Here is a 288,358-nt window from a genome sequence, read left to right on the forward strand (position 1 = left end):
GAAGACATTACTAAGCCTCACAAGATTTTAGTTTTTGGAGAAAAAAATAAATAAAAAACTGAGACTCTCCTATCTGTAAGCTGCTTTAAGCCTCACTAACAGCTTAGCTTTCCCTTATTAGTATTGGACGCTGTGTAGATTCAGCAGGCCACCCCTTCCTCTCTCTTTACCACCCATTTGTTTACCTTTCACGCAACCATGTGCACTGATCACTTCAAGCAAAAACCCTCTAAGCTCCCAGCCCCCACCATCCAGTTAAAACCAGAGCATGGTGATTTTATGCCAAATATGTGATTGTTTGTTTAGCATGTGTGCTCGTCGATTTCCTTCTCAAAGTCTACCTGAAAGTACACTGAAGAAGAAAGTGCCTCACGAGCACTGAGCTCAATGCAGCTTTTTTTTCCTGCAGAATATTTCTCCATTGGAGGTGAAATTACTGTATTTTTTTGCTCCCGAGGACAACACCATATTTTATGTATGTGAACGACGCATCTTTTTCTGAAAAAAAAAGAAAATCTAAGAATAGGCTGATTTTTTTCCAGCTGGATGTGCAGTGAGTAGCACCTCTCCTGGGAATGAATGCAAATGTGTCAGATATATTCCTTTGTATCTTTGCAGTCTTGAGAGTGCCATCTATTGTGTATTATGTATCAGCTTTTCTCCTGTCTGTTTGACACCCAAAACAACAGCACTGAATGAACAAGTGCCTAGAGGGAGCCCGAAAAGGCGTCTGTCTTTTTTTTTTTTCAACTTTTGTACATTGTTTGGAATATGGATGATTTTTATGGAAATAGAAAGATATGTCTGAAGTCTTGAATATTTAAAAAACTCAAAATATTTTGTACAACTTAGTGAACATTGGGTTGGTGGTAGAGGCAGCGGATGTGTTGCTTTTGAGAAACAGATGTCTTTCTCACCTACTTACTACCTTTATAAAAAAAAGGCTGTCAGACATCCCATATGGTTTGTTTACCACAGCCTATAAGTAGAGGGCAGCAGGACAGCCATTTAGTTGTTGTTGTTGTTAATTGCTGTAACGAAAGGAAATTATGAAAACAGCCACGGCACACGAGGAAAATGCTTGTGGTATAAATTGGATAAACAGACTACAATGTTTATGTGAATAGTTCATTAACGTGCAGCTTGCCTAACTGACCTACAATCATATTCATAACTTGCCAACAGAAGAAGCGAGCCTGAGCTATATTATAATATCTTCCACTTCAAAAATCTAGATGCATATTCATAGGAAATATGATTTGCTCTGAACACAAAGCTCTAAAAAAACAAAAAAAACAAGCCATAGTATTTAAAATAAGTACTTCAACAGCTGCTCACCACTCACAGATGTAGCACATTCCCTTCGATTCCCTCCCAAAATCCTTTGTGCACCACACAACAAGTAATTTCTTCACGTATACTGTATGCCAAACTGTATGCCAGCTGTGATGCAATGCCTCTTCAGCTGCATGCTTCTTAAATAGAGCACTTTAAGGACCTGTGTGTAGAATTTATTGCCATTTAACGTTGCAGTTGCAGATAGGAACCCTGTTGCCTCACTCTATACATGAAATATGTGAAAAATGCAAAATGTCCTATCTAGAGCCAGTGTTGTGTTTGTCTGTTCTGGAGACATGGCGGTTCAACCTGGATGACTCTTTTGATGGGGACCCGCAGCTTCTATAGATATAAAAGGCTCATTCTGAGGTAACATAAAGATTGTTATTGGGTCTGAGTGCTGTTATTTAACTACTTAACTACTACTTTTTCATGTAATGTATAAACTTCACGTCAAAATATTCAGCTAAATTAGGAAATGCTGTGCTTTTAATGTTTATATTTCAAATTCCATGCATTTCCAGCTCTCTACTCACTTAAACTTTAACTAGAAACTCCATTCAAACTTTTAAATGTTCCACATCTTTCATACCCTTCGAAACCATTCATTCATACGTTCACATAGAAACTAAATTTAAATTGCACTTTCTCAACTTAGTTCATTCATTTCACACTTTCTACAAAAGTTTAAAACCTATGCAATTTTCAGCCCTTTTGTATTATGGCGCTGAATGTTCAGAGAGAGTGGGAGGCATAACAGTTGAGAGAAGCTGTCAAATCATCTAAAAAATTGTCCATCAAACTTGCTCCCACTCCCACAATTTTCACTCCATATTACATGATTTACACATCACATGTGCCGGTTGCACATTGTAACTACAGAAGCAAACAGACTTACACTGTTGAACTTCCAAGCAACCAAAGCACCATCCGACTGCCACATTGACTTTTCTTCTTCTTTACTCCCTGTGATGCCCTATGTGTCAGTGTGTTCCTCCCTCCTCCTCTCCTGGGTGTGGTCTACTTTGGGTTAGAGTATTTATGCCACTGCAGGCCGGTACTCACTCTCTTCTCTGATCTCTCTCTGGCTGTGCCTTGGTCTGGGCTCTTCTGTCCCTAGTCAGGTTTGGTTTGGTTTAGTTCAGTTTGATATTTTAGGTTGTCCTTTGTTTTTGTTTCACCCTACCAACACATGCACACTCACACTTGTCACTCACGCACACCCTACACCACTGATACCACTGCTTCTACACACTCCATAACTTTAAATCCTTTATGATTGTTTAATTTGGTTTAATTTGATTTAATAAAGTATTGTTTAAACAATGGTGTGAACTCCCTTTTTGCCATGACTCTCAGAGCCAGATCATGACACTCCCGTGCTCACATTTTTCACACTAAACACAAATATCACCACCATTTAGGTGATAGGTTAAGGAGTTACTGCCACTGAGGGAGAAGCAGGAGTATGAGAGGTGCACCTCAACTAAAATCTGTACAAAATGAACTCTTTGACCCAGGAGACACAAGGCAGATAACATCACCATGGCAACCTTTAATTGCAGTTTGGAACACAGAACTGATTGAGCTAATTACTGCAGTTTGACACACACACACACACACACACACACACACACACACACACACACACACACAAACAAACAAATACAGAGCATCTGAACTCATTTCAGATCATATAATGTTCCCCTTAACATACATTATGAGATTTTTTCAACTTAAGATTCAGTCACGTTTATTAACATAACATGCATGTAACATTTCCAAATATTCATTCATTCAATTTGCAGGTGATTAATAGAGGCCCACACATTTTGCACACAGGACTTTTAAATCCTAATTATCCAGATAAACAAAAAAAAAATATCACTTTGCACGGGTAAAATCCAGTTCCAAAGTAACACAAGCAGATCTTTACAACCAAGTTCTTCACAACAACCTGCGTGGAGTGTGGTTAGACTCTGGCAGCTGTGATGTAGGTGCCTCCATTGTATGAAATGATTAACTGCACCAAGATGACAAACGTGAAGACGGCAGGGAGTCAGAAAACCATCAGGTGTGGAAGAGGATGGTTTCAACCTATGGTGGGAATGTTTTGATTGGATAATTGGGTGATTGCTTTGTGTGGCTCAAAAGAAATGAATTCTGTCTTCTAACAACTGACAACAATGAGGTGCTATCTCTACATTTAAGTACAAAAGGCAGGTATGTATAGGAAGCACAGCCATTACGGGTGGCAAAACAAATTTCAAAACAACAGAAGAAAGATATACACGGTGCAGTTGTTATTTGCTTTTCTAGAACTAAAGATATGGCTCAGTACCACAAATCTGTGTGTGGCATTTGAATCTTAAGAATACCAACTGTCATCATAAATCTGCATGAGGCCTATTTCCAACACACACAAACATGCTTTCAAAAGAATATATCGCAGGGCCCGCATTCTCTCCCAGACAATTCACTGATAGGGGTAATCATTAGAGTATTACACAGCAGTGGTTCCCAATCTTTTTCCTAATTCCTTTTCTATTGTCGAATAAACTAACAACCTCTGACTAAGTGACATATTTTATGGAAATTTCATATCATATTCAATGCATAACAATAACAGCACAGAACAACTGCAGTTAATACAAAATAGTGATGTAGCCTCATGATCCCACATGAAGGAAGTCCTAGTTAGGGACCCTAGGTTGGGAGCTAGAGGCCAACAAGCCGGGGCACTTTCACTTACTCAGGACTTTATTCCAAACTAGCATTCGATCCATGATTTCACCCAGAGGTTTCTGTAGAGCAATATGTGAAGCTCAGATCAGATCTTGGCAGTACTGCCTCTGCCACCTCACAGCTAATCTGAATGGATTGTTGGTGGACCTGAGGTGGGCTCAAACAAGCCACATGTAACGGCACTCACCGGCCATGCTGATTGAATTTGAACGGGTGAGTTATATAAAAACTCACCCTCAGTACAGTTTTCATGAATGAGAAAATTAGCTACAGAGACAAAAAAATATTTGTTGTACCAGGCTGTAAACATTTAATATGGGGGCTTATTGGGACTGACTCATTATGTAGCCAGCCTCAGGTGGCTGTTTTGCAATTTAGCATTGGCTTCACTTCACAGTCACGGATGGTTTTGGTACATAAGCATTGCTCTTTTAACTACTATTATTATTATTCACCTAGATTCACAATTTCAGCAACGGATAAAATTGTACATATTCAGCACAAAGGACAGTGTACAGCCCGAATCTTGTGGATGTTCAGCAGTGTTGTAAAAAGTTATTTATAAGTAAGTTAGAAATTACTTTAAATTATGTCTTTATAGATATCTTTCAAGTTGAAAGTAGTTGTTATAAATAACAATATTTTAGCATGGCACAGGGCAATTTATTTGGCAATAAGTACATCCTAAGTACAGCAATATTGTACAATACAATCTACTCTCTATGCCTACCCCAAAAATGTCAGCCACACGACATGTGCTGCCAAGTATGTCATCAATCACTGTTGTAATTAAGAATGTATTCCTCAGCCAACGTCAAACCAAGCACTGAGATTGTTTTGGGTTTTTTTTAGTTATCCAAATTTAACAAAGCAAAACAAACTTAGACCCAATGACAACAACAGAAATAATGCATGTGCCTACTCATGTTATCATCATCTCTAACAAACATAGCCTACAAAAATATCACTCATTGTACAAATCAACAGCCTGATGTCAAGAAGAAAAAAAAAAAAAAAGTAATACGCTCTCATTTATAATAGCGGCAGTAATATTTAATCTTGTGTATTATATTAGGGATGACATGTGACATTAACAATACTTGACAATGTTCTCTATCACCAAGGCCATCCATAGAAAACTGCCTCTGCCATTCACTTCATGCTTCCTGTGACATGAGTGGATAGTGGAAGAACTATTGTTGGGTGTGTTACTGCACTGACACCTGGGGGCATCACTATGGCTAAGACTACTTTTATTATTGGAGTTGACAAATGTAGTTATGGAATTAACTTAGTTGAAGAACAAAGACATCAGAGATTCAGTTTTAAATACCAACAGAGACATGCACAGCCCCTTGCGGTCCGGTCTTATGTTCATGTGTATGTTCTCAGTCAACCTAATCACTCATCGGTCAGTCTAAGTTTATTACATGATTTAGCCACAATCTCTTTAATGAAGATCTACCAAGACTTGTCCAAAAAGCCCAAAATGTCTTGCCTTTTGTTGTTTCCCAAGTTTGATTTTGTTTCATGAACATGGACATATTAATAGTTACATCCATCCTTGATAATACAGGTAATGTATACCATTGTCTCAAGAATCATTCGGATGTGAGGCACCAAGGACCAGCAGTCATGTTAACTTATAAATACCAGGTACTGTTTTAAACTTTCTACTATGTTTTAAATTTCACGCAATGCCAAGTCAAGGATGTGGTATGATGAGTACAGTTACACCATGGTAAAAGCCGATGGATCATATTTAAGAGCTTGCAAATTGTGGAATTGTTGAACTGGCAATTGTGGAATGATTTTAAACCATCCAGAGAACTCCCATTCAGCACTCTGCCTCTGCCCTTTTGAATATGAATTCATCTGACACCACACCATTAAATGAACTACTAGAGTTTCAACAAAAAATATACATAAAAGGAGGGTTTACTGTGCTGTTTATTCTATTTAAAAACACTTGGAGTCCAACAATGCTCTCCCGGGATCTTTAGGGTCCATGACATCATGGGGAAAGATAGGAGCATGGACAACTACAATGATTGTAGTAGTAGGCTATCTTTGCAGACACTACACAGGATATGCAAGTGTATCCAAAGACTAGTAGTCCTTATTTGAATACCAATGCAAGGGTATTGAATGTTGGACAGGCTACTGAACTTGGATCAGTGTATGATGCTGACAGCTCTACTAGTTAAATTATCAGTGCTAATTTTAATAGCACTGTCTATGTGTACATATACACATACACATCTATACTTTAGAAGATATGTAAGGAACAATCTATAATGTACATTATAGATGCTTCATTGTACACTATGAACAATGTAGATGCATGTTTTATGCATGGACTTTCTGCTGTGCCTGTGCACATACACATGTACCCCAGACTAGTTTATGCCATGGTTATGCTTGTTTTGCTGTTTGGTTTTCCCCTCTCTTTTTTTCTGTTTCTCTCTTTGGCAGTCTGTGTGTGTGGCAAAAGGTGTGGCTGGCTGTGTTGGGTTTTGTAACAAGGCACATCTGTCTCTCATCCAGCAATCACTCCTGTTATAAAGACCAGTCTTTGGCCAGATCATCCTGTATCTGTTGCAGTCAGTAATGTGCTGTAGCTTCAACTTTTGTACTTTTTTTTGTGCTTCTTGTGATTCACCGGTTTACTCCCATGTGTTTCCAGCAAGTGTTTTTCAACATGGTTACTCACGCTCTCTTTTTCTTCCGTGTGCCTCACTTTCTTTAGCCAGTATTCTCTCTAGCGTTCTCCAGTGACTGCTCTGATCTATTTGCTATACTTCACCTGTGATGCCAGACAGTCTTCAGTTGCAACCATGTTCCTTTTTGTGTTGATTCTCATAATAAACTCCATAAAACAGTCCTGACATCTATTTCTGCATTAAATCCAGATGCAAAACTGACAGATAAATCCTAACTAATAATAATAATAATAATAATAATAATAATAATAATAATAATAATACAAATAATGTGATGGTGACCCCTTCTTCCCTGTCAAATGTCTGTATCTTCACTGTATCCTTGTTGTGCTTTCTGCATCTAAAGTTTGCATCTTTTTCTCAACCAATTTCATTTTCAACATCCAACAGCAGGTAAATTGGACTGTTGATTTCATGGATCTGAATCATTATGTATAATGAACAATGGCACAGTAATGATGAGTCATATCATCATTCACCATTCTGTTAAAACCCCATAACAACTGCAATCCTGTCTCTTATGTTAAGACTGATGGTGAGATCAGAAATGACTGGCTTCGGTGTTGTGCCGCTGCAAGTGTCTGAGTAATGTCAGGGTAGTGTAGATGTAGGAGGCTTCATGTGAGTATAGGTCTGAGTTCTGCTGGCATTTGTCTCACAGACAGCAAATCTGTACAGCACAGTGCCCTTGGCTGTGTAGTACAGACTTTTTTCTTTTTTTTTTCAAGGTTGAAAGTCAAGAGTATTGAATTTTTCTCACAAAGTGTGAGTCATCTGCAAGCTAAGCTTCATCTCATTTCTATGTTCCTGTCATCACTGGGGACAACGTTGACTAATGTAATGCTTCAGCTACAGTTATGTCAGCACTAACTCAGTTTGTTGCACAAGATGCTATCTTAAAAAAGGCTAGGATAAGCTGAAGATGTAAACAAAACATTTGCTGATAAATTGGAACTGAAGAGGCCAACGCCATCAGTTACATGCTGTACCTTGTAAACCTGGTGACGCCTTGTCTGGTGTAAGTTTAGTTCATATAAGAGTTAATATTACTTTTTTATTTTTCCATGATCCAATGTTCCTTATTAGTTAAACTCAAGTAGAGCTTCAGAAGAACATACAAATAAAGACTAGAATCATCACAGCTTAACGTGTTTAATTATTTTCAGGTTTGGTAATATATTGTATCTTATTATGTTTTTTTTTTGTTTTTTGTTTTTTCCAAAACCTAAAGTAAATCAGTTTGAAAAATAATAATAAAAGACTACTACTCTGAAGACAGGTCCCTTAGATTGGTGCAGCCTGATCTACCTTAGCAGGTTCTGCCAATGTGCAGGAGCAGCAATGATCGCAAGGTCCTTTTGGATCACTAAATACCTCACCCTGTTACACGGAGTGAGGCCATAAACCCTTGGTTGCATGTATCCACAATCTCATTCTTTCGGTCACTACCCAGAAACCTCATGACCATAGGTCAGGGACACACGGACGACTGATCAGAAAACATGAGAGTTGGAAGTGATGCACAAAATCGCTGGTCAAACTCACTGTCCCTCTCCCACTCCCTGACGCATCTGAACTTTTCTGCTTGGATCACGAGACCCTATTAATGAAGCAGCCCGCCATTTATCCAGAAGAGAACAATGTCCTCAGAAATGGAGGTGCTGCTTGAGTTTGACAGTAGTCTAAAATGAATGTATTTTTCCTCATAGAAATGCAAATTTATGCAGCAAAAGTCCTCCAGAATCTAATCAGATCATCTACTATTGCATGACAGGTTTCTAGGGGAAACCTGTGGTGTAGGTATTAGGTTTCTGGCATGCATTGTTCTTGAGTTATTATTATATCACATTTCCTACGCAGACAGTCCCATACTCTAAAATGAGATACAATGTGTAGTATAATTTCTCAGATTATGACTGCATATCTTTCATTAGATTTTACACTGCTCTTCTTATGAGTTAGAATCACACGGCTATATATTCAGAAGTATAATTAGAACCGTGCTGATTCAATGAAAAACACAAACGGCTTAGTGTACTAAAGTGTAATAAAGTAATAATAATAAATAGGCAACGAATTATAATTCCCACCACTCACTTCTCTTATCATCAGATTTATTTGTTGTCCAAATGTGAAAATGGAAGACGGATAATCTTCTTCATTAAAATCAAATCAAACTTTACCTATAATATCTTACCTAATATCAAAACTTGATGACTGAAATATAATACTGCTTTAGCCTCAGCTTTGAGGATGTAGATTTAGCATTTGTATTCAGTTCCATTAAGTGTCCCAGTAACAGTGACAGCGAACAAGCACACACAATAGCACGACCTCCCCAGAGTTGAATGCATCATTAATACACCTGCTATGTCATGTCAAAATGTCTACTCTGCAACCGGCAGACAGCAATAAAATGTGGCAACCTAGAAAAAACGCTGGAGATACTTTTTTTTTTATTCATTAAATGTTCAAATTGCAGTATATTATGAATATGTAACTATATGTTATAATAGTAAATGTGTTTTTTTTTCATCATTTAAGCATCAAAACGCTTGTATGTCAGTTCTATCAACAAAACAATCATATTTATTGAACTCTATTTGAAGCAGTATTCAAACTTCCAACACTGACACATTCCCTCTTCCAAATTCTACCTTTCTTTATGTTTTATTTCCTTTTTTAAACCAAATCCAACACATCTAAAACATCTAACGAGATTAAAAGGTAAGTGCTACATAGCTCTCTCGCCCACCTATTTGGAACAAGGAAAGAGGCCATTTCTATGGAAATGCAATGTTTACACGCATGGAAGAAGTCTATTATCTGCCATTTTGAAAATGTTAAGAGCACATTGCTTCCTGGGGTTTCTCCTTTATATTGCTTTCAGCATTTTCTTCCTTGTTTTCTCTATTTTTTTTCTCCACCCCCCCCGTGCTCATCCGGAGGAAAACAAATGGTGTAAATGTCCTTGCGCTTGATTAAACACAAGCCCTTCCTTTCTCCTGCACGCCTATGTCGCCAGAGAGATATCTCACTAGTGTCCTCCAAAGTACCTCTTCCACTTCCAGAAGCTGAATGGCAGCCCTTTTTCACCTGGTGAAAGCATTTAAATGGAGTTGGAAGGATCGGGTCCTTCTCAATCCACTCTAGCAAGGTGTGTCAGGAGTTCAACGGTGTTTTGTGGAGCGTGAAAATATATACGGCAGAAGCAGTGTGTCCAAAGCAAGAAAATAAAGTGATGGTAATGCACTGACAACAATGCTCATTTAAAAAGAAAGAAAACTACATGTACTGAGAGAAGACATCTTTTGACGTTGGTGTTACTTGAAAAGTGTCATAAGAGGAATGATGCAGTTTGAGATTTAGTTTAAAATCGTCCTTATATTCTTATATTTTGCAGCAAGAAAAAGTCCATGTATGTGGAAACGTACTTGGCAATAAACCTGTTTTTAATTGCACAGGTATTCAGCACTGTATCCACCCCTGTAGGGTCCGGAGAATAATTCCTACTTTCCCCCGATCTAATAAAAAAGGGTTGAAAAAGGTATGACATACAGTGATAGCTGCAGAGGTGGGAGCAGCTCATTGCATTTACTGTTGTTGTTGTAAATAAGTTGTTTTTGTGTTGTTCTGCCTCTCTTTAAGTATTTCTAATAAAAACAGGAATAATACTTTTCCATCTGAATTTGTATCCAACGTATTGCACTGTGAAAGATTTAAAGTCGGGTCCGTTACAGAGTGAAAACAAACGTCGCGTGTAAAAAGTCACAGTAAACGGACTGAAAGGATCCAGTTCAGCAGCTTTATATGAGGAGAAGCTTCTGCTGTGTCTGTGGCAGAGCTCCAGGGAGGTGACACTCTGCTCTCAGCTGACACTCTGGGAAGAAGATACATGTTCTAAATGTAAAAGTTCACTGGCAGAGAGCCAGGAGGTGTGAGAGATTCAGCAATCGGCCTGGCTTGGCAGTTTGTGAACAGTAAAACAATGCAATATAATAAAAGGATTACATTATTATGGTCAGCATGATCATCAGTAGTTAGATCAGTGGTTTTTAACCTGGGTTCGATCGAACCCTAGGGGTTCGGTGAGTCGGTCTCAGGGGTTCGGTGGAGCCTCCGCCCTGGAATTTTTTATACCATTTGTTACAACATATCTTTGTGAGCAATCGTTTTCGAGGATGCTGGACATAAAAACTAAGAAAAGGAACAGACTTTGCTGTGAAAATGACATGAGACTGGCACTTGCCAAGGTGAAGCCACGCATATCTGAACTGGTCTCTCAAAGGCAACAGCAGAAGTCACACTGAGGTAAGTTGTTGTGAGTTCATGCACTGTGTTGGTTTTGTTATTTGAACAAGGTGATGTTAATGCACGGTTCATTTTGTGCACCAGTAAAAAAATCATATTTTATTTTTTACTAAAGAAGGGTTCGGTGAATGAGTATATGAAACTGATGGGGTTCAGTACCTCCAACAAGGTTAAGAACCACTGAGTTAGATACATAACCAGCTTGCTAAGTAACCCCAATCAAAAACACTGATGTTGCGTCAGGTCTTTCTCCTGTTTCAGACAGGTGGGTACAACAACAAACTCCCTACTGGTTGTAACTCTTTATTAGAGGAGCATGTAAACTGTTTTGCTGTGCAGAACCTGTGCAGCTCTCTTTCAGAAATACGTATGCCTGCAACTGCTGTGGAGCTTGTATTACTTATACATGTCGGTGTTGTTTGCCTTGGTGTTGATTTGTTCTGCTCTAACTTTTATAAGAAGTGGCAGGTTCTTTGATTTCCGTCGCTCAATAATGCTGCACCTGCCACGGTGTCATTCATTTAGTCATGTAATTCTCTTAGTTTGGCTTCTTTTCTCCTTGGGCTCATTAGATTTGCTATTATCGATTTTTTTTGCTTATCTTATTCTTTCCCTTATTGATTCCCGATCAATTTTCTGTGTCGCTTGAAAAGAAAGTAGTCACTGGCTTTAGCCTGGCAGCTAGCTGTAACAGACTGTAACTGTCATCTGTCATCACCTGTAATGGATTAAATAAGTAAATATCCATAAAGCATTTGTGTTTATTTAGGTTTTTCTAGTCTAGAAACTGCTAAGCCTCCATGTCTGGCATCACAACACAGGACATTTACCACCAGTAACTGACATTCAACCGAAATGTAAGCCTGTGGTGTGCAGAAAGATGGGTTTGGTGCGTTTCCAACCTTACTTGAAATTATTATTTTACAGACATTACAACAACACTGTTTCCTCTTCATTTTGGCTCCTTCATGTTGCAAGGTGCAAGTGTCAAAAAAAACTTGCTGGCACCAATAAGGAATTGATAAGCTCGGAGGCGTACGATTCTGATGGTACTGGCAATTTGGAACCGGTTCTCAATTCCATAATGCAGTTTATTTTGTTGCCTAAATATCTTCTTCAATTCAAGAGGTCTTCAATAACTTTTACATGGGTAAAATTCTCCAGATCTCTTTCCATCCCTGGTAATTGCCTTATCCAGCCTCTTTTGCACTGATGGTTCTCCTGCTTGGGGAACTTCTGACATTAAACAAGGGTATAAAATGTATCAAAATGTTTATGTTCATTAACCAGGCCTTTGGTGCATGATGGTAAAAAAAACAATCTGCAAAGTTTGTTTGCTGGCAGCAGCAGCACGCAAACATGAGGCATCTGTTGGATTTTCTGAGAAAATTAGTTCTGCTGATTTAGCATCTTCCCTTACAGCATGTGACTCGCCATTGGAATACAGTGAGCCAACTTGTGTCGTTTTTTTATTTGTTTTTTTTTAATCTCTGTAGTATCACAGCGATATTGTCCAAGTGCAGCAGTCTGTCATGTGACCATCAATTTTTATGTCTCGGTTCAAGGTCTACTGTGCAGTGTTGTGTTGGGACTGTTCAAGCAGGAAATCTGCAGCCCACCCCCCCTCGGGATTTGCTCCTTGAACAGTCAGCTGGACCCATCCCCACTTCCAGAGTCAGCCTGCACTGTCTGTCTTTGGTCAGCCCCTATAGCTCATGTTGAATTTGTAAGGAAGCGCAGAAATCGTTTCCCTGACAGACGCGAAGACACCCCCAACACATTATCCTAATAAGTGCTGGAACTCAGCCAATCTGAACAATACAGGGGAAGATGCGCAAGGTGGAAACTAACCACAGCCACCAAATGCTCAAGTCACTGCTGCTAAAGGATTCTACATTTCAATACATTTCAACATAACTGATCTCATATGGAACAATTTATGCTTCAGCTTTATTTATCTTATTGAGATACTTGGGAGCCAGAGCAACTTAGTGATTTGCAATCAAAAATGACGAGCTGAAACCGGCAGCCTGCAATATGGAGCTTACAGTCACAGTGGAACAATATACCAAGCCTTTTTCTCTGCCCTGTATTTGATATCGGTGCATAATAAAAAGTAGGGGAGCGGTAAAATATTTTTAAATAAGTTTATATTGATGGAAAGGGAAAAAGGGCACAGTACTTAAAAAAATGTTTTTTATTAAATGTCTCATATGGGATGTCATAAAATGGAATATTGGCTAGCAAGGTGAAAAAGTCATGTTGTTGTGACCATAGTTGAACAGTGTGGAGGATTCAGTGGTAACTAGTGGTGCAATTGCAACCTGCTTGCGTCACCATCTTCTTCCAAGCGTAAAGGAGAAACTACAGGGGCCATGCAGATATGCAAAACACACAAAAGGCTTTGTGTAGAGTCACTTGTCCATTCTGGGCTACTGTAGAAACATGGTGGACTATGTGGAAGAGGACCCATGAGCATGGCTAGTATATAAAAGGCTGTTCCTAAGGTAACAAAAACATAACTAATCTTATTTTCAAGTGTTTATATTATGTTCTATTTCAACCATATTCGAGCCCCCCGAAATCTTACACGCGAGACCTTTAAGATGTTAGACAGACGTTTGTCTGTTTGTCTACAGGTTTGGGCTTTGTGGTCAGGACACATGTCTACTCTGTCTACTCTCACTAAGGCTGAGCATGCCTGGTGTTGAACACACTGTCACACACACCATCTGTTACCTCCAACACTCCTGGCTTGGACAAACACGGTTATGAGTAGGTAATGGTGCGGACAAAACTTGTGACCTTGACAGTGTCTCCTATGTGTGATCAACAGAGAGAGAAAGAGGTAGATTAATGAGAGCCGGTAGCCCTTTTGATTTGGGCTTTTTACAAGAGAAAGGCAGCAGAACCTTAGGTTGCCTGGAAACATGTCTGTCTCAGTGTGTAATGAGAGATAAAGTCTGTCCCTCGATTCAACTTCAAAGATAAACATCAAATCGCCTCACTCAATAAACGCACATTCTCTCTCTTTTTTTTTTTTGACCTTACACTAGACATCAAATGCCATTATGCAATTACTCATACCACATGCCATCTTCTCCTGGATTTCTCAATTTTAATGCTCCTGTCAGTCCTCCAACTATATATAAAAGGCATTCTCCCAGATGCATCATCCCTTTTTTTTTTTTTCAAAGTGTCAGTCTTGTGTCTTCTTGCTATATATAAGTGAGGTTGTAGGAGGCCCGGCTCAGTCAAAGACGATCAATTAATTTAGAGTATTATTATGTTTTCTCAGCTGGATAGCATAAAAAAAAAACATCACACACCACGACATGATGTGGTGACAAAACCTCGAGCTGTCATCTCAGTAGAGCACTCTTTTTAAAACAGTGATCAATTGTTCAATACATCATATATATATATATATAGATATATAGATATATATAGATATATATATATATATTGAATTGAAGGCCTTGTCTTACACAATGAGATACTATCAGCTCCAGGTTGTCACTAAACAAGAAAAATGAACTGGGCCTGTCAGATGTAAACCAAATCCTCTGTCACGTTAATGCTTTTTTCCGAGATATGTTATTTATATATGTGAATGCAGTCTTTATGTTGAGACAAAGCTAGCAATAACTATCTATATCTGAGTGTTACACAGCGGTGTCTAAAACTTGTCTAGAACTCTTAACTGTGACAACGTCACTTGATGAAGCTCATCAATCATCACCTTTCAGCGTCTAGACGGAATATTTTAATAGCTGTCACTGACATTACCGTTTTGGCTCTACCTCTATTACACTATGTCTATTACGCACTGTCCCAACTCTCTGAGCGGAGAGTGATAGTAACATTTGTTTAACAGTAAGTGCTTATGATGAATTGCAGCCGTAATGTGTCTTAAGTCATTTGGTACAATTAGCCACTAACATGTTCTTGAAGTTTCCCTCTCAGATCATTAAAGTTCACCTTGATGGATTTTGTGAGGTTATTAATTTTTTGAAAAGCCTATTTACTATCTCCTTGCACCTCTGAAAGACAGGACGTGCAACGAGTTAAGGTCATCCGTCTGCATGAAATCGGAAAAACAATCAGTGACAACTTATTAAAGCCCTCCTCCACATTGTTTTTTTGTTTTTTTCAGAACATACACCAATACAGTATCCACCCTTTCTTTCTCTTTCCTCCAGTATTTCAGTTTTGTTAAAGGTTTAAAAGCTACTGAGAGACAAGAGGCCTTCACAGCACCTTGAACCGAGCCGAGCTGCCATAAGAACAATCAGACAGAGGAAGACTCTGTTGAAAGCATCACTCTCTGATGGATGAGAGCCATCCAATTTAAATGATTCTGCTCACTTTACACCCCCTTCATACAGACTCGATTTAGCCATCGTCCACAATTATTATTCGATCTACTGCTGTGAACACTGTGCCAAAAATGGTTTAATTTCACCCTCTGGATCAATAACACCTGATGCAGCCCATCTCATTCTCGTCTCATGGCGAGGCACTGCATTTATAATGCTATCGACAATATTGAGCAGTATTGATGACATGGTAGGATAAGCACCTCAGGCAGTGGGCAGGAATGAAGTGCCATTTTTTATTTATTTTTTTAACAGCTGCACACCTTTAATAGCTTTTTTAACCATGAACATGAAAATGAAATATCACCTAGTAAACCTGGGGGGGGGGTCTTGTTTAAATTTTTTTGATTTAATAACATTGTGTTTCTTTTTCGCAGCATGGTGTAGATAGGAGTGAAAGGGTTTAGATCAGATGTGGTATGTTTGTTTGTTGAAATGAAACAGCCCCAGTTAAAAGAATCTTTCAGTGGAAATGTTGCAGAAAATGATTCTGGGGATCTTTTAATTGGATTTCTTGAATGTTTAAAAATGAATCTGGTGGATTATCTTTGTGCACAGGGCGGTGTCCTGATAATAAAATGATAGGAACACATGAAAGAAAACAAAATACAGAAACACTTCTGCAAAAAAAAAAAAGTACATGTAATGAGTTTTTATTGCTATTTGTAAGCTGACAAGGACATCCTTGCAATCCAATACAGTTAAAAAAAATAATATGAACAATGCACCCAAGGCAATGTTAAGACATCCAAGGCAGAATTGAAAGATGGAAGCAAAACCTGAGCAGGGAAATGGCCAAAGCAGCATACTTTCATTACAATATGTATTGATTATGCTGCACTGCGTGTAGTGAATGTATCAGCTGTTTCATCTCCAAGAAGAATAGTAAAGAAACACTACTGAGCATCATAATCACAATCCAATCCGTCCACATTGTAAAGTGCTCCTGGAGTTTTTTTTTTAGCGTCCACATCTATTGTGTGCGTTATATTCGTCTGTTAGTTTCTCCCAGGGTAACTGGAGTGGAGAGGAGGGGCTGTGCACTGCTGTGCCGTACCGTGCTGCGCCGTGCAGCTACTCACCTCTGACTGAATCCCGTCACCACCTTTTCATCTCTCAACTTGTCCCGAGTGAGGATGGACGCGTTTCACTGCGGTGGGACCCGGTAAAAAAAAAAAAAAAAAAGTGTCTCTGGAGAAGAATGCGGTCGCACGCTGGAAAGGCATCGCTAAACTGGAGTGTCTTTGGGCGTCGGTGATGTTTGCGTTTGGTGACTGCAGAAATTTCCCAACGTGTCGGCGAGTCGACAGACCACTGCTCACTGGTGCGCTCTTGGAGAGGAAGAAGAATGGACATGAGAATGATGTCCTTCAGCCGCTGAAATAACTGTCCGTGGCGGTTTTAATAGTTCACTCACCTGAAGCAGTAAATTGTCACAAAGTCGCATAAGTGAGAACAGGATCGATTAATTGATTGGCTTCTTTTTTTTTTTTTTTCGCTTGAGGAGGAATTCATGCGCCGATAGCTCACGGGGCCAATATGCCAGAATGGGTCCTCTACAGTATTTCTTTCTCTGTGGACTTCTGTACACCCAAACCGACGGTAAGTTTATGAATACGTCTATTTCTAAATATCACGGTTCAAATGAAGTCTTATTTTACATCCAAGCTTTACTGGGCTATGACCTGGAGCGTATTCGACCCATAGTCTTGCCAGTTCATGTGGATTTGTTGTTCCTCTTAACATCATTAACGCACCTATCCAATGCGCCATGTCAGACTTGGTCCATTCAGTCTTGATGTAAGATATTGTGTCAGCTATTCAGTGGTTAGATGAAAGTTGCTTAATTATTCATGAGGGCTGCTTTAATTGAACGCATTTACATTATTACTTGAATAAAATAGTTGACAGCTATGAATTGATAGTATATTCGCAAATATTGTAGTTTGAAATGCGTAAAAGACTTTTCTATGCTAAAAGAATAGAGGACTTCATTATTATTCTTATTATTGAATCAATTTAACTCTCTAGAACTCATTTTCTGTTTGTCTTGTGCTTGCATAGTTCATCAAAGGCGTTGCAAACCTATATTTTGTCATCATCTTGTCTTCATCTTGGGTCACATCCTGAGTGGCCTTGTGCAGAAGGTTGCTCAAGCAAATGATGGAGCTAACTGTACTGTAATGTCCATAGCATGAAATGTCTAATGTGCCATAGAGAAGATGCTTACTCATACAGTCTGGAAATTCACCCCCTTTACTGTTTGTGTCTACAGGTTACTCACACAACGCATAGCCCTACTACATAGCTGCACTCAAGAGACATATCTAAGATTCCTGACAGGAAGTGTTGTCCTTATCATGAAGTGTGTTTGTACTACTATGTCCCCTGAAACCCATGGAACATAAATCTGTGTCAGTGGAGTAAATGAGGTGCAGGTGTGATCAGCATGTAAAGCAGGTGTAGGATTTGGGTGGCTCCAGGACTGTTTAAATGCTGTGTTACCAGTTTGTTTGGTAACACAATGCTTCTGCAATCAATCCTACAGTATTTTTGTGAAGTTTACAGTAAGCAGTTTTTGACTGAACACTAAGGTCACATTGGGGGATGTACTTAGACTCCTGCCTAAAGATATTTCTTAATGTTTTGTCCATCCTGTTTTACCTACATGGGCGTTTAATCAACACATTCTTTGACACAGTCTCAAGAAGACATTGCCAGTTCACACAAATAGTGTTAATTGCAGGGCTATTGCATCAGCTTGTGATTGATTCTCCAGATGTGTGTGATCGGGTAACCTACATTTCAGCCTATTTTGATTTAGTAGTTAAAATTTTAAACACCTGTGAGAGAGAGAGGCATGAGTAATCCCAATAGATGGTGTCTGACTAATTATACTGGCGGTAATCTGTGATCTATTAGAGAGGATAATGCTCAGAGGTTGCCGTCTGTGCACAGTAGATTTTTTTTATTACACATGCAGAGTGCCCATTTTTACAGTTTGTAGTCTTTTATCGATAACGCTGATTTCGACTTTGAAGGGCTCAGACTGACTTTGTGCTCGTGACATTTCAAACTTAATTCTCAAACGACAGAAAGAACCCGAAAGGCAGGTGCACTTTGCTCCACTATCAAATGGATGTTTTGGTTATAAGCCCAAATTGAGTTCCTCTGAACTCTGCTGGCAGACAGATGTCACCTCAAATTGACCTTTATTAGAGTGGCCCCTGCTAACAAGCACTAACATGTTCCTGAACAGCTTTTTTTTTTTTCTCTAAGAGCCTGAGTTTCAGCTTCAGCACCATGGATAGATCCCCAAAAACTCAGAGGGGGGAAAACAAGTTCTCTTGGTTTAACACAAAGCTTGGTGCTCAGGATATGCTGCATTTTGGGCAGATTTGCATTATACTTTTACTAAGAATCTTTATTTTAAGACTCCAGCCAAGTTATTATTTCATTTATAATTTGAGCGGGTCAATCCAGCTGTTTAAATCCAGCATTTAATTCAAGGACTCACTCAAGAAGTCAAAATATCCATCCATTTTATATTCCTACTTATTTAAATTCAGGGTCATGGAGTGCTGGAGCATGCATTGAGCAGAAAGCAGGCAAACCCCCTGGATGGGTTGCCAGTCCAGAGCTAACAGACTGACAGGACCCCGCAGGACCTTCGTGCTGTTAGATGACAGTACCAACCACTGAGCCGCTGAGCCACTGAGCCATCCCCAACTTAAATCATCTTATTTCAATTCTGTTGTTCTGAGAGTGCGAGTCTCAAACGCCCTGCATTAGCCACAGTGGAGACTGGGTAGTGGGACAACCAATTAGAAGAAGTCAGTATTTCAAACTGTGTGTTTGTTTGTGTGACATTGAGGGTCCACGTAAAGAGACATATGTATATGGTTTTAAAAGCATGTTTAAGACATAATATATCACCATGCTTTGGTGTGTTGGCGCCAGCTAATGGAAAGCTTTTTTGTCAACAAACCTCTTAACATTATAGACTGTCACATCAATTTTGCTCACATTGGAAGCTTTATTTCGGTGGCTGTGCAGCATCATGGCTGCCTTTGCAATTTGTGTGATTTGTCACCAACAGAGGCAAAAAGAGAAGAGACCATGTAACATCATTTTCATTTATTTATATATATATATATATAATCGTATTTATTTCTTTGCCTTGTGACAGTCCAAAAAGTCTGCTTTACTAGCACCAAAATTACACCCTGCTGCACTGTTTGCATCCAGACAACAGAAACTGGAGACCTTTTAACACAGATATTATAATGTGCTCATGCACCATGAAACAGATGAGAGTTGTGACGGTGTCATGTCTGTAAACAAACACGATGTCACTGCATTCAGGTCATTCCTCGGTGACATTTAGAGGTGGAATGTAAGAACCAGCACTGAAGGTGTTCACACGCCAAATGAGTAGTGTACTGTAAGAGTTGTGCATGTTGCCGTTACACAAATTATGATGTTATTCTTATCTGGATAGTCTTAAGATTGAACATTCTCTTTATATTTGCAGATACTCTCGTTAAAATCAAAATATTATGCATGTTAACATAATGATACAGCCTTTAAGGAGGTAAGAGAATTGTAAACTTTGCATACCCACACTATTACATTACAGTACAAAATGAAAAATCCGATGTAGCTCGCTATTCCTCGCCCACTGAGACAACGTGTTTGATGATGTCAGTGTTTGATGGAACGTGTTAATGAAAAAGCTAATGAGATGTAATGACTCCTCAGCTCCTGTCTGTGGAAGTAAATATGTGAGCCTGACTGTAGTAACACAGCATTTAATGCAGCCCGGTAAGAACCCAACACTAATCAACTTTCCTTTCAAGGGCTGTAATGAAATTATACTTAGTTTTATTCTACCAATCACATTTACAAATGTGTGCACATCTGTTTAAAAAAAGTAATGAAAACAGAATGTTCGTAAGAGACTGCTGAGAACGACTTGGCTATTTATTCAAGTTTTCCTTATTTTCTGGGATATGACTTGACTTTTCTGCCTCTCATCTTTTTTAATCAACAGTGGTGTGATAAACAACAACTGCCTTTCATTTATTTTGGTGACACTTCCAGCGAGCGGGTGCCGCTTTGCTGTTTTTCCTCTCTGCGCTTTGATTTTCTTTTCACTAAGTTTATAATCATGGTAACTAAATACAGTAGTTAAATGCATTTATCCCAAATATAGTTCTGCAAAATGAGAATACATTATTTATGTGTATGTAAATATTCTGACTTTACCTTTAATGGAACTTTCTCACTCCCTCATTCCCTCCAGGGTCTCGTCTTCGCCAGGAAGACTTCCCTCCACGCATTGTGGAGCACCCCTCTGACCTCATTGTGTCCAAAGGGGAACCAGCCACTCTCAACTGTAAGGCAGAGGGACGTCCAACCCCCACAGTGGAATGGTACAAAGATGGGGAGCGAGTTGAGACGGACCGCGACAACCCCCGCTCCCATCGCATGCTGCTGCCCAGCGGGTCCCTCTTCTTCCTACGCATCGTCCACGGACGACGGAGCAAGCCCGATGATGGCAGCTACGTGTGCGTGGCCCGAAACTATCTAGGAGAGGCCGTAAGCCGGAACGCATCTCTAGAAGTAGCATGTAAGTCTGAGTTTTCATCATGTCCCTCCGGGCCCAAAGGTAGTGCCCTGGTCAAAAGGAATCTCATTGTTGCATGACATGAAAATGAAAAAATTGTTATGCACCATGTATTGAAGTTGGTAACCTTTTATGGGGTGTATGAGAATGTGAAAATGTGCTAGGTTAAATTAAGCATAACATTTTGTGGCTCCTGTGCTAAGGGATCCATATATAAGATGTCATCGGTCATAATATGAGCAACGTCACCGATCCACTGAACCTACAAGAGTGTGTGTATGTGTGTGTGTGTGTACACTTAGCCGTGTGCGCAGCATGTGTGCACATATGTGTGTGAATATGTTTTCAGACCGCTAGTGAGACCTGTTTGGATGACCTGTTTGAGTAATGTATGGGTAGAGCTGTGAATCGCTCCAGGGAGGGAGAGAAAAGGGAGCAGGATTTTAACCTAGCTAACTCTCTTTCACCGTTTGGATTTGGAAAAGATGCAACATGCTCCCAGCCAGTTTTCTCCCTGTGTGGGAGAGAGGCCGCTCTGGGCTATTCACATTTCCATTATGTGCTAAACTGAGCTGATTTCTTGCCATGAACAAGATGCACACACGCTCGGACGCACACACAAATATACATGCATTGCACACACAAACACCCGCACTGTCTCTCAGTTTCATAGAGATGTTGTACACAAAAAAATAAATAGGGAACTCCTAGCCAAACTGTATATTGCAGTTTGTTTTTAAATTGACAAAACATTTACTTTCCCAAGCATTTTTATATACATGCCCATTGATTAAATCTCTCCTGTTTTGAATCATAAAATAGGATCTAATGACTTGGAATTATTGTCTTTAAAATGTTGATTTGCCACCCTGTGTGCATCTGTGTTTGGTTTAAGGGGGAAAAAAAACTGAAAGAAAGAAAGAAAAAAAAAACTGATGAACCTAATAGCAGCTCAGTGGAGACATTATCTGAGATGTGTGTGTGTGTTTGTGCACCACATCCTCCTCTTTGTCTTATTGCCTTTTCCACATTAGACACTTGTGTTTCTATTGTCTTCATTTACCGGTGCTGTTTCCTCGCATTTCTCTCAAATCAATAGTGGTATAACTGTCCTGGAAATACTAATGCTTAAGGAGATGCTGGGTATTTGAGAGGACAGAAATCTGCTCTGTATATATCTGTGTGTGTGTTTATGTCCTGTACCAGGATACAGGATTGGATTTTCCATATAAAATGAGCCATTGCAGTGTTTGATATTCTTGATTACAATCTCCCGCTGAAGCTCCTATAACAGTATCCCTGCCTCATTGTAATCAAAATTTACTCTGCACTATACATCACATTTACACGGCACATCTTTGAACAGTACAGTTGTATTTGAAGGTAGTGAATAATTCACTCTCATAAAGAAACCACAGACCCAAAACTGTCGTTATAGTGTCAAGAGACAAATGTTATAGCTGCTCCACTGATTCCCTTGACTGAATAGAGGCAGACTTTATGAACACAATGACAGTGTCAGAGTGATTTTGTGGGGATTTTCTGGTTCTCCTTAAATACAATAAAACTCATTTGTGTTTTGCAGCTCAAACAGGCATTATGAATTCATTTTTTTTTGAGTTAATTGTCACATTCATTGTATGTGTGGAAGCTGCAATTATTATTGACACATCGCTTTTTGTTTTTTTCCAAAGAGAGGTATGCTTCTTGTGTATGAGCAACACACACGCAGGGTAAAATAACAAAAAAACAGTATATTGTTTTAAATATCAACTACCAAACATACAGGAACTAAACCTAAATATCAAGAAATGAAGATGGAATATGGTTTTATTTTCGCTTCAAAGCTTGGGTGCTGGAATGGGGTCATTCGAGCCTTGAATGATGTGTTGTGGAATATTGGATCATTCTTGAAGCCTTGTTTAGATCTCTTTCAAAAAAAATTTGTTTGTATTTATCCATATGAGTGCAGGCAATAACATCTTGGGTTTATGGGGTCTTCCCAAGGGATCATTGTTTGCACAGTGGAGTGCATTTCATACTTCAATAAGTCTGTGTATTCCTTGGCTGCTATATGACCATGCAGACCAACCACAGGACTTAAATACTCCCATTCCCAATGTATATTAAATATCAGGCATCCGCTATTTGCCTTCTGTGCGACTGTCAGATTGTCTTCTTTAAAGCTGGATGGCAACATAATAAGTGTATAGGTGATGCAATTTAGTTATTTCAAATGTAATTCTGAGAACCTAACCCACAAATGAAGTTATTTCAGTCTTGTTTTCCAGTTGAAATGAGAGACACAGCTCCATGCTGTCTCTTCTTGTGCAGACAGTGTAAATAGGTTGGGTTTTTTTTTTTTCTGGAGCTTCACTTGCATAAGAGACAGTACGACCAAGGCGGCTTCCCGTCTTCTTTGTGTTATTCAGAATATCATGGCTAACAGGGATGCATAATCGCATGACTCCTTCAGGGGGCTGCAGGAACCTGCCAGTATTGCTGCAGCCAAAGTTGTCATGCAATGCTGCGGGTGGGAGCGAGCGGCTAGATGAAAGGGCTGCGGGGCTGCTCTGCCAGTGAGCCTAGCCTCAAAATGTTCCCGTTTCCTTCGAGTCCGCACACATCCTCATATTTTCTAATGGGTTGTAGTATTGTGTCTCAACCAGTGGCTCAGAAAATTTAGCTAACTAGAGGGGTGCTGCTCCCTTGGGTGCATTTGTGCTGTACAAGCTCAATTTCGGTGGTTCGTCGTGCATTTTATGAGCGTCAGTCTGACTGAAATTTGAAGGGGCATTATTCATTTTATGTGATGCAAAACACTTCAGCTGTTTAAGACGGTAGCAAAGCTTAAAATATGCAAATTACATAGACGTACCAGATAAATCTACAGCTGGCAGCCTGGCAAAAACAAATAAGGTACCTCCTAATATTTGTTTGTCTGATAAATCAACCAAGCCTTACTAAAAAATAAAATAAACACGTTTCCGCACAGTTATTTCTCCAAATGCATTGTGAATTAGAGCTCATGACAAAGAATCAGTAGACAGTAACAAAGCAAAGTGGTCTTGTGTCGGTACTGATCTTCTAAACGACTGTGGATAAGATAGTATAAAAGCTGAACGCAACTAAGACATCGATTTTTCTTAAATCTGAAATAAACAAAGAAATAATTCTGTTTTACTCGCCATGTATTCATTTCCTTTCTTATTTGCTTTTGTAACCAACAAACACATTTGTTAGTCCTTTTAAGCTTTTGTCTTTTTTTTTTTAGGTTTCTTTCTTACAGTCACGCTTGTTTTTTCTTCTGCCTAATCGTCTCCCTTCAGGCTCACTTCAAAAACGACTGTGATGTTCATTCTGACAGTAATAACATATTTTTATTCCGTCTGTGTGTTCACTTCATCTTTGCTAAATCTTGTAGCATACTATAAATATTTTACAGATTGGTGGATTTACAGGGGGGGGGATATGGTTTACACTAAACACATAGCTTGCTTTAGTTCAGAAAAAAAAAAAAAAACTGGGCGTAAGAACTCCAAAACGTGCATTCGCTCTGTAAGCCAAAATAAAGACACTGGAGAGAAGCTAATTTGATCCAAGGCCAGTGAGGGAACATGTACTGTAATCAGCTGTTAGAACATCACCAGGCACAAAATCAGGAGTATTTTCACCCTCGTTGAAATTCTATTTCCTGTCTTGTCTGGTGCATATTTGACATAAATGATAACATCAGCCATTTCACAAAGAAACGAGGCCATGTCTGTTTATTATTAGAAGATCTCGTGTTTCTGCTTGACAAACAAGACTCATTGTGTTTCTCTTACTGTTGCAACATGTCAACTTGTGTCTCACATCACAAGTATGTAATTTTAATAATCAACAGTCACCTGCTGTCAGTGTGTACAACCACACATGGCAAACCACCAAGCCAGCTTTTCACATCTTTAGTCTGTTTATTCAGACGTTGCAGCTGAGCACTACTTCAGAGCAACGTCAACAAACAACTGGGCGACCTCCAGGCCACCAGTGGACTGGCACTAATCATCAGAGTGAGTGGCTGTTGATGGAATTAGAACAGCTCCCTCAAACTATTAAGGGACAGAAAGACATAAACAATGATGTGTTGAAGGGAGGTGTGGGTGGAGGGGCGGCGGATGCAAGGGTGTTCATTAGTACAAAACTCGAGAGCAAGATGAGTCCCCCTCTGTTTGACTGTGCTAAGTGAATTAGAAGTATAGTCACTCAGCCAGACAATCATCAATTAAATCCACCCGGTTACAGGCAGCCAATAAAACTTAGCAGCAACAATGGCAGATAAATTTAGTATCTGCATTGTGATTTTTAGTGCACCGTAGTCATTATTTTGATGAGGAATTGAACACACTAGACATTTATTTAGATTCCCAGTTGAATTAATGCCTCGGATTCATTCTTTGATGGGTAGTTGTGGACTCTGAGCCAAGATCTGCAAATAAAATAAAAAAAAAAGTGTGTGTAATAAATAACACACAGCTTGGGAATTGTCACAAATGTTGTTGTCAGGCTACTAATGCTTACCATGCAAAATGGAAGTAGGCCTAATGCAAATTTGAGATGGAGCCCAACTCAGTATACACTAGGCAGACATATGTAGGTGTTGTGATTGGCAGCAGCTAAGTCTACAGCCGTGCTTGTGGCTTTGTGTGACCGTACGTGGGCACAACAGTGCTTTGAGCTACCAAAATCAAATGTTAACCCTAATGACAACTAAATGGATGACTGTACCAAATGATGTGGCAATCTATCCAGATGTTGAGATATCTCACAAAAAGTGAAAACACTGACCTGCTGGTAGCGATATATGAAAAATTTAGGGATCAACAACAAGTCATTAAGATTTAACCGTTGGGGATGGATGTCTGAAATAGCAATCCATCTAATAGATATTAAGATATCCAGTAGTTCAACCGACAGCATTTGCCATCCATAGGGCCATGTCACTAGAGAAATATATCTGTGTGAGGAAGCAAATAAGGATGTGCAGAAAATAATCTTACTTTTACCTGAGCTTGTGCTGTATATCCTCCCTGTTGAGAAATTACCCTCATCTTTATTTTCTGCTTCATTGTCACCGTGTTCTCTTCAGTGATGGACATAACTATTCAGCACCGTAGGCTACGCAGTAAACAACGGTAGCCTAATTTGCATAATTTGAGAGGCAAAGCTTTGCCTTCTCCACGCACAAAACCATGTTCTCCCCCAAAGTGCATCACATGGAGGGAATCATTTATCCCCACAATGCATATTTGTGCTTTTCAGCTGGCACACACCAGGTGGATTAAAAAGTGTTTGGTCAAGCATCCAGTGGATGCACGTCTGGGTTCTTTGTTGTGATACTATAAATTATATTTTTAAGTGGTGAGATTCTGGAAATACAGCTCCTAAGGTTCAGTAGGATTTTCAATGGGAGGTACATTGTGGTGTTTTGGAAAGTGGCAAGTTGCCATTAATCATGCATTGCACTCTTACCCATTGACAACATCCAAAGTTGGTGCCTGCCAGCCCTGTGTGTTCCCAGGCAGATTGTCAGTGTTAGGTAGATAGGTTGGCCACATTGCACCATCTGTTGCCAGTCCAACAGCCCTCCTGTGTACTTATCCCCTGTTTGCCTTCCTCTGCCTTGCTCTCATTAAGCCGATACACAGTACTGGGTTTTGTGAACCCAGCTGATCAGAGCTGATCTTTCTCAGGTGTTGAGAATAAGTACGTGTTCTTATTATTTTTGTCATTATCATGTCTTCGCCCTAAGCAGTCATCTTCATATTATGACGCAACAGAGAATTGATGAAAGATGAAAATTGAGAATCGATAAAGAAAATACAGTGGGGTGTGCCATCGCTCCGCTTGGTTAACTGAAAGCAAAATAATGTTGATTCTCTGTGTGACGGAATGGAAGAGCAGCTATCCCCTTGCGCCAATTCAGGGAAATTTGAGAGATGTTGCAATAGCAATTCCATTTCCCACTTTTGTGCTGATTCAGTAGTATCTGATTTTTTCTGCACAAGTGTATGTGATGTGAACATGCACGTTGACCAGAGGTTGCAAAAATAAGGCTAGGAGAATCTTTAATGAGCCCAAACACCCAGATGCCAGCCATTTCTCCCTGCTGCGATCAGGAAAAAAGTTCCTGATACACCAGGCCAGCACAGGCTCAGGAAGAGCTTTCTACCCTCAGGCCATTTGGATCCTAAATGAGGATATTGCCTAAGACTGCACAGTAAGAATACTTTTCTTACTTACTTTTTTACTCCTTACTACTATTATATCGTTGTCGTTTTACTGCTGTCATTATTATTATTATGACTTATAGTTCAATTTTCTTTGAATGGTAGGTATCTAGTTCTGATTGGGTTAAAGTGCTATCATTTAAGCACAGACACGACTAAGATGTGTAAAACTGTCCATACACTTGCACTTCAAGAGCATAATTCTTTAAAAGCCTTAGGTAGCGATCAGAATGGAAAAAAAAAGTGAAGCACATTGCAATCCTTTTCCCCATCATATCTCTGATCTCAACCACACTTAGCCACTAAAGCTGCAGTGGGTTTATCTTATTTCTGTAGGCAGCAAGTAATCATCGATGTTTTGTGTGCCAGCAAGCTACACATAGCTATTCACAGCACTTACAGTAAGGCAATGAAAAAAACGGCAACGACCGAAACACAAATTTTCCCAAAGGTTCGAGTGGCTCGCTACCGTTACTCCAGGCTTGATGTTTGTTGTTTATGTCGAGTCAAGTTGTGTCCGTTTAATCAGATACTATAGCTCCGGGTGGTCAGTAATGAGCACCACTATCCTTTTTCTCCATTTCTGTTCTTGACATTTCTGTTGGGAAATAGAACCCCTGAGCTCTTACGATTAGGCAGCGGAGAAAAATCTGCAGTGCCCCGGAGCGTTTATCTGTTGAGAGTTGAACTTTTTTCCAGCTCGGAGTCCACATAAGAAATGCATTGACAAATGAGTTATTCGGCCTGTGGTTTTCATTTTTCAGCGGTTAGCACGTTGTCCTCGCAACAGCTTTAATCCTGCTGTATTGTAATGTATCGGGATGAATATAATCACGATGGATGACAGTTGCGAGCCGCTTGCTTGCATGCATCTTCGCTCTTGACTGATTCATTTATAACTCTGTGATGATGAGGAACATATTAGGAAGGTTAGAGTTGTCTGGTCTGACAGTAGGTTGATGCTTTCAATGATGTCACACAACGGTGACACATGCCAAATGTGTGTATATGGCTAATTGTCATCTGTGTTCTCGCTCGTACACTCCTAGTGGATTATTTGCATTTTGTGCATACTTGCTGTAATTGTTTTCCTGTGCAGCGGTTAATTGTAATAGCATATTTCCCTTAACATGGCTGATGAAATGGCCTTTTTGAATATATCACCATTCCTTATCATTTGCTCTGTGTGTTAGTGTAGCACAATAATAAAACAATAACAATGATTTTCATATAGCTGGAAACATATAGGGGATTCATTTTCATCCTCTTAAGGTGGTCTGATGTTTATAACAGTGCAAAAATAGAGGTGGCCAGGCCAGGCGAGCGGAACTAATTTATGCATATTTTTTTGGCTGAAGACAGTGAGATAAGGGGCTAGCATCTGGTGCTAACTGGACCATGCTCACTCCTTGGAGGTCTGTGCATTATGAGGTTCGGTAACTTAGCTAAGGGCTAGCATCTGGTGTTAATTGGACCATGCAAACACCTTTAAGAGCTCTGGTGCACTTTCTTACAGTTGGTTGGAAGAAACATATGCCTGGTGTGAAGAAGCGTACTAACCGAAGTTCCTGTGTTTTCCAATTCCTTCAGGAAGCAGCTGTATGGATGTGTAAATTCAAGATAATTCAACATGTTTGGTCAATTTGTGTTATTTTAGTAAAATTACTCTAGGGTTTATGTGTGTTTTCCAAATGGTTTGATACTCTCTCCCTCATACCCTCTTAAATGCTTGTAAGGTGGTCATGTCAGTCTCTTGAATCTTAATATCTGACATCAATTAAAATGCGTGGTTATGCTTTGGCAATAAGCAACTTGACTTTAATTTGAAGTTGACTTTAATTTAAATCGTCTCCATTTGGCACTACCACTGCTCATATGTCTCCATAATGATTCTACCTAATCCACTTTCCCCACTCAAGTAATGCGTATTGAATTTTAATTTAGATTTCAATAATACACCAACTCACCGTTGCATCGCTTCACCTCATCAAGAAGCAATGATATTTTTGTCAAGGAGAATTATGATGAAAGATATTTATTGGTGAGCAATAATCAATGACGGACACTAGAGTGCTAACTGAACTAAATAGGGAATAGCGTGTTGGAGCAAAAACTGTGATTCATTTATATCATTGGGCTCAATGTTGTGCTCAGCTGGTCCTCATAATAATTCACATCATTCCTGGATATACTGCATCGTCACGTTTATGGCTATTGTTGAAATGACTTCAAAAGACACAGCATGTTACTGAAATAATGTAACTTGACATTGTAAAGTTCAGGCTAATGACAGCAGCAGTCAGTGCCACCCATTAGTATAATAGTGGGAATGTTTAAGAAGTCATGGCAAAAACTCTGGTAAAGGTCATATTGGGTCAAGCTGCTTCCATACACCTGTCACAGCCTGTGACTGAGGATCCCTGTTATGAATAAACCAAATATTCCTGTCTGCCTGAGGTGTCCTGCCCACAGATTGAAAATTCTCCAGCAAAACAGTGTGGAAGGGTTCAGCTGCCAGCTTCTCCGTTCCTACCTGACAGCGCTTCTCGTACAATGAGACAAAAAAAAACATGTTTACTGTCAAACTAGCCTTGAGTTCTGCAGTTCAAGTTGCACTAGTCCAAGAGAAAAACATGTGATGAAATAAATCCAGATTTTTTTTTTCCCCTAAATATTTGAATACCTGATATATTTATACACCCTTGCTACAGTATACATATATTTGAACATGTTATGTTGTGCATACATGTTTGTGCTTCGACTTGGCAAAGGCACACAATCCATTTTGAATATGATGGATCACAAAATGATTAATTACACGCCGCTGTCTACCTGTCAAGGTAGTATATTGTGATGCCGCACACAGTACATTATAGGCTATAATATATTGGAGTCGTGTTTCAGCATTTGAATTTGAAATATGGCTGTACATCTCCTTTTAGATGAGTTGGCGCTGGCTTAAGCTACTCCATTAGCAGACCTTGAATGAGGCCTTCACACTATTACAGATACAGCTGTAACTTATTGTTGCTGTCATCCATGGAAGCTGCTGCTGGGTGTAGCCTTCTGTTTTCTGAACGCTACATCCAGCCTTGTTTCATAACCACTATTAAAGTCAGGTATCAAAAGCTGGAAGGGAAAAAGGAAAAGCAGAATCACATTAGTAATATTCAAACTGACCTCTAGCATGTTAATGTGTTTATATTACATGTATGTGTAGGTCCGTGCATGGGCATGAGAGCCTTTACTTGTGTGCATCTGAGTGTGACAAAGCTAAATCGTGTGTCTCTCAGCAAAATGATAATGGTTCATAATTGCCGCTGTGCAGTGATTGATGTCTAATCTTTGCATAAAGATTGGGGAAGATGGCATCTTCAGGCAAATGTGTTATTAATGAATAAAAAAAAGGAAAACAGCCAAGGACAGTCACAGTCACAAGCAGAAGTATTATAATGTAGTATTGTAGTATAACCTTCATTCTTTTTTTTTTTTTGTATATTAAGCTGGACTGGAAGATAGTCATTGGGTTAAACTATATCTTGTGTTTTCAGGATGTACTAAGCTTACAGTATGCACCCCCTTTGTCGGTCTCCAGTCTGGCTGGGATGACGATGGGAGTGAAAAACCTCACTAGCCAGCCAGAGGGCCGCTGCAGTTGGTGTATTATTCATGTGGCCTACCCAACGTACCCTCCAAACTAGGCCAAAGCGCTTTTATAACTGCTAAGTGTCAAACTCAAGACTTCCGTTGGCCCATTCATTCACCTCCATCACAAGAGTTTGCACAGAAATCATCAACAACTCCATCCATCGCATCATCTGATTCACAAAAAAAGTGGAGAGTGCCCGGGCCAGGTCAGCAGTAAGACGACTTCATACTTACCGAGTATACACCTCAGTGAATAAAAAGGAAAGGGAATATCCGGAGGCTTGATTAATTCATGAAATTCACTGAACGTAGTATCTTTCTTTTATCCGTCCCTCAAGCCCACACACTCAAGCATCCGTTTTCCTTGTGCTTTTTTACCTGGGTTCGGCTCTTTCATAAATAAATGGTCTATACAAGACAGAGTGAGTGCCGTTCAATGGTCTGTCACTGCCTTTCATACGCACGAATCCTCAAAGTGCTGCACCCTAGTGTGTGTCAATTCATTCTCCACCATTGTAGGGGATGTAATTGCAACAAGGCAGCAAATAAGATTCCATCCTATCTGACACGTGTCCGTCTGTGTAAAGCCAGCAGTAGTTACTGTTGGGTGTTGGGTGTTGCGAGGGCAGAGGGGTGAGATGGATGGCAAAGTCTACTAAGTGTCAAAGTGGTGCATCTATTATGAAACAGCTGCTAACCATCCTGCACTGCATGCCTTACTAATCAGAACCTTTCCTTTCTTTCCTCTGAGCTCTCACTCACTTACATAGACCTCCACACATTCTTCTCTAGAAGCACCTTGCATACCCACTTATTATTCAGCTCTCCGGATTCAACACATCATTTGATTAGGTGTCCTTCTTTTTCTTAGCGTTGATGTCTATTCATTTTTGGGCAGAATTTACAAACCCATTTAGTTTCTAGGTTGCTACTGAGGATCTGGTACCTTCCATCTCGTGAATTTTTGTGTCACTTTTATTATGCTCCATTTACACTATGCTGTGAGGACTCGTAAGTCCTTCACTGCAGCTGTAAAAAATCCCTTATCTGAATTAAAAGTGAAAGGAGGTACATGCCGTGGAGCCACAGAGCCTATGCTGGCTTAGCTTCATCCTTAACGACACTTTATACAAGTTCACAATGAAGGATGGCATGCCGTGTCATCGCATTTGTTGTAGATGTGAAACTTTTTTTTTTTCCCGTCGTTTTGAGAAAGGATTTTTCGTTAGTCTAGAGGCTGGCCTAGCTGCTGTACGGTAGGAAAAAGAGTTATTGGAAACTGTGTTGAGTGTAAAGTGAAGCAGACACAACAAGGTTAAGTGGATGTTGCACAATAACAGCATTTGATAGATCATACCATTCCCTTGCAGCAACCCTTTTTACCCTAGAATACCAGGGACCAGACCAAATGCATCATATGTGTCATTAGGAAAACCATAACAACAAGCTGGAGAACGACTGTTACCGTGAAGATTCTACAGGTGACATCCACGTAATTATACAGAAGGCAAAAATGTGGAAAGTTTTTTTTTTTTTAAGCTCCTGTGTAAAGGATGACGCTGTCATGGTTAGTGGGTTAGCTTGGTTATATGCTCCAGTAGGTAATGTGCACTAGTCCATTGCTGCAGATGTTGTCCGCGTGGGGACTGGGACTGAGGAGTGACCAACAGAGCTCAGCATGGGGAGGGATGGACAGTGTGTTCTAGAACAGATGTTGCCAGCCTTTGTGCGTTTGTCATTTGGGCTCTAATCTGGTCAGCGAAGGGCATTAGAGTATATAGGAGGGAGAGGGCTCAGGGATGCTGCTGCGTGCATGGGCACCCCAGCTGTCTACATCCTTCAAAAGACACCCAACACACACACACATACACACACAAATCCTAAATTCACAAGCTCCTCCTATTCATACCCGTGTAAAGATGCAAGCCAACCAACCAGCACACACTCTGTAATTGGCTCAGAATTAGGGCACATGGTGTATTGTTAAACCTGTGGAGATTATGCATTATGCTTGAATCTGCGGAGATTATGCAGCGCCGGGATATTATGCCTCCATTTTCTCTGATTGCCTCTGTATTATTTCCCCCCGCCTGTGCAACGGCAAATATCCCACTCATTTCATCCTTTTCTTTCCTCCCTAATTTTGAACCTCGTTCTCTTTCCACTTCCTTCTCAATTCCCATTCCTGTTGTTCTTCACCCTTTACTCCTCTCTCTCTCTCTCTACGATTCCCTCTCCATCTCTCCTCTTCACCCCTCTCCGCCTTCCCCCCTCCCCGCCCCGCCTCCCCTCCTTAGGGCCGCTGGCTGTCTCCCCACAAGTGATGTTCTCCTGGCCAGATGATGCATGCATATCTCTTGTGTCTTCTTGATGCTAACTCACGTCGACGTTTGCACGGCATTGTGGGATTATGCTCTCGGTCATATTTCATGTAATGATGAAAATGATGATGGTGATGAGGATTCAGGGGAAGGGGGGAGGAGATGCTTCTATTTTCTGCCCTTGTCTTTTCTTCAATATCAATCAGTGCAGAGAGATAAGATGGAATAATTGGTTGTTCGCAGAAAGTATAGACGGACTAACAAGTTTTGGTTCGAGTTTGGATGGGTTCCTTTTCACTTTCCGTAATTGGTGTTGGGCATCAGTTTCCAACTGCACCATTTTCGTAGCTGCTAATGCCTGGGTTGTCTGTTTCTAAATATGGTTTCTGTAAACCATGTTTGCATGAACACCACGTTCCAATGAAGAGGCAGGGAGTCAAAATCATCCCCAGTAGTTTAGCGTTTTCCTTGGAAGTGTGTTAACAAGGGGGAAGTGTGTTCTAAGCAATACCAGAGTGGGAGGGAAACAAGGAGGATAAACACATTAGGGGGAAGATTCAGGGGGGGGTTTATGATTATTGGACTAACCTTGGAGAGAAACCATGGCAGACTTTTTGCCCTCTAACAGTGTCTCCTCTGTATGTGTGTGTGTGTGCAATACATTTGCGTTTCTATGAAAGAGTTTCGAGCAAGATTTCTGAGGTACTGTGCACATTTTCAGGGACTTGCCAGTATGCAAAGCTGTGTCAGTGGATATAGCATCTATGCAAGAGAGATTTCTTCACAGTCTTCGCTACACCCTAATTAATCTGCTTAAACCTGCTAGGCCTGTCTCCAGCACTCTTACACATCAGAAAAGCCAGGCAGCTCTGAATCCAACCAGGATTTTCTCCATGAATGCCAGTGGAAAATCACTCTCCAGCCCCACAGCTGACAGCTTTCTGTCAGAGTGTGCAGAAATGCATATAAAGTAGAGACGAACATACACCTCATCATTTCCCTTGATGGATGGGTTGGGAGGCAGTTGTCTCAAGGGTTCATAAGGCCTCTGAAACAATCAAGTCATTGGTTTGTATTACCTGCATGAATCCTCTGCCTATTGGATAACATGCACTTTCTGTAGGCCAACAGATGAAGCAATTTATGGTCAGTTGTGTTCTTTTAGCCTTGCCCCAGGCTATGACTGTGATCCTGGCCTTACACAAATACCAATGACAAAAGGGCGACACTCATTTCCTGCTTCTGTTACTGGAAGAGCTGTTGTAAATAATGTTCCAAGAAATATCTGTTAGAGTAAATTCAGTACGTACAGCCAAGTGAAAACTATCCAAACATAACTTAAATTCAGAGTTCAACTCATCTAACCCCACCTAAGTCATCCAAGTTGCTAACCAATATGCTTCTCATAGAAGCATTTCTACAGCTTTTGCTTGGCACAATAGACTTCAATTTCCCACACTGAGTGTGAAATAATTGCAATCAGAACTGTGACAGTATGGATTTTTTCTTACAGCTGTGGAAAAGGAACATTACCCCGTAGTTTTGTGGTTTACCGCTAATGAATATAAATCTAAATCCGTCATCATAAATCCAACTCTGAAAGACTTCAGTGATTCCCCTTTTCCAGTGCTGGACACTGTTATTGTTGTTGCTGTCCACTGTCAATCCCATGATGCTTTGGGTTGAGTCTGTCAACCAAACAGAGGCTTTGTTTCTGACTTGTCCACCAATCAGAGACAGAGGAAGACGAGTCACAGTGACATTTTTGTGCAATAGAATAACACACAAAAAAAAGTTGCAGTGGTGACATTAATTACCTTAACCCCACAATAGGCATCACATCCATTTGAATTGTGGCAATTAAGGTAGACAAGACAAGTAAGGATGTATGAATGAAACTAATACAAAAAAGCCTTTTGTGGTGATTCTGACAATTTGGACTTTATGAGTATGAGCTTGTTCAAGGATTATTAAATAAGAGAAATACGGCCGTGTTTTGGATGTCGAACCTGTTTGCTTTCAATTGCAATACAATTACGATATTAACATTTGACCTGCCTGCTCTGTTGATTTAAAATTAAACATCTCTTTTGACTGATGCTGGAGCAGCTGAAGTAATCATTCTTATTAAACTCCGAGACAGTCCTCTTGGGTTTATATGAGTCAGACATTTAAAGGCTTTTTAATATTTTTTGAAATGATGAATGTAATTTATTATCCATCAGTTTTTTGCCTGTTGCTGCTATTATTGGAAGAATATCATTTTTTTTGGGGGGGCTTTTAACATAATTAATTTGTATTTCAAGGTGTGTCACTTATTGAGTAGAAAACTGATTAGAGGATTAACAGAATGACGCTGTTTATGTAATCTGCTGAGCCAAAAGTGGATTTAAGTGATGTGTTTCATAAACCACTTTGTCATTTGTGGTCAAATACCAATAACTGAAGGAAAAGAATGGCACGACAATAAATAGGCTGAATATGATTTTTCAGGATATGAACATATTTCTTTTATTTTACGTGTGAAGGGATGTGGATCTCAAACTTTTGTGTTAAATCGGTTCTAAATGAAACTCATATTTCCTCATATTCTATTTTATTTCTGTGTGTCAGGGCTCAATTTAGAAGTGGACACACATAAAACTTTGGTGGAAAATCCTCTTCTAGCCAAACCAAAATAACTTCAAGAGAGTCTGATGTCTGAACTTTATGTATTGTATCGGTATGCTGTATCCGACTAACCCAGTACGTTCACTGTTTTATGACCTGGCTCAACCTTTACCTCTACCTTTATTTAAAAAATTGAACAAATATATACATAAAATGAATGCCGTAAATATTTATTGACTAGTTTAAGCTCTTCCTATGTTGCACTACCAACTCTCTGCCACTCTAAAACAGTAGTTACCAGTGCACAAACGTGACCTTTCATGTTCTGACTCTGATTAACTGGTACACGTTGCCTTCGTCAGTTTGGGTTAACCACATTTAGTCATGAGGAATGAGAAGGAATGGTTATGATTAGGGTAACAACATCAGGGTCCGCCAATCTGAAAATCAGACTGGACATGGTATGGTACTCGCCAGTCTCGATACAGCAACGTAGGCTACATTGGAGCCACAACCGTATATACGCATTAATTAAATTACACTTAATCAAGTGTGCAGTTATGTTACTGTACATCAGGGCCAATAAAAATAAAATGTTCTGTTTGGTCAGTTCATATTTAAAGTGCAAATAACTATTTAGAAAACCAAGCACATGATGTTTTTAGTCTCATTGTTTGTTCAGAAATCATTCAATACAGCTTCTTAACTGTATGTTGAAGTAGAATAATAAGCTTTTGCCAAGATTATCAGTCGACTCCAGATAGTGTTGACGTTATTTGATAAGCAGGGACTTAAATTAAAAAAAAAAACTATTTTTTAAACATTAAATATCAGTCCAGTGATAAATTGATGTGCCCAATGTTAAAAAGCTCAGAATGTCCAGAGAAAAGATGGCTTGCGTGGTAGAGACAGTACTAATTTCACCGAATTTGCAATTCAGGGCACAGGTTTGTGTGAGTGCACTTATAAAGAGGCCATTTCTTTTCTGTGCCAGCCTGGTTCAGATTGCCTCAGATAACCAGCTCCTGTCATGACTTAGTTACGACACGAGTCTATCCTTGTGCAGCCATCCACAAAAAATATTTTTACCATCAATAAACATGAACATTTCTCCTGTCTGTTTTGCATATTTTATTGAATTAAGTCATGTTTTCATTAAGTATTTAAAATATTAGTCTTTTTTTTTATTACAAGGTTGTGTTTAGTTGAGTGCCCTGTGCCACACTGCCGCAAAAGGGAAAAGTTTGTAAATATTTGTGGAATGGATTCATTTGTAATCTTGCCCAGAGTCAGAAGAGCAAAGGGCAATTACAGTTAACCAAAGTAATTCTTGACTAGTCTAATTTATGAGTAAATATGATAATTGATATTATAATTGATGTCACTTGATGTGACCGGATTTTCTAATACCTTTTAATGCTTTGTTAGACTAGACTAGCAGCTTTTTCTCAGATTTGAACAGCGTATCAAAGCAGTATCATATCGTCAGCTCTTTAGTCCATGTTGCTAGTTTAAAGCCTAGAGGTGATCCGGTATTTTTCAAAGAATACCTCATCATGCTGCAAAACTGCAAAAAAAAAAATGACACTGGAAAAAGGTGGTTGTCAAAGCAATCTCAGCTCAAGGTCCGACTATACTCGCTTGCTCTGAAACGTTCCACAGTCCTTATCAGCAGGTTGTGTAGTAAAACCACACATGCAGATCTGCACACACGTGTGCTGACAAATGCGCCTGCACAGACAGGCAATCAATTTGATGATGTTTTAATTGGATTTAGGACAAATGCTAAAACAGAGCAATTCCAAAAAAACACCCTTCTCCTTCTGTGTTAGCTCAATTAATCCCTGATTGGTGCTAATTGCTTGTGCAAAGACTGATCTGAAATAACAGCGGATATGAAGTAGGCTAAGCGTGCCTGGCTGTGTCTCTTCTCACTCTTTAATGCGATCTCCGTGCCAAACAAACCAAATATTTGATGACAGAGTGTCTAATTGTCTGCTTTATGTCTAACTTACTCACTCCCTGCCTTTGATTAACAAGCATAGACAGGTGCGTACCAATGTCGATGTGTGCAGGCTTTAGATTTACACCCTCACACTGGTGTTTATACATTAACGCCGCAGTAGACGTCCTCAATCACTAATTCACCATCCACCAGTCCAATGGGCGTACTTGCTGTTCTCAGACCATTAGAAACACTCTGGTCTGCCTTCACTCAGGCTATTAGCAGCTGTTAAGCAGGCTGAATAAACTGTGAGCTAATGATTAGAATGCATCTGCGAAATCTGAACTCCATAGCACCACATTTAGCAACACTTAATTAATCTTAATGGATTCTGAAATAAGCGAGCCAAAAAAAAAAAATCTTATCCATAAATTACTTTTCTCTGTTTCCGTACTACGCGTTGCCACAAAGCACTCCCCAGGGACGCTTTAACTCTCGCACATTAATGTATACGTGTGGTATATGGGCGCAAGCGGAAACACTAACAGTGGACGCCAACTAAAACACACAGCCCGTCCTCCAGTAAAAGAAGTGTTTACCTCAATATTAGCTCCTTAAATCAATGCGCCCCCCATTTTTCCCCTTTTTATCTTCATCCTGCCTCTTTAATTTTTCTCACACCATAATTCTCCGTCTGTCTTCTTATGATTCGAGGGAACAGAAAGAGTTGGGGGCAGCACCGGCGCAAGCTCAGTTATTTGAAGGGATGCCATTTAAATTCAACGTTGAGGCTGAATGAACGATTTCAGCAAGTGGTATTTGCAGGAGTATGTTTATTTGTTTGCATGCATGTGTGTTGGCTTGTGTGTGTGTGTGTGTGTGTGTGTAGTGCCTGCCACGGCGTCCTTATCACCTCCTCACACACCTGCTTCCCTTCGAAGACTGAGCCTCCCCTCTTCTCATGCCTCCTCATCAAAGCCAGATCCAGCCACAGTTGCCGCTTCCCTTTCCCCTGCGTGCGTCCCCCCCCGCCCCCCTCCCCCCGTCGAGCTGGTCTGGCTCGTGTTCAACAGCCACCACTCCCCTTGTATAACTGTGTTGTCCAAGCAGTAATACCTTGATGGTATCATACGATCCCTGGGAGGAAAATTCATGTGGCTTGGCGGATGTACATACAGGTGCTGTAACTCTTGGAAGCACTATTAGGGATTAGAAAGGACTACAAACTGCTAAAAGTGCAAAGCCTTAAGTTGGTGGCGCTGGAGGGAGGAAGCTTTTTACTGCAAACTAGTGCAAATTAGATGATTTAGGTAACACGGTCACTGTCAATGAATGTGTAATAATAATAATAATATGTAATAATAGCACATCCATACCCCACCATCTTATTGTGGGGACATTGATGACCCTTGTAAAGACTGTAAAACAATCTTGAAATGTATTTTTCTCTAAAACACAACAAAACCACACACTTTATCAGTTCCATCCAATTAAAAGGCATCTGTGTAGGTTAAATTGGTTTCCAGTCAACCTTTGTCCTACACTGCAAACAGATTCCCTCAGATACAACAATACAGTTCATAAAAGACTTTAATTAAAGCCACAAATATAAAGCAAAACTCTTTTTTAAAAATAATTTCTAGTAGTCAGTGCACGACTTTCTGATTTTAGGGGACTTAGGGTGTGTAGTAGTGTCAAATAGGGCTACAGTTAATGATTATTCTCATTATGGATGAATGAATTCTACGAATGAAGTCTATAAATTGTCCAAAAAATGAGACTGAAGTCAGTGTCATGTGAATACATTTATACCACAACTGTACTGCTACACAAGCTGAAATACCTTAGTGTATTAATTTCAACCTCAATACTGTATATATTTCTTAACATAATTCATATTTATATCTGCACTATTATTTATATATCTGTATACATCTGCACACACTCCCACTTTACTGCCGTTTTGCCCTTCTGGTTAGATGCCAAACTGCATTTTGTTCTCTAATACTTGTACTTTGTGCAAAGACAATAAAGTTGAATCTAATCTAATTCGGGTTGCTTGATTCGACCGACCATGGTTCAAGGTTTACTATCGTAAAAGAAAATCTGCAAATGTTAAAAAATGCGAAGCAGAAAGCCAAAAAAATTTTTGGCACTGGAAGGATTTATCGATTAGCGAAGGAGTTGTAAATTTCCTCGTGTCAAACTAGAGATCAAATTAGGATCAAGTTTTAAAGGCTACTGACTGTGACTCACTTTAAAGAATTCACCAGTCTGCGCACAAAGACAGACTGAATGCACTCACTCAAGTTTGGCTACTAATATGTTCCTTCTGCACCTGCCAAGCTTTCTGTTTTGCTCTGTTTTTTGGATACAGCTCTTAGCTCATACGCCCGGAAGCAACGCAAATAGATCTCAGTTCCATAACATGGCAACATATACTGTATGAATTTTGCATAAATCTTCTTTTTTTTGTTTTTTATACCTCTCCATCTTCTATCACAGAACTTACAGACCTTCAATCAGCCAGCCACTTAACATTTTCTAATTGCCTTCCTTTCCTTTTCCCGCTCATCCGCTCATCTTTTTCCTCTTATGTTTCTTTCTACATACATCTTCATAGTAGCGGTAAAGTGTGCACGTTTTTAATTAACTTTGCCAAAAGAAGGAATCTCTTTGGATTTCTAATTAACAGGGGCTGAGGTTTAAGTAGCTATATTGGAAAAAAGTAAAATGAGAATCTTCATTTCTTTGTCTCCCTTGAGGCTAGGATTTTAGGAGCAATTTTGTTATGTCTCATCAGGCATCTAGTGTAGGGTTATAGTATCTGGGTACTCAGCACTTTCGCAATTGGTTTGATAATCGTGTGTCTGCTAAAGGATTACTTTTTGCTGGGTGCTTTTTTTTGTATTGTCTCTTTTAATACTGAATGTGCGTTTGTCCAAATCCTCACCTAACGGGCACGGAAATGTCCTCGTCAGTGAAACAATGCAAACCTCATCCATGCATGTAGTGTAAACAATCCGACCTCCAGTCGCAGAGCTTTTATGCCAGCATCTGTATGTGTGGTGTGCGTCCCTCCCTCACCGCCTCCTTTGTCCTCCCAAGAGAGCTACAGCATTAATAACTGTAAGTGGATAATGCCCTAGCTCGAATTCCGATCAAGGTTTAATAAGAGCATGATTCAGTCGGCCACTGGCGGCAGGAGGCACTTTGTGCACGGGAGTGTGTTTGCAGGCGTGTGTGTGTTTGTGTATGTGTGTGTGTGTGTTCCTCAAGGTAAAGTGCATTATTGCTGGTGGATCTAAAGGGTTTTTGACCTTTTTTTGCCTCAAATTGACACAAATGTGAGGCCTAAATGTGCACCACATGTCTCTCTCAGCTTCAGGGTCACACTGTGGTCAGTAAACATTACCAAGAGGATATCATGAGTCACTGATAATGCAATCAGGAGGGTAGAGGTAGTTTTCTGCTTATGCACCTGTCCTCTTTAGGGATACAAACAACTGCAGAGGCTTTATTCTTCATTCTGGGCTTGTGCCAGTGCATCAATAGATGACTAAGATGATTTTATCAGGGCTTGCTCTTGTGTCTACACATTGGTCTCTGCAACACTGTCGAGCACCATGTACAATCAGCCCGCTGTACAGCTCTGCATGTGTAGTTCCCAGTGAAGTATAAATGCAGCTTAACAGAGTTAATTGGAGCGTTGCATGGATTCTATAATGGGCACGCCTTCAACAGGCAGTGTTCTAATACAAACAGACTGGTCGGCACTGAATAACACTGAATAACATACTACATTACAGCGAGAAGAACGGGGGAAGTTTAAACATACAGTAACGTCACACTGGAGGGTTCGAGAATTATTAATGTTTCCATGTTTTATGTAATATAAAACTCCCCGTGGAAGCTGAAGGACAATACAGATGAGCATTATTCATGTTGGGAACACACGTGTTTTGCAGAGAGTCGGAGCCATTAAACATGCTATCTGTTCATTGCCATTAGCTCCGAAACGCTCAGAGAGCAAAACCTGACTATGACATCTAATCCTCTTACTCAGAGGAGGACTAATGCACGCGGAGTATACAGTACATCCGACAAACAGATTCATTTTTTATGTCCATACGTTGAATGGCACGGATATCGATGAGACGCCTGTTTTTATTGTCTCCCCCAACCTCTTTTGACTCCCCCGTCTATGTTCCCGTCTCTCCCCTCCCTCCCTCCCTCCCTCCGTCCAACCAGATGGCCTCCCCTCTAACAGAGCATTGACACCAGATGTGCAGTTCCAGTGTCGGCTCAGGGACCAGCTGGGCTGAGTGTGCCAGTGGTTCTGTTAATGAAAATGGCTCTGCTTGTGCCCGTGTATGTGTGTGTGCGTGTGTGTGTGTGTTGTTTACTGTGGTTCAGTGGCATGTGACAGTTGGGAAACTCTCCGTGGGTGAGGGTTTCAAGAGTGAGCCACTGCAGCTCAACTCAGCCATGCAGTGCTCAACAGCACACCCACCAAGGTTGAAACTATACAGCTACCCATCCAGAATAAACGCTCTCTCCCTCCCTTTCTGTCTCTCTCTGCATTGTATTCCCCTCAACATCTTGGTATTTTTTTTTTTTTTCATCTGTAGAGCTGTCTCTCACAACCCCCATCTTCCCTCATACATAATTATATATTCTTTCCTCTAACCTATTTAGCAGCAAGGGGATCACCAGTCTTATTACTAATTCATACATACTCCTCAAACAAGGAAGCGAGAGTGCAAACAGTCTAGAATTTATCCAGCTGTAACCGTTTAAAAAAGGGAATGTGTTAATTTGTTTTGGTAATATTTAGCTAATTTTGATATTTCTATCGGAAGCGGAAACGCGAATGCAAGGTAACACCGTAATGAACGCCTCGCTCTGATAAAACCTCAAGCCGCGGCTAATGAACTTGTTACTACATGCCGCGCTCTGTAATTTAGGAATTTGCTCAGAAACAATTCATTATTACAGATCGTTCTGCTGATCAATTAAATGATAAGGAAACAAAGAAATCCTGTTTGCTTGGCAATAACTCCGACAGCCTCCATAGCATGAAGACAAATGAGCTAAGTGAAAAATTTCTGGTGGAAAGAAAAGGAAAAAAAAAAAAAAGCGGTCCTTCAAAAAAAAAAAAAAAATGTAATGCAAAAATGATAGATATGGAAGCCTACACCTCTGTGATAGCCTAGTTATCTGAGCTGATTACGTTCTGCCCCTATCTCCCAGCAAAGAGATTACGAGGAGGAAGTTTAATACCTACACCAAATGGCTGACGAGGTGGATGAGATTCATCAAGCTCTTAAGCATGCTCTCAAAGAAGATTCTCTCTCTTACAGGATAAATCATAGCCTTTTGAATTTTTTTGAAGGGAGTGTGGAGTTCTTTCACCTTTATGCTATTTTTTTTAAATATATATAATATAGCATTGGTTGAGCCAGAAGTGGTGCAGCAAAGTGACACAGGAGTGAAGTCTCCCATAGGATTCAGTGAATTAAGCCAATGGTAGCAGAGATGTGATTCCAGATATTGGACACTTTTAAGCTCTAAAAATAATCTATCTGGCTGAAAAAACCCTGAAAAATTCTCACCTGACTTTCGCTGATAACATTTCCTCAATTTCCACATGCCCTGTTCTCTTAAAAAAAGGCTCTTCACACATTGTCACCTTATCAATTAAAGCATGATGTTTATGCCCCAACAGGTGCTTCTTTCCAGTGTGAGAACGATAAACCTGCATGACAGAACTGCAATGAGTAAAACCTGCGAGGAACATGAATATCCCTCCAAACTTTGCGCCAATCCATCTGTTAGATGTTTCACTGGGCTGAAGTTAAAGGTTTGACCCCCTGGTGGCACTACAGAAAAGGTCAAAGGATCACAAAAGTCAATATAATTCAACCTCAGAGAATCATAAAAGTCTGTCCCACATTTATTGCCATTCAGTGCAATAGCTGTCAAAACATTTCACAGAAAAACACGAGTGTTCAGCTCGTGGTGCTGCTAGACGAAACATCAGGAGGTCACCATAACCACCAGGATTCAACCTCAGGGGATCAAGGACTGACACTGCCATCCCTAAAGCCATATGCAGTCTAATAATGTAACAATTAGCAGGGCAAACATAATAGGAGAGTGACCTGCCTAGTTTGGTGTCCTACTTTGAACATTTTTTTTTCTGTCTGTGTTTTATATTTATTAAAATATCTGAGTCAAAAGATGGAGTTCCTCTTAACATACATTGGGTGAGGCAGGGTTTACTCAGGACAGATAGTGAGTGCTTTCACAGGGCTAACACACACATATTCTACCACTACTACTACTACTACTCGCAATTTAGAGTATCCAATTCATCTGCATGTCTTTAGACTGAGGGAGGAAAGCTGGGCACCCATAGGAGATCAAAACATACACACACATGCAAACTCAAATCAAGCCCTCGACGTTTGGTGACTGCCAGTATTTGTGCTGCATTATACTCACCCTTTTGGATTTCTGACATTCTGACATGAACTTCAATATGCATAGATATTTCAAAGCATAAATAGTTTATTTACAAGCAGCCTTGGATTCAGAGGATTTGGAAAGAGGCATTAGTGATGTGTGTGGGGGCTCGAGACTGAGTGTGTCAATCTGAAGGATGAATCCTCTGCTGCTGTGTTGATTAGGCTGTCTACTGAAAACACTTTGAATGCAGCTGTGTTTACGCATATTACTGCTGCCAGGAAAATGCACATACGTTTACACGTGTGTTAATCTTCACTCGGGAAAGGTTCAAAATTAAGCACCATTTCATATTTCCTACACAAACTGGAAGATTTCATTTTTGGAAGAAGACATTGTATGTATTTCTTCAACCAACATCTCTGATTCAAAGAATATCCTGACGGTATGTTATGCTATATCCAAGCAGCAAATATAATAAAAACAGCAACCAGGTAGACTCCACTTGTACTGTAAGCCAAGCAATAATTTGCCGTGGGACTGGACGCTCCAGTGGGTGTGTTGTTCCATGGTGTCTCATCAATTACATTCCCTGCGAGAAAACACCCTTCTGTTTTCTGTTTCTTCGGATGCCGGGGTTAATGGCGCTTTTCTCAAACGCCTCTGCCAGCCAGTAATTGGAGCAACTTAACAATCATAAGTGCAGTCTTTGCAGTGTAGGGAGGCACAGGCTGAATACGACTTTATTAAACACAAAAAGACAACTTTTATTGATTGACCTCTTGTTTATTCCTCATTTTCTTCCTCCTTTCCCATCTCTTTTGATTTTACACCACTGACCATCTTAGAAGGACATTATAATGATTAGAAAAAATACTCTCAGATTCTAGTCCTTTTTTTTTATGTGCACTTAAAAGGATCTGGTAGCTTCTTAGAAGATTTAATAATTAGTGGTTAAAGGAAAACAACTCATTATTTTTTATTTTCTTTTGAGAACTTTCAGTTAGTATTTTAGTCATGTTGTTACCTGCATGTACCAAGCAGGTTTGTCTAAGTCCAGTGTTGGGTTAATCAATGTCATCCCGTGTCAGATTTGCTGAATTGCATTCAAATACAGTATAATTTCTGCTTTATGGAATATAGTAAACTCAAGATAAATACAGGACGCTTTTTCCCCCCAGTTTTGATGCCATGGTTTTATCCAATAGTTTCAATTTAGAGAATGATCTTTGAAAGTTGTGAAGGGAAAAGCTGTGGACGCCAACTGGGTATGTTTTGTTTGCACTGTCTGTTTGTATTCTGTGAAAACATTGGTTGATTTTCCTTAGCCAGAAGATTAAGACAGGATTGCCTGTTTCCTTCCCTTCTTTATGCCTTGTACCTAGAGAATATGTGCTGGCACCCGTGTCCGTGCTCGCATCTGTCAGTCACTTATTGCACGTCTTAAACTTCTGACCTTTCCTCTTAGTGATACGCGACACAGATGTTGTCCTGTCTCTCTTTTTCTCTCTTGTTCATCTGACCATAGACAATCAGGGTTTTGTACATGGCGTCATATGCAGATCAGACAGTAAAGTCAGCACGGGCTGGCTCCAGTGTGTCAGCAACAGAGAAGTGCTGCTCCTTATACTGCAGAGTCAGCCTCTCGCAGCAGTCATTTTTACTATGATTTAAAGGCTTATTACATTGCCTGCAGGAAAGAGAACCATCCCTGTGTTGTGCACTGTATTTCATCAAGCAGTGCAAGGGTGGCTCTCTGTGATGAGTGATAGCATGTCAGTTAGAACTGTGATTGACAGGTTATGAAAGCATCAGCAAATACGATTTGATTTTGATAAAATCGGATAAAACACGGGACTAGAAAATCAAATGGGACAGATCCTTCCTTCTATAGAGAACATCTGAGCAAACTGAATTGATACACGGAATATGTTGTGTGTGTTTGCTCGCAGAGCTGTGTGCTCTCTCTGTCGGCCTTAAAACGATTCTTTTTAAGCAATGCCAATATGAAGAGAGACAAAGAAAGAGACAAAGATAAGCAGACAATAAATCGCAAGAAATAAATTACTTACAACAGCAGCAGTTCAGTTGTCTGGCAGTTGTACTGGTTTCATCAAAATGTTGCACACACTTTAGAATATTATATCAGTACTATAAAAAATAGTAGGATTTATAGTGCAACAGCAGTACACATTTTATATCGTAAATTTTTTAAAAATGTCAGTATCTCATCTGTAGTTCTGCTAAATTATTGCCTTTTTCATTCCTGGGTCTGATAAAAACAAAATGTATGTAATTTTAATGAATCTCTTTTTATAAGAGTGCATGGTGCTTTTGTCAGCAAACCCTATTTTTCTTTACTTCTGGCCTTCCTGTCAGGGCAGACATCTATAACAGTTATGATTTAAGAGCAAAGTAGAAAGAAACAAACAAAAAAAAATGCATTTCAGAGTTTTGTTGTGAGATTGCAGCAGAACCCGTCATATTTCGTCAAAAGTCTATGTGATGCAACACATAGACTGTGCTGTTTGGAGCTGCCCTGCAGGACCCACGTATTCACAGTTTATCATCTCGTCTCAAAGTGAGCGTCAGGCCAGTCTGCTGCCTTTAGCCCACTTGGCAGCCTGGTGGCTATTGCTCATCTGTCCCCAAGCCAGTGTGAGCACATCACCGATCTGGACCAGGATTAAAGGACCTAATACTAACAGCTGTGCTGAGATTAGCCATGTCAGTATTTACAGTTATTTTGTCAACCAGTGCACTACACACACTCTGCTCAAATGATGAACCGTTATATTTGTCTGTTTGTTTGTTTTTTGGACTTGGACCTTTTCACTTTAAAATCATTGCATATATATTCATCGGTACGGAAGGATTGTTATGGAAGGGAATGATGGTTAGGACTGATATTGAGGTATGTGGATAAATGGAAATGTCTGAAGAATTGGGAAAAAGCCACCTCCTTTGTTCCACAAGATGTACTATAAATGGTAGGTAAGGGTGAAAAAAACAGAGAGGAAGACTGACAGGGGATGAAGAGCGAGATGATTAACTTGAAATGTGAAGGTCTGCAGCGTGAAGATGTTGATGGATTGAGGAGGTTTATCTTCTCCGTGTGTGTGTGTGTGTGAGAGAGAGAGAGGAGAGATGTTGGTTGTGTTTGCACACGTACCTCCATCTGTGTGTGTCAGTGTGTACCTTCACCGGCAAGCGCATGAATATGCATGTGTGTGTTCTCACGGGGAGCGACGTGCTCTCTCGGTGGAGACTGATCACCCCATGATGGGCCATCACTGGAAGATTGGACTGATTTTCCATACCTATCTGTCTATGGAAATGTCCTATATAAAAAATGTATGCCATTTTGTGAAGTGGCACCACAGTCTTTCTTCTGATTGATAGCACATTTTAATCTGCTTAGATGCTTTATGTGATGGAAGAGGTAGAAAGAGATTCTGGGAAGGAGTTGGAGAGTAGTGGGTCAGCCACAGCCACCGACAGCTGCTCACTATACACATACAGGATCTGTGCTGGGTGGCCTTTGGTTCACCAGTGGGTGTGTATGGATGTGATTAACAGAGATTTGGGGTGAATAATCTTCTAAGCTGTTCAGTGGAGCATTGGGGATGGGGGCTGGGGTGAAGATGGGGGGAGCTTGGGGTTACTGAGTCAGTACCTGGAACCTTTCCCTTGTTGAAGGTGACTTGTGGCTTTTAATGGTGGTAACATTTCCTCGACCTATCATGATTAATTAACAAAGACCATACCAATATGGATATGGATTTAGAATGGTTTATTACATATTATAGATGAAGGTGAACCAAGATGATGTGATGGAAGGAGGGAGGGGATGACGGTTGAGATATGAATGTCAAAGGATTAGGGGTAGGTTGATGGTTAGGCATGAGGGTCCAGGGATGAAAGGGTAAGGGATGAGTGGAAAAAATCAGGGTTGTAGATAGATCACTGGAGTAGTTTGGAGATGGACCGGTGTCGGCCGGTGGCAGGAAGATGGGAAGGAATCAGGAGGGATTTGAGATTCAGAGTGAGGCGTTTCTTCTTTGCTCTGTGAAGATTAGAGCCCCACTGGTTCCTGTATTCGAACATAAGAGAGAAGAGAGGAAAAAGAAAAAACAGAAGAAGACGAAGGGAAGGGATGTGAAAGCTGAGGCAAAGAAAAAGTGAACAGATAAGGTGTGCTTTCGGTGCGGAAAAGGGACGAGTTCTAAGTGTAGTCTTTGTTCCCGAACCTAGTCAACAAAAGGTTGCGTTTCAAACAAAAATTGTGTAAATGTCTTGATTTGAAGACGCATTGCAATGCAGACATGGACGATTCTGCATCAGTGCTATGGCAGAACATATTTCTGAGTGTGCGGCCTACACAAAATAATAGCCGACTAATACAGCTGATGGTTGATTTTTTGGCCTTGGCTGGACAGTAAAGTTGTAAAGTTACTTTGTTACTTTGCTCTCTTGCATTTGGCTAATGGGGTATCATTAGTTAATGTTACTTTTACAGAGATAAGGCAGAAAGAGCTAAGCAGTAAGTGATAACAAACTCTGCATTTACAAAACTGTGCATTTAAATGCTTTACTACGATCTTATCAATACCTTTGCATCGTGGATTACCGATCCTTAGCACAACATTTTACTTAAAGTTGTATCAGTATCAGTACTCAAAATGAAAAAGAAGAATAATAATATTATATATCAATGTCTGTATCCTTAAAATTACAGTATTGGTCAAATTTTATATTGCCCTTCCTGATACCACTTGATGCCAATCCTGTGTGTAACATGGTGGATGGGTGATGGTGTTGGGCTATTCACCTCCAGGTCACATGAACCTCGTGTACTACACTCATGTTCGATCATTTCAATTCATTTACTCATTTAAAGATCAAAGGTCAAATCAGTGCAATCAGAGCAACAAAGCATACCATATTTTATCAGTTAATGTGGTAGCATGACATTACCATATTAATTAGTTTTCTTTTGTGCCGAATGCCAGCAGTAGTGGGGGGTGTCGTGTTCTGCTTCATAGCTCCAAGCACTTTTTCAAATGCATTCATACATATATATATAATATATATATGTGCTATCCAAACATGCACATATTGTGGCCCATCTGTATGTACCCATGCAAAGAAGGATATAACCAGGATGTTGTGGTAAACACAGCTTAGTGCCACCATCTCTGGTGGCCATCATGAGATGTGTGTTTTTGCTCATGCTGGATGATGTAGATGTGCAGATTGTCGTCGAAGTTTTCTAACACTCTCTAACACTCACTTCCTTCCATTAGACCCTACAAATGTTAAGGCAAAAGGGAAATATGATATAGCCTATTACAGTTTATATACAGCGGGCGATATCCCGTGCATTATCACTTGAGGACATAGAGAGCAGAGCAAAGGTAGTTGCTAGAATTACATGGAAGGTGTAGAAAAACAGATTAAGCCCTTTATTTAAGGTCTGTGAGAGAACGTGTTTAGCTTTTGTTTATCCAGTCCATTCTGTTGTGATGATGACGACGACGATGACTGTGAAACACAGCAGCGTCCGTAATTTCAGTCAGAGACGAGAGCATGTAGGAAAAGCTTTCTCCCTGGGTGACCGCTGCTTTAGTGAAACAAGGCGGATAAAAGGCTAGATTCCGATCCCTGACTCATTTTCCAGCTCATGTTGTACATCTCCACAATATTGCTGTAAGGGTCTATGATATCCATGGTTTTAGAGGAAAAAAATGTGATCGTCTTATTCTATATTTTGCTTTCTTCCTTTTTTCTTTCTTTCTTATGCTTTATATTCCTCCAATAAGAGCCAGAGCATTGTCCATGCTTATGAGCATGGCTGATGGGTCATATGTGCCCCCCAGCCCAACCAGACTTGGTTTTCTTTAAATGCTCAAGAAGATAGTAAGACAGGATCACAATCAATGAGAAGGGATTTAGCAATCCTTAAATGCAAAATCATGAACTAAGGTCATGCACAAATGTTTGCATAATGCAGCGCACACAAAAGTGCATCTGGATTTACAGGTGTAAGTAGATGAGATAGTCTTGGGAGCACGCAGGAGCAGATTTACGTAGGTTAGTCTGAGAGATAGAGGAATGTGTTCCCGTGAAGAAATGCATGGAGACAGGAGTAATTAATTATAGATGTAGAAATGTGGTCTGAGGGAATGCTGTTACTGTAACTAGAGGCATGGCAAGTGAGAGATGTTGGGAAGGGGGGAAGGGAGAACCCTCCTCGTATACCATCCACAACTTCAATTTACATTACATGACGAGAGAATGGAGGTTAATTAAACATGACAATGGTAGGGCGTTTATTGTTAACCCTTCATGGTTGGTGACTGGCTCCTAATTCAAAGGCCAAAGAATGAATAAAAAAGATTTGCTCTAGTCTACCCCAAAGAAAAATTCACATTCACACATGGAAAGAAAGGTTATGAGTTAAGATATGGATAAAATAGTGTCCCGTGGTTGTATGTGGTACACATTTGAACACATTTGAAAAAAAAAAAAGTGAAACATCGGGAAACACAACATTCACGTTAAATCCTGCCTCTGTTAACTTTAGTCATAAAATCTGATTTGCATCAAAAATTTTGTGTTGCCACAGGCATGCTCACTTTTCACCGTGCATCTATTTCCAACCCTCATATTGACGCTAATTGGACTGGACACTAATGATGCCAAAAAAGCAAAGCGAAGCGGCTCTAGATTTTTCTAGCTGCGTGCTTAAAATTTCGGAGACTGCTGACATCAGTTACCATGGAGCTCCCGATCTAGCCCTGCCGTTGAGATAAAATTTCATGTCGGGTTTTAAAAAATGGAAATGAACTTGGATCGTACTCATTGTGTTGATGCTGTAACAATCGCTGACTATTGAATAAAATAAGGTCATTTTTATCCACACATTCATCACGTAATGCAAATTAGAGATGGAAGTTATACAATCAGTGAGTTATTGTGATGAAGATTTAAATCACTGTCAGGATTCATCTCACCCCTCATTCCATGTTGTTTTTCATTTTGTCCTAATGTTTTTTTCTTAAAATAAACGTTCCGATATTCTGGGCATATTCTTTTTGTAAATGTGGGCCTTGATTCACTCATGCTGTGTCCTGCTGTTCTAAGGGTAAAATTATAATAGGTAATGTACGCCTGTGCTAGGCCCGTAGCCTCGGGGGACATTGTGTAAACGCTCCTCATCTCCCCGCTGATCGTAGTTCTGACTGATTGCTGATGACTTTTTTAGGGCAAAGACATGTTAAGTTGTTTATTTATTCAAAAAAGAAAACTCAATGCAAATAGCCCTCTCCACTCTGTGTCCGCCCTCTGTGTGTGTCGGCATATTCGTCTTTGTTTCTGTGTCTGCCTCTTAAACCGCGCTGATATGTTGTGGTCATCAGCAAAGTTGTGAGTTGTGAAGAACAGGGCAGCTGTTTTTTTGTTGTTGTTTATGTATGTGTGTTCATGCGTCAGTGTGCATTTTATGGGTGTGACAGATATGGGACATCCTTGAGAAAGTGACACACCCCTACAGGCTATCATGTTCAAAAAGAATCTTCAGCAAACTCCAAACCAGAATTTTACAGACCACTGTCATAAGAAATCAATGTGTTGTCACAGGATCACTAACTGTATAAAGCCTACAACAATATTGTGGTTATTTTAGCATCAGAATACATGCATATATAGAAATAGAGGTGCTATTCAGCAATTTCTATAAAACAACACCGCCTAATTGCTGTTGAAACCTGCTATGCGGCCAGTTTTATCCATAACCAGCACATCATTTCTTCATTGCATCTGTGATTCCCGAATGGAAACACAGCCATCTGTTACATGCAAGAACTCGCAAGGTGTTAGTGTCTTCATCTTCCCTCTCTACTCATAAACAATTCTGTTTCTTTTTTGCCTCTGCGGCATTGCTATACAGTGCTACCGCAAACATTTGCTTTTGGGTGGGGTTGTAAGGTGTGAGATTATATATTCTCCTGCTGGACCACCAGCCTGCTTGCACACACAAATACACGTACACAAGCAAACAAGCAGATCACTACAAAATAAACAAAATGATGCATAAGTTAATTGGGTTATACTTCACCCATCGCCATCTGTCTGTCACACCTTGTTTAGTCACCATTTTGTGGTATGGAGTGAATGAATGTCCTTTTCGATTAATTAATGTTCTGAACTGACTCAATTAGTGCTAAATTAATAGGTCAGAAATGATTAGAAAATGCAACTCCTTGATTGCATCAGAGTGTGCGTCTCACTAACTCTCCCGTTTCTTTCACAGACACGTGAACATGCATGGATACACTAAGGAAAAACTATTTTGTATTTCAGACACATTACACTACAGTGCATGACAAAAAATAATGTAGTATATAATAATCTTATATGCACAGTGGTGTTTTGAACCAAATTCTAATACATTCTTCATGTATTAGCATGTATTGTGACATACGCAGCAAAAGTGGCCTCTTAGATGCATCTATGGTAGATAAAATAATAAAAAATAAACCATAGTATTGGACAAATTAAAAAAGAAATGTCTTGGTGATGTCACAAAAGCTATTGTAATTCAACTGAGGTAGATATGAATGTGTGTACCAAATGTCTAAGACACAATAAAAATCCAACCCTACAGTATGTCAGTAGGATTCCCATTCTAAGGACCATGTAGAGCTATACAGTCTGACTTGCATCCTTGAGAGAGAGACACTTCAGTGAATGCATGCGAGCCTAATGGATACACGAGACATTAAGTGTACCAGAGAAAATAATAAATGCGCTGTCCTTCAAATGTACTGCAACGTTTTGAAACATAACCTACACTATAGGAATAAACACGCTGCTCCAAACCCAAGTATTTGGTACCAAATGGAGTTGATATTCTACTATTGAATCTTTCAGAGAGCTTGCGAGCTGAGCAACACACGCCAAGCTCTCAAGTGGGATCTTCATGGATCTGATGTTGTGAAATGATGAAATTAAATTCAGTTCTAAAATGCCGCTGCAGCTGAAAAAGGCCTCAAGAAATCTGGATGCTACGGTAGAATATCTAAAAATTGTCATTGTTAATCATATAACAAGTCCCAGTATAGTTATTTGTATTCAGATACTTCCACCTTGTCACATATTTTTACCACCTATTGTGCCATGAAATGAAGCCCATTTACAAATTATTCTCCTTCTGATTTGATAAATGAAACTGGTGAATGAGTGAGTCCCCTGAATAGCTTGTTTGAATAATTGAGCAATACTCAATCAGACAACATTAGGCAACGGTGGCGGCCCCGCCATCTCAAATAATTACCACCCGACAACAGACTACACATGGGTGCTGCCTCCACAGGGGTTCCCTACAATTGAAACCAACAGATTAGAACAACACCACCCCCAACCCACATCTCACATGCCTTCATGAACACCACCTACAGAAACCTGCAGAGACCTCTCGGTGAGGACAGGAAACAAGGGGGGGTGTTGGGGGTGCGGGATAGCTGTCATTGTGGTGGGGTGATGCATCCTGTTGGGACTGAATTAATTACGAGCAGAGAACCAACAGTATTAATGTTTTGGAAGACCCCACCCCCATGTTCTTTCAAATTTGCAGTAGGTTATTACCAAGAGATTGTATAGAAAATTAATTCACTTCCTATTTGCTTAGACATGGTTTATTATGTACACCACCAATCCTAATATAAATGAAAAGCGTCACCTAATTCAGGTGATATGCAATGAAAAATGATCTCTGAAACTGAGACAAAAAGTAAAAACGTATGAGAGAATTGACGAATTTAAGGACTTTCAAATGATGTATTTGTACCAGACAACAATACAATTATTTGTCTCTTTGTCATCTTTAGATAAGTGTCACCAATTCTCCACACAAACTCTATTGTTTAGTTCAACTGCCATGCAATACAACACAATACCCATTCTCCTGCCTCTCATGCCTGTGGAAGTGGGCTTTCACTTCATGTCTCGAATGATCCAGTTTTTCCCCGTGTGTGTCTGGGCTTCACAGTCTCTTGAGACGAGCTTTGCTATTATAGAAGCATCTTTAATGTGACAAATTCAGGAGCAGGGAGGTAGTTGTGTGACTGGATGAGGAGAGTGTTTTGTCTATGGAATGGGTCACTAAGCGTATAGTACCATATGACAGCCAGCTAGGCATATGTCTGTGCCAAAGTAGTGTCTGCAACTGAGACTCGTGTTGTGCAGCACAGACTGGATGTGATTGACAGCTGGGCCAAAGGGCCTTTGGCTCCATCCTGGTTTTCGTTCTCGCTAGGGATGTCCCCAGGGATTTGAAATTCATGCTACAGTATATCAGCAGAACAGCTTATGGCTGTAATGAGGATGAAAAGCAAACTGAACACCGAGCAAGTTTTTATATGCTGCTCAGAGTTTTAAAAACTATCATTTTGTTTTACATTAGGCTTTTTTGGTACACTGACATTTTTATTGACACATTTTTATTAGTTAAACAGACTGTAAATAAGATAATTAAAAAGAGAAAATGATTCCGATATTTACTTAGTTGATTTTTTCTACTTACTGCAAGTGTGAACTATAATTAGGTTCCACCAGTTAATTATTCATTATACCTGAAATTAAACTTTGCAAGCAATTTTATTCACAAGCTGGCAAGCCTTTGACAAATCTTAATTATAATTCTTTACAATCACATTCTTTCATTTATTTTAGTTGACTTTATTATTTAAATCTGGCCTACATTAAAGGACCAGTGTGTGGGATTTCATGGCTTCTAGCAGTTTAGTTGCTGATTGCAACCCCCTCGTGTTACCCTCTCCTTCTCAGCATGACAGAAACACAAAAGGCCCAATCTAGACCCTGTATTTAGTTTCTCTGTAAAACATGGCGGTTAAACATGGTGGTTTTCTTATTTTCAGGTCATCATACACCAATGAAAACAAGTTACGCACATCACATTCCATTTCTGCTATATTCTGTAAATAAAGCCCCCTGAACAACATGCCATGATGTATCAATGCAAAGCTCATGACCACTATTTTAAACCGTAATTCCAGTGAGAGCTTACATCACAGTCATTCCCGTAGCTACTTAAAGCAGTGGCTTTTAAATTGATATATGGGATAACAGTTGTGACAGCATGAGGAAGTTTTGAAGCTGTAACCTTTTAACTCAGCTAAGTTATACCTCTGAGTAGGGCTTTTACTGGCGTTGCTTGACAATACTTCATGTTCTCGCTCCTTTATCTGCACCATGGGTAAATTAAAATGCTTGTCCAACAGTGGAAGAATGCAGAAATAACTACTCATAAATGGAATTTTAATGAACTAAAGGTGTGTACGTTGTAGATTAAAAAAAAAAGAGAGAGAGAGAAGCAATTTTGGCACATTTCACTGCCCGTAATTCAAGTAAGCTGTCATAGTTTAAGACTTTTAAGTATTACACAGTTGTTGCCCCTTCTAGCTACAGTATTGATTCCTCTTAAGAAAAGTACGATGGACTTTCTGCATATTTTTCAAAAGAAACATTGTATCTCATCCTACAGACTGCCTGCAGTCTGTGTGACTGTGTCCTCACTTGCAAAGAGTAAATCTACTAAAGGACAGTTAATCCTCAAGTCTGTAGTTTAGTCTCACGCCAGTTGATACTAATTTCCACAACAAACACCATATCTCTCTAACACGGATGTCTCGGAGACATTTGCTGGTGTTAATTAGATATTTTGAAACTATTTTACCCCTGGTCCTAGATGAGACCTTGCACCTGTTCCTTAGTAATTTCATAACACATAACAGAAGTGTTTGATTCAGTCAATATCCATGGTCACTGGTGCTTCTCTCCCAATTTGTACATGCGGCGGTGCAGTCTCTTTTCAAGCAACCAAGGTCTGACCCTGGGTCTGCTACAAAGTACAGGCTTACAGGCTCAAACTGCTGTTTTCATTCAAGGTTTAGGCAAAATAAAAAATAAAAAATCTCAAAAAGTCTTGGGTACATTTGGTTAGTCAAAATTCTATCTTTAATTTTACAGATGTCTAGTAAACATTTGATTCCTGTAGAGCCCACAATAGAACCCAGAACCCAATTTTATGAGTTATACACAGACATGCAACAAGTAAACAGACACCTTTAATTTGAATTTGAATGAAGGTGTCCATTTACTTTTGGCATGTCTGTGTATACTGTAGGCCTATATATATTTGTTCATATTTATGTACATACAAGCAACATATCTTCACCATAGCAGAAGCTACATGCAAAGTTTTTCACATGAATGTGCAGTATTATTAATTACCATAAAACATAACAGTTATACCTATAACATAAAACACACTCAGATACTGGTTCTAGACTCTCTTTCTTATATTATTAGTGCATTTAGAATATTCTGTTAAAAAATTCTCTTGCTGTTCAAGGTTCCCAGAGGATGAATTTTAATGATTTGGTGATGCTGTGACCTTCCTTCTAGCACAATCGTTAGGTTTTACTACTGATACTGTGCTACTGATAGTACACAAGGAATTAACTTTAATGGACTGAGTGCATTCATATTCCCCAGAGGATGAGCCAGTTACATTATGAACTCCATAAATTTTTCCTCCGGCACAAGCTTTGGGTCAAATTATCCACCCACCCATTCATGTGCATTGCTATCCCCAATGTGTGGTTCTGGTGTTTTAATGTATCATGGACCTAAGAACAGTATCAGTTGGTTGTTTTTTCCCCATACAACACTATTAGAAGCATATTTAAGGCTCTATAAATGTAGTGTTGGTTAAATTCTTTAATACATGATATTTCACTTATCTTGCTCTTTTTATAGGTGTCCTTCCTATGTATACTGTACTGTTAAACCATACCTGGCTTTACATGCTCTCACATTTACACAGTGAGATCAAAGTCGAGGCCATATCCCCTCAGGGGGACAGCTGTATTATTAAAGACTGAGAGATTGCAGAGGGTCCTGTGAGACGGTCTTTATAGAATTGTCTTTGGATTCTCACATTAGAAAAAGGTGGTAGAGGTCAGTAAACCTGAGACGGGCCGAGTCTGGGAGCGACTTTCTGGTTCACATAATGGAATCTGATAAAGCTTCAAACTAATCAACCGAACGAGCCGCTCTTACAGTCAGAGTAACAACCCCTGCTCCCTTTATTTTGTCTCACAGTGTTACGCGATGACTTCAGACAGAACCCACAGGATGTGGTTGTGGCAGTCGGGGAGACTGCCAGTCTCGAGTGTCAGCCTCCGCGCGGGCATCCCGAGCCCACCACCTTCTGGAGGAAAGATAAAGCTCGCCTTGATCTCAAAGATGACAGGATCACGGTGGGTTACTCCCCAGGGAGCACTCTTGAGCACCCTTTTACATGACCCCCTCACACTCACTAATTCACATTTTCCTGCAGCTGTTACAGTGGAAAGCACTTTGTACCAAACCGATTCCCTGTTATCACGTGTATTATTTTATTTATTTTTTCTTGACAGGTTCGTGGAGGAAAGCTGACGATCTCAAATACCAAGAAGACTGATACAGGGACATACGTGTGTGTGGCGGCCAACATGGTTGGAGAGAGAGAAAGTGAAAAAGCTCAGCTCTCAGTGTTTGGTAACTAGTCTGACCTATACTGTACTCTTTGCCTGGTTCAAAAAGTAATAAAGCATGACTCCTTTTTTTTCAAGGTATTTACTAAACAGTAGCACACAGTATTTATCACTGTCAGAAGTATATTTAGCATCTTTATGTGTATTTTCCACATACAGAAAGACCAGTGTTTGTGCAACGGCCTGTGAACCAGGTGGTCTTGGTTGACGAGAGTGTAGAGTTCAGGTGTCAGGTCCATGGTGACCCACAGCCTACACTGCGCTGGAAAAAGGAGGACGTGGATATTCCCCGCGGCAGGTGAGGAACGTGTGTAGTGCATATGTCTGTGTATGCATGAATATGTTTGTGTGTGTGTTTATATTTATACAATAAGAGTCACAAAGGATAAAGGCTGAAGCAAAGCTAAAAGCAGTTGTGATGTTGCTGTACTGGATGGCATAATATTCAAAGGTGTTCCTGCGGTTTGGTTCACCCTTGTGGACCAACATCATAAGCACATATTAATTGCATCGCAATCCCATTAGAACACTTATTTTTAAAGTCATTACCATCTCGTCATGTGGGTCTTAATAGTTACTGCTCAGCGCTTTATACTTTTAATTACAGCATGTCTCATTATACAATCTGGCCATCCATCAAAACCCTTTAATTTCTCTGCTAGGTTTAAGTGGTCTTTACATTCTATGTTGTTTGATATCTGAAGCAGCAATTTCCATATACAGTAGCTTTATTTATCTGACTGGTTCATTCGTGGTTTTGGACTGTTTTCCTGCTTTTGATTGATGGCAATTTGACAGCTTAAACTAATTATACATTGTGTTCTTGGAACATTCAATTACTACTTGAATCAAGTCAATCTCTATGAACAGATATCTGCATATGAATACAGAATCTGTAGGCAAGGGACAAGATTTTGGCACCGGAAGCATTCTGGTTTCCATTTGTAGTCCGAGTAGTATGGACCAATCACATTTGACTGGGCTTTGATTGCAATAGTCTGTGTGAAGTGAAAAAAAGGAGCAACGCATTGGCCGAAAGGAAATTTTAGAACCCACTGGCTATCATCTGAGGATAATTTAGCTTTTTATTAGTGATTTCATATGCAGATATCTGTTTGTAGAGATTAGCAAAAATGTATTTTTCATGTTATTATTGTGGATCAGGCTAATCTCAATTGCTAATCAGACAATACAGCGGAGGTCTTGGCCTGAATATCCGTTATCTAAAATATCCGCTGGCTACACCGGAAGTCAAGAAACACTGAATGAAGCATCAAGTCAATCAAATGCAAGAATATTACCTAAAATGATAAAACCTAAAGTAAATATGGACCCTGTGATCCTCAAAACCAAGAGAGTCAACTCTGTTAAATTGATTATTCAGTTTTGGAAAGCTCTACTAAAAGCCTGTCATCCCCTGAGAAAAGAGAAACATTTACTTGTGCTACAGGTTTAAATAACACCTGTTACAAGCCATTACTGCTGTATGAAAACAGAATGGTACCTGCTTGAGTCTGTCACCATGTTAGAATATATTGAGGTAAACTATAATAACTGCCCGTCTCGCTGTCTGGCAGCCTGTCTGCCTACTTGAGTTGTGCCCTCTACCTCAGCACCCCTTGACTCTAGAAACATGTCCTACTTTCAGACCCTGCCTCGCCTCACTTCCCTCCTTCCACTTCTTTCATTCTTCTCCTAAACCCGTCAGCCTCCTGGGAAGTCTGTATCTGGGTCAGAGATGTGCTGTGAATGGAGTCCTCACCAGACTCTGGACAGACCCCCACAAACCCCCCATCGATATTCTGCCCACACCCTTTTGGAACAGCTATTTCAAATGTGACTTTTTCTCACCCCTTGTGCCATTTCTCTGCCTGACTTGCCTCCCATCTCCGAATCAGTATGGCTGGCTAGACAATTTCACAAGATCTCTCACGCCAAAAAGGACCCCAGAGAGGGAGAGCCCGACTCTTTGCTCCTCTACTCATTCTGTCTGTAGCCCCTCTGAGGCGCTTATCTAAACTCTGATAGCTGAGATGTTTCTCTTACTTGAACTGCTCCACTGTTGCCTTACAGTATCCTGCACTGGTGGATGCACACTGATGCATGGAACATATCTATGAATTAGTCATTTCTTACCGCTCGGCTCATTCATCAAATTCAGTTTGTCAGACTGTGCCACTCCCTTACTCTCAGACTGTCTGTCTGTCTCTCCCTCTGCCTCGGTCTCCCTTTCTTTCACTTGCTCTTTCTCACATAGATGCACGCACACATATACTATAGTATAGTATACTGCATAGCCTACACCACATTGGGTGGCTCGTCTTTAATAAATATTGAAATAGTGGAACAGCTAAGGTTCCATCTGAAAGCACCTTTCATTTTACCATGCCTTCATCTCACCATAATTGCTCCCCCTTTTTCTGCTTCTGTAGCAGAGTGTGTGTGCAGCAGGGAGTCTTAATTGCCTTAGAAAGTCTGTCTTTATTCTATCAAAAATGACAAAACCTTTAGAAAAGCTTCCATCTAAGGCATCACGCAAGTTTACACAACCTTGATTCAATTTTGCTGTTTGTTGCTGTGGTTTACATTTTGCTGATTGTTTTTTTGCTTTGTTAAAATTAACATTTTAATATGCGTATAATTGTTATTCATCTCCGGTTTCATGAAATCAACCTGAGATGTCATTTGACTTGTTTTCACTGCTCCTCTCTGTCACCAGGTATGACATCAGATATGAAAAGGAGGACTTCCTGCTGCGGATAAAGAAAGCATCGGTTAGTGATCAGGGAACATTCGCCTGCGTAGCGGAGAACCGCGTGGGTAAAGTGGAGGCCTCCGCCTACCTGACTATCAGAGGTGGGTAACTGATTGTGGACTCACTCGTGGCAAAGCTCATAACCCATCTCTCATATTTTTTGTATCTCCCAAAGCAGGCCACAGGACAATCAGTACTTTATTGCCCACTTTACGAGCATTATTGCCCCCCTGCTGAACTGCTGGGCCTGGCCTCAGCTTTTCTTTCATATAGCGGGCTGATGTAGTTGATTGTTTCAGATCTCCAGCTAGGCTTCAGATATGAACAATAACCAGCTCTAAGTGAACTGTTATGACTTCTCCTGGGGGGCTCATTCTCCCTCCAGCCCACTCACTTCATATTTACACCATATCAATGAGAGGATGCTATTTCATATTAGAGGTTGATATTATAAAAATAATATATTGCTCCACATCGCAGATTCCCTCTGCTTTGTGCTCTTTACATTGTCATTAGAACTGGAGTGTAAAATCATTGCGCCTACAAATTAAAATAAGTAACAGTTCACTTGGAACTAACCAATAACAGGTATGCACACATGTATACCATGTATCATACATCATCATACATACTGTACATCACAGATCTCATAACATTAACTGTTCATTCCTTCCTTATTATATACTTGAGTCTTTTTCTTGTTTCTATTATTCATGCATGAATTGTCTTATATGTTAAAAAGATGTCCTGACCCAATCTTAAGATTGGTGTCGGAGCCAAAAAAAAGCAAATTTTGAGCAATACAATCCCTTTTGTAAAGCCATATTTGTATTGTGTGCTTGAGTTATATATCATAAGACACAACACACACTCAGTGGACACTTTATCAGGTAAACCTGTACAATCTAACACAACTGCTCTGCTATAAAATCGACTTTTTTGATTCCTTGTTGAATTGTTTGACAATGTCATAGCAGCGTTACTTCCATGTTATGCTATTGTCTTAGCAATAAGGTCTTATTTTGTGATGGACGGCATTACATTCAGAGGTCTTTCTAATATTCTGACCTTCACATGTATAAATAGTGAGGAACACCAATGCGTGCAGGAATGTATTTTCAGCAAGGGGTTCATCCCTAGATATGCGCATGCATCCAACACTTTACACACATGCACATCAATAAATTGGTAGATGTTATGTAGTGAATTTTCTATAGTTAAATGTGAAACTTAAGTGGAAGAAATAATTTAGCACTGTAGCATATTGGCTTTAAGGAAATGTCAGTCTGCATCATTGCAACAACCGACCTCATGGCTGAAGCTTAAAAAAAGCTGCACACAAAGCATGGAGCAGTATGTGGGTATGGTATCATGCAATGATAGGATACACTTGTGTTGGTGCTGAAGATGTCTCTTCATTTCCCATAACGGAAACACCAGTGCAACATATTGTCGAACCAACTTTGACCTTAATAAGAAAAGTGTAATTGAATTTACATGTTTCGGACAATGTCAACATAAACTGGACATTGGAAATTTAAAGATAAGATTAAAGAGTACGATTGAGAATAAAGAATGTAAAGATAGATGTTACGACAGAGCTGTTTTATGTTGTACAGGTCTCCCTAATAAAGGGATATATACTGAGTGTATAGTGAGCTATCACAGATCACTAATTCAAAACTTGAACTAAGGCAGTAAACATCAGAGAATCAATGTTCATTAATAAGGGAAAGAAATAGAGCTTAACTAAATCGAAATCACTTTGTTAATGTTGTTATATTTTTATCAGCAATTTGATGTTTTTAAACATTTCCACTGATTAAAGTTCTTATTTGGCTGATGTTGACACAAGCTGTGTATAAATACATAAGATAATAGCTGAACATCAATGATTCAAATTTTGTAATAATTTTAATTTGCTATTTAATCTATTTAATTCAGTCTATTATAAACCTACGGCTGTCAGATGTTTCTTTCATTCGCCCGAAACACTTGATATAACAGACATGTTAACTGTGTGAATGTGATATTTTTGCAACATGAGTGAAGTGTTACAAATAAATTGTTCAGCCGGTGGGTTTTGGCATTTGTTACCTTTCCCCTCTACTGTTGCCAAGGTGCTATTTCCTTGAGGCCCATGCCATCACCTGCTTTTGGTGAATGAGCTCCCCGCTCCCTCCTTCCCACACCCCCGTGAGCTTCATGGATGGAAACCCAACTCCATCTCATTCATTTCTGATTTTCATTCTTTTTTTTTTCCTGTCCCTCTGTTCTACTCCTCTGCTTTCCTTCTCTTCTCTGTTGTGTGTTAATCTCACCCACACCATTGTTGTGTCACCAGCTCGCCCTGTTGGTAAGTAAGAGCTGATCCCATTGTGCATGCGTTGCTCTCTTTCTGTTTTCGATCACACACATATGCATGGACTGTTGTGGCATTCCACAAACACGCTCATCGAACTAATATTGGACATGCATATCTACATGGTTATTATGAACCCCTGACTTCCCTTGGCAGATTCTGTTCATAGAAACAGGGGATTTACCACCTCAGTCCTTTCAAAATGGGGGTCCAGATATAGTTCGGTTGATATGCCTTAGTTCAAATACTTGATAAGTTAATTAAGTTTAGGTTAAGGCACCGTGCTAATTAGATGCTATCATTCATTCTGATGCTCTTGCAGTAGGATGAATGGCTTGCGTGATAGTCAATAAATATTCTAGTTCTTAAACGACAAAAACCTCATGCATGAACATTTTAGTCCAAGATATTTTCTTATTAACTAGTCCTCCTGTAATACACACGTACAGTAGGAAGACTATGCAAATGTGTTGCTAGTGTGTTATGGTTTATTTTACCTTTAACCTCAGAGGCGCCCCAGTTTGTGGTGCGACCCCGTGACCAGATTGTCGCACAAGGACGAACGGCTACCTTTCCCTGCGAGACCAGGGGCAAACCTCAGCCCACCGTCTTCTGGCAACGAGAGGGCAGCCAGGTGAGGATACTGCGTTTAATAAGATATTGTTTACATCCATATATATGCATCTGTGCATGATGGAGAATTAATGATTTATATTTCAGGAGCACCGTACTATACAGCCATAAAGTCTGCAGCAGCATGCGGAGTAAAGTATCTAAAATATAAAAAGCTCACTAAGGATTTGACTAAAAAAGGCTCAAACCAATGAACAGCAGAGTGTGGTTCTGTTTCACATACAGATAATGAAGTGGTCATTTATCATCAATCTACACCAGACTGACCGGCCAATTCACCAGCAAGAAACAATGTCATGTGCTGCATTAGAGTCATTAGACATAATGGAAGCAGGCTAATGTCCTTCCCTGCCCATCAGCTTGTCTGCTTCGGGTGCAGAAACAGACAACGCTGATGCCTCAATTTCATGACTATGACTGCAGGTTATCGCAGCAGGATTATTACTCTGGGGGTAAACTGTCGTTCATACCAAGTAAGAAACAGACATTGACCCACTTTTCTAACTAAATTGTACATAATTGTTAGAATGAGCATACTGAAAGACAACAGTGTTTCCTTCAAAGACAGTTGGATAAAGATACATAAAGTAAAATAAATTCAGTCTTTCCTTGACAATCAATGCTTAATTTGTCAATGTAATTATTTAGAATAGTTTATATCATTGTTAGTGTCAGGAAGATAGAAATGAGTATCATCTGCATAAAATGAAAATATGTATATAATAGCCCCAAAAATCTATCTATGGCATGTTTGTGTGGGACACAATATCTAGTTTAGGAATTTCTTGCATTCAGGAAAATACATTGTCAATAAGACAGAATGGAAAAACAAACAATTAAAGCAAGTTCTGAATGATAGATTTTATGCTTTCGGCTTGCCATCCCATTTCATTTGCATTACTTCCCACTTTCCGTTCCTGTAGGATCTCCTGTTCCCCAACCAGCCGACACAGGGCGATAGCCGTGTTTCCGTGTCCGTGAATGGAGAGTTGACCATTTCATCTGTACAACGGTCCGATGCTGGGTATTATATCTGCCAGGCCCTCACTGTAGCAGGCAGCATTATGGCTAAAGCTCAGCTTGAAGTAGCAGACGGTAAGGCGCAACACACACACACACACACACACACACACAGATTGAGTATACTAAAATACAAGAACTACATTTTTCATTTATGTGATTTATCACCAACATACGTTAATGACAATTATGTTTAAACATTTTACACTTACATTCTATTGTTACGCCCTGTTAATTACATAATGCTTCAGGGAGCTATATGCACAGTATTAGTGAACACGCAGCACACAGGTAATTTCACCAGAATGAAGCCATTACTTTTTTTCCCCATGGTATTATCTGGAGGGATTTCTCCAAATAGCTAGTAGATGACAGAGAAAACACTGCTTTTCTGGTGTAATAATAGCAAAACAAACTCAACAGTACTAGTATGAACCTAAACCTAATGATGGCAGTTTGTTTACAATATATACCCATAGTATAACTTGGTTGGAAGCGTAGATGGCCCACTTTTATGTAACCTAGAGGTCTTAACAGCCAAGTTGTTTTTCTTCCTACAACTTCATTTAGATTTTAGGCTGTGGAAACATCAATGTACTCACAACATGCATTCATTTAAGAGACTTGTCAATAGTGTTTTATATTTGATGTTGGTGCACAAGAAATTCACACATAAGACCTGTGCTTGAAGCACTGTCCAGACCTTATAAAACAGTGAATACCAGGATACCAAAGGCTATATGTCTGCCTATACTTATATAGGTGTGGCTGCATCTGTATGTTCTAAAGCTAGCCACCCACAAAGATCTTTTTTCATTATCACCTTACGGTGGTAAATTTGGGTCTGAAGGGTCTGAAAAAGACTGAAACCGTGTAAAATAAAACTCTGCCTATCTACTTGATGGAGAGACACTTTACACTTTTTCTGACAAAGCTTTAATGTCAGCATTAAGTGCTGAGCCGCTGCCAGCTGGGAGCTGTTTATGCCCTTCTCTCCATTTGTTTCTTGGCTTTTCCTCCCACACATTATTAAATTAACATCTGTTGAAGTGTTTTTGGAGAGGAAATGACTTCATGTTCTGTCACTCAGAGGAGATGGATCAATATCCAAATGTTTGGTGAAGAGAATGGGGTATGAGGGGATTGATTCATGGCTGTAAACAGAGAGTTGCTGTGATACCAAGTGAACTTTTGGAAGCTGGCACAGTGCTGTTTCTAGCATTACTAAAGATTAGGGTTGTCCAAGAGGTTCCTCCACTGAATGACAACTTTGAAGTAGTGCTCCAACCTGAGTGCTACCTTGGACGTGTGACAGACAGGTTTATTAATTATACAGTTAGACTTCTCATACTTGAGCTTCCGGGTTGAAAACAGCATTGGATTGAGACATTTTTTTTTCCCCTGAAAGTTGAACATACAGATAGACAGTTGAGATGTCAGAGTGGTGCAAAAGGTGTTGTCAAATTTCTATGGATGTGTAACTGGGTCACCTTGAGAATCCATTGTAACTGCTGGAAATCCAAGCTGACCACAGCTCCTGCCCTGCATGTAGGAGAAAGCTACAGCTTTAGATTTCAAATATACCAGTTGTGACTGACAATACATAGAGTTAAAGTATTGCTCCAAAATGTCTGACAGTTTCATACAGACACCGAGGATAGCTGGAGGCTTAAGTGGCTACTGGTGCGATGATGGATTAAAGACCGCACAGCAGGACCACGAAAGTTCTTGTTTTGAGCTGTGGTGTGGTGGTATTTGTAGACACTGATGCTTTGATTAGATACACTCATCTAATCATTGGTTTAACAGTAGCAGGCATATAGCTGGTAATTACTTCTCCCAACATCCCTTTATCTGCAAACCTACGGTAAAATAATTTTGTTTTGCAGCCTGAGCAGCCTCTAGCCATTCTCAGTTACCACAACAAGTGATAAACAATCTCGAAAAAGAACATTTTATTATTATGTTTGTCACAAAAGCTGGAAAGCTGGAGATGGTGTTTGATTGCATTTGTTACAGGACTGCAGCTAATTTGGGAACAGCAGTGTGGTGCTGTTGTTGGTTGCTGAATCACTTTTTGCTGTATGGCAGAGCTCAAGCCAATATAAAAGACAAATGTTGTGCTGTTAAGTTCCTCATGACATTATTTCACTTTCTATTATTGCCACATAAATGCAAACCATTCAGCCTCTATAATAACTGTCATATCACATGTGGTTCTGTTTACTGTCCCTGCACCTAGTTGTACCTGAATTCTTGACTTCTGCTTGAGTTGCCATGTTCTTCATCTCGCTGAAGGAGGTGTGATGAAAGATAAGGCAGGGATCCTGCTGTAAACACTTGTGTGAATGGAGACAGACCTGATAACAGTGGAGAGCAGGAGCGAGGAAATTGGAAGCGGGGGGTAGTTGCAAAACCTAGAGATCTTCACCACTCCAGAAATTACTATTGCAGAGTGCAGAGGCTGTTTTCTGGATGATATAACATGCTTTAAAAAGCTTTTAAAGAGATGAATTGTTGTTCTGCTTGGCATGCTAATTCATAGTTTAGTTTTGTGGGGGGAGGGAGGGGTGAAGATGCCAAGAGGGAGGAGGTACAGCCATGAGTCAGAGTAGGAAGAGAGAGGACAGGCATGAATGTGTTGAGAGGTGTTATAAAGAAGGTATGGTAATTAGCACCACGGGTGAAGCATCGTTAATCCTCACCTAGTAATTAAAGCTCAAAGGTGTGATGCAGTGCCATGAGCACACTGTGGAAAAGACTCACAAAACAGTCACTTCCTCTCAAAACAAATCCCACAGATTGAACCCTAACATCTTGGGCCTGCAACCACTAATGCAATTACTGCAATCACAAATTAACACCTTGTGATAAGGTCATGTCCTTTTTTTTTTCTCTCGCAAATCATTGTTTCATGCCAAGACTGTGACATCAAAATCACAGTGTTAGAAATGTATTCAAATTATAACATCCGTTGCTTAATTATTATCATCCATAGCCCTGAAGGACCGCCCACCACCCATCATCCGGCAGGGCCCTTCCAACCAAACACAGGCGGTGGGAAGTGTGTCCCTACTTAGGTGTCAGGCGTCAGGGGACCCAGAGCCTACGGTCACTTGGAGAAAGAATGGGGCCAGTCTGCTTGGAAAGGATCCACGGTTTTCCCTTCTGGAGCACGGCAGTCTTCAGATCCAGAATACCAGGGTGGGTTGGCATGTGGCACCTGTAGCATTATGTACAATAAAGATTGCCTACTAGTTATATAGTAAAGGATATTTCTGGTTTATTGCAATTTGCACAAGGCATTGTTATTTTACGATAACATTGGGCTAGTCCAATTGGGAAAGCCAAGTAATTCGAAAGGTTGTAAACCTGGGTGTTGCCCCTGTAATCCCAGATCTCAGCAATGAACTGCCAATCTTATTATTACAGATATAAAAAACGGCAAAAAAAAAACAGTTTAGCTGTTAATGATTCTGTGTTAATATGCATGATAACACACATGATAATTCTGCTGAAGACCATTATCTTTAACCATGATTCCCTTCATTTTTTTGCTCTACCTGAAGTGGTAAAAGCAAATGCAGCAATCGAGTTTCACTTGCAATGGTTCCATCAGGACCTGAGGATTAATTAATAAAAACAAAGGACTGTTAATTAAACTTTGGGTGAATGTTTTACCCCAAAATAAAAATTGAGTCGTTTTGTACTTATCAGTAGAATCTCTTTTAGATGTGTGCCTGCAAATAATCACACTGTGCACACATTTCACATTCTAATTACCCACGGGTTATACAGTTCTGTATACAGTACAGTGTGATTCTTCTGCAGGCGTAAGGACTTCTAATTTGCCTTCTGTGTTTCATTATTTTGATTACCTGCCTTTTAAACATTGACATCTATTGTACGTACATAGATACACACATCTTGTGTTTTAAGTTGTTTTTTTTTGTTTTTTCTTGTACATCCTTCTACCGCATATTAAAGAACAAAGAGAATTTCTCTCATCTGCCAGCTGATGTCAGCTGAATGTAATTCAAATGGACAAGTGCAGTCAGGTTGCTTTTAAAAGATGAATAGCCGGTATTGATTTTTATAAGTTGTTAAACGTTGCTATTTAGTCTGAATCTCTGAGGCAGCAGTTAGACTCAAGGACTCAAGGACAGGGACCTGTGAGAGGAGTCTAAAGGGGCTAATATAATGGAGGAACTGCAATATACAGTGCCCTGTCACAGTGTCCAAGTGCTCTTTCTGTGTCACTCTCTCTTCTACTCTCTCTCAAGAGATAGAGTAGTCGTCAGTGGCTCCTAAGGCATTGCCAATATAAAATAGATTGTCATATCACTTATTTCCTGTGTCAGCACTGATGATGATAATGTTGATGGCTCTGGGAAAGGGGAGGGTGACTATTATTGGAGGAAATCAATTAAGAAAATTAATGTAAGCTCTTACTGGGCTCTTTTTTTTTTTTCATTGGCTGGTGCTAAAGTTTTCTCTCATCCACTCTCTGGATTTTCTCGAGCCAAATGCAGGCCAGTGGAGGTTAATGCATTTTTACTGTACTACTAGCTGTGAACCTCCTTCAAAAGCCCAGACTGACGTAAGCTTGTAGAAACCATCAGGGATCAGAGTTACAAAGGCTGTTGGATTCAGTCGAATATAGCAACAGAGCGTAGTCTGAAAGCTGTATCGTGACGTGATTTGGATGAGCAGGGAACATCTTTATGGGTCAGTTTCATAGAGACAGATTCACCTAAATATTTTCTTTCTTTTTTTTAGTGTTGAATTTGGTTTATGACTCTGAAATTAGCTTTATTGTTTATAAATCGGTGCTTGTTTAAACCTAAATGATAACACAATCTGTCTTCCATAGTTGTCTGATTTGGGGTTGTACACCTGTGTTGCTACCAGCTCCAGTGGAGAAACATCATGGAGTGCCTACTTGGATGTCAGAGGTCTGTTTCAGAGGAAACAATTCAAAAAAATGAACACGGTTTTGTGAATGCGTGATATGATTTGCTTTTGCAGGTATTCAATTTTGTCTCTCTACGTTTCCTCCTTTTGTCAGACTCTACAGACCTCGTAGACTTCATGTCTCACAATGCGACAGCCCTCCCAGGGCCGCCCTCCAAGCCAGAGGTCACTGATGTTACCAAAAGCAGTATCTCGTTGTCATGGGAACCGGGGCCAGAGGCGGGCTCCCCAGTGTCCTCCTATGTCATCGAGGCTTTCGGGTATGTCTGTGACCTATGGCCTCGAGCTACGTTTAGTGACCCCGAACTTTGATAGCAGCAGCAGATGTGGGGTGTTTCAATCAAGCATGGACTGTTTCAAGAAAAAAATATTCTAGGATTCCTCTTACAGTTTTTACAGAGAGTAGAAAAATGTTGGTATTTAAATTTGAATGCCAATTATTTTGCAAATAAAAGCTCACTTCAAGCGGGAAATGATTGGCACAATCAGAATTAGCATTTTTCTTCCCTTACCAAATAGTTGACTAAAAGAAAGGACTACAAAGACATAAATGAGTGTTATTCTTATTACTCTTTTGATGATGATGACAGGAAGTATTTCAAAAGATTTCACAAGTGAGTATGGCTTGTCATTACTGTGACATGTGATTTGTGCTCCCACTCTTCCGGAGCATGGCCCACTAAAAAAAACTCTTTAGGTTATTTCTACAGTGCGGTAATGGAAAGATTCTTCCTAATAATTAATTTTCATTATGCTCTTTCTGCAGTCAGTCAGTGAGTAACAGCTGGCAAACAGTGGCAGACCATGTGAAGACCACCGAGTTTACAGTCAAGGACCTACGACCCAATACTGTATACCTGTTCATCATCAGGGCAGTCAATGCTCAAGGGCTCGGGGATCCCAGCCCTATGTCTGAGCCTGTCCGGACTCAAGGTATAGAAATAACAATGGACTGTAATGAATTCTCAATGATAAACATCACTATTCCACTCTACATGCATGCATTTCTTTCTTTCTCCCAGACATCAGTCCCACAGCACAGGGAGTGGACCATCGTCGCGTGCAGAAGGAGTTAGGGGATGTGGTGGTCAGCATGCACAACCCCGTGGTCCTTAGTTCCACTTCGGTGCAGGTCACATGGACTGTGAGTACTTATGTCATTTGGAAAATCGACGGTGGTGGTTTCTAGTAGTGTTGGTCCTCTTGTCTTCAGAGCAGCAAACAAATCTTGTCTAAGCTTGTTTGAGAACTTTACTCTTGGCATGTCACTATGTTTTGGATTTAATGGCGCACACGCACAGAGCAGACACTGTGGGATTCATAGTCTGAACAGCTGGTGCTCCATCAATTTAGAATGGTTTGAGGTGATGCAGGAATCAAGACTAATGTTTCTATCCAGGACAAATACATCACCATTAGTTGCTACATGTGTCACTTCTGGAGGCAGTTTGCAGTCAGCCCTTTATCTGGGAAATGTTATTTCTGTCTTTTGGCAAGGTGTCCCTACTGCCTGCTGCTGTAGGTTAATGACACACCTTGGATGGGCTTACGGTAGTCTGCTATTTCATGCCTGTCAGTACGACAACCATGTACTGTAATGCTGCTTGCAGACTGACATGGTGACAGGATAAACCTGTAGTTGGTCTAAATGGGTCCATGGATGGTATTTGACCAGGCTCAATTTGCAGGAAAAAGAGTCATTCATTACCTAGTGTCAAGCAAAGGTTTCCATATTGTGCACTTTTGGATTTGGACTGTGCATGTCCCGTGAGAACAGTTCCATAAATGTACATATTTCAGCAAACTTTAATTGGATAATCTGTGACTCAGCTGGATGTCAGGTGATAAAATAGACATTCTCAAGTTGCCTAGGTGTCCAAAACTAATCCTGGCCCATACACTCAATATGCAGAGGCTAGATTTCTTCATTCTTTATTCATTTGATGGGTACTATTGAGTATGCTTTTCTATGAATTTCCAGTAAGCCAGCTGCAAGGCAGCAATACAAATTCCCCTGTTTGATGTAAGATCATGGATCTGCATTCTTCTTAGAGCGTTGTGCAAGAAACTAATCTGTGCATTTCAGTGTAGCGTTAATGTGACTCTGTGATCATATTTGTAAGATGTATGTTTCACACGTTACAGCAACGTAAGTACAAAGTACAAATGTGCAGTAGGTATACTGTAGTTCTTCATTAGACATCTTCTAAGACAATAGGAAAGTGAGCACAGAGGAGGATCATTTATTTTAATTCCTGGCCTCAGCTCAACCGTATGACATCTTCTTGTTTATGAGGCTTTTAGATTTGCAGATCATTTTTTGTTAATGACACTGACTGAGGCTACAGAGAGAGAAAGAAGAAAAGAGGTGCAACCTAATGTATTTGGACTGCTTTATATCACTTGTAAAAGCCTTTTCATGCTCGTGCCCTTGTTAACAAGCCATTGCTATGAGTTTTATCTGTTACATATTTTTCCTCTGAAATGCTCCAGCAAAAGAAAAGCAAAGAAAGAAGAAATTTGGACTATTTTGATCCAGTATTCTGAGACCAAATTCCGCTAAAGGTCTCTGACTCAAGGATCCTGTTCATCTTTGGCATATGACGCTTTCTTTATATGATTTCTTGCTTTTCCGTTGCTGTATGATTAACTAAACGTGCATTGTCACCAACAGAAGACACAAACTGAATGCAGATCCATAGCTCCAAATCAGTTTACACAGAGATGCATGAGACCTCCCACGTCATTACCATACAGAACGTCTTCATCCCACTCTCTCTCCTTCTCCTCTTCTCACAGGTGGAGAATCCATCCCAGTTTATTCAAGGCTACCGTGTTCTGTTCCGGCAGACATCAGGTCTTCCCTCCCCAGGGCCATGGCAGATACAGGACTTGAAGGTTGCCTCAGAGAGGGACATAACTCTCTCTGGTCTGAAGAAAGGCATCGTGTATGAGATTAAAGTGCGTCCATACTTCAATGAGTTCCAGGGTGCAGACAGTGAATCCATGACAGCGCGCACCATGGAAGAAGGTAAGCGACAAATGAATTCACATTTCCAACTAATAAAAATCAATTTCTCTACTGGCTTTATGTTACAAGAAAACGTAAGATTTAGTTACTTATGCATGAGCAGATGCTCTTGTGTAAATGACTCTACATACTTTTATATTTAGTTGCCGCTAGTAATGGCTTCATGGTTAGATAGTAATGGATAATGGCGTTTCAAGTGCACCCACCCACACACGCATACTGCTGCAGTGCCATGTCCCCTGTGTGTGAAAACAGGTCTCCCAGACAGCACAGCGGGGGGTCTGTGACAAGCCCGGGCTTCTGTAAAGGGGGAGGGCAGAAACTGTCTCTTTTGACATAAGCTGAACTCTCTCTCTTCTCCTCTGCGGACCCCCGCTGCCATGTCTCTGTCACACACCCGCTTGATATGGCTCCCCTTCACTAGCACCCACACTCAATGTCCAATGAGCTTTATTGCTGATTACACTTTTTGGTGTCTTCCTTGTCTCCCTGTCATGTAGGTCAATTGATCAGCTACATATTTATTTTCTTAAGTTAACTGTTTGTGGCACAAGTAACAAGTGACATAATTTGTTGTATACTAAATGCTTGCAGTATAATTTGATTAACTACGGCGTTAACCCTTGTGTAAAAAAAAAAATTGCACTTCTTCCCTACTCATTTAAATCTGAACACACAAACATGATACACATCATTTTAACACTTTCTACTTAGATATTAGATTATATATGCATATAAAAAAAGAAGCCAAGAAGCCAAAAGTATAGTATAGTCCAGTATACATCCATGAGTATATTTGAAACAGGAACTGCTAATTGCTAATCTGGCTCACCTATAATGGTACTAATTTGCAGAAAAACAAATAAGCTAAAAGAAATTGAAAAAAAAAAAAAAAAAGCAAAAAATGAGCAATCAAAATCTAATCCCAACCCAAGCTTTGTCCAGAGCTTTTAACCATGTGGTCTTTATTAGCAGATACATCATTGACATGCATCTATTGACAGGCCAGCTAACTACTTGTTTAATTCATCCATTGCTGGACTGGGCTATAATGAAATCACAATAGTTAATTCTTGACCTGCTGGAAATTTCTTAAAAATCCCAACTCAACATCCATTTTTTATTTGCTTACTTGCTTTTTTTTACAAAAAGTCCTAAAAGTGATATGGATAACAGATCAATCTCCATAACAACTGGGCAACTCCATCCACTGATGAGGATGGTAAGGTTAAAAGCTCAGGGAAAAAGTGTGTCAGTGAACCTAGAATTGGGATTGTTTTGTTCAAAATACTCTTAACAAAGGTCAAATAATGAACATGCTTCATTTACAAAAGTTGGGAGCTCTCCGTGTTGTTTTATTGAAGTGCTGCATCAGCTGGACCATGTGGAAAACAGCTCGTACTGAGAGCAGAGCGAGTCATGCTGTGGCCATTAATGCTCAGGGGGATACATAGGGGCTATAAACAGGGAATACAATTGGGGGAGAAAGAGAAACTCACCTCACCATAGCCCAATTAAAATGGCCACATAGGATCACTAGAGGTCTTTGCGGATCGGTGCACACGTTCTAGTTACTTGGATCGTGGAAAGCAAGGCGTCACAGTGGAGGAAAAATTGGCTTGATGTACCGATACTCTAGAGCCCAGAAACGTGCTGATCTGCAGAATTATAGGAAAAAAACACTCGATATCCATCAAAGGCAGATTGGGAATGTGGCATTGCCTTTGTGAAACCCTAGCAGAGGGCGTCTTTTGGGGCCCCAGAGTTCAAAACTGCTGATGTCTACCACTACATACAGGGAGCAAATTGTGTATTAAGATTAATGATCCTCACAACCCTTTGATGAGTTGTTGGTGAGAGCAATGTGGCCAGAGGTAGTGGGCTCTTTGACGTCACCATCATCACTGTCATCCACAGGATCCTATGGCTTTCCACCACCACTAGTGGCAAATCAAAGGAAATGCTTTGCTGTGCTAAAGTTCCAGGCAGGTATAGCTGTTAAGATGATATACTGATATTATGAGACCAGGGCAGGAGGGTCAGTGAAGAGAAAAGTCCATCCAGTGCAGAAAAAGAGCTCCCTGATCCTACTACATAGAGTTTATTTTACCTCACACGTTTTATACGGGGACAGGTATGTTGAAATGTTTACTAGTTCATGAATTAATTAGCTTAATTGGTGTGCTCATTTGCATAACCGGTTATGTTTACCACTTTATATCCTGTATAGCAGGACATTAAGCAGCTTAAGTGCATGCTGTCTAATTGCACAGCTGTGAGTAAAAACTAAAATGACATTGGAAGCATTAATTGCTTCAAATTACTCCCCAGCTACTTTGCCCATCAGTCCTAATATCAGTATTAGTCACGTTATTAAAAGAATACTCTTTGACCTTTTCTGCTGTTGTGACCGTTTATTGTAATGTTATCCTGAGTCATTTCTGGTACTGTAGCCATTATTCATCCTCTGGGATTGTTTTCATCCATATGGAAATCGCACAACTACTTTTAATGGTTCCTGTCTTCTCCTAATGTAAACCTTTGACTGACTGGATGAGCTCCATCAGTTTGCTGAAACAGCAACACTGAAATCTAATGGGAAAAGTGGAGCTTACTAACCTGATGGTGCGCTCACATTAGCCAACCAAAATTACGCATTTATAGTTTATAGATTCCCGTCTTTGGCATGATCGTAGGGTAAAGAATTATGCCAGCCTATGCTATTTCTTAATTGTTCATCCTGCTCAGTGCGTGCTGATGTTTTAGGCTGTTGTCTCGTCTTGCAGCATACACAGATAAAGTATGAAAAGGAGATTTGAAAAGATATTTTCAAAAGGACAGTGTTTGGCCCAAACTCAAGGATTCTGCTTACAATCCAGCTGTCTTGAACATTTTTTAAAAATTATTATTTCATTCAGTTTGTGTCCTAGTGCAAAAGCACAACATCTGGTTATTACAACTCAGTTACTGAACAGCTTTGTGTGTGTGTGTGTGTCCATGTATTTTTAGTTTTTCTCTTTTTTTTTGGAAAATCGACTGTCCCTGGCTGAAGTTTTGCTATCTTGAGAATGCTCCAATACTGGTGGCTGGTTTGTGTTCCATCAAATATTTTTGTTTGTTTGTTTTTCCCTCAACAGATTTATGATTTGGTTTTGTGAAATTTGGCGTACAAATGCGATGGATTGCCTTGGAAATCATGAGCCACATACATTTTTATTTATTTTTTTTTAAATTGATTGTTGATAGGCAAGCCAATTGATTTGTAAAGGCTGATTCCCTTCCACTGCAGTCCGCCTGCATTTCTCTTGGTTAGAATAATTGTTTTAAGCAAAAAGTCAAGCTCATTTGTGTCCATGCCTGATGGAATCTCAGCATAAGATATCAAGCATAGAATTTTTTTTTCTTCAGTTTTTTAATTGGCTCGTCTGTCATTAATTAAGTCAATTTGGTTTTTGTGCTGTTGAAGCATCTCTATATTGTGATAGTACATCTGCGTGAGTTGGTTTAACAGCAATTACTTCAGTCAATACAGTCCAAATGGCTGAATAAAAGAAAACCGGGTTGAGTCAGTTTGTTAAATGCAATAGAAATAAACTGCATATCATATGACAGATTTAATCCCTCTGTTCCGTCAGGCTGTCATATATTTTGCAGACATGTCATATCTGTTTAGAGCACTAGCTGAATCATCCAGGGAGGCTTGTTTCATCTTTTCAAATGAAAAATTCTATTGTTATGCCATTATTTACTATAAGAGTTAACTGAACCAGATGTTGAGATCTTTCCAGATGTCAAAAGACTGGCCGAGGTCAGTCTCTTGACTAAAACAGACGGTCATTCGGACTCCTGCTTTATTGCTCTGATCTACCAATACAAGCACTGCTAGCTGTTCCCTCATTGAGAGACTGTGCACATATACACAACCAATCCAATCTGGAGAATTAAAGTCACAGTAGCCATGTTGCTCTCTGGCCAGGTGGCTAACAAGACAGTCCAGTCATGACCACCTGCTTTGGCTTCTGTGCAATTCTGTGGCATTCACTGCCTTGTTTAATTTACACAGCAGATAGCATTATTTTTTTGTAGCTCCTAAATTGGGTTCAGAGTAGTTATTTCCTTCACTCAGTCAGAACATAATGATAGTTTTCATGTGAATCACAAGAAGCCGAGCCCAGAGCAGTTTATATAGTCGGTTCAGTAAGAGATGATGATTTGCTCAGTTTCATATATGCAGCGTTTGCCTCCTGCTGCCTGCAGTCTCTTTAAACCGCCGATCTGTCCATGCAGGTTATCGGACCGGTTTGGTTCATTTAAAATGACCCAGTGAAGAGGAACTGTGAAGCACAGCGCCACATTGCTGTGGACAAACCAATCTCCGAATCCTCATTACAGGACATGGACCCTGGCTGTTCTCATTTAGATAAAATATGCAAAATTGAGTACAGCTACTTTGGATGCATTGGCCTTAATGGTTGTAATCCATTATGGAAGTGATGTTAGCTATTCGGCCATTTTTTTCCTGGCAGAGGGAATTCCACTCATATCTAAACTTGCTGGTCTGCTTGGAATGAGTATCATTTCCGCAATTAGTAAAGCACAATTTGGATCTCAGATGCTTTATGTGTATAACTTATGATGCCAATACTATAATAGAATCTTAAACTCAGTATAATGGAAAAGAATGGTGTATTCTTTTTTTTTTGCTTCCCAGTTATACAAAAGAAATTCTACCATTAAGATATGAAATTGAGATGAAGTGCTGTGGTAGCCATCTGCTGTGCTGGCTTAGAAAATACCTTGTTGTGTGGCTTGCTTTATGAATATGAATTGGGGGTAGTGGGTGAGACAAATCCTTCTTTGACATGATAAAGAAAACAGGAGATACAAAAAAATATATGCTAAATCATTTTATTCTTTTGTTTCTTGAATGTTTTTCACCCTCCAACCAGCACCTGGTGCCCCTCCGCAGCAAGTGACAGTGCTGACAGTAGGAAGCCACAACAGCACGTCCATCAGCGTGTCATGGGACCCACCTCCAACCGACCAACAGAACGGCATCATCCAGGAGTACAAGGTAGGATCAAACTCTACACCTGAATATTTTAGTAATGTAACGTGCAACCTTACAATAAATTCTCTCTTGGCTTGTCTGTCTTTGTCAGATCTGGTGTTTGGCCAACGAAACGCGCTTTCATGTCAATAAGTCTGTGGACGCAACCATCCGTTCAGTGGTGGTTGGGGGGCTTCAGGCTGGAGTGCAGTACCGTGTGGAGGTGGCTGCAGGAACTAGTGCAGGGGTGGGGGTCAAGAGCAAACCCCAGCTCATCATTTTGGGTAATCCACTCACACGCACAAACCTAGAGTCAAATGAAACGACCTCATAACGGGAGACCTGCGTCTCCATCACAGATTGGGGGTCTGGAAAAATGATTTATCAATTTATTGCACTTGAAGAAAGAAGATTGCGCTTTACAACGCAGACGTCTACTGAGAAATCAATAGCCTTTCATTAAGTGTAGTGTCTGGTAACACTGTGCCAAGTACTGTTAGCCATATCAATAATCCTCTTCAATATGTGGGCAGCTGGCGCTAACAAAGTAGACAGTGTTTTTGTAGGAGCTTATCAGACTATCACATCTTATCAAATAGCTAAAGGATGCCCAGAGTATATAAGCCCAGAATCAATATCGGCGCCCAAGCCAGATGCTCTTCATCTGTGACTTTTGACTGATATATAATAACACCCATAACGCGCAGGGAAAGGGAAACACAGGCCTGTGGACCAAAGCTTAATGATGGAAGGGGGGTGGGAGGGGGTTTCCTGCTGGAGACTGTGAATCTAATTTCACAGCACAGTAGCCGCAACAGAAAATCAAACTCTGTCAGAGCTGCTCTGTCAATCTCGTGTCTTGCAGCTCAAGTTGATAAGTGCACTGCTGAATTGATTTATTCTGCCTACATATTGGATGCACTGATGCTGATTTTTGTTGTTTTTTTGTTTTTTTCTTACCACAGTTGCCCACTTATTTTTTTGGCTATTCCTGTGGTCCAAGTGGCTTGATGTTTGATATATACTTGGTCCTTTTCTTTTAAAGTGCATCATTTTACCAAACAAATTTTTGCCTATTCCGTTTTTTTTTTCTCTTTAATTTGAGTTTTCTTGTGAGTTAACCAAAAAATAAACCCTTACACACAATTATACAAACACAACTGGTAATTGCTTTATTTGTTTTTCATTCGCTTGGTCACCTTCTGTCAGAAATGTATTAATTTTCTGTATTTGATGGTTTTTTGCCTTTATTTCATTTTTATCCCGCATGATTTTCTTAGCAACTATTGAAATATAATCATTTGTCCATTTACGTGTAGTTGTGGGTATTCTACCATTTATTTGTCTGTTTCATGTTTGTGTGTGCGGTGCCCCCAGGTGCAGAACTGAGGGACATAATGACGGGATCGGAGGGCAACAATAGCATCTCAGACGTAGTGAAGCAGCCGGCCTTCATCGCTGGTTTGGGGGGGGCCTGCTGGATAGTCCTCATGGGCTTCAGTGCCTGGCTGTACTGGAGGAGAAAAAAGAGGAAGGGACTCAGCAACTATGCAGGTAAAAAAAATCAATTTACATGGTTCTGCATCAACACGGAATCTCAAAGCATACTGGGTCTCTCTCCAATGAAAACTGATGTCATCACAGATGCGACTCCATTTAAGCCGGCTAAAATGCAGAACAAAGGAAATATATTCAGGACAGATGGAAATAGGCCCTATTGACTTTAATTCACTGTGCACTGATGTGCATCAACTGTGCTGAGTTCCATCAGCACTGCACCTCAAAACTCTAATACATTCACCCAAGATAAGTAATTTAACATCCCCTTCCATTATCAGACCATGGCTGGTGTTGTTTGCACATTAACAGGAGGCGCGTCTAGGTTTACGTATGAAATATTCTTATCCCTCTGTGAGTCAAGCATATAGCTGTGTTCCATTATCATAATGTGTATTGCAGCTTTCATTGCAGTGTGTTGGGTGAGAGAGTGCTGTGATTTCCTAATTCAATAGGGATTTACATGATTGAGTGCTGCTTGTCTGATCCCTTCTCTCAAAACAAATTGAGGAGTTTAATTCCAAAACAGCACATTTCCATTTGAGAAAAAAAAAAAATCTAGAAAATATTTTACAGTTCAAGTTAAGGCATGACATATTCTATAATTTCTTTTTAAATGTTGAATATGTTTAAACCAGCTTCAATGATCTTCGAGTAAGTACTTAAATCCAGAATTAATTGCTTTTTTTTCTGTTTTTAGATATTAATAAACATCTTGTTCCCATCTCTCTTTTCTGAGACAGCCTCCATGTTCCAGTTTGTATTTTGGAAAAAATAATTAAATATAAAATGATGCAGACACCCCAGGGCAAAAGGGGTCAAATGTGTCACCTTCAACTTTATCCCTCGGGGCAATCAGTGTAATTCAGAAAATGCTGGAATGCAGAGGTTAGATGCATTACCACCCCGACTTTCATTAAAATGTGAGCCCAGCTGACATTCCACCGGTGATAAATGAACAGGCCAAGCAAATATGACAAAGGACTTGATCCATATGTCCTGATTTCATGAATGTTGTGTTTGTTTCGTTTTTATTTTAGTATGTATGAGTCAAGAGACAATCAGGAAAACTTTAACTTTGTTAATTGTAAAAAAAATGGTTATTATAAAGTGTTACCACTCGATCTATCTTTGAACACTCTCCCTGTCTTTTGAATTACAGTTCAGTCCTTCACCTTTACACGTGCAGGTATGTCTATTTGTGTGCATTACATATTGAAATGTTACAGTGATGTTACGTTCTGCGGTAAATACTTTCATTTGAATGCTTTTTTCTCCGTCCTCTCTCTTTTCTCTACAAGTTACATTCCAAAGAGACCGAGGCCTGATCCGAAACGGAAGGTGAGAATTTAAATAAGCTTATAAAAAAAAACCAAGAAACCTTACAGTAGAGCTTCCCCACTGACGTTTGACACACGAGTGCCATGCAATGTAACGTGCCATGTGCCTCCTCGATGGCAAGAGCCTTTTTGTATTGCCTGTAATGAAGAGTTTCATGATGATGAATGCAATTTGCATACATGTTCCAAAAACCCCCCCTCCCCTTTGCTCATATCAGTGTATGATTTGCACTGATGTACACTTGATGAAATCATTAATCACTCCTTTGAAGGGAGTGCTACCAATTAATGCAGGTGAGCCGCTGTTTTTTGTTCGCTGGCTCTCGCTCGGTTCATCTGGGGTTGTTGGCAGAACGAGAGGTCGTGGGAGGAGGGGGGAGAGGTGATGAATGTGCTGTTTGAAAAAGCTTGGCGTACAGTACGCCGCGCAGTGAGGATGGAACAACAAAGTGTTGGACCTTGAGACTCCACTTGGCCCAAAGTGCAGCCTACCTTTGTAAGGGTGCTCGAACGGCGAGTGAAAGAGGCCAAATTTGCTTCGTGGAAAATGAAAGAATAATGATCCCCTTCTTTTTCTTCATTCCCTTCTTTTTGTTTTAGTCACACCTAAGCAAGCCGATAAGCCCAGAGCTAGAGCGAATGATCCGAAAAAAATTGACTAAAACATAAACATTTTCTTGCCTTAACCCGTTTGTGCGCATGACTGTGCTTCTTCCATTTGTATACTCACATGTGTGCAAATGTGCTGGTGTCGGGGTGTGTTTCTCAGTCAATATATGTAAATAGATGTGTGTATATTAAAAAAAGAAACTATTAATTGTTTGAACACCTTTGAGCCATCGCCAAGTCAGCTGTGAACAATTCCCTTGACACTCAGTGAATCAGGCTCAGTGGAAACTGCACTCTCTCGCTGCACATTAGGTAAACATATGCCAAGAGGAAGCATGAGGCATGCGGATGTTGTGCCATTTTTACAGAAGCCGATACGATGTAGTTGTAAATTGTCTTTGTTTCTCCCTGAATCGCTGCCCACAACTTTCCTACCTTGAAGTCAAAGCCCTGTATTCATGACCGTTGTATTTCACTAAGACAAAACGACACGGTAGCTTTTCCTTACCCACCTAATGGGCTTTTGCTGTCTCTGTTGCTATGGAGACAGTGCACCAGTGTAGCCGATCTGCCAGAGGCTGTCCATGATTCTCAATTTAAAATGTAAATTTCTGTTGTGCTAAGGCTCTAAAGTGGATTTAGTGTGTATTTAGGCCTGCCTTGTATCTCCGGGGAGAGTTAGGGGTGGTGGAGTTAAGGGGAGGCAGAAGTCTGATTTATAGACTTGCCATTTTATGTCTCTCTATTGTTTATTGTCGCCTGTGCGCTGGGTTGCTCCACAGGCGAGAATATGCTGAATGAGTTTTCACATCAATTTGTTGTTGATGCAGCAGGAAGAAAATGAGCACTACTGTTACGGTGCATGCTGGATATTTAACTATGTCAACGGGTTCTCTGTCTTACCCCTTCGCCTCTTTTTGTCTCTCTACAAACAACCACTCACAGCCGTCCAGGGCTGTTGAAAGCCGGTGACCCAGGCCTCCCCTGGTTGGCTGACTCCTGGCCCTCCACGAGCCTCCCAGCTAACGGAGGCTTAGGGAGTCCGAAGGGGGGTAGCAACTTTGGCCGAGGAGGTAAGAAACATAAAACAGGCTCGGGTGATGGAAAATACAGTTTTAGCGACGCCTGGTTGGACAGTTTTGATGCTCATCCATTGGGAAGCCCGGTGACAGATCATCTCACATAAGCATGCACACATTAACAAACGCACACACACACAAATTAAGTCTGCCTTTGAGGGCTGGATTTTACAAATATGATGTGACAAGCCTGATATTTGGCTCAACTTTGTGGTGTTTGCATATACTTTTTTCATGCCGTGCTATTGTGGGTTTTTCCAGTTTGTAAGAGATTGATAGTTCAAGCGTGTGTGTTTGTATTGTGTATTTGTGTGTTTGCATGTTCTCTCATCCCATTGGAACCCTGGTGAGCTGCAGGCTTTATGTGTGCAAGACAGTAGAGCTGAAGGTTAGCACTGTTTGAATATCCCTCTTGTGAACACTCCACCGGGCTCCCACAGCGTGTTGCATGTTAATTATGGTTGTAGATAATCACTTTCTTTTATATCAAGTCCGTTTGAGACCTGTATTTAACTAATACAGAGTGCCAGAGCAGCAGGGAGTGTTAATGACCTTAAAGATCGTTAACTTCATGTCAACTTATCTCTCCATGATCCCTTTTCCCCTTTCCCACCTCATTCTCCTCACCCTCCCTCTCTTTTGTCTCAGATGTTTTACCATCCGCGGCGGTGGACAAGACGGGTACCATGCTGTCTGATGGTGCCATCTACAGCAGTATTGACTTCATGGGGAAGGCAGGCTACAGTAGCCCGGCACGAGGCAGCCAGCCCACCCCCTATGCCACCACTCAGATACTCCAGTCCAACAGCTTCCACGAGCTGGCTGTAGACAGGCCAGATCCCCGCTGGAAGGCTTCTCTCCAAGCCCAGCAGGAAATAGCAAACCTGGGCTACTCGCTCACTGACAGACGCCCTGGCAGTGGTACGAGCCATGATGAAAATAGAGTTCAATTCTCTTTTTGATTTGTGTTTTTTTTGTGTGATATTTGCACACTTGTGTATGTGTCTGGGGTCTCTTTGGATTTCAGCAGTGCTTGAATGCCCGGCGAATGAAACATTGCCATAAAATGACAGTTAGGTTTTTTTTCTTAGAAAATTACCACAAGGGAGTTGGTAAACTAAACCAGGGAAAGGGCAAAATGAAAAGGAGGGAATTTATTTACATATTCACTGAAAATAGACCCTTAGGATAATGCTCTTAATTACTCTTCTGTCTTCATCACAATTCTACCCTGAGAGCTTATCTAGCCCAGAAATGTCACACAATCATGACGCATTTCTTTGGGTTAACTTGATTAGTGATGGCAGAAAAACCCTCAGTCTTCCAAGTTATTTAGGTATTTAGTTCATACATTTACTGTAGTAAAGACACAGAGGCCTTTCCGTCTGTGTGTTTGTATCCTTGTACAATAGACTATGTGCTAGAGCTACTGTAAATGTCAGGCTTACCAGAGATAAAGTAGTGCAAGTGAGGAAGCTGTACGGAAGTAACTTAAAGTGGTCCGCCGTAGGTTTTGGTGCCTCTTTAGGAAATGTCAACATTTAGAAAAAGTCCTAATGCGCTGTCAGCACACAAAAAGAAGAAATAATGAACACTGGGTGTGGAGACAGGTTTGAAAAAGTTCAGATAGCAAAGACAGATAGGGGATTGCTTTCAAGGCAGTGCTGTGTGTGTGTGTGTGTGAATTCAGTGTACAACACTGTTTTTGTGTTGAGTGTACAGTTTTTTTTTTTTGTATTGTGTAGAGAAGACTAAACTTCCTCCCTCTTTACCTACCCCCAGGTGCAAAGGTTGGAAAGAAAAAGAAGGTGAAGGGTGGAACAAAGGCCTCTAAATCAAATGGGACATCTTGGGCTAACATGCCCCTTCCTCCACCACCCATGCACCCTCTCCCTGGTACCGAGGTTGACCTTGACCGCTACCCTCAGGAAAGCCACGGAGGAGGGTAAGATACGTTCATATCTCATCAATCTCGGGCACGGGAACAGATGCACACAAACACGGAAAAACTCACGTCGACAGAAGAAACACATGCAAACACAGAGGTCACAGTATCCTGCACCTGTGCCCAGAGTGTGTGTGTGTGTTGTTTTCTTTTTCAGCAGATAACTATTGTCTACTGCCTGTTTATTTTCCAATAGAGAAATGAACAATAGGTCCAGTGTGTAAGATTTAGGGTGATCTATTGGCAACATATGGCAGAAATGGGACAGTAAGACTTGATTTGAAAGGGTCAGGGATGTAAGACATGACACCATCATAACCCTGACATAACACCTGTCATGAACATGTAGGAGACTTACTTAAATTGTAAGTGGCGATAATATTTTTCTGTTGTTCAATCTGTTATTCAACACAAATATGCAATCAGCTGTTCACCAAAGTCAACCATGATAATTTATGCCGAAAACATTTCGTCCCTGTGCCAGATATGACAGCAACAGTTGGGCCCCACCAATGTCTGTCCAGACCTACCGCCACCAGAATCTAGACAACGAGGTAGAGGAGGAGAGAGGCCCCACTCCACCCCTGAGAGGAAGATCCTCCTCGCCGGCAGCAGCTTCCTTCAGCCAGCCCTCGTCTTCCTCTCTCAGTTCTACCCACCATGAGGAAATGCAATCCATTTTGCAGGCCCACTTGGATGAGCTGACCAGAGCTTACCAATATGAGGTGGCCAAGCAGGCATGGTAAGAAATCTTTTAAAGCTCCAGCGTTCTTTCTATGATTTAATGTCTTTCCTGGTGACATTAAGAATGTTTGAATGCTTTATGTATGCATGCATTTTTGTTCAAATACGTTCGCTTTGTAAAGTAGGAGAGATACCTGTAATTTTATTCATTCCATTCTGATGATAGTTTGGGTTTTGCATATCAATAGCCAATGTTTGAGCGCCTTATAATGTTAGTATTTACATGTGTCAGCCTGAACCTGCGGTCTATGTTTCTCGTGAGCGATAAAAACAGCTCTCCATTGATTACACCTTTGATGGAGCATTGGAAAACTTGACAAGTCAGTGGTGACACGTGTTGGAGGGTAATGACTGGGTTTAGTCTAACATGCTGTTCTGACATCAGTAAATAGAGTTGGTAATTATGCATGCATCTCTTCTATGGCGGGATGTGAGCCATCATGGAGGACAGCTGTGGGGGAGATAACAGGCATGTTGGTGACAGCCCTGCCCATCCAGATATCCTTTATCCAGTCCAATTACAACTCCATTGTGTTAGCACAACACACACCAGTACTGAGGAAAGTAATCAGTGAAATCACTGCAGGCATTCACAGTCTCTGCATCGCTACCTTTTTGAATACGCTCTGATTCTCCATCCTAAAAAAACTTGTTTTGCAGTATTTTCCCTGCTCTATTGCTTTTTTTTTTTTACGTGTATTTTGTTCATTAATAGACACTATTTCCCCACATTTAATTAGGCACATGAAGAGCAGTCCAAACGTGTCCAACACCACCATCCCTCCGATGGACTTCATGTCCAGTACACTGGGCTCTGATTTGGGAGCCACTCTGCTTTCTGAAGAAGATGAAGAGGAGGACGAAAGATATGCTGTGGTATCGAAGAATTTGTGCGGCTTTGAATACACTCCTGGGCACAGCGCGGACAACCTTGAGTGCTCAGGTATGTTTTGCATGTGGTCAAACTAATTTGACTGAAGTCTTTCTTCTTTTAAATGAATAGACCACTAGTTCAATGAGAGTAAAAAGTCAGGCCCGCAGCTAACTGTAAAAGCATCCCGGCATGTATGCTTTTAAATATCACCAACAGAACATAATCATTATTATTAAGCATAATGCTCAAGTGAAATATCTTACTGTTTTTAGCCATAACTTGATTTGATTCTTACATTTAAGAACATAGATTTCTAACTAAGGATGTGTTTAAATCTTTACTACATCACAGATTATTAGGATTTGGACTTATTTATTGATTCCTGTGCACCTTAAATGGATTGTTTTATCTTTTCCTTTATCATTAACATGGAACATACATTCGGAACGTATGACTAAAGATAAAGGTGTGAGAAAGAAACAAAATGAAAATCTATCTGTGGACAGATCAGATCAAAATTGCAGACGCATTGCTTTTTTTTTTTGCCCCCCTGCATGTAGCTGAAGAGCCTACAGCCACTCAGCTCAGTACCCTTGGGAATTTTGTTCATATTGAATGACTTTGCAGATGATGATGAACTCCCATGACAATGTTCAGTGCCTGCGCAGGACAAAATGTGTTCTCCGTGTAGCTTTAAATGCACAGAAGGTTAAATGTGAGTGTGTGGAGGTCAGGGTCGATACATGTGTGTCCAAACAGCAATGTTGGCTTTTTTTTTTTTTTTTAATCCTGACTTTAATCTTTCAATCCAATCCAATCGTTTTTGTCGCTCTGCACAGATATAAATGATGTAGAAATATATATATGGCATTGAATGTTCTAAAATGCAATCTTTGAACATTTTTGCACAATCGTCCAATATCAATGTCGTGTCTGCCAGTAGGGTTTAGGCCACTGAGGCAGAACACACAGTCTGTTTTTCTGCTTCAGTCTGTTTTTCTGCCTTTCGGCTGGTTGAACTATCACCTATGGACATACTTCATAGAACAAAGACTATGGCACACAATAGCCATTTAATCACACACACACACAAGCCCCACGTGCTCGTCTTGTGGTTTTCTTTCAGGACACAGGATAACACAGTAGGTCAAAAACAAATTTATGTAGCCAGCAGGGACAGTGATTGACACTCAAAGGTAGCGTGGAAACAATAATTACGGTAAAGTAAAACAGCTTGATAGACTCTAAAAAGTCTAAAACATGGGTATCCTTTTGTTCACCGTAAGTATTCTCTATTCATCTAATATTTAGACAGTCTCTGTCAAAAGAGATATTCGCACAGTCTGTTAAAAGCTATTTGAAGCCATTCTTGCACAGACATCAAAACAGTAACATAGAATATTTTTTTAAAAACGTTGCTGTAATGAAAAGTCACATGTCTAACGTTTAAGATTTGATGCATTTATAAATAGGGTTCTGTCTGCAAGCATTTCTTTAGACAGACACTTGAAGGCTTCTCCCACGGGGAGAACAGAAAGTGTACCATTTTTAGACTTCATTGTTTGATAGGTTAAGAGATTGACTCGTGCATTGGGAATATGTGTTTTCAATACTTTTCATAATGCCTTCCCGGGGCAAAACACAGGTCAGTGTGACTAAAAATGTTCACAATTAGCAATGCAAACATGTTATCATCTCATGGTTTAGCTGTCGTGTATGAGAAGTCCATGCAGGGAGACTGGGAAGATATCTTCACCGAAGCAAATCATGAACAAAGACAGTGTGGTGGCAGTATTTCCACAGGGGCTTCCATGTTGCAGTTGTGGCTTAATGGTTGAAGTTGTACCTTTGTTCTATATTTCCACGATGTCTGGTTTAAATTAAACATTCAAACACTGCTCTGGCATGCCCTGACTTCATACAACCGGTCGCTTATACCACTGCAACAAAGAGGCCTTCTCGTTTAAGTAAATTACGTAAAATAAAGTACTAAATATGAAGTTATTGTCCTTTTCTACAAATATCCACACTTATTTGTGTGAGCCAAATACATGTACAGGCATGCTTAGCGATATATTTATCTTCATGAACTCTCTCTCTGTCTTTGCTCATTGTAGGTAAAAGCTCACAGCAGTGTCACTCAGACAGCTCTGGCACAGCAGACCATGGTGCACAGGGCACACATAGCCTTGGCCACAAGAGGGCACCAATGACCGGCCTCAAACCACAGGCAGACAAGGTCGGGACCCTGCCGAGACGAAGGGACACCAACACAGACGGTAAGTCTTTACACTCTCAGACACTGTTTATCAGAGCACTCCTCCGTTACAGTAAACTCACAGAGGAGTCCCTCTATCACGTCGCATCCTTTTGCCAAATACCCTCATCTACTATCCACTCATCCAACAGCCCACACACCGGTCATGAAGTCCCTGCACAGTGTGGGTTCCCGCATGCACAGCTCGTGGGCAGCTGCAGCCTCGGACCCCTCTGAGGAGTGCATGGTGACTGTGTCAACGCTGGAGCGGCAGCATATGGCTTCCTGGAGCGGCACATCAACATCCAACAGGGCCACCCTGAGCAGGGGATCCCACAAGAGACCTGGCACAGATCCCTCCCACAACGGGCATCCTCCCACAAACAGCACAGAGAAAAGGGAACACTGTAAGTGTCAGTCCTCATGAGGACACATCTGTGGGCACACATTACACATAATGGATGTTATCCAATGCAAGCAGGTGTTACCTATATCTGCGGGGAGAAATAATATGCAGGTTTTTACTGAAAACTGCTTTGCAATTTTAGTTATCCATTCTGCAATTATAAATTATGAAAGTAAATAAAGTATGAGAGGGTATAATAAACCAAAACCACCAGACTTTGCAGGGTAGAATCTCTTCTGTCAGAGTCACTCAATTGTCGATGCTCCACCACTTTCAATACGTGGTAAAGTTTTATAGCTCGTTTCCAAACTGAGACGCATTCTGGGAATGTGAAATGAAGATGTAGATATTGAGAATGAAGTATTCAGTGTCAACTCGATTTTACATCGTTGTTTCTTTTTTCTTTTTTTTTTTGGTGTGTCTACCCGCCTCTCTTTCAGAGTCTTTGTGTAACATCATTCCCTGCAGTTGCTGCCTGTCCCAGGACACCTTGTTTGTAAAGCGCTATGAGATTTCTCTCTCCGCGAGTGACACACAGAATGACGTTTCGGAAGACGGAGAGAGGAGAGACAGGGCGAAGACAAAGAAGCAAGAGTGCGAGATAAAAATGCGGAACTGTAAATGTCATGTACAGACACAGACACCAGTCTCACAGTGTTTTATTTTCATCCCCCTCTTCAAAAGAGTAACGGTATGTTCTATATGTCTGCTTCTATTTCCTGTCACATGCTGTACAAAGATTCACGCGGTGGAAATGAAGAAAAATCACGACAAAATGACTAATTAAAATGAAAAAGGACTTGCATAATTTGTAAATATATTTTTTAATGTTTTTTTTTCCTCTCTTTCTTTTGCTTTGCTATGCAAGCCAAACCCAATGTTGTCTCTTTTGTGATTTATTACTGTGAATCTTTTTTTTTTTTTTTCATCAATGCTCAAACTGTTAGCTTATTTTGATGAAGCTACTGTATTGTTGTACTTTGCACAGAGCGTTTTGGTAAAAATAAGCACAAACTCATTGTCAGCTGAGCTGAGGAGGAGAATCAATAATGGCAAAGAGGGACGTCTATGTTAAACAGAACCTAAACAGAAGATATATACTTGGCTGTGCTGTAATTGTTTTGAGAAATACTCATATACTGAGAGTTACACAGATAAAACACAGTTAATTACTTGCAAATGATATGCCAATATAACAAACTGTGTTTCATACTACTTGCTGGGAATCCTATTATGCATTATACTAACAATGGTTCTCAGTGAATGGTTACCAGAACATTTTTTTTAAAGGTAACAAAGCAACACATCAATTGTGACATCCAAAGCGAATACATAGGAAAATAGGTATGTGTCACTTCTCTGCCATTCCCAAAAAGAGTATGTTAATAAATTAAAAAAAAATCTATATATTTGTTTTGGTAATTCTTTTCCAAATACATACAGTGACATAATGACAGTGCAATATTGAAAGGGCAATATGACAGCAAAGGGAAATGTCAGTGGAAGCCACAGGCCAAAATATCCTGATGTCACCTGAAGACTAATAAGAGTTTAACCACATTATATATGATGTTCAACATCAAAGAATTCTACTAGATTTGTTCTTATGTATTTCACTGTTGAATAGTTATGGATCGACACTTTCACCGTAGAAAGATGTACAGACTAGAACGACTGCCAAATTTAAAGATCTTTTTGGAAACCTTTTTTTCCAGTTTAAAAAAAAAAATGCAGCCGATTAGCATTTTCTGCCAATGAGATTCACGATGCCATGTCTTTACACATGTTTGGGTGGTTTTTGTTCTGATCATTGTTCTGGTAATGGCTCTCCCTTTTTTGACGAATCTTTTAAAATGCCAGATTGGTTTGCCCTCAGGAATACACAGCCACATAAAGTAGGGCCGTTTTTTTTTCAATCCTTTGATGCGAAATAAAATGTGTATGTGAAAATGAACCACAATGCCTATGAGTCTGACACACTGTTTGCATTGCACACACACCAAAGTCCATGTTGGAATTTTGAAATACCTGTTGTCTTATCAGACCGGTTTAGAACATCTCATGTTGTTTTCAATTTCAGGGCTCTACTTCTTTAAATCACATTTTCACTTTTCTGATTATACGAAATTGTCTTTAGAAACATATATACACTAATACAATACTTTTTTTCATTGCATAGTTATTGCCGCCTGTGTCAGTTATCTTCCTTTTACTCAGATAAATCATTCTTAGAAGTATTAAAAAGCCAACAGGTATATGTGGTTTTATACATTTTAAAGGGCTCGCAAAGTTAAATGATGGATTATTTTGCTGAGTCGTTCTGACTTTATTGATCCAACGCAATTCTATTCAAAGACAGTTTATGGAAAAAGGCAGACAAAACATCAACACGGCGTACTGACAGCACGCTGCAAATGTTATTTAATAGAGCGATGTTTTGAACAGAGAGCTTCATCGAGCATTGTCAAATAACCATCACCGAGCAAAACAAGGCAAAAAATAATGCATCATCACTCAGGTGGCTGTCGTCTACATGATTAGAGACCGTCCGACTCTGTGGAAAGAACATTTAGAAAAATACCATACAAGAACATATTAATTTGAACAAAACAGACTATATATAGACAAAATAGTGTGTAGAAGATAATGAAAGATAATGTAAGGGCTTAAACCGCTTAAAACAAAAGCAAGTGCATACTAGTAATGGAACAGGGTTTGTTTTGACACCAGCAACAGGGAAATCAACACACCAATAAGAGTGGCGATACATCAACGGAAATGAACTCCTGGGAGAAACAATCAAACCATACTCGAATATGACATACTCGATATTAAACTCTGCAAAAGCAGAGACAGGTGTGTTCATTTCATATATTGCCACTTACAAAGAAATGCATAAGATCAATATGTTTGTGTATGTTTTTTTTTTTCTTTTCCATAGGGAGTCCCCTCTATAGGGAGTCAGCTCTCCTCTGATTGGTCAAGCCTGAAAGCAGATTGACTCTCAATCATGTAGATCACAACCACCTGAGTGATGAATGTTTTTGAGTCTATATATTGCTTGTTCTGCTTCCTGGTGATTATTTGACAGTTCCTGATGCAGATCTCTGTTAGTTTAATTTGCCGGGAGCTGTCAGTAGACAGTGTTGATCTGATCTTTTGCCTTCAGTTTGTTTTTTGATCCAGCACCTGTAGATATATATATATATTTTTGTGTGTGTTTCCTTACAATCTATTTGCTAAAATCAATTAAACAATCCATAAGGTTGAAAAAAACCTCAATTCTCTTAACCATAGCTTGAGCCAGGAGAGACTAAAAGTCATTATGTTATCTCTGGACCACATGACAGCTCCCAGTAGCAAAGATCTGGACAATCGTGGGGAGGATGGCTTCATGTGAAAGTGCAATAGGTGCTATGCACTGTGTGGGACACTCTGTCAATATTTGTATCTTAAGACAGATCAACAGGGATTAGGATTGTCTGTAGATATTGTACAGACATGGGGCTCCGTGTGCAGTCCACCATTTAAGCTTTAAATCCAACTGGTTGGATTGCCAGAAATGCTACGGGGAAAGAAGATTTGATATTGTGTAGTCAATTCTATACTCGCTTGGACACAATCTGGCTGCCCTGACCACCAGACCCCATCCCACAACACAATCGCACCACCAAGTCTTGATTCAGCTACTCCTAATTTAACCAGCGTCTAGCACAATGTGAATTTAATGGAAGAACAGAGATACATAGCTGAGCCCAATTACAAGGCTCCACTTCACCTGCATTCACAGGGTTATAGCTCCATCTTTTAAGGTGTAGCAGAATATACTGGATTTTAAATGGTGTGGTCACTTTGTGTGGTATTGTGGTTTTTGTTGGATAAAAAAATGGGGAGTGTGTGTCCTTTATGGGGAAGCACTAGTGGAAAATTATGACCACAAAGCATAGAGGAGCTCTTTTTTTTATTTAAAAGAAAACAATTTCAATTTTAGTGGCTATATTTCATTGTTTGCAAGCTTCTTTAAACTGGAGGACCTAAGGTGAGCTGGATCAGGAGCAGGAGAGCTGCTCTTTAGCTGACCCTAACATTATAAACTCCCTGTATGTGAAGATGAGACAGTTTCATCTTTTTAAGCAGGTGTTTTTATTATATTTCATACTCCTGACAGTGGGTAGATGGAATAACAATAGTTGACTTATTTTCAGCAGAGTGGAAAAGATGACACATTGAGAAAATCTCATAATTCACCCAAAAGAAATTGCGAATACCCACTTCAAATTCAGTGTTTCTCATCATCGTGCAGGTGCATTCGCCACCTCAAACTAGCCAGATGAAGATATTGAAATGAAAGTCATTTGAATAGAATCAGTCAGCGTTCTCTGCGAGAGTGGCTTTCTGATTGAGGATGCAGAGGAGAAAAAAAAAGGACTCTTTGAGTAAACCACCCTCTATCTGGGTGAACTTGAAATAAATAAGCAATGACAGACTGCAGTTCACATGTACAAAATCAGACAATCCAGACAGTAGTCATATTTATTCAAGATGTAACAAAATGCAAAAAAAAAATATAAGTATATTTACATACAGGATATTCGTTTTGAACGTGCCACAATCTGACTCTGAGGAGCCAATTTTAGATATAAAAGAATTTCAGAATCATATATTTTCAAAGGAAATGTCGACGGTGTGATTACAGAGCTTGCAAAGCTCCACTGTGTATTTTGAAACACGACCAACATTATGAATTGCAAAGCAGGTTGTTATATCTCACAATGTGAGGCTCAGGCAAGAGACCTTATTCTAGCTTTTTAATGCCGCACATAACAGCCAGATTTTATGTTGAGTATACATTAGGCTATATAAACTGTTGAGATTAAAGCAGCATTGCTGCTTTTAAAGGAAATTGGAAAAGGTCCCATTCACTTCTTCTGTTTATATCTCGATTGTGCATAAAATGCATCATTTCATGAAACTGTCCCAACATGTGGTGGACAATCTTTTCAGTATGATTATGTGTAACGTTGCCTCGAAACGCTGATTTGTGACTCATGACATTTGACTAATTGCAGCATTGGACCAGCATGGTGGTTAATATGCACCCCACCTGAGACCGCTGGTCCCACTTTGTGGCTCAGCTACCCCGAGGCTAAGCTAAAGGCCAGTGGTCTCTTGGCCTTTAGCTCCCACAGTGACCAATTTATTTTCATCTTGTTCATGGTACTTACTTTTTTTATGTTTGCCACTTCACATTGTGCCCCTTAACCCAAAGCAGCCAAGTCTCTCCTGGAGGTCTCTGATAGAGGGAATTTGGGTAAATACAAAAAAAAAGTATAGTATGAGATAGTCTCCAGGTCTCAGCAGAGACTAGCTCTACTGTTTAATCCTAGAACCAAGACCTAGCTCTCGCTGCTTGCTGGAGGCTCCCCTGGAGAGTGGAGTGATGTGCTTGTAGTTTAGCCTTTCTAGTAAGGACAGCCTGTCTCACACTATTGCCCAAATAGTTTGCAACACTTGCAATTGGTCTGCTGAGGTCGTCATGGGAATCTCATTGAGCCAGGGTAAGATCTCTGAAGACAATCAGAAAATAGTCTGAATTAACAGCAAATGCATTCGCTATCTTCCTGCTATGTTACAAAATGTCTCAAATTTAAGGTATAATTAATCTGAGAGAACAACACAACTGTGCAGGATTTGTTGACATCTGGCTTGCAGACTGCAACTAACTGAATACCCCATGGAGAAGTGCACAAAAAAACATAAAAGGCTCTATCTCAAGCCACTGGTTCAGTTTGTGCATACTGGGCTGTTGTAGGAAATTTGCATTACAACATGGCGGACCCTGTGGAAGAGAACCTGCAACGTCTGTAGATCTGAAAGCCTTGTTTTAAAATAACAAAAAAACAGGTTTTATTATCAGATGATTATACAAAAATATGAAAACCTACTTAAGAATTCAATTATATTCAATTCTGCCATATTCCATAAATCTGACACACTGAAATTAAAAAAGGTGATTTGTTTATTGTCACTTGTCTTCACTAGAGACTTTAGTTTCTCTGTCCTCACTTTACTAAGGAGGAAATTTAACAACTTTTGTGAGAAAACCATCACACCTAAATTGTTATTCAATGCAGACCATTTTCATGTCCGCAGGAGCACTTTAAAAAGTGTTTACCGGAGAATATTGCGACTAGTAAAACTACCCTCCTGCTTTTACCTTCAAAATGCAACCACTTTCTGTAAATCTTAAAACGTTTTGTCAAGCTCTCTCATTTTGTGGCATAATATACTTTTTTTTTTTTTCATTTCACTATTTTGTTAGAGCCCGATCTGCTCATTGTGCTTAAAAAAAAATCACCTCAAAATCTTCATAAGCACTCCCCCTGTCACGAAATAAGACCGCGGCATCGACCCTCTCTGCCTTGATTGCGGCTTTTGACAACATTCCCCTCTCATCTGTTGCAGTAAGTCCTCTCTTGGCATCATAGGACACACACTCCCCTGGTTCACAGTCAACTTTTTTTTCTTTTTTTTTATAGCAACAGACAGTGATATATCTCCATAAACAAATTCAAATTTATCACTGCTGGATCGAGCTCCACCTCACCACCAGATTCATTATCTCTGACACCTCCTAATTCCTCACCAACTGCCTCCTTTAAGAGAAAGTAATCTTCCTCAAACACAACTGCAATAAATTTGAAATCATAAATTTCCACTCATTACTCATGCCCCCCCCCACCCCCTCTGCTCATAGCGTCTCACTCAACGCTGGTGTCACCTCATCTCCGAGTCCTCAACCTTGACGCCCTCCTTGCCTCTAAGGATGTCAATGTCACGGGAAAACATTGCCTCTCAGAGAGGCTGAGAAATGCTGCCTATCTCTGACACCACCTGTTTACTTCACAGCTGTGAAGCTAATCAATGTCTTCATCACCCCCAGACTTCTTTCCCGTGCAACAGTGCCTGCTGCACATCCCCAATAAACCTCATTATGTTGAAAATCCTATTACCTGAATGATTACATGTACCAGTTCAAGAGGCCAAAGTGTGCTGATTCTTACAAACCTGATAACTTTGACAACAAATAGAGATTCTTTTTTTTTTTTTGGATTTCTGTTAAGATTCAACGTTTGGTGTGCGAGAATGTGAGGACACTGAACACCTACATGGCATATGGCGCAAGCTGGTAGGTCAGAGGAGACGTTTTTATTCACACTTCAGCACTCATCCATACGTCTCTCTACAGATCTGTCCCCTTATAGAGAGTTGTTCAGGGTTGACAGACATCAGTTTCACTTTTTCTGTCAGCCTCGCTCGCAATTTCGCCACATTTGCCCTAGCTGTCATGGCCGGCTCTTTGTCAACAGATTGCAGAGAATCTGCTGGATAAACGCAGCGAAATTGAAAATGAAACTTGGCAGCACACATAAGCATGCACAAGCGCACACATTCACACACAGTGTCGTAAAAAGCCAAAGGCAAACACTTGTGAGTAACCCTACTGTAGACAGTTGTCCTTGAAAGGAGAAGAAAGAGGGTAAAAAAAATAAAAATGGATGGGGCTGAAGGCAGCCATTCAAGGGGCTGAGAAATAGTTTTCCAGCGAAGAAAATAGCACACAACTGAATCTCACAAATTCATTTTAGTTGCAATCAGTTTATTGGAATAATTCATGAAGAAGCTGATTGCATGATTGACTCAGTAAACATGAGATAAAAACATTAAATATTGCATATTAAAGTTTCAATTTATGCCAGTGCACATTCCACTTTTCAACGTTTTTAATCCTCACCTCAGAGGCAATACTGAAGATGCGTTTTGTCATAAATAGAGGATTTTATAGCAATCATGGGTCAGTGATATTGATTGGGGTGGACGTAACCTTCCACACCGAGTTAAAAATCGCCCACCATTTAGTCACGACAATCACATTACTCAAGCTTGAAGTGATAATTGGAAGAAAAAAACAAGGTAGATCACACTGTTGTAGCTGTTGACGGGGACAAAGGAGGTCACACAGGCTCTCACAGGTTTTATTGATAGTCGTCTTTGTGCCTTTGAAATATGTAAAGTGACGATATTCATACAGTAAATCCAGCCAATATTTATGTTTATCAAATGTAATGTGTCAGAAATTACTTTTGACACTGAAGACACATTCCATTTTATAGTTTGTTCATCTGAGTGGCTCATTGTGTGTTCACTATGTATAATAGTGCTACTGTATAATATATATTATACATTACACAAAATGGCATTGCTCAATATATTGGTTTTCAAATTCATTCGTGGATCTTGTAGTTTCTTGAGTTCTCTTGTTTGTTGTGTTGCACAAGATCAATTTTTATTTTTTTATTTTTTTGTAACTGTCACAAAGCAAGTGGGTGAGATCAGTTGACAGAGTGAACACACTCTAACTACAAGGTACACAGGCTACTGTTGTGTGCAGTGACTTGAGTGATGTGGGCTGTTGTGGTCAGTGAGTCTACAGGAGGGCTTATGAAATAAACTGATCTGCTGTTGGTGATTCAGTGACCCTCCTCATTATATTTCGTTCTGTTCATTTATTTGGAGTTATGATTCTATTCAATATTTAGTCTCCCTTTGCTTCTGTTTTTGGTCTCCACCAACATAGACATTTATATGTCTATATCCACCAACTCCCGAGGAAACTATCTGGCTCTTTTTTAGCTGTTGTTGGGTGTTTGGAGTGAGTTTTTGACAGCAGTGAAATTTAATAACTAAAACAGTTAAGTTGCAGCCCAGACAACCAAAACAATGAGCTAAAATATGCTAAAAGGCTTGGTAGAGATAGGGAACTGCTCAGTCAGTTGATAATTCTCTATGGATGTCTTTACTACAAGCAACCCTTGCCCATGCAGGTAGTCGTGTGATCCATTGGGAGCTTGAGGGTTCTGCGCAGTATCTTAGCTGTTCCTATGACTGCACACTTCTGGACAGCAACCTCAGGTGTTGTACCTGTTGTACCACTCCTACAGTTTCTGGGTCACAGCTCCCAGTGCTCCGATTACCACTGGCACCACTGTTGCTTTTACTCCCCACATCTTCTCTAACTCCTCTTTCAGCCCTTGGTATTTCTCGATCTTCTCGTGTTACTTCTTCCTGATATTCCTGTCTCTCGTCTATCACCACAGCCTTCTTCTGTTGTTTGTCCACCACCACGATGTCCGGTTGGTTAGCCATCACCAGCTTGACGGTCTGGATTTAGAAGTCCCACGGTATCTTGGCTTGGTCATTCTCAACCACCTTTAGGAGGTGTCTTCCATTTTGATCTTGGGCCCATATTCCAAATTGAAAGCAGTAAAGCTAGACGCTAGAGAGATGGCGTGTCATGTCTAATCTGAAGGTCTCAATTTAAGGACAAAGTTAACGTCTTTGTTAGTCACAGTCACATTTGCATGAAATCAGAGGGAACCACACTGAGGTAAAACAATCTGAAATTAAGGACCACAAAGGTCACACTACTTACTCACCTCACTTATCACTGTTGAGTGGAGTTTGTTCAGGGTCAACTCTGTTAATAAATCATAATGACTTCTGTATAATTATAAATCACTGCAATTATTTGTGGATGATGCAACCTTTTACTGTGTGAGTTGAAACTGGCACTCTCGCTCACTCTCACACACACACACTTGGAACGTGTCTGGGTGTGTGTGTAAAGGACTTTCTTTCTTTCAACAGCTGCTCTGTTGATGAAGGTTCATAAGTGAGGTTAATTAAACAGCATGTCTCGTCACATCCTCACAGTTTTCGGTACTTCTCATTCAGAATTGGATGGGTTTACCTGTGGGACGACCTGAAAGACATTTAGCAAAACCTGGTGACAGCTGGAAACCAGGAACTGAACTAAAAAAACAACATGAATGAACAAATATTCTTGAAGACGTTTCAATTGCAGATCATTTCAATCCATAATATTCACAAGAACAGCCAGCCTTTGGGAATACTGAGATTTAAATGTAACTAGCTTTTTTTGTGTGTGTGTGTGGTCTAAATCACTGAGGATTACTTAAAAGAATCTTTTCCTTCTGCTTCACAAAGAGTGCAGTTTTTCAAATCCCATTCTATGTCCCGGATACTTTTTATTTACCAAATCCAGTCGTTCAAGAGAGAATTAGATTTGACATTATTTTCGTGGAATTTTCAAAGCTTTGCATGTGCTGTGTGTCATTTACTTAAAACTTTTCAAGGTCTTGAAGAAAAAAAAATGCTTTGACTTATCTTGGTTTTCAATGACAGTTATTGTTTCTGTATTTTTTGTTTTAATAGGACCAGGGAACATAATGCTTATCATACTTTTTTCTTCATGCAGCTTTGAGCTAATAGTTTCTGGTTATCTGTGGACATAAATCAGTGTTTCTCTGACATGCAACATAGACTTGGGTTAAAAGAACGAGTTAAAAGAAATTATATGTTGTTGTTGCTTAAGGAACAGCAATATTTATTCAAACAGAGTAGTTAAAGTGACATATTAGATCCATATATAACTTACAGAATAGGGCTGGACAATATGACCAAAATCTATAGCGCAATTTAACTTTAGAACTATAAATAAACAATATATATTTTCTTAAAACACGAGTGCCTTTCTTGTACTGGCTCCTGATCCAGTTTAACTGTGGGCAGATCAGCTGGCTGAGCTGCTTAGATGGTTGTTTTAGCTCTCCTCTGTTTACTTTTATTCATTTAAAATTGTTGTATGAGTGAATGTAGGTCTGTAAGGATCCATAATCAGTAATTCAACGTGTATTGTCCAGCCTTACTCCAGAAGTTATGGCCAAGGTTGAGGGAGCACAGGACTAAATGAAATGGACTCAGTGTAGAAAACAATAAATGGAACCAGTCCATGGCCGGGTTTTTCATCATCCCAAATGCAGGACAAAGCAGTCAAGATGTTGAGTAAAACATCCTACAGGTGAATCTGCATGCAATTCTCTCAGTACACACAACAGATAGTTCAAATCTGAATGAAAGCAGCTCAAATGTACGCAACCGAATGCACAATCACAATCAACAATCATTTTCTCAGCCTGAAGTGAACGGACGAAATGATTAACAAGACTCCAAAGACTGATTTTTCCTCCAGACTGAAATTCATATAATAATGACTTATTAATAAAATTAAGTGATTGTGCTTTTATAACCAAAGTAGAACAAAAAATACAAAGACAAGATGTACATCACTTATAAAACATTAACACTGTTATATAAAATTTGAATTTGAAGCACTTCTGTGGCAGTAAACAATTTCAAGAATTTACAAGATGGCTGGTAATGACTGAGTAACAATTACAGTAAAATAACAAGACAACTGACGAGCAAAGATCATGTATGGACCGCATCAAGCAGTCGTCATGGACAATATTTGTGTAGACACTCACAACCGCCATCGAATGTGCATTCATCTTACTTTGCTAAGCGAACCAGCGGTTCAGGCTCTTGGAAGCTGGTCACCCCCCCCCCAAAAAAAAAAAAAAGCAAACGATAAACAGTGCGTCCAATTGAAGTCCACAGACTTAAACATGAGAGCACTTCTTCTTTTTTTTTTCCAACACCTAATGAGAAATTTGAAGTAGAAAACAATAGCATGTATTGTGCAGTCTTTTTTTTTTCTTTTTTTTTCTCCATATCGTAAAGGTCATAGTCCTTCGTCTTGAAGCAACTGTAGGAAATTCCTTTTGTGCTTGCATTGCTTCTTAGCTTTTCAGGGACTGTGGAAACAAAATAGTGTCATGTTTCATCATTCACACTTAATATACTTAAATTGGCATAGATAATAAGTCAAATACATTCTTCTGAATTACCTCTTCCACCTGTCCTGTAGGTGCCATTTGTCCTCTTTGTTTGGTCCTTGAGTCTCCACACGACATAAAGCTGGATGAATTAGTACCATCAGGCTCCCTCTGAGCTTGACCTGATGGGAAAGAGGGACGACTGTACAGTAAGATGTCCCCAAATTCTGAAGGAAAGACAAACACAGTTGGTTAGTCACCCGATTGCTTCTTTAAAAGTGTGAAATATAACCCGCCCAGTAGTACCTGAGTGCTGTCGGCTTTTGCTGCTTCCTTTTCCTCCTTGTGAAGTCTTGTGCTTGTCCTGGCTCTCTCTCTGCTCGCATGCACCTTCCTTGACCCTGTGAGTCCCGGTGCTGCCTCGTCGACCCCGGGCCTCCCCAGAGCCCATCCGAGGGAGCGTGGCCCCCCTCACTTTATAGTCACCATGGGACATCTGGCTGGGGAAACTCAGAGGCATGCAAGAGTCTGTGAACACAGTAGAGCACAGAGATCCAAATGTTAGTTTCATTCAGAGATTTTAAAAAAAGGAGTAAATGTCTAATCTCAGTCTTAATTCAGTCTTTACCATCATTAAAGACATCTTTGGGTTGGTAGCCCTGCTGACCAGACTGGTTCTGTTTATGCCTCCTGGGCCTTTTATGTGTTATTGCAGGACTCATGTTACTGTCTGTGGACATGGGGCTGCTTGGTCGCTGGTGCCGCCGACCTGTCAGAAGTGTTAAAAAAACAGCCATTGGAATTATTTCTGAGTCTTATTAAATTAAAGTTTTCAAGGCCTTTGATATTGTGTTTAGCCTTCTGTAACTCAACTCATTATAAAGCTGCTACGCTGAAAGATTCATGTTTGTGCTTTTAGAAATAATATTTCTGATATATCATGTTTTGCCTTAATTAAAACTGGAACACTGAAGATCTGAGAAATATGAGCTGAGATATCAAACGCAGTGATAAAGCTCTGTAAATGTCATGGATGAAAAACACGTTGCTGAAAAACACAAAAGAAAACATTAATGATGTGCCACTGCATCAACAAACGAGCAATTTGGCATACTGTTCCCTCAATATATTGTACAGATATTTTATTTAAAAAGTCATGTTATACATATTTTTTATGATTTACTTCTTACAATTTTGTCAATTTACTATTCATGTTCTTTCCACTTACTATATTTATTATTATGGACCAAGACACAGAGGCAAATGTGTGAAAATCTATTCTGCAATAAAAGATGAAAGAAACAGAATACTGTATTTTACAAGCATGCTTGCAGCTTGGCGAGGCTATACTCAGGCACAGAGGTGCTTAGAGGTAAATACTAACGTGCTCACAGTACGGTTGCAGTAGCAGTAGTGATGATGGCACGAGATGGAAAGTCAGGGAATCGAGTCATTAATCATTTTATTAGAATCCATCATGTGGAAGCATTAGTATCAGTACCAATACCAGATTTCATAACCATCGGTCTGATAACCTAATGGTGCTGCTACAGAAAAAAGTCAAGAGATCACCCGAGACATTATGATACAATGTCTGGAGACTATGAATGTCTGTATAAAATTTTATGCTAGTCCAACTGGCAGCTATTCTACTGAATAAAATATTATATGAAATACCTCATTATGATTTATCCTCTTGAATGCCTGCATTGAATTCTAAAGAATCCAGTAATTGTCAAGACAATTGTGGCTTTCAGCCTCTGGGGACCATGAATGTAGGTACACAATTTCATGGCAATCCATCTAATAGAGTAGTCTTGATATTTTGACTGAATAACAGTCCAACACTGGAACCCTTAGAGCTCTGGCACTGTTGTAGCTAATGCGTATGAACACATAATAAAACCCTCTCTTCCCCAGAAGCCGTCTCACCTGACTCCTCCGGGTACCTGCACATGCGCAGGCCTACAATATCCCGCGAGGAGGCTACTGCCTGGTTGAAATCGCCATCTGTAAAGAAGGATCCCTCCGAGGTGCTGACAACACTGGACCTGCCTGATGAGATGTTGTCCTCAGATGCTGAGCCCCAGCTGTTAACCATAGACCCTGTGACCGATCTGTCCAGATCCCCAGTGCTGGAGGCTGGGGTCTGCTCCAGCCCATGAAGGAGCAGCTTGTGTGAAGCTGGGTGGTGCAGCTGGTGTTTGTGCTTCTGCCGGTTGTGATGCTGGCTGTAGTGACTTTCAGCGAGCTCTGCGTCTGTCTCCTCCTCCTCCTCCTCCGCTTCCTCCTCATCCTCTTCCTGCCCGTCAATGTCCATGCACAGGGGTATGGAGCTGTAGGTGTGTGTTGGGGAAAGAGGGCGAGGGTGGCTGGTGATGGTGTTGGCAGGAGAATGCATTTTTTAAGAAAAGGTGTGCAGTCTTGTCACAACAAAGATTTGTAGCGTGAGTTAAAAATGGTTGACTGCAATGTCAGGAAGGTTTAATCTGGTTACCTGGAGTGCTCAGTTCCATCGTGCAGGCCGTTGCTCAGGTCTTCCTGCAGTGTAGTGATAGGTGGGTGACTATAGGACACCTCAGAGGGGGATGAGGCTGCCCCTCTGACTGGTGGAGTCGGGCAGCCTTCTATTCTTTCCCCTGGATCAAAACTGATAAGAAAAGGACTGACATGAGGTAATGGCTAAAGGAATGAAGGGTGCTGCAAGTCCTGACACATTAGTCACAGCCCATTAAACACCAATGCAAATCCCTCTGTCCTCCACCCAAACACAAATTTCCATCATCGAAAAACCTACAAAGATGAACAACAAGCTTTCTGCACCATCTGTTCTTTATCGCATCTCTCGAGTGCATTTTTCTTTCTATTGTGTTCATCGTACATTTCATGAAGTATTTTTAGTCCTAAAAAAAAAAAAATCTGCTGTCACAGTACAAAGGCAAAGCCTAAAATGTATTATTTGTTTGGTGTCGGCTATGACAATACAGCCAGGTTCTGGCAGAAGGTTTGCAGGTAACAGCATACCCTCCTATTATTATGCTCGTACCATTCCAATAACTAATTATATTTCTTGTCAGTTTAATATGCTGAAGGCTACAGTTTGCAGCATAATATGCAAAAGCTGTAATTTAACATGACACGTTCAGCAATATTGCTAATTTCGTCTGGTTGGTCAGTTGAGAAGAAAAGTAATAAACTTGGTGCATATTTTAGTGCATTTTGGAGGTGCAGCTTTTTAGGAGAGATTAGGAGAGAGAGAACATAGACAGGACCACAATTTGTTTCTTTTTCTGGGGTGGAGAAAAAAAAAATCCATTATTTTCACCATACCTCCTCTCCATGGGTAGGCTATACTCATCACAGTCCCAGGCATTAGGATGAGGAGGAGACGGGGCTTCTCCCCAGGTTACTGCATTATGTTTTGGGATCTTTGGAGCCCGCGTTCCCTTCTTTTGATTTTGACTCCCTGAGAAATAAGAAGAGAACATCAAGGTAAACACAGACTTATGCCTCATTAAAATTCACCACTGTGCAGTGTAGCTGTTGGGTTTTTTTTTTTTTTTACCTGAGGTGCTGTTGCTGCCTCTGTCTGAGCTGTGGTGTGAGCCTCCTGTGCTGTGATCCCGGGTCTGGTTGTATGGGAGAGTTTTAGGGTGAATCATTCCTTCACTTCCTTGCAGATGATCTGAAGACAAAGAAACACAACACATTTGCAAAATCTTTCTTATTTTCATACAAATAATAAATCAATAAACCCTGTTTTACCTTTATTTAGCATGTTCTGCTCAATTATGTTGTACTGCATCTGTGCCGCCATCTCCTTCGGTATGGGAGGCAAATTGGGGGGCTGTTTCCAGCACGGCAGGTCCAGAGGCTCTGCTTCAGCGCCACCACCAGCTGCCTTATTCTTAATGCTAGCCTGAATGAGCTGTGTGGTGGCGTACGGGATGGGTTCGTATGTGGCTGCTGAATCTCCGCCTGGACTCGTGTAGCACAAGTTGGAGTTGGTGAAGGTTTTAATCTCATTGAGCTTGTTGGAGAGGTTCACGTCGCTATATATGGCTGTCTCAGAACCAAGCTGTCCCCCTTGCTTGTTTTCTGGATGGTTTCCATAGTTTGCTATGCAGTCAGCTGAGGGGAGCATGAAACAAAGGAGCACATGAACACAGCAAGTGACAAAGTTTCAGCATTGCTGGAAGATGTTGTTTTTTTATTTTTTATTTTTTTATTTTTGTTATTGGACACACTATATAGACCCCACAAAACCTGATCTATGACACGAAGTCAGGCTTTGCACTGACCTGGTCGGCTGTATGTTGTCATGTTGCTGTCACTGGTTCCGTTGCCATTATTGCAGCAGTTGATGCTACAGTCCTTGTGATTGGCACATGCATTTGGCCAATTGTCAGGCAGCCACAGCTGGTTTAGAGGTTCACCCATACTGAGAAGGCCAGGTCTGCAATAAGGAGGACCACGGTGCTGTCAATCAAACCCTGCTGTTCTCATATTTTGCTCATATGATCATAGGGTGGAGGCAATGGGTGTTCATCACTTATAGCAGGAAGACATCTCCCCCTAGTGTTTCCACAGTGAAAGTGCATCCCTCCTGTTGGCCTTCGTATACAGTAGCACAAAGAAATAAGAATATCACTCACCTGCCAGCACTGCAAACAGATTCTCCTCTTTGATACGCGACTGCAAAGAGAAACAAGACAACGATTAAACCTTGATGAGCTGTCAAAGGCTGATAAAAGCCGTGAAAGGCAGTTAGACATCCTAAGTCGAAAGTCTAGACTTGCTTCAATACATGCTTCCATTGACAGGGCACAAAGTCTGACTGTGTTTTAATGTGCGTGAAGACGACACAAATAATTGCCTGTGTCTTTTACAGATCTCAGTAGAACTACAGAACTGATTCAGAAACACTGTTTCCAGTAAAACATCAAGAAGTCTCCTGTAGAAAACATTCTGTATTTTCTTCATTTAATCAAAAGAACCTAACCCTAGGGACATGTGAGCTTGGCACACTATCAGCATATACATGTTTATACGAAAACACTTGCTTTATTATGATGTGATATATGTTTGGTTTCCGTATTATAGATACATACATAGATAGATTTACTTAATTTCATTTGTTTGCTGCATTCATTGTTTAGATGTTGGTAAAAATGACACATATGCTCTTTAACATTGTGCAATCATGTATCTTCCCAAAACACTAAATTACATGAATCAGACCTGAACAATCCCAATCCCGAGAGACAGGATTCGACTCGCCAAATACATAAAATATCACATTAGTAGATGAATCACACTGTTACATACCTGTAGGTGTGAAGGTGAATGACGGGACTGTTGGGAACAGAGAAAGGGGAGAATGATGAGCAGACTGAAATCATTTCAATCAACCTAAATGATCATAGTAGCTATTGTATGTATGTGTTTCACACTGAGGGTGTACTCTTTGCTGTGTGACGGGCATGTGAAAAACCGATGTGTACAAACATTGAAGTAACCACATGCCATATGCCTCTGTCTTTGACACGAGTGTCCAGGTGAAGGTTAATGGGGGTGACAGGCAACGAGAGAGAGAGAGAGAACTGCAGCAGACACGGTAATGGCAGGTTGACAGGTTTGTGCCTCTAAGAACTGGGCTGTGTGGAGGAAATGAGTGACTAAAGGTCAGCCTTTGACTGTCTGCGTAGTCGCAAATGCAAATTTGTCTCTAAAGTCTTTGTGTCGAAGGAAGATTAGGCAAGAGTATTTTCCACCCTTTGATGTGATCTGCTTATCGGCCTCTAAAAATATCCCCTGAATATCAGTGAGATGAAGACTGAAATGCTGTTTTGTGCGGTGGCAACATGTCACGGCTTGATCCCTTCTTCTACAATCATGACGACCTTCAAATGTATCCACAAAAGTAACATGATAACCTGTTTTGCAGACACACACACACTTGGCCTATATGGTGAGCAACTTGAACATACATCTATCCGCATCTCACAGAACAGAGAAACACACACCCTTGCGGATGCCGGTGTATGTGCTGCTGAGGCCGCTTCTCTTCTTGCGGTGACGGTAGAGCCACACGCTGAAAATCATGAGGACCAACCAGCAGGTGGCGCCAATGCCAGCGATAAATGCCGGCTGCCTCACCACATCTGAGATTTGAGACAAAGTGTCTCTTTCCTCATTGATATCCATCATCTGGCCTGCAGAGTCTAAGCAGCAAAGAAAGAAAAGAGAGGAATATTTATTACATGCATGAAAACAACAACAAGGCAGTGGAGGAATGATAACTGAAGATTTCAGTACAGTACAAAACTGTTGATGCAGCAGTAAATATACAAAAGTTGTGATCCTGAGATACTGTCACTTTAAGGCCTTGTTAGGCCTTACTGAACAAGCACTGTTTTCGAAGGACTCTCACCTAATTGAAAGAAAGTGACGTCACTTTTGACCCCAGGTCCAGCACCGTTGCTAGCCGCAACCTCTACACTGTAACGAATTCCCGGTGCCAGACCGGGAATGAGCACAGAGAAGGTGGAACCGTCGACCGACTGGTTGACATGGTACCGACTCTCATTACCCAGGCACCAGATCTGTGAAGAGACGGTGAGGAGGAGATGACAGTGATTGCCTGAGGGACACATATCTGACAACACAAGAGGCAACACATGATTCAAAGCATGAGTACAGGACAGGGCAGGAGCTTTTTTTTTTTCCTACCTTGTACTCTTGAATGACTCCAGCCTTTCCCTGATCTGGAGGCGGTTTCCAAGCAACGAGAATGGCAGTCCCGTTGACATCACTCTTTGTCACTGTAACACCCTGGGGTGCTCTACTAGGAGCTAAGACAAGGAAACATAAAGATTTAACCATGCAGACATAAACACAATCTCACCTGATGCTTGGTGCATGCAGGTATGATTTGCTTCTTTTACAGCTGTGCACGCTATAAAAAAACAATACCCAGATTCTCTGTTGTCATCCAGATATACAGTAATGGAGTTGCTGCAATGTTCTTCTGCTATTTATAGATACATTCCATACCATAGAACAAAAGTTTTCGGACATTCACCTTCTTCCAATGTCCGGACCACCTTCACCTCACTGTCGGCTCCCTGGAACTCATCAAAGAAGGGACGGACTTTGAACTCGTAGATGGATCCTGTCTTCAGCTGACCGATCACCACCCCGTCTTCCCGCGGGGCGCGTACCTCCATGATGCTCCACTGCCCCTCGGGCTGACCGTGTTCAGCGGACGCCCTGTAAAGCACCTTGTAACCCTGGATGTATGGGGATTGCTGCTCAACCTAGTGGAGATGCACGGATAAAATATGCCACGTAAATGTCACGACATGTAACAGTGAGACCCTTTTTGATGGGTTGACTCAAAGAGATTGAAGTTTTTGTTTTATCGCCGTAAAGTCTGAGGTTTGCAATAATACCTGCATGTGAGTTAAATCAACATCTACGAGATCAGATCCTCATCTTGTGTGAGTGGGAACATCCTGCAGGAATTACCTGTTAAAACTCAGTTAATTCCCTTAGCCTTTAGGGCGACTGAGATTAACATTTCCTCATATCTGTGAAATCCCACCGTAAACCACACATTAATACTTTCCCCTCAACACGGTTCTGTTTAAAATCAAGCCAGGAGAGGACTAAGCACTTTCCATTTAAACCACATAATTATGACAAAGGATGCCCTTAAAGATTTCTGTGCAGCAACGCACAATGTATCACACCACAGATAAATTCACTTCTCTGCGCGGCGGATTTATTGTCTGCTGATGAATGTTTAGAGAGAGAAAACCACACGTAATTTCAGCATGAAATAGATCTTTTAAATCCTTCACTTCACTTTTACACAAGACGGTTTCACCCTTCCCCCCCTGAACTATTTAGATCTCAATTTTTTTTAGATATATTTGCTCATCCATCACAGAAAACTCACCTCTTCATGTTACATGGAAAGGAAAACATCAGAGGTTATAAGTGTGTTCTATAATAATCAGTCAACTACAGCGAGTCTTGTTTTTTTTTTTTTTCTCAATGCATAACCCCTTGGCTTTTATACCATTTATTATTATATAGTATGTGTTTACATTTACTCTCAAAATTGCACATTTGACCTTTTCCCATATTTACCCCGACTCTCACAGAAAAAGAAATATCGGCTGTGTCCGTGAGAGTCATCGCAATGTGGTCCTCTTACCATCCACTGCACCCTGACAGCAGAAGATGAAAGGACGGCTGGTGTGTGTAGGTGGATAACCACATCTCCCAGCTCCCTCTGGATGTGACGATGATCCACTCCCTGCATGGTGGAAGTGCTGTCTGCTGGTGTGAAAATATGGAAAAGAAGTAAATTGGCAGCGTCTGCTGGTGTGAAAATATGGAAAAGAAGTAAATTGGCAGCAACGATTCCTTCGTTTCAACTGAAATAAACATGCTATCTATTTAATTGGATGTAAGGAAATGTAAAGCACCCACACTGACCCTGTGTTCTGACAGAGTCAGAGATTGGACTGGGGTCACTGAGGCCATAAGCATTCACTGCTCTGACCATAAACAAGTAGACAGTAGCGGGCTTCAGGTTCCTCAAGACAAAGGTCTGTGTCTTTATATGCTCGGCTAGGGTCACCCATCTGCTGCCTAACGTATAACTGCAGAGAGATGTGGAGAGATGACGACATACATAGGAGGTCAACTAATCAGATGATGCATGTAATATACAATAACTAACGTGCCTGATACTACATATGTCTTACCTGAATGCCTCGATAAGGTAAGATGAAGGTGTTGCCCCAGCGCTGGGGTTCGATTTCCATGACAGAGTGACTGAGGTGCGGCTGATGTCGGTCACCTCAGGCTTAAATGGAGCACTGGGAATCAGGTTAGGGTCTATAGGTTGACTGGATTGGACAACAACTCCAAACTCTGCCACAGAGAAACCAAAAAAAATCAATTAAAGTGCACTACATGGGACTCTCCAGCATGAATAAGTATGCTTAAATCCGTGTAACCTACCCTCCACCTGCAAGTATGCTGTCCAGGAAGCCTCTCCATTGGAGTTGGAAGCTACACAAGTGTAGAAGCCTGTGTCTCCCAGCTGAGGGGAGGAAGTACAGTGGCAGATATTAGTGGGTTGCTTTGGCTCGGCACAGTCGCTGTAATTGCTCATTACAAACTGCTGTATTACTTCATCCCCTACCTTGGCGTAACGAATCTCCAGTGATCCTGTGTCAGCTATGGACATGCGGGAGTCCACTGGAGACACTACCACACTATCCCTCTTCCAGTGGACTGTAGGAGGCGGAGAGCCAACTGTTTGGCAGCCCAGGACCACTGTGCTGTCCACAGGCACAGTCTGATTGAGTGGACCCTGCCTAATCACAGGAGGAGGGTGGTCTGACCGAGCTAATAATAATAAAAAAAAAAAAAAACAGAAGTAGGGAAATGAAAGACTAATAAGTTTAAAGGGTTAATACACATTTTCTAATAGACTACGAAGTACTTTTATGCAGATTATCCAGCGTGAATTCTAATATTGCTTTTGATGATGGACACCATTATCCCACAAGGCAACACAGAAGAAATTAAGAAGCCACACATCAATGACGTCACTGACAAAAGCAATAAAACCAGAAATAATTTTTTAAAAACAATTTTTGTTAGATACAGTAGTTTTCAACTTCCATTTGCCAAAACCTACATTGCAACAGCTAATATGTTTTTGTAGGACCTCCAAAACTAAATCAAATAGATCGCCGCTCACTGTTTACTACAAAGACAAATCCATCATGTTGTACAATAAACAATAGTTTTATTGTTTTGCCTACAAAAGCCATCTCAGCTCAAGCATGTTTATGGTTTTTGTGGTTATGTTTCAGGAACTAAAAGCATCTGTTTGAGGTTGGAGAAACATTGTGATCATCATATAAGTACAATATGGGTAAAGTTTAGCTTTGGTAACAAAAACACTTCTGTTGCATGAAAGATTTCTGTCTCTGGTGTTGTGCTTCTGTGATTTTTATGGCTATTATAGAGGAAACAGGGTTCCTTAATTCAAGTCCATCACAGAAATGTGGCTACAACAGTAATGACCCTGTTACAATTCCGGTTGGTGACCTTTCCCGTATGTCATCTCCATCTTTCCCTGCCCTTTCCAGTCTGTATCTTTACTGTCACGACTGAATAAAGGCAAAAAGCCAGTAGACTGTCAACAGTATATTATGGGATTGGAAATGTTCACAAAAAAGATCAAAGTTATGGAGAGCGAGAGACGGAAATAAAAGTAGACAAAAGATTAAAGTAGAAGAAGATGAAAATGAAATGCTTCCAAAAAAAAAAAATAAAAAATGAAAGCGTGATAAGATGTGAAAGATATTGAGAGGCAAATTGGTAAAGAGAGAACAATGGGTTTAGGTGGCTGTGCAGGCAGTGAAGGAAAAAGAAATCAACTTTTCCCCTCCAGCGGAGAGCAACTAATCGTTCACTCGGCAGTAGGTTCTGCTGGAGCCAACTCCAATCACGACAGCACAGCCCAACTAATAACAATCCCGCTTAGATAACAGCGCTCTCTTTTCTCTCTCTCTCTATCTTACATTTTAAAACCCAGCAGAAGGGGGCATGGGTTCTAGATAAATAAATAAAAATAACCCCCCCGCCCATCCTCCCTAAAAAAAGAGGTGATGGAAACACGCCTTGAAAACTGCTGGAGGTAATACGGACAGTTATTTCCATACAAATGCACCACTCCAAACGGGGGATGTGAGGAGTGTGGTGGGATGGAGAGAATTTGGGGGATGGGAGAGTAGAGAGGAACAGGTAGAGGCGAGAGTGCAGTGCTATAGACCACTGGAAAAAAAAAAAATCCATAAAACATGACCCCATCTTTTTTCATTTCCATTACCTGTAACAGATTTTCGCAGTGAGTGGATGTCTCTCATTTCCCTACTGAGGTGGCTGCAGAGCGCGTATGAGCGGCAGATTATCCTTTAGAGCTAATAGAGCTGCGCTGAATAACTCAATGTGTAAATGCATTAACTGTCTGTCTGTTTAAGCCTGAAGCAATTATCTTCATTAACGTAAAATATGTACATGGTACAAAGTTACCCAGACACATGTATTGGTGATCACAGAGGTCATTTAATTGGGAGCTTGTAGACTTGGCTGGCGGTGTGTAATTACTGTTGTGGGCCTCCAAGCACATTTAAATTGCTTTTTTTATTTTTTTATTTAAACAATTAACACATTTATTTCATCACCTAGGATTTGGATGGCGGTCCCCCAGACTGTATTCCACATAAAAGTGAAGATAAAACATATTGCATGTCAATCCTGCAGTTTTAATTCACAGAAACGTCCAATAAAATAGAACACAGACTGCGAAACTAGGTAAAAATTAATAATATTTAATTGACTTCCCTTGCTTCTCTCTTGTTTATATTATATTAGACAGCAGCAAGTTGTGAAATTAGTTTAGGTAAGAAGAGATAAGGGCAGACACTCTTTACACACAATCACCATGGAAACAGAGCATTTTGAGCCCAACATTCGAACAACATCTCTTGAAATCCCTTCCCTCCTGAAATCCCTCCCCTGATAGTTAGTAACCAAGGAGAGCTACCACACCTATAAGGGAGGGTAGCGCTCCCCAGTCTGCAACCAAGGCCAGCTTGTAGCCTAACACTCCTGCTCAACAAAGGGAAGCTGCAGCCAGCAGTCTGGTTGCCGAAACACAAAACGCTGAAGCTGGAAATGTACTGAAAAAAGAAAAGATCCCCCTCTCCTATCTGCCCTCTATCACTTCTTCCTTTACTCACAGTCTGTGACCTCCAGCAGTGCTTTGGTAATAACACTGCCAGCGATGTTGAGAGCCTGGCAGCTGTAGAATCCACCATCAGAGCGCTGAACATCCGTAATGGTCAAACTGCCCATCTGGGAGACAGAAAGGCGGCTAAAGGGCTGCGGAGGCTGGTAGGAGAAGAGGAGACTCTGGAGTGGAGACAGAGAAAGCAGAATTAGAAAGCAATTCGCCGACTTTATTTGCACTGAGTAGTGATTTAGTGTTATGACAGACTGAGGGTCAGTCTCACCTCGCTGCCCTCCTTCTGCCAGAAGATAGCAGGCTGTGGGTTGCCAGTGGCCTCACACTGGAAGGTGACCATCCTGCCCACTGCCACCACCTGGTTCCTGGGGCGTATGGCAAATGCCGGGGGCACTGCAGAGGAAGAGAGGCCCTAATTAGATGGCAGCCTCATACAAAGATTTCATTATTTCTAGTTCAAGCTCAAGGATTAAAGGCTAAGTAAATAATCATAATTTACCTTTTTTTTTAAATGAAAAAACAGCAAATTTCTAATCATTTACCCACACATAACATAAATTACATACTGTATTGCTGGATGGAATTACAGTGCCAGACAGGACAATAACAGGGGCTCGTGATTTCCTGTTGCTGTCTGATGGTGGATGAAGGATGGATGACAACTTACCGGTATTGACTACAAGGGAAAAGACACAAAAAAAAGAGCAGTGTAATGAGTAATGAAGGCATGTACAGGGATATGGAGTTACAGTAATGTATTCAACAGTATTGGCACATGCTTGAATGAATGAGCACAGCAGAGTTGGTGTAAAAGAACAGTAGCCGGTCAGTAATATATGGACGTGCAAGGGCAATATTCATCATATATATTCATGATCATTTCATTTTATTGTTTTATTACCCTTTCATTGCTATAATATTTCTTCTCAAACCTGGTGCTTATGAGACATCACTTTATTTCATGATTATTCTACGCTCACATGGAGAGAGGCAGGGGGTAGAAACAAGAGAAAGCAATGGTTTCACATTGGGATAATACACATTTATGTATTTTATATGGTTAATTAAATCCGATCTCCTCATAGAGAAATATATTCTGTGTGCATGACCGACTCTTTCATATGCACTCATACATTTTTAAGTACGTGAAAGGAGATTGTGCTTTTTGAAATAAAATAAAAACTAAAAAAATGACTTCAGATGCCCAAAACGAGAGGAGAAAAAAAAAAAAAAAAGAACAAGGCATGCTGTTTAGTTGTATCAACCCAGCAGACTAGCTGATTTAGAGGTGTGAAAAGTATATGTAATTGCCGGTTTAAGTTACAGAGCCAGTCAGCCTTGAGGCATACTTGGACAAAGATATAATCCCCTAATGAGGACATAAACCTGTGAGGGGTAAAGGAAGGAGCCTTGTGTGTGGATTGAAGGTAGAAAAGAGAGAACTGCTGGTGTTATGCAGGAACCTCCTCTACCAAACGTACTACACAAACAACCACACATTTTTGAGATGGGGAAAATGCTGTACATTTTGACATCTGTGAACTAGATTTACAGTGAAATGAACAGTTAGCTAACCAGCCGGTTTCTGGAAGTACTGCGGGAGGATGACTGCGGTTATTGCTCAAGATTTTTGTGTTGAGAAAATTTCGTTTAGAAAAAGTAAAACGCATGATTTTGCAGAAAGGCTAGATCTAAACACCCCGTCCGACACGTGATGCATATCGTGTGCGATATAGCCAACTTTTTTTAATTTATCTAACCATTTAACCCAAGTTAATGATTCAAAAAAATATAGATCATTTTAATGAAAGCAACGCAGAGGAGTCATTTGATCTCATACTTGGGATCTGTGCAAAAACTCGCAATGAGTAAGCTCCTTGGCCTGCTCCATCTGTTTCAAATGGCGACTGTTTAACATCAACCAAATGTTCTAAGTCAGTAAAAATGATTCTGTGGTTCCGACTATAGCTATGATTGAGTCTACCGGAGGTTGACAGAGTATTTTATTTTCATTTAATCACGGAACACACATTCGATTAGATGGCTCTCTGTTTCGTCTCATAATACAACTTCTACTCATCTGCCAGTTATTCCTGCCCCTTCTCCATTCCCTGCTCAAATTAGCCATGGTTCCCCTTGACGCTCGTTTTCTCAGGTTTTTGGAGGGAGAGGAAGATGGTGTAATTGGAACCATGTCATTTCCCAGCAAGCAACCAGCCCGGCCTTATCTTTAATTAAGTCCTACTGTCCTAGCAGTCTGTGGCACCCACTGTGGCACTCTTGTGTTTATGTGTGTGTGTATATATATTTATTTATATATATATTTATATATATATATGGCCCCTAAGTGTGCAACTGTGAGAGGTGTCCTACTGCTCGTTTTCCGCCACTGATTTAAGATCTAAAGGGTGTTATTGTGGCAGGACAGCTCAGACCAAATGAATCCATTTTCCGCGGTTGCGTAAACATTTACTTTGCATGCTCTTCTGAGTTTACACACGACATTACTGTGAGGCTGTACTGTAAACAGACCGCTGCAATGTCCTATACAGCTTGTTATTTAGAACTGCAGTCTGGTGTAGACATTTTATGACCTTAAGCCAGGAAGTGAAAAGGGAAAAAAAACACACACACACACACACACACACACACACACACACACACACACACACACACACACACACAAACCCGGGAGATAATTCTGTCTGTCTGTACTGTCTTGAGTGCAACAGCAGCCTGAGGCACAATAATGAAAACTAGGTCTGGATAAAAAGGCAAGGTAAAAGTCACCGCCTGCTAATTTATGACACTACATGACAGGATTAGTTCTCTCGTTGGGCTAGAAGTAGCAGCTTGCACACATTAAAACCTCTAAAAAAAGCATGTCAAGTTTAAAAGCGTGTTGTATACAGAAAAGAAGGCGGCGCTTGCGGTTAAAGGACATTGCATGCGAGGGGTGGGTGGTACTGACCGTGTACAGTGAGCGTGGAGGATGCTTCAGACTTCCCAACTATGTTCTCCACCACACATGTATAGGAGCCCTCATCTGAGGAGGTCACTTGGCGAACGATCAAGGTATGGTCCTCTAGGATTTCAAATCTGCAGAGCAGGACGGACACACACAATCCAGGGATGAAAGAGAAAGTTGAAACACCGTGTTTGCACGGTAAATTAATGTGCATAGAGGGCCTTTGTGTATTACCTGCCCTTAGGCAGGTCAGAATCATCTTTCCTCCAGCGGACAGTGGGAACAGGGTCTCCTTGAACCACACAGTGGAACTCCACGCTCTCATCTGCCAACACCACCACACTGCTGGGCCGCTTCACGAAGGTCGGGCGTTCTGTAGGGCGGCACAATGAATAGCAATAAATATAAATGTAATCATCACTGTCATGAACGCCTTCTATATCCCTGCGCTCATTTATTGCATTGTTGAAAAGATTATATCATCCACTTGTCTATTCTTAATAAAAAATGAAAAATTGTTTAACTTCTTTACGCAATGAGCTGTATGCTTATCTAAACTTCCAAATAAAAATGGATCGTTTATTATCTTTTGATTTAGGGTTTCATTCCTATTTGGAGAGTTCTACAATAACACTCACTTGATGCTAGAAATGATTACAAAATAATAACATTTATTCTGGAAGCCTTATATTGAATGTGGCCACAGGCAGCTGAATATGTGGCGAGGTACAGAAAACAAAAGAGAAGTAAGAAAGAACTAGTTCTAATAACGACAACTACGAATAGCGTCTGCTCTCATCACTTCAAATATTGCAATTGTCATGCATGTGGGGAAAAAAAAAAAGGTTACATTCTAGTGATAATCATATGCCGGTCTCCAAGGTTACATATTATGCACAACCTGTTGTACAACATATTTTGACCCGTGTCTGCATTCAACGGGATTATTCTCATAGCCTTGAAAGGCTCTATGAGGCACTACACTCCCAACCTCAACCAAGGTCATCTAACCATGTGATACTGATAAAAGCTCTATTCTGATGGGAAATGTTAGATGAGGGGTGGTGGTGGTGGTGGTGGTGGGGTGGAGAATAGAAGCTGGAAACAGGCGTTCAGGATAGGGGGTGTAGCACGGGGGAGCTCTTGTGCTTGAAAGCTTCGAGGGGCTTGTAGGATGTAGCAGTGGTAGATGTTTAGCTCTCCAAAGCTGGCAGACTGGATGGTAGTGCTGCATAATCAGTCTAATTAATGGGTCATTATACTCCCGGTGACAAAGACCTCATGTAGCGGACTGGCAAACTAAACCCACCATGAACTGAGAGGGTGCTTTAGACTAAGTGAAGCGCCGCAACGTTGTTGTTGAAAAGCAATCACAAAGCTGCAAGCGTTACCTAGCACGGTGAGTTCAGCGATCTCGCTCTCCCTCTCTCCCACCATGTTCGTTCCGACGCAGATGTATTTTCCTGCGTCGCTCTTCCTGATGTTGGTGATCATCAGTTTGCCACTGCGAATCTGGCAACAAAAAAAAAAAGCACAAAAGATGATGCGCGTGAAAATTTATTTGCACAAAACCTCGTCATCCTTTATGAGTATGATGCTTTTGCGTTACAGAGTGATGTTCTCTTATTCTAAAATACAGATTTCTATGCACTTGATGGCATAACAGCAAGTAGTGTTTCTTTCCGTGTGAGCATCTGTATGCATCTCTTTATCCAAGGAGTAGAATCTGCACTGCCTTTCAAGCTACACAGAAGGTCACCCATTACGAAATTACATAATTCATATCTGGTGCTACATTAGCACAGAACCCCGGGAACAAAGACACTGCCTCTTTGTAGAGACCTTCCTCAGATGTTCAGTCAGCCTACTTTGCCTTTCCCAAAGTTTTTTTTTTTTTTTTTTACTTTCTCTTCACTGCTATCTGGAAACACACACACACACACACATGCACATACACAACAAAGAGGTGGAAGACATGCGCTCTATACTGTTTTCATTTTATAACCTCTCCTCCTTACGCCCCCACACACCATGGTAGCTGTCTTTATGATGCTTTGAGTGTGCGCTACTGTACTGATAGTCTGCAGCTATCCGGTGTTAGAGGTGAGCAGTGAGCAGATGTGAACTGCTGCTCTGGTATGTGTACTTTAGCGGCGATTGCTGATTTGAAAACCTCAAAAAACTAACACAAGGCCATTCCTTACACCCGGACCAGATCTGAAACCTTCTCACAGCCCATCACCTTCAATTAAACTTTCAGCCCCCCTTTTTTTTATGATCTAAGATAGCTTTTTTTTCCAGCTCTCACTGAGAACTGAAATCAGGCTTTTCAAACAAGCTTGCTAGAGACACATACACCCATAATGGCACAGTTCTGTTATTTCTTAACAGAGGTCAAAGGTCAAGGCTGCCTACAGTGCTGTGCCGGTGAAGCAGGGGATTCGGCGTCATGCTACACAGCACCTGGCATGGCGAGCACTATCCATTCACCAGCATACGCGCAGAATACATCATTAAGTTGCTGGTGCTGCTGCTACAGGGATGAAACAAGCGGCCTTTCATTTATTAGTCATCCCCCACTCCAGGCTAACCTTCCCAACAGTTCACCAAATAAATAGCAACCAAGAGTGGCCGACATTCCGAATCTGTTGCGAATGATGTGGTTTTAAGAGGAAGATTTAACAAACTGTGGTGTGACTGTGTGGTTGTGTGTACTTTTCATACACAATGCCAACCACTAGTAATCACAAGGAGCAAGTGGGGGAATTTGGGAGCTGGTATGGTAGACTCAGCAATTCCTGTCAATGGATTAGGTTTGGACGGTTACAAGAGTCGGTGCAAAATGTTCTATATATATATGCAGTGTATATATGACTAAAAACTGTAAATTGCAAGATTGCATTGCAGGAAAAAGGGTGTTTATACAGCCATGAATGAGTCATGAATGATATCTGAGATCACTGTTGTGGAATGCTTTGGCAGACAGTGACCATATTTTTACAATATTTTATTGGACCAAAACAAATACATAAAATATAAATGCATGACTTTTGCACATGAACGTTAAGAGATTTACATGACATTAAAACGCTTAAAAGGCTATAGCTGCAAATATGAAATGGGGAAGCTCTGACATTTTCCCAATTACTTGAATGTCAGCGGATGCGTCTTTTATTGGCTCGCAATCTGTGTCACACTGTAGTTTTCCATTTCACAGAGTAAGCACTAATACTTTCGTTCAATGCATAGCCATATTAAAATCAGGTGACTGAGGTTGGCCAGTTGAACCCTGTATAAAGAGATCTGTGTCTTAGATTCATCGGATATCCGTCTGCACTTGGCCTGCTGAGTCTATGTAATTGTCTCTTGATGAACCGATATCAAATTTTGTGGCCGTGTAATGATGCCAGTGAAGTATTCCTCAAGGACTGCAAAGATGATCTCGCTCTAACCAATGCCATCGACTGATGCTAGACTTCTGCCCTGCAACTTTTTTTGCTGTTTGCTGTAAATACTGCTCCACTAGTAACTTTAGCAGCTGATTAAAGAGCAGACCAAGCGCTTTTTTATTTCCTGGACTGACCGCTCCTCGTTTTTAGCAGCAATTCCATCGCTAAGAAATCCAAAATGTGGTTTGTCTATCCTCCATCTCGGACACTGAAACCTCAGCTTTCTCTTCTGCTCAGTGCAGTGCAGTGCTCTCTTTCTTCTGCACATAGCCTTAGATGCCCTACAGGCACACACTTCTGAAGCTGCTTTAAAGTGATTCACATGTGAGGGTTTTTTTTTCAAAATAACTTTGCTTTTTTTAAATTAAAATCAATGAATCACTTGTCCTGTGTGTGCGCGTGTGTGTGTGTGTCTTCTAAGAATCACTATTAAGAATTAACTCACAACTTTATCTGCATATTAGTATTAATAAATGATGGTCCAGGCCACGAGGGGAACACTAAAAAGGATGGGAAGTAGCCGTGTATAACTTGGTGGTGGACTCCTTTGGTCTTTGTACAGTAAGAGATGTCTTTGAGTGAACTCTTGTGGCAAAGACATATTTCCATATAGAAAAGATGATTAGGGAGGACAAAGACAGGCACGTAGAAAGTACAAAGCAAAAAGCAGCCTTTGTATTTCCCTCAGAGGAGACTCCCTCCTGGCTCTGATCCATGCCTCATGACTTAAATCAGAGATAGCTGCTCTGTCCATCACAGTCCCCCAGAGAGACTCTACCTGTCACTCCACACTAACATGAGCTTTGAATCTGCTCTTGTGTGTCCCCGGGAGCATGCACAGACGTTCATATAAACAAATCAACCCACGCGCACACACACACATACACAGACAAAACACACACATGCACACACACAATCATGAGAGTTGCTGGAAACTGGTTCTGTTCTTGAGTTAAAAGGAATGTGAAGCCTGTTCTTGCCTGACCCATCAGATGCTTCTGAGTCTGGAATCAGTTCAGTGTGTACAAAAACATGAAAAGAAAATCCCTGCTGTATACTGTATGCCACATGACAACTTAATATATCAGATTAATAGCATGCTGTATGCTCACATGACGACACTCGCTGGTGTCAGCTTGTTGTTGTTTTTGTGTCGTGCATTTTTGCCATTAGCTATATCAAAAAGCAATATATGTTGACATGAGTACAGATGATTATTATATTGTGTTTTCATCTGAACAGGTTTGCTTTTCTATGCTTCAAAATTACTGCTGCTTTACTGTGTGACGTAATTGTTTCTTTAGAAGTCCGACAAGTGCAACTAAATAACAAAGACAAGACCAAATTGCTTGTGCAGCACAATCCAAGTGCTCTGAAGCCATGCGATTTAATTGTATCTCAGCAAGACATAACATAGCACATGTCTTGTATCATAGTAGATAGTACAAGACAGCAAAGTTTAGTTAATTGCAAAAAAATTGTGTGAACTGTCCCTTTAAGGTCAGGATCATGTGTAATGTTTAAGGTCAAAGCGGTCATCTCTTACTGTGATGCGCTCATCTCTGTCGTCTAAGCTGGCACCGTCTTTCCTCCAGGAGATCGTGGGTTCAGGGTGCCCACGTGGTGGTTGGCACTCCAGCACTGCGGGCTCGCCCACCGCCACCATAACGTCCACTGGGTTCTGTCTGAAGTCATCGCGCAGAACTGGAAAACACACAGGAAAAAGCAGAAAGAAGACAGTCAGCGGAGTGGAATTTAATGATGTTTGGATGTGATTTGACAATGATAAATCACAATATTTGCTTTTGTTGCCGGTGCCTTCAAGTGGGCTGCGTTTATTGCGTCGAGGAGACGACGTGTTTTATGGCTGACTGATGTGGTATTAGCAGCTTTCATAAGCTTTCAAAGCTCTGAGTTCAGAAGTGACATACTGTATGCTGGTGCTGTTTTTAATGTCAGAGCCTAAAGGAATTGCTTTTTAGTTATTCATTTTTTATGTTGTCTACAATTTTCTTATCCCTAGCATGAGAATGAAATTCACAGAACACAAAATTATTGCCACAAGGCCCACTATCACTTCTACATTCATCCAGCGACAGCATTCTGTTTGACTTAAACCACCCGAACAGCAGGATATGTTGTATTTGACTTCTCCATTTGAAGACAGCATAATAAAGGGTTGTTTGCTTGCTCTATTCGTCATATATTTTAAGAGCAGCATACCAACCCTTGTCTAAAATACCTTCTTCTGCGATGTTAATATATAAATCAGCACTGCAATATAACTGACAATCTCTGCCAGAATCCCTCATGTGGTTACTTTCTTATCGAAGCAGGGGACAACTGGGGTCTACCGAGAAAAGCTGCTGAGTAAGCTGGTTGTCTTAATGGCTGACAGTGAAACAAGAAGATGCACTGCTACAGAGCAATGCGGAAAGGTGAGATCCAGACGGCTCCACTAGCAGACAGCGGAAAGCCACCACAGCAATTTATCATCTTTCCGCAACCAGTGGCCTGCGTACAGAAAGAGAGAGAGAGTTCGCCAGCCAGGAGCTGAACTGGAGACAAAGCAAACTCCAAGAAGCCCAACAGAAGAGTGTGATTTCTGGTAGCCACAGGCAGCTCCTTCCTGTCTCCACCATAGGCCATATATAAAGATCTCCACTGTGCAGCCTCAAACCCCAAGTAGTCTCATTATAAAAACTCAAATGTGTCAAAAGAAATCAACCTGAATAGTGTTTAGTGCTTTAAACCGTAGTCGGGGGACTACTATTTGCAAGATTGCTGCAAGAACGAATTGGATGACACACAGCAATTCCAACAGCCTTTTTTTTTGTTTCATACGTGTGAATTTCTACTTCTGACGAGGTGAACAACATGTGCTAATGTAGACGGACCGCTGTTAAGCATTCCCAGTTTTAAATTACAAGGAGGAGTTGGAGGGGGGCTTAGAACCTGAACAAGCCAAAGGGAGCTGAGCCAACATGGAGAGAGCAGAACTTCAGTTAGAGCTGGGTTGGGGTGAAAAGACAGGAAACAATGAGGAAAAAGCATAATCACTCCCAGATGGCGGCAACCCATTCACCTCTGGCTACGGATTTGTTCATAACACTGGCCAAGCAAGGCCCGAGACGCCTGATGAGCACCGTGGATGTGGGAGAACAAATTGGGATGACCTTCTAATTGGAGGTATTTTGGCCCCCGCATTTCTTTTGAGCTCCACTCTGGTGCTCTGCCCCCCCCTCTGATCCTCTGAGCAGGGTTTTGCGACTGGCTGACTGCAGTTGACTGTAGCGCTGATGGGAAACAGCTGTCTGACGACCCCCTCTCCACCACCGTCACCACCACCACCACCACCACCACCGTGTCACATGATAAAAGGCATTCCTCATGGGACGCAAAAACATGGTTGAGGTTACTTCAGACAGGAAGAGAGTGAGATCACAACTGTGCGTACAGTGTGTGAATGTGCGCGTGCACATGTTGATTGATTGACTGATACTATCTTATAATACCGATAGCAATCAGGTTACACATCTGTTTTTGCTATCGTGTGAGGTCCAAACGTCTCCATAGGATCTCGAAAGCTCTGACTATTTATTCTTGGCGATAGCGTTGTAAGAAATAAGGCACGGAGAGATAAGAGTTAAAAGCAGGGGAAGCTTATGAAGGTCCGTGAAGAATGTTCTCGTAAGTGTGCCTGTTTTTCTGTACGTGAACAAGGAATATTTGGCACGTTTTTACGTGTTATACTCCTGTGCCGGGTAAGCACACAAATAATCCGGAACATGTGTCTGTAAAACTGAAACTGTTTATATTCTCAGAAGGAGGAAAATGCATCTGCTTATTAAATCATAATAAGAAATTATGCATGCCCAAGTAAAAACCATGCAAGCATACCAAATGTAAGCACTCTGATTCTTAAAACCTAAAACCTAAGACAGTTCTTGACTGTTCTTGAAGCCTTTTCTTATTTATGTATTAGCTCCACATAACAAAAATACAAATATAATTTCTGCTGTGAACATATCATGACAAGTTATCCAAGAGTTATGTTGCTGACTTTGCCTTCTAACCCCAAACTGCTGAATTCTGATTGATGGATACATGCATTTTTAAAATGTTGCAGGCTGATTAATAAAATGTGGACATCCTGCACTGACTGCCTTGATTTCAAGAACGTCTGAAGAATTATGCAGAGGACAATCACCACAAATTAATCCTTTTTTCGTACCTCTATAAAAAAAAGAAGACATAATTCTTTCTCAGCAGGCTTTGATTGCAGAATCATTAATAATTCTCCTTGTCAACTTCAGCAACTAAATCTTTTACTTTAATCTTGTTTTCCCCCTTCTCTTCGCCCTTGCACGCTTCCATCTGTATTTTAAGGCTTTTTACTCTCTATCATGTCTCTCTTGCAATTCTCAAATCGTACTCGTTTATTTCACATGTTGCACACGTGTGAACTTCACAGGTTTTCAAAGCCATTCATAGCATGCGGACTCTGGGCTTCTAACGGTGAAACCCACCTCTACACCTTCTGAAGCCAACTCAGCTTGCCTGTTTAGCTGGAGCTTTGCACCTCTCGCTGTCTTCTTTTCTCCCTCCATCTGATCCCTCCATCTGAGAATCTCATAGCCCACTTCAAAGCGTCAGCCCTTGGCTTCACCACCGTGGATCTGACAGTGTCAGACTTGTTGTTAGTCCTCTGGAGCCTGAGCCGGAGCTTGAAAGGCCTGCTGCAGTCGAGCTCCCATAATCCTATCTGCAGAGTCCAACTGGACCAAAAAAGGAGCACAATCTAGCCCCACAGACAGGGGTGGGACGGGGCACACATAGTAACCTTATCAAACTACATCACTGCATGAGACAGCCAGAGGCACCTTTTGTCACCACAGCCAAAACTAACCCTCCCTTGTTACTCTATTTTGTATTCAAAGTGCTTTTACAGACTGCTGGTCCAGCTGTACAACTATTTTGGTACAACAATCATTTGCATGTCCCAAAGTCAACATCAACATTACTACAAGGAACTGAAGGTTTAATATCAGTTAAAGCTAAAAGATTTGCCAAAAGCAGAACAGCAGCTGTGCATGCTTCTGCTTCCAACTCATATTAGGCTATAGTGGAGGAATACAATTAGCAATCAGCATATCCGAATGCCCGTTCAGAGACTGCTGACAGATTTTTGGAAAAGGCAAGAAAGCATTTCCACATCATTAGTTTGATGTGTTTTTATGTTTTCATATATTTTGTAATTTGTCACAACCGTCCTATTTGTCAACACCGTCATATACCAAAAAAGAAAAAAAAAGCAGAACACTAATAAAAGCAGGGAGACATGCTGGCTCGAGAAATTAGATATTAAGAATGGAGCCACATTTTTTAACAATCAGCAGGGTCTGAGCTTGATAAGCATAATTAGCTGCCAACTGAATATAAATACAGTTTTTTGTCATGGGAAAATTAAATAGGGGGATGCATAACCCGGACTTTCAATAGCAGATTCAGATCCAGTATAGCAGCCCTCAATTGGCAAAATGTTTTCTCTGATTGGATGTTTTACATGGTTTTGTTGACATTAGGAATAAAGGAATAATTCGACATTTTGGAAACGTATTCGCTTTCTTGTCAATGAGAAAATTGATATTACAATTAAACATACATTAAATATAAAGCTAGCTTCATCTACAGTAGCATAAAGACTTGAAACAAGAGAAAAGAGCTGACTCTGTCCGAAAGGAACAAAAATCAGCCTATCACATTACATGTTTGTTTAATCTGAATGTATGTATGTGTGCTGGGTTATTTCTTGACTGGGCACAGTGAGTTTCTGGAGTCTGTGCTGGTTGCCTGGCAACCTCACAGTGATGACTGAAGACTTTAGGAAAATGTTGAACTATTCCGTTTAATTCCCCTAAGATGTCAAAAATGCAGTAATGATGCCTTTAACAAGTTACCAGAGGCTCAAAATGATACATTATTATTATGGCTAAAAGCCAAAACAGCTGAAAGCCCACTAATGTTCAGTTAATAACCAACTAGATAACCAACTATTTATTTAATATGACTTTAACAGTCATGCCATTAAACGCAAACTCTGTTTGAGCATTATTCAAAAGTATTCACTGCATACCATAATAGTCTTAATCCACTGGAACGCCATACATTATAAATGAATCCATGCATGATTTAATCAAGTTACTTATTCAATATCTCACACACGCTGGCCCCCCTCTAAAGAGTTCAATAGTGAGTGGATAAAAAATGAAAGGTTCACTGAAATCATCCTTGTTGGAATACTCCTGTTATTCCACAGTGTGACTCGTTTTTCATATATTTCATCAGGCCGTGTCAGTGATATGTAAATACTTAAATGGAAAAAAAGACAGAGGCAGACGCTGGAATTATGGTTCCTTCTCTGTTCCGTGGCACTCTGGACTAAGACCACACTAAAACACATTATTCCAAGAGTTAGAAGTAATAAGTAAAAATAAGTACAGGCATGTATTACACTGTCCCAAAGTCTTAATGTTTCCCAGTGCTTCAAAACATTCATCTCAGCCCAAATATAAACCAACCTTCTTTGACTAAAATATCCCAGAGCACTGACTTGAAAATATAAAATATATATATAATAAATACCTAAAGCTACCCTTTAAAATACAGCAATCATCCAACCCTAGCAGATATAAAATCCTTTGACTTTTCTCACAATCTATCTCCTGACCTCTCCCTACCCCCTACATTACTACTTCCATCCATCTCCTCCTCGCTCTTCCAGAGCTGTAGTCTGGAGAGACAGAAAGCTGCAGGAGAAACAGCTGCTCCACAGAAAAACCAATACGTACATACAGCTCACGTACTGGTCAGATAGAACGAAAAAGAGACAGACAGACAGACAGACGTACACACACATATGCACACAGGCACCGGAGGTCCAGTGGGCCCTGCACCTCCTTTGCAAGCGCATACCAAAAGCCGATAACATAATATGAACTGCAACCAACCAAATCCAATAAAAAAATGAAGGTCCTCCACATACAAATGAGGATACATGCATTAGCTCAGGCTCATAACTACGCCACATGAGATTTGTAGAATAACACACCAGCATCCAGCAGACACTGCACACTGCTTACAAAGGAAACAAAAAAATCCTTGCCTGTCCTCCCCAAGCTCCCCTATTTGAATTTCATTTTCTGCAAAGAAATCATTACTCACTAAAGTCCCAGGGCAACCAGATTTTTTTTTTTTTTTTTGCGTCTAGGGCCATAAATCTATCTTAGCCTTGGCGAGCCAATTAACGTAACACAGGGGCTCACTTGTTGGGATAATGCTCCCGGGTTGGATTTGTTGGGCTAAATTTTACACTTTAACTTTTCTCTTTCTCTCATAGACTTAAAAACCTTCCCCTGTGTATAGCTGGCCATGGCCATTAGCTACGAAAGGTGTGTTGGGAATGTTTTCTGGATTTGTATCATGCACTTATTTTCTTTCATTACTTTTTTTTATCTCACGTTATCTTGTGACAACTTTCTTCTCTTCTTCTCTAACTCTTATACATATGAGTATACAGACACAGTACAATAAAACATACATATTTACCCCCAGCCAAGATTGTCTCATAGTTTCATACTTTTATGTTACAAGTTTGGCCTCTTTACTACGTTTAGGTCATGCTGTAAAACATTTTAATGAAATAGGAAAGTCAGAAGAAAGCCTGACAGAAATGATTCTACCTGTGCAATGGACATAAACACAACCTATTAAGAGACACTGCACTCTGACTGGGGGTTTTATGTGCACCAACATGTCGTGTGAGCGTGTCGGTAAGGATGGATGCACCGGTTCATCGGTTCTTGGATGTTCTGACACTCTAATCCTGTTGATGTACGTGCAGAACATATCACTCGTGAGGGGCAGACATTAAAACCGGCTAAAAGGATTGTGTAACCTCCATTTTAATCTCCTCCACTCATCCTTTCCCTCTGTAAGAAGGAAGACAGGAGGGGAGAGAAAGAGGAGAAGCACTGGTGAGAATAAGGAGAGGGCAGATACAGAATGGCGGATGGACATGAAGCAGATTAGAAGAATTAGTCAAGTGGTAGAAGAGCGGGGTGAAACAGCTCCGATAAGGTTAGGGAGATTGTCAGTCACATAAAAGTGCAAAAGGTTGACTCACATTCCCTGCTGTTGCCTTAAAAGTCTTGATTTATCGTCAAAAAGGCAAATGAGAGAAATCAAAACACCAACATCAGTTCGACAATGACTATATTTAACATGCAGGTTCAGAGAGAAAGGAGCAAGAAAGAAACTTTCTCTGTTATTATGATTTATCTCACCAATAAAGCTCGCTGGAGCACCAGTTAGTACAGTATAAGATAAAACAACAAAGTCAAATATTGAATCATTTCAGAATCTAATTAGAAAAGGCGTGAAGGCAGTTGTACATTACATTGTGTTTGGTTTTAAGACATTTTTATGAGCCTTACAGATTTTATCAAATTAAGACTGTGTGAGAGGTTGAGAGGAAATGCACGCACACACACACCACACACACACCACACACATACTTGTTTATGGGATATGTAGTGTTTTTATTGAAAACATTCCCACACATGGCTTATGCTCATTTGACCTGGAACCAACAACATAAGGCAAGAGCGCCCTGCCCTTGGAGATCTGCCATTGAAAAACCAAATAATACACTACGCACTGGACGCACCTGGTGAATGTCAAACTGTTATTTAGACAAATAGCAAAGACCGTACCGGTGCCAAAGTGTAATGCTCTATTGAATATGTGGCATAGATTTGCTTTAATTCAACATGTTGTTGTTGCGTCTGCACAGAAGCCCAGTGTCACAGATAATGGTCAATAATCAGATGACGTTTAGATCTTTAAAAACTTGTCTGCAAACCTCACAAATCCATTTTTATTATTTATAATGAATAACAGTTGTTGTTGTCTTTAACCAATGGCTCTAATGAAGTCCAGAAGTGAATCCATAACATCGTTACTCTCTATCTGTTGGGTTTTATGCAAGTCTATTACTGTATATGTATATGTTTCTAGAATTATATGAGCATTAGGTTATAGTATTTCAACTATATCCATTCCTTCACATTTCTGCAACAGTGACAGGCTTCCATGCTACAGGGGCAATTACTGCGTGACCTGTATATCACCGGAATATGGGAGTAAACCCACAAGTGTACCACTTATTAAAAAAGGGGCCCAAATTGCATTACTTTGCAATAAAAAGGAAAAGTAAATTAAAAAATAGCTGCTCTGAATATTATTTGTGTTGGATTATTTCCTCTGGCATCGACTAAATAAAGCAAGGAATCGTTCAAACCATCCAACATGCTAATCACTTTTAAGTACGTTTTATAATTAATTTCGCCAAGGCTATGCTATTTCATTAAATCAAGCTTCTATTAAGCAAAATAAATGAGGAGAAAGTAAATCTGGCTCGATATGGCAGCTCGGTCCATTCAATCAGTGCAAATGGGTTTTGGGCAAGAATCACAATGCATGTGGAAGGACAAGTTTAACAAAGGCACCTTTTGTATTTTTTATGCTCTCTTATATTTGCAAGGAGACTCTGAGCACTTTCTCAGTGTTGTGATGATGCAAGCCTTGTATGGCTGAATCTTTCTGAAGTCTGGATAAAATGTTTAGATGCGGGGGCGGTGTCTGCTCCTGCCATCTGTTATTTTGTGAGCAGCCTATACTTTGTAGACCGTTGAGCTCTTTAGCCCATCCCCATAAATTCATACAGCCACCTCAGGTAAACAATGCCAACCTGTGTGTTGTAAGCTAAACTCATTAAGCACGTCGTCCTTTACTTTAACCACCTGCCGCAAGCTTAAAAAAAAAAAAGTGATTGTGAAACGAGCAACCAGCGACCAGTCACACAGAAACTGCCCTTTAATTATTCCAAACAAAACTGGGGTTCCTTCTGGTGTGAGCGATAACAAGAGGCGAAACGGTGGACAATGCTGGGTGGATGACACTAATGAGCGACAGGCGGGTGGACACGGAAAGGTGCATGACAGGGCATTGACAGTAGCAGGGTAAAATGGCAATAGAGCACAGGCAATAGTTGGGGATTGTTGAACTCAAAGCACAGTGACCTACATACTGAGATCTGTACTAACAATACCTTTCCCATGGAGACCTGACCTCCTGCAACGAGATGGCTAACAATCCTGTCCTGTAGGCACACGAGCATTGCTTTATTACATTAAAAAAGGGCCTGTTCCAGGTGTGAAGCAATTCCCCCACTCATCTGAGACGACAATCAAGATCGGGGAAAAAAAGTGATTTGTGATTCAAATCAGACAAAATCTCACCAAAAAAAAAACCCAGGCTGTTTGCACTGTTAATTGTGACAGCAACAGCGCACACCTGAATCCTTTTTAGATAGCAGGAAGTGCACACCAATGAGCACGAGAATGGTACAAAACCAAATCAAGTCCTCTTCTTCTAAATAATGGAGAGAGCTGGAAGCAGTTGAAACGTGGCCCTTTCTCTCCAGGGCAAGAGTCCCCTTGCATGAAAGTACAAAAAAAAAAAGCCATACACACACGCACACACGCATGCACACACACCACCCTTTAACCCTCTCATTAGTATAATCCTGCATGAGAAGAGTAAATTGTCATGAATAAATCCACTTAGAAGCCAGCGAATGAAAGACTTTCACTTTGAGATGGTTGCATTACCATTTCAATAAGCGTGCCATGCTGCAAAAACGTTGGCAGTGTTTGACAGAGTAATTGGGAACATTAACGAGTACATAAAATATGGTTGGCGAGGGGAGGCGTGTATGTAAGTGAGTGTGTGTGCGAGTGTGTCAATTAATTTTTTTGCACCAAAAAAAAATAAAATAAAAAATCGTAGATTTTCTTTCCACTAATAAGGCCAATGAATCCCCCCTAAAGGAGAGATTTGTGAGAAAGACTTTGCGGGCTTTGTTAGACAAAACAAAAGGACTAGAAAGCAGACAAGTAGACAGCAGTCAGACCTTGAGACAAATGTATTCCAGTGTATTGGCCCATAGAAACCTTTGTTTGAGCTGCATGACCTTAGTGATGATGTTTGGAAAATCTCCTTGGGCTAGGTTGAGTTCTAAATAAGCACCTTCGATGAACTGTACACAAATAAGCAAAAAAGGGGCAACACTTCAGGGTATGCGCAATTACACATTGCAGACAGAGCATAAATCTGAAGCTTAGTGGGCTACTCTCTGTTTAAATGAGAATCTACCCTAATTCCTACCTGGCCTTTTGTTTGTGAAAGAAGACAGAGTGGAGTAGAGATAGAAATAATAAAGAGCAAAAAACCCAGGAGAGACGCTCCAAGCGAAGAGTGCAACCGGGTCACAAAGAGAAGCGATGGAGAGGAGGAGGAGGAGGAAGAGCTGTTGGAAGGGAGGGCGATGTATTGTAACAAAGAGAGAAAAAAGTGAGCAAAACAAAGACATACAAGCATTGGGTAGGGTTAGAGACGCAGACACAAAGAAACAAAGAGCTACAGTGAATGCAGCGCTGAAGGAGACGACTAAAACAGTCACTGCAAGGTAGTGTTGGCGGGTGCCAAAAACAGGCAAAGTTATGTCCAAACGGACACGTGCACGCAAGTCACACACACACGCTCGCAGTTACAGCTATGTTCCGCATCCTAATGTACCCTGAGGTGCCCTAGTCCTTTCCCCTGTCATCAATCTGAGAGACAATTCAGGACCCAGGAGAGTGAGAGAGGCCACGGGCAGGTATGTTACGCTCTCCAGTGTGACAGAAATAAATAAAAAAAGAAAAAGAGGTGGATGATATAAATCAGACAAAGATAGCAGACAGAATCATAGGCTGTTCTATCTGAGACTGTGGCATTATATTCCACGCCATATTATGCTGATTGACAGGCTTATATTCTGCCCGTGAGATACACAACATAACACAACAATGGTTTTATTCAAGCAAAGAAAATTACATTTGTGTGATGGGGGGGTGTAAGACGCTGACAGTGCAGGTACAGATAGCAGTCACGTGACTCCGAGGCGTGTATATATATAGATGCTGCATTTGACACTTTATCTTATACACATTACTTCTTCACAACTGATGGGATATGTGTAGAAATGCAGTATTCAGATTCAGAGCCATTCAGTGCATCCTGTCAGGTGTTTGATAGTGATAATGATGCGTGCAGGCGGGGTGAAGTAGATGTAGTAAGCACAGCGCCGCATTACCTACTACTTACTTGTGGAGCAGATGGTGTGTAACAACTGTGGGGTTTCAAGCATTCTGTTGCATTTCTCCATTCTCAATCATTTATCACCCTTCAAGAAGGCTTCTAGATTAAAAAAAAAAAAAAATCCGAGCTTGGTGCAACCATATTACCATTAACTTCAGAGGGGTTTCAGGAATGAAATCATCATATGCAAAGATAGTTTCGTGCCGAGATTTTGCGCGGTTTTACGACACAAAACAGCCTAAAAACAGTAGTTCTGGTGGTTATAACCCTCCTTAAATCATGAAGAGTCTAAAAACTGGTGATTCAGAGCAGGAACGGGAAGAGGAATCGGGTATAACGACGAGCTTGTTTGGTTTGGACCGAGCTGCACCAGGGAGGAATGACTGGAGAGAGAAATGAATGAGGGGTGAAAGATGAAACTTTAATGATCCCTCTGGGGAAATCGGGGTCATCGCGGCAGAGCAGAGAAGGGTACAGACGAGAACAGGACGAATGCCGCCTGCTGTAGATAATACGAGCAGTTAAAACGAGATAAACGCATAAAGGAGTATTCCGCAGATAATTAAACGCAGTCAAAAGGTTTCCGATTTAGACGTCAAAAACGTGTTTGTGTCCGGCAAAAAATAAACGAAAAACACCGGATTGGTGCGCAAACGTTCGTCGTGAGATGTTGAGAAATTGCAGATGGAGCAAACGTTGCAGGAAAAGGGAAGAAGAGAGTGAAGACAGATTGAGCAGAGGAGGGAGCGAGGGCCAGGAGGGCTGTGTGAAGCAGTCCCCCAGCCCCTTTAATTGGTAGGAAACAAGAGGTCTCTGAATAAACACCCGCCACAAGAGAGAGGCTGGCTCATTTTTCCTTCCTTGTGCTATCCTCCTTTTTCTCCTGAGTAGTTTAACTGAAGCTAACTCCAAGTCGTGCTCCCCTCAAAAGCTCTTCCTCCTCCTCCCTCCTCCTCCTCTCTGTACTTCCCCTTCACTCGTCACCAGCACGGGCTGTCTATCCTCCATCCTCTCCTGTGTATCTGTCTGTTGCTGGGACGACACACCAAACACCATCTGAAGATTTCCAAATATAACAACAAAATGCTCTCGGAGCAGCTCCGATCCCCTCCATCGCTACACCTCGACCATCTCCGCCTCTCTTTTTCTCCTCTCACCACTGGCCTGCTGTCTTCCCCTTATTTCTGCTTTTTTGGTTCTTCTCCCTAATTATCTCACAGAGGACGTGGGGTAGCCCCCCGTACCATCCCCCCACACCTCTACAGCACCACCGCTACTGAAAGACCCTGATGAATAATTTCACGTTTCTCGAGCCCTCTCTTTCTCTCGTTCCTCAAATTGATTATTGTACAGAAAGCACAGCTAAAAGAGCAGCCCACTGGGTAATTTGTCTTTCTGACGAGGAGAGTTCACGGATAGGTATGGGGGGAGGGGAAAGCAGAGGGCTTCGAAATGATATGCAAAAGGCAGGAGAGAAAAACTTGATTATACGAAGAAAAAAAAATTCGATATTGGATGTTTCGCCCAGTTCTTGCCTATGATAGCCCATTCCGTTTGAAGTTGCGGTCGAGGAAAGTGGACATACGCACGTGAAAATGTTGCCAGATAATTGGGCAAAGTGCGAGAAGTACGCGCCTGACAAGCATCTGTGATTACATAAAGCCCACTGGAAAATAAAGCTAATACAACACCCTGTCGTCCTATTCCTCCATCCCCACTGCGCTGTTCTGTAAATCCCTATCACAAACACTGCTGCAGGCCCGTGGCTGCAAACATTCATCTGTCAATGTTTGATTCCACGTAAACAAGACCGACTGATGCGCCTGTTGGACGATGCCAGCCTCCAGGTGTTTTCAATCTCCTTGACAATGACACTCCCATTGATTGGCGTGCAAGGCTACAGTGATGACAGGGATGGAGGGTATCATTTGGGCACCACAGGAAAGATCACTAAGCGCGTGTACAGACACCCTTGCCTTATCATTAGTATGAGCATACCCATGAAAATACACGCACCTACCCTGACTCAGTCCCCTGCAACATTAGGTGACTCACCTAAATGGATAGAAGCAAATTAACAGGCCAAGTTGAGGGCAATAAAGTGCGTCACCGACAATTTTGGTTGAGGCAAGTGCACACCTGAATATCTTTTAGTGACACCAAAGACATATTTCTACATTTGCCATTCTTGTACAGGTTCCAAAATCTAGATTTGCCAAGGCAAGTACACACTTGAATATTTTTTTTTTTAACAACACTAAACACACACATTCTTGTATAGGTTCCACCATGTAGCTTTTGATTCTCCACCCGGTGTAAAGTAAGCTGAATCAGCCCCCCACCAAGCCTTCTTCTCATCTCTCTTTCTTTTCCGCGCATGTACTGTACACCCTCATCACTTTTCGTTTCTCCCTCGCGTCTTCCCGTCTTCCGACTTCAATCTCTGCTTACTCTCATCTCCTTTGTTTCCTCTAAGCTATCTCACCATCTCTCAAGGCTTTGCTCCTCCCCCGTCTGTTTTTTTTCTCCTTCTTCTTCTCTCCTGCTTCAAACCTGCTCCAAAGTCTTTCAACTATGCTAGATTTTTTTTTAAGGCTCCTTCCCTCTTTTTCTCTCTCTCCAGTCCTGTTGTGCATTCTCCACCCCCCCAACCCTCCTCACACCACCACCCCCCAAACCCTCCTAATGGATCCCATGTCAGCAGAATACCAGAGTAAACCGCACAACTGCACTGTGGCTTCGTGTCTGTCTCTGCCTCAACGTCTCTCTTCTAATGTATGAAAAAAAATTGTGAGAGAGAGAAAATGAATAGAAAAACTGCTGGCTGAACATTACAGTAAAAAGGATTCTACTTATTTCATAAAAAAAAAGTGTCTTATATTTCAAATAAATAATCCTTACAGGAGCACATGCAGGGATGTTGTTGCTGTTGTATGGCAGCCAATCTGTCATTTAAAGATCACATGTGAGATTTTACTTCATCCCCCTTACTTGACGAAGTCTTTATGTGATCAAGGGTCAGCGCTGCCGTACTTTCACATTATGTTGTTTTTTTGATGTTTTTTTTTGCTGAGTTCGAGTTTCCTTTATGCATGTAGCCATGGAAGCTATCACTAAACATGATAATTACCCAGTTCTTCTATGTTCCAAAGAAACTGCTGTTGCTTCTGGTAAACTCAGCACTTACTGTGCATGAGAAGATTTTTCCCTATTTTGTGCCACAGCTTGTATCCCAGAGGAAATTATAGGGAAATGTGCTTAATAAACGATCCTGTCTCTTAGAAATGACGTGTGTATGCTACTAATTTGCAACAGCAAATATGTTTTGTTAGAAACATGATGCCGCCTGGATTATATATTTTTTTTATCAACATGGAGAAATGTTAATTAAAGGGGCATTTTACCACTGGAAACATTGTCTTTTCATAAAACCCGGCCTGTCTGTGCGGGGGAAACGCACAAATACTTCTGAAATCTGTGCTACGTGACCAGAGAAAACTAAGAAAAAAGGCTGTGCCATTCTTTTTTTGGTCAAGAGGTAGAACATCTGCAAGAACCAGAATGCATGTGGCCACAATGGACAACAAAACACTACTTGTGGTGGGTGAAATTTGGTTTTGGTATGCTAGAAAAAGGGGCTTTTTTGTATTACAGCAACAACACTAAATATTAAAAAAACACTAAATTTGTTTCTGAAAACATTGGAGGTGAGAAACAGACAATGCAGTAACAGATATCCATAGATTCAGATGAATATTTAATCAGCATTGTGTCTAGTTTGGTGGTTTGATCTGAGTTTCATGAGCCCCTCGCTCTATCCAACTGTCTGTGGAGGCGGGCATGTAAAAATGTGGTATTACAATCTGTAGTTTGACCCTAGAGCTGGCAAGATGTTACATGCAACATACTCATTTGCATATAGGGGCCCATTTGCATATACCACTCAGATTTTAACGATAGAAGAACGGTTAAAAATCGTCCGAGCTTCCCTTTTTAATGTAATGTAATGAGTTGCAAAATGTTCACAGACAACTTTGTCCCAAACGATCTACTCCTGCAATACAATATCTGCTTGTGGTGACTTAAAAGCTAACTAAACTTAATGGTTATGTTTATACAAGTCAAAGCACTTGAGGTTAAGGTTCGAGAAAGAACATGCTCTGAGTGAAACGTCGAAAAAGTCAACAAGGACTTGAAGCACTTGACAGGACATGTTTACTTTATGAATAATGTGACTGGAGCCACAATCATTTCCATTAACCAAAGTGTTTCTGTTGCCTAGACGTAACCACACGCAGGTCTCGCCATGCAAACCGGCGTGGCAGGTTATTATGTTAAATCAAACATTTGAAAGTTACAACGTGTGCCGCTAAATGTGACACGTTAATTTGAGCCATTTCGGCACACACAAAGGGCTGCTGCCATATTGGGAGAAAAGGATGCACTTAGATGAGTGTTTAATTTTTTTCATGATGGATTTTAATGTGATTTTCAAAAAACTGTCTCTAACAAATCATATCCTTTTAGAGGCTAAAAAAGCATGTTGTGGAACGAAAATATTACACGTTGTCAATCTTTTTTTCTTTTTTTTACCAACAATGTGCTGTAGTCTTAGAAGAAACTATGGTTGATTAAAAACCTGGCACTGACTATTTATTATTATAATTATAATTTTCACATAAATGCCATGTCCATCTATCAGGATGCGCTTTCCAAGCTTCATGTAGCTCTTTATTACAGCAACAAACTCAAGAGATGTGAGTACAACAGCAGGAAATGAAACAGAGGTATAGCTCTTTGGCTTGGGTTGTTGTTGCCTCTTCTGTTAAGAGTATAGCGAGCCAGCAGTAGTGTGTGCATGGGGGCAGTAACCTGTGTGACAGAAGACCCGATAATACGCAGACTGGGACAAACTATCGCATCTCTGCTGGTCTCTGCACTCCACAGGTACACGGCATCCCAGGCAAGCCCAGGCAATGACAAATGGACCCAATTTCCATTTATTTATCTATCTGTTGTGCAGGACCACAGAACACATGCTAGCCTGCCCCTCCATAAATCTTTATCCTGTTAACGTAACACCATTAAACCGACACATTAGCCCTCCCGTGTAGCAGAGACTAATCAAGCGAGTCGTCGCACGATTCGTTTATCCGTTGGAATTACTGGGGGAAAACATACGTCAGGCGTACAGTTATAAAAATCACTGCAGACAAGTGACCTCACATGTGCACTTCTGCACATGATGTAAAAAAAAAAATCCCGCTAAACAATTCTGGAAAGGGAAAATGGCTGGATTTCACTCAGAGGATAAATCAGGGGCTAAAGCCTCACTTATAACACAATGATACGTTTCCGCCGCGGAGATAGAAAGGGCTGGTAGGAGGCCGCGGGGGAGTGATGGGGTCAGGGGCGAGGGGAGACACACACATTTATACTGTTTAGATTTGATAAGGCCTGGAAATTGCAGAGAGAGAGGCACCCACTTCTGGAGAGACAAGCAGCCTGCCAGTATGTCTGTGACTCCAGCAGGGCTGGCTCAGTGAGGAGAGCCTCACATGACATGACGCCCCCCTCTCTGCCATTAACCCCGCTGACAAAATCTTGCCTCTTACAAAGACATCCACATTATCATCAGCCAATCTGACTGGCCCATCTATAAACATTACTCTAGAATTAATATTTCTTTCTCTACAGGCCGGCTCACTCCCTCTCCCTCTTGCACACAATCTCATAGCTTCAATCACATCCCCTCCCTCCTATTTCACTGACATTAACGCACACCCACATAAACTCTCCCTGCTGGTTTTGTCATATTACCTGACAGAACACCAACATTTTTTATTTAAATTTTTTTCCTCAGTGCCAAGCAGCCAATGGTGTGAATGGTTGAGCCGCTGGATTTAATTAGTGCTGCGCCCATATGGATTAGGAAAGAGACAGGCACATGCACAAGCAGGAAGTATGTCACATTCCCACCTGATCAGCTGTTAACATTGCCCTTGGTTGCATGCATAGACAGTTGCACACATGAATACACACACCAGAGGGGGAAAAAAGAGGTGGTGGGAGGAGGTGCGGGCCAATCCGCAGCTTTGTAATCAAGTGATTTCTTTGCTGTAAATTTAATTGGTTTTAGCAGCGGCGTGCAAAGGAAACGTTAAGGTTGGCTTGCTGCACCACGTGAAGGGAGACAGCTGCTCTGATGGGCACTAGGCAAGGAAGGAGAGGAGGGAGCAAAGTGAACATATTGCTAAATAGATTATTTTAAGAACCAGCAAGGTTGATAAACAACATACTGTCATACTGGCAGCAGAGGGGTAGATACAGATGGATGGAAGGACGGGCAAACACTTGCACCAGTCTACTGGATATTCTCTTGGCCTCTCACTCACTTTTACTGAATCCCACACACACACACACACGTGACAAATTTCTGTCAACTTCAAGTGCAAATTTACAGGTCAGAGATTGTTAAATCTGGACCCAGAAATCTATATATTTAGCCAATACTATTTTTCTGGTGTGTCACCTACCATCTGTCCCCTTACCCTACTTTATAATATGCCCTACTAGGACGGTACACAGGGTGACACACTTGAGACTGGGATACAAAGTGTATTCCTCAGTTAATACAACGTGCCAACTATGATTAAGTTGCAGCCATACAAGCATTGCAATGCTGTGATACACTAGTACATGCTATTACATTCAGTATATGCTCAGCATGCTCCTAACTAGTGTCATTAGTATCAAAAACATGAGATCACATCTGATTTTAGGTCAAAGCGCGAATGTGACTGTACTTTAAGAGCTGCTCTTTGCAATTTATTTTGTGTGGTTGACCACTGACGTACTGAAAAACCCTGGCAGTAATGATTTGGTGCTTTGCTGAGCGGTGCCAACAGTGCAAATTAGCAAAGAAGAGATCATTTCCTAAGATGATGTTTTTTTAAAAATAGTTTCTTCATAACCACATGTACGCTTCTCTTATCATGTGACAGGAGTGAGTAGGTGGGGAAAAAGACTTCTCCGCCAGATAAATAAGACCCTGGTATTTGCTCGAACGATTTCCTCCACTAAAGTGTCTATTTGTCTTCTTAAGGCCAGCTTTAGAAGTCAAATTATGCACTCCTCCTGGAATTAGTTTTCACGGATTGATCCGCTACCTGAATGCCATTTCCTCATTTCTATCCGACTCTACCCTCAAAGCACGAGCCTAATGGAGTCATCAATGATGCGTAGAGGCTGAGAAACGAGCTGTAATAGGGTAAAAGTGTTTGGTTATTCTTTACCCTTACCAAGGCTACTTGGTAATGTGGTATTTAGTTTCAGCTGTATAAATAGTGAATAATACATAGCGATATATGCTACGTAATGTCATGGTGGTTAAGGCATTTTGTGCAGCTAAGCTCTGTATGAATAATAGCGTAATCCGCTGCAATTATGGATAGATAACTTATAATTAGCTCACTGTAATCCCTCCAGCTGTCTTCCTCTTAGTAGACTCAGCACTGTCTGGATCCAAATAGGAAGAAATGAGAAAGAGGGCAGTTAGGGAGCGGGATATCCTTTTCTGGGAAGACTATTCTAGCGTTGTCGACTCAAATGAAAAGTTGTCCTTCACAGCCTGTGGCTAGACAGTTTCTTTTGTGTCTCTATAGGCTTCACGGGAGGAGGAGAAAAAAAAAATCGCACGTAGAGGAGCAAATCAGGGTCGAGTCGAGGTCAGCGTTAATTATCATTTCCGCTGCAGTCAGTGGCGTTGGCTTCTCCACCTCCCACACAACAAACCCGCTGAATTCCACATTACACCAAGGTTTTCTGTCTAGCCATGGTTGACTTCCATTTTCTTAATTTCAATTCGCCGCCTCATGTGGCAGCGTGTGTCCAAATTAATTGGAATGCTGTTGTTGTTTTTTTCCGCTCCGCTTGATATAAATATGCAACTGCTCGCGGGTTTCCAAAGGGAAAGCGGGAGGTCAACGTACATTTGCGGGTAGCCTTTCGATAATTTACAAGGCAAGGAACAGTGAGATTTACTGGAAATGAAACCCAGTGATTAGACCCAGTAGGTGTCTCTCTCCTGAAGGTAGTCTGTGTTTAATAGCTTCCACTGAAGCGTACTGACTAACATGCATGAGTTTCTAAAGTGCTGGTGTTTGTGAGCATGTCGTTCTGTTCAGAAACCAAATGGGAGTGACAGGGAGGGCTATTCAACATGGCAGACTGTGTATACTGTAAACAATGTACAGCACATTCCCTGCTGTGTGTTCACGGGAGTGTGAAGCTTCTTGCACTTCTCTCTCCCAGAAGCAATTTTGTACTAGAGTCATCTTGCTGTGCTGTTTCTCCTCACTACACACATACACTCAGGGAGGAAGCATTAATATCTATTAAGGTTGCATGTCTATTTGTAATACATCAACGACACTCTCGCCTAAATTTTTGCTCTTTCTTTTCATTAAATGCCCAATGGACTCGAGATGTTCGACTACGATTTTGGCTTTCAGAGGAATGGAGGTGAATAGAATTGTATTTCTGGTGCTCCTAACATAAACAAAAAGCAACATGTCTTTCCAGAAAAAAGGGCTCCCATTACTAAGCAATGGAACTGCTTTCAAATAAAATAATAGTCCCTATAGAAAGCACTGAGAGCGTGTTGTGTAATATTCGAAATGGGACACATTTCATTTTTCTGTACATAGATGCTGCTATTGAACCTGGCTTGGTGCTGTGAATCTAGCATGATGATCTACAGATGCTACGGGTCCTCTTCCACCCAGTTGTGGATGTGTGTGTGTGTGTGGCTTCTACAGTAGCCCATAATAGACAAACTAAACAGTGGCTCTTTGAAATGTGAAAAAAACACAAGAGGCCCCATCTAATTTCTCCTTCACGCTAAGAAGAAGAGCAACCACAGTGCTACAGATGTCACTAAATCCTATACTCTGTTAACAAAACACCCAAACAACTTTTAGATGCTTCTAACTCCGTGAATTTTTGTCTCATTACGGGGCTAAATGGGATTTTCATTTAGCCCCGTAATGAAACAAAAATCAAAACAAAGCTATCTGCATGCATGACTGGACACCACTGCAAGTGAGGAAATATGTATATATCCTGGATTTGTGTCAAGTGACCCTTTAACTCACAAGGATAGACTGATATGGCTGCAAACCTGACCTGTGGAGTACGTTCTGCACAATATCTCCTTGGGAAAAAAAAACACAATTCAATTAGCTCAGACAAGAAACATTTGTGACCAGCGGAGCCAAAAGGCTAATCAAACAGATAGGATTTCATTCATATCTGCAAGTAAATGGTGGATACTCTCATCCTTTGCCCTCTCCCCTATTTCTTCCTCCCTATCCCTCACCACTATTCAACGCTCCCTCCATCCCCCATAGCAATGCGAGGCGGGCAACAGTATCCGCTCTATTACAGAACCTCTAGAGATATCTGCCTTCTCAGCATGCAGCGGAGCTGGAGAGACGGTGAAACGGATCCACACACATACTGTACGTGTGCACACACACACACACACACAGTGGATACCTCAGGACTGAGATAATCAATGCCAACAGAGCGGAAGCAGATAGAGAGGGTGGAGAGAGGCAAACCCAAGGCCAAGTTCTACTCAAACAAGCAAAACCAGAAAGAAAATACACCAGGAGAAGATGAAATATGGGTACTCCGACCCCAAAACATTTACAATTCTTTCTGTCGGTATACAATATTTCATATTTCACATGATTTCCTCAGACTTTATAGTTTATTTATCGCACATCATCTTAATAAATGATGAACACTTTGCAGGAAGCATCACACTGTGCATCTTAGATAAACGAAGTGAGGGAAAAAGACACAACTACATGTGAATCTAAATATAACGGGCTTCAAATATAAACGCATGGCAAGAATGCATAAGAAAACCACTGATTAAATCAGATACAATGTCTCAGATATCAAGGTAAAAGGTATGGTGGGAGGGGGTGACTGACATAAATGCATGCCAACAACAACAACACATGGCTCTACTCTATTTATAAATGACACTTTGGGTGAGTGAGAGAGAATAGGGTGACAGCGAGAATATAAGACATCAGACTGACAGTGCTGCTACATCACACTCGCTGTCTCTGCACATGCTGTCAACAAACCTCAAGGAAACACTGACAAGACACGCAGGTGTCCGATGGCTATTAGTGTAAAAAAACTTCCTCATCTGTCAGTGAGAGGAACCAGTTAGTCGAAGCAGCTGTCAATTAAACAACCACTCGTCTTTTTCACACTTCTCACACTGAAAACGGAGTGGACGGGGAAAAAAAAATGCACGTCTATCCGCTGGTGCGTGGGTGTGTATGTATTATTGCCTGTCGACATTTCGGTGCAAGGCCTTTCTCACGGCGTATATGACATACATGGATTTGACAGAAAACCACAAGAGATGGTTTTGTTCCAAAAAAACTCAACAGGCGATAAAACAGACAGCAGAGGTGAATAAGTTGTGGGAAAAAAACAACATGATTTTAGTCAGCAGATGCCTTGAAAAACATGCAAACTTTAAATTTGTTGAGGGTAGCACACTATTTTTAAAAAAGTCCATAGCACCACCATTAGAAGTGAGAGGTTCGCAGTCAATCAATCCAATTATCAGTCCAGCTCTGAATCCGAGTTCCCTCCGCTCTCTCTCCAAATGAATTCAGCGAGCCTATAATTAGCCAGCTCTGCTTGGAGGCCACTGGGATAACATATTGGAAAGAAGCCTGGAAAAAGTATACCCCCTCTTATGTATGTCTGTGAATCTTTCATGAGAAAACGCAGAACGAGAGATGAAGGTGAAGTTCGCTTACAGTCAATAAACCAGCCGGATCGAAATCAGACTCCTGCTGTATCAGGAGACACAAAATGCCCCGAAATGTACAAACGCATGGTGAAATCTGACAGAAAATACATCTCAACAAAACTTTTTCATCTTTCCACCAACACTCAGGGATGATGAAATCATCCTATCTGTCTTCCCTCACACCATCAACTGAGGATGTAAATCATTTCATAGTTAACCATACAGCTGGAAGGACATGCTGTATGAAATGATGTTAACATACTTTTACAATCAATTCATAAGCCATAAAATGGATTAAAACCATTGTTTTCTCTTATTTCCTGAGGTATGAATTGACCCGGTGGAATATCTGAACGTACTCGTGCTTAAGAGCAAACCACATTGGCACTCTGCAGCCGAGGCAGATTTGTGCATTAGGGCGGGAGAGCGCACCTGTCATTCATGTCTGTACTATGGATAATGTGGCTCTAGAAAATGGAGGAGCCATCAAGTGCAGAACAAATAAAGCTGCCAGTCCTCCTAATTTTGCATAGACACATTCACAGTTTCCTCTTCAGTCTAGTTCATGTCCTTGTGTATTCATTAATACTAACATTTGTTTAGTACGTTTAGTTTTCTTACTGGAAATAATATACAGGTTTAGTCAAATATATCAGATTTAGTTTTATTTTATTATATTATATATATATATATATATATATTATATATATTGTGACTAACTGATCATTGAGAAGGAAGAAATTCTTGATTAAATGGGTACATGTGTATTATTCCTATTGCCAGCGATTGTAAAGATGATCAGATTCTTGGTGTGATTAGCAAAAATCTTGTGAAATTATATTTGGAAATGGATGTAAACTAAAAGAAGATGCATTCTCTCGTCTATTTCACCCTCAAACAAGCGGTAGCATGTACGATGGCGGAGGACACATTCCACTCCACATAGTAACAGGTGGTCTTTGTCTCATCTTCCATTTCTTTTCACTGACACACATATTATTCTGGCGGCAGGCCAGTTGCTGACAGGTTGTCAAACAGTCAAATCAGCTGTTCATCCCTCTGACCTCCGAGACCTGAGACAGAACTGTTGATTACAAGCCCTTAGCAGCACTTCCATCAGGGTGTCTGTGCTAACGGTCACACATGACATTCATTGTCCTATAAGCAGTAATTTAGGCCCTTATAAAGAGGATAATCCATTACCACGTGCTGTATATATAATATCAGATAAGGCTCCTGTCATTCCTAACTATGAACGCACATTATAATGACATCAGTCTGATAGATGAGCTGCTCTTTGTGCGTGTATTTGCATGACTTTCCTCATATGCAGATAGTGAAACAGGGCAACAGGAAACAGTTTCATTAATATCATGCACATATTTCAATGTGACATTTAATCCTAAATATGTTATTGCATTGTTCTCCTAGAAACACAATATACTGCACCGAAACAAAACAAAAAAAACCTCAGCGCCATAACAGCATATTTTTCATGCTTGATTGTGATAAATTGCCAGTAGATTGCTGTTATGAAAATGAGTTGAAACCTGACATGCTTTGCATAACTCCCATTAAAGATATGAGCGGGGCGGAGACACAGATTTATGTCTCGAATGTAGCATGAAGAATATGAAAACATCTTTGGGTATAGGTGCATTATGTGGTTTATATGTATGAGCGCGAAGGGGCATTTATATGTGTGTAAATGAATGAGTCCCAGTGCTAAGGGCTATATCGCTTTGAAGATCCTTTTAATTATCTCCAGTCCCTCTTCAGTGTCTCCTGGTTTCCCTTTACCTCTCAGCTCCCGGTGCCTCATCTCATGCCGTCTGTATTTGTGCTTCTTTGTTATATCCCGGCAATAGCCTTGGGAAGTCTGTTAGAAACAGTACGGGGAGTTTTCCACAGAGAAAAACACAGATTGAGCAAGGTTGGGCAAACAGAGAGGAGGGTCTTATTGGCAGAGCGAGCTGTGCATAATGAAATATTCCATCTTTTCATATTCTATGGCATTTAAAGTTAATATACTTCCCTATGTATATTTGAGAGAATGAATGGGATGGAGGGTCTATCTGTAAACATCAACTGTAATGGTGCTTGTAGGTGCTCGTACTAGATTTACAAGGTTGCAGATTGAGGAAGGCTCTCATTTATTGTCTCTCGCCGTCTCTGTCGCTGCATAATACAACTGAAACCTTGAAAATTGGCCTTGATGACACAGAGAAAAAAAGGATTTAGTTTTCGGGGTGTGGAAGGAAGCTGCCAGCTATGCAAACACAAAGATTGTGGATATTAATAATTACCGCATCCACACATAGCAACACAATTAATTGAAAAAATATTGAAATTGCCTGTTTTAATTCGGCAATGTCAACATCGCAAAAGGCTGTTGATGAAAAAAAAAACAGCCCCTTTAAAGCGGCAGTGTGAGGTTTTAAGTCAAGTTTGGCACTATTATCTTTTTCAGACACTAAAAAGTGAATATAATTTAAATATTTAAACTTTTTTTGGGTACAATATTAGCATTACAAACATAAAAACAGTATTATTTCTACAACATGAAAACACACAGACACACCTTTTTTTCACTAGCTGCTGCTGCTGCATACAGTTCACCTAACACAGATAGACAGACACATACATACAATTTGTATAGAGTCTATATGACAATAATGGGGCAGCTTCAACATCAGCAGCCCCACCACAAACCTGTCTGCACATTCCAACGTATTCCCGCAGGAGAGAGATGAAGCGTTGCTCCAGAAGGAGGAGGAGGAGGAGGAGGAGGAGGAGGAGGAGGAGGAAAATGGCAGAAAATAAGGGATGCAGAACTGACAGGCAGGCAGGCACAGGAATGGTTGTAGTGCTTTGGAACTGTTCATCTCATTATTCAGCTTTCCATTGAGGATCCACTTCTCTCTCTCACTCACTCTTTGTCCCCTATGTGCACGTTATAAATCACCACATCTGCAGCCTATTAGAGGAGATACCAGAATCTTTGGTCGTGGTGGGTAAAGCGGTAGAAACAACACTGCATAAACAGCCTCTGCTGCTTGCACTAGCATCCGTCTGTCACTGCTTATCTGGTGGTGTAATTTCTGTGAAGTACTGAGGATTCAGTGAAGTGCATCTCTTGCCCTGCAGTGTTTCTTAATATTGTTTGATTGTCATTTTTTTTCCATCAGCCACATTATTTATGTATGATGTGCTTGGGTGCTCAATTTCAGGATGTAATGTTTAATCAATATTAGGTTCTCGCCGTATCACTTTCCGTAATAGCATCTCAGTTCATTACCATGCAGATATTTAGCGTTATCTCTCAGGTAAACCAAACAATTTCAGCTGCTTGGCTAGATACCTGTTTAGCTAAATATTGATTAAATTGAATAAGCAAACCTCTAAAGATAGGATACATAATTTAAAGACTGTTATGTAATTCATATTGACTGTCAGGACCTGACAAACAGCACCAGGCTCAATTTTTTTTTCATCATATCTTTCTGCAGTCCAAAAAATGATTGTATCATTTCTAATTTACTGTCAATGTTTTTACATTATTAAAAGTCTTGGGGAAATCTCAGAAACACTGCACCACAGGAGTCCGTCTTTGATTGGCAGCAGTTGGCAGGCGGTGCCCCAAATGGTTAAAGAGAGAAAAAAGTAAACTTGTAAGGCGTGTAGCTTACAAGCCACGGGCGGACAGTGTGTGTGGTTAGCAGTGGGAGTGAAGAGTAAGGACCACACCAGAATCTGAATGGACCAAAGTCATATTTGCGAGTGCACACAAGTATTTATTGTGCTGCAGCTGAACCAGGTAATGAGCTATCTAGCCTACAAACAAATGTTAGAAGGAGACTTCAGCAAGAAAGTTAACATATGTTGTTGTTCTAAGTCTGGGGCTCTTGTGTTGTGTAACAAGCTGCTATCTGGCTATCGTTGTGACCTATGGTAGAATGGTGAGATTCCAGTTTTATGTAAATATGGTTTAAAATGAAGTGGCAGACAGTCAATTAATAGTGAACCAAGAAATGCAGTGAAATAAAACGTTAATCTTTGGTTTCTGATTTCACTTCCTTAAACGAGAACACAGGACTTGTGATTTACGAAGAAGATACGTTTGCTGCAGCAGAAAATAAGCATGCAATTTTATTTTAGCAGACTTGGAAGTGTAAATTGGCCTCACTGCACAGAGCCAACAATGTTTTAATACATAATGCAGAAGTCTCTTTAACATTTTGACCCTAGCAATGTGCATATGAGAGGCACTGCGCTGTTGTGGTGGATGTAACGGCGAGATCACTGCCAAAAGCAAAGGGCGAGCAAGGCATCTAAATTTAATGGTATAATTTCACCTTACTGCTACTACTTAAGCGAGGAGTGAACAGTGATAAAATGTTTGCCTGCGCTGATTTTTTTTTTCTATGCAATTTGGCTGTCTGGTATTCGTTCAAAATATCTGATTATGGTTGGCAGTGACAAAGCAAAGTGTCCGCCTCTACAAGATCACATGGAAGAATTTTGATTAGCTTAATGATAGTCTAAAAAGTTGGCGTTTGAATCATAAACACCAACAAACAATCACCGAACCACAATTACACGGTGCACGGTCTGGGTAGAGTGTTCATTTTTCATTTTCGTGCCTCGAAGGGACAGTCGAGAGTCGGAGTTTTTAAAATCAGATGTCTTTTAACGGAATCGTGTCAAACTTTTCAGCAGGTGATATGAAATCGCACGGAGCAGCAGCCAAAAACGCTGTATACAAATTGACATGATGGTTTAAATGAAAACGCAACATGAACTTTGACCCCACGGGGGAACTTCAGTGTCAACCGTGAGCAGGGATATGGCCGGTGGGTGCTGTTTACTGTGGTGTTATGTGGTGACAGATAGGATGGATAAGACTAATATCTCGGCAAATGCACAATCATCCCTCTTCTCGCAGTGACAGCGGGATTACTCAGCCATGCTGTAAAGCCCTTAATACTTCCACACTGACAAATACACAAGTAAAACATAGAGCACACTAGACATATAATGCAGCTTATGTCAGTGCACGGTTTGGTTACAAGTTGTGACTTTGTGACGGGTTTTCATTGCTAATTCATTTCAATTGTTGCCAGCGCTTATGCAGCTAAGCAAGCACATGAGTGCTTGTTATTTGGCCGACCTCCGGGAAGTTTTTTCTTGCCGTGTTACGAGTCAGCAAACGAGTGAACAAAATGCATATGACATCAGGGTAACCTGACACAGCGAGCATGGGGTTTTATCGGAAAGGGATAAAAATCTGGCTGCATTACTGCTCTGAGGGGCTGCAGGGAAATGCAACCAGCGCTGAGGTTCAGTGCTGAGCGGGAAAAAGGGGGAAGAAAAAAGATTTAGTGTCGAGGGGTGGGGTGGTGTGGGGGGGTGGAAATGGGCTGAGCCAAACAGTGTCTCCACCAGCAACAACCGGAGCTGAATACATTACCCGCAACAAGATGAAATCTGACATGATTCGGAGGGATATAAGGTGACATGCAGAAAGAATGGAGAACTTCTCAAACCGTATCCTTATGTCACCCACATATGGACACACCGAAGCATACTGTACACAAAAGTCTATCTTCAACAGACAGTTTTGTTGATTTTACTCTCCATGGCTGCCTTTCCCCCCCCCCTGTGGCACGTCTGTCTCTCCTCGTCAGCAACTTATTCTCCAAAGATAAGCACAAAAAGAGACACACACAGACAGAACAGACCATGGACAATAAAAGAGGGTACATATCTCTGATAATTCACAATGCCTGCCTGCCAGCTTATTATCTCGTATAAAGCTTTTTTTAAATTGTCTTGTTAAAAAAGCAAAAGGAAAAGTGTCAAAAAAATAGGTTGTTCTAATTAATTGGTATAATTCAATAATCTGCTGAAGAGATGTGAAGGTCAGTCCTGTCTTTCTTGTCAGAGCAGCAACAGTCGTTGCAGTTGACGCACAATACCTGATAGAGTATGTACACAAAGACACACACAAAAGGAACAGTTTCACATTCTGATAATATTGCCACACACCCAGCAGCCATATGGTCTTTGTCTGAAGCTCTTGACTACTTCCATCCTCTCGTCTCCCTTCACCGTGCCGCTACAAGCCAAACAAACTCTTTCTCTACGTCCTGACACTCCTGGCACAAATCTGGCTCTTGGAAACGCTGAGCCTAAGGGAATATAGCGACTAAAAATTGTTTAGACAGTACTTGCAGTGCACTCGCCCCAGTCTCCAGACAGTAAACACAAACCAGCTGTCCCCGGAGTGTGATACTTATTCACTGACTGATCTAACCGTAGGCTAACTAGGACAGAACAAGGGAGCAGAAAACAGGATGAGGAACAAGAGGGTAGCGCAATGCTCGCAAACTGTCACAGGCAATTGGAAATAAACACTGATATCTGACTTTGTCGTGGTGGTTGAAGAGCATTTACAGTGTGTCGGTGTTTCTGTATCAAACAAAATCACTCCTCGTCCATATGGAGAGGAATGACAACTTTCCTCAGACGCACTGATGTACTGCCACTTAGGATCCTTTATTACGTATATCCAGAGTGACAACAACACAATACTGTCAGCGGCCGGTGACAGCTATTTGAAATGAGAAAGGAGCCACTAGTTAATGGAGAGGGGCAGGCAAAGTGGGAACCTGACCTCTGAGAATCCGCCTTTCGCTTTGCTGTTTCCATACATCTCCTGCACTCGCTTATTTCCAGCATGAGATTCTAATCAAAGAGGAGCAGGCAGGAGAGAGAGACCAGGGGTCCAACCTAAGCTGTCAATCTCACAGTGTGACTGAGCTGCACGTATCCCCGTGATCCACTTCAGAGAGTATGGTGTTTTCACGATGAACATGTCCGTCATGCTAATGCATTCGTGTAATTACCGCCTAGCCATCGCATGTCTCCCTCTGGCTTTCCAATTTAAGAAAAATATGAAAAGAAAACGAAGCTTCATACTTTTAGGATGATAAAATAAGAAGACAGTATGTAGAGGTTTCGTTTAATTTATCTACAACATAAGAAAGGTGGATCTGTATGTATCCAGTTTAGATCTGGTATTAACGACAATGTGTCCACTGTTGCATTTCATTAACTACAAAAGTGATTAAAGCCTGAAATGAAGAAAAAAACATTACATATGGATACAAATCTTGTGGTTTCTGTCTTTAATCTTCTACTATTTGATGCTCAACTGAAACAAATAAAGTCTTCTAAAAAAAACTCCCTTGAATAGTATAGATGTAATATGGATGTAGTCTTTAACACAAATCAATCCGTGTGCTTTGTCACAAAAAATGTCTATATTCAAATCTATTTCAAAAGACACGGGAGGCAAAGAAAGAGATCCAGTCTAGGCTGCATCATTTTCTGTGTTCAGTTACTGTGATTTAATTATTCTCTTACATGTATCTATGCATTTAGCTGCCAACAAAAGACATATAATAAAATAATTAAATGAATCGAACTGACTCTAAATAAAAGCTGGGTCAAAATCAATGATTGGAATAAAACCAAAGCTGCAGTGGCTACAGTAAGTCAGCATTGCATTGAGCTACTGTATAATGCATGATTTATTTATTTTTTATTTAAAAACTGAAAGCTGTGTACATAATTGGAGCATGTCCAGATGAATGTGAAATTGGTCTGAATTGGTCTTTTTTTTGCATGCAGGGGAGGTTTGCATGGAATATGAAGAGGTCCAGGTGGAAATAAGGTTGGGGGGGAATATATGTCGACCTGTAGTGTTCAGTGAAATCTGAAAATCTCTCTTCGCCATTTTGCACTTTTGAGACACTCCCTAACTTTTCAGCTCACACAGTTTTCTGTGTACTGTCAAGTCATAAGTGTCAGACTTTAATATACGATCGTGAGAGGAGTAAAAACAACAGCTTTGCAACATGTGTTGGGCAAGACGACTGATGTTACGGCACATAATGTGTTCATATCCAAATTCTGTTTGCATCCCATGTTTGTTTTGGGGTTTTTTTGTGATGTCTTATGGGCCAAATGTATTCATCATTCATCAGAATATACAAACAGGTGATTCAGAGGGGAAGTTTCTGCATTTCTCTTCATACACTTGCATGCATGAGAAGTGATGTACCTGTGTCGTCGTCTTTCCCTGTAGCTCATTACCGCATCACTGCAGTGTTGTGGCCTAACCTTCAGCCCTGCCACGTGCCTCGCTTTCCTCTAGCAAATGGCAGTGTCCAATTAGTTCAAGAATATCATTTATTCCACTCCCTTACTGAACCTAAAAACAGGTCTTACTATCCAATAACCTTTAGAGTACACAGGCTGTGACTTTGCCTTCACCTCAATAAAGCGCTCCATGATTGAATCAAGTGGCTGAGGTCAATAGGACATATGTTCATTTCCCAGGGTCCTCTAGGGTCCCCGCAGGCAGGAAAAAAAAAAATATGCTGAGTGTCTTCTGTGACATTTATTGGATACGAACGAAGTTATATGTCTTTTTTTCCCCTTTTTTTCCACATTTCATCTCTTTCGCTTTCAGGAATGGCTTCACTAGTCTGAGTGTGTGTGTGTGTGTGTGTGTGTGTGTGTGTGCGCGCACGTGTGTGTGAGCATGTTGTGTGTGCTTACACAGTATTTCAACCCTGTGGTCACGCTTCAGGCACCAGCACATACTACATCTGTCACTGTCTCTATCACGTCACCTCAATTTTCTGCAAACAAGTTTCACTTCTGTGCCTTGAAGGAGAGACACATCTTCCCCTCTCTCCATCTCTCTCTCTCTCCCTCCCTCCCTCTCTTCTGTTGCAGTCTGTCTCCGTCGCTCCTTTCCTGCTCCCATCACTTTACATCTGTCAGCCTGTCTTTTGTCAGCCGTCTCCAGACTTTTCATCATGTTTGCCATACTTCTTCACTTCAACCAAAGTGCCGTTGGAAGAAGTTATAGCACGGTAAATTCATGCGCAATTGAGTTTGAGGCTTTTTTTTTTTTTTAAGTAATTAATTTTCCACTGCAGCGTTCACGTTTACTTTGTGCATAGGAGATAAAAATGAACAAATTCTCTGAGGGATTCCTGTCAATGCGCTGCGGTGTCTTCCCTGCTTGAGGAGCTGACTCCATGAACTCATCATCTTATACAAAGTGACGTGATATTCAACACAGCTAATCATGTAAATTAACTACGACTATTTAATCTTTATTTTTAGGGATAGTTGCATAGTACAGAATATTGAATAGATTAATGTCATCATATCTTTAGTGAAATAGAGGTATGGTATCCTATGCTGACATTAAAATGGATTATTTTTTAAATCAACACATAATCCATGTCATAGTTTAGTGTCACATCATGCACATGTGTTCCAGGTGTGCTGTATTTAGGAAATTCTGGGAAAACCTTGTGTCTTTAATAGGTCGAGCATTGCTTTTTAGCTCGACAACAATACATTTTCACATCGTTCATGCGTTTTTTTTATAAATATGAATTTGCAGGTTGATGTGTGAGCCACCATAATGAACACCCATTCTTGGCAATTGATGGGGGAGGGGTGGACATTATAGTAACATGATGGACTTTCTACACAGTCTGTTTGTCAACTCAACATCAGTACTTTACTGTATATCACACAAAAGACATCCAGTTACGCTTATGAGTATACTTCCCTTAAGTCAATCCAACTTCTGTGCAATTAAAAACACAAAATTAACAAGACAAGATAAATGACCTGACATGTTGGTGTATTGACAGAGCGAGGTCTATCCTCCTTTTAACACTCCCCAGATTCTCAGTCCTCTTATAAACTCCCTAAGTCAGCAGCATTTGCCAAAGGTGGGGTACTGTTTTCCTATGCAGCCCCAGGGTGACCCATGAATCTGCGCCGACCTCTGAAGGATGAAGCAGGGAGACATAACTCATCCGGGCAGCTTCAACAAGTCCTCTCTGTGTTTCTCCCTCGACCTTAAAAAACCTGACAGCAAATTTAGTGAACTCCGAGTAATAAACTCTCCCCCTAGAGGGCTGAGCTTCTCAGGCTGAGAGTGCTGATCCAGCATTACCGTGATAGCGTTTGACCACCTCTTTCATTATAATTCAAAAGGTGAAACGGATACTAGAGGGGTATTATTATTATTATTCTAAAACCATCGCGAAATATCTGCCCAGGAGACTACACGCTGACACAGCCGAGCAGAGCTGTGGATCGACAGTGAAGGATGGGGAGCTATGCAGTCTGTGAGGGTGAAGGCTCTGGTTATTAACCCTTGTCACCAACGCTTCCTTCTTCCAGAGCATAAAGAAAACACTGGAAGAAGGAAGTGTTATCCACACAGTGTTTTTTGGATTCACAGATGGTCTGAGCTCACTCTAGTCTGCTGGTCATAAGTCTCGACCTTTTGCCCTCTGCCCTCTGTCTGCTTCTCCTCAAGCTTGTAACTAATGTACATCTAAACACATATTTTTCATTGCTGCATGGAACCTGACAGACACTGGAGTGAAAGTTTTATTACCAACATCACACACTTGGCACTTGCAACCGTAGGCTACGATTCAGCATGTTGACGTCGTCACCTGTTAGGAACACACTCAGCACTTGTTTAGACCTGAGGGACTAAAGCAGACGCACAGCTGCTGCGTGTCTGACAGGTGGGTCACGCAGTGAACTTCCACCTGTCCCGCAACCATAAAAATGACCCATTTTTGGGAACGTAAGTAATAAAATAAAACAGGCTTTAAAATGTACATACTGTGTATAATTAGATCAGGTTGCAGTTGGTTGAGTTTAAAGTGCGAAGGCACAAAGTGCAAAGTCAATATAACTGAGAATGTGAGACATTTTAGTCAGAAGTATTTCCGCCTACGGAAAAACAAAGAAATGAGTTAGTCTTGCCTCAAGACTGAGATTATTTAAAGGTTGTTTTTCAGGTTTTGATGTTCAAAAAAGCTGTTTACTTACTTTGAAGACAGATATTAAAATCCATGCCATCATCGTGCACATTCAAGGATTGGGAAATCAATTAAAATGTTTAAAAGAGCTTAGGCAAATAGTATCTGAGTAGCTGCCTATTATAGCGTCTCTGTTATTCTTGGTTTAATGGTAGACCTCTTTACCAATGTAGTGTATTTTCTGATGATCGCACTAGTATGTGCGTATTTTTCCTGCATAATTTCTAAAATAATCATTAGAGCTCTCAGCACTATAACATGTACTAACAGAAACTTACTGGCTACTTCCAGGGATGCATTGTGACTGATCGCCTGGCCCAGGTAGTTTCGGGCCACGCACACGTAGCTGCCATCGTCGGGCTTGCTCCGTCGTCCATGGACGATGCGTAGGAAGAACAGGGACCCGCTGGGCAGCAGCATGCGATGGGAGCGGGGGTTGTCGCGGTCCGTCTCAACTCGCTCCCCATCTTTGTACCATTCCACCGTTGGGCTTGGACGGCCCTCTGCCTTACAGTTGAGAGTAGCTGGTTCCCCTTTGGACACAATGAGGTCAGAGGGATGCTCCACAATGCGGGGAGGGAAGTCTTCCTGGCGAAGACGAGACCCTGGAGATGAAGGCGGCAAAACAAAGAAGATAATTAATTTCAGGTTTCTTTTCTTAGGTACATGAGTTCTTCCTGTAAATACAAAAACACAAAACAAAGAATAAAATCCATCAAATAATCCTTCCAAAGAGTAGTACTAATCAAAACAGCAGCAGCTCTAAAGGAATTAGACACGGCACATTATTATTGCGGTGCAAGTGCCTTGTATTAACAATAATCCAGTTTGACAATATAATTACCACGCAATCACATGTCGCTCATAGAGTGTTTGGCTTTTGTTTCAGTCGTTGGAAGCCCATGAGGCATTGCAAATGAAGAAAAACAATGCTGACATATGAAATCCTCAGAAAGTAATATCTCTCCGAACATGTCTAGCCTTAAAACACAGAGAGAAGAAATATTTATATACAGCTTTGAGAGAAGCTTTGAGGCTGAATTAAAATGGGATTACAGTGTTATCTGTGGCTCCACCGACATAATACTATAGACGCTGTCTGCGTTCATTCACCGATTTAAATATTTGGTAGTTTTAAATGTGGCTGAAACTCCTGCTATTAAGGCTAACAATACAGGAGAGGCACACCTAATGTATTATGATTGTTTTCACAGTGCGCCTCATGAGCAACAATGGAAATAGATGTGGTGGAAAATCTAATTAAACGTCCACATGTAGCAGTGTCAGTGTTGTTTTGTCCATAGATACCTCTCCTGATATTCGGAGCAAAAACAGAAACGATGCCCCTTCTCAGCACGAGCCCATCACCCTCTCTCCTCCTCACTCCTGGAGTATATACTTATTTTGCTCCCCCTTCACCATTTCGAGCCAATTTTTACCACAGCTTCAGAAATCGTTAAACCAACCATAGAAATACCTTCAAACACACACACACACACACACACTAACAACCACAAAATCACCTCTAATCCCTGATACACTGTTGAGATGTCAATCACGCTGGTCTTTTCAAAGAAACTGTCTAACAATGAATCCCTGTGTGGTAGAGGACAAAGCAATCCTCCTTAATGAGATCCAGGTACACAACTCCAATGCCTCTACATTCCCTCCATCTCTCTTTCCCAGCAGAGTCAATTCAGCCAACCTCCAACCGTGTCCACCCTCATTTTCTCTCCCTTTCCCTGTCCTTCTCTATTGTGTACATGTCGGAGAATCTGGTGTGGATTCTCCAAAAAACAGCTGCAGGAGTTTATTTATCTGAAGAGTCTGGATTAGATTTAAAATCACCTTTAATCCTCGACCAAAAAACGTACAAGCAATAGTCCTAAAAAAAAAAAACTGCAGTACGGAGACAGACTGAATAGAAACAGGCAGGATGAGGGAAATGCGGCATTAATGTCAGTCATGCAACCGATGTTTACCTGTTTTATTGCTGTGGGAACACTTTTTCTGTTCTTTCATGCTGCTACAAACACTAGCTTTACACAGCCTTCAGCAGGTCACGCTTTAATGTGCCAATGGCCCTGTAAAGCAGATAATCACCACCGTGCCAGAGAGTGATGAGCTCCTACACTCCCGCTGCAACCAATAAATCCCACACAGACAAGTGTTTACCCAGATAGATAACACCTCACACATTGTGAAACGGGTGTGAATTTGATCCAGTGGGTAGTAGTAGTAGTAGTGTGTGGTGTGGATATTTTGTGTGTATGTGTGCGTTTGCGCAAAATCTACTTTTTGCTGCCTTTTCTTAAAGACTGTAAAGACAAAAATGTACGATTATTTGAAGAGGTAGACACAAAAGGTCATGAAGAATAGGCGACTGATAAGTGTGTAAAGCTTATCGCTAAGAACGGAAAGACGTGCTGACATTTGCACGTTTTGCATCCATAAAGCTCCATACTCCGGATGTGGACTGCTGAGATAAGCCCTCCCACTGCCTGATTATTACTTTTACTGTTTTTTTTTTCTTTCTTACATTTACCTTTGTCTCCATTTCCTTTAATTCCATCAAGTAGTCGACATAGCTCAAAGTCTACGTGCTGATGACTGCAACAAACAACAAAAGGTTGAATGGTATAAAAGACAGGCCCACCTACAAAACCTCCTTAGTCCCACACCCCGACATTGTTTTTTTTAAGAGCACCATCAGGACATTACGTAAAGGTCTGACCATCAGACAACTATTTGGGAAATACACACCCTGACGAAGAACACACATTTCTCACTTACCCCTAGTGTACTTAACCGTGCAGGTGGTTGTGGATTTATTTGGCAAGGTTTCAAAATGTCCTTGAGATTTCTGCCTCCAAACCAAAACACATTGGAGGTGAATAAAATTAATTGAAACAAGTCTACGGGAAGGCCAACAGCTTTGTGAGGCTACAGCCTTCTTTTGAGCATAATGCTAAAGTCAGCATATGCTTACAATGACAATGTTAACGTGCTGATGTTTAGCCGCTCTGCTTTCACCGTTGTCACCGTCTTAGCGCAAAACACAAAGTGCAGCTGAGGCTGGTGGGAATGTTGTTAGTGGATGTGATGATTCACTAGATGAAAAGTCAGGGGATCAATATTAGGATCCATCCTCTGGGCACCATCGATATCTGACTGACCGGCCAATATTTTCAGTAAACTGGGTGAACTGATTCTTCAAACAGCACAACATGGGAAGCCAGGAAAGGTTGCCTTTCACATCTGATGCTGAAAGAATCATGAATCATGCAGAAAATAATCTTAAACCACAAACAAACAAAACAAATTGCAACCCGGACCATAAAAAAAGAGGCAGAACCACCCATGTAGCTGTGTGCAAACATCGTAAATATTTCATTTAGGTGCAATTTTACACACCGTCTAGACATTTAAACCTGTAACAGAACAATACAAACAAGGTGCCCACATGCTGCCTACCTTTCTTAATTGTGTTGGGCTGATGCCTAAGGGTCCACACAGCTCCCTAAGCTCCCTGGCATTACACAAAAAAAAGGCAATATCAGCCTGCTACAAGTGGGCCCCCAGAAGACCAGGCTTTATCTGCAAAGGGCCAGCAGCCAGCATACAATCAGTATGCAAAAAACATCCACACAGATGCACAATGGAATACATACATACGCAGCAAAGGTCATTTGTAGCACCTGTGCCCCTACAAATATGTTTGTTTTTCTTTTCTGTCAGTCATCCCTGAGGCAGTTCTGTTGTCTTGTGAAGATCTAAGGTGAGAAGGGGAAGCAAGAGCACCGAACGCGAAAGAGAAAGGAGCATGTCTGCGTAGTTTCGTCTCAGTCAGTGAGAAAGCAGGTGGGTAGAGAGTCTGTTCTCTCCACAATTGTGGGTCTCTCTAGAGAATCTGCTTAAAAAGTGCAGGGAAACGAGCAGAGAAAAATAGCGTGTTGGAATAACAAGGTATTTTGTATTCAAGTAGGTTTGGCGAATGTATAAGTTAGAAAAAAGGAGGCATGAGGGGATAAATTATTGGAGGAAAAGAGTGGGGGTGATAAAGGAGGAAGGTAGAGACTTTAAAACAACAAATCATAAGCACTGAGTTTATAATAACGCCGTATGACAAATATGAGTGTAACTTGCAGCAACGTTGGTGGTCTCGGATCAGCCTACTCCGGTGTCATTAACAGTACAATGCTATATGTATTTAGAGTTCTTAAAGGGAGACTACTACTCTGACTGTTTGGAGCCGAACCAAAGAAATATACAAAGAAAATATCAAATATCACAATCAAATTAACTCGCTGCACTGAGGTCACACTAGCTGTCAGCTCACTTTGAAAAATGACCCGTTCCAACGGCGTAACACTTGAGGCTGACAGACTCGTGGACACACACATTGATGCACATGTTTCTGGTGCATCGCTTGGAGATTTAGGTTACAACTTGGATGCAAACTTGTCTCTTCCAAAATAGGATAGTATTTTTTTAAAAAGCAGTGACATTTCTGTAAAATGCTATGGGTTGCCACTCTTTGATGCTGCTGCTGACAGCTGTGTGACACAATCAACTTGCTCAGTGACTCTGACACCAAGCCTACCAGAGCCACAGTGGTGGAAATGGTAAATCTCCACCTGCAGCGCTGTGGGGATTACCTGTGCTCGACTGCCAATGCCACTCTGGAAGAGTAGCAGTCAGGTTCCGCTAACAGTGGCAGGAAGATTTTTCTTGGAGGCTTACGAGTGCGCAGTAAGTGGAACCACCATGTCTTGTTAAGTAAATCCCATTGTTTGAGTCTGTAAAAGTCATTTAGTCTAGATGGTGGATCAAAGGACACACGTTTTAATGGTGAGACAGAGATTTCCAGAAGCCTCTGGATTCACAGCAGTACTCTTGTAAGTGAAATGACACCACATGTTTGAACAAACAACTGTCTGAGGCCAGATCAGACAATAGAAAGATTTACAGCATCTGAGAGACAGACATGACAGGTTACACACAGAAATGACCACAATAGCACCAAAGAGTACTGGAGAAAAAAAAAACATCAACTGAACTGAGTAAACTCCTGAAGCTGTTTCATGTTAAGTTACTAGTCAGAAACAGAAAAATGTCATTTTGAATTAAACCATCCGAGAAGATGGATGTCAGATGTATGCTGGCAATTCTCCAATTTTGGTCTGACATGCAAGTGCAAGTCTCAATTACACAAAACAGTGGATTAAGCATTACTTCATTGCGAAATAAATCCTGCGTCTGAATGAGTAGAGTGCATGCCGTCAGCATTTCCAATCCGAAAATACACCTCACAGACCCAGACGAGACAGCCTTCCGACTCTGCGGCACTTAACTCGCAGCAGAAGAAGTATTAGCGTGACAAGTAGGTGATATTATGCAAGTGTTTGCCGTGCACGGTATTTTACGCACATCTGATTATATGGAAATGTCAGCAAAACATCCAACAAATCCTCTCCTCTAAGGCCACGTTCTGACTAATGTAGATCCAGCGCTACATTAAAGGGTCTATAAGAGAGACCGGGGACCTGTGCAGACTCTGTAATAAAAAGTTACATGCTACACTAATGCACAGAAATATGCTCAAACTTCCACTTAAAATCATCCACGCGCTCACTATCAGCTAATTGTATCCACATTGAAGTATAATAAACTCCAAAATCATAAGCACATAAAGCTCATATTTGTTAAGTTTAATAAATTAAGCGTAGCGTTACTGAGGTGATTGGCGTCAGCTGTTTGTAATATGCTTCGAAATGATTGGCTCGTTTGCAGCTGTGTGGCTGGTTACATGAAATCATATTCATGCAGATGTGCAGCGCAGTCATTACAGCCTTACAGTCATTACTGTTACTCTGATGATTGTGCTAACACCGTTTCCTGCCTCCCTTCGATTATCTTTTATATTTCTTTTTTTTTTTTTTTAAGATTATTTTTTTGGCCTTTAATGATAGTACAGCTGAAGATAGACAGGAAGCAGGGGGCAGAGAGAGGGGGAGTGACACGCAGTAGAGGGCCGTCCGATGCGGGATTCGAACCGGGGCCAGCTGCAGCGAGGACTGTAGCCTCTACACACGGGGCGGCCGCACAACCCACTATGCTACCGACCGCCCCATCTTTTATATTTCTGCGTTAAGGAAATAGTTTGACAGTTTCACAGTATATATATATATATATATATATATATATACTGCTTTTTGAGATGAGAAGATTGATAGCACTCTCATCCCTGTCTGTTAAAGGATCACTGTTTAGGACTTTGTGACATCTCACAGTGTAGTTCCTCACTGCGACCCCCTCGCCTCAACTTCTCCTTTCTAGCATGAAGGCCCCTTCTAGAGCATGTAGAAAATGCTTAGTTTGTCTGTTCTAGACTACTGTAGTAGATAGATATAGATGTAGATATGATGTCACATATGACATTAATATATGTTAATTAGTAAGCTTTTGAGGTGCCGGGAGGAGGGTTTATTTTTTTAAAAGAGACAGACGGAGCCATGCTGGGGTTATGGTTTCCTGTCTGTATGCTAAGCTTAGTTACGTATAACCATCTCCAGGCTTTAGCTCGATATTTATCATAAAGACATGAGAGTGATATCAATGATCTCATAACTTTCAGCATTAAAAGGGAAACAAACGTGTTGCCCAAAACATCGGACTGACTCATTGGAAAATAAACCATTTGTGTTGCTCATCCCATGGAGACACATATCCCAAACATACACACACACACTCATTCATTTGTAAAGTAAAACACAGGCAACCAATAAATGCCAGACATTCTTTCTCAGGCTGTATAAACTACAATTAAGTGGAACAGTCGAACACTGTCATTCACCCAAGTATGTGGGGGGAGGAATGTGAGTTGTGTTCGTATGCCTGTGTGTGGCCAAGACAAGGTGTCTGCAGCCACACTCTCTCTTACAGTGTGATGACACACTTTATCTTTTTTTTTTTTTGTACGGGTCATTTTAATTACATGGAAGTTGTGAATAAATACTTTAATTAAAATACGGCATATCTGAGTTTATTTCTTCTGCAATCCTAACAACACAATGCACAATGAGGCAATCCCCAGAGAGGAGAGTCAAGGTCATGGACATGATAACGTCTCTCTACTGCAGCACCCCAGATGTTCAGGGCAAGATACCAACTGAGTGGAAATGCATGAGGAATAAGCAAACACACACGAGCGGCTGAAGAATTCATATTGCAAGATGCAAAGAGAGATTTGTGAACCAATTAGTATGTCGATTATTTTCACAATGAATCACTTAGTCCTTACAAAAAAAAAATACAATTTCCCAAACTTTATGTCTTCGAATAAGTTTTCCTTTACAGTTACATGAAACAGGGGAAAGCAGCAAACGCTCACAAACCTGTACCTCCAAGAAAACACGTAATGACGACATTATCAAAATAGTTCTGCCGATTTAATAATTGATTGATCATCTACATTAAATGACTTTATCAAGCTCCTTCATTGAGAAATGTGTGCACATATTTATTTCCGTATTTATTTCAGGAAGGTCTAAATCATTTTGCTTTTGATTTTATTTTATTTTTTACAGTGCAATAACGCAATATTGTGGGCTGCCATCTGTTAAATGCTCACTGGGAAGGTAACAAGCGATAGTCCCCAGGGCAGTCTCGAACCAGAACATTGCTGGTACACGATAAACATCTGAGCCAACTAGGTCACCAGGACACTTCGTCCAGAGAACAAATCCATCAGACTGTCAATGACACACAAGCCGTGGTCTCTTGTGTGTTACGATCCAAAAACAAACACCGAAGGCCAAAGATATTACATTTTGCACCTAATATTCCTGCAATTTGGAAGAATTTAATCATATTTTATTGCCTCGGATCATTGAAATGTTTTGATTTGCTCACACGTCACATTAAACTGAATCTATGGTCAAGTCTATGTGGCATATTCCCATCTGTATATTATAATAATACAGTTTACTGGTAATCCCGACTGACAAATATCGTCGATATACTCTGCAGGTTTAGCTTTTTATATACTGACTGTACTATATATTGCTTCGAGATATGAAGCTCAGGTGTATGATTCCGAGCAGCTTACTTCCTATACTTGTGATGAGAACCACCTTTGGAGCACAACTGCCTGGAAAGGCCAGCGGCCCATCTGAGAGGCTTATCCCCACTCCATTAAATGTTCAGTGGAAAGTAAAGTGGCTGTATAGACCATTGATTATCACTCAGGCAGAGCTTGAAAGTCAAACTTCCCATGAATACAAGCAGACACTGAAGTGGCAAAGAGTTAGTTTGTTATTACTACAGCTGTCTCGTCTTCTCATCGGTTAAATAGTATTTAGTATAATTAGTATGATCGTACTGCATAATGCATGTTTGACCATGTGTAGTTTATCATGTCTCCTTCATCTCCTTTGAGGCTCGTAAGTTGTAAAATGTCTTTGCTGCACTAACACTACACTGAATTAATACATTAATAATACATTAGCTTCATGCTGTGTCATTGCATGTCACAAGTGCATGTCTGCACGACCTACATTTATTTTCGGAGCTAATTGCGCCCCTGGTAGTGGCAGCCCAGATGTGAACGGACTGTCATACTGTGAAGGGAGACAGACTTTGCCCTAAGCCACCAAACCCCATCTACAAAACCGAGGCTCTCTCTCGCTGGACTTATTCCGTTTACTAAAGTCTCGCAGGCAGACGCAGACACATACATGTACGGCAGTATCTCAATATTAACAGACACATGAAATCAAACGCAGGAAAAAAAAAAAAGCTCAGATTAGGCCCTGAATCTCAATTACTGTCTCTTTAATGAAGAGGCAGAACGAGTGGCCACAGCAATGGATGTTTTTTGGACTGCAATGACACTAAAAGCAATCATAGCATTAGCTTAATAGTCCATTAAACAACAGAGTAAAGTCAACCACAGGAGATTACGGGTCAGTGCTGTGTAGATTCACTCAACTTTTGTTAATAACCTGTGTAGTAGAAGATGGCTCTCATTTAGCTCTGCAATAAGCCCCATGCTGTTAGAGTAGGCAAATACCAGCCCTATGGAATTAATACCTTTCTAGTTTGCCAGATTTACATCTAATTGCAAGCAATAAAATATGCTCACTGTCTTGCCAAAGGTTAAACAGGAAGGATTGATAGCGCTTAATGTAAAGTTTGAAGCTGGAGCCAGGAGACAATTAACTTAACTAAGCTATGGTAAAAGAAAAAATAGTAGCAAATCCAACTTGAAACAAAATGTCAAACCATTCCTTTAAAATGCATCCCGGGTTTATATCGTAACATCGAGTTCCTCTTTCTGATTCAAAGTGCAGATTGCAAAACACATGACACCCTCTTGTGATACTGGTATCCAGCCATCTGAGCCGTCTGCCCTGTTTCACTTTGTCTGTGCTTCTTGGTAACATCTGTGCACAAAGACTGTATGCAGGATAAAGAATATTTTACAAATGCATGTGGAAATATCTCTGTGTTCACAAAAGAGATGGTTTTAATGACTTATTCTGCTTGCAGTGCCCCTTGCAATCATGCCCATGAGACTCACCGACTGAATAAATGATAAAATGTACTGATCACAAATAAATTTATGAAAGTGTGGCATGCTACTTGACCTTTTTCCACCATGAATACACTCACATGACAGAATACGCAAATGTGCTTTAATACTCAAAATGCTTTCGAATCTTGAGGCAGCAGTCTGAAGGGCTCAAAAACAGCATCGGGTGTGTGACACATTGGCGGCAGACGAGCCAAAGAACCAAATGCAAATCTTATCAAAACACAGCTGCTGCTGCTGCTGCTGCTGCTGCTGCTGCTGCTGCTGCTGCTGCCACATTGTTACCTTGGTAGTTCTCATTTTAAATATGAGCTCTTGTTGCATTGAAAAATGGCCATATCACTGACCTTTATGGCTGCATACAAAGCATAACCATAAAGCTTTTTGTCAAGAAATTCTGACGCAATCTGCTAGCTGAGTTGCAGCACGTAATGGCCACAAAACAAATAGGAGGGTGCCACTGGCTTTGCCCATTGCAAAGAGTCTTAAAGTCTTAAATTGATGATGGGAATATGAATGCATAAAGCCAAGAGTTTCATTTAGAAATGCAAACTGTAAAGAGGAAAACTGTGATATGGTTTCAGACACTAGTCTGTTAGCAGTACCTGCAGGGAGCAGCAATACAAGTGGCAATAAAACACCACAGTGGGAGCAGCCGAGAAGTCAGAGTTCAGCGTGGATGAGACCCGGCTTGTGGGACTCCATAATATCCTGACCTCTTTTTTTTTTTCACAGGAAACCTGTCTGTGTCAATCACTTCCACCGGGCAAATATCATTTTAACTGTGTTCCTGACAAATTGCTTTTCGCTTCTTTCATGCTTTCAGACTTCAATTCTTTTTTTCTTCCTATGAATGCCTAAAAGCTTACCCTTCCATTAACTTTTCCAACAGATTTTTTTTAGAAGGTGATTAAAACTGCTCATCTGGTAGCAATTTGAGAATTTATCTGTATGAACAGCTTTTTATTTGGCTCCGTTCGCGGCGCTGCTGTCGAACACGCAGCATGTTGGCGCAGGGGCTCCGGGGTTGGTTGTTGACGCAAGGCATGCTGTTAAATCCCAGCTTTGAGGGCATGAGTCCAAAAAAAAAGTCGCTTTATGCTTTTGTGATCATTGTGACAAAAAAATAGAATAAAAAATGCTTTAAGTGGTGTTCCTGAGGTGGACCGTTACCTTGTGTGTTCAAATAAATTGCTTTTAAAGTGCAAAACTTAAGGCTTACAATCTGAAAATCTGCTGGATGAGGAGAGTTTTGCTTGACTGTTAAATGTAATTGTAATGATTTGTGGAAAGGGAGAAAAAAAAAGAAAAAGCTGAAGGTAACAATTTGTCATAACACTCATTGCCAAGCCAACACTGTTTGGAATAAAGTCGCCTTAAAATTCTGGCTACGTTCCACACTTGATACCAATCTTGCATGTCACAATAAAACAGTTGTTTGAGGTGAACAAAATAGTGCAGGTACTTTGGCTGATTGGAAGTATAAAGTGTAAGTCTGTGCCCTTCGTTCTTATTGTGCTGGAAAATCACAGGCTGTGGAGAAAAACGTCTGCGAGATTAATGACTGTCTGAAGTTTCCTTTTATCTCCGCGTTCATGCATACAGATTCTGAAACACGAGTTAATTACTGTATTTCATAGCACAGCCACCAAAGACTGCAGATATCACAGTGCTTCCAAACACCTTGACAATCTCCCTGTTCACACTTTCTTTCCTTCCTGCCTTCTCATTAACCTGAGGCATTTTTCTTTTTCAAACTTGATAAGATGACATTGGCCATCACGCCACTTGTGCAACCCCTAGTTATATGGACTTCCAAAGAAAGTTACCCAGCATGACAATGGCAGAGATGGAATGTAACTACCGCCTAGATCCAAGGTACTTTTGTTTTCCCCCTTTTTTTTAAATAAAGAACAAGCTTCAGTGTCATTTACACAAACACGAGCTGAATTTGCAGATGGAAAATTTGAAGATTCTTGAGAAAAAAGAAAAAAAATCTTGTGAACTTGTGAGCGAAACAAAAAATCTTGTGAACTTGTGAGCGAAACACCAAAATGAACAAGGAAATATCGTTTAAATCCAATCAGAAAAGCTCAGGATAATGCAATGTTCTCCATAAATATTCCCATAGATAATAGCGTGTCATACATTCTTGTACAAGGCTCATGGTTCAAGGAATCTTTATTATCCTAGAGGGGCAATTTGTTGTATGTTTAGCTCTTACAACATATTACGTTAGACGCTGTTAATCCCTGTATCAAACACACATCTCTTTAACAGGATTGGAATTTCTCTTCGGTTAATCATGCTGAATGCGAGAAATCATCTTTAGATACTAAGAATATGCTGAACTGAAATACACGGTCTACAGGTATTTGTTTTGGCCAGTATCTCCCCTTTTTTTTTTTAATCTTAAGTCATATCCCCTGTAACATCATCTTCCAAGAGACATAACACAAATATCTCCCACTGGCCCTCTCACTGGCTAATGAGGCTGCGTGTCAAAATGCTTGAGATGCTTTGAGGGACTTCATTCCATCGTCAACCTCTGCTTAATGAAGGTAACATTAGGTAGGTCCTCTCCCTGTAATAACAAGGTGAGTCCTGGGGGCATCATGCTCATACTGGCCCGCTAAGCCACCCGCCTCTCTCCATCATCTCTGAAGGATTTGCTTTGGTCAGGGTTATGTGTTCTAATCGAGGCTGACAGGATATATTTTAATATCAGAAGTGCAAACAAATGTTATGAAATCATAAAATCAAACCAGTCGAATGCTTCAAAGATCAATTCCCGATTCATTATTTTAATGGCCAATTGAACTGAACGCATCAGTAGCTCCTACCGACTCGGTTTATCGATTCTATGAGACAAGTCAGTGGGAGCATATGGATTCTATTGATTATTAGACGCCTGACTGGAGATGAGATGACTCACAGAGAGGTAATCTTCAGAAGCATCTCCGAGGTCATGCCATTACTATGACCTTTTAAAGCTGTCTTTTAAAAAAATATTCATTCTCCCAGTTGGTCCCAAACCTAAATCGTTATGGAATACCGCACACCATCACCCCGAGAATAACCACTGCACCACTTCAATGATTGCTAGCACAGTTGGACAACTTGCAGGGTCTCCTGGGTACAACATTTTGTTTCAGAGTCGCAGAAAAAGAAAAAACATCTGAAAGTTGCAGCCCATCTTAATGATCAAAGCGGATCAATAAACACACTTCAGGTGCGGGGATGTCCTCGCACTTACTTAAATCCGAGGACTATAAAGTGCGGATTTATTCACAGAAGTAATTATCCAAATTGCTTCAACCACACATCCACTTCACCATAGCTGGACACTGACCTCAGAACAGGAAACTAAGGCCAAAGGAGAACAAACAGCCCGAGGAAAACCACAAACCCACAGGAATTCCTCAGCCTGGTCTATCCAGATGAGCATGGCTATTGGTTCACTATTTAGGGTTCTCTTTGAGGGGAACTGAGAGTGGTGTCTTGGGGGGTGGCAAGCACAAGATGTTAAAGAGACTAAATGAATCAACTTAAGATCACAAATCGTTCCGCAAAGCCATATTAGGTCCACATTAGGCTTATTCATTGTGGTGGTGGTGTTAGTCTGCAACCGTAATTCTGTTTTCACAGTCGTATGGTACAATCCGTGCAGACGCAACCACATTTATCAGCCCTGATAACACAGTTAAACGGCAGGATAATTTGGTTAGGACAAATTGTCTCGATTAAAACTTCATGTTTAATATTTCACCGTTGTGCTCTGCTTCGCGTTTTTATACTTACACCGTACAATCGAGTTACTGTTATCACTTCATTTCTATGTTATTTGTTTCAGCTGCTCATGCCCGTTGACTTGCTCTTATTAAAACACGTTGCTGTGCTTTAATAAGAGTTCATCGATGTAAACACTTAAAATAGCTGACTGAACAAATAAACTGTGCTGTGGTTTGTTTTTACAGAGATGAGCAGAAAGAAGGATGTGGGGGGTGTGGGAGGATCCTTCAGGCAAGGAACCTGCTACCTTTGTGGGGCTGGCAGATAGTAATCGATTTGTGTGTGTGTGTGTGTGTGTGTACAGGAGTGTGTCAGTATCCGTGGGCCTGCGTGAAGGTGTGATGACCTGTGAACTCCAGGCCCAGAGGCACTTGTTAAAGCTCTCAGTAGTTTCTTTTCCCCTAGGGTTTCCGACCATTCTCGGCCTCACAGCACCATAGGAAAGCAGTGAGTAAACACAAGGGAAGCAATCATGAATCACAGCTTTCGGGCACACAATTCGAAAACACACACATTAGAAACGAGCTCACGCCAACGCCATTACATATGCATTTATGCACATTCAGTCAGAACCAAACAATTGCAGAAGCGTCTGCGGGGGTTTGAGAGACAAGAGAGGTGCAGCGGGGGTTATTTTGCCAGAGCAGTTCCCGGTGGACAAAGTTCTCATGAGCATTTGTCAGGTAACAATGATCCCAAAAACACCTGCGTCATTTGGGTATTGCACATTTTACACATGGGCTGACTCTGTGGATGCTCTGCGCGACAATGAACACATAATTTAAGGTTTAAAGGTGTTTGTCTGACTCAACGCTTTTTCAAATATAAACATAAAATCAGCTTGCGGAGCTCAGGCGTAATCTCTGCACCTGGTATGACGGATATCAGGGAAGACATAAAGTGCTTAAAAAACTTGAAGGCATTCGATGCAGAAAAAGCAAGGCGCGCCAAAGTGAATAAACACATGCTAAATTAGCAACCATCCAGTGCACCTTTCTTTAAAAACACAGCAGACTCTGTATAATTGAAGCTGAGGGGAGCCGCACCTTGAGCACATTTCTTATTCCTATCTGAGATGTTCAAACAACATTCATAAAGATGTTTTTTTTTTTTCCAAAGCAGCCAAGCTTATTAGTTGGATTTTTCTAAGGGGGGAAAAAAATGAAGGAATTTGACAACAGCATCCAACAAACAAAGGAATTCATGTACAAAGATGTCCTATCAGCCCCATCATCCATAGAAAAAAAATCCTCATTAGCAGTGGAACTCTTCACTGTCACCATCACAAAGCCTACAGGGAGTCTTGTTAGCTTAGGGGACGACACAGCTTCCCCCAATCAAGCCATTATTACTTAAAGTCCAGCGTTCTGTAACAAGTGCCATGCAGCATTTTCAGGTCACGACAGTCAACCTCTTGCGGCAATAAGTGTCAGTTGCCAAACCAGCATGAGTAAGTACACGTGAACTCTGACCAGTGCCAACTAACTCTAGCAGGTCAGCCACATGACGTTCAGTCAAACTGTTCCCTATGGGGTTACTGCACACAACAATGATGGAATTAAGCTGTGTTCTGCTCGTCTTTCAGTCCCTCCTGTATTTACTTCTCCACTGATAACAGATGTATGAGGAGGGTCTATAAAGGTAAAAATAAGCCTCAGAGGATCCTCATCTCTTATTGCTAAAGTAATTAACCTAGTTAATAGCTCGGCTAGTACAGTTATTACGAAGTATGTGCTTTCAAATCCTGTGCTCTATTTTGAAAGCTGTGAGACAACCATCAGAACAAAGAGTAACAGGATAGGTCATTCTTTTATTCTCCTGTGACTCCTTTTTTTCTGACTGTGTTTACAGCCCGTCAAACAAAGCAGGTAGAATGGAGAGGCAAGTCACAGCTCCACTCTAGGGACGCATAAATTAGATCTGTGGGACGAACGGGACAAAGAAATCTCGACATGAGCATATGCTTTTAATAGCCATCATTTAGATTATTATGTATCATCCAATTACCGCTGGCGGTTTTATTATGCGGAGATTAAACTCTCAACGAAGGGGAGTTCCAGGTTTCCCTTTAGTTCTGAGTACGATGAAGTCACTTCACAGCTTTAAGCGCTCCATTGTTTTAATGATGGACTGTTGCATGTTTTTGGGCTACAGTCAAGGTATCATACAAGAGGAGGAGTTGGCATATATTAAACAAAAGTAGGGTGGAAAAAAAAAACATGTAATCATTCTGATTGCAAGTCATTAAGCATGGCTTATTTTCAAGGATAGGCATGTAAGCCTGGCAGCTATCCTAGCTATAATGTCTGAAAATCCCTGCGACCTATAATGGGATGACGATGTGGTCAACACAGGTTCAAACAAGGCCATAGCCATGTGCCACATTTGCTGTACACTTTATCCTTGAATGACATATTTTGGCTAAAAACTGCAGTACTGGGCCCACGAGTGACAATTTGTCAGAGGTTTGGTCCTCTGCGCTGTTCCATTGGCCAAGAAAGAAAGAAAAAGAAGAAGAAAGCTCCCATTGTTCAGCGGTAAAGACAATTGAATGAACGCGTCCAGCTTAATGTCATATAACGTAAGGACCCCTCAAGTGAATAAAGCTACAATTAAGAGCAAGTCAAATATTTCATTGAGGTTTACAGTGTGTTGGCAGTTTGTTGCTTGCAAATGAACGTATTCACGTCATGCTGAAGGATCAGAGATCTTTTCCTAAAGATTACACAACAGGATGACTTCAGGACAAATCTCCGTGAGTGTTCTTGAAACTCCCTGGATTGCGTGGCTAACTTTGTCAATGCGGAAAGACAACTGGAAAATTGGTGTCACGCGCATTTTTTAGTGTTCTTGATGTGGATAGTCAGGCCTTAGTATATGTTTCCTTCCCTTTGAGTTAAATTTAAAAGAAGAGTGGGTAAAAGGCTCCACATGTTAGCACTGCGCCGCTTCTGTAATGGTCAGAGATGTTTAGAAAGGACATTTGGCGCATTATCTTTGGTTTGGAAAATGTTTTATATATATAACACTAATCACAATATGTGAATTTAAAAGAATGCTGTCACACCCAAGGATAATGTCAAACCCATGTGTGGACAAAGTGAGTTCAGCTCTCGTGAGAGCGGAAAACCCTGGAAAAAATCTGCCTCTATACTGTCAAAGAAAGGAAGTCCAGCGCTATATAAAGCCATCACTCACTGTCAGACACTTACGAAGGCTTTAGTGCTGAAAACATATTGTTGTTTTTTTCAGTCTGCGGCCACTGCTTATGTTACTGACAGCTGTCTTTGTCTTACACAGTGAACAACACTGGCGCCACTTAGGAATTCTGAGCGGCGATTGAAATTTTGTACGGTTTTTCACAAAAAAATATATTTTTTTCGTTTGCTGTCCACTTCAGGTTGGTTACTCTAACCAAAATCCATTCAATAGCTTATTATCTGAAAAAAACAAATGAGCTCACTGTACTCAAATGGCCTCTGCAAGTCATCAGATCTCAATCCAATAGAGCACCTTTGGGATGTGGTGGAACGGGAGATTTGCATCATGGATACGCAGCCAACAAATCTGCAGCAACTGCGCTATGCTGTTGCGTCAATATGGACCAAAAAGCTCTGAGGAATGCTTCAAGCACCTTGTTGAATCAGTGCCATGAGGGATTAAGGCACGTCTGAAGGCAAGAGGGGGTAAAATGTGTACAAGTAGCAAGGTGTGTCTAACAAAAGTGCGGCACAGATGGAGAGATTTTGTCATTATTCTCTATTAGGTGTGTTGTTGTCCCTGGTATCAGCCTAATGCACGTTTGGTTTGGCTTGATTTAACTCCTCCTGTGCAGCCTGTCAAACCAGCTTGTGCACAACAGCAGGTGCACAGGTAAATGTTCTAATATCTGGGCTGGAGCTAACTACCATTAAAATACATGGCTGTGGTCGGTGGTGCTACATTTGGCTTGATATTACTACTGCCTTTCCAGCCCTCGTGGGTGGAGGAGGTGCTGTGTCCCCCCTGATGCTCTGTCAGTAGACACACCTTCAAGGTCTGCGGCATGACTGATGTCAGCTGTGGTCGAGTCGAGCCTAAAAGAAGAGGCTAATAAAGTCTTAGTGGAAAGTAAGCGTTGTTGTCAGCTCTCCAACAAAAACTGTTCTCTACCACCACCTGCAATATCAGTGTTATATCAATGTTGTGCTTGGATTGATTTTCTCAAAATGAACCTTGACCCTCTGGCAGAAACACAACACCTGTGTGGCTAGTACACAATCTTTTTTTTTTTCTCTCTCTCTCTCTGTCTGCAGCATGATGTTTGTTTCATACTGGGTTGTATTCTTGAGTTGGTAGGTTATTAAAAAATATATAAAGCAAACTGCCAGAGAGCATGACAATCTCTGTCTCCCTTCTCTCTCTCTCTCTTCCCCTCAGAAAGAAATACATTTCTTTTTTTAAGTTTCTCTCCCACAATCTAATTTATCATGCATGACAGTGTGAGTGCATGAAGCCTCACTGGTCTGACTGGTGCAAAGGGACTGTCCAAGTGAAATCTCTCTGTCCCTCATTACCCTGTGTAATATATGCATCCACTGAGGATGATAACCTACTATGTCCTACTTTGACTTCTCATGTGCATTTAGGACTCCTATGTATATGTATATGTATATGTGTATGTGTGTGTGTGTGTATATATATATAATATAGATATATAATATATATATATATATATATTATATATATATATATATATATAGATATATATAATACACACACATATATATTATAAAACAACGTGCTCTCACATAAAGCTGACTCTATCTCAAGTTATTTTGACATTTATAGACAATAATTAATAATAATTAATTTCCATAAGATAAGAGCAGCATGCAAAAAAAAGGCAGTTTCATTAGACTCTAGCAGAGCATATAAATAAATAGATAGATGGGTCACTTTCAGCAACCAGGCAGCGAGCAGCATGGGTCATGGGGCCACATGCAGACACTGCTGGCTACACAGAGGAAAGGTGACCGAAATAACCGCAGGGTGCCAGGACGGATCAAACTTAGCAAATTCATCATCTCCCTCTCTCTCTTTCTCTCTCTCTGGCTCCATAAAACACTTTTTTCTCTTCCTGTGCATAAGCAGTACATTTTTTTTAATCTTTCCACCAAGAACAAATAAAAGAAAAATGAGCAACTCATACCTGAACAAACCTGTAGAAATACCAGTAGACAGTAAATTCCCGTCAAACAGGCAGACATAATTCAAAAGCAGCTGGAAACGGTGTAAATCCAGTGAGAATGCGCTTTGTTTGCTGTCTATTTCATCTATATCACAACTTCTCCTGCGCAGCCGATGATTTGATGCAGGGTCCGGGTGGAGGAGAGTTCCTGAACTCCGCAATAAATACAGATAATAATGTTCAGAGCTGCTCCTCAGAGAGTGAATCTGAATCAAAGTTCAAATCAGTCGGAGACATCATTATACTGGGTCACTGGAGAAGTAATCCACTCGGCACCACTTGGATTGTCTCCACTCCTGTCGAACTCCTCACTTCCAAATGCTGACAACTTCGCGGGATTCATCGGTGATCGGATACGCTTTTTGTAGTTCCACTTCAGAAAGAAGCTGAACAGAGAGGGAGAATCCCAAAGAGTAGACGCGTCTAGTTGCGCTCACTTTAATGGTTTAAATGTGCAGTTTTACCCCGGTTTCGTGGGACAGGCGCTGGTTGGATGAGGCGCCGTGCGTCTCTGCGCGCAGGGATGGTTTGGTTTTCCTACCCCAGTCAGAGGCTCTCTTTTTTTTTTTCTTTCTCTGTTGTGCAGAAGAGGAGATTCCTGCGAGTCAGGCACCATTTAACCGCATACGGATACATTCACAGCACGAGGCTCCACTAGGCTTTGCATCAAGCCCCTTGTGAAAAAGATCCAGGCTACAGCAGCCTGATAAATGTTAGAAAAACACCAAAAAATGACTGCAGACCATGGAATGTGAATGCTGCAGTTTCAAAAAAAAAAAAAAATCCAACAGGAGAATATCAGGTCTCATAGTTCAGGCTGTTTCAATCTCAGTGGCAAAGGCAGCATCCCGCAGCAGGGGCTGTGAATCCAAATGGGCTGCACCAATTAAACCCATTGTTTTATGTGTCCATCATTATCAGATATGCAAAATAACTGCATAATCCCCAGACCAAAACTTAATATTTTAAAGAGTGTCTACAGATGAAAGTGAACATATTTGACCTTGGTGAATGATTTATACTATTTTTATCCTCCTATGAAGATGGGGCACACTTTCATTGTGTCCTTATTAAAACCTAAAGGGACCAACCAACTCAGGCGGTACATTTATATACAGTATGTATAGGAAGAATGCTGTATTGAGCCAGTAAAAGGTGCCTTCATGCAGCAGCAGCAACATTGTTCTTCTTCTTTCCCCAAAAATCGATTTTTTGAGTTTTCACCCTCTGACCTCTCAACATACCTCTGGGAAATTAAATGTCATTTTAAGTGCATTGGAAACATAATGCTGAACATATTATGTTTGGATACCAAACATGTTGAAGTGATCATCACATCATATAACGTGAAATCCTACGTCAATATAATACTTTTTTTATTTTTTATAATACATCTTTTTAGAGGCTGGTAGTCACAGTATATCTGTGACCCAGTGAACCTCAGGATGGCTTTAGTTATCTAAGCAAGTCAGAGCGCCCTCTGCTGGCTGCAGACCTGCAGCACAGTCTGGTGCACAGGCAGCTGTGATAGGAAAAGATCATTGTCTCATTTAAGCTTTTGTTTTCCATATTCTGCTGCCTACAGTAGTGGGTTCATAATATGTCTTCACTAACATAACCATTGTGGTTACAAAGTGCCATATTTTTTTGTTGTTGTTTTAAACTACATTGTTGATATTCCAAGGTTAAAATTCTGTCTGTTGTGTCCCAGTTCTCCCACTGAGGTCTCTGAAGCTGCAGTGGAATAAGCAGGCATGCCACACAAACGCAACAAAATTATGCAAAGTTAATTACATGCATAATTTCTACAATTAAAAAAAAAACATACACTTAAAAAAATCCATACACATATCTTACCAAACCAAAATTAGCAACAGAAGAAAAGTGATAATTATGCATTTAAACAATTTCTGTCTCACTCACATGCCACAGAAAAAAAAGAAAAAAAAAAAGATGTTTCTGCTCTTTTAAGTCACATTTAGACAGAACAAAGTTCACTTATCCGGCACTCAATGACCTCTTGCCTCAAATCCTTTAATTGCCCATTGTGGACCTCTGATGGCTGAGTCCGCTCTCTAAGCTGAGCCATCACAGATGGTAAAATATGGGAAATTACAGCCTCACGCAGAGCACATTTCTGCCTTTATAAAACATGCGCTCTATTTTTTTTTCTTTCTCAGCCAAGAACACCTTCCACTCTCCTTTCTTTGCCTCCTTACATGTTATTTTCCTCCCCGTGCCGTATGCTCAACATGTTTTCAGCAACATAATGGCACCATGCATTTGTGCTGGGTTTTTTTTTGTTTTTTAGCAATTCCCCCTATTCAGCCTTAATTCTTTGCAGTGAATGTGCTATTGTGTTTCTGTTTCCCTACAAGACAATCAGCAGGGGTCTCTGTTCACATGCCTCCAAGTAAATATTATCTCCACTATATGACACTGGGGCAGTTCACTTGGCTGAGACTGAATGATTGCAATGCTACCACGGTATTGTAGAGGACAATACGATCTTGGTCATGTAAAGACTGCATAATTAGCCTCATTTTGTGGCAGTGACAGGAATAAACTAGCTGTCATCACAGCAGGGCTGAAGCAGAAAAAAACGACAAGAGGTTTAACGGAGGAAATCTTGCTTCATGCACGCGTTGCCTCAACAGGCAAAACGTGGAACTCTATCGTGCATTTCACAATTGGTGGCAATCCAAAGCCTCTCCAACACCAATATTTTCAGGAACAGATGGTGAAAAGTGGACACAAAGACATGCACGTCTTCATGGCAACACAGCACATAAAATGGAAAGGATTTCAATGAGACGGTGCCAAGCACAGAGACCTATTTTTATTTATTTATTTCACTCCAAAGTAGCTCTCCAGTTGGGTCAGAGCCAAGGGAGAAAATATCTCCAAAAAAGCACAAAGCCAAATCCAAAAAATATTTATGAAGGAATAAATAATTTGGAATCTCCACAGAGCAACAAACTTGGCCCCAGTTTGTCCTCCATTGGTGATTGTTGTCACCCACAAAAAAATAGAGACAGGTTTTTGTTAATACCTGTTATCAGGAGTGAAATGCAATGAGGTGTATGGATTGTGTAGATGTATGTATGGATGGCTGTGTGTGTAACACATCACTGCCATTAGCCGCACATTTCACTACATTATTTTCCCCGATTCCAGTTTTTATTTTCCACGCTGATTCTCCACTCCCCCATCGGTTATTATCTGTGACAGCTCTTTGCCTCTTTCATTTCCCTTGACTACACTTATATCTTTGCCTATTTATCAGCCCCTCTTACTGCGCATCACTACAGTTGCTCGGGGTCACACAAAGTGTTGAAGCAAACAGCCTTCAATTTCACCATTCTAAACACAGCGGGGGGAAGCCGATTGCAATGACCACGCCTCGGCTTTTTCCTCAGTCTACCTCCAAATTGGCAAACTGGCAGCCACCCATATGATCTTATCTGTCGTTAAGATTTGCGCATCCTTTCAACTTCCCCCAATCTCGCCGACATCTTTATTTCTTCCTGCTGAACCACAAAGACTTTAGGCACGAAAAAAAAAAAATAGGCTTCTTATCTTCAGAGTGAAAACAGAGAGATAAAAAAATCCCTCTTTCTCAACCATTAGCTCCACATAAACATCAGATGGAAGCCAGTAAAAGCTCCAATTTGGATTCCATAACAGAATAAATAAACATTTGTTTGGTGCCTATTAAAGATAAAAGGCCAAAAAAACATCAGTATTTTAGTATCTCATTTTCTTCTTCGCGTTAACTTTAAATTCGCTCTAGGTGACCGAAAGGACGTGCGGCATATCAGTCTGATTTTGTCATCTTCCAAAAACTGTAGAGACTATAGTGAGAGAAGAACTCCTTCTAAACATTTAGCTTGGTTCTATCCCACTACACCCCATGTCAGAGCCCTTACCATAAAACCTCAAAGTAAAAGGAGAGGGGATTGAACTGAGTTGGCTTTGGACACAGCACTTAAAGGTCTACAGCTGCTGAACTGGCATTAAGTGGTATTAGAGTCTTTGTCAGCGAAAGGAAACATAGTCCTCTTCTTGGGAATTGGGTTCAACATTGAATCTTTCAAAAGGACGAATCAGCAAAAACCTGCTGGCTTTGTCATGGCTTATTTCTGGCTAGATTTCTTTAAAACTGTTTTTACGAGATGAAGCCAAGGCAAAAGTAGACAGATTAGAAGTAATTGGGTGAAACAGATGTGTTATTTTAGGAGACTAAGCAACATATTCTGCTGTTAGTAACATGAAGTATCTTCTTTGACTTGGAGAACATGCAAGGATAAACTTTTGACGGACGACACTGCTATTGGATTAACTGCTGTCTAGGCTGCAACATGGTGTATGACAAAGAGAATGAAGAATCACGTGGGGGATGTTATGTAGAGGCAGTAAGATCTAAACTCCATCAACACTTCGAAGCTCTCCGTTGGTTTATTAAAGAGAAGTACGATTATTATCAATCAGAACTGCATATACCTTTGTATCCGAGGGTGTTGTCTTGTTCAGACGCCGGTTCGGGTGCAGGCGTTTGGGTGATGACCTCACGGTTCCCTCTGTGTTTATCTGTATCTGTGCAATTAAAAAGAAAATGCACAAAAAAAACGTATAACTTATGCAACGGAGACGTCTTTTTTTCCTGGCTAAAGTTCAACGGTGTGCAGGAAAAAAGTCAATAGATCTCACTGACGGATAGATGTTTTCATGGGACAGCCATGCTGAAGAAAGTCTTTTAGTCAACAAATCAGCCTGTATATTACTGTTAGGTTCAAGATTCGGTTGAACTTAGTGTCATTCATTTGCAGTATTCTTTAATAACCATAAAAAAAAGAAGTTTGACATGATTTTCTTCCATTTATTTATCATTATTATTATTATTAGACAATGCATCCCATGTCATGCAAGCAGATACTTTAGCTCTAAAGGATGAAATACAGCTTTCCCTCAGAGGCTAAAAATGATTCAACAGTGGCAGCGCTAGTTATGTAAATTGCCTGAATACATTATATGACTCTCAAGTGCATGATTACCTTTTGTCAACAAAGCACTTTTATGAACCTTTCTGTGACATCGTAAAGAAAAACAAACACTCATTTAAGTTCAGAACATGACTCATCAAGTTGACGTTAGTTTGGGATTGTTTTATAGTTCCCTTGCCACTGGATGAATACATTTTCCTCTGGAAGCACATTTTAGTAGGGCCAACACTGTGAGGTGTAATCAGATTTAATAGTGCCGTCACGTATGAACACATTAACGTCTCGTGGTCGTGAGACGAAAATCATCTCTCTCTAACTAAATCTTACGCAACCCACTCCTGAAACTATAGACTGCTAATTGAAAGAATTAGCAGAGCAACGAATAAACCTTTCGCACAGTTTGTCACATCATTGATGAAGGCAATATGTAAGATGTGAATTATGCATCATATTCATAAATCAGAGGCTTACATGCATAATCATAAGTTTCCATTGATTTGTCCATGTTTTATACAGTGACTGGGTGCCTGGCTGTGGCTATGACTTATAGTCATATATTACACATTGTCTACCACTAGAGGGTGCCACCACTTCATCATGACATTTGATTTAAATCCAGTGATTGACGTGTTAATGTCATGCTGGAGTGCTGTTTTTTTGTTTTTGTTTTTTTAGATGTGTATAAATTTAAAAGCTACATAGAACTATGAATTAATACATGTATGACTGACTATTAATATGTCTAGTGGACCGGCAAACTGTATACAATATGTGTGTATTGAAGCAAATGTAAATGTTTCAGGCGTACTTTATGAGTTAATCACTTAACTTAAAACCAAGCATGATCCTGTGAGTTGTTGATCATCTTTATTACATCTTGATTATTATTATTAAAACATTAAAACTCTCTTGAACAACTGCTTCTTTTAATGTTTGAGATATAAATTGTGCCTTGGGTCTTTAGGGACTGCACATTATTGTGGCACTAGTTGAATGATAGAAGGTTTTAAAAAGCCACAAGAGGGCAGCATAACTACATACTTCTCATCCACACAGACCTAAATCTGGCATCCGACTGACACCTTGAAAAGTCAGTCTTCAGACTTTTGATGAGGTATTCAGAACGGCCTCCATCATCACCAAACTAGACTTTTTGAGCGAATGCATGTTTGCATCATGGTCTCAACATAAAAGACTGATACATTAATATGACAAAACATAAAGAAATTAAAAGAATCCTGACACCCTGACCTAAAAACACTCCCTGACAGCAAGTCACGTAAATCTGGTTAGCGAAGAGATTCTCACCTGAAGTTTCCATGGCGTGTCCCTGCTGCAGTTCGTTGACACAGAGCAGACAGATGAGAAGGAATGTGACGGGTGATTGTAAAGCCAGCATGGTCCTGAATGACTCAGCCTTTTCAAGAAGGCCTTTAACAGACCTGGAACAACAGAGACGCAGTGGTTTGAAACTTGCCATGTGAGCTGAACATGCAGGAGGAATGAAGAGATGAGTATGATCTGTGCTCTAAAGCCACATAGCAACATTCCTTGTCTTTATCTTGGCTTCAGGCTTCGATTACTTTGATTAGGGAGTTGAAAAAGTCAGGACTCATTCAGGGTTTTCTGTTTTACTACTAAGAAAGAAAAATAACATTAAACTTTTATTACACCATTACCTGTATAATGATATCCTAATAAGGAGTTTTATACAAAGTGGAATGACACAAACTCTCTATAAAATTCCACTGTGAAGCAAAGAGGAAGACAGATGGACTTTCCTCTCAAACGCAGCAAGCAGTCTGTCTCTTTCAGTCTCATCCAGTCCACACATAGTGAGGCAATTGCACATTACTACGGCTTCAGTGTTGCCTTTCCCATCATATTCCAACACCCAAGTGAGCTTCCGCAGTACATCTCAAACACGCTCTCTGTGTGCTTTGTGCAAAAACTGTGTATGCATACACACCGTGTGCACGTGCTGCATCAAACTTTGATGTGCTCATGCATAATCCAAGTCAGACATACTCACATTTACCCGCTGCACACCACAACTAAGCCCATCCAAACAAATACACACCTCCACACACACACACACACACACACATACAAAACACACCCTTGCTCTCAAGTGGGAACGGTGATGAGACACGATGACAGCGCCAGGCAGAGAGAAATAGGAAGTCAGTTGTACTGATCAGCCATCTGTGGTAGAAACAGCCTTGTGACTCATCCTAGCTGTCTGATGGACAGCCAGATTCCTGGGATGTCTTGGCACCCTGTGGCCACCGACTTCGTGCTCCACTTTAATTGTTCTGAGAAATGCAAGCCAACAGCCAACATTGTAAGTACGCCAAAAAACTGGAGCAAAAAGTGAATATACTGTGCACACAGTGATGAGAAGAGAGCGGAGCATTGTTGTTTATGTGACTGGGCTCGAATCTGAAATCCAAATCTAGTGATTTAGTTAGTTGCTGCACGTTTGATGATTCGTGTTGGTTTTTTGTCAACAATCTTTCATAAAATGTTTTTAAAAACTGCAATACTAAAAGTTTTAAGTGGCTGTTTAATTATATTAACTTCAATTTGGCTGACTTTATTTTAAAATGCTGGAAAATAAGAAGATTTATTGATGGTTTTCTTAAATGAATTATACATGCACAGATCATTCATTATAGCACACTGTAATGAATGGAGGGTTCGGGCAATGTCGACAATTGGTCGGCCCAACCCTTTGGTTCAACTCGAAACATTGGATGAATAGCCATGACATTTGGTACAGGTGATGTCAAAACTTAAATGTATCCAATATTTTTGGTTTATGACCAAATGTCTGCAAAATCAATGACCCAAATCAACCTCATCAGCCTCAGCTACACCAACCATCCTAACACTAAAGTAAGATGTCAAGCAGTGTAAACAGCTTATTTGCATTGTCACTGTGAGCATGCGTGCATACTGCTGTGAGCATTTAGCTGATTGTGCCCAAGTGCAGGTTCTTTATTCTGGATCAGGTTTAGTGTGCTTTAAGTATTCTCACTATATTAGTATGTGTGACACTAGTAAATAAATTGTGATTGATTAGTGAAATAACCTCGACTAGATTTCACAGTGTTTGGCTCATCTAGTAAAATGCTGATGTTTCAAAAGCTATGAAAGCCAGAAACAGTAATATCACATTGTAATATAAAATTCAATATTAGCATCATTCATATTCAAATCTGCTGATACAAACATCTTCGCGTGGATATATTATGGACATAATGAGCGTGGAAGATTGCGTTTTTGTAGAGCGCTGAATATTAAATGTGGATGGTAATAATAACATTTCATTTTTTTAGTGTTATCTAACAGATCCGTATGGGGAATAAAGAAAGGAGAACGGTAGAATGTGGGTGTAGAAGAGAGGGGGAAAACAGAATAAATCTGAGATGTAATTTAAAAAATATGCCAGTGGGAGGAAAAAGATATGAATGAAACATAAACGTGTGTGTGTGAGTGTGTGTGTGTGTAATACGCTGATAACACTAGTGGGAAAAAATGTTACTTTCACACCAAGACAGCTTAAACCTGATATAAAAAGACAAAAACAAGAGATGGGACTAATGAAAACAACAAAAAATAAGTCTGGGGTGCATTGTGTAAAGATTAAAGAATATGTATAGTCAACTTACAATATAGTGTTACAATATAAGTTCAGGTTATAGAGCTTTTTTCTCCTTAACTTTGTGTTGGTGTCATGAGTATAATGTAAACGTGAGTGTCACGCATAATAGATTCTGTCCTCATGACTGAACAAACACGCGCACCTGCAAAGTTGCTCACACCGAAAGAAATGACTGTCATCTGCACGGGCTAATGTGGAGAGTCTGCAGATCAAATGAGACAGGACTGCTGATTTCCTCTTCCTTCTCCTGTCTGCTGGGGAATAATCACAGCTTACCATCTAACATATTGTCAATAAGACAGAACAGGAGCTCCCCCCTATACCGCAGCAGACAGATCACATACTGTAGAGAGCGCTGGAGCGTGAACAGAATCAGCTTTCAGCATGGGCCCCCCCTCCCTCCTGCTTGGTTCAATCCCCTGTACTCAAAAAGACAGATGCCTGGAATTCAATATGTTATACCAGGGATGTCGTGTCAGAAGGTGCACATGTTCTCTGCATGCACCTGTAGCATTTGCAGCAATTAAAGGACTAACTTTTTCTACTTTTTAAACTACGTTAGTAGGATTTCTACAAGTGTGAATGGTGGTTATGTTTAATTCTGTGCAAACCAATCAACAGCTCTGTAGTACAACACCGCGGGGTGCCGAGTAAAAGCAGGAGGTCACAACCAGGAAGTATGATTCACTGACTATTTTCCGCACAAGGACTGGAGTCTAAATCAAGGCAGCAGTGGGAGGTGTGTGGAGGAAGAGGCAAAAACACAAACAACCAGCATACATTAATGTCAATCAAGTAAAGTCATACGTCGCGTACTTTGAACATTACGCGAGGCTTACTGTCTTCCTCATGTAAGACTGAAGAGCTCTTATCAACAGCTGGCAGTTATCGCTGACATATGGCCGCGTCTTTTGGGGAAATGGATGGAGGGGGAGACAAATACGAGCTTTCATCTCTGCCACTATAATGCATTAAGGGAGCTATCAGACCAAGACAAAGGATATTAAAAGTATGAGAGGCGACGTCTGGAGCTCTGTCAGGGCTCATAGTAACAAGTCATAGTCGGCTGAGTAGGCATTATGGAGGAGGAAAGTAAGCCTGAGGAGTAACAGATGATCCCATGGACTATAGCCACAAGGGGCGGTGACCTATGGTCCCATGAGGATGATATGTCAGCACCGACACAACCGACACTAAAGATTTTCTCTGCAAAAACTGAATGTTTGGTGTGGTGTATTAATAGCATTGCAAATATTTGATAAAGAATGCAGGTGTTAAAAGGAAAGTATTGATGACCCCGCAGAAGGTGCCTACTGCAGAACACCATTGTTTCATCCTTGAAGACATTTAGATTCAGGGATTTAATAGAAGCTGAATCCACTAACTCCCCTGAACTTGACAGGATATTATTTTCAGTCAGTGCCTCCTCATTCACAGTGCAGCACTTGTAGACCGCTCATCATAACTCCCCGCTGTTTGAGGAGAAGAACGCTTCATATCTTCTCTTTATTTGGCCGGGGCGAGTCAGTTAAGGGCAACATTGTGTTTACGATTTTAAGATTTTTGAGTCGATTGCACAGACAAATAAACAGAATCCACCGGATTAAGTGATCCTTTGAGATATGAGTTGGGGTTTGTTTAAATGTAATTCTAGCAACTGTTACACATCCATAGCTTAATCCCTTTAGGGTTTTCAAAACCACTGAAGGATTTTCAGAATCAGAAGCCAGAGGAGAGGAGGAGAGAGGGAGAAAAAGCTGAAAAACAGTGAAGTATTTGACCTACCCTTACCCTTAAAATAAATGTGTAGTACATGAAATTCATACATCACATTCAGAATAATCAGCAACACAGTTGCCATGCTTTTTTTCTTTAAGACTTTAAGTCATAATTTTGCTTTTTTAAACATTTACAGTAAAAATGTTTATCATTTTTGTGAAATCAACTTCTAACCTATCAGTCAAAGTTAATATATGGGTGAATCAGAGTACCAGCAGTCTCTGCAGTCATTGCTTGTTTGGCAACATGCAATCATCAGGATACAAATAAGATTCACAATAAATTCGTGTTAATAACTTTCAGCACCACAGCACGTGGACAGCACCTGCTCTTGTGTTAATCAATGGGCAGGGGAAGGGATTCAGTTCCCTCTAAAGCCACCTATGCTAAGAACATGCACACTCACAACAGTGCAATTGCTAAAGACACTAACCATGCCTCACTAATATGAATATGAGTACAACTTTTACAACTTACCCCTCCAGGTTATTCCTCCAGCATTATTGTTCCATTTTCTCAGATAAAGCCAGATTTCTACCAGTGTCTGCTGTTGTGGCATCCAAGTACCCAACAATAAGAGCAGAGACAGATAGGAAAGAAAGAAGGCACGATATGGACCTGTAAAAAAAGGAGAGGAGGAAAAAAATCAAAAGAAGGAGTCTATGCCGAAGGAAAAGCCTAAATAATCCATCTGTGATCCAGGAGACGCTATCAGATGGGGTGCATACAAATCACAAACCTACCTCTGCAGCAACCTAGGTCCAATATCCTCAGGGTCCTAAGGCTGCACTCAGACAATTTACTCTTACAGATTAAGCCTGACATCTCACACACTCAAGGACATGAGAACATGGTCAATTTCAACAACACAAAATATCATTTTGAGTTTATTTTAAATGTAAAAATAACAATAAACACGTTTAATTTTATCATGGAAGTGTAATGCTGCAACTCAACACTATCTTATTTATTATTCATCGTAACACGCTGTGTTGCAAAAGGAGCTCATATTATCTATGTTTTGACACAATCTATGTTTTGAAGTCCAGTGCTTTTTTTTTTTCTTCTTCTTCTTCAAATGAAGCACCATAGCTTGAGATACCTGCAGCTATGTGTAGAGAATCACAGTGTGTGTTGTTGTAAGATGTGGGGACACATGCCTGCATCGTGGTTCGCAATCTGCAGAAAAGCATCCCACAGGGTCTATGTTCACCTGCAGCAAAACCAATATTCCTACACAGGTTTATGCAACATGAGAGCTGCTGGATCCTTACCATGCCACAAAGCAGGAAAACACCCAATTCATCATGGAGATAGTAAAGATAAACACAAACGCAGAGAGAAATATTAGATTTTTTTGGTCCACCTGTCTGTGGACCTTTTCTCATCTCCCACTCCTCACATTCTCCTCTGTGTGTTTTATTATCATTTATTGTGCTCACATCAAAGGAATAGTTTTTTAATTGATTTTTTTTTTTTGTCTTATTGAAAACAATGTCCACAATGACTGATGAATGAATCTTCTTCTGTGTAATGGCCTGTGTAACAAAAGGAGAATTGATCCGCAACATTGCTCAGTGGCTATTTATTTAATTCAGTCTACCATAGAGTGATGTGATCAGCTCAGTGGATTACACAAATCAGGCAAATACCCAGGTGCTGCTGGTGTAAGTCTGTGTTGCATTCATGGTAGCCAAACACGTTTAGTCTCATCGGTGTTGCCACAAAATGCATTTAAAAGTATATTAAATCTTCTTGTATTTCTGGAAAGATCATTCATTGCTCCGGCATATTTGTCTCAAATGTTTATTCCTGACTGACAGTAAATCAGAGGACTTAAGACCTGCACAGACCAAAACACACATCAGTGAGTTTTCGTGGCCTTTATGTATACCTTCTGTAGAAAAAAAAAAAAGACAGAGAAACGTATAGAGTGTGATGCTGCAATAGAGGGGCATCAGGGCATGTGACCCAAGACAATTTTCTTTTCAACTACACTCTTATCAACAGCATTCTTATCGGGGTCCTTCATCTAACTCAGCGGTGCGGTTTTGAATTAACCTCAAGTCAATATCATGGTCATCTATCATGCTGACACTTGCAGACTTGCGAGTGTGACATTGGAAAGATAATCATTTCAAGAGGAAACGTGGTCTCCTCCAGCGTTAACTGCCTAACTGGTTGACCAAGTCACTTGCAGTTTGAACATGCTTTGTGATACACAGAGGGACAGTGTGCGACAGCAGGTCATAAAAAAAAAAAAATTGGATTGTATTTGGAGGATTCAGGATTCATTTCACCCTCTCAATCAATATTATCTTTCTCTTTCATTAAATGTATTTCTGCTCTGTGTTACTTTACGACGTTCTCATTCTTTAATTTGACTCGCTGACATTGTTACTGCTATAACTTGTTACAGTCACGAATGATACCTGCACATTTACATCAGGACAAGCACCAGTGATGTACAGTCACTGGTGCTTGTCCTGACCATCCAGCATAAGATTATTTATTTTTTAACTATCCTAAAATATCTGAAATTGTAAATAATTTTTATAGAAATCAATCTATAATCATTTTTTCCGTCCACATGACCTTCTAGGTTCACAAATAGCATGGTCTCTGAAGGGCAATGAAGTAGATCAAAGTTATTTTTTTTTCGGCCAAAGACTGCGTACAAGATAGAGAATATACCTGTTACCCACTCATGCATGTCCCTTGGAATAATGAGATGTAACCCAATATTTTAATATCAAGATAATGTAATCTGAAAACTTTTCATGGAGCCCCTGGCAGAGTGCCACAGACCCCCACTTTGACGATCTCTGAGGTAGATATGAGATCACCTCCGCACATACCTTGCATACTCATAAAGATAAGTATGATTAGGCTAGTTAATTTTATCAATTGTTCCCAACTCATTAAAATGTACTAAAATATAAATATATAAATAAATAACTAAAATATTTTAGCATTGAGTAATCCTCTTAATTCTTACAATGACGTTTCTGAAGGATAGTCACACAGTAGCAGTGAGATAATACGCCTTCGTACTGCACTAACCTCTGTGAACGTTTTTGGCAAAAGGCATTTCTCTGATGTGTCCTCCTTCTGTTAGAAAAAGAGAAAATAATGAGATTTTCAGAAGAGGTCTCAGAAACCTGATGACCCTTGGTCCCAGCCTCTCTTTGCCCTGTTCCATTATTGGTCTTGGGCTTAATATTTGTCTCTTTAGTTGTATGGTGAACCTGTCACATAGACTAATGACCGGGCCTGAGGGTTCACTGAGGTCCAAGTACAATTTGTTTACCTTGTGCCTTCACCAATTAATCATTACACTTTTATTATAAAAGGATTAGAACACAATCGTTCTTTCTCTCTCTCACACACACAGTATAACTGATTTCTTTTTTTATTTTATATCAAATTGATCACTGGTTATATTACCATACATTTATATGATAATATTAGAGTCTCTTCTCCTCTCTCTTCTTTGGTTGGGCTGACTGACACTTCAGCATCGGCACAGTCAAGAATCCAAACAAAGCTATTTTTATGGATGAACCATTATACAAGAGCTGCATGGGGAATCCGTAAGAATGCAATCCAGGTGTCATTGCTCCTTGGTAATCTCTCTCATCTTCAGGAATTCATTTTCTCAGCAGCTCCACTTGAAAATGACATTCTGACACCATTTACATGGAAATCACTTTACCTCTTCATCTGTAATAGTGGCCTGTGAGGGGCTAGACTATTAATGGGCATAAACAGGAAAGAGAGGAAGAGGAAGAAAGAGGAAGGGAGGCAAAGAAAGAAGGAAAGAAAGAAAGAAAGAAAGAAAGAAAGAAAGAAAGAAAGAAAGAAAGAAAGAAAGAAAGAAAGAAAGAAAGAAAGGATTCTTAGGGTTAAAGTATCAAGGTCAGAGCTATGGGTATTAAGGGATGAAGAAGGGATGAGGACACTGACTGAAAGCATAATGAGGGAAATTCCTATATCTCACCTTAAACATGTGCAGCCTCTCTCTTTGTTTCTTCTCTCTCTCGCTCAATGTAAAGATTTTCCCTGGAAAAAAAAAGGATGAGAAATCCACCGGCAAAGTACACAGATCAGTAGATGCTGAGAGGAATATAGAGCAAACCAAACCGAGGATTTCAAAACGTCTCTGAACTTCCACGAAGAGCTAGATTTTAATAAAAACAGCATTATTTTAGTGCAATCTCAAATACCATATCTGTCAAGGTCAAAAAAGGCATATGGGCACAAGCAGTACACATACCCATATCTCCACACACACTGCACAAACTTAGTAGTTCTTGCACACCGTCACTTGTAACCTCAGGTATAAATGCATGCTTACACACACATATATTAGCAGCACATACATAAACATACGCAACACCACAGGTACCTTGTCAAGTCATGAATCAATGTGTGTGGTATGATAATGAGTGTGAAAGTGTTTTTTATTTGAACCATACATCATCACGATGATACATTTCTGGTAGGTAGCGTAGGAATTTTTCTCGTGATAAAATAGATGTATGTGCGCTGTCGCTGTGCCTTTTGTGAAAATCCCTTTTTTGTTGAATTCCTGTGAGAAATGAGGGGAAAGGGGGGGAATTGAGGTTATTTGATTGGATTAACACTGCCTCCACCTGGTATTACACAGCACTACTTGATGAAGAAGACCTCATGCACACACAGAGTGTGCAGTAATAAAAGCCATATTAGGTTATTATTTCTTTTTCTATCAATTTACAGTATATCTGTGCTAATGTGTTTTTTTTTCTGTTGCTGTGCACCTGTGAGATCAGATGTTCCCACCACACACAAACAAGCCCGGATTGAAGACAAATGCTGGACTACAACCTTATAATAAAAAAAGCATATTTTTACAGTGGCATGTACATCCAATGGCTGGCACACAAACACAACAGCTGGTATGGTAGAGACTGGTGTCCAGTAGCTGCTTCTTGACCTGATACCAGAGGTGGAGCGACAGCAGAATTTGACTTGCAGGAAAATAACAGGTGTTTCCCATAACATTAACAATGGCTTCATTCTATCCAGTAAGCCATTGCTGTGTGACAGTGAGCCTGCCTCACGACTCTGAAGACAAAGCAGCTAAAGTGGAATTCAGCCTTAGTTCATTTCCATATTAATGCCTGTGCTTTCCGGGTCACCTTCCCCCCACAAAACAAAACAAGTTTTTCTGGTGTAAGTTCAAGTCTGACGTCATTCAAGAAAATCATGTATGAGCAGTGTGAAGTGCTTTGGGCGAAGTCGACTGATCATTAAAATAACACAGGTTCTTGAACATTTTCTGTTCAAACCAGTTCTTACATGTCGGAGACCTCGACCATGTAGTGAGTTTTCACTCTGAAATATGTCTGAAACGACAACATCAGTTATCAGCCATAATTGGGCATCTGCGTATTTGTTGTGCCAATATGAAAACTTGTATTAACAGCACATAATGCAGGAAAAAAAGGATACTTGGGGTTATTTAGATTAATTATGGAGGAGTTTCAGTGCACTAATAAATAATAAAAAGTTACTTTTGTTAGCTAGTATTGTTGAATAGTAAAAAAGCCTGCCTCCATTACATATCTTTGTCACAACTGTTTGAAAACCAGGTTTTAGGTATCATTACAAAATGTATTTATTTATATAGATATACAGATATCAGCTGATATATATATTTTTTTAACTCCCTAATACTGGCATCAGTCCAAAAAAAATCCAGTATCTGTTAGGCTTTTTCATCTCTGTCTATATTGCCATATTGCCATATTTATATTTATACTGATAATTCTGTTTATACTATGCCATATTGCCACACGGATACTGTTAGACAGATTGTTTTTTGTTTTATATTGTTCATTCTGTTCATACCGCCATATTTATACTATTTATATCTTCCAGACTTGCATATATATATATATATACATTTCATGTTTATTGCTGCACCAGGATAAGAGGGAAACGCAATTCTCTGTATGTCCTGTACATATAGCAGCACTGATACTAAAGTTGACTTGACTTGACTTGAATTGGTTACCATTACAATGGTCCATGCAGATAGGTTCAGCTTAGTTTAGCCCATTATTTAAAAGCAGCACTCTGCTATATACTGTAATATGTATACCCATAACTGTCAGTATAGCATATAGTCTAAGTTATGGTCACAACAGAATAATCTTAATTGTTTGCTTTCTTTGGCAAATTTAGCTTAGTTTAGCCCATTATTTAAAAGCAGCATGCTGCTATATATTGTAATATTGCTTCTGACATTTGTGAATGATATACCCATAAATGTCAGTATAGCGTATAATCTAAGTTATGGTCACAACAGAATAATCTTAATTGTTTGCTTCATTTGGCAGGTTTAGCTTAGTTTAGCCCATTATTTAAAAGCAGCATGCTGCTATATACTGTAATATTGCTTCTGACATTTGTGAATGATATACCCAGAACTGTCAGCATAGCATATAATAAATATAAGTTATGGTCACAACAGAATAATCTTAATTGTTTGCTTCCTTTGGCAGGTTTAGCTTAGTTTAGCCCATTATTTAAAAGCAGCATGCTGCTATATACTGTAATATTGCTTTTGACATTTGTGAATGATATACCCATAACTGTCAGTATAGCATATAGTCTCAGTTATGGTCACAACAGAATACTCTTAATTGTTTGCTTCCTTTGGCAAGTTTAGCTTAGTTTAGCCCATTATTTAAAAGCAGCATGCTGCTATATACTGTAATATTGCTTCTGACATTTGTGAATGATATACCCATAAATGTCAGCATAGCATATAGTCTAAGTTATGGTCACAACAGAATAATCTTAATTGTTTGCTTCCTTTAGCAGGTTTAGCTTAGTTTAGCCCATTATTTAAAAGCAGCATGCTGCTATATACTATAATATTTCTTTTGACATTTGTGAATGATATACCCATAACTGTCAGTATAGCATATAGTCTAAGTTATGGTCACAACAGAATAATCTTAATTGTTTGCTTCCTTTGGCAGGTTTAGCTTAGTTTAGCCCATTATTTAAAAGCAGCATGCTGCTATATACTGTAATATTGCTTCTGACATTTGTGAATCATATACCCATAAATGTCAGTATAGCATATAGTCTATGGTCACAACAGAATCATCTTAATTGTTTGCTTCCTTTGGCTGTTGTTCTCCCTTAATACTTAATTCTACGGCAACTGTGCTGCATTAAAGTCTCCTCAGTCAATTTTTAGAAAAAAGTTTTCTTTGCTTCTCATAATAATGGCAAAGCACATAAAACAACAGCTGGGATTGGGTCTGTGACAAATCATCTAGTAGTGAGTCATGAAAATGGCCACATTCGAGATTATTCGCAGTTTGTTTGTTTTTTTTTATGCATGTGTCCCATATGTCGGGTGATCGTCACAAATGTCTTCGAGTGCCAGTGAACGCATCATAGCCAGGCGTGCCGTGCGTCGTTGCTAAGTTGGAAAAAAAAAAAAACATGACGTCATCGCGTACAGCGGGACGTCTCGGAGAAGATAAACAAAAAAGGAAGGAAGCCTTCGGCCATACAATCGCGGCAAAAATCGGTTCAAATAATTTTTAGCTCCCGAGCTACGGTTAGCAGCTACATGTGCCGCTTTTACCGCTCGGATAAACGTTATTAGGCGTTCACAGTCATGGACGAGGCGATAGTGTTCCGTATGAGCGCGTTTTCGGAGCAAGGAGGGAGGAAATACATGGAGGATGTTGTCGAGATACGAATCGAGTACGAGCCGACGCCGACGCCTGTGGAAGATTATCCAAAGTCGCAGAGGCACGGAGGGCAGCTCAACGCGGAGGGTGAGCCCACCAAACAGACTGAAAACGAGGCACAGGACCGGGACCAGGACCGGGACGTCGCCGTCGAGTCTCGTCCCGTATCTGCGATGTGGGTAGAGAGTCTATCCAACGAGGACGGTGCGCCGCCGGCGTCGGACGCAAAAGTCGCAGAGCGCGTAGTCGACACCCGCAGATCCGTGGCGTTTTTCGCCGTGTTTGACGGTCACGGGGGTCGGGAAGCGGCGCACTTCGCCCGGGAGAATCTGTGGGATTTGTTGAAGAGGCAGCGGGGGTTCTGGTCCAAGGATCACGGAGAAGTGTGCGCGGCTCTTCGGAAAGGCTTCATCGCCTGTCACCATGCGATGTGGAAGGAGCTGCGTGAGTTTAACGCTGACTTGTTGTCATGTTTGTTACTGTCTGTGCTTTGTTGCTCATGATTCTAGCAATGAAACTGTCACATGAGGCGGCAGCAGCATCCTCAGCTGGTTTGATGATGATGATGATGATGATGATGTCCAATCCTCTGCTGACTGGCCCAGCCCATAATAACACAGCGAGCCAGTCATCTGACCACGACACAGCTCTCATCACAGTTGGCAACATATCTCTGATGGATGATTTCATCAAAGTAGTAAATACAAGTGGATTAAGCCTTATATAGAAACCCATACCAGGTCCAGAAGACATGAATAAATAGCTGTGAGGTCTGTGAATAATGTCAGAATCAGTATGCAATTCAAACATTATGTGCACATGCTCTGCAGTGCATCATGAATCTCTACAGAAAGGATGGTGACACTTTATTTGAATAGTCAGCCTGCAGATTCAATATTTGAGTTTAGTATTTGTAGCATTTGTCTGTAGAAGTTTAACAGGTTACCTTGAGAGTATAAGAGTATAACCATAACCGTCAATGGTTTCCTAACTTTTTTTTCCCCTAAGGAAGTCCTTTTCTACCATTGAGTGTGTGAGAATTTTTGCATAACAACTATAGAAATGAACAATTAACCCAAATACTGAAAACAATAATTGCAGGAAGTTTGTGTCATACGTGTAGTTTGGATGGATTTTGAGCAGATTATTGATTAATCTGAATATTGCAGCAGAGACCTCAGAAGTTTCCCTGATATATTTTTTTAGATCCATACAATAGGCTTCCATTGTTTTCTGTGATTTCTCTGTTACTCTGTGAATATAACTTGTGTTCAGGTCTCCTGCTGAGATATAAACCTACTGTGTTTATATATATTTATATTTTAAAAGTTGATAAAATAAAGAAGCCTTCACGATCACCTGTCAAGTTTAATGGGGGTCCGTCCGGACCTCCTGGTTGGGGAGCAGTGCCATAACTAATATTTATTTTTATTTTATTTTATTTGTGCCCCAATGTAGCCAAACATTAACCACAGTGATTTACCATCAAAACAGTTTTATTTGTGACCAGTTAAATTATTGAATCTCGACTAATGAGCTGTTTAAATGTATAAATCAGTCAAAGAACTACTAGAACTAATGTAAACAGACCCAAACTGGATTAAGAACCCGTCATTCATGGCTTTACAACACGGACGTGAGATCCGGAGATCAGATCACATCAATGCATCATGAAGTCAGGCCAGACTGACTAAAATAAGCCTGACTTATGTGGTCATTAGGCTCCGATGGCCAGCAGAATCTATCTTCATCAGTGGTGCTGCAAAGCGAGTCGTTTGGCTGACTCTGCAGCTGTCTTTGGGGGTCTAAACTTCTTTCGCATTTGCGTCGGGAACGAGTAAATGAATGTCACAGGTGTTGCTTTACTTTTAACTTCCTGTCGATGCTGCGAGAAGCTTCAAGTGTGTGTAGAGACAGAAAACACAGAACCAAACAGTTCCATGCGGTTGCTTTTAAGGTTATGGGTTTTATGACTTCTGAAGTAAAGCAGGTTCAAAAGTACATATTTGCCAGAGACTCGCTTGCAGGCTAGATTATGGTTGACATATTTGTTTACACATGTACGTTAACATAATTTGTTTTTGGTTGTCTTAAAGTTAAAGAAATGCTCTCTGACCTGCGTAGACATTATTAACATGTTTTTGCCAGATGGAAAGGCTTCCTAACGGTTTATATTTAAGCCTCTAGTGCACAGTGGAAATCACAAATAAAGATATTTCTACCATCAGTCTACCTTCTACCTGCCTCAGCGTACTCTCGCCAGTAATACTGTCTCTTACTTTTGTCTTAAACCTAAGAAACCATATTGTCTGTCACCAAAATCTAAAAAAACTTTGATATTCGATCACAGAGTAACATGAATTACTTCTTATTTTTCTTTTCTCCCTCACAGCGGAGTGGCCAAAGACTATTACTGGCCTGCCCAGTACATCGGGCACCACAGCCAGCGTGATTGTAATCCGCGGAGTCCACATGTATGTCGCTCATGTCGGGGATTCGGCGGTAGTGGTTGGAGTGAAAGAAAACGACTCTGATATCACGCTCCAGGCGCTCGAAGTAACACAAGACCACAAACCCGAACTCCCTAAAGAAAAAGAAAGGATTGAACGACTGGGTGGCAGGTGAGTTGAGTCGACAGGCGCCCATAGAAGACTTCTTCTGCGGAGCCGTGTTTCAAGATTGAATTATATTATAAGGTCGGCGGGGTAAATAACACATCACACGGAGGGCAGATGTGGCACTTGTTCCTTTCGACGTTTGTAACATTTTCTCTCAAGCTTAAAAAACATGCTGTGTTATTCTTGTCACTGTAGTGTAATGAAGAAGTCTGGGGTGAACCGCGTTGTGTGGAAGAGGCCCAGACTGACGCATAATGGCCCCGTGAGGAGGAGTACAGTCATAGACCAGATCCCGTTCCTGGCGGTGGCACGATCCCTCGGTAAAGATGACGCCCCTCTCTGTCGGGATTAGTGTCCATAAAATTATACTTTATATTGCTGATGAATATTTTTTATTCTTTTTAATTATTAATATGTTCTGCTCCGTTGACAGGGGATCTGTGGAGCTACGATTTCTATAGCGGGGAGTTTGTAGTTTCTCCAGAGCCCGATACCACCGTGATGACTCTTGACCCCAAACGTCATCGCTACATCATCCTCGGGAGTGACGGACTATGGAATATGATGCCACCCAAGAATGCAGTCAATATGTGTTATAGCCATGACAAAATGGTGGTAAGTAATCGTACAACTAAAAAATAATCATATATGTTTTTTAGATTTCAAATATTTACAATTTTGTCTTGATTTACACACTTGTCGGTGCATGGAAGCTGTAGAATTCACAGGGTTATATCAACAAGACTTTATAAAAAACGTTAATCTTTCTTCTCCCGGCGCTTCTTTTCACTTTCTAGGGACCAAAGGGAATGTCATGCGCCCGCCGGCTGGGATGCACAGCTCTGTTGTTTTGGAAAGAACGCATGCTCCGTGCAGACAACACAACAGTTATTGTCCTGGCCCTACAGGAGCGCGGAGGACCACCTATCCCTATGCATCGAGACGAGATTGTTGTCGACATGGCTACAGGAATTGACCATGTTCCATACCCAGGAACTACCTATAACACATGTGAGGTCCCAAAGGTCAGTGCCTCCACTTTGTTACATCCTCCTTTTGTAATGTTTCATATAAATCATATAACAAAATGACAGATATTTTCCAAATGCAGAGTTGGCCACTGCTGGGGAAACCTCAGCACCACTCTGACAGTGGAAATATATATATTCTTATATGTTTGTTGTTTGCTATTCACTGTATTGTCCTTTTATATATATATATATGTATATATTACAGTCCATTTTTATTGTCATTTTGTTCAATACTTTCACCAGTTTAAAATATGAAGGCTTTGTAGTCAACATGGCTGTTGACTTAAGGTCGTACCAGTTACAGTGGACTAATCGGTTTCAACGAATCACTCTTTGTTTTCGGGGCCAACAGGCGGAGCATGAGGATGACATGTTTTATGAAGAAGATGAGATATTTGGAGAAGAACATGAGGGATGGCCATGCCTGGAGTGGTAGTGAGGTGACTGCTCAGTTATAAAAATGTCTCAGCAACATGACCCGCCGATGATTTGATGTATCTTATTAGCCGAATAGCCAGGCTCGTCTGTTGAACCTGCCGGCAAAACGTTCAGTTGTTTGGGTAAGGTGACAACCGGTTAAACTTCTCTGCTTGGGAGCACTGGCCAGCTACAGTGGCATTGATATAAGAGAGATGTAGATCACTTTTTTTTTTTTTTTTTTTTACTAAAATAATTTACAAAAATGAGATAACCGATTTAAAAACCATCAAAACAGAGGATTAGCACCATCAGCCAGTAGAGGGCGACAGCAAATCTGTTTGCTTATTTAAAAAGCCAAATATCATATTCACCAGCGCCCAACAGAAAGCTTTATTATGTCCAGGTACAGTAGCTAATAGCTGATATTAGACTAAGAAACAATTTCACTGGTTTCTACCAAAGTCTAGAAGGCTTTAGTATGAAGACTACAGAAGCCTTTTCCATGACTCTTATAAGAGGAGATGGATTTACTCAGGAAGGGGAAGGAGAAGGTGACTTTGAAAGTCTATATTTACTGCCTACAATCCACATTCTCACCATTATCACTCATCTGTGTGTCTCATTTTCAACTTTAGATTGACGTATGACGAGTTGTGCTTCCGTTTTTCTTTTTTCTTTTTTTTACTTGCCATAGAACAGACAGAATTTAAGTCAGTTTAAAACTATGAATAATGGTGTATTATTTGTAGTAGTCATTTAATTAAATTCCCTTTTTAAAAAAAATCTGTTAATAAATTGTTGCATTTTCATTTCTGATTTGTTTTATTGCAGCAGAGCGATGCAGTGAGCGCTCTCTCCCCATTCAAAGACAGTTCCACAACTCTGGAGCAGGCACTCGGGCTGTACGAAGCAGCTTTCTGTGCCACCGCACAGCTCTTACCTGACGTTGACTCCGTGAGGGCCACGCTGGCCCCCCACGCAGACGGTTCCGTGAATGTTTTCGAAAAGCAAGACTCCACAACCCAAATGGACTCCGCCCCTCCGTTAAAAAGGTCTCGCCGTTCTCCGCACACTCCCCCCGAACTCAGAGGTCCTCAACGTCGACTCGGCCGGTCCAGCAACAAAAGCTTCCCCCACGTGACGCCTCATAGCAATGTACAAAGCGAACAAACCCGTCAAACACATGCTCAAAAGGGAGAGAGAAGCTCCTCCGAGGAACGCAGTATGCTACCACAGCACCACAACTCTGCCTTGTGCGTGTGCTGAATCTCCCAGAACCAGTTTTTGAAGCATAATCCGCATCGTGTATCAGGTTTGCCACAGGCCTATTCCTAGATGTATACTTTTTTATACAAAGTTTTTGTTTTTTGTAAATATGTGAAAAATTTTGAGATTGTAAATGTGTTAACTGTTTTTGACTTTTTTTTCTTCTCGCTCTTCTTCCTGCCCCCTACACCCCCCCCTTTCCCCTTTAAAATTTAAGCTTGACTTTAAATTAAAAAATTTAGATCCGTTAAGTCTACACAATCTATTTTCATACTTATACGTATGTATAGTATATCCAAAAGACCTATTTTAAAGAAGATGGATCACTACAATCTGAGATAAAGAATCGGTTCAGCAGAACTGTTGACACACACTATCTTCCAGTTTTAAATATTTATCAAATGAATGAACTATTTTAGATTTGTTTTTAGATGCTATAACATGCCCGTCTTTCCTCGGTTACCTCAGACTAGTTGTTTTGAATCTTTCCTCTTGGATAAAATGTGTTACCTGTGCAAAATAGTGGAAAGACAAGCAAATGGTCTGAGGTGATTTTTAAGTTTTATGTCTTTACCAGTGGTTAATTAAGTACTGTCATGATCACGCATAGCTTCTGAGGAGGTGTTAAAGGGTCAGTTCACCCAAATCAGAAAAAAAAACCATGAAATCGCACATGCCCTGGTTGGTATCTATCCGTTTAGTTACTGTAGATATGTGTGTTTTAATGAACTGAGCCTTTGATGGTACGTTTAATTATTTTTTCTTTGCTGGAGAGTCATATTGATCCATTCCAAGCATCTCCGTGTATGATTTAAATTACTGTTGCATGTTGTTTTAAAAACCTTGGGCCTATCTAGACGTGCATTTGTTTCAACGGTACAGTCAGAAGTGTACGTTGTCGGGTTATGGTCAAGATGTTTTTCCACAGGAAGGTGCTTTTGGAGTGTGCTTTGCCTTTTTGATTTTTTTGTTCAGTTAAAGTGTCTGCTAGGCACTAACACCTTTTTCAATAGGTCTTCCTCTTTGTTCTCATGTATTGTACCCTCTTGTGTGGTTTGCATCCATAACTTGTGTTTTAATCTGCACGTAAAACACCTCTATGGGTACGTAATGTCAAATACAGAAAGTTCCCGTTTCATGGAGTATAGTTCATTACAAAGTTCTAACTTGTGTTAATATGGCAGCTCGGGTACTGTTCTGGCTGAATCGTTTGCCTTCTTTTTACATTCAAAAGTGTCATGTTTGCCTTAGCACAAACAAAGTCCGAGGTGCTTTTCCACATGTTTAGGTGAGAATCTCGAGGATATGTCCGTGTAAGTATGGCTGTGGCCCAGCCTCAGCCGTTCATCATGTACCGATGTCATTTTACCATTCAGAGTGCAGCTTCTTGAACCTGCTCCTAAAACCTGGTCGATGTTTTTTTTAAGTTATATTACAGAGCAGTTTGTTGTTTCGTACAGTACGTCAATATGCAATAGAAGTTTGTACAGTACATTATTATGCAAAGTAACCTGGTTCATTTTCAGGAGTCTGGCATGCTCAGATCTACTCTGTATGTTGTGAAGTGTCCGGAGGTTATGGATGTTAATGAGCATGTGGTTCGTTTATGACTAATTACAATGCTTGGGGTCTGGCTTCATATACACTGCAGCCACTTTTCAGGACTAACTGTATACGTGACATGCTTTGAAAGTGACTGGATATACAATGTTTGTGTGTTGTAATAAAGTTCTCATTTTCCACTTGGTGTCGTCAGGCCTGTTGTGTGTCATCACTATGAGTTCAGTATTTTTCTGTTTCTTAAAGCAACACGTCGATCAGCTTTGTTAATAGTTAAACCTATATTCGTTTAAGGTGCACTGGCAGTTATGTTATTCTCCAGTAGATGGCGGTAATGTAAAGGGATTAAACAGTTGTGTCTCTACAGTAACTTAACATTTTGTTCATCTGAAAAGCTGATGCAAAAGATCTGCTCTGATCGCAAATGTTTTGCACTCGCTGGATCTCCATGACTATTTTTAAGAAGAACAAACTAAATGACTTTAAATGAAGGCTGCACATTCAGATTACTCTTTAATGGAGCCTTAGACTATTTAAATATAGCCACTTGAACAGGAAAAATGGTGAATGCAGAACATTACCAAGTATATGCAGTTTTGGCAACACTAATTGCTCTATCGATTTTCCACCTTCCTACAAATGCACATAACGAGCTCCTGAAGCACTCTAATGTCTCATGCAATCAGCTTAAGATTCACTCTCTCAGAAGAGAAGGATAGATTGAAAGAAATGAGACCCTGAACCCTTTTCCTGAAATAATTTGAGCTTGAAACCTTGACTCACACACTGTGCAGGTAAATGAAAAATATCCCTTGTCTTATGTGATTGTCTCTGTGACATACACTGTGCTTTAGGTTTCTTGTCCTTACCCGTGGCATTTTTTCTGAGACATTACAGACATCAGATCCATGATAGCAGTGTCTTGACTTGAATATTTTATTGACTGTCAGCCCCGACATCTGCTGACCTGCCTAACATGCAATGTTCCCCTCTTACTGCAGACAGTCTGTCATTGTACATCAGCCAGTGGAGCGTCACAGTGTACACCACCTCGCCCTCTACTCCCCCCCATCTTCATATTTCTTACAAATAAGCATGATCAAAGCAGACTAGACGGGACAATTCTAACACCCCTACATCCTTTTGCGCAGATTCAGGACAGTAATGGAAAAACAATTTCAGCTATTTAAATTAAAAAAATATATAAATATATCCCAAACTGTGCTCAGTTGTGATTTGTATGTTTGCTTCCAAAGCCTGTGCTGTGTTTGTCATGGTGTCTCTATAGCTGGTTTTCCATCCTTACTGTCATAATATGTCCCCCAGAAGACCCTGCATGAAGCTCATTCAGCAGAGTGATAGAACAACATGCAAAGCAGAGGCTTTGGGGAAACTCACAAAGTTAAACCAGACTAGTGGCTTTGTGAGGCACAGTGGTGCTTTGAGCTAAATCTTTCTGACATGCTTTTTGATAGTTTTATGTGTCAAAATGTGTCAACATTTGCTGATTAGCATTAGACACAGAACACACCTGAGGCTGTTGGGAATGTGATCGGTTTTGCAGGCATTTAGACAAATACAAATTTTACAGTTCACCTGGAGGAGGGGCGTAAATGTGTGCGCAGATCCTTCAGATAGTTGCTCAGGTATATGACAAATGTCAATATTGTCACCCACATGTTCTGACTGCTGCTCTCACTCTTTCTTCTGTCTCTATACAACAAACATGTACACGTAACTTCCAACTTTGCACCTCCCCTCAGGGTGTCCCATGAAATTATGATCATTAAATTAGACTTGCTCATCTGGCACAATCGCACTCTTAGTGTGGACAGGAGCACTGAGAGCTGGGACCGTAAGAGTGTCGCAGCCTTTGGTGGAGCGCTGCCTCACCCTTCTTTCCAGGTCTCCTGTCTCCTCCTGACAGTATGTGTAGTGTTTCAACAGGCCTTTAATGGCTTGCCCTCTGCCACTCTCGGGAGGCTCTGGAGTAAGTGCTATGAGGAGGAAGACTTCTCCAGATGATGGGACCTGACGTGCCCTCCTTTTTTTGCCCCTTGCTCTGACTCAAAGGAGGCAGCCAAGATCGTGATCACATACTATTTTCATCACAAAAAATTGTTGTTTTTTATGTTTCACTCTTGTCAAAGATTAGATTCTTTTCCAGATTATCCTTTTGTTATTATATCATAAATGTACCAATTGTAATAAAACGTTGCCTCTCTCGTTCTGTTCTGTGGCACTGGCCTGGTTTGTGGCCATGTTGCAAAGAATCAGAATGTCTGGTTATGCTCCTTAGCTGATCTTGAAGATAATCACTGAATAAGGGGATTTGAAGAGAAAAGATACTTTATTAATCCCTCAACGGCGAAATTCTTTTTTCAGTCAGTTTTATTTACATGCATTTTAACATACAGGTTTGGTGTCTTGTTCAAGGGCACCTCGGCAGTGCCCAGGAGGTGAGCTGGCACCTCTCCAGCTATCAGTCCGCCTTCCATATTTTCAGTCCAGCATGGACTTGACTGAACGGCCACCCTCTGGTTCCCAAGCCACAACACAATGGCTTCCCTTTGTGAGAGGTCATAAGATCCGGCCCGAACATTTATGAGTGCTGTGTCATCTCTGTTGTTGATCAGGGTCACATAGACCTTCACACTAGACTGGGCACAAACCCCTGATGTACACAGATCAAAAGAGTCACTCATTTGGATGGATAGCATGATCATCCTGAATACAGTCATCCACCAACCAAAACTTTCCCCAAGTCGATAATTTCTTCTTTTATTTTTTAAATTTCTGACATCATTACAGTGTAAAGTCTATGCGCGCAGGGGTGTCCAAACTGTTCCACAAAGGGCCGGTGTGGCTGCAGGTTTTCCTTCCAACCAAACAGCAGCACACCAGACTTGACTCATTTAATCAACTGATCTCAGTCTTCAGAGAGTTGATTGGTCAAACTGTGTGCTCTTGGTTGGTTGGAACAAAAACCTGCAGACACACCGGCTCTTTGTGGAACAGTTTGGACACCCCTAAAGGGAACTCGTGGGTGAGTCTGAGCAGTTGTGTTGTGCATATTCAGGGGCCACATAATCAGGAAATAAACTCTTTTGGCGCACAGATTTTTCTTATATCATTATTGGGATAATACTTACTAAAATACTACTTTAAAAAACAGTGTTATTATTTATTTAAAGATCTGTCCATAATTTTATACAATTTTGATATGAAATTCAAAATAAAGCAGAAAACTGCTGTAAAAAAAAGTTAGAGTTATTTTCTAAGAATTTGTGATTTATTAATTTTTTTACAGTGTTGTAGTAATGAATTTTGGGTTGCATTAACCCATTTGTGGCGGTGTTTTTAAAGTGCAGACTCCAGGCGTCTGGGATTCCAACCTAATCTAATGACAGAGAGACAGAGACACAACTAATCATAAAGAGAGGGCCAAGTCATTGTTCTTGCTGCAGGGACTATAAATATATAGCCCCAAATTCAATCAAGGCCTAATAGAGACGCCAGTCAATTCTAACCATCTTACAGCCTCATCAACTATCAGTGCAGTGGCACCAGCTCCAAAACGTCCAATGGCCTTAGAAAAAAAGCATCTTTTGTTCATTTAATAAAATTAAGAAATATTTTTGCTTCTTAAGCAAGTTAAACATTCGTCCCGGCAGACAGACATCTGATTTTGGAAATAAGCCTAATAGAGTTGACTCCCTGTTGAGACACTGTCGCACCACTATGACTTTGTTTGTTTACATTTATTGGATTTACGGGAAGACGTGTTTCCTACAAATTCATTTAGCAGGCTTTCAGAGGGGGACTGACAGTCTAACCGGCAACTGATGACTATGTGCGTGGCTCTCAAAGTTAGAAGCGCCTAGTATAAATGCTTTTAATATAGTAGCATTCAAGATGGCATGGCTTTCTCCCTTTTTTTTTTGGGGGGGGGGGGTTGTTTTTGGGCTAATACATCAACTTTTGAACCATGCGATACAAGTACATGCCAATTTAATTGAAATCTCTTTTGATCAGAACCTGTGCCACCTGTAGGTGTGATTGTTCTGTCTTATGTTCACTCTTGTACTTATCATAAAATGTATAACATATCATGAAATAAAAGGCTCTATCTATATATATATATATGCAAACTACACAGACAATGGGAAATATAAATGTTGAAATATTAGCTGTACTTTGGATTTGGACTATTCATAAGAACATACTGTGTTATGGCCATGAAACCAATTTAGGATTCTCAGTGGGACAAAAATGTTTTTGACAGAGAATAGAACAGACAATGTCTGACTCAGTACATCATTTGTAACAAAGATTTAGTCTTCTATCTTACGCGATACCACAGTTCTCTGGTTACTTTGCTGCATTAGATTTGCTATTAAATCATTTATGTCTTTCTTAGCATGCCACTCTTCTCCACTTTGTGTTGAGAAGTGTCAGAAATCCCATCAGAGAGACAGAGACAGTCAGCAGAAGGCTTTTGTACAGCTGCATTTGAACTCATCTCTGCCCTGCCTCACCTAAAAGTCATTATGGAACGTCATCTTTCAGTTCGTTGGGAACTGGAACTGCTGTGCATAACAATTTCTGTGTGTGTGCTTTTTCCCTGAAGCAGAAGGAACCATTCATAGCAAAATAAGCTTGCCTCCACGCCCCGAGGGCATCTGACAGCAGTGGATGGGACCTGAGAGGACAAGAGGGGTCCATAATACTCAATATTACATGACAGTCAGTGTAGCTTCGTGGGCACTGCAGCTCACTTTACAGAGAGAAGCTACAGTGTTACAGTCCCTGATTATGCTTTATATTTTTTGCAGCATTAATACATGTAACTGCTGTGGATTCTTTCAGACCTGCTTTATGACTTACATGATCTTAACAGGTGATACTTTTTTTTTTTACTTGCTATGTTCCCAAGATTCACTGAGGGGATGTTACCTGATCAACTGCTGACATGCAAATAGTGTCACTATCATTAGTGCTAGTTTTATTTATCAGTTTTATATTTTATTCATGTTACCTGCTACAAACATGTTATACTTAAATCTACATTAATCATTGCTTTTATAATTAGAATGGGTCAAATGACTGGGTGTTTGTTAGTGATGAAATTATCACCATGTTTTGTGTCTTTCAGCTCAACTCTCTAGAGTTAGGGTTAGAGTTTAGAGTTAGGGTTAGGGTGTGACAGAGACAGGGATGGACACACTTTTGTATATACCAACATACCACCTTTTCTCCAGTGAGGCAGTAGCTCAGTCTCGGGAACCAGTGGGTGGCCGGTTCAAGTCCAGTATGGACCAAAGTATGGAAGGTGGACTGGTAGTCTGAGAGGTGCCAGTTCACCTGATGGACACTGCTGAGGTGCCCTTGAGCAAGGTACAGAACCCCTAACTGCTGCCAGGGTGCCATACTGGGTGTCACGTAAAATGTGTAACTCATTAACATAATTTCAGCCTTTTACTGAGTAACCTGTCTTAGTTGGTGGTGGCACTGTGGGTGATACACACATTGTATCAGACCATGATAGCTGTGCCAAGGGAAATCCTCGATTTACTAAAAGAATGAAAACAGGCTTACATTCAATAAGACCACAGACACAGGTATCTAAAATTAGTGCCTGAACTTCTAATCTAAAGGATGAAGAGCTCAGTGACCTCAGAGTCGAAGTCCACAGGCCATTTGAGGTGATGTAGGTTGTGAATGGTTTATTTTCCATGGTCTTAAGGGAACTGAACCAATATTTTAGTCGACTTGTAAGTATTGCATCAAGGGATTTGTGTCTCATCAGACCGGGTATCTGTCCTCTAATGCCCCTACTTAACTTTGCTCCACAACTCCGGCTGGGGATTGATCATTGGTCACCTGGGACACCTCGGACAAGATTATCTGATGACGCTTTAGATTATAGCCCACATCACACAGTGTAATTACTCCAGAGTTACTGTGTAATCTTTAAATCTTTAATACTAATGCTGTACCAGTATCATATATACCAGTAAATATATGTAAATACTGGGGAAGATGTGAAGTTATGGAATAAGGGGGGGACAACAAAGAGCTATTTATTTTTTAACTCTTGGGTACCTGTTCTATGACATACATCCTTTTTGTCACCAGTGTTCCAAGACTGCAATCCGCCTTCAGACACATCCTGTTGCTAATTCTTGAGCTACTCTGCAAAAGGCTTTGCCAATGTCAATTGCTTAATAGTATTTGCTGTAAAATCTGGGTTGTGGGTATTTGTGTACGTTGTGACTGTTTTACTTACTGGCTCTGTGCAACTGGAGTATACTTTGCTTTGTGGTGGGTTGTGTCGAGTATGTGAAAGTGACGGTGTTAAAAGCAGCAAGACACACTGGCAGTGACAGAGGAAGCATTGGACAGCTCCCAGGCTTCAGCACGTCCTCCTGCCTTCACTCTCACCTTAATCCAAACTGAAAAGACAACACATTCTAGCAATACAAATTCAGTGACTTGAGAGCTGTCTCCATCGCCAGCAGGGAATTAGGAACGAGATGAGTCAACTGTTTCTTTTCACTTCTCCCCTCTGTGTTTTTGCATCTGCGAGCATCTCTGTGTGTTTGTCCACGTACCCCGATTTGGCACGAAACACAATGACGAAAAAGCAGCGAAGGACAAACAGCAGCGATGAAGATCAGACGCTGCTGTCTTATCAAATGTGTTCCTTTGTACAAGCATTTACTAAACACTAGATCCATCGGTGCACGATTCAAAAAGACTGGTGGAAAGTTTATATATCAGGTTTATATGTCTGGTCTCATCGCTCTGAAACATTTACAGTGACACATGACAGCTCAGCAAAAGAAAAGACAGCCTTAACAGTTAATTAGGACGATGACGATGAATATAAAATGAATAATACATTATAGTTACTATAACAGAAACTTCTATGTCTTCTAGAAGTGGCAGAAACACACATTGTTGTGAGACATCTAAGGTCCGTTTTCACCAAAATACCACCAATTTGATCAGCAAAAATCAAGTTATCACTGCAGATGATCTCTGTTTGAGAGTCTAAATGCTACACAGCAACCTTATCCTAACCTAATGCTATGATGTCGAGTTGATGGTCAGCCCAGAGGACCGATAATGGCGTCATTGTATGTGTTGACATAGAGAGTGTGTCCACATACTGCATGTATAATAATAGGGAGTCAGACCAAACTGATTTATGATTTCTAGTATCTGATTATTTTTTCCTTGACACACATTTTATATTAGATTAAAATATGTTGCCACTGAATTATGATGTTACGTTTTTCACACTGCTTAATCAGGTCAATGGGATTACTAATAAACCTGTGCGGTCACTGGGTATCTGGCAGGATAAAAATCCTCTCCTGTGGTTTACAATGATGACCCTCTGTGGCGTTATAATCCAGGATTCAGAGGCTTGATCGGAGTAAGAGTCTTAGCCTTATTGGACGTTAGGTGGATGTCTGGAACCCCATACACACTATAAATTTCTCACCAGGCCACCTAATCATTGTGCCACACAATTGCCTATGAAATCGCCTTAAAGAAAACTATGCCCAAGTCACAGTTTTTCAAGCATGCCCCCAGTTTGGAGAAGCAGAGTCTGGAGCCTGACACAAAACATATTCTGGCCACATTAAAAGTCTCAACTCTCAAATAAAATCAATATCCTTTTAAGTGTACGTTAAATCAAGAATATTTTCACTGATTTACCTTGCCATCCAACAGCCTTTTTCTTTGACACTACTCGTAGAACTCCCAGCTGCACTGTGTTACACAGCACATCAGCTGTTTGTATTGTCGCGGTTTGAGTTAGGAAGATCGGACTGAAATCAAACGTCCTGTTTCGAAAGATTTCAAAGATGGTGCTTGCTTGTGTGCTTGCAGTTGGGCTTATGCGTAAGAAAGTTCTACAGTTAAGGCAAAAGAAAAGCCTGTCTGTTCCCCAAACACTGAGAGTGTGCTGACTGCTGTCTACTGTGGGTGCATGGGTCGATACCTCATGCAACCCTACTGCATACCCAAGCTATCCCTATAATATATGTTTTCTCCAAATATCTGCAAGCATCTTGCTCTTTGTTTTAACAGGTAAATGCAAAGTGTAAAGCGTCAGTCTGAATGATTTTGTCCTATCCTTTGATGAAATAGTCAGTGACTTACTGTTAGTATATTGCTTGCCTCAGTTTACCAATAACAAAACATTCAATAATTGTGGGATAAATTAGTAGATTACTAAAAAAAAACCATTCACATGCCTGGACATAATCTGGTCTTAATCTGCCTAAAATCTGCTCCCTATGTGTGAGGTAAAAGGATTACTTTGAGTTCATGAGTTGTGGGGTATTAGTCATGGTACTGTGTCTCGTGAGCACGTTGACACCTAATTGAGAGATAAATGGATTAAGAGGTCAGCAGTGTTGTGTCTGAATCCATTTACTGTACTTGTTCTTGGAAAAGGAAAGTATCCCTAGAAAGCCTGAGGATTGTGAATAAAGACAGATGATGCCATCTGTATCTTTGCTTTGAGGTGTCTCGCTTACAAAAAGGTGGATGTGTGTGAATTTTACATGCAGCATTGTTTTAACAATGTTGACTGCTGATCTGATCGTTGAATCTAGAATCTAGGATGCAATTTTGCAAAAAATACATTCAGATAGATGCTAATAAAATGGTCATCACAGGTGGTCATTTTGCCCTGACCAAATGTAGATTAATCACCACATTATAAATGTATGTAGTTATAAATTAACTTTCATTATTTAATTTCATTCCAAAACAGGAAAATTAAGGAAATGTATTTTGTTCATAGCAGACAACAAAATCAACACATTTGCAGTAAGAAGATCATATTTAGTGCCATTCTTAAAAGTGTTGCTTGTCCACTGAAGCTTATTGCAAGTTACTACATTTACCATTTGCATTTTAGAAAGGAGAACTGTAATGTGCACTGACATAATTCAGAGAGACCAAGTGGAAGGTTAAGATCATCCTAGTTTCTCTCTTTTTTCCCCAAAACCTCTGGATCAGAACCTTCACCAGTTTAATGAAGTTGGGCATTTAACTATCAGGGCATGTGGAGATTGACTCATTTTGTAGCCAGCTTCAAGTTGCTGTTTGAGGAACTGCACTTTTTGGCACTGACACATTGGTTTCACTTCACAGCCACAGAGGTTACCACTCGATCTCCACTCACTGCCAAAGAAAAACTGTCTGAACCTCAAGAGCACCGCAAGCATTGATGGACCAAGAGTTAGACTTAGATTGGACTGGGCAAAGAGTCTGATACCCAGAGGAATTGTAGAAAAATGAAAAACAGAAAGAACTTGACAATCACAAGTTGTTTTCATTTTTTTAAAAGCACATCTTCCTCTTCAATTTGATACTAAATGCGTGGCATTCGTAGCTTTTAAATTCAACATTGTTTTCCGTGTCTTAAAACACTAGGGATGATTTTCAAATGGTGGATGATCCCACGTGCCAAAGTGAAATATACATCCAGTGGGACCACACTTACATCTTCTCTTGCCTTCTGTAATCCATGGTCTGATCTGTTGTCTGGATTGTAATTGTGGATTCATTGTAAGATCATTACAGAAAAGATCAACTTTAACCTTGTGATTTTTATGATTTCAGATTTTGGGACATTGATACCATGGGCGTCACAGGTTCAGGTCCTGGGAGCCTGGTAGATGGTCACTGGCTTGGTCTTTCAGCTTTGGTACAACTGTTGAATTAAATTAATGCACCATCACTCAGCTCTAAACCTTTGTAAGGTCTCTGATATGGTATAAATTGAGGCTCTGCATCTGCAGTCTACCACCAACTTGTAGACGCTCTATGAAGCTGTCCCCCAGATGACTTGAAGGCTTACTCAGGAGGCTAAGAGGGAATAATCAGCTCCACAGCACTCGGGCAATTAACCCATTATATATCACCCACACGCTGTAGTAGTATATAGTAGTATAGTGTAAAAACACGCAAAAATATGCAAAAATATAACATAAAACAAGAAAGATAAGTTCATCATCTTAACCTCTTTGTAATTATTAACAACGTTCACATTCCACTCAGCTGGAGGCCAGAAAGTACACCAAACTCCTTGCTCTGTTCGGGAAAGTGATACTATCATGAATCACTCCAGATAAACATAGACAGAAATTTTGTTATAATGCACATATAATTCAAATGAAATGTAAGCGGAGGCAGGAGGTCTGAATATCATTCCAGCACATTACAGGAAAAATACTCATAACTGAATACATAAATAAGCCTTTTTGTGGTAATGCAGCTCCCTGCTTTTGGAGTTGGACTAACCCCAGCATCCACATCTTACAACCAGGATAAACAGATCCATATGTTGTGTCTATTAAGTTACCAATATGATGTGATGATTAAAACAAGACACTACAAAGTCCAGACAACACTTGAGGTGACCGGTCCTTAGACCTCTCTGCTCGGCTTTAAGTCCACGCTTAAGTTATCTTCCTGTCCTCCTTCTCCCGTTTGTCATTTAAGAGCGCTCTCCAACCTTCAGATGTGATACGTACTTTACTGGCTTGCCCTTTGGATGACTTGCCAGGAACCCTCAGTGGCCTAACATTTTTCTGAATTTGTCCCAGGTGTGGAGCGGGACTGGAGAGGTTAAATTCATGCACCATCACTCAGATTGATTGCCTCCTTCCTGTTTCTGGCGCTTCTGGAGCTGCACCAGAGAAGACTCGTGGCATACAGTCCATCCTTCACAGTAGTGCTGAGTGAGGAAAAGCAGATCATTGCCACTCCCCTCTTCAACCCCAAACTTCTTGCAGTTGGACAGGCAACCTCAAAGCACACCATTTCTGTGAATATATACAGAAAGGAATGGAGAATGATGTCTTCCCAACCTTCTTCACTAAATAATGCTTCTCTGAACTCTTATGGCTTTGATTACAAGTTATTACCCTTCACTATCTTGGGAGCCATTCATCATTTGTGGGGACCTGTGAGATCACTTCCTATCTGGAGCCTTTCCTGTCTTGTAACTGTCAAGCAGCACTCCACTTCACCTTGTACTCATCAGCCCTCGGTACAAGGCGAAGAGAAAAACAGTGGTTTTCTTATTTTTTATCATTATTTCTAGTCTTTCCGAGGAGGAAAGGACTGATTAAAAGATAACATCATTCACCATTTTAATCAGTCCTTTCCTCCTCGGGAAGACTAGAGATAATCATAAAAAATGTTTTTCTGTGTCAAGTGATGGCACAGAATTTGTATATGTTACATTGAACTTCTTCACCAAAAGTACATTGAAAAGCAAAAATCTTGGAAATTGATGTATTATGCAAAATTCAGTCACAGTATGCAGTTGGTTTATTCTTTAATTATTGTTATTGTATGTTGGCCCATCCAGTTGACATAAGAAAGTTGTGAAGTGTGTGTGTAAGAGAGAAAAGAAACATGCTTTGTAACTTCTGCCAATTTATTTTATTTATTTTATTTTTTTTTTAGTATTTACAAATCCACTGTGTGTATGTGTTGCTGCAATATGAATAATAAACACTACATGGCCAATATTAAATAAATAAAATAAATAAATAGGATTTAAGCTCAGTGTCCAGTTGAGTTCACCTTTCCTCGTCGTCTCTCTTTGGGACCATCTGATTGACTTAGAGTTAGAGAGTTAGCCAACTTGTGTATGGACACAAAGGCCATTAACTGTCCACGGAAATGTACTATTATTTTTATTTCATTTTATCTGTCTGTCCTGTTGCATATTATACATGTACCTCTGTTTGATCTAGTAGACGTAGACCTATCTCATTTAAATTTGATTACAAGGGTACCAAGTAAATCTGAACTTCCTCTGAATTAACATTTGGCTTCTTTTTCTAAACTAAATCAAGACTGGATGAATTATTGAGACGCCGTGCATTCACCCCAAGTCAGTTTTAATGGTAGAGTGGTTTGCGGCAACAAGGGAGATTTAAAAAAAAAAATGCTAAACTGCCTCTATAAAAAATAAAAAAGACCCCTAAAAAGGCATTTGTTCAGGTCTTGTCATCCCTGAAGAGCCACACTGGCCGAAAACCTGAAGTCTTTCACCAGTGAAGTACTCCATTCATTTAGATCCTGGAGTCATTCTTACCTCTCCTGGTTTTCTCACTGCTCCAGAAAAGCTGAAGGAAGCAGTGGACTGAAGGCTGCACCCGAAAGAAAACTGGAGCAGGCAACTTGAGGATTTGGATAGTTGCCTAATGTGAAGTGACAGGAGAGAGGCTCGTAGTGGGACGCCGGCACTGGCGCCAAGACTGCATTAATTAACAAATTCATTGCATCCCAGCTTAATCAAGAACTATGGGTGTTTTCAAAAGACGCATGAACACATTTATTTTATCTTTTCCTTTTTGCCTTTACACAACAACAACAACAAAAATGTACGCACCACATCAGGCACAGTAAACAAGCAAAACTTTATATGGGCTTTATTATGGTGTTTTAAATGTTTAAGATTAGACCAGATTTAGGAAAAAATATTTGATTAAAGGCATCACTAACCTACATTACATAAATTCTGCCTGTCTCCTTATTGTCTGAGTGCTTAAAACCACGCCCAGCGCTCTGTAAGAGGTTCGGACAGTGAAATTCCCCTCGTTAGTTTGCCTTGTGCCGGAGAGAAGTCTCTCTGTCCTCACTCACTTGGTGCCATTGGAGCTTTCCTAACCAGCTTTACGCATGGTCCCAAAGCGCGCTGCCGTTTCCTTTTGGATCTATCCAAAGGACGCATTAAATGCCATCACGCTTGCCTTTGCACTAGTACCTGTAAACCTGTGTAAATTTGCCTCCTTTGAACTCTTGGCCATGATTCAAAACTCACAAACTCTTCTAAAGGTGTTTGCATTTCGGATTTAGACGCCCGCGCGCCTGCAGCAGCAAACGGGCTGAAAGACTTCATAGTATCAACCCTTTGAGATCGGATGTCCCGATGAGAGATCCAGTCGACACAGCGGCTGCCATGGCTTACCATCCTTTCCAAGCTCATCGAACAGGTGCCTTGCCCTTGTCATCTTTCCTTACCGCCGCTCAGCCTTCGTTTTACCCCGGGATGACTTTCCCAGAAGTCGCCTCTCTGTCTGAGCCTCTGTTTGAGCAGACACCCGCTGACGCGGGACTGCACGCAGCTCTGGGACGCCAACATCAGCCAGTAAACCTGCGGTCCGTGAAGAGCAACCTGCAGCCGGACGAGGAGGTGGATGATGACCCGAAAGTCACATTGGACTCCCAAAATTTATGGAGTGAATTTCACAAAAGGGGAACTGAGATGGTTATTACAAAATCGGGAAGGTAGGTAAACTGTAGTGTGCATATTCTTTTGCTCAGGGTTTATTTATTTATTTTGGCTCCTGGGGTCCAGTTAAATTCGTGCTTAGACATTTAAATATCATGTTTGTTTGTTTTTGTGTGAATCCTTTGCTACAGGAGGATGTTTCCGCCTTTCAAAGTGCGGGTAGATGGACTGGATGAAAAAGCAAAGTACATCCTGCTGATGGACATCGTCGCCGTTGATGACTGCCGTTTCAAGTTCCACAATTCCCGTTGGATGGTGGCTGGGAAGGCTGACCCGGAGATGCCAAAACGCATGTACATCCACCCGGACAGCCCATCCAAAGGAGAGCAATGGATGAGCAAGCCCGTCGCCTTTCATAAACTCAAACTCACAAATAATATTTCGGATAAGCATGGATTTGTAAGTATGAATCAATTACATTTTAAGCATCTAGGGTTATTATAGATGATATAATATATAGATATATATATTATATATTATATATATATATATATATATATATATATATATATATACACTCAGTGGTGTAAATATGAGTTTTACAGTGACCTTGTTAGGCTGCTTATCTCACTGTAGACTTCCTTTGTCTTTTATTTTAACAGACAATTTTGAATTCAATGCATAAATACCAACCCAGATTTCATATTGTGAGAGCCAACGACATAATGAAGCTTCCATACAGCACCTTCAGGACTTACGTTTTCCCTGAAACAGAGTTCATCGCTGTCACTGCCTATCAGAATGAAAAGGTAATCCTCACCCCTCCTCACACATCCTCTGTACCCACACACACACTTACAGCAGACCTAATTGTGTAAGTGCACAGGATACACTTGGCAACTTTGCAGGGATATAGATTTTATTTTTAGAGCAAAGCGTGAGTCTGGCACATTTTGACATGATTTAGGTCAACTTTAGGGTTATAAACTTGCTGATTTTTCCTTTTCCTCCATAAGATCACACAGCTAAAAATCGACAACAATCCCTTCGCCAAAGGATTCAGAGACACTGGGAATGGAAGACGAGAAAAGAGGTATAAGCTTTGCTACCATCGTGATATAAAAGGACTGGGTTGTGTACGGGTATTTACGCAGACCTAACCTCTATTTGTGATCCACAGGAATAAGCAGTTAACCATATCTTCGCTGAATGAGACCCAAAGCAAAATGGACCGGGACTGTGCTGATTCTGATGACTCATGTGAACAACCAAGTACAAGCGATCCATTTTATTCCCCTCGGGAGCTGAGCAGCCCACTGATGTCCACACCAACCGGCCAAGGTGTTTAACTTAACAGTCTTTCATCCCATTAAGCCTAAATGGCAAACAACCGGGTCCGTGATTATCACATTAGACTGCAGAAGTTGACAAAATGGGCCTTTTCTCACAGAAGACATTTGACTCGGCACAGCACGAAAAGCACGTGTTACTAATAAGATGAACAGTGGCTCCATTCTACTGAAGCATCCCAGTTGGTGTCAGCCATCATTTATGTTATTCTTTATCCCTGTGTTTTCTTGCCATGACGTGTCAAAATGTCTTCTGTGAAAAAGGCGGCAATGGAGGCGGCGTGTTCCGAGAATATGAGATGGGTGCTTCAAATAGATTGTCTGTAAAGAGTGCTAGCTTTTCCAAGGGTCACGGTGACAAGAAAAAACCATAAGCGCCCAGCACATTGGTGGGCAGATGATATGCAATTGAACCGCTTGAGTACTCGGATAACAGCAACGTGAACTATGCAAACACGGATTGACAGATCACAACCTCAATTTACTGTGTGACTCAATTTGACAAAACAAAAATGTTTGCTTTGATGAATCATCGGTTAGCTCCTGGAGCCTTACAGTCACACATGAAAACTCGTGTTGTTCATGCCTCGAGATGTTTGCGCAAAGTCATCTCTCACATGAATCTATCACAACTCAACTCTCAACAGTGATCTAATTTACTTTTAACTCCGAAAATATCTAATGAATGTAATTATTTTTCCCGCAGATGACAATTCAGATACTGACCTGCAAGATGAGGACATTGCTGAAACCAGCTCTTCCAGGACTGAACATCTGTCTACTTTGAGTCAGAAGAGCGAGAATACACTGTGGAACAAGTTTGCTGTCAGTCAGAGCAATGAAAATCAGGACACAGCAAAAGAAAGAACAATGTTTAGAACATCAGAGGATATGTGCCAACAGTTTCTTAAGCTTGGGGCACCTTTGTTGTTTCATCCTGGACAATTGTCAGTAAAACCACAGGCTTTTTCCACCACGGGTATGGGACATCTGTTTTCTTCTTTGCCTGGAGTAAATAACCTAGAAAATGGAGGCATTTCTTCTCAAAGCATCACCTCTCCATCTCCCTTCATGTTCCACCTCTCACAGCACGTGCTGACATCTCAGGTAGGTTTCAGCTGGCAGACTGCGTGCTAATATTACACATATTTAAATATGCTAGTGAACAGATTTCATAAGATGGGTGTTGACTGCAGAGAAAGTACTTAGAGAAATGATTACTGGTTATGTGTTTCTGCAGTGCAATCCTTAAATGATATGACCTGTTCTTACGGTCACACCAATATTCGATTCCAAACCAGCGGCCCTCAGTCCCAAGATGATTAAAAAAACAAAAACCTGATACACCATCAGACTTTTCCTCAGCTAAACTGCTCACAACTCACAGAGATACAAACTCTGACATGTATTTATACAAATAAATATAGTTGCACGTGAAGGGGTCAACTTCAGTTCAAATGATCTTGGCTCCCAAAGATAATTTGGCTCCCTGTGGCATATCATTTTCACTTGACCTACATTTTTGCCTCTTAGTTACTCATAGTTTCAATAGAAAACATGATGATAATGCGCATCAGCGTTAGTACATACGGAACTGTCATTTATATTTTATAAAGACCTTTGCAATCGATAGTGTAGAGAAGCACAAGTTGTACTACTTTTGTTACTTGATTGGATTAGCTTGGATTGGATTATCCACATTGACGTCATTTACTGACAACTTTTGCCTAAATCCACTACAAAATTAGTTTGAACTAAATCACAGATGCATCAATGCTATTAAAATTCATATTAATTGTGTTTTTATTTGTTGTTGGGTTTTTTTGTTTAATGCCACCATACTTATATTTATGTTTTGACAAATATATAAAGTCTGTAATTGAAATATGTATCAAGATCAGAAAATATGTGGTGTCATTTTAGGAAATCTAATTATTGTCATTATTATTTCTCTAGGGAATCTCACTGTCACCCTTTGGAGGATTGTTCTCCTATCCGTACCGCCACATGGCAGCACAAGCTGCAATTGCTCCAGCTCTCCCCACCTGTTCTGCAACCTCCACGCTGGCTAGAAACCACTGCCTCCACAGCTCTTGGCCTTGGTTGCGATTCAACCCTTATCAGATCCCGAAGTCTGTCACATCGAGCCAAAATCTGCTGACATCCAGATCGTTTGGCAGTTCAGACTCGCATTGTGAACTGTCCAAATCGAGGAGCAGAGAATCAAGTTCAGTGTCTGACAGTCACAGTCTCAAAAGCAAGTCCAAGCAGAAGACTGTTCCACCAAAGAACATTATCAAGGGTTCTATTAATGAGCTGCAAAACATATGTAATCTGGTGAAAGGACTTGATAAACCACCTCCTCCACAATAGACTCTCTTTTTTATCCCACGCCTGGTGGATACTGGGTAATGGACACACTGACAAATTCATGATGTTTCACATAATCACTCGAAAGAAATAGTCAAAAACTGCATGTTTTGCTGCTATTTAACTTATCACTGCCAAATCTGTGCTTACTGAAAGTTCTATATTAACAAAAATATCTTTTCAAGTCCTTTGGGGAAAACAAGCTATGCAAAACCCAAAGTGGAATGCCCCGTAAAAGCAATATTATGCTTTAAATATGAATAAAACACTTTTTTATTGCTTTATTCTGTACAATGAGGTGAATATTTGTTATTGTCTTTTTAGTTTTTTTCACACGTATAAAACATGACAAAGCCTTTTGAGACTGAATACTGTAAGTGATCACTGATGAACCTGCCATAGATGAGATGTGAGGAAAATATATACCACTTCACAGTTGATGTACCAAAGCTGCACTGTGGACTCGGAGAAAAAACTCAGGATTCTTCAGCACTTAAGAAAAAATATCCGCCAGGTTGTCTGCAAAATTATTCAGGTAAACTGCTATTGTGTTGTTGTTGTTGTTGTTGTTGTTTTTCACAATTTAAATAAAGCTGTTCACATTTCATACTGTTGTCTTAATATGTTTGTAATACATGTAATATTATTGTTGGTGTTCCATTGCACATTAAATAGGGATTCTGCCTGTCAGGAACAATTTAGCTATCAAATTGCCTCTGCGCTCTCAAAACTTGCCTTGTTCAACACTGTTGCTGTTATTTACAGCCTGAATCAAGATAAAGGTAGATTCTTGAGGACAGAAAGCTGACAAATAATGAAGCTCATGTTATACACAATCAACTATCAGTGTCAGCAAGGACACGTAGACGTCTGAAGATCTGGGCTGTCACTGGATCTAAGAGGTGGACTGATCAGGATTTGTCTTAGTGCTACGCATAATCCTTTAAATGAATTAAACTTCACGCCTTGTGGTTACTGTTTTCAGGACGGTCCAGGTTAATGTACTGTGCCTTCACCTGGGATGCCCTGGGATGGAAGTAATCTTGGCACTTCTACTCAGTCCTTCTCAAGGAACATATAATGGTCAAAACTGGCAATTAAAAAATGTGACACTAATATTTATCTTGCATTTTATTGTTGTGTATGCTTGTTGAAGCTTCACCATGGCAAGCTAAAAGCTGCACTATGCAACAGCTGCTGCCATGCCTTTGGCCAAAGGGAAAATGGATGAGCAATAAAGGTGAGTCTGCAGTCCTGTGCACTTCATTCCATATGCATGAGTGCACCTCGCTGCTCGCTTGAGTATTTCCCAAAACATCTCTGCTTGTGACAGCAAAGCTACATTTAAGTTTCTAATCCCTCTGGCCATACGTCTTCACAACATATTGACTCATATAATTGTTATGAAAAGGTTTTGAAAGATTTATTTAGAGACATCAATCACTAAATAGGCAAATTAATTAACTAAATGAATGAATAATAATCTAATCGAATAATGGAACAGATTGAAATGTTTAAAAGGCAGAGTTTAGCATTCTCTGCTGCCCTCAGGTCTTCAGGGAGGCTGTTCCACAGACATGGAGCGTAGTAATAAAACGATGCCTCTCTGTCGTCGTTTTTCTTCTGACTTTTGGGATAAGAAGACTAATAATTCTGACAGGAAGCAGAGACTTTAAAACTGGTATAATGTCTGCTCTCTTCCCGGTCGTGGTCAATAGACTTGTAATTAAGCTTTATTCTTCTTAAAATAAAGGCATCTCTAATTTGTCTCTGTGTTGGCTTGAGAGGGGAACGGTTACACAGATGAGATTTGAATCAATTAAAAACAGTATGCACGGATTTATCAAATAAGTCAAGTAGTAAAAAGTTTTTTTCTACATGCTGCAGCTTTCACACAGATTTGTTAACATGTATATTTTGGGGGAAAGTGTAAGTGCATGATTATGGTCATGCTTATAAAGCTGAAAAACACAGGGAAAACAATGAAGCCCTGATGTGGACTAAAGGGTAATGCCCAGTGCATTGTAACAAAAAGTCATGTCACTTTTTTGGAAATAGAAGCTATGGTTAAAACTCATGCAAACAACTGTAGATAGCTGCGCATGTATGCAAAAGAGGCAGCACACGCTGTATTTACTCTTGGGCAGAGGCAAAAGGTTTTGCCGTGGCACATTATCACAATGGATATAGCAGAGTGAATTCTCTGCAGTCATCATTCAGGCTGCCAGTTTTCCCCAATGATGTATCGTCTGTCTGCCTCACACCAGAAGGGATGTGGCACCCAGTTGGAGGCAGAGCTGTCAAGGGGGGAAATCCACTACATGAATGTATCAAGAAAGATGGATATGCTTGCTGCTTGTGTGTTTCTTAAAGACGCGCTCGTAAAACTGTTGAGACCTCAAAAGGCACTCATGTTTACCCATTCAGTTTTAGAGCCTCCTAGAAAAAGCTATTGTGCAAAGCAGGTGGATAAATATACATTTTGGCAAATAACTTGGAAAGTAAGTGGGAAAAAAGTGTGGCCATTATGCAGTGCATTATACAGTTCTCCTTACATTACATCAGTTAGCTACGGTAATCAGTGAATCTATATTAATAGATTAAATCTAAAAAAAAATGATGAAGACAGCTTTGCTCTTTTGTCAAAGACAAAATAACTATTCCTTTTTCATTGTAGCTACTGGTGCTAAAAAGTCAGGTGGTCTCCCGGGAGAAAAATTGATCTCTGAGTTCCTCTCAAACCTCTATTGTGTCCATTTTCTCCTTGGCTGAGCGTAGCATAGTTCAGAAAGAACAACTCAACTGGCTTAAAAAATGTGGTGAGCAGGTCAACTGTAAAGCTTTGCAGACAGTGGAAAACGTCTCCCTGCAGTGCTAGAGGGTTCTTGGGTGTCGGAAGAAGAGAGGCCCCCTCGAGCACCAAGAGGAAAGAAGAACTCTTGTCCTCGCGTATTCCTCTTCTTTAGTTGACAGACGAGCAATAGCATTGATGTGGGACTGGGAGCAGTTACCTCACATTGCATTAAAAAAAAACTTACTAACTTAAAGACTGTTAACTTACATATAAGTTAATATTTCAACCACATGGTGCTACCCATGTATAACTTATCTGGAATGTGTCACGAGAGCCCATACACTTCCTCAGGTCTGTAAAGGTGGGATTTGTAAATTAATCATTATCCTTTGCATGACACCGTGTCAAGCATCCAGACGAACATATCCCTGGATGCTGGGAGAATACTCGGCATATTGGTGCTTTTCCTCTTAAGGGAAGTGTTGCGATAAAAATGTCAACACAGATAGCTTTAAGAGACTCATCTGTAGCATACAATATGAATAATGCTCTTAACAGGGATATCATCCAAAAAGCCTGTGTTATCATGAATAAAGCAGAAGAGTGTATCTTTTGGGGCTTTGTTAGAGTGTGGATAGAAAAAGGTATGAATCCACCAGCTAAACCATAAGAATAAAGGAGCAGACATAGACACATTTAAATGGACATCCTGTCAATCCAGAGTTAATAAATAAATCCCATTCCTTATTATTTATGTAAAGGAAAAGTTCATTTAAATGTTATCTCGCCCAAGCAAACACACCTCACCAGCTGTTTACTCATTTTGATTTTATTTTGAGTCTGTACTTTGTGTCTCATACATTTCCTGTTATTGACACAATTTCTCATCTCTTTACTTTTTGTCATCTTTCACAAAAACATGGTGCATTTATCATAGGTTATTACTTACTGATCATTTTGTATTTACCCATATATATTTGCATATACATACACAGAATCAAACAGTAAACGAATAAAACAAAACAAAACAAAGCCAGATTTAGGACATGTTCCCAAAAGTCCATCATGTTTTTTTAAGTACAAAGCTTTCTCAAATATATTTCCTATTATGTGTTCCTATTATTTTCTCCACACTCCCTCTAACTAGTAACTAGAATTGCTTTATGTGTGCTTGTGCCCTGGATTCATCTCCCAAACATATTCCTTCCAAAAGGGTGATCTTATATAGAAGAAAATATCTCTGGAGCTCTGATTCATTATCGTGTCTAATTGTTTTCGCTTCAGTATAGATTTACGACTTTCAAAAATATTTGGTAGATTTGTCCATTTGTGTTTTGGGGGGTTGTGACTTTGATTAGTCTTTGCCGTGTCATCTCAGTTAAGATCTCCAAGTGCTTTTCTTTTTTTTAATAGCTTCTCACTTGCAGATATCAACTGAATTTCCAACACAACAACAATGGCAATTAATTAAGCACTTAGGGCAGTAGCTGATCTTCTAGTGTAAACCTGCAGCAGTTAATCTAATAATATATTCCCCAATTACTACATTTTATATTGGAATGTTAAACTGACTTAAATGAAACTGGAATCGTATTCTCACAGTGTGCATTCACTGGTCTGAATTACTTTCTCCCCACAACGCAGTGAAAGGTTTGACGGTCGTCAGTGAGAACTTCCTCTGACTGCAGTTGTTTTGCACATTTCTCAAATGCATTCAAAAACCATAACTCGAAAGCAAAGTACAATTGCTTTCGAGGCGGCGGACAGACTGATCCCAGGCAGGACTAGGGCGCACAGCGCATCTAGGGCGCACGGGCGGACGTGAGGGCGCACGAGAAAAAGTTCGAGGTGGAAATGAAAATATACAACACACATTTACTTATATAACATTCGCAGTATAAATATAATTTAAGTCAATGATATTCAGAATAAACAGAGAGAAATATAGATGAGCTCTGAAAATGTTCACTGTGCAGTCTTGGTCAGAGGGTTAGTCACGGTGTAGTGGCTATGTCCCATTTTCAGCCGCTACTGGTGCTAATTTTGTTGATTGTTAGACACGTGAACCGGAGAAACTGATGGCGAAACTTTGATGACTTTAACTGAAAATCCATTTATTGCGCGCTTTGCAATTTTCCACAAGCTTTACAAACAAAAGTGTCCATTTAAACACAACCTCGTACAAAAACTTTTTGCCCACAAAATCAGACGCACTTGTGGCTGATGAGCTGTACTAAATAGCGTATGGTTGGCCTCGGCCTATACCATACCACCCCCTAGTGTTCAGGTGGGATAAAATACAACATAAATACAACAGATTATTCTACATTCTACACAGGGCAAGCAGGTAGGAGTGACTTCCCGTAGAGCTTCTTTATCCAGTGGAGCTGTATCTGCTCTTCCACAGCGACATGAATTCATAATAATGACGTCAAAGACAAAGCAGATAGTTCCTTAAAGAAGATGAATCCTGTGTGTGTGTGTGTGTGTGTGTGTGTGTGTGTGTGTGTGTGTGTGTGTGTTTAAACCGTTTCAACAGCTCGTTTTGGCTCGTTTTTCTGGTTGCTAAGGAACTCCTGGACGGCTCTGGTGGTTGCTAGGGGGCGTGGCTTATCTTTACATGCCTTTGAAGTGTCGTGACGTCATTCGAAAGTTTATAAATAGGCCAAAGTGAAGCGAGTTCAGATTTCTCTGAATACTTTTACAGCACAGCGAGGACTCAAACAGGATTACAGACTGTCTGTAGCAACAAGTCAAACAAGGATTATGGATGAGGGAAGCAAGGTAAGTGAACCACAGGCCACTGAAGCCTCAGAACTCACCTGCAGGCCAAGAAAACACATGGCGAAGAGTGAGATAACAGCAGCTGAGCGCTTCATAAGCAGAGCTACGGAAGCTGTCATAAACATTTTCTCAGAGGCTAGTCCACAGGTTCAATGCAAGGAACACATGGATCACATCATGCAGCACATCATCCAAAAGAGGAATGAGGCTGCATTGGATATTGCAGAGTTCATATGGGCTAACAAACAGGCATTTGGCCTTAACCAACCAGATGGCTCATCAACCTCAGACCATCAAAGCGGATACGATCCTTATTTTGAGAATACCGACATTCTCAGATTTCTCAGGGACACAGATCTCTCTGAAATTTACATTTGGAATGTCCTGTTGAACAAAATCAAGACCTTTTTTGTTTGCACATTTATCAAAGAGGGTGTCGTCAGCTGCATAGCGAAGTTAAGAAACGGGCCAAACGGCTTCTCTGCAGAGAAGACACCACTGAATGCCATAGTACTGGTGGCATCTGAGATAGTTGAGGCTTTGATCCCACCTGGTAACCAGAAGAAGTGCGTCTTCAAAGAGACTCAATCGCGCATTTATGATGACTATACGGTGGTTCGTGAGGAGCTTGCGAAAGTCATTCTTGACAAGATTGGACCAGACGATGACTCTGTTAAATTCAGTGAGATCGAATGTGCCGTTCATTCTTTTATAATTGATCTGTGGATGTGGCTCGTGTTTGAGGTTCACAAGTTCGACCAAAGAAACAAAGCGGTAGTGAGTTTAGAAAAGATCAAGCAATTAGTAATAGATTTTCCCAAGCCCACCGAAGAGGAACCCGAGGAACCAGCACCACCTACCACTGTTGAGCCAGATGGCAGCGATGACGAGGAGGAGGATATCTCTGTCACACCCGTCAAGGAGTCAAAGCCACTTCCCATCACTTCTAAATCAGATGTCAGCGATGATGATGAGGATGAACTCATCGATGAAGACGACGACTCACTGACACCTGAGGTACCACTACCTAACGTGACTGCCAAACAACCTCAGTCAACTGAACATATAGATCCGTTTTATATGTTAGTGGTGTCAGAAGTCCTGAATCAGATTTTCAAAAAGGCCAGGATTCACATTACAGTGTCTGTCAAGGACTTCAAGGACATGTCATCAGCACTGGCACTCATGCTTTGCACCAAACTGGCAGGCTCTGATTTTGTCAAGCCAAGTGGTGATAAAATCGAGAAAACCGCGAGGGCAGTGCACAAAGCGCTGTGTAAAAAGATCAGCAGAGACACCTTGTTAATTAGACTGCTGTCAAAGGACTCAGTCGTCTACAAGGATGTCACAGAGACTATAAAAAGGCACCTAGTGAAGCCCAGACAAGATCGTGTCCTACCCCTTCAGAGCCTGCTTCACACATGGCTGAAAAAGCTATAAGGTCAGTGTTCAACTCTGGACCTTGACCTTGAAGCTGTGAGGGGTGAACACATGCCCACAGTGGTTTTCTCCGAGTGCTTCGGTTTCTCCACGTTTAAATAATAACAAAAAAAACACCCCCAGAGTAACATCTTATCCCGCAGGTCTGCACAGGTGCTTTAGTGTTCACTGTTCACAACTATAAGGTCAGCGTTCAACTCTGGACCTTGACCTTGAAGCTGTGAGGGGTGAACACATGCCCACAGTGGTTTTCTCCGAGTGCTTCGGTTTCTCCACGTTTAAATAATAACAAAAAAAACACCCCCAGAGTAACATCTTATCCCGCAGGTCTGCACAGGTGCTTTAGTGTTCACTGTTCACAACTATAAGGTCAGCGTTCTATGGGGATAATTTTGTCTCAGAAAGATTTTAATGTGTACAATATGATGTGTATACATATGCATACATTTATTTTTCACCGTTGACAACAAAAACAATGTACGAACGTTCTATGGCCCTAACTTTATTTCTGGTACACTTCCGCACACAACAGCACAGCAACACGGTCTGGATTAACAATAGTGGTATTTTTTGGCTGGGAACAAAATCTAGCCACTATTGTCTTAGTTTGCCACCAAAGGACAGACAACGATAAACTATTTTAAAAAAACGTTCTTTACCAGACCCTTTTAACACATTGTTTTGTTGTCAACGGTGAAAAGGTCATACTGCAGTTGGGGGAATCCACTTAACACACACACGCATAAATAAACACTACTTCCCATGCAGTTAATCCACTGGCCGCTTCCATGTTGATCATGCAGTTTCATTTACTCTTGTAAGAAAGTCTCTGACTGGATAGCCTACAAATGACTGACTGGCACCGTTGCACAACACTGCCATCTGCTGGATGTTCGGTGAAGGTGTACCGCTATTTGTATTCAAATCTGGTGGCATTTATTTGTGAATCGTGGTGAGCGGTGGAATGTCTCAAATTACGTCATCGTGAGAGAAAGCAAAAATGGATCCCAAATGCTGCTCCACACACAAAGTCAAGGACATTTATTTTCAAATCTCGAAAATATATTTGCAAATCCACATTTATTTATACAAATTCGTTTATTTATTTGTATGTCACATTTTTATATTTGTATTTTGTATTTGGATATTTATAAATGTATGCATATGTATACACATCATATTGTAACATTAAATCTTTTGAGACAAAATATATCCCCATATGCGTTTCAACTCTGGACCTTGACCTTGAAGCTGTGAGGGGTGAACACATACCCAGGGGTTTTCTCCGAGTGCTTCGGTTTCTCCACATTCAAATGAACAAAAAAAAACTCCCCAGAGGAACACAACCTGGAGTGATGCAACACTTCACTGTGGCCTTGCAACAACAGTAAGGTCACACGTGTCGCTGTGGTTTCCTCCGAGAGCTTCCGTTCCCACAGATTTAAATTCTGAAAAAAACACATAAAAAAAAAAAAAATAATATTCTGTCTTAAATATTCATTTTTTTTATATATATTATATATATTTATATTTATATTTTTATATTCAAGTTCTGATGATTGAAAAACAACAGTAATTAAGGCTATAGTGTGATCTCTGTTAAACATCCTGATTTTTTTTGCATGAACATATTTGGGGTTTCCTGATATCAGCAGCAGTTTATGAAATTAGGTGTCAGATAAGATACATATGATGGACTTGATGATCCCACATCTGGGAAATTCACTTGTCGCAGTAGCTCATATGCTCAGGGTGGCCTCAGTGTGTCATCGAGCCACCCACAAAGCCCTGGACTGAAAACTGGTGAAAAACAGTTTGAACCAGTGTTAATTTTGTCACCCATTTTTCAATTTAGTCTTAGTCTTGTGTCAAAGTTCATTCTTAGTCTTATCACTTTTAGTCTTTCACAAATCATTTTTGTTCGTCAATTTTAGTCGACTAAAGTCTCAAAACTTTAGTCTAGTTTTAGTCAAACGTGAACACAGGGAGTCCAGTTTTAGTCCTTTTCTATTTATTTCGGGAATATTTTTTTGTTTATTAATTCCAGTTCACTTGTGTTCCACAGCTAACATATTGATTAAATGTCTTGATGAATTGAATTGAATGAATTCATCTTCAATGCAACTTTGCTAAGTGTCTTGTCTGTTGTTTCAGTACACACTTAATATCACTTGATTTCATTTTTTAATCTACTAATAGCAGGTACACCCTATTATGACATGTTCTGTCATCTTCTACATGCAATTGTTAAATTCAATATAAATAATTGATTTTATGCCAGTTGCATTACAAAATGTTCAATTAAGATGAGTCCATCACTGTTAGTGTTTAGCACAAATGGGGAGGCTAGACTCATTCTTGACTGTTATGCAATATGCGCACATTTTAATAACATCGGGTGCAAATGGGTTCGGGCTCTACAAAGCTGCAGGTGTCAATGCCTGACTCGATGGAGTCATCTTTGCTAACCTCCTCCTCTCCCCCACTTCCTTTATAGCAGGGATGTCCAAAGTAGGCCCGGGGGCCAATCACTGCCGAGCGTAGATTTCAGCCCAAAGCTTCATTTTTATAATAATTATTTGGCCTGCTAGGATTGTCAGATACTGTTGGCTGCCGATTAGATTTGGCTTTTTTGGTTTACGCACAACAGAATTTGAACCTTTAAGGACATAAGGTGGTGTTATATATCTGAGATGTGACACAAAATATTACTTTTCTGAATGATTTTGTTTAAAGAGAAGAGCAAGAGTGATATGTTTTAGATTTATGTTATGTCAACAGACTTTGCATTACATCATAAGTCATGTTAAAATGAACACGAGGTTAGATTTGTATCAACTTCATGCAAGTTTAACGTATTCCATACATTTATTCTTTGTTATCTGACTCCAGATGTGAAAGAAAGGAAGAACTGGTTTTTAGCTTGTCATTTAAAAATAATAAATAATAATTTTGACAATGAAAACAAAATTGTTATCAGAACAGTGCATTTGTATGTCAACTTTTATACTATAAGGTCAGCGTTCTATGGGGATAATTTTGTCTCAGAAAGATTTTAAATGTGTACAATATGATGTGTATACATATTGCATACATTGATTTTCACCGTTGACAACAAAAACATTACGAACGTTCTATGGCCCTAAACTTTATTTCTTATCCCGCAGGTCTGCACAGGTGCTTTAGTGTTCACTGTTCACAACTATAAGGTCAGTGTTCAACTCTGGACCTTGACCTTGAAGCTGTGAGGGGTGAACACATGCCCACAGTGGTTTTCTCCGAGTGCTTCGGTTTCTCCACGTTTAAATAATAACAAAAAAACACCCCCAGAGTAACATCTTATCCCGCAGGTCTGCACAGGTGCTTTAGTGTTCACTGTTCACACATGCCCACAGTGGTTTTCTCCGAGTGCTTCGGTTTCTCCACATTCAAATGAACAAAAAAACTCCCCCAGAGTAACATCAACCTGGATGTGATGCAACACTTCACTGTGGCCTTGCAACAACAGTAAGGTCACAGTGTCGCTGTGGTTTCCTCCGAGAGCTTCCGTTTCTCCACAGATTTTAAATTCTGAAAAAATACACATAAAATAAAATAAAAAAAATATTTCTGTCTTAAAATATTCATTTTTTTTAATATTATATATAATATATTTATATTTATTATTTTTATATTCAAGTTCTGATGATTGAAAAACAACAGTAAATTAAGGCTATAGTGTTTGATACCTCTGTTAAACATCCTGATTTTTTTTAGCATGAACATATTTGGGGTTTCCTGAATATCAGCAAGTTTATGAAATTAGGTGTCAGATAAGATAACATATGATGGACTTGGATGATCCCACATCTGGGAAATTCACTTGTCGCAGTAGCTCATATGCTCAGGGTGGCCTCAGTGTGTCATCGAGCCACCCACAAAGCCCTGGACTGAAAACTGGTGAAAAACAGTTTGAACCAGTGTTAATTTTGTCACCCATTTTTCAATTTAGTCTTAGTCTTGTGTCAGAGTTCATTCTTAGTCTTAGTCACTTTTAGTCTTTCACAAATCATTTTTGTTCGTCATATTTTAGTCCAGGGCCGGTCCTATCTATGGGCAATGTGGGCGGCCGCCCAGGGCGCATTCTCCGTGGGGGGCGCACGAACGCCCGAGGCGCAAATCTGGCCAGGACCGGCGCTGAGAGTAGGTCTGCAGTAGACTTGCAAATATGCTCATGTCAAGTTTATAAGCAATGCTCTTCTTGTACACATTCACAGAGGTGTGTCTTTTAAAGTGTATCTTAGTTATCTCGCTATTGGCTTAAAGACCCAAATAAATGAATCATGGAACTTTGTCAGCGTTTATTAATAGAATGATTCACTGTTTGGACAGCAATATAAATACATACAGGGTTCATGTGCAAAGAGTTTTAAAGATGCCGTGTAAAGATGCCATTCTGTGTGTATAAGGATAGTTTGTGGGCTGATGAAGAAACTGGTTTGAAGTGCTACTGAGTAACCATTGAAAGATATCTCCACCTCTGATACACAAAGGAAAAAACACGCTTCAAAGACTAAAAAGAAAAAAAAGTAGACCATTTTAATTGCATAATGATAAAAATGCAGTCTTAGACCATAGAATCCACAAGCCTTGTGAAGAAGATCAGATTTTTGATTTTTACCATTGACCAGAATTTACTGTACTGTACTGAGATGGAAAACTAAAGCCTCTGACCCCATCTAGTGGATCACAATTGTATTCATTTTTTTCACTATTCCAAGACAGTTGACTTATTGTTTAATGGAAATACACGTAATCACAAAGTTACTTCACTCAGTTTAAAACTTCTCAGTTTAGGACATAGATCTGGTTTAATTTCACGCATTGAGCTTACATTGTTAAGTTGTTGGCACAAAAGAATGTGCTAAAAATGAGGTACAGCCTCTGAGAATGCTGCAACACAAGGCAGTGCATGTGCATGAAGTAACACATAGATGCACAGGAAACATAACCTGTTTTTTTATTGCAGTATTTATTAGTGCATTTCACACAGCGAGGAATGCAGCTTAACCTGCAGTTTACTTTACCCTTGACAGGGAGCCAAGAAAACACATTTGACGGCACCATTAAGCTGCATCCGTCTCTTCTGGTTATTCTTAGACATTCTTTGTCACAAAACACAAGTGGAGTACTTGTTCACTGTCCATGAACACCTTTAGGCTACAAACTGCACATGCAGTACACATGCTTGAGGAGGGACCCACCTCCTCCGGAACCGGGACTCGCCCCTCGGACTGTCAAGCTACTAAACCCCGCCCACAAAAGTCGCTCTGCAATCTGATTGGCTCTCTGGGTGCAACCCTCCTAGATCTATGTGAAATAGATAGGACATCTTCACTGTACGGTGCAGGCAATAAGTGTCTTTGTGCTGTGATGTAACAGTCGATGATATCTCAGAGGTTCTCTTGTGACATTAAGATCAAGTATACTTTATTAATACTAATGGGATATTTTTTTTTTTAGAGAAACATGAAGACACTTTAAAACTAAAAAATTAGATTAAAACTATGTCTGCTCCTTCTGTATTTGAGTCAATGCCTATACCTTTCTGCTGTATGTACCCACACTATATTCATAATGCATGTGACCATGTGTAGAATACACACCTCCTCCTACTGTTACGCTGTCTGTCTGTTGTTTCCTGTCAGATTTTACTATCTAAACATACTGCAGTTTATCCAGTGTCAGCACCTTCCATGGCTCTTGTTTACTTTGTAACATTTGTGTTGTAATGTGTGTGGACTTACTGTTTGCACCATGTTTCATGTTTTATGTAGCAACTTGGCCCATGGCGAAACGCTGTCTGGTTTCACTGCAGTTGAAACGACAAAAAACAAACAAAAAAAACACTTGACTTTTCTTAGCACATGTTAAATTTCTTAAATGTTAAATCTTAATTTTATATTTGTTTACGTTTACTGTGTCTCATGCTGCTACTGGATGTGATGCGTGAATTTCCCTCATCTATCTATCTATCTATCTATCTATCTATCTATCTATCTATCTATCTATCTATCTATCTATCTATCTATCTATCTATCTGTTGTGGAGAAATTGCTGAAGCCAAAGGTCAATGGTGAGGTCAGGAAGGAAGAAAGTGTTCAGGAGCCTCTGATGCTCTATTATTTAATGACGCTTGGCCAAGGAGAAGAATTAGAGACTCTCGCAGAGTTCATCAGAAGTGCCTGAGTCGGTATCACATTCTGCCCAACTCATCCTGGTGGATCGACTTTAAACCCCAAGATAACACCACAAATACTATACGCCCAGAATTAGTCAAAGAGAATGTTTTTACCCATGGAGGTGTTATTGTCAACACATTCTAGTCTGGAGACACAGATGTCTGTTTACGCAGATTAGAAAATTCCATAACACTATCTATCTATCTATCTATCTATCTATCTATCTATCTATCTATCTTTGCACAAGTTATTGCATTAGAGACAATATGTATATTTTTCTTATGTATATTTAATGTATTTTATGTATATAAGTAGAACCATATGTTCTTTCTCCTTAGAGTTTCTTTCTTTCTTTCTATCTATCTATCTATCTATCTATCTATCTATCTATCTATCTATCTATCTATCTTCACTTGAACTTGCAGTGAAAGTCAAGTGCTGTATGTATATTATTGCCGTGCTCCATAGAAACTGTATATATTAAACAACATTATCCTAATCAAATACCAGTTAACTGACTTTTTTGGGGGGGTTTTTTGTGTGTGTGTGTTTTTTTTTTTTTACTTCGGCTTCAGGGTGTTTCTGCATTCACAAATATACACATTTACATAGAGACATAGTTCCATCAGAATCAGAAGTACTTAATTAATCCCAGCAGGGAAACTGTTTTTGTTACCGCAGCTCCCCAAACGGTAAGTGAGATAGTAAGAAAACAAAACTTTAACAATATACACCTATACAGTATCCTATTTAACACTATATACACATGTATAAATAACAGTAACAGTAAAATAAAAAACAAGTAACAGTGAGATGTGCAGTATGTAAATCTAAACCCTATAAAGAATTTAGTCTTTGAGAGACTGTACAGAGATAGATAGACACTGATTGAGTAAAGTGCAGTATGCATGTGTGGACATGCATATACATGCATATTAAAACAGCTGCAAGTATATTCCTTTAGACTTAAGCAGCTTTAGTTTTGAACTGATCCCACTATATTTACACGCTGCAGCCTCTTTCAGACGTGCAGTCTTCTCCGTGTGCTGTAGCTCTATAGCGGAAGTTGGTGTCGGAGGTCAATGGCCGGGAGTAACCCCGCCTGCGCATCGTCACATCACCCCACTCTCTGCTGTTTAAACCGTCTGTTGGAAGCTGCGTGACCTCATCATGATGTGATTTTTTTCTTCTTCTTACATCACATCACTGGAATCATCCGATATGTCTGACAGACACAAGTAAATTATCGATTTTTTTTTTTATTTTTTGTGGGATTCAACTTTCAGGATTACGTTCAGGTTCATCTCCACCGGTGAGTTGCCCTCGATGTTTGTCTCAGATTACCGGTGTGTTTGTCATCATTAAAAGGCGCACGGAAGATTGCAGCACAGTACAGTAGTTACCCGTTACCGTAACTAACGACTACATTAGCCGCTAACGCCTTTAGCACTGATGCTAAAGCTCTGTCACGACCAGCTAGCTCTTAATTAGTTGACTCAAGAGCCGGGAAGCATCTCACACAGACTCCTAGGACATGTCAAGTCAATATTTGCCTGTGTCAACATTTCCGGTGTCCCGGAGAAGTTAAAAAAAAAAAAGAAAAAAAAAAGCAGTCGTCGGTTGTCGTCGTGTGATGTTTCCCTGGCTCACGTTTGCGGCGTGTTTGGCGTCAGTGCTCGGCTTGTTTTTCTGGTCCCGCAAGCAGCTAACGTCGATAGGTAAGGTGTGCCTCTCTGGTTACCTAAGAAGAGAGAGAGAGAGAGAGAGAGAGCAAAGCACAGGTGGGAGAGGAAAGATAATGGTCAGGTTGTAGAGACACACTGGATAATGTGTGGACATCTTTGGTAACTTTAGTTAGTAGAAGGTAAGGTAATGTACAGGTGTGATTTCTGCACGTTTTACAGCTATCTATCTTTGCACAAGTTATTGCATTAGAGTCAATATGTATATTTTTCTTATGTATATTTAATGTATTTTATGTATATATAAGTAGAACAATATGTTCTTTCTCCTTAGAGTTTCTATCTATCTATCTATCTTGACTTGAACTTGCAGTGAAAGTCAAGTGCTGTATGTATATTATTGCCGTGCTCCATAGAAACTGTATATATTAAACAACATTATCCTAATCAAATACCAGTTAACTGACTTTTTTGTGTGTTTTTGCAGCTGTGTTGTTTCATTGGTTTGCATCTGTCTGTGTGGTCACTGGTAACAACACAAACACTGTTACATCCTAATGTGGTTATTTTTTTTATCCCTCTTAAAGATGTACAGCTGCTGCTGTGTCTTCAATAATGCCTCATTTTTTTTTCTCCAGAAGCTGCACACACTGACTGTACAGATGCTCAAACAGCTGTTGCAATATCACTTTCTACTTTTGCAATATGACAAACCATGCCAAGCCAAAGACAATCTCGTGTCACAGTGACTGTACCTTTGATATTTGGACTCTCCGTGTCTCTCCTTTTTTTTATAACCGTTGCTGCTGCTGTTGTGTTTCTTGTCAGTATTCGCAGCCTGTTCGTGTCGTCCAGCCATGGCACAGCAGGACGGTGCCGCCGCCGCTAAGAAGAACCCGGCCGTCGCGGCGTTGCACTCTCACTTTATCGTGGGCTCTGTGTCGGAGGAGAACTCGGAAGATGAAATCCAAGGGAAGCCTGACGTTCAGCTGGAGGAAAAGGAGAATCGGTCCTTGTCGCCGTCCTCCGCTAGCTCAGACAGCACCTGTGAAATGGGATTTGATCACATTGATGGCCCCGTGCAGAATCTAAGGTTGGGATCCAAAAAAAACCTGGTCTGTCTGCATCATCCCTGGTCTCTCGATGTTCATTTACAAATTTGATTCAGTGATTATTTCTTTTTTCAGGCACATACGCCAATTTTTATCTATAACATACCACGTTTAAACCTAAAATATTTTTCCTAACTTGGCAAAATCTTTTGCACTTTGAATATTTTAAACATAATATATGTTTACACATACTCATACATATCATGAGCCTTGAATTACATTGTTTCTTAGTGGTAAATTTGAGATCTGCAGTCTTTTTGAGACAGGTCCTGTGCTCCAAAATGAGTACGCTCTGTTCAGATTATACAGCCCACCTTCGCTGGGTGGCCCCTTTTGCAGCACATGGTGAAAAAGAAAAGTGGTTTCATAGTTGTACACCGCTGAAGGGTTTCTCTGTGAGGTTGGCCTGGAACGCACAGGGCTTAGACTCCAGAATGTGGTTTGGAGAAGGTTGACAAAATGTACACACACACACAGAAATTCTCAATCCGACAGTCAAAAGGAGCTTTTCAGTACTGACAGAGCTTTGTTTGAATCTCGCGGCAGTCTATAGTGTATCTCTGGCAGCCGTGGGTTTTTCCATCAGGCTCCCGAGACTCTCTCATTTCGCTGTCACTTTCACAGGCAGAGGCGATTGTAATTCACATTTTCCATCCTTGAAAGTTTTGGAAAATTCACATTGAAAGTGTTTGAATTTCTAATATTTTGTGCACGAATAGATACTGAAGTTCTTTTGCTATGTTAAGCTGCACCGCCTGCATGCATTTTTTTCCCTTCTCCCTGCCTGCGAGCTTCTGTAAAAGCCTGTTAGTTCTCATCGTAAAATTGTCAGTGCTGTAACAGTAAATAACCTTGATCCGCGTCTCATGTTGGGTCTTTTGCATTTGAGGTAATTCAGAGAATGAAAAGTCCTTGAAATGCCCTTGAATTTGATGTTTAACAACGTGTAGAAAAACCTTGACTTTTCTCCTCTAACCCTTTCTTCGCAGAAGACTTACAGTTGTGAAATAATATCATAATGCTGACGTACAAAACTTCCTCACCACAATTACATGCTTCTTTTTTTCCCCAGTTGGTGGAAGTGAGTTTGTATGTTTATGTCTAAAATTTCTATATATTGTTTTATTGCGCACAGGAAACTTGATGATTCTTCATCAGCCCGTTGAAGACTTCAGGATTTTCTAGATCTCACTAATTTCTGTGTACAGTTGGTTTTGTGTGGTCAGTTTCATGAGGGCGAACTGAAAGAGGCTGGGATGGCACTTTTCAAACTGGATGTACTGGATGGGGGGAGAGGGGGGTGTCTGCCTCCTCCGCCCCCCTAATTGTCTCTCTCATAGGACAGAACAAACTCTGGCAGCCCCGCAGCTGGGTTGAAATCAGAGCTCCATTCAGTAGGGACTCGTTTGCCTTGCACCGGTAACCCCTACGGTGATGCAATAATGCAGTATCAGGCCACAGAAGCCAGCCAGCCAAAGGCGCCCAGACACTGCCACACCCTTCAACTGATAGTCCTAGTCCTCCCCCTCTATTAACATATTCCCCCACACGGTTCCCCTAAGGGGTGGATTTTACACAGCTCTGCAAGTCCTGCCCAAGCATGTAAACATGTTTGCACTGTCCTGTCCTGCTGTACTTGACATGTTGTTGCTCTGTCAGAGGTTATACCATGTTGTTCTAACAAATAATGATATAATTCCCATCTGTAGTAACTTTTTTTTCCTATTGGTCCCTTTTTAAATCCTTAAAAGTTTGTGAATTTGTGTGGGAAAATCAAGTCCTTGAAAGTGTTTGACATGAATAGACATGGGCGGTTTTGATTATTTTGTTTAGTTAATGTTATTTAATTATATTATATTATATTATATTATGATTTAGATTAATGATATTAGATTTATTATATTATATTATATTATATAAAATTATCTGTGTCTCAAACTATGCCGTGTTGGGATTGATCCTTGAATTTGACGAAATTGGTCCTGGAAAGTCCTTGACTATTCAGGTTTTTCAGGTTTAAGGTGACGCTGTAACTCACTCAAGCTATAAAGATTAAGATAAGACACAGTAGTCAAATCCTCTGTTTGCTAGACTCATTGATCTTTATATGAGGCGATCTCTTTTTTTTATCTTCTGGGCTGTAAACATTATCTGTCTTTAAGATCCCGCTGAAAATGAAAGCGTATGTTTGTAGCATAGTTCATACTTCGGCCTTAAAATTAGAGGTGTCATGTAATGCATTCTTTGTATTTCTCAAAACAGGCCGAGCATGTCAGGGCTGCACCTGGTGAAGCAAGGCAGAGATCGCCGCCGCATCGATCTCCAGAGAGACTTCACCGTGGCTTCTCCTGCTGAATTTGTCACCCGCTTCGGTGGCAATAAAGTTATCGAGAAGGTGATTTATTTTTATTTAGCACGTTGTTCTTTGGATAAATGGTGCAGTATTTAGATAAACCAGTGAAGATTTCTAAAACAAAACAACTCTGCTTTTCTGTTTGCAGCTATGAAATATGATTATTACAATATGATGCATATAGACTCAGTAGTATGTGTGACAGACATCATTAATGAAATATTTTAACTTTTGTGAGCAAAAATTAGCATTTTCAATTTGACTATTTTGCTTCTTCAGGTGCTTATCGCCAACAATGGCATTGCAGCAGTCAAATGCATGCGCTCCATCCGCCGGTGGGCCTATGAGATGTTCCGCAATGAAAGGGCAATCCGCTTCGTCGTTATGGTGACCCCAGAGGACCTGAAAGCCAACGCGGGTGAGCTTTTTGCTGTACATCCAAACACCTCAGCTAATACAGAAGACTGCACATCACTGAGGAATATTCTAGACGTGACTGCAGCAAGATGAGTAACATAAATAAAAACTTTGTTTGTCTTTCACAGAGTACATTAAAATGGCAGATCATTACGTGCCTGTGCCAGGAGGGACTAACAACAACAACTACGCCAACGTGGAGCTCATTCTAGACATTGCTAAACGCATACCTGTTCAGGTACCACCGCACACTTAATGCGCTGAATCTATTGCTTCCCACAGTAGATAATCATTTTATCATTTATTGAGTACCTGTTGTCACGTATCCCTTACAGGCGGTGTGGGCCGGGTGGGGTCATGCTTCAGAGAACCCGAAACTTCCAGAGCTGCTTCACAAGCACGGCATTGCTTTCATGGGTAAGTGAAGCTTCTTACTTTATCTATCACTTTGCAATATCAGTTTTTAAATTGCTTACTCCTTCCTTAGGTCCCCCAAGTCAGGCTATGTGGGCTCTGGGAGACAAGATTGCTTCGTCTATTGTGGCTCAGACAGCTGGCATTCCCACCCTGCCATGGAGCGGCACAGGTACGTCACAGTTTGTGTGTCCAAAGATAATCCTTAATAATTTAAACTTCATAGAGTAAATGTTTGGCCGTTTGTCTCTGTTTCAGTCTGTAAAGTCTAATATTTAGTTTTCAAGTCCTGAGATTTCAGAAAATAAATGATTTGACATTACACCTTTTCGTTGTTTCACTTCCTCAGGCCTTTCGGTAGAATGGACAGAGAACAACCAAAAGAAGAAAGTTATCAACGTCCCTACTGACGTGTATGAGCTTGGCTGCATCCAGGATGTCGAGGATGGCCTTAAAGTAAGCACGTCATCTAACCGAGAGTTCAGGATCCCAAATGCATTCGCTTTATTACTGTGCGCACCTCCGTGCATGCTTTGAGCTGTATGTTTCCATTGCCAGGCTGCAGAGAAGATCGGCTACCCTGTGATGGTGAAGGCCTCTGAGGGAGGCGGCGGAAAAGGCATCCGTAAAGTGAACTGCGTGGATGATTTCCCAAACCTCTTCCGACAGGTAAGTGGAGACTAAATCCAAGTTAGAAATATCGATCACATTGTAGAATAGGGTCTGAATACATTGTTTTTTTCTTTTGCGTTTGTTGGCTGCAAGGATTTACTCTCCCTTTTTGGTTCTTCAGGTCCAGGCAGAAGTTCCAGGCTCGCCTGTTTTCGTCATGCAGCTAGCCAAACACGCCCGCCATCTGGAGGTCCAGATCTTGGCTGATCAGTATGGCAATGCCATTTCCCTGTTTGGTCGTGACTGCTCTGTGCAGCGACGGCATCAGAAAATTATAGAGGAAGCCCCCGCTACCATCGCCACCTCTGATGTGTTTGAGGATATGGAAAGGGTAAAATCCATGTCGCTTTGTTATATAGCTGATAATCTAAGAACAACTAATCCACCATAAAGATGTTCGATCGTTAACATGGAGTTGTTTTCTCTCCTCAGTGTGCAGTGAAGCTGGCTAAGATGGTGGGATACGTCAGCGCAGGTACAGTGGAGTACCTCTATAGCCAGGACGGCAGCTTCTACTTCCTGGAGCTCAACCCCCGTCTGCAGGTGGAGCACCCCTGCACCGAGATGGTGGCTGACGTCAACTTGCCTGCTGCCCAACTGCAGGTCAGCCTCACCCAGACATGCCTCCAGAGATAGAACGAGTACAGTCACCATTACATCACCTATAATACATTTGAGGATTTGAGAGTGTCTTGGCGCGGACAAAAAGTTGGCACGCTTCACTGCTCGGCACTAAACGGGGGCCCCCGTCTCCATGGCAACCGACTGCGAAAGAAAGAGGCGATATGCAGAAATGGTGTTGTAGCAGCACTGGGTCACGTGGTGTGTTCTGCAGTGTTTAGGATTGTGTGTAAATGGGTCAGTGGCAGTCGAGCTGAAGGGCGGTGTTGCTGGAAAAGCTTTGTGGTCTGAGCTGATTGGGTGTTACTGTAGGAGTGACACACACACACACACACACACACACACATACACTCTCTCTCTCTGGCACAGAGGACAACCGTATCTTTTCCCAGGCAACAACAGAATCTATCTCTCAGCAAGATCAGAAACCTGAGATCAGATGCTAACAAATACATTCAGAGTCCATTACAGCCTGTGTTTGTTCAGGGCCTGTCACTTAAACATCCCATATTGTAGAAAGTGAGATTTCTATTAGACAAAAAATTAGAAAGCGGGTCTAGATGACTTTCATAAGGTTGTGATGTCACAGCTATTTAACCGCCCCCCAGCACGATCTGATACTTGAGTGGCCACGTGTCACTCAGTCTCATTTAATATTGAGAGAAAACGCCCCCTTCCTGCTCAAGCTTCAGTGAGAAGGATGAGAGAGGAGATGGAAAAACTCTAACAAGATAGTTTTTGCTACTTACCACAGCGATATCTTCTTACGGTTATCAGAACTTCAAATAAAACACTGAAAAAGTGTAAAATATAAAAGAGCATACACTTATGTACTAATGTCACTATATTCTTCCAGATTGCTATGGGTATTCCTCTTCAAAGGATCAAAGACATCAGGATGCTTTATGGAGTCCAGCCCTGGGGAGACTCACCCATTGACTTCGAGGGTCTGTCGACAGCCCCCTGCCCACGGGGCCACGTCATTGCAGCACGTATCACCAGTGAAAATCCTGATGAGGTAAGCCCCACTCTCCCTCGGTATCAGGTATCAATCTATCATCTCTGTTCTGTGCCTGTTCAACTTGTGATTCTGTTATTAAATGTCAAAATTACCTGTTTTCTTTTTGTGCTGGTTCAGTTCATGAGCAGATAAAATGCAGTTTGTATGTGTGTGTGTGTGTGTGGTGTGATCACAGGGTTTCAAGCCAAGCTCCGGAACAGTGCAAGAGTTGAATTTCCGCAGCAATAAAAACGTGTGGGGCTACTTCAGCGTGGCAGCGGCTGGAGGCCTCCACGAGTTCGCTGACTCCCAGTTTGGACACTGTTTCTCTTGGGGAGAAAATCGTGAAGAAGCCATCTCGTGAGTACACACAAGAATTTTTCTAAACATCACCGTGTCGGAAGGCTTACTCAAAAACAAAAAAAAACATTTTCTAGTTGACATTCTGTATGTGGTCGTGTCTTTAATCTTTTCATAGCAACATGGTGGTGGCTCTGAAGGAGCTGTCTATCAGAGGAGACTTCAGGACCACAGTCGAATACCTCATTAAGCTGCTGGAGACGGAAAGCTTTCAGCACAACAGCATCGACACTGGCTGGCTGGACAGGCTGATCTCAGAGAAGATGCAGGTACGCAGAGCTCCTCTAGCTGCGGTCACTGAGAAACTGTGACGAGACATACTTACACACTGACCCATATTATGTCAGGGCTGAAACTGCTCTATGTAAGTTTAGTCTTCCAACACTGTGCACCTTAAATTTAAGATGAAATGTTTCCCTGAATTAAAAAGTTTATCTCTTTTGCAGGCGGAGCGCCCTGACACCATGCTGGGAATCGTGAGTGGGGCTCTTCACGTGGCAGATGTCAATCTGAGGAACAGTGTCTCCAACTTCCTGCATTCTCTAGAAAGGTAAAAAAAATATGGCACGTCGTAGTAAATGATGTAAAACCCGTGCAGTGTTTTTAGTAGAAAACATGAGAACGCTCTGTACTCACCGACCAGGGGCCAGGTGCTGCCGGCACACACACTACTCAACACTGTGGATGTGGAGCTGATCTATGAAGGCACTAAGTACGTCCTGACGGTGACGCGCCAGTCTCCCAACTCCTACGTGGTCATCATGAACAACTCCTCCGCTGAGGTGGACGTCCATCGGCTCAGCGATGGAGGTCTTTTGCTGTCTTATGACGGAAGCAGCTACACTACATACATGAAAGAAGAGGTGGACAGGTAAGAGGAGACAAAGCTGTGGACTGAAATTATCGTAACTTTACAGAAATGACTTCAATCTTTCTGGTTCTATTTTTTAAAGTATCTTTTCTTCCCCCGCAGGTATCGCATCACAATTGGGAACAAGACTTGTGTTTTCGAAAGGGAGAACGACCCTTCGCTGCTACGATCTCCTTCAGCGGGAAAACTCATCCAGTACACAGTCGAGGATGGCGGACATGTGTTTTCTGGCCAGTGCTACGCTGAAATAGAGGTACAGTATGTTTTATGTGAATGTTGTCTATGAGAAAACTGACTTTACTTTTGTTTGATAAGTTGTTTTAGATGTAAACTTCTTCTAATTCCAGGTGATGAAGATGGTAATGACCCTTACGGCTGCAGAGTCTGGATGTATTCACTATGTGAAGAGAGCTGGAGCGGCACTGGATCCAGGCTGTGTGATTGCCAAGCTGCAACTGGATGACCCAAGCCGAGTGCAACAGGTACCGTGTGTCTGACTAACACGATCCGCAAAGATATGCCTATGCAAAGGTATTCAAAGTAGGATTTCAAGTTTTGTTTCAAGTTAGGACACACATTTTATCTTTCAGTTCCTGTAATGAAAAGCCACAGACTTTCAAAATGTCTATATTTCCATCCCCAAAAGATGCTCCCTACTCTACAAGCCGTGTATATTATTTTGCCTGTGCTTTTGAGCATTTTAGCATTTCAACTTAAAGAAATCAAAGCATCAGCGAGGCAGGAAATTGTGGCTGTCAACAAGGATGACGGCTCAATTCTCTGAAGAGAACAAGTGTTAGCATGAACATCTGAGCCAATCTAATATCAGAAAGTCAGGAGGCAGACTTAATGGTGTGGAAAAGAGCCCACTTGTCACTTGGCAAATGTGTCACTACTGGTTAGGCAACAACGCCTAAAGAAGAACAAACATTTTGGACTGCTTTCTTGGACAGACATTGTTGGGTTTCTTAAATTTGCATTTAGACAGGGTCGCTTGCTGATTTCAGAGTATACTCACTACTTACTACTAGCTTAATACTGCTTGAATGAAACAGCAGCACATGCAAAACAATGTTGTGAACCGTGTATTTGTCTTTGTCTTAAAGGCAGAGCTGCACACAGGGGCCTTGCCTTCTATCCAGGCAGTAGCTCTGAGAGGAGAGAAGCTGCACAGAGTCTTCCACAACACACTGGATCATCTCGTTCACATAATGAACGGCTACTGTCTCCCTGAGCCTTTCTTCAGTGCTAAAGTAAGAATTCATCATACCTCATACCCAACATCGGCTCATCCAGCTTCTGTTCTTTTAAATAAACAATACGCCTCCCGTGTCTGTCCCAGCTGAAAGAGTGGGTGGAAAGGTTGATGAAAACCATGCGTGATCCCTCTTTGCCACTGTTGGAACTCCAAGACATCATGACCAGTGTGTCTGGTCGCATCCCTCCTGCCGTGGAGAAGGCTATCAAGAAAGAAATGGCTCAGTATGCGAGCAACATCACCTCCGTGCTCTGCCAGTTTCCCAGCCAGCAGGTGCTCCAGCAACACATGCACACACCACGTACCTTGTTATGGAAACTTCTTTTTTTCTTTGCTAGAAGTGGTACTGTTTTAGTTTCCACTGTAACCCTAGTTCTAGGAGAGAGCGATCAGAGTTATTAATTGTTTATCTCCCTTGTTTCCAGATCGCGAACATCCTGGACAGCCATGCTGCTACTCTAAACAAGAAGTCAGAGAGAGAAGTCTTCTTTATGAACACACAAAGCATTGTTCAGCTGGTACAGAAGTGAGTGTGATGCTCTCTGCCTCAATATTTAGAGATTCACACAGTGATCAATCAGACTTACACACCCGAAAAGGTCTTGAACAATATCTCCGGCAGACACAAAGTCTAGAAGGCTCATACTGACCTAATTACGTTTCCTGTTCCACAGATTCATTTTCTGTCCGTATGCCCAATTTGTACAAAGCCGCATTGTTCTTTGTGTCAGACCAGACTGTTTTTGTCTCCGACAGATATCGCAGTGGCATCCGAGGTCACATGAAGGCCGTGGTGATGGACCTGCTGAGACAGTACCTGAAAGTAGAGATCCAGTTTCAGAATGGTGAGGAACGACAGCGGCGCACTTCATTATTAGTTTCAAGGGTTTCATTGTGGTGACACATTGCCACAGTAATGTGGTTTTGCTGCCCTTCAGGTTTTTTTTTTTTAATTAAATCGCACTTACACATTTTGTCCACACGGAGGAGCTCTTTCATAATAAACCCCTCAGCTTTTGTGCCTCCGTTGTTCCCCCCGTGCGACATTTACCAGAGCCCTTCTGTGTTGGTTTGTTAACAGGACACTACGACAAATGTGTGTTCGCACTACGTGAGGAAAACAAAGGCGACATGTCCAATGTGCTCAACTATATCTTCTCCCATGCTCAAGTCACCAAGAAGAACCTGCTGGTTACCATGCTGATTGTAAGTGTTTGTTTGACAGACTTCTCTTCCAAGACTTTTAATTTTGACTCTGATCCATATTTATATTTCAGGCCGACAACAACAAAAATCTAATCTAAGTCTAATTTAGGGAGCAATAGCGAGTAGTAAGTTTCATCAGGCCTGTAAGTTGGTTACTGATTCATGTGACTGCTAAAAATCAAAATGTGATGTTTCTTAACCAAAGTGTTTCAAGATATCCAGCATGTGATGTTATATAATGTTATCATGTCTTGTGTCTAGGACCAGCTCTGTGGCCGCGATCCCACGCTGACTGATGAACTGATGGCCATCTTGACTGAACTCACCCAGCTCAGCAAAACGACCAACGCCAAGGTGGCACTGCGTGCCCGACAGGTTAGATGTGGACTCCTAATTTTTGTTTGTTTTATGTTCCGTTGAGAAGCCCGTATTCACAAATAAGTATGTTCACATGCACTGAAGTAACCTGGTTACCATCTGCTCTTTCCAATCAGTAGATTTCTCCTGGGGGCACTGATTTTCCTACCACAGAAGTTTTTTATCTGGATGAAAAAAGGGATCATTACACAGAGTGGCCGATCCTTGTATTTAAAATAACTATCCAAAGTCAGACTAAAATTAAAATTAACACTAACTAACCTCCAGAGATCTAAGCAATTCAGTTTCTGCCACTGAACATTTGAATATTTTTTACACCTAGGCTATGAAGAAAAGCTCCGCTAGATATCAGCTACTACGCAGCATCTTGACAAACATAATCCCACCGAAAGACAGTGGGGCTGGGACAGCATCATCTATTACTAATGCAGTTAAGTAGAAGTAGTAGTAGTAGTAGTAGTAGTAGGAGAGCAGGGGAAGAATGCACTAACAACTAAAAAAAGGATCCTACATGGCAAAAAATGTGTTGTTAGAAGACAGAATATAAAACTGTGTCTGCTTAAAGTCACAATCGAAAAATATGAATTCTTAAGTAGAGCTGCTTTATGTAGGATTTTTCATATAAAGATCTAACAAAGTGGATAAAATAAGACTAACCACATGCCGATTTGACTTCTACTCAGACTTTAATCAGGTTTTTGGTTTGATTCTGGAGTTACAAATGTGTCCAGGTGAAGTCAAATCTACTAAATGAGGATGGGTTTAGCACAACTAAAGTGTCACACGGGTGCGCAGAGATGCATCAGGTGGGGAAGTTGGGATTAACACCTACTTTTCAACTTTGGGCCAAAGTGTTTTTTTTTTCTCCCTGATCTTTGGTGAGGATTTCACCACCAGATGTCACTATCTACTCTTTCCCACTCATTCATACCCTTTTTTTTTTTTTTTTTTTTTTTTTTTTCCCCGGTTCGAGTTGAGAGAATTGATTCGCTTTCTCATCTCCCCTCATACGAGCTACGACACAACCAGGTGGAGTCCATCTTCCTCTCTGCCATCGACATGTACGGGCACCAGTTCTGCATTGAAAACCTGCAGGTAAGGCATTAAAGGAGGAGCAGCTGTGACTGTATGTACAATAATTATGTGAAAATGGAGTGTTCAAGATGACTAATTCTCCCTTTTCCCGCCCTTAGAAACTGATCCTTTCGGAAACATCCATCTTTGATGTTCTGCCCAACTTCTTCTACCACAGCAATCAGGTAGTCAGGATGGCTGCCCTTGAGGTGAGAGGAATAAAGGATCTCTGTCCCCCTCCCGAATCAGTTTGCAGTGACTTACTTCAGTTGAATGTTAAAACGCAAGCGAGTCACACGTCTCGACTAATATTACCTGTGGCTTTGTCTCTAATAACCGCAGGTGTACGTTCGCAGAGCATACATTGCGTATGAGCTGAACAGCGTTCAGCATCGGCAGCTGAGGGACAACACGTGTATAGTAGAGTTCCAGTTCATGCTTCCCACCTCGCACCCAAACAGGTATCAAAACATGCAAAAAAATACATTTTAAAAAACCCCGCAACGCTCACGTGCTGTGCATCATCTCTGCTGCTGCTCCCCCCCTTAAACGGCACTGTGGACAGGAATCATTTTTATTTAATTTTTTTGGCAGTGAAGCTGGCAAGTTGGCAGCACCAACATTCATCACAGCTTTGTGTCAGTTTAGTCTATATTCAGCCGTCTTTTTGCTCGTCCTGCTCACTGCCTTTTTTTCTTAGAATTATCAGCATCATTTGGTGGCTCTAATTTAACATCTCCCTTTTCCTCACAGACCACTGTAGCATAGGTGGAGAAACATATCACTCCAATGCCAGGAAGGCACTTATTTTCATGTCATTACTATCATAAGTTGAACATTTAAGGTGCTGATGATAAATAAGATCAGTTTAAAGTGCTGAAGTTAACCTCACAGTCTTACGTCCTCCATGGTGCCACGGTTCCTCTCCCACCTCCCCCCAGCTATGTGTCATTGTTCATAGTCGTTCTTCCATGTAAATGCTCCTCATGTGCAAAAGAAGGTATTTTTGCAAGACTGAAAAAAATACTTCTTGGTTTGTCAGAAGTGTGTTTGTGTGAGTGCTGTGAGCAACAAAGCTCCCAGCCCTCAAGAGTCTCAGAGTCAGTTGCCCATCCATTGTAAGTCCTGGGGCCGCTCTCATTTCCTGTAAAACCTGAAAAATTAGAGAAGAAACCAAAGACAAACTCGGGATTTGTCTTGTACATGCTCAGCATTTGAAACAAAGCCTGTAACGGACATAGTACTGTGGCATTTCTGTTTCTGCACTCGTGTTCTGCATCCTACCTGTGTGACTGTGTCCGGCTTGTCTTTGCGTGAGTGTGTGTGTGTACGTTTCGGTGTGTTTGCTTGTTTGACGCTTTGCAGTGCTATTTTTTTATTTATTTATTTTTCTGCCGTGGTGGGTTCAGCTTGTTTTTGCAGTTTGGTGTAGAAACGCTTTAAATGCCGCCATTCACATATTTTATTTATTTATTTTTTTACATGCATGTTTGTGTGTGTGCGTGTGAATTAACCTCCATGATTGGCTCCTCACTGTGAACTAAAGCCAGCATGAGAATGTGAAACGATCCTCTATCTTTGTTCAGAGTATACCTCAGGACAAGGAGGCCTTAGGATCTCATGATGCATGTTGTAAAGGGAGCAGTCAGGAAGTGAAATGTGTGTTTTTTTTTTTAGGGCTAGACAGATGTTTCCAGTTTACCCTATCCTATATTTTTTACATTCATTGCATTCGTTTAGATATTGATCGATGCTAAATAAATTCATCACGTTAAAGGGCACACACATATTCACACACTCACACATTGCGACACCTTGACTGTCTTCCTCTCCTGGTGCCTGCCACTAACCACTTAGTAATCGATGTTGTTTGATTGCAGAGGGAACATCCCCACTCTAAACAGGTATTGTAAACATTCTTTTTATTGCATAGACTCCTAGTGATTTGTAGACTAGCTAGCTGCATGGGCAAAGGGGTAATTGAGGTTATAATTGAATGATGAATCAGCACATTGTTCTGTGATTTGAAATTTCCCCAAAAATGAAGCAGATTTTTTTTATAGCAACTTGAGTTTATACTGGTTGCAATGTTTCTTATTGGTACTGACAAACCAGCATGGCCCTTGGCATTCAGCCTCTGTGTCAAACTTTTTTTTTTTTTGGGTCTGTGTGTGTGTTTGTCTTCATGAAAGAGTGTTATATTCCTAACTATCGTGTGTATGAGCTTCAGTATTCTGGAGATTCGGTAATAACATGGGGATGTGATGTGGTGTAAGTTTATTAAAACGGCATGTTGGGAGGAAATGTTGTACACAAGTGCAAATCTCCTGAACTGAATCCTGTGACCTGTCCTGCTAGGAGAATGTCTACTCCATTCCCGGACATTGTAAAAGCCACGGACACTAAATTTCAGGAAACTAAACCCCAGGACCTTAACGCACAAGCTAGTAAATCTAAGGATGATAATGCTGAGAAGAGAAATGGCTCAGATTCGGAAACTGTTGACAGGTTTGACACACAAAATGTCTTCTAGTGCTTTCAGTGGGTGTAACACCTGGGACAGCTTCTTACAATCGTAAAACTAACACCCCAAAAAAATGAAACGTGAACCTTTTTTTTTTTTTTTTGAAGGGTCTTTCTGGTGGTTTTATCTTTAATTGTTCATGTAAAAGGAATATTTTATTTGTTGCAATTTGACTAACACGTGGTATGTCAAAGCCCAAATGTACTGTATATTTTCACTTTGTTAACACACTCTGTGTAATGGTAATTTTGTTCCTACTTGCTTTTGATAATTGGAACCTCACTCAGTTTTCTTTTTTTTTTAATTTAAAAAGAATTAACACATGAGGCTCAAGTCTTTTTCGTATGAATTCATCTATCACGGCTCCTCAAGCTGCTGGAAAAACTGAGAATCATCAGAAACTGTTGTGAGATTCTTAAAGGTGGATGGGGCACGTTGTCAGAGTCATTCTAGTGTTACGGCAGATTCCCAATGTAATTGCTCTCTGTCGACACCCTAGGATGTCATTCTCGTCTAACCTAAACCACTACGGCATGGTGCATGTAGCCAGCGTCAGTGACGTTCTGCTTGACACATCTTTTACACCACCTTGTCAGCGCATGGGAGCCATGGTCGCTTTCCGCTCCTTCCAGGAGTTCACAAGGTCAGTACATCTATAAAATAGTTCCTAAATTGGATATATGTCGTCTGTAGGTGGAGATAAAATTGGAAGTGTGAGTGACGCCGTGTATAATTTTCCTACAGGAACATCGCAGACGTGTTGAGCTGCTTCTCCGACTCTCCTCCCCCAAGTCCAACCTTCCCAGAGGGAGGTAATCCTGTCCTGTATGGCGAAGAGGACAACAAGGTGACAAGAACAGGCTTCTGATGATTACTGGCATTGGCCTGTATTACTGTGTGCCACAGAATAAAAATAAAAAAACAACGTGTCTTTACTTTGTCATCCAGAGTGTCCAGGACGAGCCTATCCATATCTTGAATGTGGCTATAAAGACCGACAGCGACATCGACGATGACGGCCTTGCAGCCAACTTTAGAGAGTTCACTCAGTCAAAGGTGGGAGCGGTCTACGACGAGACATTTATTTCTCTCGATTTCATCAAAGTTAAATGTTTGACATGGCTCAGAAAGATTTTCTCATCCTGCTTTTTTTTTTTTTTTCCCCGTTCCAGAAATCGCTGCTGTTTGAACACGGAATCCGTAGGCTGACTTTCCTTGTGGCTCAGAAGGTAAGGGTCTAATTAATATTTACCTAATGACTTAATAATAATACTAAGTCAACTATCTCTCCACAAGCTGCTGCCATGCATGTCACCAGTTCAGCAGTTTTGAATAGCATGTTTCAAAATGTTACAAATGAATTGTCCTGTGTCTGTGTCTATCTTTTTTTGTAATTACTAATATTTATAAGGTCGTTTACATGGAATGACATTATTGTGTAATAATTTGCATCTGAAATTCCTTTTCTTATCCTGTTTTGTCTGTATCTCTTTCTGCATGCCTTGCTTTTTGCTGCATTTATGATGACAGGATTTCAGGAAGCAAGTCAACTGTGAGGTGGACCAAAGGTTTCATGTAAGTAGAGGAGTGGAAATGGGGACGGGTGGCTCTTTTGATTTGATTTATTGTACAAGTATCAATGTTTAAACATGCCCCGACCATGCAGTCATTTGCAGCATATCTGTTTTTCAAATACTTAATTACACCAAAAGATTGTACTGGTATTCCCATATGGATTTTATCTAGCAGTCATCTTTTCATTGCAAGCCATGGTGTCCTGCAACTACTTTCAAGACTGAGCTTATTCGACACCAGCTTAAATAAAAGTAACCTTAACACCCCATTGTTCTGGATTAGCAAAGACTTGGGATGGCTTGTTTTTCATTTGTTTTTTGAGCCACAATCATTAAAACCCCAGAACCAGGAACTGAACCCCCAATCATGGCAGTTTTCTGATATATTGTCTATTGTGCTGCAGTGCTCAGGACTGCATTTATCTTTCCAGGGTTGACCCATTATCAACAAAACGCCCACCAGCATTCAGATGATGGCGATAATGACAGGGAAATGCCCCCCGTTCTTTCGCCTCTGCTGTCATTTCGTCATCATTGACAATAGGCATTGATTTTTCTTTTGATGGCACCACGGTCTCTGAAGAGTCCTAATCATGTTAAGCGGTGTCACCGTCATTATGTGACCTTGTTCTGTTTGTTTTTTTGTTAGCGGTCTGCACCATTCTGCTTCCTCACCCTAAAATTTATATTCCTTTTTTTTTTTTTCTTTCCTCGCTTCACTTAACTATAGTGGAGTTGATGTGTAATCGCGGTGTCAAATCACGGCTGCAGAGGTTTCCAGCGTGTGCACCGGTGCGGCGCTCTTGTCTTCGCGTCGGCTGTAAGCTGACGAGAGCATCTCCGATTGGTCTGGCATTGTTTTGGCAAGTGGGACACTTCATCTGATAATGTCAAATGAGGCATTATTCAGAGGATCAAATGTCCCCAGGAAAAAAAAAAGGGAATGTTTTATGTATTAGCATGGGTTAGTGAACGAATACACAGTGATTCCCCGATTCTCTCTACATGTACAACTGATCATCACTGCATAACACTCCATACTTACTGCTGTAAGCCCAGAATAGCTGATTGTCCCCTGCTGTGGTTAGATTTATAGTCGACGCATGTCTAACTAATTTGCTATTCTTAACACTGCTATGCTTACAGCCATGTTTTGGTTTTTTTTTGTTATGGACATGTCGCTGATTTCTTCTTGTTCTTTCTATCTTCATCTCACACAGAGAGAATTCCCCAAATTTTTCACATTCCGCGCCAGAGATAAGGTGGGTATCTACACATTACCAACAACTGTGTCAAATCATCACTTTTAACTCTTTAACGTTTGACCAAAGTTTGCTCATATGTGCTCGATGTAAATGCAAATTAACACACAAATTAAAAAAATAAAACACTGATAGGTTTTCCTGATAGACCATTTAAAACCATGCTGAGGTGGTAAGAAAAAAAAAAACTTTTCACCCCCTTAGCAGTGCTGAATTTCACTCTGTCACAATCAGCGATGGCTCTTCCTCTCCGTTACCCCCGATAGTTTCCCCTACAATAACACCACCAAAACTCATTAAAGTAATGAACTATTTAATTATGTCTCCCATTTAAGAGAAATGACATCCATTAGCAGCTTTCTGAGATCGAGATTGCTCATGATTTTATTGACTTAATACAGTGTGTGTGGCTCACAGGCATCTTTCTCCTCTGGTATCAACTCCACACTCCTGAAATTGCCAATTTGAACTACTTCTGTTAATGGAAGAGACGATGGCAGGGAAATCTTGTAAAAAAGTTCCTCAGGAACCATTTAAAAAATGTATAGTGTTGTGCTTCTTGTTTGTGACTGTGCCCTGTCTGCTTCTCAATAGTTCGAAGAGGACAGGATCTATCGTCATCTAGAGCCGGCGCTCGCTTTCCAGTTGGAGCTCAACCGCATGCGCAATTTCGCCTTAACTGCCATCCCGTGCGCCAACCACAAGATGCACCTGTACCTGGGTGCAGCCCGCGTGGAGGTGGGCACAGAGGTTACGGACTACCGTTTCTTTGTGCGAGCCATTATCCGCCACTCTGATCTGGTCACGAAGGTAAGAAGAAGGAACCTTTTGCACACGCTTTTTTTCCGAATTGTTTTCAAATGTTTTGATTTTTCTAAAACAATTGAACTTGTCCCACCCCTTTTCATCTGTGCTCCAATAACTCAACTCAAACTTTATTCATAAAGCACATTTAAAAACAACTGAGATTGACCAAATTGCTGTACAGGTTGATACAAATAATATACATATAATACATAAAGTGCCATAATTACAACGGGTTAAGACAAATGCTAAGATACTTAAGTTTGATTAAAAGCCAGGGAGAAAAAGTGCATTTTTAGGGAGGATTTAAAAACCTCAAATGATCCGGCAGATCGGATGTGCCAGGGCAAATTATTCCAGAGTCTAGGGGCCGCTGCCACAAAGGCTCGGTCACCTTTTGGTTTTTAGTTTTAATTTAGGGGCAACCAGTAGCAGCCGGCTAGAGGATCTCAGTGTTCTGGCGGGGATGTGGATATGAAGAAGCTCGGTTAAATACTGGGGAGCTAAGCCATTACAAGCTTTAAAAACAAACAATAAAATGTTAAAATCTATTCTAAAAGCAGCCGGTAACCAGTGTAGTGACGCCAGGACAGGGGATATGTGGTCAGGCTTGCATTTGCAGGTAAGGAGACGGGCAGCAGCATTCTGTACCAGCTGCAGGCAGTGTAGGAGTGAGCGGTCCAGGCCAAAGTAAAGCGAGTTGCAGTAATCTAATCTCATATTAATAAAAGCATGGATTACAGTCTCCAGATCTTTACATGGCAGGTATCCTTTTACTTTCGATAAAATCCTCAAATGATAAAAAGCTATTTTTCCACGACCGAGCTAACCTGGCGATCAAATTTCAGCCTGTCATCAAATATTATTAATATTACTCCAATAACAGCTGAGCTTCAGTCAACCTTGTGCTTGCTGGTTCCATCTTCAGTCATTGTTGGCAAAATGCTAGCTATTAAAAAGCACATTTTCAAGATGTTTAAAAAAATAAAAGCTACATGTAGTTGTATCTTCAAATTTTTCTTGTATTTTCAACATAGGGGATCGAGGTTTTGAGCTTTATGTCTTTTATTTGACTGTACTCGGCCTCTGTTTACAGCTGTTTTTGTTCTGTTTTTCCTTCGCTAGGAGGCCTCTTTTGAATACCTTCACAATGAGGCAGAGCGTCTGCTGCTGGAAGCCATGGATGAGCTGGAGGTGGCTTTCAACAACACAACTGTACGGACCGACTGCAATCACATCTTCCTCAATTTTGTCCCCACAGTCATTATGGACCCATCAAAGGTTTGTAAAAAAAAAATCACACACTTGCATCTCGGATGCACTTGTCTGTCCACAGCGCACGCTGTTAATAATGTGTTTACCTTTTCCAAACTTCAGATCGAGGAGTCCGTGCGCTCCATGGTGATGCGTTACGGCAGCCGTCTGTGGAAGCTGCGCGTCCTGCAGGCCGAGCTGAAAATCAACATCCGCCTGACTCCAACAGGAAAGCAAATCCCCATCCGCCTCTTCCTCACAAATGAATCGGGCTACTATCTAGACATCAGCTTGTACAAGGAGGTCACTGATTCCCGAACGGGACAGGTGGGGCCCAAAGACCGACAGGTGGGGCACTCATACATCTTCCATCTCATCTGCTAATTGTCACAGGCAAAGGGCTTCAGCTCCATCTTGGAGACCTCAGTTCCCAAAATGCAATTTTGCAGCCTCTTTGGTAAAGTTTGTTTTTTTTTAACAGTAGTATATAAAATCTGTAAGATTTATTGATTTGGAGAAGAGCTCCAGTATGGTGTCATGCCCTTAGCCTGGTGGACAATTCTTTTAGTAATATTCTTTCTCCTCGCAGCTGATCAGGTGAGTTATACTTTATCCAGCCATCTCTCTCTCTCCATTCTCACATCCATCCATTCAAGCAAGTGGATGTTGAATAACCGATGGGCTTCAGTAAAACCTACATATAGAAATAAAGGGAAATGATGCTGGTGCACATTTCACATGTCTCTCTGTTGCGATTGAACTTGTGAAATGTCTTCTCTAAGCACACACTGTGTGCAATGTTTTTTCAACATCTGACTTGTGCTTCTGTGTGAATGTGCTCACAGTGTCATAGAACAAGGGATTTTTACATCAGGTTAAAGCTGTGGCAGTTGGTACGACAGATGCTCGTTATCCTTATCATCATCATTCTCAAAACTCGTGATATTTTGCAAGGTTGTTGAAGAGGTCAGTGTCTCTGTAAAGTGACTCTCTCTGTCGCTCCTCGTTCAGATCATGTTCCAAGCATATGGAGACAAGCAGGGTCCGTTGCATGGCATGCTCATCAACACCCCGTATGTCACCAAGGATCTGCTGCAGTCGAAGCGCTTCCAGGCACAGTCTCTGGGCACCACCTACGTCTACGACTTCCCAGAAATGTTCAGACAGGTACTACACAAAACGAAATAACTCACATCTTGGTCATTGTGGTTAGCTCATGATTGGAAATGCTGATTGACCAAATTTTTATGTTTCTTTTCCCAGGCTCTAAAAAAGCTGTGGCACTCCAGCCAGGCCTTCGCCCACCTACCCAGATGCCCCCTCCCTTCTGAGCTGCTCACATTCACAGAGCTGGTTCTCGACGCCCAAGGTCAGCTGGTGCAGATGAACCGACTGCCAGGGGGCAACGAGGTCAGTTTGTTTATTTGATACATGAATACAGAAAATAACACCCATTTATTTAGAAATCTCCCCACCTCCTCTTTTAAAACATGCAATTTCTCTTTTCCACTGTAGGTGTCTCTGTGTTTCTTTGGCTGGTTTCTTCGGTGCTTGTTAAATACTTTTTTAGTTGTATGGCAATGCTTCATTTATCATTGAAAGTGCAATGAGAAATAATACCTGCGTCTAGTGATTTCTATTTGAACCAATAATCTCTTGACCTCGACGCTGTAAGGGAATTTTCTGTTGTAGCGTGCCACATATGGGTGTTACACAGGGTGAACACAGGTCCTGAGGTCACTGTAGGGACAGTGTTAGGTGTTTGCAAGAGACACAGACTTCTGATCATTACTATAGTAACCAAGGTCAGAGGATAGGGCTCCAAAAACAGTAAAATATGAAGATTTACAGTATATTTATGGTACAATATTTATAGATATTCAATATTTATTGTATTAAAAGTGCCTCTCTTATCTGTCTATCCAGATTGGTATGGTGGCATGGCGGATGACCCTGCGCACGCCAGAATATCCGGCGGGACGCGAGATCATCGTCATAAGTAATGACATCACGCACAAGATTGGCTCATTCGGGCCCCAGGAGGACGTGCTGTTCCTGCGAGCGTCAGAGATGGCCCGCGAGAGCGGCATCCCGCGGATCTACATCGCAGCCAACAGCGGCGCCCGCATCGGGCTGGCAGAGGAAATCAGACACATGTTCCACGTGGCCTGGCAAGATCCAGCTGACCCCTATAAGGTCAGCCAGCAAACTAGTATTTTTTTTTTTAGTATTACAGTATTTGTGTGCTTGTCTTACAAAATTTTGTGTAATTTTGTGTGTGTATCTGATGCATTGTCCTCATAATGGATTTCATTACTTTAGACATCCATCAGGTAGCTGTTCCGTTTTATTATTTCTATAATATATAACATATATATCAGCGTATTCTTTATTTTTTAATCTGATTTCTGGACCTTTTTTCTATTCTTTTCTTTTCCTGCATTTCAAAAGATTACATTTTCCTTTGCTGCTACTATAACTAAGCACTATTGCTATATCTCCCCTGCAGGGCTTCAAGTATCTCTACCTCACACCTCAGGATTACAAGAAAGTTTCAGCCCTGAACTCCGTGCATTGTGAACATGTGGAAGATGAGGGAGAATCCAGGTATTATTTTTTTTCTTCTTACATATGAGTACGTGAGGAGATGAATCTGCTGTAGATGCTGTAGTGTCAGTCAAGCACGCATGTGAGATTACAACAGAGGGTGACAATGGAAGGAGAAGCCTGTTGGAGGGCCACGTCTGGCTTTGAGTGAATATATGTGTCGCCATGCAGGTACAAGATCACCGACATCATAGGAAAAGACGAAGGGCTGGGTGTGGAGAATCTGAAAGGGTCTGGAATGATTGCCGGAGAATCCTCTCTGGCTTACGAGGAGATCATCACCATGAACCTGGTGAGACTGAAGTGGACACACTTGTGTACATGCAGCCTCCCTCTTGGCCTCCGAGCTGTATACTTGCGTGATCTTTGAAGAAACAAAGAATTGATGCATCTTGGTTACTTTACACGTATTTCGAAGCCTTAACGTGATTGTCTTGTCCTGAAGGTCACATGCAGAGCCATAGGAATCGGGGCCTATTTGGTGAGGCTCGGGCAGAGAACCATTCAAGTGGACAACTCTCATATTATTCTTACTGGAGCTGGAGCACTCAACAAGGTAACACATTATCTACAGAGTAATGCATATTTTAGTAACAGCACAACAGAAGACAATGTTGTTGACTGTGTGTGCACCGTGCTCTTCCTGCAACAATGAACAAGCACCAAATGAGTTTTCGCTAAATTCACACGATTGATGCATTTGCATTTTAATGAGCAGTTCACTATAAATGCTCATTAGTATTTTTCTGCTAATCTAGGAGAAAGAGCAAACTGGGAATGATGGAGCTATGTGCTTCAATCTTTAGATTCTGAAATATTAAACCACAGAGTAGTACAGTGTGTGCTTTATATTTTAAAAAAAATTAAAGAAAACAAGAAAATAAATATAAAAAAAAAAAGTAATCTATGATTTTTGGTGCTGTTCCAACTCAGCGATCAGGCCTCCTCCTGCCTCGTTCTGTTCTACTAGGATTCCCTTTCCCGATCCCAGCCACAGGCCCGCCTGCCACTCACAGTGGAATAATTGAAAGTGAACCATGAAGTTGTATTTGCATAGAAATGGAGTGACACGCCGGAGGCTGCAGTGCAGGACACCCATATCATTTGTTTTTAATCAAAATGAAAAGTTTTGCTGAGGCAGATTGTTTTCTGCATGCAGTTGATTGGTGTGAGTGTGTGTCTGTGTGTGTGTGTGTGTGTGTGTGCGCACGCTTCACTACCTCCCCTTGTCTTGCTTTCCATTCTCTGTCCTTGTCAGTGCATTAAGATGACTCCATTTCAAATTAGATGACAGATCGCAACATGACAAATCATGCAAATGGCGCGATGATGGCATACCTATTTGCTGGGAGCTCAATTGTTTTTCGATGGTCCCACTGTTTATACGCCCACTCCCCCCCACAGACACAGCTAGCGACGTTTGCTGACAAGTGTCGACTGTGCGGGTGATATATCGCAATATATTCTTTGTTTACAATCGGTTGTGTGTATTTTCACTGATTTTTCAGTAGCAACACAGACGAGAAATAGGATCGTTTTTTTTTTTTCCTGCTCGTTTATCATGTGGTTTCCTGGCTATTAACTGAAACTTAATGGAGAGCAGGAGGCTGCCACCCAGAGATCATCATTTCATTAGCTGCTGGAAAGCTCTCATATTTTCATGGGGAGTGGATAGTAACTACTAGCGCAAATACCCCAGTGAGCTGTTACATCCAGTTTGCCCCTCATTTTCTTCCTCCCAGCCATCTCCCTCTGTTCCTCCTCCTATATCCCCTCCTCTTCTCTCTGCTGTGGAATCTTAATGAAGCCGGCGATGGCCGGAGGCACAGGGGTTTTGTGTATGTCAAGGTGACTGCAATGTTTCTTGGGGCCGCAGGCTTTCCTGACAGCTTTAGGAGAGTGCCCTAGATTTGTAGCCAGATACATAACCATTAATGGTAATAAAGAAAGTAAATGATGGCTGAAAAGGTGAAAGCTGAGGGTAGGGATTGAGCTCCTCTCTGATTTTTTTATGGAACCATGTCAGGGCCCTGCCACCTGTTCTGGGCTGCTTATGAAAATAAGGTGGGCTGGGAGTGAGATTTTATGGCTTCAGGTTGGCATAGGGGCAGGTTTGAAGGTAAAAATGGTTTGGTGGCTTCCATCTCAGCCTTATATAACAGCCTCTCTCACAACCGGTAGGATTCTAAATACACATGACAACAAAACAGGCATGTAAGCCAGTTTGAATGAATTCTGTTTTTTTATTCACGCCATCTGTTAGAAAATCCCCCCGGAAGAGTGGCAGGTGCTGCCACCCACCTGTGACCGCTGTGGTAGAGACATTTCTAGCCGCTGATCACCTGTATTGACAAGGCAGCGGGGCCGTGTAAAGACAGTGTCCCTGCTGTTACCCAGCATGTCTGTGTCTGTGTGCGATCTCATTGATCCACAGCTCCCCCAGACCAGAAGCCCGGCGACGAGACCTACTGTTGTCGGGCCAAGGTTGCACAACATGAGCAGTGGATTAACTCTGTTGCCTCCATCGGAGGCCAGAGAGAGGAGGCTTTTAAAGGGTAAATCCACCCGGAGTTAAACTGAGCAGAAAACTGCTGCTCCTGTTTTTAAGAGCAGTGTTTCCATAGTTTTCTGCTGTCCGTGACTTCCTGTTTGCATCCTCAAAACATATACTTCTATGGTGCATGCCTAGAATCAAATATCAGTCTGAGATTTAACAGAGAAATATTATTTTTACCTCACTGTTTCCACACCATTTGCCCTTTTCCCCACTTCAGGTGCTGGGTAGAGAAGTCTACACATCCAACAACCAGCTTGGTGGAATCCAAATCATGCACAACAACGGCGTGACCCACTGCACCGTTTGTGACGACTTTGAGGGAGTCTTCACACTTCTGCAGTGGCTGTCCTACATGCCCATGGTAATGTTTAGCTGTTGTTTCGAACAAGATGGATTATTCCATTTCAGTTTAGAGCTTATGTTGGTTTTGTCATTGTAAAATAACCATGTTTCTGCTCTTCAGTGCAAATCTAGTCCGGTGCCTATCGTCCATTCCAAGGATCCCATAGATCGGCCGGTGGAGTTTGTGCCTACAAAGGCTCCCTACGACCCTCGCTGGATGTTAGCGGGGCGTCCCAGCCAGAGTGAGTGTCTCGCCTGGGTTACTGTTAAGCAGAAGTGCCAAACATTGGGCATCTGTTTTTATATCACTCTAAACTAATATCTTCATATTTCTAATTGTTGATTGGACAAAACAAACATTTTGAGACGTCAAAGTCTTGTGCTAGTTGTATTGCCTTAAATAGCATCCGGGTTGCAACTACGATGATGATTTATGCACTTTCACTTTCGCTCATTTCCTCTACTAATCATTTTCATCCAGAATGCTGTATCTGCATTATTTTTGTTTTGCTTTGTGTTATTTACAGTAAATATAAAGATTTATCATTTCTGCATCACATCCCATAGATTAAAGGTCGGAATAATTCATTACCAGAGCGAGACTATTAAGAAACTAAGAGCTGAACATTGAAATCCGACGTCTCGCTGCTAAAGGCAAGATGAAGATGGCACTAAAATAGATCCGGTGTGTTTTACACTGCGGGTCAGGACTTCAGCAGGTTCCACATCAGTGTAATTACAGCTTGGGACAGAAGATTGTGGGGGGACCACGTTGGAAGCGAGTCAACGTGTCTGGTAGTGATGAGTGGCGAGGCTTAATTGAATGGTAACCTCATAGGCTGGGCATGTTTGTCAGGGTGTGCAGGCAGAAAAAGAGCTGAGCAAGCCTCCTTATACAGTCATCCATCATGGTTGCTGCCAAGATTACAGTTTCTGAGAGGAGAAAAAAAAAACACACAAGCTCGGACCGCATGAGGAATAAAGTCAGGGGTTTTTGAGAACACAATGGAAAGAGAGTCACAGAACTGAATCATTTCCAACTTTCATTAATTAACTCCGCTCTCCTTCCTGTTTCACTCACTGATGTGACACTGTTTTCGCTCCTCTCTGTGTACAGCTCCAAAGGGTTCCTGGCAGAATGGCTTCTTTGACCATGGTTCCTTCATGGAAATCATGCAGCCTTGGGCTCAGAGTGTGGTGGTAGGCAGAGCCAGGTAAGACCGCGTTCAGGCAGGATCCGGGAACTGCGGCGCGTGGGGGGGTTGTCCGTTTTGGCTACAGTGTTGCGGGTGTGTCTGCCAAAAAACACCTGTGGTGGAGAAGCTGAGCTGGATCCAACTTTTTGGAAAAAACCACCAAGGTCGCCAATCAAACGCTCAGATTGGTCAAACCATTCAACAGTCAGCCGGAAACCTGAGGCTGTCCGGCTTCCAAATCTGTGTCTGGCTCACAGTTTGAGCGAGCGGCAGCATCGATAAAACCGGTTAATCGGCGAAATAAAAAGTTATTTCCTCATTGTTTCACAGCGGTTACATTCAGCACAAATAGACACACCCCCAGCAGCCTCCCCCACACCACCGCAGCACCTGATCCAGTGTGAATGCAGCTTAAACATCTCAGTAAAACACTAAAACCCAGATGACACACTGCCAATAACAGATTTGTTTGCGCCATAAATGTGGTCAAGGTATTTTGTAGATGTCAGCGCTGAACGGCCTTTCTCCACAGACTTGGCGGAATACCTACTGGAGTGGTTGCCGTGGAAACCAGGTCAGTGGAGCTCTCCATCCCCGCCGATCCGGCCAATTTGGACTCGGAAGCAAAGGTAAAAGGCTCGCTCAGTGGATATAACTAAAGTGTAAGCTGACATCCAAGTATTTCTGACATGCCCAGGCACTAATGCTGTTTCTGATTTGTGTATATAGATCATCCAGCAAGCAGGACAGGTGTGGTTCCCAGATTCTGCTTTCAAAACAGCTCAGGCTATTAAGGACCTGAACAGGGAGGGCCTACCTCTCATAGTGTTTGCCAACTGGAGGGGCTTTTCTGGAGGAATGAAAGGTACGTCTGCCTCCCATGGTCATCAGCCAGTCTGGTTTGGAGTCCATTCAGTGTCTCATGAAATTCTCCTTCTTCTTAGATATGTACGACCAGGTGTTGAAGTTCGGGGCCTACATCGTGGACGGGTTGAGGGAGTACCAGCAGCCGGTGCTGGTTTATATCCCCCCACAGGCTGAGCTGAGGGGAGGATCCTGGGTAGTTATAGATCCAACCATCAACCCTCGTCACATGGAGATGTACGCTGACAAGGACAGCCGGTGAGTTGGACACGAAAGGAAAGATTAACTGTCATCTTTATCAAAAACACACTTTTTTTGTTCACTTCAGTCATTCTCGTCCCCAGAGGTGGAGTGTTGGAGCCCGAGGGAACAGTGGAGATCAAGTTTAGGAGGAAGGACCTAGTGAAGACCATGAGAAGAGTAGATCCTGTCTACATGGGCTTGGCTGAAAAATTGGGTATGTTCCTTTCACTTTCGATTCTAATTATAGCTCTTTTCGGGCGTCTTTGCCTCCCCCCCTTCTGGCTTGTCCTCATTTTAGTAAGGAGCAATTTATCAGGTGGGAGCATGTGTGCTGCTTTCTCTGTCTTTCTTGGTGTTGATCGTATCATCTTCGATGCTCTCCCCGGGGAGACGTGTCAATCACGGCCTGTTCAGATCAATCATCGGCCCTCCTCGTCTCTCCTGCACAACCTATTGATTTTGCTCCAGGCGCAGAGCAACTTTGGTCCGATGCTGTGTGGGCTCAGCGCTTTGGGGCGATCTGGTGGAATGGCGGCGGGTGCTGGGGAGGGTTTGAGAAGATACAGATTGAAATTGACAGAAATCAGTCTTTGGTGACCGCCGCCAGGTGTTTAGGGGGCTCTGAAACAAAATGCTGTTAGTGGGGAGTTAATTCACAGCTACATACTCATGTAGAATGTGATTTGATAGTAATGGGTCTATAAGGAAAGGCCTGCTATGTGCTTCAACTCCCAATTTCTTCCTCACAGGAACCCCAGAGCTGAGTCCTCCCGATCGTAAAGAGCTGGAGACCAAGCTGAAGGAGCGTGAGGAGTTTCTCCTGCCCATCTACCACCAGGTTGCTGTGCAGTTCGCTGACCTCCACGACACACCAGGTCGCATGCAAGAGAAGGGTGTAATAACGGTGAGAGCTCTTTTTTTTTTTTTTTAAATGCTGTCTTGTGTGTCATGTATTGCTGCAGTATGAGCTCGCGCGGTATGTGAATAACCTGAAAAGCCCGCAAGGGAATATCGGTCTAGCTGCCGCTGCACCTGCCTAGTGAATAATGTTTGGTCTCACCAGGCTGCGAGACTCGTCCTCATAATTGTCTTCTGATGACCCTGGTCAATCACCTTAGAAAGCGCAGAGCTGCCTCAGGCAGGCCCCATCTCATCCTGCACATTCCCAGTTCCATCTTTCACATACAAGCATCCACACACACTCACTTTGCTCACATGACCAGAGGGCTCTTTGGCAGATGGATGGCAGGCAGGGTGCTTTGTACACACAGTATCATTTACTAACTGTACCGGTCTGCATGTTCGAGTCAAGAGCGTGAGAAGAGAAATCTGTGACAGCAGGTCCTAAAATGACATTGTCAGATCTGATTATTCATATCCCCCTTTAAATTCACAAAAAAATGAAATGTAGTTACAATATTTAAAAGTTAAAGGATAGTAGCTTCTAATAAAAGTAATTCCATTTCTCTTGTCTTTTTTTTTTTTTATCAGGACATCCTTGAATGGCAAACGTCCCGTCAGTTCTTTTACTGGCGTCTGCGGCGCCTGCTGCTGGAGGAGACGGTGAAGAGAAAGATCCAAGAGGCCAACAGCGAGCTGACAGACGGTCAGGTCCAAGCGATGCTGCGCCGCTGGTTCGTGGAGGCCGAGGGTGCGGTCAAGGTAAAAACACAAAGCATCACTTTTTTCATTTTTTTTGCTTTATAATCTCAATATTTACTCACTGGAAAATGTAGAAAACCATAATTAATATATCTTTCAAATTCAGTTTTTACTGCTCGAGCTCCTAGTACAGCTTCATTTGAGTGGTCAGTTTGTGGTTCTTGGAGCTTTGAAGTTAAATTCAAGGACTTGAAAAAACGCTCAGTTCCTAGAAATCCTCACAGCCAAGTAGCTTTCTTACTGATGCCTGTTTTAATCAGTTTTACACCAAGACAGAAGACCGTGATGAAGCAAATTCTCAGACTTGTAATTTGTACAAATTTATTTTAAGATTTTACTATCTTCTCATATCCAAAGTCATCATACCCGGTCTTGTGATGACTGAGCGAGGGAGACTCTTTGATAAAATTGTAGTAAACTCCTTTTATAGCTCCTGGAGATGATCACAGGCCGTCTCATTCTTTTCCAAATAAATAAAAAAGTACTAAGCGTTCGTATTAAATGATCATGATTTAATACAGATGAACCGATAACTGGGAGTTCATGAAAATAAACATCCCTCGGAGACGCATAAATGCCGCTCTTTCCGACCCAGTCTCGGGGCTCAGAGGACCAGCCGCGGGGTTGACATTAGCCTGCCCGCCGTTTGAGATCTCCTAAGAAGTGGCCTTCTTGTTAGCTCATATATTATCCCAATCAGGACTGGCTGTCTTAAGCCACAATTAATCACAGCCCTGGCACGTGCAGATAGGAGAGCAACACGCTGTTTCTTAATTAAAAGCAAACAGATTAAAAATGATTAATAAGGGCATTAAATGTTCTTGTGGACCTCAAGCAGGACTGTTCATAAAAAAGGCAAGAGCCCATTAAACCCCTCAGCCCCCAAATCTTTGCTAAGCCCTCCAGCCTGGCTTTGTTTGGGATCGGAGATGCCAGCACTCATGAATACTAATGTTCCTATCAGGTCCAGTCAACAAGACGTTCATTTCTTTTTGTTGTCGATGATATTTATTTGTTTTATTCATGATATTGTATATATTTCATCCAATATTTTCATGAGAAAGTGTGATTTCTAGGCTTTGTTTATCTATGAGACTTTGAATCCCGTCCTCTCCCATTATGCAGGCCTATCTGTGGGATAACAATGAAGAGGTGGTGGGATGGCTGGAGAGGCAACTAGCTGAAGAAGAGGGCGCGAGGTCCGTCATCGACGAGAACATCAAGTACATCCGCCGAGATCACATCCTCAAGCAGATACGCAGGTGATGACGCTAAACAGCGCCGCTTTTCACCCATCATCAACCCACCGTCAGCAAACACATGTAAAGCCGTGTTTTCTTTTGTTTCAACCCCCTTTTTTTTTCTCCCCATTTCCAGCCTTGTCCAAGCCAATCCAGAGGTCGCCATGGATTCCATTGTGCACATGACCCAGCACATCTCGCCCACGCAGAGAACCGAGGTGGTACGTATCCTGTCCACCATGGAGACGTCGGCCTCCTCCTAGTGGGAGCCAGGCCTCTCTCCTTCCCTGCCTGGGTGAAGCACTGCTCAGGCCAAACATCCACAGCCAAGGAGCCTGGCTCAGCCACACACCTGCCTCCTGGCTGAGACCCCCGGCCGGAAGCTGAGGCTGGAGGGAGCCAATGTGAGGGCCCTTGGCAGCTGCCAGGTTACTGATGAATCATTGGCTATGATTCTCACTAAGAGTTCAGATGACTGACATCAATTATAGCTTTTTTTGTGTAAATGGTCTTACATGTACGCTTGTGTTTAGATAAATCCATGTATTTCATATTCAGGTGCAATTTGAAAAATGACAAAAAAAACAAAAAAAAAAAAACTAGTGACTAATATGTAATGATATGTTTGGAGTTTACACAGTTGACCCAAATGGATGTTTATGCTTCCATGATAATCAGTGGCCTCCATTTGAACCGGAGCACGCACAACATTCACTTTTTAATGATGTTGTCATATTTAAACGCATCTTGGTTTGTGACATATGCTTGTTAAGATTTTTGCAAGTGTTTTGATGACCAACTCGACAATGACAACACATTGCTAGGGGGCATCAGCAAGAAAATGGGGTTTTTTAAACTCCTAAGTAGGGAGCACTTAGTTACTGAACAAAGACGGGGGGGGGGGGGGGACACTCTTAACAGGCAGGAGAGCCCAGCAGGGAGCAGGGACAAGGTCTCCTTTTAGACCCCGACTGTTTCACAGTTGCCCTGCAGTGAGAAATGGGCAGCCTGCCTCACAACAAAAACCACAGCTGTCCCTTCTGTTCTCACTCACACAGTACAAACACAACACACACGCTGCTCTAGATGCACTTTACTGCTCTACTGTTTCCTCAATATTACACCCGGAATCAAACCTGCATCTAACATGCATAAACATACGCACAGAGTGATGGTGATGGTCGTGTAAATTAATAATGGTACTACGCACAGAGTGGATAACGGCGTGCTTGTTCAGAAAAATATCTTTTTTTTTTTCTTTTTTGATTATGTTTGCTCTGAAAACCAATCATGAAAGTTAAGTGGGTTTTAATTTGTTTGTTTGTTTTTTAACCAGAGGAATATTTTTTGAATTTATGACAATTCAATGGTTAAATCATTAAATGTCTATTTGTGAGAGAACACAGGCTACTGTGCACTGGACTTACATGTTACATGTCTAATATTAAACTGTAATCCTGCATTAACTATTCTATTTAAAGTTTGTACTTTATGTATATGAAATGTTACTTATTTTTAATATCCTTTTTTTTTTGAAACAATGTTTGACTCGCTTGTAACTTCTTCACTTGAGTTTGTTACCAATAGACGGGGGAATTCTGGCAACTGTATCATGCTTTTTTTTTTTTTTAAAGACTAGAGAACATAATCATGATGATAATAAAAAACAGTAAATCTTGAATTCAGTCCTTTAGATCTAAGGTCATATGCTCTGCACAAAAAAAGCAACGTTAGCAATGTGAACTGGCTTCGTGGTCCATGCCGTGCCTTTTATGTGCCTGTATTTACACGTAGTCCAGTTGCTTTATAAGTAACTGGCTGTTTCTTACATACAAGGATGGAGAATGAATTAACAGTGATGATCTCTAAATGTGTCTGCAGATTTAATAAAGCTTACCCAACTTATTCTGAAGTGTGTTTGTCGGGCGGAGGGGGGGAAACTTTCAAATCTCCGTTTCGATGGAACCAAACTCAGGTTTTTAGCAGTAATTTAATTTGTCAGTTATTTTTATATATTGATGATCCTCGGACAGATAACATCGCAGCGAGCCTCATTAATTCCAGCAGTCAGAACAAAGTCTATTACTCTGGAGAGACATTTTCTGATTACTCGAAAATGATAGTCTTCCCATTCCTCAATCCACAGATGATTAAAGTGGCATTTTCTTCCTGGCTTTTAAACTTCAACAGTATTAAGGAGGATGAAGCAGATCAAACAAATACTGAGGGATCTATCTCCATCCTTTTTTTTTTTTTTTGTCTGTCTAATTCTTTCATATCGTCCCCATGGCTCTGTCAACTCTTTCACCATCCTACCAACAAATATGTAAGACAAATTGAGTTGCATGCACCTAATACCCACCACAATTATAGGAGGTCCAATAAGAAAATGAGTCATTTGGCGCTATAATTGGAAATGTGCCTTGCTTGTTCTCTCTGGTCTCTCCAGAGGGTTTTGCTCATTTGTGGTGGCATGCTAGGCTGGCTAATTCTTTCTTTCTTTTAATCACTGACAAACTGCAGAATCCGGTTCCTCCTCAACCAACAGGAGTTGAGGGAACTGGGAGTGTTTGCGCAGAAACCTGCAAGAAAAATGACTTAATGTTGTCCTTTCTCTGTGTACAATGCGGATCAGAAGTGTTGATTTATAATCAAATACATTGGGTTGCATCAACGGTCTTGAGTGGCTTTGTTTGTCTTTTTTTTTTTGGGTCAAATAAAATACCTATTTTTAAGGTTACCATAATGGAACTAAGCTGATGTTTACAGAATTTCGATTATTTTTACTCTGATTGCCGAGTCGTAGTCACTCACTGTTGGTTTCAGGCAGAACTGTGACAAAAATGGAGACGGGTACAGCAAGAAATATTAATGGAAAAACGGGGAGAAAATCAGTGTCTGTGATGAGATTGAAATGGAGGCATTAAGATAGCGCAGACGGGAGACTCAATCATGCATCTGAGGAACCCATAATTCCACATTCACGCGTCTCAATGACTTGACAGCACTTGAGAGACAATGCCTGTGACCCAATTGCAGGATTCCAATTAGCAGGGTGGATGCAACAGTTGAGATGAAAAGGGAACAGGGTCTTTACAGAGCCCCAGGGCTGTCTGATTACTGCCTGAAAACAAGAGTCTTTTGCCCGTGACAAAGAGTAAACCGACACAGAGGGAGCGCCAGGCCCCAGCTGTTCTAGTTCTCTCCGGGCTGAGGATTCTGAAGAGCTCATCTCATCGCTGCCTGCCTGCCTGCCTGCCTGCCTTTTTTACATTTCAACCATTTTGCAAGTGGAAGGAGTGTGCAGCAGGCCCGGTCACATTAAGACATTTTTCATATGTGTCTTATGAGTTGAGGGTGGGGTAGTTTTGGGTAGAAACAGATGCATCTGTGACTTCAAGGCACCTCATACATTTCTAGAACTAAAATATACCAAAGTGTGTTTAATATTTGTTTCTCGTAACCATATAACAGTCATCAGTGTGATTTAAATTTGTCATTAGTAGGCTACTATTAAGTATATAGCAATATAATGCAAGTTGTATACTTCAATACTTTCTGAAGTTCTGAAGTGTTATAAAGCTCATACTTGATTATGTTTACTTTTAAAAAAAGTATTTTTATTACATTCATTAAGTTAAACTATATCCTTTTACAACATAAACATAATGTAATTTATATTTACATACGCTGTAATTTAGTAGACCTCAAAGATTTTAAGTCTGCTCTTTATAACAAACTTGTAATTGCGCTTCAGTGTGGTCTAAGTACTACTTTTTAAAAGTCTTCCTTAGTATATTATACACAGTTTTGCAAAATGCTTGAATTTAAAATCACATATAACCTAAGATGTATTTGAGTAAACTTATTGGCCATGTACTATTATGACATTCTTATACTGTGCATCAGATGGAGGGAAGGATTGGTAAAGCCAGACATTTAATGATATTTGATCAGTGAAAAACACCTGATTTTCAGTCCAACTATGTAAATCCACATCCTATGCTTACTTCAAGACATATAAGAAAGTAATTCCTATTCATTTTAGTACCATAACAATGCAGTTTAATAAAGCAGTAAATGAGTCCCAGTCTAGCCGGGTTTAATCTGAACCTCTGAGCAAGTAAAGTAAAACACTGTTGTGACACGCTGGCTTTGTTTGCCTTTAGTTTTATGATGGCGGCGCTTCTGTGAGTGAGATTTCCTTTGCACATTTCAAGGCTTTCAAGATTTATAATGTTTGATAGCCTTAAATAATGAAGGGCTGAACCGAATTTCAGAAAAGCAATTTCCATCTATAGATCACAAATTAAAATAAATGATGTATTGTATCTTTAATGCAGTGAGGCCAGCCTGCAGAGTTATAGTCAGGCAGTGAATCTCTCCGGGGGCAGGAAGGCGGCCTGTCAGCCAGCTGCATGAGAGGCTTAATCTTCAATCTGCGTTGGAAAACGTGCCACAAGGGTCAAAGATTACAACACCCTGTGATCATCACCACATAATGCATATATTCTCATTCTGTCAGAGCTCGGTAAACATTGGCTGACTAACTGAACGTCCGGGAGGAGGGCTAATTCACAAGCAGACAAAACCTGCCACAGAGAGAAGAGGATGAAGGCGTAAGAACAAGACGGAGGACTTAAATCAAGAGCCCATCACCGACGAAATGTTTTAAAACATCGTGATCTTGACTTTGCTTGAAAATGCAGTTTTTATTTTAGCGATAAACAGATCCATCAGCAAATCTCCCTCATGAAATGTCTGTTTTTCATCTTCGGGAGGAAATCAATATCATGTTGTTGCTGAACACACAACAGCCAGGTTGCTGTTTGCTCTAATACTGCTGCTCATACACTTCACGGTAGATTTTTCAATGATACTACTGTAATATATGAGAAACACAGCTCGGCTAATATGAACAATAACATGCAAAAAGCTCCTTGTGGCTGTGCATTGCAGACCAGGTGAAGTCGCTCCCTGTACCATGCAGCCTACCCCTACCCATCCCTCCCACCCTCCATCATCCCCTTCCCCAACATTAACATTCATGGAGCCACTGGAGTGTGGCGAGCCGAGTGCATCGAGCCAACGACGAGATGCAGGGATGGGGGGTGGAAAACTCCCCCTATCCACCACCACCGCCGCCACCACCGCCACCGCCACCGCCACCACCTGATAAGGGGCTGGTGGAGGAAGAAGGGGAGGGGGGGTTGGAGCGCGGCGGTGAAGGTTGCTCAGTGTGGGATTGTGGGAAAGGTCAGCGACCAAGGTGCTACGTCTTTAGACATATATCACAATTACTACTGTAGGTCATTGACTGGCACGGAGATTAAATGTGCAGTGACGGGTCCACATGCCCACGTTGGAAGAGTGGGCAAGGCCAGGGCCAGCGAGGAGTCAAGGAGTGCACTGTTGATGTACGTCAGTAAAATTGTAGTTTTCCAACCACGCTGGCAGAATAAACGACCCCCATCATCAGCTGTACCATGAGAACAGATCACATACTATCCTAAGATGGTGAACATGCCTCCATCATGGAGCCTCGTGGAGCTGCTGTAGACGCTTATGGTTTTGTTTAAGTGAGCATCTTTGATTCTGCAGTTTGAAATCTGTCTGTTTGCTTGAAGTATATGTGGACCATTCATATATATGAATATAACTTCAGCATCACCTCCTCATACGTAAGCGGGAACATTGCACTCTTCAGTCTGCTGCTGGTTTACATCAAAACACAAACCATGCAAACATGCACTTACACACGTGAGTGGTGGGCACTCATGTAAGATACTAACATGGTGCAAAGTTTTTGTCTTTGTCAAGCAGCGCGTCATAAAAAAAATACTGATTAACTAATAGCTCCGAGACTACACCGTGCACAAGCGTACACTCCTGCTACACACACACATTCACACGGCATGCTCATTATGAGTTACAGTATGCACAGAGTTGCTGACTAAAAGAGTTTAGCTGAATGCAAACATCGGCCCAGCAGTGGCCCATTTTAAGAGGTGCAACCGCATTAAAATGCATGCATTACAGGCCTATCAGTAGAGCGTGGAAAGCCAACTCCCTGTGGAAATGTTGGTTTACTGCTTCTCATAGGGCCTGTGGACGGGTTTATTTGTGACCGGTGTCCTCTGGCTCTGAAGGACAAAGGCAGCCAACCAGGGAAATCATTGTGCTTGACAACATAGCATACAGTTGTGTCATCTGTCATCAGCATTGGGTTTTTTTTCCAACATTTAAATCAAACTTACAAAGATGTTTAGAAATTCCCAAGAAGCTGGCCCATCTCCAGAAGGAGCGGCGGTTGTTTTCTAGTGCTGCTGCAAAAACAGGTTCTTCTTTCTGATGCATTGACTGACCTGTAAAATGGTGTGGCTTTGGATCACTTTGGCCGCAAGAGGACCTACATTTCAAGCCAGTATGCTCCTAATGTTACTCTCATAGGCGTTTAGAGTCAATTAAGCCACTGGAGCAAATGTGTTTCCTTCACTTAATGCCGTGAAAAGCCTGCTGCTTACGGCCAAAACAAACTCAAGTATTTTGTGAAGTGAAGAAGACGGCTTTCACCTGCTACACTTGATCAAACACTGGATCAAAATTAGATGTATTTATCCTGGTGGCTCGGGGGGAGAAAAAAAAATCATTGGAGTCCAAAAGCAGAGAAGGTGTGGTTTTGGTGGTGGTGGTGGTGGTGGCAGCCCCCGCCCTCCTCCACCTTGGTCATTCACCCCATTACACACACATATGCACATGTACATTTTGCAGAGCAGAGGTTTTTTCATCCTGGAACGTTATGCGCTCGATTGCAAATGAGAGTGTCTTGTCTTTGTCCCCGGGTTTCTATAAACTACAGTTATGACACACAAAGTGTTGTGAAGGAATTCAGCTTGGAAAATGTGTAGCATTGTGTAAAAGCATTGTGGGGGAACCAAATATCACTTCATGCCTCCATATGGCATGATATTCCAGAGGACTATTTAGCATATTGGATTTTTTTTTTGATCCTATTGTTTGCTATGTAAAGCACTTTGTGACAGCATCTTTTGTGGAAATCAAGATCATAAACGGTTGATTTCACATAAAGATCTTATAATTATTTTGAGCAGAATTGTCTAAGTTTGTCAATTCCGATTAAGGCTGTTGAATGTTACTGTCTCATCAATTTGAAAAAATTATCAACAATTTTATGCACGGGAAGCTATGTCAATAATACCAATCTTTGCCAGGGTTGATCATAGAATAACTGAAAACATGTCAGATTTAAACGCATTATATTGTGATCACACTCTCTAAAAAAAAAAAAAAAAAAAAATGAACAGCAAGTGCAAGCCTGTTTAAAAGCTTAATCTTTTGTGAGGGAATGACTTATCAATATCTATAACGTGCTGAAATCTTTCTCAGCACTTGGCCTTACTGATTAAGCACTGCAGGAAAAGAAGTAGGTGGGGAACACTCACAATTCTGTCCTCTTCAACTTTAATCAAAAGTACACTGACGTGCTGCAGCCCCCCCTCTCTCTTTCATAATAATGGGCCGCTAAAAATTCAGGAGGCAGGCTCCACATCAATCACTCGCCAGATTTGAGTCCAATGCAATAAATATGTAAATGAGGAGAAGCCAATGTCTCGTAGCTTTGAGATCAGCGCAAGGAGAAAAAAAAAAAAAAAAAGGGAAAAACTGTATTAATTGCCCATGGCCAGAGGAATCCTATTACTGTGGGCATTGATTATAAAATTGTATGTGTGAATGATTTTCATGCAGAAAGTGGACTACCAAGCCTGGAGCAAAAAAAAAAAAAAATGAAGAAAGAGTCAAATTAGAGAATTGGGCCAGTTTTGTCCAAGTGACTAAAAGGAAAGAGCAACGACGAAAAGGCCAAATCTAAGTTCAAGTAAGATTTAGATTAGAGAATATAAAAGATTTCTATCTCAAATTACAACAAAGTATTATGCAGACGTAACATTTGCATTGTATTGTAATGTTTAACTGTATCTACTTAACATCCAAGATATATACTTTTCTCCGTTTGGTGTTCAATCATTCTTTTTTTTATTCAATTACAAAGTCCATTAGTATGTTGCCCTAATGGACTCTTTTCTGAAAGATAGTTGTAATATTTTCACACTATATCATGATGGAGGACTGACAAAAAGTTTTTTTAAAGTCTTTTTTTTGGTAAATGTTCCAGCAAATTGAGCAGACTCTTTCTAAAGAACAGTATCTTGTTTTTGTGAAGAACAATAAAACTGACTGACTGCAGGCATTTAACCAAGTAGCTGTCAGCCAGCTCAAGTGTCAAAGAGTCCATCTGGCCACCACTAGACCTGTGCATAATATGTAAAAAAATACAAAAATATACAAAACATGTAAAGCACATCCTTTTGGAGACAGCTACATTAGCCCTTCTGCAGAATGTATAGACATGTATAGATCACCCCTCAGAGGACAAACAACCATTACTCCATCCACTAGTCACCATAGTCACTGTCAGATAGACTTAAATTGATTCGCGGGCATCGTGTTTGACTTGCAAATCTCTCTCTTAATCGTAGCATTTTGTTCAGATAAACAGGGATTAGTTTGATTAACAGCATAACATTATCTCCAAACATTTCAACATTATAGGCTTAACTTAGCAGAATATAGGAGCATTTAAAACAGGAAAAAAAAAAAAAAAAAAAAAAAAAAAAAATATATATATATATATATATATATATATATATCTGTCTGTAGTTATAGCTATGCTTATTTATTTGTTAGCACTGATTAACATTATTTAATTAACATATTTGATATTACTGCATTTCTCCTGCAAGACTCCTTTGACACTCTTTTCTCTTCTCAATGCACCTTTCATTTAATTATATGGAGTAAGTGGCGACTAAGACTTTACATTAGTGCAACAAATAAAATGACAAAAACAAATATACAGTAGTTGCATTTCATCCAACTTGTCCCATATCATGTTGGGAATGTTTATGTTCTAACCACCAGAGTTCATTTAGCATTTGTAATGTAAAGTCATGTTAATTGGTGATGTTTATTGTAGTAGTTTAGTTTAGGTTGAACACTAAAGTCAAGCACTGACAGTGACTGTCCTTCATACTTATCTTAATCTTAAACGACCAGTAGGAAAAAAGAAAACCTGGAAGAAATCTCGACCATGACAACACAGTAAGAGGAAAACAAGTGTGACTAAATCTCTCCTGAGAGGTGTGAAATAGACATCTCAAGTTTGATTTTACTGCTAAGCTAGAACATGTTATATCACAAGTCCACAATTTACTTTACTGCTCGAGCTCTCTTCATAGAAATGCCTCAAAAAACATCATTCCACTGTGATAACAGGTCACTGTTACTTTATTAACACTCCATTGTTGTACAAGTAACTTGCTTTTTTTTAAAGGTTTGATGAAAGGTACAAATGTTGGTGTGTGGACACTAATGTGTGAGTGTAATGGGACTTTCTGAAGTTGGTGACAAGCTAATCACCGGCTGATGAAGGAACCTGACGAGGTGCCTCAAGCTTTCCTTCATTAGCAGCTGCCAGAAATCGGAATCTGACTGAACTCTATTCAGAAAGCACAAATTTATCTCTCATCAACAAAGTGATTGTATTCCCAGAGGACGTTAGGGTCTAACTCCATAAAACATCTCTCTGATGATATCTATATTTGCCTTGGTCCCATGAATCGAGTTACAAAGTCTGATATATCTTTATTCCTGTCGTTTATTTTGAACTGATCCCCCATACAATATCCTGCTCAGTGATGGAGCATAACTACGTACATTTACTCAAGTACTGTAGTTAAATATTGTACTTTTTTTTTTTACTCCATTGCATTTATTTGACAGCTTTAGTGATGGGTTACTTTTTTACAGATTCAGATGAATACAAAATATGATTAATAAATCATGATGCAATATTATAGAGTAACCTTGCAGTATAGTTCAAATTAACTCCACCTTTACCAGCTACAACATTAGTGATGCTTACATATTAATGCGGACATCATTAAAATCCAATTATATAATATTTATGATCCTGAAAGTGGCCATCGTGCATAAGGACTACTTTGACTTTTTGTACTTAGAGTATATTTTTGTGATGACACTTTTGTACTTTCAGTATTTTTATAGTGCGACGTAGCCAAAAAAAATAGTCCCCAACAAATGTAATATTATGTATTTACTCCTGTTTCAGGAAATTCCCTACTTTATGACTTGAGACTGAAAAATGTACATGTTTGTAGGTGTATTAAGGCTCACAGAGAAGTGTGCTTTGGAGTATCAGGTAATCAGTTTTTAGATTTTTATGAATACAACCTGAATCTTTGAGACATCCCTGTGGAAACCTATGAGAGGAATTACAGATCCACATCTATGTTTTGCTGCAGTTTATGCCCCCTCCACCCCCCTCCAAACAGCTCCTCTGACCTGCTCCCTCAGCCTCCTGCTTCACTGCTCAGTGGTTCGATATCCAGCGTTTGTCCTGTCCTCCTTTGTGCTGCTCTCACCTTCCCCTGACTTAAATATTCAGGCTGTCATCAGCCTTCTTCTTACTATTAACAGATATGCCTCAATGTACGACTCGACATCTCAGACAACATTGACTCATTTGGATTATTACACACATGCACACAGTATTTTATATTCGTTCATTATCATATTGTTGTTTTTTTTGTTTGCTCTTAGTGTTTGAAGAACACTGTTGTGAACTGATTTGAATAAATCAAGAAGAAAACGAGGCAATAAACTTCACGTCATGACCGTCCCTGGGAGTTCTTCCACCACAGCACCGATCAGCCACTTTATAAACTCGACAGCTCACTAACATTTGCAAAGTGATCTGAGAAGAATGCTGACCAATTGCTCCTGGATTTGGAAGTTTATTGATTGCCGGCTTGATGTTTTGTCCAGATTAGCCAGCACTGTCAGTAAGCCCATGATGAGCAGCTGTAGTTTTGTTGACTGTGCTGCAGCAGACAGATAACCAGCTCTTTTTAAAAGAGAGCCTGCAAGAAGCCTAAGATGTCATGATGTCTGCAATATTAGTGTTCATGCAACAATAATAAAATACTCAACATATACTATGCAATAAGTCTGTTTTAGGAGCTCATAAAAGAGTTTAACACAACCCAGAAATGGCATCGAAATATATAAATATATTTTTAAATGATGGAGATTCTCTCTCTTTTATGAAACAACCAATCATAGTCAACTAAATCCTGTTATTATAAGGAGATCTCCACAATGTAGTTATGCCCTTTTCATTCAAAGTGTCGTGGATACATCAACACAGGACATGTTGTCCCTATAGAGAAAACAAAAATCTCCAACAACCAATACAGTAACTATTAAACTGAGGGTAATTAATAGTTACAAATACTGCAAGATAGTTAGGTGGGTACATTTTGCATATATTTTTTTGTGAACTATGTACTGTCAGCAGATTTGAGAAGAGGATGACACATGATCATGTTTCTGAATGTTATAATACCGGTCTGGAAATACATATTTGTTACCTTTAGATATTTTTGGCCTGTGAAACGATGATTTTTGTCAAATTCAGCCTTAACAAACCCCTGTTCTTTATATCTGTACAAAATCAAGAAGCACTCCTACTTGGAAGAAAAAGTAGACTAATTATACTTTTGAAAGTGATTAACAAATAACAATGATCAATATGTGTTTTATTATACAGTGAGCGGTCAGTAAACATCAGTCTCATGGACTTAATTGGAACAATCAGGTATGAGCTTGTGAACAAAAAACATTGCTGCTGCTGCTGCTGCTGCTGCTGCTGCTGCTGCTGCTGCTGCTGGCAGTGTATGAGACCATTGATGTAAATAATTTGACATTTTTGATCCATAAAGACAAAATCAGTTTTATGTCTCGGCTTGTTTGAGCCGCAAACATCATGAGAAGAGGGAGCGACGACCAAAAGGTGCAGCGTTTTGCTGTGCGTTCATTTGGCAACAGTTTATTAGTGTTTTTTCTGTGTTTTCTAATGAGGACATAGTACAAACTAAGCACAGTGAGTGAGCACATGAACAGAACAGCTACAAAAGTTTGGTTTGGTTGCATTTCAATGGTCCGTCCATCTGGATCAAGAGGCTTTATACAATGCTGATAATCAAAACCCCTGAATACTGGAGCTTTTAAGTAAACAGTTGACTGTACTGTACAGTTGTCCATTCTTCTGTATATACCGCCGGACTTATGTCACGTTAAAGTCAAATCATTTTTACATATAAAACTTTCAGATTTATAAAGATATCCTTTTGAAGGCAAACATGTGTTGGCAATAAAATCATAAAAGAAAAAAAGAAAATGTCTGACAAATAAAAAAAAGAAACAAAAATAACGTTCCCACGGTCCTGAGAGAGGTTTTTGGTCAAACATATTGAACATCACAATCATAATCTGTTATTAAATGATAAAAATCTTGTATTACACGTGAAACTCGTGGATGGAGAGTGCTGTTTGACGCTGAAAGGTGATAAAAAAAAAAAAATCATGCACCTTCACATTAACATTTTGGGGACAATTATTATGTTTTGTGTTTTGTAAACACTTGAAAAAACAAACTGATTTCTGCAGCATATAAATATGTTTGTTTATTGCTTGATCAATGCGGCCCAGCACTGTGTAATGTATTAATGAGTCAAATTCAAATGGACTATTTAAAACAATCTATTGATTGGCTAGTCAATAAACAATTATACCAACATACAAATATAGAGATTTATAAATAGTTAAATAGAGCTTAACAGAAATGCGAGCAAATAAATAAATAGATAAATAAATAAATAAATAAATAAATGTACATTTAAATAAACAGCATTAAAAAAACAAACAAACGTTGATTTGCCTTCAAAAATCCAAGTGTGCCTTTTTTGTTCGGGGTTGGGCTGGATTACCAAACAGTGCCTTCGCTCATTTCTGAGGAGGGTTGTGACAGCTGGTTGGTGTATCCGTTGTCACTGAGAGAAACAGTGGTGTAGGGTGTGCCCGGGCCACACATCTCACTGGAGATGCTGTGCATTGAGCCCGGCATGTGGGGCTCTGGACTGGGTGAGTCCGCAGGATGATGGGAGTCAGAGAAACACTGCAGCTCTCCAGGACAGTGGTGCCCTGGATGATGGTGGTCTATGACTCCTAATGGGGTGCCAGCAGGGACAGAGGAAGGCACAAAGCCCAAGTCTGCTGGAGTCTGAGCCTGGGATGACGGTGGGCCTTGGAAGTACTCATAATTCCCTCCTGAGCCATAGTATTCACCAGGATAATCTGTGCACAGAATTTAAAGAAAAAATATATATATATAAACCATAAAACTGATTTATGATTGATTTAAAATCAAATCAACAGAACTCAATACAAGATGAACTACCACAGTAAATTCCACATTCATGCAAGCCCTTTTATCAGAATGAACTTTGAATATCAAGTCAATTATCCTCAAAACACCAGCTCACCTCCATAATAAGAGAAATGCCCGAGCTCCTCTGGTTCCAGCCTCTCTCCAAGTGCTCTCATCCTCCTCTGGCCGCGGAAAAACACGTGTCTCCGGCCGCCCAGGGTGCTCAGCTGCTTCATGCGTCTCTCTTTGGACCTCCGATTTTGGAACCAAACCTTTAAGGACAAAGTGAGACTTTAAAAAATGACACAAGCAAGTAAAGAAGAGCTAACATATATCTGATTCTCCCTCTCAGGGCCGTGAAGGCATCACTGCAACATTTCTGATTTCGACCTTGTTTAGGGGGAAAATTGAATATTTAGGCAACTTTAAAAAAAATCATATTTAGAAGTTCTTTACACTTCTGTTACTTTGTTGTTTGCTTTTGTTGTTTTCTTGGTCAAAAATATGAATAGACTGTTCGGGAGTAGGATTTTGTAAATGCGTAAAAAGCAAATGTTGGAAAAGATGCGTCAATCCATCCAGGAAAATTCACCAAGGGAGCTTTTTAAAAACGTCCATGAGGCATCAGCGCTAAGTGAGCCCTGCTTTTAATGCTTTTAGGGGCGCAATGGGAGCAAGGATTAACGAAAAAAAAATGGTTTGGAAACGGTCTGTTTGCAAAAAAGAAAGGAAAAACCAACAGGACATTATCACGACAGACGCCCCAAGGGGGTCCAACAAATACGCTCCAGGTGTTTTCCACGTTTTCCTGTTCCTCTCTTACCTGGATGACTCTCATGCTGAGGCCGGTCTCCCGTGACAGCTGCTCCCTGATGTGTCTGGTGGGTTTCGGCGTGGCCGCGAACGCCGCCTTCAGGGTTTCGAGCTGTTTGGCTTTTATGGTGGTCCGAGGCCCGCGTCGTTTCCCGACGGCGCTCTGCTCGTCGTTCTCGTTGTTGCACCCGTCTTTGTCAGATAAATGTCCCGTTTCTGAATCCTTCCCGTCGTCCTGCGGATCCTGGGAGTCCGGAGACAGACTTGGGTCGCTGCACGTCGTGACTGTCACGAGAATAAGACATATTAATACATGAATCTAAATCATTCCCGGAAAATATAGAGGAATTTTTAAAGGCCAATTATTAATATACAATTTATTTCAGATTCTGAATAACACACTGCAGGATCACAAATGTCCAGTTTGGACAATAAAAATAATATTAGAGATAATTAGAACTGGAAATCTGCTGTTATATAAAATAATAATATAATAAATAATAATAATAATAATAATACCTACTATCAGCCTCTCCTTCTCCCTTTTAAAATGTTATAAACACGACTGATTAACAGATAATCACCTGAGAGCAGGATTGTGTCTTTCCCATTGTGGTTCTGATAGTCCTCTTTACAGACAAACTTGAATTCGTCCAGGATGTACAGTTCCTCTCCGGTGGACAGCTGTTTGTTGCACATCACACAGGTGAAACAGTTCAGGTGAAACACTTTGCTTTTGGCCCTGCGGACCAGATCACTGGGTAAAATCCCTTGGGCGCAACCGTCACACTTGGTCCCAAATCTCCTGTTTGAAAAGGAAGAGCAACAGTCAGGGGAAAGTTTAACGTTTGGTTTTACAACGATGGCTTTAATTCTAGCACAGGGCAATAGCCCAGAAAAAAAAAAGAAGAAAGAAATCATAAATCTGTTAACTATTATTACAGAAATAATGTCTCATAATATCCATAGCCTGATCTGGAGTCAGATATAATGGCATAGAATATGAAAAATATATATAAACTAATATAATAATGTAATATAATCTCAAATGAGTGCAAGTGGGAATCACAGGTGCAATAAGGATTAGTGTTATTGCTGATATAATGTGATTAAAAGCCTGTGATATTAAAAAAAAATCTCTCCTCACAATTTTCAGATTTAAATTTGATTTTGGAAAAAAGAAAAATAAACAAAAAGAAAGCAACACAATGAATAAAGCCCAAGCAGAACATGTCCCTGTAGATTTAATATAGGCCCCATCAGTGTTTTGACAACATCCATTAATGTGCTTTCTCGTTTTCTCCTTTTTTTTTTATTTTTTTTTGCCAAATTCCACCTTCATTTTATTGGCTAAAAAATATTAAATTCGACAACAATTTTATTTATTTATTTTTCTAAATAAATACCAAACCACAAAACATTTTGGATGCTTACCTAAAGAAGTCGTTCTTACAGTACAGTTTCCCTTCTCGTGAAAAACACTTCTCTGTCAAAGTGCATTTGCATTCGCAGCACTGGACACATTTGATGTGCCATGGTCTGTCCAAAACTTTCAGTAAGAACCTATCAATGATAGGCTTCTCGCAACTGCTACAGTGAAGCATTGTCTGGAGTTATTTCCCAGCACAGTGTGTAGGGATATATAAATATATATATATATGTATATGTACTCTGTTTCTCTTTCTCCAACGTCCCAGTTCACTTCGCTGTTGACTTGCTTGGGTATGATCCAGCAAATCCAACGTTATCCGAACGAATCTGAATAATTACATCACCGTCCGTGAGGTTAGATGCAGCTCTTCTGCTCCACAGGGCAACAATCCACATATGGACAACAGCTCCAAACAGGTAAACTGATGAAAAAAAAGCATTTCTGACACACACACACACACAAAAATTAGAGGCTGGAGATCACAGCGGGCCCATAGGATGATTCGAAATGCGCGTTTTTACGCATAAGCGTAGAAAAAAACCCTATCCTTTAGGGGCTATTACATCAACTCACTGCTGTACGATATATCCTGAGTGGTGTCTAAAGTAGAAAGAAATAACCATTACATGCTATCAGAGCTCAGCCTTGTCACTTGTGTCCCATTTTTTCCCCGTGATGAGCTCTCAGTCTGGGAGAAAAGCTGTAATGAGCGCACCTCTTAAAGCTCAGCCTATTGCCTATTAAGAAAGCGGTGACGTCACCTCCAGGAAAAGCCTATGAGCAGCCTTTTCATTTCACTCCACCACGTGTGCTTCAGTATTATGTAAAGAAAAGTATCATAGGTACAACATTCAAAAAAATTGATATGAAATGATGTAAAATAAAACAAAAAAAAGAGTCAAATTAGTGCCAAGATTTAAAATCGAGGGGAGGACTTTGAAATAAAAAACAGTGTTAGACATTTTGTTTCTAGTTCTCTGGAAAGAGGGAGACAAAAAGAGGAACACCAAAACTTTTGACATGACATGCCATGAAATAAATCTTGTAAAATTTTAATTCAAGAAGATTGACAGATGAAAATAAAATGAAATAAATCCAGGGAAGTTTCTTCCAACATGCAGGCAGCATACAGCTCCTGTTTAATCTGAGAAACTGTAACTTAGAAATAAGAAAAAACACAATAATAAGCTTCTTTTTTTTTCTCAGCCTGCTTCTCTTTTAAGGATAGCCCTCTGAGGGTGAACGCTGATATCACATGAATAAATTATTCCCTTTGGATAAAAAAAAAAAAAAAAAGGTTTGTGTGAGAGAATACGACTGCATCAGATGACAAATGATCAGCAGGCCTGTCTGTCCCTGCAGTATGAGGAGAGGACAGATGAACACGCTGAACACAAGCTTTTCACACAGATTAATGCTGTGCACCAGCATTCCGTTTTGAAAGGACAACGATCGCTAATGGTTATAATCTGCGGCGATAGGCCGTCTCTTATAGATGTTATCGCACCGTGTTGGTGCACTGGGGAGGGAGATAGCGCATTTCCCCCATACAGGCTCCAGCTCTGGTAGTCCCTGATATCTAAACTCCCGACAGTCTAAAATTATACGTCAGTCCCCCACCCCCCCACAGATTTTTTCTTCTGGGCCATATCAGGAGTGCACAATGTATACCAGCAGGTCGTCTGCTGGTTAATTTTACTGCATTTATTTGGATTATTTGTGTGTCCATGTTTGTTTGTTTTTATTCCATCTTTAATTTTACTTTCTAAAAAAGCTGCTGTAGATATAACTCTAACAATTAATCAAAATCAATCAAACAAATATATATATATATATAATATATATATATAAAATATATATAATTTTTTGGTTTGTTTGTTTGTTTTTTGATTCATGAATGTCAATTTTCTTAAACTTTAAGTAACCCTTATACATATAACTTACCATATCCATATGATATATGTATCATATAAGTGAATAAAGTTTCAAAAACTGAGCATAATCTGGTGAAAGTACACAGTTTTTATAACTTAAATTCAGATATTTCTGTTGGGTAAATATTGTGAGGTCATGTCAATCTCAATGACTGCTCTGTAAGCACCATGGACAGCACCTCGGTGAACTCTTGAAAACCACACATAAATGTACAAAACAGCATGAACAGAACACAAGGCAACAGAACATACAACAAGGTCAGGCAATCACAATGCTTTCTTTCATTCACGCCCAACTCTGCTCAATGCATCATTATGCAACCTACAAATACATGTCAGGGAGATATGCAATATTGCTCCTCACATCAGCAATGTGTTGTCAGATGGGAGAAAGGTTTTGAGGCTGGAATTTAGTTGTAGACTTGTTATGTGAAGTTAAAAAAATACTTTGCTAAAAAAAAATAAGACGACTCAGCGATGACTGATAGCTTTGTAAAACTCTCACTTTGCTCAAAGTCGGTTGTATTGTTGTAATTTGTATCTCTGAATCATTACACGCCAGCATAGATTAGATTATTGGTAGCCATTCTCTGATTTGCCACTTGAATGGAGACGTACAAACTAAGGCAGGCAGGTTCTGAGCTATGAATATTAATAAAAATAATTATTTCTTTCCTTTATTCAGGCATTAAAGCGCAGAAACACCAATGCATATCACACATAGACATCCAGGAACAAATGTTAGATGCCTAATAACAATTAGAATGAATGCTTAAGACTACTATTAAACATGAACTCATTTGCATGAATGTAACAGTGGGTGACGATGAAAAGAAAAACAGAGAGGAATTTACAGATCTCCATGGTATCCTAAGTGTGAGTTTGTGGATAAGTGTCTCCCTCTGGGTTTGTGTTTCCCCTTTAGAGGTGTTGATTAGAAGCCTGGCCCAGTGAGCTGCACCCCCTGCACCACTCCAACACACAAGAGGTCTCTCTGCAGCACTGGAATCTGGCAGGGTGCACGCTGTTTGTTTTGGATTGAAAAAAGCATGTCATTAGTGTTTGTTAATTGCAGCTAATTGGCCCTAACGAGATGAACAGGCCACCCACTGGGACCATTCATACAAATAATTTGTAGAAAACAAAATTAATTAGTAGATGCTAATTAAAGCCAATTAAGGCTAATTAAGCAGTGGTGGAATGGGAAAGTTATAGAGAGGTGGAAAATACCTGGCGTCACACACAGTATGACATGACAAATACATCTGGCAGCTCATTGAGCTCCCCCGCTGTGAAACAGGATGGCCTTGACCTGTTCAGTCCATATATGTTGATTCAGCTTAACGGAAGACTCACCTGAGGAAAGTGATAACACGATAATGACTAGGATGAAGATTACACATGGCAAAAGTTCAATCAGGACTTACTTATTCACTGCTTCTATTATCCTGTCAGTTTAAAACTAACGATGCAATTCTTCCTTTAATGGTCTTCTCCACGAAAAAAAAATCAAAAGAGCGCTATGGTTTCTTCTCAAGGAGGCAAAATAATCGCTCCCAGAATGTGGTCTGTTTAGAGTTTTCATACTTTTAGCGTTTATTGTACTTTCAGAGGACTCACTGAACGGGCTGGATTAGAAGTAATCCACACTGCAATGTGTCATTTAGGTAATCCTGAGGAATGAATGATATTTGAATACCATAAAAGAATGGATGGGACAATCAAAGAAAGCCTAAAATGTCTTACTTATGTTGTGTAATTCTGAGAGTGTGTTTCTGTGGTTTCCTTTACCCTCATTAATAGGTTAGAAATAACTTTACTACAACAATAAAATCCCAAATCACTCTAAAATAAAAAGGTGAATCGACACTGAACCAGTTTCAACAAGAAAACCATGAAGGATTTATTGTGCTGCTGTATCAGACTGAGTGTTAAGCACAGTTCTGGCAAAGAAAACATACCACCTGCACCTTTTCTGCTCTGAGCCAGCTGACCTCTTACCTTCATATTTTCTTTTAGAGCTGAGAAGTAGAACAGCTTGGTGTGACATAGACTGCCTTTGACCAGGCTGCATTTGCATAACACAGCCAGCATAGAGAAATACACAGGTAGTGGGTTTGAAGATGGCTTTGTCAGGTTGAATTGCTGTTTCTTCCCCCTGTTTGACAACAGCAACAAAAGGTGAATCTTGTAATCAAGTTTAGAGGTAACATAAATGTAAGGCCCATGCACAAAAACAGGAAAACCTCCAAAGACTGAAGGGTATTCCACCTCTGCACTCATCTGCCAAATCATATCAGGGGTTTGTCTCATTCTCACATGCAGTCTAATGCTCATATATTGATATTAGTGATGGTTTCCACTGTCACTGTCATCATTACACCAATAGTGACGCAGAGGGAGCCAGGATGATTCTCCCAAAGTATATCCTACAGCCTCCCGGCGAGACAAGTCTATATTAGGCTAATGTAAAAAACTCCCTTGTGGATAATCAAACAGCTATTGTAGAAATCAATCCAGAAATCAATCCTGCTGATCACCGATCCTTTCTGTTCGAATACAGATCACCATTTAAAAATCACTCATCGAGCAGTCAGAGCTGTACGGAAAGCGGCGAGATGGACATTTCGTGCACAATACTTGATTATCAGGAGCCGTTTGAAACGATGGTGTCAAGTGCAGAGAGAGAGCGGGTTCAAGCGGTATCACATTGTTTGCATGACTGAGTATGGGTGTGTGAGGAAGAGTAAGGGTAGCAAGAGGAGAAGCACAGACGGGGGAAACCTACCCCATATGAGGGAACAGAGGGTGATCTGCCCGAGGAAGGGGGGGGACTGTTCAGTGAGAGGGCCCAAGGGACAGAGTGCCCACGGCCGTGGTGATGATGGTGATTGATGCAGGCACAATTCAGACACCCCAGACGCTGCAGCAAATTAAAAGGCTATTTTGTAAAGTTGTAAAGGAGCAGAATGGCAAAAGGGGAGCGATGACCCCCCTCCCCTGCCCTCCCCTCTCTCTTCCTCCCTCACTCACATCCTGTGCTCTGTCATATCATCAGCTTCTGTTTGGTTCTCTTGGTGTCATCACTCCCTCAGGGAGGAGAGCTATTTACAAGCCTTTCCCTCTCGCTCGTACTGGATACGCCGCTGCCTGTGCACATATGGGAGTGTGTGGAGGGGAGGGTAAATATGGATTTGTGCAGAAGGGAGAGACTGCAAGTATGAGTTAGTAGGTGAAAGTCAACAAGCAAACATTGATGAAGCAGGAACTCTGTATGAATATTTAAGTTTTCAAACTGACGAGCAGCGGTGCCACGACCCCCACCCTCCCTTTCCTGTGCATTAGCTCCTTATCTGTACATGATTTACAAATCATTTATCCTCAATTTGAATTTAATTGACCCGGCTGACCTGAGGATGCACCCATCGCTCTCTCTCTCTCTCTCTGTGTGTGTGTGTGTGTGTCCTGCCTGTGAGCAATGTGTGTGGGGAGAGGAGATAGAGAGACAGACTGTGTCAGGCTATAGGCAGAGCAGCCTTCGGGGGAGGACGACTTCACATGCCAGAGGTCAAACCGGTGTCAAGTGGGGAGTGAGGCCAGCTGAGCTGCTCTGGCCCACGCATTGTGCTCATCAACGCAGCTGCTGTCAGTTATCAGGAGTGTTTGCAAGGGGAGGCACGGTGGGCCGGTGGGGGGGGGGAGTGGGTGGGTGGTTTGAGCAGGCTGTGTTAATAGAAAGGAGCGTGTGCTCGTGTGCAAGTTTGAGGGAGGGGGGGGGAATTGTTGGAGCTCGGGGGCATATGGTCCCACCTCGAGAGGAAAAGGGGGCTCTTCTCCACTCGACACATGCCAAGTCTCTCACAAGCAGGTCACCTGCCTCACGTCCCTGCGCTCTACATCAGCTATTGTTTTATTTCTACCTTTCAAAATAAAAGCTTGGAATAAGAATTAATAGTACGATCTCTATGAAAAAGTGGAGATTTCTTTTCTAGAATCTAGAATGAAAGTTTTAAACATACATGAGACCAATGTACGCACGTTTTATCATTCTACCAACCACCAGTTTATAACAGCGAATGATTAATATTAATAACAATGACAGCCTAATCATAAGATATAAAAGGTAAATAAAATAAAAAAAAGAAAAAGATTTTAAACATATTTTCAACACAGAAGACAAAAAAACACAATATTGTAGTTCCCTGTCTGCTATCTGGTCATTATCATCTCCTTTGTAGCTGCTGTGATCTCAGTCAGGGGTAATATATTTCAGCCGCCTTGGAGTGCAGAGGCTTGATTCTCAGACCTAGCAGCCCCGGGTGAGCTATAATCAGCCCTACTGCAGTAGGGTCACGACTCTTGCTGGAATAGTCTGACTGGCCTATAGCAGCTTGTCACTTGCTCCCACTCTGCCCAGCCCATCCGCTGAACACTGACAGCAATGAAGGGGGGGGGGGCCCACTGTATGAATCGATCTGCACTCAAACAGATATGTCCCGCCAAGGGGTCACTGAAAGCTGGCTAATATGTACACTGGCGAGTCAATGGGAAAATATTAGCCAAACAGCTTAGCAGAGAGGGAGCGAGGGGAACACAGACACTGCATGCATGAAAGGATGAATGCGTGCATGTGTCAGACATCCCATTCTGCTTCCTTTGGTGCATCTGTCAGTCTCTGATCTCTGAGTTGTATGCAAGCAGGGGAGTCATACATGCTGCATTAGAATAAGAGCGGACCGCAGGAGTGCCGCAGACAGACTGTGTCCTGATGCTGCCGCCCACCCTTGTCTTTTCAGCTGGGCCTTCTCATACTCATCCTTTCATTCCAGCAGCTCTTTGGGACTGAGCTCGTCCCAATGCACTAAACAGATGGGCGTCTCACAAAGGGCCGTGCTTCTTGGCAAGCTGGTGTCCTACATGGCTGATTACACCTAAATACCAAACTCAGAATTGATACAGTGGCTTGCAATGGGGTTACAGGGCAGACAGAAAGAAAAAAAAAAAAAAGGATGTTGTACGTTGAAACCTGTTTGTGTTATTGGCAAAAATTCATAAACACTGCTAATACAAAGAAATGAGGAGGTGCTGGAAGACAGACAACATTAACAATTTTCTTATTTTATTTGCTCAAAGATCATTTTATAAATAAAATACTCAACTTCTGAGATATGTTAGATCCCTTTTTTTGTTGTGTCAAGAATAATGGAGCTTCCCATCCTCCACGGGAGTTTGTTTTATACCGTAGTGCTGGTAAAAGAGCATGTATTGGATGAATACGTTTCAGGTTTCAGGTTTATTTGTCATGTGTAAGTTAACACATTAAATGTGTCGGACAAGAGAAACCAGTCAGCTCAGTATTAGGAGCACTGAACAGTGTAACAGCACTACACATAAGGTTACAAAGAAGTTAAAGAATAAAACACAAAAATGTGACATTTTAGTTAAAGAACAATATAGAAATATACTAAAATAGAATATGTAAGTGGTCTAATATGTGGTATATACAGGTATTGAAGTTAGCTGCATGAATAGACATGGCATACTGTATATGCACAGATATTGCACAGAGTGTAAACAAGAGTAAAATGACTGATTAAAGTGGTGGACTGGTGTTTTACTAAAGTATTGCACAAATAACATTCAGGTCTGGTTGTAGCAGCAGTCATATTTTACAGTTTATTAACTGAATTCAGGTAAAGTTTCTTTTTTTATTTGGTGCATTTAGCAGAAAGGACAAAATATATCTGATGTCTATATTTGTTTCTTCAAATTCACAGAGCCTATAATCAAATCATCAGTCACTCACACATCACACCCACAGTTCCTTCACCATTAATGTTATACCTGCCATATTATTAGCACAGTGAAGTGACTTCTCACTAAATATTACATACAGCATGTTGCTCTATAATACATATTTTATAGCCACAAACATAAACACAAGTGCCCCTTCACTAGTGAGCTGTGAGCAGTGTTTTTATTCCTCAGATGCAGTGTTTCCCTTCCTAATTTTATTCCCTTTCTCCCTGATAATAATCACTGTGTGTGTGTGTGGGTGTGTGTGGGTGGGTGGGTGTATGTGTGCAAGTACATCCACATGTCCATTCTCATCTGAGGCTGTGTATGTGAGCACAAGATAGAGAGGAACACAGAGAGCGGAGCGCATACATGCCTGTAGCCGAACTATCCACATTTTCAATCAACATAAAAATAAATAAAAAAACAAACCAACAAACTGTGTTTCTTATCAGCAGCTGTGTCCTTTCCTTCCTCTCAGACTGTCCTCCCTTCCCTGTCTGGCCTCCCAGATATGCTAATCGCTGTGTAAGAATATCCTGTTGGATAATTACCATACATTACCCTATGCTCATCTCTGGATTAATTCTTCATGTGCATAATCGCATTTGGACTTCTTTTCCAGCCCAGTGTTAAAGGTGAAACGTGGGTAAATACAATTTATACAGGTGGAACATTATAGTATGGAATGTGTTGGCAGCTCTTACCTCCAGGATATTGTCTGCAGACTGAGATGGCTGAATGAAAAGGATTATCTCTTCAGACATAAACTGTCCAGGCTGCTGGATCTTAGAGAGTTGTAATACCACCACCGGAGGCTGTTTTTTAATGGTGGATATCGCAGCATTATCCTTTGTTATTTGATGGTTTTACATTCATTTGTATATTTGTGTTTTTTGGACTGATCTCCTACAGTGTAACTGTCAACGCAAAACACCTAATTACTGCACGAATTAAGCTTTTTTTTGTTTGTTTGTGTAGTTTTGTGTTTCCTAAGAGGTATCAAACAACCAAGAACATGCAGCCATGTAATTGTCACCTCTTTTAATCTTTTTTTAATTTTCTAAGAAGAAGCTACAATTTGCATGAAATAACAAAGATCAATACATATTCCAAAGCTGCTATTCTTTTTTATATAATCACAGCTGTTAAGAAATCAGATCTGACTCAAGTATCTGAATAAAGTTGTTGCAGAACATTGAAGTTTAAGAATCTCTTTTTAGTGACAGGCATTAAGATGTGTCCTAAAAATATGGCACTCATGTCTGGTCGGTAGACAAATCAAGGCATTTTAGTCACGTGATGTTACAACTGGAACCATCCCTGTATTGATAGCCCCCTCCCAATTTTTTTTGTTTTATATCTCATTTAAATATATTGAGTGAGCCATCTGTAAGCTATTTATCTACATCAAAAAGCCGTTAGAATTGCCGTCTCCTCCCCCCTGGCCCTGCCTCCAGCCCAGTCGGCACGTACAAATCAACACATGCGTGCATATGTTGCACACGCAGACAACATGCATACAGATGATTTGTCCGACATGCTTCAAAAGCCTTGATGTATATCTTCTCACAATATTCTCGCACCCAGGCTTAATTTAGATCATTTACAACTCTTTTTTTTTTATCAGTGTTCTCTCGAAATCTTTCACTCCTGCAACAGGGTCTGTGGGTGCCTTCCTGCTGTTCGACATTCTTCATGGATATAGGAAGCTGTTTTAATACGATTCTCCTGACAACCAATGCCTACGTCTCTGTCTGTAGCCCTTTTCAACAAAGCCCTGCTGTGGCTGTTGCACACATGACCCCTTTGCGAACGAAACATAAAAGCACTATTACAAGAGTAATGACCAAATTTAACACTTTGCCTCAGCACACCTGGGTTCCAGACAAGGGCCCGTATATTTCCTCTGACAGTCCCAACATCTCTGCAGAGCGCAGCCAACCAGAACATAACTGGCAGGGTCAATATCCCTGGAGAGAGAGAGGGGGAGAGAGAGAGAGAGAGGAGCACTAAGACCTAGTGTATTTGTGTTTTCTCATTTGTGGCTGCATATCGGCCCAGAGGGCAGAAAGGAGAACAACTAACAGAGCTCTCTGTTAATTCCTACAACTCTGGAATGAGACAGCGGTATGAAAGTGCACATGTACTGCGAGGTGAGTCTTATTAGAAAGTGGTCAGAAAAAAGGTGGATGGTGCACGGTACATCTTCGGTACTTTCTGCAAATAAGGTCCAAAAAGCCCCCCCACCCGCCCTGAATGTATGGTCATTCAAGATTGTATGGTTCCACATTAATGTGCATAAAAAAACAGGACTGGGGAGAGTTTGATATTAAAAGCTTAAAGAGCTGGATAATTGTCTGCTGATGTCAATGAGCAGCAGTTGCATTAACAGCCAGCAGGGCCTGAGGCAAAGCCAGAAGTCTTCATTCAGCCCTTACAATACTAATGTGCTAATCTGTTTTCTTCCAGCATGCCCCAGGGCTTTACACAGAATTACGGCCACAAAATAGTCTTTTCCTCAAATTAGTTAATTGGTCACACAATAGGGAGGGGCAGGAATTTTAAAATAGAATTTCCAAACTACATTTCCTGCATACGCCTTTACTTACTTACGTTTCATGCCTTGTAGCTGTGGTTATCTGCTGTGAAACATGGATATGGATAAAGCCAAAGTGCAGAAAGCAAACATAAAATCAGAAATCACTTCTAACTGATTTTTCAGCCCGGGTACACTTTGTAAATCTGAACTGATATGCATCATAATATATTATTCATATCGCTTTTGGTCACCCTTTTGACTGCCAGAGAGCCAGAGTCAGCGGGGCAGCGGGCCGTGAGAGTCAAAGGAGCGCGCAGAGAAAAGCGTTAATGGATTGACACAGTAGAAGAGCTGATCATCAGCTCCGAGTGTCTGCCAAACCCAGTGCTTCATGCCTCTTGACTAAGACATATGCTCATCACAAAACACATCTGAAACGTAGCTCTGGCACCCTCACTGCTCTTTTCTCACACTTTCTTTCTGGCTCACCCCACACACGCAGCAAACACAACACACACACACCTTTCCCTGCCAATACAAGACATAGGAGATAGCAGAGACAGCCTGGCATAACGCCAAAGAGATTTCATGTTTTTTAGCCAAAACAAGATACACATTTTACATATACTACAATATGTAATATTAACAAAACAGAGGAAAAATAGGGCATTTTAAAACATTTTCACAGTCTCCAAAACAACATCGCCTCAGACTATTAATTCCCTTCCTCTTATTTTATGCAAGATATCTTCAGTTAGGTGATTATTTGTCTACTTTGCTTTCATTTTGAGTATAAATTAAAATGAACTAAAACAGCTTAATAAAAAAGCTGGTCCAAGTGGTTTTTAAAAACGATCACGTTGCTTCAGATCACTTTATAAAATCTGTTCACTGCACCTCAGCGACTGGTTCACATTGAGCATTCAGTTCACGTCTTTCACTCTTTAAATTTGCATAAAGAAATAACTTTGCTGTAGTTAGATGAAACTCTATTGGCACGTTCCCAAAGGGGTGTTTCCTTGTTGGTGGGGCGAGGCCCTCAGTCTGTTCAGGAGGCAGGCGGCGTGTTTCCAGAGGCAAAGCCACAAGCAAGTGGACTACATCTTTATCTTTATTTTAGCTGCAGTGATGTATGTAGAGCCATGCCAGTGTTTTCCCTGCTTATGATCTTTATGTTGTGCTAAATTTTGTGTACAAATGTAAGAATGGTATTAATCCTCTCAGCTCTCTCACCAGATTTGGAGATACAAGGTTTTCTATGACCAGTGACAATAGAATAAACCCATGATCTCACATCGCATTAATTTCCCAATCTCTGTTGGTCATATGCTGCATTTGACCCTACTTCACACTGCCACGATCACACTGACACGTCAACTAATTGTCCAAACAGCTTTGTCAATGCAGATGTTTCATTTGTCATGTCAATAAAGCTATTTGCAAGCAATTGATCAGTTTCAACCTCCCGGTTCCCACAAGGGTTGTGAGTGAGAATTAAAAAAAAGAGAGCGACCAGTAGAAGGAGTGAGGCTGATTCTTCACATCTGACCCCAGATAATATCACAGGACCTGTGATCAGCTCATCCCAGCGGCCCCTTGCTGCAGCACATCTACTGGCTCGTCTCTGTGGAGATAGTGTGAGCTAAAAGAAGCCATGAGACTGTACTCTCCGATCAGGAGTTGTCAGAGATCAGCATCAAAACCCCGGGGAGAAGGGAGGGTCTCTGCAGAGAAACCAATCTCTGAATATTGCAGGGTTGCTTCACAGTTTGGTATTTTCTCCAGGAACAATAGTACTTATCATGTCTCTTTTCTGTGCCTGCCCAAGCATGAGGTAGGTGGTCAGGCAGATCACTGCATCCGTGCTTAGCGAGAATGCTTTTGGGTATCTTGAGAAAAGGAAGACGAATCTGCCAGGACCAAATCGCTCCTGTTTTTTGAAAAGAGAGAGGAAAAAATCAATGGCTCAATCTCCAGTTTGTGGAGATACAATCAATTTTGTGTGGGTCTTATCCTCTCAATGGAGATGAGGGAACAATAACAGAATATGGTCACTTCAGGGTCACAGCAGACTCGAGGAGTTGGCCTTAGGTTGACGTGTTTGTGTTGGATCCTGAGTGTTGTGTTGTGTATTGATTTCTTTCATCTTCTGTGCCTCCAACCTGAGCTCCTTCACACAGAGAGGAGGCAAATCACCCCTTCATGGCTGCTTAACTTTCTGTCTCTAGAAGTACTCTGAGGAGGCCTCAACCTGCTGCATTCTCTCTTCCTTCAGATAGCAATACTCTGACCATTGCCCAAAAATGTTCCAAAACAAGTATGTATTCAACACATTTTCTATGATTTTCCCATTTAAAAGTGGTCATAAATCTAAAAGGCACACAGTAATGATGGAACCACTGAATTATTAATTTTATAGCTTATTCTAATGTGATAAAATAATACAAAACATAATCAGAAATATAGAATGAATGCAAACTTTAGTACATTTCCAATTCAAAATAGAAATATACAGTGTAAACAGGAATATTATACTTAAATTAAATAAGTAATTTTATCCTACAGTGGTCTTCCTTTAAGAGTATATCTACAGTGCGCGGTGTGGAAAGGCATCCTCGTGAAGTTGCAGAAAAACAAAACAAACAAACATATTCATCTAGGTGGAGTTTAGATGATATAAAATTTCCATTTGAATTCCAATTAATCCCCTAAAATAATTCCTAATTCTATTTCTCACCCAGGAGGATTAGGCTGCTTTATTCCACCGCATCTGTTGTGTACCTCCTGTGATTCCACACACCTCTGGCTGCCTGCAACCCAAACACTTGTTTCCACCCATCATTCAATTTCTTTCTTTTTGAACTCCAGATAATCCATGATTGGCATGCTATGATCCTCTGAAGTGTTACATCATGTGAACAAAGCTTCAAAAAGAAAAAAAAAAGATTGTCTTTGTGCAGATTAGTCGTATTCTTCATGTAAATTTTAGCTTTGTTGCAGTGCATTCAATAACACAATTGGTGGGGTTCTATTGATGTTGGCCAAATTTCCCTGGTGGTGCAAATACATTTTCAGGTGATGCATCGAGTCACACAGGGCTTTGCATCAGGCAGGTTGCTGTCTCATGACCTTTGCTTCCATGTCAGAGACCACTATATTCCCATGTCTCAGAGTATACTCTGTGACTACCACTGGTCCAGAATCAGATATGACTAACGTGTGCGCCAAAAGTAAAAGTAATTTGAGAGGAAAGCTTTTTTATGTCTACAGACACCATGGGTCCTCTTCCACAGAGTCTGCCAAGTCGCTCTTAAGGTTTTTTGTGGCCAGCATAGGGTGACGTGAGGGGGTTGCAATCTGCAAACACACTGCTGGATGCCTCTAAATTCTACACATTGGTCCTTTAAAGGATCACTCTAAAGGTAAGAAAAACATAATAATTGTTATTTTTAGATGAATATACACTCAGGAAAACATTGCCATGAATATTTCAATGCCATTATTTTTTGTTTTTTTTGTAAACGGAGCCCCTAAATCTCACACACAGGAACTTTAAATGAGCTTCCAGATGAGAAATGACATACAGAGTATCGACTCAGTCAGCACTTATATTTATTTCACATATACAATAAGTATTTTTAACAAGGGGTCTCAACTTAAGTGCAGTGAAAAGGGCTAATGCACTTTCTACACACACTGATTGTTTACATCATTTAGTGCTGCCTCACTAATTGCTCACTTTAGGGTTGGTCTGATGTTTTCAAATGCACAGGTTGTTTGTTCTCATGTGGTAGTAAGCACCGACTTCAAGTGGAGAATAAATCAACCTGTAGAGGATGTAGAGCATTAATGAGCTGAGGGACGTAGTATAGAAAGATGGAAAATGAGAACTGGGACCGGGACCATCTGTCAGTACTTGTGATGAATGGAAATGGACCTCCCTTCTCCATCCTCAGCGCTCTAGTATGCTCCACCACCTTGGATGACATTTCTCCGATCAGTCATGTTTTGCACATTTGTGGCAAATTACTCCATCAGACGCTGCTAGCACCTGTCTGTCAAACAAAGGGGGAAGCCTGATGTCCCGCAGACAGGTGAGTGACAAGGGCAAAGCTTGCGGAGAAAAACCAAGCAGAGGCATTGGTGCAGAAAAGAATAGAAAAGGAGGAGAGAGGAAAAGTCAGGGACTCTTTTGAACATGAATTCCCATGTGTGAAGCAGTATCAGTCAATCTGGGGCTAATTC

The 288,358-nt window shown here is 40.8% G+C and overlaps 6 protein-coding genes across 14 annotated transcripts; 4 read left to right on the forward strand and 2 right to left on the reverse strand.

Annotated features, from left to right (window-relative positions):
• Positions 1 to 16,474: 16,474 nt before the first annotated feature.
• On the forward strand, positions 16,475 to 89,925 carry LOC104920035 (roundabout homolog 2). 2 transcript variants are annotated; one of them, XM_019259656.2, is made up of 28 exons: positions 16,475 to 17,098; positions 20,802 to 21,128; positions 57,575 to 57,732; positions 57,892 to 58,012; positions 58,168 to 58,306; positions 60,728 to 60,864; positions 63,108 to 63,119; positions 63,635 to 63,759; positions 64,682 to 64,853; positions 67,777 to 67,982; positions 69,652 to 69,733; positions 69,847 to 70,012; positions 70,519 to 70,685; positions 70,775 to 70,896; positions 72,552 to 72,783; positions 77,733 to 77,857; positions 77,946 to 78,117; positions 79,211 to 79,387; positions 80,553 to 80,579; positions 80,692 to 80,731; positions 82,285 to 82,412; positions 83,067 to 83,339; positions 84,201 to 84,363; positions 84,848 to 85,105; positions 85,848 to 86,050; positions 88,099 to 88,260; positions 88,391 to 88,645; positions 89,085 to 89,925. In XM_019259656.2, coding segments are annotated over exons 1-28 (4,206 nt in total). In that variant the 5' UTR covers positions 16,475 to 17,043; the 3' UTR covers positions 89,087 to 89,925. The 2 variants fall into 2 exon arrangements, with proteins under 2 accessions (XP_019115201.2, XP_019115203.2); XM_019259658.2 differs by lacking the exon at positions 63,108 to 63,119.
• Positions 89,926 to 100,284: 10,359 nt separating this feature from the next.
• On the reverse strand, positions 100,285 to 182,419 carry LOC104920036 (roundabout homolog 1). Of its 6 annotated transcripts, none has more exons than XM_027273890.1 (32): positions 182,259 to 182,418; positions 177,644 to 177,777; positions 175,836 to 175,928; positions 152,994 to 153,320; positions 120,209 to 120,366; positions 116,605 to 116,725; positions 115,448 to 115,586; positions 115,217 to 115,344; positions 112,913 to 112,921; positions 112,514 to 112,638; positions 112,241 to 112,412; positions 109,627 to 109,832; positions 109,443 to 109,524; positions 109,184 to 109,352; positions 108,912 to 109,078; positions 108,628 to 108,749; positions 107,488 to 107,722; positions 107,136 to 107,257; positions 106,837 to 107,008; positions 106,430 to 106,627; positions 105,732 to 105,758; positions 105,059 to 105,098; positions 104,705 to 104,859; positions 104,169 to 104,534; positions 103,969 to 104,088; positions 103,734 to 103,869; positions 102,901 to 103,053; positions 102,336 to 102,775; positions 101,032 to 101,172; positions 100,710 to 100,931; positions 100,476 to 100,630; positions 100,285 to 100,382 (listed from the first exon to the last, which is right to left on the reverse strand). In XM_027273890.1, the coding sequence occupies exons 2-32, from the start codon at positions 177,732 to 177,734 to the stop codon at positions 100,368 to 100,370; spliced, it is 4,806 nt and encodes a 1,601-aa protein (XP_027129691.1). In that variant the 5' UTR covers positions 177,735 to 177,777; positions 182,259 to 182,418; the 3' UTR covers positions 100,285 to 100,367. The 6 variants fall into 6 exon arrangements, with proteins under 6 accessions (XP_027129691.1, XP_027129690.1, XP_027129695.1 ...); XM_027273889.1 differs by having other exon boundaries at positions 108,628 to 108,752; XM_027273894.1 differs by lacking the exon at positions 101,032 to 101,172 and having other exon boundaries at positions 108,628 to 108,752; positions 182,259 to 182,419.
• A 6,679-nt stretch (positions 182,420 to 189,098) lies between these two features.
• LOC104920027 (protein phosphatase 1D) lies at positions 189,099 to 196,621 on the forward strand. 3 transcript variants are annotated; one of them, XM_019259641.2, is made up of 7 exons: positions 189,099 to 189,988; positions 191,937 to 192,165; positions 192,358 to 192,482; positions 192,596 to 192,777; positions 192,960 to 193,187; positions 193,546 to 193,633; positions 194,448 to 194,574. In XM_019259641.2, exons 1-6 carry the CDS (start codon positions 189,469 to 189,471, stop codon positions 193,627 to 193,629), a joined length of 1,368 nt encoding a protein of 455 aa, XP_019115186.1. In that variant the 5' UTR covers positions 189,099 to 189,468; the 3' UTR covers positions 193,630 to 193,633; positions 194,448 to 194,574. The 3 variants fall into 3 exon arrangements, with proteins under 3 accessions (XP_019115186.1, XP_010730483.2, XP_019115185.1); XM_010732181.3 differs by having other exon boundaries at positions 189,101 to 189,988; positions 194,445 to 194,579; XM_019259640.2 differs by lacking the exon at positions 193,546 to 193,633 and having other exon boundaries at positions 189,106 to 189,988; positions 194,445 to 196,621.
• Positions 196,622 to 207,975: 11,354 nt separating this feature from the next.
• Positions 207,976 to 214,924, forward strand: LOC104920037 (T-box transcription factor TBX2b). The gene is made up of 7 exons (XM_010732189.3): positions 207,976 to 209,777; positions 209,913 to 210,180; positions 210,384 to 210,530; positions 210,738 to 210,814; positions 210,902 to 211,062; positions 211,777 to 212,177; positions 213,027 to 214,924. The coding sequence occupies exons 1-7, from the start codon at positions 209,419 to 209,421 to the stop codon at positions 213,441 to 213,443; spliced, it is 1,830 nt and encodes a 609-aa protein (XP_010730491.1). The 5' UTR covers positions 207,976 to 209,418; the 3' UTR covers positions 213,444 to 214,924.
• A 13,085-nt stretch (positions 214,925 to 228,009) lies between these two features.
• On the forward strand, positions 228,010 to 260,132 carry acaca (acetyl-CoA carboxylase alpha). The gene is made up of 54 exons (XM_027273319.1): positions 228,010 to 228,397; positions 229,190 to 229,454; positions 231,736 to 231,868; positions 232,106 to 232,244; positions 232,372 to 232,481; positions 232,579 to 232,660; positions 232,731 to 232,829; positions 233,007 to 233,113; positions 233,216 to 233,326; positions 233,451 to 233,660; positions 233,762 to 233,932; positions 234,807 to 234,968; positions 235,147 to 235,310; positions 235,429 to 235,579; positions 235,757 to 235,860; positions 235,954 to 236,181; positions 236,284 to 236,434; positions 236,529 to 236,663; positions 237,288 to 237,434; positions 237,524 to 237,712; positions 237,865 to 237,965; positions 238,196 to 238,284; positions 238,521 to 238,645; positions 238,907 to 239,027; positions 239,997 to 240,118; positions 240,217 to 240,306; positions 240,440 to 240,558; positions 241,978 to 242,001; positions 243,121 to 243,264; positions 243,366 to 243,468; positions 243,570 to 243,677; positions 243,794 to 243,850; positions 244,152 to 244,196; positions 245,416 to 245,457; positions 246,052 to 246,267; positions 247,387 to 247,542; positions 247,639 to 247,863; positions 248,527 to 248,682; positions 248,779 to 248,925; positions 249,442 to 249,711; positions 250,025 to 250,122; positions 250,294 to 250,414; positions 250,568 to 250,678; positions 252,897 to 253,040; positions 253,143 to 253,263; positions 254,139 to 254,235; positions 254,750 to 254,846; positions 254,947 to 255,082; positions 255,162 to 255,339; positions 255,426 to 255,538; positions 256,074 to 256,228; positions 256,816 to 256,986; positions 258,112 to 258,248; positions 258,364 to 260,132. Exons 1-54 carry the CDS (start codon positions 228,313 to 228,315, stop codon positions 258,488 to 258,490), a joined length of 7,209 nt encoding a protein of 2,402 aa, XP_027129120.1. The 5' UTR covers positions 228,010 to 228,312; the 3' UTR covers positions 258,491 to 260,132.
• A 10,889-nt stretch (positions 260,133 to 271,021) lies between these two features.
• LOC104934439 (LIM/homeobox protein Lhx1) lies at positions 271,022 to 274,697 on the reverse strand. Its single transcript, XM_010750105.3, has 5 exons — positions 273,844 to 274,697; positions 272,994 to 273,214; positions 272,420 to 272,694; positions 271,712 to 271,868; positions 271,022 to 271,523 (listed from the first exon to the last, which is right to left on the reverse strand). Exons 1-5 carry the CDS (start codon positions 274,011 to 274,013, stop codon positions 271,153 to 271,155), a joined length of 1,194 nt encoding a protein of 397 aa, XP_010748407.2. The 5' UTR covers positions 274,014 to 274,697; the 3' UTR covers positions 271,022 to 271,152.
• Between the last annotated feature and the right edge of the window lie 13,661 nt (positions 274,698 to 288,358).

Source organism: Larimichthys crocea, chromosome XXII, assembly GCF_000972845.2.
Source record: "Larimichthys crocea isolate SSNF chromosome XXII, L_crocea_2.0, whole genome shotgun sequence".
Classification (NCBI taxonomy): domain Eukaryota; kingdom Metazoa; phylum Chordata; class Actinopteri; family Sciaenidae; genus Larimichthys; species Larimichthys crocea.

Excerpts from the sequence above, each read along its gene's own strand:
- LOC104920035 (XM_019259656.2), top strand. The coding sequence starts at position 17,044 with ATGGGTCCTCTACAGTATTTCTTTCTCTGTGGACTTCTGTACACCCAA. Across the intron at positions 17,099-20,801 it reads TCTGTACACCCAAACCGACG|GGTCTCGTCTTCGCCAGGAA; the intron begins GTAAGTTTATGA and ends CATTCCCTCCAG. Across the intron at positions 83,340-84,200 it reads TGACAGACGCCCTGGCAGTG|GTGCAAAGGTTGGAAAGAAA; the intron begins GTACGAGCCATG and ends ACCTACCCCCAG.
- LOC104920036 (XM_027273889.1), bottom strand. The coding sequence starts at position 177,734 with ATGCTGGCTTTACAATCACCCGTCACATTCCTTCTCATCTGTCTGCTC. Across the intron at positions 106,628-106,836 it reads CGTCACTTTCTTTCAATTAG|ACTCTGCAGGCCAGATGATG; the intron begins GTGAGAGTCCTT and ends TTTGCTGCTTAG. Across the intron at positions 105,759-106,429 it reads ATACACCGGCATCCGCAAGG|TCCCGTCATTCACCTTCACA; the intron begins GTGTGTGTTTCT and ends TGTTCCCAACAG.
- LOC104920027 (XM_019259640.2), top strand. The coding sequence starts at position 189,469 with ATGGACGAGGCGATAGTGTTCCGTATGAGCGCGTTTTCGGAGCAAGGA. Across the intron at positions 192,166-192,357 it reads ATTGAACGACTGGGTGGCAG|TGTAATGAAGAAGTCTGGGG; the intron begins GTGAGTTGAGTC and ends TTGTCACTGTAG. Across the intron at positions 192,778-192,959 it reads ATAGCCATGACAAAATGGTG|GGACCAAAGGGAATGTCATG; the intron begins GTAAGTAATCGT and ends TTCACTTTCTAG.
- LOC104920037 (XM_010732189.3), top strand. The coding sequence starts at position 209,419 with ATGAGAGATCCAGTCGACACAGCGGCTGCCATGGCTTACCATCCTTTC. Across the intron at positions 210,181-210,383 it reads TTTCGGATAAGCATGGATTT|ACAATTTTGAATTCAATGCA; the intron begins GTAAGTATGAAT and ends TTATTTTAACAG. Across the intron at positions 212,178-213,026 it reads AGCACGTGCTGACATCTCAG|GGAATCTCACTGTCACCCTT; the intron begins GTAGGTTTCAGC and ends TTATTTCTCTAG.
- acaca (XM_027273319.1), top strand. The coding sequence starts at position 228,313 with ATGTTTCCCTGGCTCACGTTTGCGGCGTGTTTGGCGTCAGTGCTCGGC. Across the intron at positions 233,327-233,450 it reads TCCCAAACCTCTTCCGACAG|GTCCAGGCAGAAGTTCCAGG; the intron begins GTAAGTGGAGAC and ends TTGGTTCTTCAG. Across the intron at positions 243,265-243,365 it reads TCCTTCCAGGAGTTCACAAG|GAACATCGCAGACGTGTTGA; the intron begins GTCAGTACATCT and ends ATTTTCCTACAG.
- LOC104934439 (XM_010750105.3), bottom strand. The coding sequence starts at position 274,013 with ATGCTTCACTGTAGCAGTTGCGAGAAGCCTATCATTGATAGGTTCTTA. Across the intron at positions 273,215-273,843 it reads TGTAAGAACGACTTCTTTAG|GAGATTTGGGACCAAGTGTG; the intron begins GTAAGCATCCAA and ends CTTTTCAAACAG. Across the intron at positions 272,695-272,993 it reads AGACACAATCCTGCTCTCAG|TCACGACGTGCAGCGACCCA; the intron begins GTGATTATCTGT and ends TTCTCGTGACAG.